The following is a 244,215-nucleotide window of genomic DNA, read 5'->3' on the forward strand; positions in this document are numbered from 1 at the left end:
ACTGGAGAAATCCTACAAGAAAATACTCAAGTTCTTAACACAACACCTTTGCCCAGAGCCCTCCGAGATTTACGAAACATACCACTTCCAGACACGAGTCCAAGGACCAAGTGAAAAAGTGTCAGACGATGTTGCCGAGCTCCAAAAAATTGCGGACAACTGCAACTTTGGTGATGTGCTCGAGCAAAACCTCCGTGATCATTTTGTCATCGGCCTATGGGACAAGACGGTTAAGAAAGTGCTCCTAGCCGAGCCAAAGACTTTGGATCTCAGCGAGGTATTGGGGATGCCAAGAGCTGCTGAAGTGGCTACAGAGAATGCCACTCAACTGCCGAACACGGTCACAGCCAATCTCCGCAGCTGGCGAATGAAGTCAGCTTAGTGCAAGCCACGGGTAGGAAAGGGCACTTTCAGAAGGGACCCCAGCAAAAACCCCAGAAGAGCTCTGCATGACCTTGCATACATTGTGGGGACAGCACAGCTAGACACACTACGCAATTGCCCTCACAAGTCGACAACATGTTTCAAGTGCAAGAAACAGGGACACCTGACAAGTGCCTGCCTGGCTCACCAACGGAAAACATGACGGCCCAAACTGTCTCACACAAACAGATTGTCAACTGGTGACAACCTTGAAGGGCCAAGCGATTCATCGCAGCATATGTACCCGGTGAACATGGCACAGTCATCTGTGCTGGCAATCATCAAGTCTCCCCAGGTGACACTAGACATGCTCTTGGACACTGGCTCGCCTATGTGCGTCATCTTGAAGGAGGCCTACAGCAAGAATGCGGCATCATGGCCTCCACTCAGTCCAATTGACATACGTTTGTTCTGCTACTTGGGGAAACTACATGTCGCAGGAGTTTTACTTTTACCAGTGAAGTATGGTGACAGACAGACAAACGGGATCCTGTAAGTAGTGGAATATCTTGGCCCACTCCTGTGTGGTCGCGACATAATCCAGAAGTTTCAGCTTCTTTCATGAGAGCATGTTTGCAGTCTCCAGACCCCGGACACAAGTGTCGAAGCAACAGTCAAGGAATTGAAGAAAGAATTCAAAGATCTGTTCGAAGAGGGAACAGGGTTGATGACGGGTTCCCCAGCACAGCTCAACTTGTAGAAGGATGTTGACCCGAAGTTCATGAAAGCACGTCCACTGCCGTACGCACTGAAGGACAAGGTGGCTGCAGAACTGGACAGATTGTGGGACAACGGAAACCTGTCACTGGTACCTCATGCCGAATGGGCCACCCCAGTAGTGCTCGTTACCGAAAAAGACGGAGGAATCTGCATCTGTGGCGACTTTAAGGCGACGGTCAACACTGCGTTTGATCTGGAACAGTACGCACTTCCTTGGATAGAGGACATGTTTGCATCATTGAAGGGCAGATACTGGTTTTCAAAATTTGAACTACAAGATGGGTCCTGCCACATTGCACTGGACGAAGAATCCAGGAAGGTGTGCGTGATCAACATGCATAAGGGGCTCTACTGCTACAATTGCCTCCCGTACGGCAATGCCTCTGCACCTGCTCTGTTCCAGCAAAAGATGGAAAGTATCCTGCGCGACGTTCCAGGAACTCGTCTTTTTGGGCGACATCCTTGTGGCAGAGGGACCCCAGAATTTCGGCAAGACTCTCCGGAAGGTGCTCATAGCATTCCGAGAAAATGGCATCCGCCTAAGGACAGACAATTGTGCATTTGGACGTGAGCATGCAAGTTGTGTACTCGCATGTGTGGACTATAAAGACAGAGATGGACTTCACCCATCTGAATAAAACTGGAAGCCATCATGACAACCCCAGCACCACGGAATTTATACGAGCTTCGCTCATTCCTGGGATTCATGAAGTTCTTGCTTCAGATGTATCAGCTACTGGCTCCACTCTACAACCTGCTCCGGCAAAATCTGAAATGAAGAGGGGAGCCTTCAGCAATTCAAAGCAAACTCTGCTGCGGTCAAGTCTCCTGGTGCACTATGACCCCACAAAGGAACTGATCCTAGAATGTGACACTTCCCCAGAGGGTGTTGGAGCAGCTTTGTCCAACAATATCAACGGAGTCAACAAGCCAATAGGATTCAGGTCAAGAACACTCACCAGTGCCGAGAAAAACTATTCTCAACTTGAGAAAGAAGCCCTGGCACTGATTTTCGGGGTCACCAAGTTGTCCGACTACCTGCTAAGTAGAACTTTCACGGTCAAAATTGACCATGAGCCCTTGGTGAGACTTTTAAGAAAAAGCCGAGCAACCCCTGCCACTGCAGCGGCCAGAATACAGCGCTGGGCCCTCACGGTTGGAGCATACAGATACAACACTCAGTACAAGCCTGGGCAAGCAAACTAGAATACAGATGCACTAAGGCGCCTACCACTACCCCACGACCAGCTCAAGACTACATAAGAAAACAATAGATCGCATGGAGTACAGGCACTGGACATAATGGACGCTGGTACAGTTTCCCAGAAGCTGCTCGAAGATCTAACCACAAAGGATCCAGTCTTGGTGTTACCTCAAGATACTATTAGGAAGGGGTGGCCTCGGAAACGAAAGGACCCAGTCCTGCAACCCTTCTGACAACAGAGGGACGTCTTCACCTTGGATGGCTTTCTCATTCGTTAGGGGGGGGGGGGAGAGTGATAATTCCCGGGAAAGCACGAGACGCCTTCCTCCAAGAACTTCATGACATGCACAAGGATATCACTGAACGAAGGCATTAGCTCGGTCAATACTCTGGTGGCCAGGGATTGGTAAGGCAATTCAAGACACCTTACGAGCTCGGCCAGCAACCACGCTGAATGGCAACCTCAGTGGGACACCACTAACCTCTGTGCAAGAAATACCTCCTACAAGGATAACCAGCATCAGCACTATGACAAGCACCACAGTATGCGCAATCTCAACACACTTCCGCCAGGCACGGCGGTCAGAAGTCTGGCTGCTGTTCCTGGCGGAAGCAGCCTCTCATGGCCACATCATAGAGCCAGCTCATCAACCTCGCCACTGTTACTGAGCAATGGTTGGTGCTCGTTTTCCGAAACGGCTAACCCTGGCTGCAACCAGGTCTTCCTTTGCTGGCCTGACGAAGCCATGGCTCATGCAGGGTTGTCGTGGTGTGGCCGCATCGAGCTGGAAAGCTTCTCTCAGGGGCGGCGCCGTCTCGCAGAGTGTCACAGACTTGACCAGAAGTTTTGTGACATACTCTGCAAAAGTAATTTTAACATTTAAGCATTCTGCCAACAGGAGGGAAACGTTCACATCACAGTAAATATGTGATTACATCTGAATGAGGTAAAGATATGAAGGAGAGGACTGTGCTGTTCTCCACAAAAAGCAAAGATTGGGGATTTACTTTGAGTAGCAACTAACACTACAAACAATGCCCCAAGGAGACCACTCAGGGTTTGGACTTTTGTTTCTTGTGCTTTAGAGGTAGAAACAGAATCTTGACACCACTAATGCGGTCCAGTTCTTCATACGTAGCTGTAACAACCAGTGGTTGGTGGAACTTTTTCTGAAACAAGTTTCGGGGCCGAAAAGCTTGCTTCAGAAAATTTAGACTGTGTGGCCGAACCTGAAGGTTTCAGATAGTGTTGGAGCGTTGCCAGGCCATGTATGTGGGCACTTCAACCTTTAGTAATAGGAAATATTTTGAATCATTACACTGTAGGTGGATAACTCTTCTTTTCTAGTCCCAAAATCGTCTCAGGCTAATGCTTCGACAGCGGTCTCGAGCATTAGCCTTGTTAGATTTCCCTACGTCCCAGCCTGTAAGAAGAGAAGCAGCACGTGGACATAGATCTCACTTTCAAAACACCAGATGCTTCACCTTGAAAGCTGTCTCGATTTATTGTGTTGGTGGCAAACTCTCATATCTAGTAGAAAGTTTCACACTTGGTGCCTGTACGACAAATCTGAACATTGTTCGCAACTGGCTGCCTTGAAATTCAATGCATGTTTCTTTGCAAGTGCAACAATTGATATGAATGACTTCGAACTGCCAGTAAATGTAATATTTCAACCCCAATCTTAGACTCCATAGCAGCTGAAGCAAGGCGCAGATAGGTAGTAGTTGCGTTATGACGAAACCTCCCGAGATGCCGAAACAACCAAAATTTTACAGTGAAATGTTAGGAAATTTTTAAAAAAGTAGAAAACCTTGAGTGCTTCGACTAGAGCCACTAAATAAGCTGCGCCTCAGAGTAACGACACTTCAACCACCTTGGTGCTTAAAGTCGCGGTTGCCAGTTTCCGTATTTACTCGCACGATGAACACCCTTTTTTCCCCAAAAAAATTGACACATATCTGGGAGGTGCAACATTCATTACGCGCGGTAAAATTTTTACATTTACACACATCATGTAAATGTCGTATTAGGTGCCAATATGACACGACAAGGTACTGTGGCACGTCTCCAGTGATGTGAGGCGCACCCATGACTGGTTGGAGGCGCGCCACAGTAATTATGCTTTATAAATTGCTAACTTTTTCAGGGCGCTTTCAGCATGCCTTTTGCCAAATGAAAATCACCCTACAAAGCTTGCTCAGCACGGACAGCAAAGCGACCGTTCTTAGGCCTAACCACTTTCACAATTTCACTGTTCGAACGCGGACCGCAGACGATGGCGTGATTGTTGACATCAATGCATCTGACAGGCGAAGAATGTTCCAAGCTTCGTCAAGTGTGCATGCTGCTCGGTTTGATGACTGATCACTTCCGCAACTACGCACTTGCAGCAATTATGAAAGCGGCTTTGCTTGACTTAGCCTGGCCGCTTAGCGGCAAAAGAAAATTGGCTTGGTGGGCTTGGTGGCTAGCCAAGTTGGACGCAATTCGAGACTCGCGGAGCCGCAAATTGGAAGTGTATTCATTACGCAAAAAAAAAATCCAAGTATTGATACTTGTTGTGGGGTACCATTATTCGAGTGTGTTCATTATGCGAGTAAATATGGTATCTAAAGCTGTAGCTGTAATCGAAGGAAACGTTTTCTTATCTTTCAGAAATGTTACAACAGTCCATGACAGAGCAAAACAATATCACATGAGCTTCCTAATACTGTATCTAAAGTGAAGGAAGTTACATTTGTGAATTGTGATGATCAATAGCTGCGTCTGCTCTGCAATAAGCGGCAAGAGGGCGACACCCACTAGCAGATCGCGGAACGGAGTGCCGATACTCAAAGCGTAGCTCATTTAGTGGTTCTAGCTTCTACCCCTCACTAATAATAACACTGGAATACATTATGGAGCACCATGGGGTAGAATTCTTCTTAGATTACCATATGTGGTTGGTGTCAGCCTGGGATTGACGTCATGGTGCCCTTTCCTGGCCTTGGGAGACCTGAATTTCCACTGCAAGTCCCCTGCTTGGGTTGTGGCCTGCTCCCTGTCACTGTTCTCATTAAAGTGCAGGGCTGCCAGACGTGTCCTACACAAAAAGGGAATGTGGCAAAGCAATGTGTATCTTGTGCTTCTAGCTGCCTAAGGAAGTCTACTATCATTACATTCTCAGGTGTTCCCTGGCCTCAAGGTTCACCAGCTTCATAATGTGAATCTATGTATTGGCAACTGTATGTGGAGTCACATATATGGCAAATCTATCCCTCCTGCTGCAATACAGTCGCTGCTGCAGTTGTCATTAGGATGTCAAAATGAAAAGATGAAGTCACCAGAACACAGCATCATGATGACACTGTCATAAAACACACAAATCAGAAAACATACAAAAAAATACTAGAGGGAGGCTAATATTTTATCCTCAAATGGTAGGCAACTGAAGGGTTTCTTTCTTGATCTTTTCAATAGCTACATACCTGGCAAGCATGCCTCCTGTACTGAAGGCGAACGCCTTGGCTGCAAAGCCGTTCAACACGCTATGAAATGATTCCAGCGCATATGTCTGCGTGTCTGGGGAGAGCTGCCGCAGGTCGTTCAGCAGCTGCTTCCTCGTCGTAACATCCTGGAACCTTGCATGAGCAGGTGTGCCTAAAACAACGAAAAACAGGATCAGAATTCGCATCAGAAAACAGTAAAGACTAAGATTTGGTAAGTTAACATTCAAAGGTTGGTAAACTGTATGTTATTTATTGAAGCTAATTTTCTTTTGCAATTTCAAATGGGGTTGTGTGTGTGTGCATTACAGTCAAACCCATTTAAATCGAGTTAACAAAACACCATCTACCAATTTGATATACCGGGTATTTTGATATAAAAGTTCTAATGAATTTGACAACAAACAAGAATGCCACATTTAGAAAAGTTGTGTACTCTCAAAGGCACGTCTGTACGTCATGAGGGATGCGCCAAGCGGCTATTCAGTGGCTGCTTCTTTGTTTTTCAAGGCTTTACTGGTTCACCCTCGCCCTCCACAGAAGAGAATTTTTTTTCTTTTTGTTTTCGGGCAGTTGATGCAGCCGCTCAAAAGAAAAAAAGCCAGCTTGCTCTGCAAGCTGGCTTTTCCCCAAAGCGCCCGCCTGCGGTGAGTGAAAGCCAGCTTGCAAAGCAAAACAACGCTCTCAGCAGGTCAATCTATCGGAAGACGCTGCAATTTTCATTCAATGTAACCGCATTTTTCGCTGTGCATTTTCATTGCAGCTACTAGTCTGTGCAGAAATATTTTGATACAAAGTATAGTTTCAACTAACCAGGTTCGATATAATCGGGTTCGGGTTGAAATAACCAGGTTCGATATAAGCGGGTTTGGGTACCAGAGGTGGCCAAGCTGCGGCTTGCAAGCCGCATGCGACTCTTTGCGTGTTGAAGTGCGGCTCGCGGATCCCTCCCTTCCTTCCTTCCTTCCTTCCTTCCTTCCTTCCTTCTCCTCCACCCCCCATCCCTCCCTCCTACCCCGCCTCCCTCCAGGTCACACGAGCACTTCCCCAAAAAGAGAATTGAAATGCGTTTTAAATCCAAAGACAGGTTGCAGTTTGGTAGTTTTGTGCTACTGCTACCTTACGTACAGTTGGACTGTTTTTGACCGGCCCTACCCCATCCGCGGCTCCCTGAAGTTCGTAGTTTTGTTTGCAGCTCTTAGGCCGGGTCAGCCTGGCCACCCCTGGTATCTACCGATAAACCTCCAAAAGTAACCTCTGAGGCGGTGTTCTTGAAATTTGGTAAAATCGAAAGACCCCTAACCCTAATCTTATCCTTGCATGGAATACAGTCTGCAATGAACTGTCTCCATAAGGCCGCTTCTTTCTTCGGGAACAATATCCCCTTGTCCCGTTTCCTTCTCTTACCCATGTTGGAATGACCTCTTTTAGGTCTTGAGATATACTTATATTCGTCGTTAGGTCAAGGTAAAAGGTTGTTTTGCACATAACTTTTGCACTGCCCAAAGTAGTTTGGACAAGAATGGGTTGTAGCAGCAGACCACGATGCGTTTCACATTTGAGACACGCACAATTTGAAGAAATAACAACTGATCTTAAATCTAGGTACAAGTATCTTAATCTATCACATAAAGGGGGAAGTTAGTAACCCTCTGCAAGGAGCCAAACTTTTTTTACTGCTGTTCTTGAAGTGCCAAGGAGTATTGTATAACGCTTTATTGCGATAAGATATATATGATGCTTATCAAGTATGTTGTTGTTTCCGACACAGGAAGTGCACCAGAAAACACCAACTACAAAACACCACTGCAGAAAATAAAGAAATAAGCCTGGAAACACGGAATTCTACTAATAATTTACAAGACCTTTAAAAATATGTGAAATGCCTACTCACCTGGCTCCAGCCATTCGCGTTCCTCAAGGGGATCATGGAAGCACCTTGTGTATAATCCCGGGTGGCCTTCATGAATGTCGGCCGCATGCCTTGTGATGCTTGTCCATGCGTCCACGAGAAGGTCGCCGTTGCCCTGGCTAGCAGCCGCAACCCAATACATGTGGTTCACAGCTGGCTGCGACCACAGAGCGAGCACACCGCAGTCTTTCCCTTTGCTCGCAGCAGTCAAGCTCTTCTTGACGCCTGCGATTTGACAAGCAAGCAAAATTGCACCCTTTATTTACCGTTTACTAGCTCCTGGTCTGCACGAAAACATCCTACAAAGCACCTGACCCTCAAAAAACAATAATGCGCCATGTCACTCATACTTCTCATGTTGCAGAATGTTTTTTTGCGCAGGAAACAAGCAATGTTAGTGCAAAATGCACCACTGTGATCATTAGTCTGAAAAAGGCAGAGTTTCAACTCTATTTTGGAAACATTTTAGTTCACAATTTGCGAAGGTAAAAATAAACTATAAAGAAGATCACATATGTGACGAAAAAAAAAAATAAAGTGCTTTCAACCGAAGTTTATGCCTACAATGGAAGCTTACATAGGGACGTTGTGCCACTAACAAACGTTCAACTAACCCAGCTCATAGACGTGCCAGATACATATTGTTAGCTGCTGCTCTTGTGACAGAACATTAGCTACTGGCAACAAAAATACACACTGCAACATGGTTAGCATGAAGAAGCAAAAGCCACTTTTTCAAGATGTTCTCTTATAATGCACAGTGTCATCAAACCTTCTGGTGCAGCCAGCTAGTGCTCACCCAGCTAAGAATTTCCATTAGATCCAATTAGAAGTCCAAATTGTTTTAATTGGAACCAATTGGTTTTTGTGGGTTCCAACTTGAAGCACACTGGCCAACGGGTCTCAACAATTGGAATTATTTTACCAGTTGGAAGCTGAATGGGTTCCAAATGGTTCTTGTTGGTTCCCATTGATAGTGAGCAATTGGTTTTCCCAAAACCCAACTGGTACCAATGGGGAAATTCTTATTGAAACTTAATGGGGATTTTTAACCGTGTCGGGACCCTAACATAAACAATAAAATTTGAAGCACGTCAAGGCAATGTAAGAGCAAAATAAAAAAAATGCTGATGTCGTGTTTGTGCTAAATTTGTAATAATGTGCACCTGCTCTCCTCTACGTACCTATTACAACCAAAGATTGCCTCGGTCAGCAATACTTTTCTTTCGTGTGTTGGCAAACAGTATGTTTCGTTTGTTTGTTCGTTTGCACACAGTGGCATTGAGTCCCTCAATATGATACTTACTTTTCGAGACATGCCAGATATCGAAGTAGTGCAGAATGGCTGCTTCCTGCTCTCGCATGTGCTTGGCGATGGAACGGTGCCGGTCTGTCGTCAGGGACCGCACCGTGAGGTCCTTCCCCTTGACAAAGTCCAGGGACCTAATCAGGCCCTCCTTCTCCATCTGCCCACTGTTGCGGACCGCCTCGCACTGCGTATTCAGCGTAAAACAGAACAAGTTATTTCCTGTATCAGTATCTGCAATGATTATCACAGTTAGTTACACCTAGTATTGTGCAGCTTATTAGTTTCTCCACATTAAAGAAAAAAAATTGTTTCACTACTTGGCATTTATTTAAGATTATTGCTTTGGCAAAAATATTTTTCTTCAACCACGGTGTTATGATCTACATGACAGTAGTCCCTTGACATTCCCTAGTGATACATTCTAGGAAAACAGTCTAACACTAATGAAAAGGACACGAAATCTGTGCTGCCATATCTGCAATAACCCTAATACTAAACATAAAATTTAGATTTTCCCAGATAAATCCAAATTAGAGAAATAACTGCAAATCTGTTTTTTTCTTTTTTTTTTCTGGTTAGACCAAAAATGTGACACCCTGCAAAGTGCCAGAGGAGCACGGATTGAACTTTCCTGGTCATATGTCATAGGTGTCAAAACTAGAGTGTATATCACAGTGCACTAGTATTGTTTTACAATATTACCAGTTTAAAATGGGCTTCTACAATGAGGTGGTTTTGTCGCTTCCTCACCTCTCCAACCTGTATCTGCTCGAAGTGCAGGATCTTGTTTGCCTGGGCCGCGTACAGGGAGTACGTCAAGTACTTCGCGCTGAAGCCAGGGGAGTCACATCTCCCATCACCAGCGAGGTCCAGGGGCTGGTCACGGAGCTTGTCCATTAGGTGCCCCTGCTCATCTGCCCACACCTGTGGCAAGAAATATTGGAATGCTTGACACTGCCATAAACAATGCAAAGGAACGCTGCACAAAAAAAAAAAAAAATGCCAGGAAAAAATTAAGAGTAACGTGATTATCACCTGTGCAACTGCTTGGAGCAAGACCGTTCGCTGATAATTGTAGAAGGTCTTCTCGGAGAAGACCTCCACGTTCATCAGGTCAAGCACCCGCAGTGTCTTGGCTGGTGATGCCCCCGTGAACAGGATGGCTGCTGACAGGAGCAGGGCGCCAGCAGCTCTGCCGTTGATGCACGGCATGCTGTCCCACACATGGACATGCTCATCAGGGCAATGGGTGCGCACCGTGAGGCGTGTGGCATTCACCACTGTAGAAACCTTGCAGGGGGCATAGCAGGTCTTGCACGTTGTGAACAGCTCCCTCAAGGAGCTTTCGAACACGAGGAACTTTCGCTCCTCGTGTAGAGGCACGTCGTTGGTAACGATGTGATCCCTGGAAAATGTATTAATAATTAGTATTCAAAATTTACTAGTGACCTAGCTAACATGCAATTGCTTCTCTGCAAAAATAACTGCCCACACTACGAGGGAACGATTAGGATCGGGCAAGGTGTCTGCCGAGTGTTTAAAAAGGCATTGCAATTATTCTAGCTGTTCAAGGGGTGGCACAGACAGCTTACACAAAATCCAATGTCGACAGAGACGGGTCTAAGACTAGCGAACATCCACCCAAACAGCTGCTGTGTGAAGAACGTGAGGCAGAGAAATCTGTTTAAAGACGCCATTGGCAAACACGAACGACTGACGGTGTCATCTATTGCAGCAAGCTACGCATCAAAATGTGTTCGGTCTAAACATGCCAACTATGTCTATTTGAACTGTAAAAAAATAAAAGTTTGAATTGGCCTGAGCTGATTTTCCTCTAAGGCTTTTCAGTTTCTCAATAGCTTTTCTTCCCCTAAATTACCGTTAGGGTCACCTGTGGCAGGAAAATTTACTGGGACAAGCCCTGCATAAAATTTAATTAATTTTTGTGTTTACACTTGTGAATTGATGAAGTAGGTCTATGCAGGTGGGATGCACTGTAGTTACCAGGGCTTTCCTGATACTGATTCAAGTTGTGCATCACACATCCTATTTTCTTAGTCACTATCTAGCCCAGGGGTGGCCAAACTGTGGCTCCCAAGCCGCATGCAACTCTTCGCGTGTCCCTCCAGCTCTCTCCCCTCCCCTTCCCTTCCCTTCCCTTCCCTTTCCCCCCCCCCCCCCCCGTCTCCCTCCCAGTCACACAAGCACTTCCCTAAAAAGAGAAATGGAACATGTTTTAAATCGAAAGAGAGGCTGCGGTTTGGTAGTCTTGTGCTACTGCTACCTTACACACAGTTGGACTGCTTTTGACTCGGATACATTGAAGGTAGTTTGAATTTCGTCTATTGCTCTGGACAAAAGTTCCCCCCCCCCCCTTTTCTTTTCTGCCTTTCCTCTTCGATGCGGCTCTTGGAACTTCCGTGGTTTTGCTTGCGGCTCTTAGGCCGGGTTGGCCTGGCCACCCCTGATCTAGCCTGTTCTACCCAGGTAGGAAAGCATAATTCTCACTCGACAAAGCTCCACTCGTTGGATGGCACGTAGGGAGGATCGCTGCTGTCCTCGAGATCAGTTGATTCTGGGCTGTCGGCCGCCTCCAAGGATATAGGAGTGGCAGGTGCCGGGACAGGTTCCTCTGGTGCCACTGAAGAGGTGCTGGCGCTGCTGGCAGTGCTGGCGGTGCTGGCAGCGCTGCTGGTGCTTGCAGCACTGGTGGTGCTTGCAGCACTGGTGGCACTGGTGCTGCTGGTGGCACTTGTGGTGTTGTCAGCGTTGCTACTACTGCCAAGTAGCTCTTCAGTCTGCACCCCATGACTCGTGATCCCTCGTGCATAAGAATCTCCTTGCGTGCCTAAAAGGGAAAAACACTTAGATATCAGATTCCTCATTGTAATAATACTAATAACAATTTTTTATTTGCACCGAGACTGACTCAGGAGTTAGGACAAGCTTCAAGAAAACTGGGCTCTGCAGAAACTACATTTCTCAGCAGGACTTTTCGTTCAATAGAGTATGCAAGGCTTTGCATACACAACTTGTCTTTGTTCTAGAATGTAAATTATAAGTAACTGCTTTAGATATCTAGCTTGTTTGTAGTACCAATGATAAATCATAAAAGAGGCTCAGTATGGCTCCAATCTTCATGGCGATCGAGGCCAACACAAATTGTATAGAATTTAGGACGGGAATATTTTGAAAGCAGCCCTATTCCTATGCTTACCGACAGACTTCTTTCCCAGCCGAGGATCCGTTCCCACAGCCTTGTCCTCCCTGGCAGGGAGCATGGGGGCCACTTGCACTTGATCCAGGTCGGCCTGAACAGCTGCGTCACGAGAGGCCGGTCGGGGACCGCAAGAGCACCAGTGCTCACGGGGCGCATTGCCCTCGGAGCAGCCGACGTCCTCAGTCGGCTCGTCGCCCTGGAAAACGGAATATTTTCGTCAAACGTCGACTCAAAAAAGTTCATGAAAGTCGATCTCTCACTGAAACAAGAGCGCCACTTACCAGGATTCTTGGGCGTTTGGACGCAGGCTCCTTCGCTGGGGTGGTCATCGCGAATGGGGGCAGTCGGAGCGAAGGCACCTCACCGGGCTTCAGGCGAACGTGCCTCATCGTTTGTCCAGCATCGCGCAGGACACTCGATATCCGAAGGTAGTCCTGATTGCCGTCGAAATGCTCCGAGCAAAAGCGCAGGTCTGCCATTTCACAGTTCTCCTTTCCGATGCTCCGGCACCACGCACTTCGGAGGGGTTCCTCGCGCGGTCGGCAGTGAAACTGGAGGTTCTTACGTCGAACCACAGCACTTTTGAAGTTCCGGTTGGGACACAGAGGAACACCGCAGCCAGCCGGCATCGCTGATGTTCGCGGTGGCCAGTGGCCAGGCAAGCAGGCGAGCGAGAAAATTCAAGCGTAGGCAAAACCGCAAGAAACGTGCTCGATGCTCGCACCTGCTCGTCACGCTCGGGATCGCCAGTCGGTAGCGGGTGCAAAGGCAGGTGTGCAGCACCTTGCATAGATGGCGCCACTAAAACTTTGTGTTATAAAATATAATAATATGAGGCTTTTGAAGCATTTATTCACGTTCGAATGACAAAATTTCTAAAAATTAGCCTCAAATTGAGCATATACTTGCTCAACTTGCGAACTAAATTCACAGATCCAAACTGACGTCACGTTTAGTTCCCACCGTCCCCCCGGCCGCCCCAGAGCGCTGCCACAGATCGGCGAAAAGATCGGCAAATAGTCCGTTCTTTTTATTGCGATTACGCAGCGCACTCACGACATTTCAATCGATCAGGGCGTGTTCTCGGTTACTTTGGCCAAGGTAAACTAAATCAAACTGACAAGCTCCGGATTCCTTTAACTATAAAATTGTTTCATGGGCCCTTTAATGGTCACACTGATTTCGTTTAAACTTCTTCACGCACGAACACGTCGACCGGAAGCATGCGGTAATAGCAGCACCAGGGCACCAAGGCGTCCCTGCCACCGTCTCCGAGCCACCGCCGCCGCTGCCGTCTTCGCTACTCTGGTTCTCCGTTTGTCCGCGAGAGGGCGAGCGGCGGGCTGAACTTGCGAAGAGCTCGCACCCTTTTATAGGCGTTGTTGCAGCATTACACCCTTTTTTCAATCAGCTTTAAAGTTTCCGCATTTGCTTTAGGTTTTTTTTTAAATTTCTCTACTTCTTTATAAAGGGTGTAACCCAAGGGTCACGCCTAATGAAGCAATGCTGTCTCGTTACTTTGCAAAGCCATAGCTTTCTTTGTTGTATTAACTTTATAGAAAGCAAATACATACAGCCTTTGAGAGCACTTTAGCTATATATGACACTTCAAATGTTGTTCATTGGTGGAGAGTGCTGTAACAACAGAAGTAACATTCAAAGGGTCACGTGCAGCTAAACTGCTCTGCAACGCTGTTTGTGTTTACTTTCTGAAGGAAGTTGATACAACAAAAAAATATAAAGTCAGATAAAGAAAGTAACACATTCAAAGCGTCATGCATATACTTTCAGTTTTCCTTGAAAAAAAAAAAAAAAGTGTGGAAGTGCAAGTTTGTCAGTCATAGGCGCCCATATCTTCTGGCAAATACAAGGTTATTGGATCCAGTCAATTTTTCACAATACATGTGTTGCACTGCACAAAACATGTGTGCGAAAAGAGTGACTCTTGTTCAAGAAACTCACGGTAATATTTTATACACAAACATTACAGCCAAGCTTTGGTTTTCCAATGAAAATAAATGTTTATGATCAGTTTTACAAACTCAACAGTACAAAAACCGCTAAATTGAGAAGAGAAACAATGACAGTGCAATGCAATGGATGGGTTTTATTAGTTCATAAACACTCCATATCAGCGGTGTCAAACACGAGGCCCGCAAGCCGCATGCGGCCCGCGACGCTTTTCAACGCCCAAGTTACCAGCGGCGTACTAAGGGACACTGACAGGGTATTTATGCTCGCCGAGGTTTTTAGTTGTATATGAGAGCCCAACTACCCAGAACAGAATTTGCGGCTCGAAACTCGGTTTCTTTCCGCCCGAAAACCGCCGATCGCGAACTGGCCGGTTTGAGTCGCGCTCACTCTCTGCTCACGGGCCGTTTTCCAAGGTTTAGACGCGACCACCAAATTTAATCAAATTCGTGAGCCATTGAAGGCCCACACTCGATATTGGAAATATAAAAAAAAAAATATTGAGCCCAATTTTTGTGGCTTCCAAAAAGCTGCAAATATGTTGATTGAAAAAAAAGGTGGCACAGACAACCGGAAGCATACTGCGCGTTCACTGCATAATTCTCAACATGGCGTCATTTCGCATTTCGCGGGACTCGCGCAGACTCACGGGTGGCAGCAGACGACGAGCGTGGGACGTCTACTTTAGAACTGTTGTTCACGGTACCGGCGAAAGATAAATGTTGGACCGATCAAAAGAATTGATATTCATCCCGTGCGACACGCCCGACCAGCGAGCCGATTGCACGAAGACGTCGCCGAGCCGTCGTCCCATCTCGTGGCTGAAGACATCGCTCGCTCAAACGTCAAGCACAAAGTGCGTACATCGAGTTGAATACGCACGAGTACGGTTCCTTTACTTGGTGCGAATGGTGGCATATGCGTGGTGCTGCCCGACTTCAAGCTTGGAGTGCATGTACTGGAGGGAAATCGGCAGCAAACTTTCCGACAGACAGTCGACCGGATGCCTTACTACGAACGAAACAGTTCCTTCAGTGGCTCAGTGGAAGGACGTCCGCTCCGCAGGCAGCGGGCACGGGCACGCAGCTAGCACGGGTGGCGCGTGGGCGTTCCATTTTTTTTTTTTTCTTCAAACATTTTACTTTTTTTTTTTTTACAATTATCACTAAAAAAAACAATTGTTGTGGACTAAATGGTATGGAATCCCATTTTGACACCTCTCCCGCACAATGCCACTTTCAGATGTGAGGCCCGCTGCTTCATCACTATTTGGAGAGAGCAGTACACATCCGAGTGATATGTTACTGCTGGTTCTAGGTGTGCTGCCATACCATGCCCACGTTTTTTGCATGTTTTGAACAGAGTTCTGTTCTCCAGTAGCGGTATCTGGGTCGCCTTACAGCACTTGTAACTTCCATTAATCTTGTCTCCAAATATCAACTCCTCTGACCACATAGAAAAAAAAAAGTGCGATAGAACCCAGAACTTTGAGACTTGGTTACTAAAAGTCACATGCACCATCATACGACGCAGTTGGCGCTATTTCAAAATAGAACTTTCTGCAGAACATGTGGATTACTTTGGCGCATATGGAAACATCCCTGCAATAAGAAGAAACAGAGGGCACTATTATTAATTGTTTACGAGGAATTAAAGATGACTACCTTAGTGTTCTACATTCAACAGAAATTACGTTTATTCACGATGACGAAATAAAATGTGTAAAACAATATACCGGGTGAAACAAGGAGACGGTAGGCTCTTTAAATCGACCGGAAAATTCGGTTTCTTAACCTATCGCGCTACGACTTTGTGCAGCGTTGCCCACAGATGGTGCATTTTTTGTGTAAAATTTGCAAAGAGCGAAGTTACCTGAGGAAAAAGTAACGAAAGAAAAAGGCTTAGCTCCTATGGAAACGCAGCGACGCCTCCGGTCTGCAAACAAAACGGCGCCGCTTCGCACGGGAGACAAGAGATGGCGCAAGCGGTCGCGACGCCAACTGCCGCCAACGAACGAGCAGACGACGCCGAGAGTCGGCCCTTTAGCAGACAAGGAACTGCAGTTCCTTGCTGTTACCGCGCCTGTCTTTTTTGTTTCTGCGACTGTCGCCGCCTACGGAACGCGCTCCGCTTTTGAGTCGAAAAGATCGTCTGCTAAAAGGACTGCTCTCGGCGCCGTATGCTCGTTCGTTGCGGCGTTCGTTGCGCCATCTCTTGTGTCCAGTGTGAAACGGCACCGTGTTGTTTGAAGACCGGTGGCGTCGCTGCGTTTCCATAGGAGCTAAGCCTTTTTCTTTCTTTACTTTTTCCTCGGGTAAGTTCGCTCTTTGCAAATTTTACAAAAAAAAATGCACCATCTCTGGGCAACGCTGCACAAAGTCGTAGCGCGATAGGTTAAGAAACCGAATTTTCCGGTCGATTTAAAGTGCCTACCGTCTCCTTGTTTCACCCGGTAGACTACACGAAATAAGCCAAACGATTAGAAGAATCCCCAAAAAGCCGCAGCCTGCAAGAAAAAAATATTAGCTACCAGACAACTCTTAACGCAGCTAAGTTGAAACACCACAAAACTTATGATACACAGTCATTGTACTTTTATTTATTTACAGAAAAAACTCGCTGCTCAGAAGCTCCGATATTATAGCAGGTACAACCTAGATAAGTTAAAAAGGGGCATTTGAATGTGCAGCAAGGTTTACAGAAAAAACTCGCTGCTCAGAAGCTCCGGTGTTATAGCAGGTACAACCTAGATAAGTTAAAAAGGGGCATTTGAATATGCAGCAAGAATTACTCTCTCTCTCTCTCTCTCTCTCCCTGCCTCCCTCCCTCCCTCCCTCCCTCCCTCTCCCTCTCCCCCCCCCCCCCCCCCCCCCCCCCCCGCCCTTCCCTTCCCCGCAACCTTCGCATGCCCGAGGCGACGCCTTTTAGACCATCCCGGCCACTGGTTTCGGCGGACTCAATTTCTGACTCTTAAAGCACCAAGATTACTTAGCTGTATGTTTTGTCTTATAGTTCAAGTCAGTAAATAAAGGGGTCATGAAACGATATCGGGTTGGAATGTTGACGACTTTGAAGAGGCGCACTGTTCCCACTCTGGCCCAAGTATACTCGCACAGACCGCCACGGAATCAGAAGCTTCTTTGTTGCGGTGAAATTGCGAGGTTAAAAGAAGACTATTTCTTTCAGCCTTGCCTTCGCAAAGCTTGATGACGTAATTGTGGCATCGAAACCACACGCCTGACGACAGTCGAGCGCGGCTCATGGATTGTACACGAGAACTGCGTGAGCGCTCGATTTTAGCTCGTAACAATTAATGCCTCGGCGGACAGTCAGGTAGTGGCTCGTGTCCAACCCCTGCGGTGATGGGAATTGCCGAGCTCTGACAATGCCTGGTGCTCGGCAAACGTTTTCTAGTCTTCCAACCTCAGCGCATAGGATAGGCATCAGGCTTTTGGTGGCGTAGGATAGGAATCAGGTCACGTGGCCACTTGTTCTGGCTCCGAGTTGAGGGGCTGAACGATGCTCATATTTCTCGAATTATTTTTGCGACTGCCATCGCTAGGAAGAAAAACTAAGGCAAGTTCATTCAGTTATTAACTTTAGGGAGTTATTCGAGGGTGGAAACATGCAGTTCAGCGATCGGAGGGCACCCAGGGAAAACCAGACGAAAGAGAAAACCGCCGCGGAGAGCACAATGGCGTAAATGGCGGGAGGTCTACCTCGAAAATGTTCGACTGTTGTGACACAAGCAGTTGGAAATGTTAGATTCCAAGGTGGGAGCGCTACCGCATCATATCAGGACTTCACCTGCGCAGTTTCCCAGGCAAGAAATTTCAACTGGGACCCTGGTCCCAGTTCCAACTGGTTTATGGAACAATTCCCAGTTCCAACTGCCCTAGTAGCACACTTCGTCCTGTGAACGTCTTTAGGATGTCCTAATGTCCCAGGGATGTCCTGCGGACGTTCACAGGATATTTGTGCTGCTTGGGTGGTCCCTGTTAGAGTTGGTCCCAGCTGGAATCGGTCCCAGTTACAACTGGTCCCAGTTGGAGTTGGTCTTAGTTACCACTGGTGCGAACTCCAGCAACAATGAAACATGGCACGAAATGGAAGGTTCACAAGTTTTTATTGTCAAAACTTGGAGAATAAAACTAAATAATAGGTTTGGTGACGTACAGGTTTCCAGGTTTAGCCACTTGCTTGCGACGACTGAATCGCTTTATCAGAGGTGGTATTCGTGAGATGAAGGAAGACTGGCCGCTGGCGTCTGTTAGCGACGTCCTCAGCTTCTCTCCCCATCGCGCGAAGAAAGGTGCTCATCAGTGTTCCCGCGTATTTAGCAAAAGTAGAAAAAATCGCTTCATGGCTCCTTTGATTAAAAAAAAAAGAAGCTACTTAGACGAGTTCCAATCAGTCGTAGCAATTACTAGAATAAAGACGCAATATTCTTGGGACTGTTTCTGAGCTGCGACTGCAAACTTTTTTGGGCGGCGAATTTTTTTTTTTTTTTCATTCTTCTAATGGGAAATTTGCTAGCATCCTTTGGGTTACTGTCTATTGCTATTGTGCCCAAGTAATCATGCCACCTGACATCAAGGGGGTCATCTCTTGCCCTCTCTCAAACTGAACATCATGATGAATTTATGCAAGCCAGCAAAGACACGTACTGTATGAATAAAGTTGTAGACCGGGTCAACAAGGTCATAGGAACGCGGAGTCATCCTTTTAAACCTTTCAACTGAAGTTTACGAGGCCCTATGGAGATGCTCTATGCGTGCGACACTTTTTTACATTTTCTCCAATTGCTTCGCGTTTTGTTCCAAAACAGCCCCTAATCCAGAATCGCATCTGCTTCATTTTCAGCCAGTGGAACCTGAATTTCCTAATTACTGAATCTACCTATACAGAAACGTCCCAAGGTGTATAATAAAACGATCGTGTGTATTTCGTAAAATGGTGAAATATACACATTGCCGTCATGGCTGTTGCCACCACCACTATCGTTATGATAGTCAGTATTATCATCAGCATTAGGGGCCTCATGAAGAACGCCTTAGCCCAGGGCCCCAAAATTCTTTAATCCGGCCCTGGGCGGCTGTTTCAGGGGGGGCGGGGGGAGGGCAAACCACATGCCTTGCCCCCCCCCCCCCCCCCCCCAACCCCACGGAAATCGAGGGACCACTTTTTTGGACGCGCTAAACTCACCATTTGGAGTCGCGTTCCATGCACGATAGTGGGACGCAACGACTTGTTTTTGCAGTGCGTGGTGAACTTCGAGGCGTCCTGCCTGCTGCTGGGTGGAGCCGGGGGAGAGCGGCTGCCACTGCTCACCGCAAGGGAGGCCTCTGCCTTCACGAGACGCGCGCTGAGGACCAGCGCCGGACACACCGTCCAGTTCGACCTGTACGGATGAACCTTTCACTAGGTTCGAGTTGTTAGACCTCTGAATGTTCGCCAGAAGTACCACTCAAGTTAAACTATGACTATGCGCAGAAAATAAAAATGAGCTGACAACCTGGTGGAGGCTCCGGCCCCAAATCTCCGCCTTGGCTTGCAGTGGGGCCAGTGCTGGGGTCGCCGACTAGGTTTCACCAGAGGAAGATTGGCGACCCCTTTACCTGGGGGAAGACGCGGAAGGGGGGGGGGGGGTTGAAGTTTTGAGATTTTTTTGCCCGATTTCTCGAAGGTCGACTATCCCGGTGATATCCCACTCCGCAGAAAAAAGAAGTCATACTTTCAGTTTTTAATCTTTATGCTAGGTGGCGCAAGCTACCACCCAAAAAAAAAAGGGTGCAGGCGTTAGCATTTATCCATCTATGTTTTGAAAAGTGGCGAAATTTTAACTTTCCTGAATCCGAATATTTGGCGCTGAATTTTCGATTCGGCAAAATTTGGGCCCATCACCTACCCACGGACATTTCCCATAGAGCCAATTGACTCCGTAAGTGTGACGTCATGGGTCCAAACAAACCGTTGCTAGGGTCGTTGTTATGGACAAATACATGTGGCTAAGATTCACTACGAAAACACGACCGTTCAAAAATCAGGAGTAGGATTTAAACTTCTAAAAATCGCAGATATAGAAAGCTTGAATGTCATATATGTTTCGACAGAAGTGTGCCGGTAACCGCTTGTTTCTGAAATATTTACGACTGCAACTTCCGGTCCTCAAGATGCCTGCGCAGCAGACGACGAATGCAAGAAGAATGCCGTCTGCCACAGGCCGCCGGCGCCGGCGTCTGAATCGGGTGGATAAAGACGAGATTCTGATATGGCATTTGTTCCAAATATAATGAGTTGAAGGTAAACATTTTCGGCAGATATCTGCCTGGTTGGGTGAATTTAAATGTAAAGAATAAAGAAATACGCCAACCAAAAAGTCGAAAAATTGTCCCAACGTTTCGAAACAGTTCGTTTCTTCCTCAGGGGCGACTAAACGGGATAATAGCTTCTTTGTCTTTCTTTGAACTGGCTATCTCTTCTTCTTCATTGTCGATTGCTGGTTGTCTTCGTTTCGCCTGCGCCGTCTTGATTGTATCTCGTAACCCATGAACATATAAACTGGGTAAGGTGCCTAGAGACCTATTGATGTTATTTGCGGTGTTTTGAATATGCCAGGATTCTATCATCTGTCTTCTGCGTAGGGTCGTCTCAGTGCCCAGAATGCTTGCATCTTCAAATCCGATACGGTGGTCATTAACCTCACAGTGCTCCGCCAGAGCACTGCGTTCGCGGTCGAAGTTGCGTACGTCATTTTTGTGTTGCCGTTCTTGGAAGTTTTTAGTTTCTCCAATGTAGGAGGCGGGGCACTGGATGCAGGATATTTGGTAAATTACACCCTGGGCCCTTTCCTTGGGTGGACGACTTTTTGGCCGAGGTAGAAAACGCCCGAGTGTGGTCACAGGTTTATGGGCCACGGTGACGTGTTCTTTTGCAAAAATCCTGGATAGTGTTTCACTTATCCCTTTTGTGTAGGGTATGCTGATGCGTGCAATCGGTTTAGGACGTGCAGTCCCAGTAGGTTGCCCGTCTCGGCGACTGCGGTTTAGACGGTGAGTGATCTGGCGAATGAAGTTACCTGTGTATCCATTATTTTTTAGATCACGGGTGATCGCTTGCTCCTCTTTCCTTTTGTCTGTTGCAGATGAACATATATTCTTTGCCCTCATCAGAAGTGTCGAAACTACTGACGCTTTGTGACTTAGCGGGTGGTTTGAATCAAATTGGAGGTATCGTCCCGTGTGCGTAGGCTTCCTATACACTGTAAAATTCAGTGCCTCACCCTGTCTTTTGATTAGCACGTCAAGGAAAGGTAAACAGCCGTGCATTTCGTGCTCCACCGTGAATTGGATGGCTGGTTCAATGGAGTTCAAGTGAGCCAGGAAGTTGTCCACTTCTGACGCTAGTATGATACAGAAGCAGTCGTCGACGTACCGCAGGAATATTTGGGGCTTGGGGTTGAATGATTGTAGCGCCTTGTGCTCAATCGCTTCCATTGCCAGGTTGGCCATTGTGACTGAGATGGAAGCGCCCATTGCCGTTCCGCTGGTCTGTTGGTAGAACTCCCCCTTGAAGGTGAAGTAGGTGTTCGAGAGACAAAACTCAAGTAGGCGACATAGCTCATCCCTGCTGAGGCATGTCCGGGTGTCCAGGTCCTCGTCTTTCTCGAGAGCTTCCCTGGTTGCAGCGATGGCCAACCAGGGAAGCTCTCGAGAAAGACGAGGACCTGGACACCCGGACATGCCTCAGCAGGGATGAGCTATGTCGCTGTTATGTACATTTAATTACACTGAAGCTATGTACATATATACAGGTCAGGTTCGGGACAGTACATGATGGACTGGCGGTTCGATCAGCGGTCCGAACTGCACGAGCACGAGCACTCACAAACCTTGTCACTCGTCGTCTTCTTCCATTGACGCGAAGGTACGCTCGCATTCGCGCCTAGCAGGCGCATATCTTACACTCCTCCCTACTAGACTAAGGCACATAGTCGTTAAGATAAGTAGGGCGGCGTGTTGCTCTTTGAGGTCTCGAAGAGTTGCTAGGGGAAACTGTTGTAGAACCAGCTGGTTGGACTGCTGGTGTGGCATCGGACCTAACGTCCGCTTCTTCGGAGACCGCTTCAGGTAGAGCAGTTAAACTCAAGTCAACTGAAGAGTTATCTTCCGAGTTTCCTGCAGAAGTTGTCGCTGGCTTCCTGCGCAACTGGTCAACATGGCGACGCCAAGATCGTCCATCTTCGGTTTCAATCCTATAGGATAGTGGACCGGTCACGGCTGTGACTACTCCAGGGGTCCACTTGGCACCGGACAAGTAATTTCTTGCATAAACGTTTTCACCTACTGTAAATAGTCGTGCCTTCTTCCCTTCCTGGAGAAACTTGTCCTCTTGTTTCCATGATGAATGGAACTGAGAATCTGGATGCAGGCGATCTAATGCTGTTTTCAGGCGTCGGTTCATCAATAGTTCCGCAGGACTCCTGCCCGTTAAGGAATGTGGCAGTGTATGTTGACGGAACAAAAATCGCGCCAAATCGACGTTTACGTCGCCTGAATTTATGTGAGTGAGTGCCTCCTTGGTTTCTCTCACCATTCGTTCGGCCTGGCCATTCGATGAAGGGTGGTAAGGTGCCACTGCCACGTGTCGAATCTGGTTGCGGCTTGTAAATTCCTTGAATTCGGCCGAAACGAAGGCTGTGCCATTATCACTGACAATGACGTCTGGCACTCCGTGTACGGCAAACAGCATCCTCAGTTTCTGTACGACGGCTGAGGAAGACATAGAATTCATAATACATACATCGAGCCATTTCGAGAATGAATCGACCACGATCAGAAAGATCTTTCCCTTGAAAGGTCCTGCAAAGTCAACGTGTAGACGTGACCAGGGATGTTGCGTCGTCTCCCAGGGATGCACTGGTGCCCGTGGCATTGATGGTCTGTGTTCTTGGCATGTGGAGCAATTTGCAGCCTTTTCTTCAATGTCATGGTCGATGCCAGGCCACCAGACTGTACTCCTCGCTAGTGCCTTCATCCTTACAATGCCTGGATGGGCTGTGTGTAAGATGTCGAGTACAGTGGATTGTGCCACTTTGGGAATAACAAGCCGGCTTCCCCAAATGATGCATCCCTTATAAGTTGATAGTTCATCTTTCCTAGTGGTATAGGGTTTGAACTGTTCGTGTTGCTTGTCATCTGGCCACCCATGCATGATCCAGCGCTGGACTCGCGCAAGCACGGAATCTTTTCTCGTGGATGCTGCAATTTTTTCGGAGTTCCAAGGCTGTTCTGGAGCGGTCTCTAGCATCCATACGTCTGCGACTGGAATGTCGTCCAGCTCTGTTGCAGGTATAGGCAGTCGACTGAGTGCATCAGCGTTTCCTATCTTGCTTCCCGGACGGTACTGCAGATCGTAGTGGTATGCGGCTAGCATTAGACTCCACCTGAGAACTCTTGGTGACACCATAGCTGGAATTTCCTTGTGCGGACTCAGCAATCCTAGCAGAGGCTTATGATCGGTGATTATGGTCACCGGGCGGCCATAGATGTACTGGTGAAACTTTTTGACACCATATATGATCGCCAGGGCCTCACGATCAGTTTGCGAGTAATTTCGCTCAGCTTTGCTTAGGGTTCTGGACCCGTAAGCTATTGGTGACTCTTGCCCAGAGTCGGCCACGTGACTCAAGACAGCTCCAAGACCGTAAGGCGAAGCATCGCAGGTCAATAATAAAGGCTTGCTGGTATCGTAGTGAGCCAGAACTGCCGTTGATTTGAGCAGTTCTTTCGCCTTGCGATAAGCCTCAGCTTCGAGAACGGTCCATGTCCAGCTCGCCCCCTTATCCAGCAGTCTGTACAACGGCTCCAAGGTGTGAGCAGCTCCCTTGAGGAAACGATGGTAGAAGTTAAGCAAGCCCAGGAATGACTGTAGTTCCTGTTTGTTCTTGGGCTCTGGAGCTTCATGAATGGCCTTGACCTTGTCTTCAGTTGGTCGCACCCCGTCCTTGTCAATCCTGAATCCCAAAAACACGACTTGCATGGTGTTGAACGTACATTTTGCCTTGTTAAGGCGTAAACCGTCTTCCTTGAATCGCTGCAGCACAGCTCGCAGGCGTCTATCGTGCTGTTCTTTGGATTCTCCGCCGATAAGTATGTCATCTAAAAAAATTAGTACTCCTTCAATTCCGGCAAGTAACTCCTCCATATAACGCTGGAAGATCGCTACGGCGACGGATACTCCAAATGGAAGACGGTTAACCTTGAAAAGTCCCTTGTGCGTCGTGATGGTGAAAAGCTTTGCCGACTCATCATCGACGGTCAACTGCTGGTAGGCCTGTGCAAGGTCAAGCTGTGTAAAGCGACGGCAACCCGCTAAGTTGCTCAGGAGTTGCTCTGGCGTGGGCAATGGGTAACATTCCCACTTCACTGCCTTGTTTACGGTACTTTTATAGTCACCGCAAATCCGCAATTCACCACTCTTTTTCAGGATTGGAACTATCGGTGTAGCCCAATTTGAGTGTTTTACAGGTTCAAGGATTCCCTGCTGGACCAACTTTTCTAGTTCTTGCTCCACTTTCGGACGCATCGCATAGGGAACTTGCCTTGACTTGCAGAACTTAGGTGCAGCAGATCTGTCGACCTCCACACGGATGGGTGGTCCCCGACTCTTTCCCAGGCCAGCGTCGAAGATTTCCTTGAACTCCTCCAGGAATCCGCTACCCTCCTGGGTGTTCCTGAGTTGATGGACACCTGTGAGGCCGATTCCTAGATGCTTGAACCAGTTTCGTCCAAGAAGGCTTGCGTACTCTCCCTTGACCACCAGAAGTGGCAGAGTTGCCGACCTTTCTTTGTGTTTAACCTCCACGAGTACTCTTCCTAGGACGATAACAGGCTCCTTCGTATATGTGCGTAGCGCAACCGTAGATGGTTTCAGCCTCTGATTTGGAATATGAAGTCGTGCCATTGTTCTCCTGCTTATGACAGAGAACATGCATCCTGAGTCAACCTCCATCGCTGTTGGCTGTCCGTCGATGTCGACGTCTACGAGGATAGCAGGTTCGTTGGACGAGAGGTTGTACAGCTCGTACATCTTGCTGGTATCGCCGTCTAAAAGATCAGCTTGCGCCGTCCCCCGTCTTGCTCTTGGAGGACTTTTCTTAGCCTTCTTTTGAAGACAGGCTTTGACAATATGTCCTTTGCGGCCACAGAACAGGCATGTGGCGTTCTTGAAGTGGCAATCCTGAGGAGAGTGTGCCCCGTTGCATCGATAGCACACGGAAGTCGCTTGCTTGGTTTCAGGCTTCGCATGATGTTGTGCAGGCGGTGACGGTCCAGGTCCATCTTTAGCCACGCTGTGGATTTGGCTGACGTCCTTAGGCGTAGTCCTAATCTCCATGGCATTGTTCTTCGCACATTCCGCTGCTATTGCCAACTTCTCCGCTTGAGCCAACGTAAGCTCGGCTTCGCTCAGCAGACGTCGTTGCAAGGCCTCATCTTTAACTCCACAGACAATCTGGTCGCGCAAACTGCTGTCGAGGGCGTCTCCGAAGTTGCAGGTAACTGCAATACGGCGTAAGTCCGCGATGAACGCAGCCATGGGTTCGTCGCTGTGCTGTGCCCGCTTATGAAACTTAAAGCGTTCCACGATCTCCGAGGGCTTTGGTGCAAAGTGATTTCCCAACTTCTTAATGATGTCAGCGTAGTCCGTCTCTGAAGGTGTCGTTGGCGCGCAGAGGGAATGCAGTATTGCATAGGTCTCGGCTCCGCAAACGCTGCAGAACACGGCTCGCTTCATCTTGGGTGTAGCGATCCCATGGGCTTCAAAGTGGAATTCCAGCCGTTGAAGGTATAATGGCCATGTCTCCGGCTTACCTGCCTGGAAAGCTTCAAATGTCAGCGATGTCCTTTCAACCATGATGAGTTGCCGGAGTCTCGCCCGCTTTTTTCGATTTCCTCGTCGCCAAATTTGTTATGTACATTTAATTACACTGAAGCTATGTACATATATACAGGTCAGGTTCGGGACAGTACATGATGGACTGGCGGTTCGATCAGCGGTCCGAACTGCACGAGCACGAGCACTCACAAACCTTGTCACTCGTCGTCTTCTTCCATTGACGCGAAGGTACGCTCGCATTCGCGCCTAGCAGGCGCATATCTTACAGTCGCCTACTTGAGTTTTGTCTCTCGAACACCTACTTCACCTTCAAGGGGGAGTTCTACCAACAGACCAGCGGAACGGCAATGGGCGCTTCCATCTCAGTCACAATGGCCAACCTGGCAATGGAAGCGATTGAGCACAAGGCGCAACAATCATTCAACCCCAAGCCCCAAATATTCCTGCGGTACGTCGACGACTGCTTCTGTATCATGCAAGCGTCAGAAGTGGACAACTTCCTGGCTCACTTGAACTCCATTGAACCAGCCATCCAATTCACGGTGGAGCACGAAATGCACGGCTGTTTACCTTTCCTTGACGTGCTAATCAAAAGACAGGGTGAGGCACTGAATTTTACAGTGTATAGGAAGCCTACGCACACGGGACGATACCTCCAATTTGATTCAAACCACCCGCTAAGTCACAAAGCGTCAGTAGTTTCGACACTTCTGATGAGGGCAAAGAATATATGTTCATCTGCAACAGACAAAAGGAAAGAGGAGCAAGCGATCACCCGTGATCTAAAAAATAATGGATACACAGGTAACTTCATTCGCCAGATCACTCACCGTCTAAACCGCAGTCGCCGAGACGGGCAACCTACTGGGACTGCACGTCCTAAACCGATTGCACGCATCAGCATACCCTACACAAAAGGGATAAGTGAAACACTATCCAGGATTTTTGCAAAAGAACACGTCACCGTGGCCCATAAGCCTGTGACCACACTCGGGCGTTTTCTACCTCGGCCAAAAAGTCGTCCACCCAAGGAAAGGGCCCAGGGTGTAATTTACCAAATATCCTGCATCCAGTGCCCCGCCTCCTACATTGGAGAAACTAAAAACTTCCAAGAACGGCTCCGTCAACACAAAAATGACGTACGCAACTTCGACCGCGAACGCAGTGCTCTGGCGGAGCACTGTGAGGTTAATGACCACCGTATCGGATTTGAAGATGCAAGCATTCTGGGTACTGAGACGACCCTACGCAGAAGACAGCTGATAGAATCCTGGCATATTCAAAACACCGCAAATAACATCAATAGGTCTCTAGGCACCTTACCCAGTTTATGTGTTCATGGGTTACGAGATACAATCAAGACGGCGCAGGCGAAACGAAGACAACCAGCAATCGACAATGAAGAAGAAGAGATAGCCAGTTCAAAGAAAGACAAAGAAGCTATTATCCCGTTTAGTCGCCCCTGAGGAAGAAACGAACTGTTTCGAAACGTTGGGACAATTTTTCGACTTTTTGGTTGGCGTATTTCTTTATTCTTTACAATATAATGAGTTTATGGTTAAATTATATGAAAAAATGGTTTATCGAAAGTCCGGGCGTCGATCGAGATGATCGTCTGCTAAAAGATCGCAATGCACCCGTGAGAAAAGCACTTAGGCGACCGGTGGAGATCCCAAATTTTGTTTGCGGACTCGCGATATGGGAGGGTGCTTTGTACCTGGTTGTAACCATCGCGTGGAGAAAGGTTTTTGCAGTTTCTTCAGATTTCCGCCAAACCCCAAAACGCGAAAGAACTGGATAAAAAACATAAGGTGGGTTTATTACAGATTGTACTCTCATCGCTGGTTCGATGGAAATCTTCACCGAAAGAGCACATCCACTAAATTTAATGTATAAAACAAATTGTGAAATTTCGGTAGACATGCAATATTTTAATAACCTGAACCTCAATAATAATAATAACAAACGACTTACCTCGACGGCGTACGATTTGTTTCTCATGCTGGCCTGCACTACGCCGGTAATGCATTTCAGGTCGTCGTCGTAACTGATCTGCATGACGTGGTTTGATTTTACGGAATTTTCGCCCCTGTGAACTAAGCTGGATTCTTCACAGAAAAAAAAAAGAACACATTGCGGAGGCCTCTGCGGCTATGGCGATGCACTTGCTTGTGTTGCTCGTTTACCAACGCAATTCAATGAAGACGCCCGCTGCAACAGAGGCCAGCAAATCTATCGTGTCGTCTGCTACCAAAGCAAAGCGGAGTGGAATACTTCAGAAATGGCTTTCATCGTTGCAATACGACGCTGAGATGACAAGAACATCTCCATAATTAGATATCAAGAAGTTAGGTTGCTTACAAAAAAATGATTTACTTGCTTATAAGCGAAAATCTAGCCTCGTGTGGAGTCTCCATGCATTAATCCATAGCAACGTCCCTAGCAACGGTTTGTTTGGACCCAGATGCCATGTTGTGACGTCATCATTTTTTTTAATTTTATAATTAAAATTATAATTATAATTATAATTTTATAATTTTATATTTTTTAGATTATAAAATCATAACAACTAATCATGCTATTAATAAAATACCTGGCAGGCATTTCAAAACGGCTTTCTATAGCACGTTTGAGCGTAGTAGTCTACTTAGAAGCCGTTTCCATGCCAAGCCATAAATAATCCAAAGTGGCGCCCTTCTATTTTTGTAAAGTGGTTCTCGTGCGATCGCTTCGGATGCTTCGGAGTCGTGCTGGAGCGAGGCTTCTGAGCCAGAGCCGTATATGTAGAGAGTTTGGCCATTCGCTGGGAAGCATAGGAGACAAATGCGGAGGCGCCATTGGCTGAAAGCGGGCTGGGCGTGTTCCAGGGCGTCTTCAGAAATTCGAATGTCACCAACCAGAAGCCGGAAATAATACCCTGGCGGTGGTCGCGAGAAACAAACCTGACAACTGCGTTGAAGTAACTCTCGATGGCTGAAAATATGGTACACGTGATGTTTTAATCACGCTCATCCAAAATGATGGTGGAAGAGTGCGACTAGCGAAACGATCGACATAATCCGTACGCCAAGCGCCGAGGGCCGGGAATCTGCCGCCCGAGCGGTCACGCTCTGTCCGCGCAAAACAGAGTTGAGCGGCGCATTCGTTTCTTACATCTTTCTGCATGATCATGATGAAAACAACACGTGCACCCTATATTCAACCACGAAGAGTTACTACACTTCACTCTTACGCGCTTATTAAAACCATATACGAACAGAAACCTTTGATCAGAACTGTTTCTCGCTACCACCGCTAGGGGATTCTTTTCGGCTTCTGGTTGGTCAAGAGAGCATGCCAAGCCCTCTTTCCGAGTCAAACGCACGCCCTGGCTCTGCCCGCGCCTCCCACTGACCAAACTCTCCACATATACGGCTCTGTCCTGAGCTGCACGCCCGGTCCTGGTAGTGTAACAATGGCGACTATTAGCAAACCGTTACCGCGTTCCGCGTACCGCACTATCGGAGCCTTTGAAGTGTGCTTTTAAGCGCGCGCCCCGCGGTTACGGTATCACACCGGGACCGTTTAAAAGGCATGATTCAATGCTTCGATAGTGCGGCACGCGGACCTCGGTAACGGGTTGTTAAAAGTCCCTAATGTAGCATATGCCTACGATGTGCGATTTCGCTTTCAGCTGTACAAGGTGCGTAGTCGTGTGTGTTCGTTGTTGTTTTGTTTTTAGACGGTCAGCCGTCCAGTAAGGAATCGAGAGCTGCGACCGAACTACAGGGTGAAACAAGGAGACGCTAGAGCACTATACAGCTCTTACGGAGCAGAGTAGCGCAATTCTTTGAACCCCGTGTTTTGCCCACAACATGGCCGACAGAGCGGCTCGGCGCGAGTCACGTGGTACTCAGGGTTCCAGGAGGCGGCCCGCCCTATGGGAGAATACATGGAGATCGACACAACACGGTTGATTAAAAAATGAATGGCGAGTTCACACTTTTTAAAATTAGTCTCGTGAAGTTAGTAAAGCACCTAACACTTTATCAAAGTTTTAATAATATCGGATGCGTGTGTAAATTTTGAGAAGGCAATTTCCTAGGCAAGGGCGTTTGAAGCAGACGATTTTTGCTCGCAGCGGAGATGGGTTTTTCGGGTTGGCCGGAGCGGGTCACGCGAATGGTGTGCCGTCTTCGTGTAGTGGGGGGGGGGGGTCAAGTGACCTGGGGGGGTCACGTGACGACGCCGATGATGCCATTAGTGACGTCACTGATGACGTCATCAGTGACGATGACGATGCCGATTCCGACGACGTCATCAGTGACGTCACTGATGACGTCATGAGCGATAATGATGATGCGGATGCCAGTGACGTCATCAGTTACGTCCCCGATGACGTCCTCCAGGATGATGATGTCGATGCGGATGCCGGTGACGTCATCAGTGATGTCACTGATGACGTCATCATTGATGATGGCGATGACGATGCGGATGCCGGGGACGTCTACAGTGACATCACTGATGACGTCATCAGTGATGATGACGATGCGGATGCTGGTGACGTCATCAGTGACGACACTGGTGACGTCATCAGTGATGATGATGATGACAATGCGGATGCCGGTGACGTCATCAGTGACGATGACGTCATCGGGGAGGTCACGTGACCTCGGCGGGGGGGTCACGTGACCCTGGGGTATCACGTGACCTCCCCCGAAGTCACGTGATACCCCCGAGGTCACGTGACCTCGAAGGAGGGGGGTCACGTGACCTCGGGGGCGGGGTGACCTTGGGATGACCTTGGGGGTCACGTGACCTTGGGGTGACCTTGGTTACGCCGACGCCGACGCCGCTCAAGCCGGGAACGCGCCCCTAAGAGGTGCGCTCTAAAAGAAAAAGGCTTCTTCTATGGAAACGCGACGCCACCGGTCTGCAAACAACACGGCGCCGCTTCGCACGGGAGACAAGAGATGGCGCAAGCAGTCGCGACGCCAACTGCTGCCAGCGAACGAGCAGACGACGCCGAGAGCCGCCCGGGCGCTGGCGAGTCAAGCGAGTTGACTGCTCGTGCAACCTCCGCCCAGTCGGTTTATGGCTTTGGTTTCAGACCGAAGGAAAAACAAATAGAAGTGAATATACACAATAAATTACATTTTATTTTCATGACGCGGTGAAGACGTTTTGTTGAAATTATTGTTATTCAACAAAGTTCTATATTTGTATTTTTGTATTAAGGTGCAACCCCACCGTGCATGACGTTTTGGTGCTTTTCCGACGGCTTATAACTTTTGTTCTATGTACCTTACAATTATAAAGTTAGTGTCAAATTAAAGAGAAGTTTTTCAACAATGTTTTAATGTCTTGATATCTCGATTATTTTTAGTTGTTGGTTCATTATTTGGCTTTTAATAGACCACAGTCTCTAATATTGAAAAAAAAATATTGCTCGAGTTATAACGTCCCGTCGTCCACGATAGTTTACGTGAGCGTTCGGTTAGATGTAATAAAATAAAAAAGTAAGCAACGAACTGTACAGGTAATGTATATTTTAAAATAAAAAATAAAGTTTAAAATTGTAATATTTTATGGCGCTATAAAAACGGAATCACGTCAACTAATCAAAAGAACGAGACATTAAATTTTGAAGCATCCTTCGATATTACATTTTCCAGAACTTCCATATCGATGTAGTACACGTTAAGAATGTTATAAGACCTCAAACTTTTCCCATTCAGTTACGGTGAATTGTAGTTTCTTAATATAAAGTACAGATGGCGACACGTGTTCAAGAACAGCTTGATGTGCATTTTCCGTCGTGTGCCGCTTGGAACGCCACGTGAAAGACAGAAAAAGCGCCAGATGTCAGGGTATCAGATGCATGGATGCCCGCTGTGAGCGAGCCAGAGATGTGAGAACAACAAGCGCGAGGCTGCGGGTGCACCACAGCTACTTTTGCGCGCGTTCTACTGTGCGTCGGTACACATGCCCGACGCAATCCAAATGAAATGTGCGCCATGAAATGCCTTCTGCCATTTCAGATTCCGCCACGTATGCGAAAACATTTTAATGTTTTTATCACTTGCATAAATCATTTACGATGTCAAACTATGCTTGTCGGAATGGTTCGAAAACACCTCGGTGGCTTTTAAGTGGCAATGACATTAAAACGTCTCAGTTCTCATCTCAGCCAACGCGCTGGCCCATGAATCTATATTTGTCGGGTTTAAATATTGGCCGAGGTGCCCGCAATCTGACGGAGGCCAATCTGAGATTTCGGTTGCACGTCAAAAGATCTACGGTTTGTCAAAATAAACCCACAATATTTTTTTTTATTTGGGCGTGTTAAGTGCTTTTTGTTGGTTTGGCTTGTGAAACCCTGAGATCTGAATATTTGCTTTGCTTTACCTTAGTTCGGAGCGCAACCAACGCTACGGGCTGATGAAGCCACTGAAGCAGCGCCAAGAGCGCGAAGTTAATTAAGCTGTTCGTTCTCTTTCTGTGCCTATGCGGTCGGGCTAAACCAGACCCACTAAATAAGCTACGCTTCATACAGATATGGATGCTTAAAATGATGGTTGTCAGTTATCTGAAGCCTTATCTGAAATCACAGGAAACACTTTTCCGTACTCCACAAATGTTTAAACAGTTGGCGACAAAGCAAAGCAATATTACGTGAGCTTCCTGACACCGAAACTATTGCTAAGGAAGTCGCACTTTTGAATCATGACGACCGGCAGTTGCATTTGATTTGTTACTAACCACCAACATGGCGGCGCCCAAAACAATATCGGGGGAAAAATTGCCGATACTCTAAGTGTAGCTTATTTGGTCTAGCTCACAGGATAAATCAAGTGCGGTGGGGGATCGTTGGCCGAGTGTGTTGTGGCACCGCAGATCAGACAGAGCACGTGGAGAAATGCTCGAGTGCGAGCTCCGTTCAAAGCACGGAGATCGCACTCATATTTAGTCCCTACACGCTGCAGAGCGTGTAGGGACTAAATCCCCTCGATGTATTTGCGTTGGTCCTTCAAATAACCTTAAAGGTGCCAGTGCACGAGGCCCGTGTCTCGACCGGCCCTTGGACACAAATGGCGACGCAGCACTAATACATTCCAGTTGCCCGTGTAACACACGTGCCACACGGGCAACTCGATCGTCATTTACAACGAATGGCATTCATGTCACGGCCACTCGACTAGGACTCCCCTTGGGAGCGGCCTGCCGTATGCCTCACTCCGCCGGTGAGAGCGATAGTTCTACTTTACCCCGCAGCGCCAGCCGTGGCGCTCGTTATCGGTGAGAGATAGAGTTCCTTTCGGGGGAGCCATATCGAGGAACTCTATACTTCGATTCACGTTAGTATGTACTTGTTAGCCGCGCGTGCTAAAAGCGTGAGATAGTTGCTTCGAAGGAAGCCTCGGCGGCTGCATGAGCGCTCGTGCAGCGAGTGCTCCTGTCAAGGCAGTAAAGGCTAACCGCTCGCGCAAGCACAGCGTTCGCGGTTAGTCCATGGTAAGGTAAGACAAAATATAGTGAGAGAGGAGCAGTACGCCCGGCCCGGCCCGGTGTGGCTATTTCAATTTTTTTTTTTTTTTCGTGAAGCCGCAAGTTTTAGTTGAAACGAGTGCCAGATTGCATGAATGATGTGACAAATCTGTGTAGAATAAAAGCACATGATTCTTTCTGCGAAAAGCTGACTCTGCTGCAGGCTGCGCACTAAAGCTGCATTCTGCTGGCAGTATGAGCGAATTGTCGTTTTCTGGATCCCGTAACTGTTGCCCCGTTTCTATTACCACTGTAACATAGGAGTTATAGTTGGATATAGCTAGGCCGTATGATTTCCGGTTTTAACCGACGCTCGAGCACGCGCGATCTATGCCATTTATTCATCTGTGAAGGACAATATAAAATCAGATTCCGCGTGCATAACTTCAGCAATATAAACTTCATTGTTCACAAGAAACAGACCAAGGGAGTCATATAGTTCACAAGCGGAGTACCTTTCGGGAAAGAGGCATCCGCGAAAGCCTCAATATATTCTCTGGTGGGCTGCTTAGGTCACCAGCCCAGTTTGCCAAAAAAAGGTCTGAGGAGTTTTCTGAGAAAGAGCTCTTCGCTGTGGTAGGGGTCTCGGCAGTTAACACACCACATCAGCGGGCAGTCCATAAGGTGTGGAAGCACAGTGCTCGAGAGGACCTTGCAAATCCTTCCACAACCACGAATCTCTGCCGACTGTAGAGCCCTCTCGACATAGGTGCAGACGAGCTTGCACAGCCAGACAGCTTCAGGTCGTGAATAGCTGAGTCCTCTTTGGTCAAGGCTAAACATGGACTGATACGCTCCGTCATGTGATGCATTTCCCTTAAGTTGCGCTTGCATTCAGGACACGTCACCTGCAAAGTTTAGCGGGTTCTACACATTAGCCGTCCTTGCTTTCACTGAGAAATTCTTATTGCTTTACTAGGTTGAATGTTTCAGCTAATTACTTTGAAATTACGACAATTTCTGCAAATAAAAATGGTCACCTTTTGTTCGCAAACGAAGGCCAAGTAGCCAGCCATGTAAGTCAGCGGTGCGAACTCAAGTTCGGAAGAGACTTCATTGTACTTCATCAACTGCAGGATTTTCTGTTTCACAAGTGGAGTTGGCACATTTCATCGCCGTCTGGTACTCAAAACTAGAACGCGCATTTACTTTTCCGGCAGCTTCCAAAATGCCAACACAAACCACACACGCGAGCGCAGAGCGAGCGCAGAGCAAAACTCGCAAAGCGAGTTTTGCTGCCTTCTGCAACCGCGGCAGCGCCTCGGTATCGGCGAAGCCAATGACAGGCAGATATTTTATCTGGGTAGCGGAGCAAGAGCGCGTTGGGCGCCTTCTCTATACTCCGTTTCACCTTATGTTGTACCGCAGCGAAGGCTAGAAGCGCGAGCTCATAGCGTTGACAGCTGTCCTTACTGCACGAAAGCTTGTGCCGCCGAGATCTGCCCCAGAGCAAGGAACTCGCGCTTACAGCCTTTCCTGCGGTACAACATACGGTGAAAGTATAGCTTTCATATCACAAGACCGCTCACCGATGTGCAGCGCCCCCACGGAAAATGGGAGAAGTTCTCCTCTCACGCGCGCTCTTTTGTTTTCGGAAAAACATCGGCAGGCCGCACCAACAAGGGGGATCGAGTGGCCGTGTACATGTGATCAACGAATCGGCTCGCGATCGGTCGCGCGTGGAACGCCCCACGCTCGGAGTGCCGCGCGCTGATTGTCCGATCCTTCAAATGTAATTCGTTGTAAATGGAATTCGAGTTGCCCGTGTGGCACGGGTATATAATGACTGGCTTTTGAAAGCGAATGGCGGCGGAGCGCCCGCTCGTGGCACGTGTCTTGCGCGTTTTCACAATAATGGGTGGCGGTACTTGTAAAAAAATGCCTTTATCAAGGGGCTTTAGAAGGGACCCTGGGTTCAGTCGCCCATCTGCATCCTACCGTCGTGCGATCGTGTATCACATATACTCCGTAATGCACGTTAAAGACCCCGAGCTAACAGTTGCACCGCACTTTTTATAACCTTCATCGGGTAACAATGTCGTCCTACAAAATTGCTGCTGTCTAAAAAACTAACGACTAATTTTGAGTGCGCCGTTAAAAAAAATTGGGTTGTGTGTGTGTTTATACAGCCTAGAACTTGGTCTGCCTCACAGGGGCGACGAGTCTCCCAGCTGTAGATGAGAAATTTAGCCAGTGCGGTACAACCGCTAGCCTGGGGTCTTTAACGTGCATCACGCAGTAGTGATACACGACCGCACGCCGGTACGATGCTCATCCAGATCGAAACGGGCAGGGGTGGGGCTCGAACCCAGGATCCCTGGGTTCTGCAGCGCGAGCTTTCGCTCCACGTGCTCCGAGCTGGTGTGCGCTGCGCCGTTACATCGCATTTTTAGTGTGTGTTCGCGTTCTTTTTTTTTTTTTTTTTTGTCTGCATCTTTGATTATGTGGCTCTTACTTATAATGAAACAGACAATAGTTGTCATACTTCTGGAAAAATATTATATAACTAAGAAAATGGCACGTAAACGTAAAAGTAAAAAAAAGAAAAAGAAAAACGCATAGGCGCACTTTATAAAAATGATTGAAATAATAGAATTGATTACAATTCTGTTTTCAAAGGTTTGAGCGCCCCAAACGCTATAAAAGCGAGCTCGGTGCTTTGGATGGTGCGCTTGTTCACAGGAAGTGTAGTTCACGACAGTATGCTCGCACTTGTATGTTCCGCTTCGCTCGCAGGGTAAAACCAAATACTTTATTGGTAATGTATTTAGTGAAACAAAGCTTACCTTCTGTATATGTGCAATGCCCTCAGTTTTCGCGTGATTACACGCTTGTTTATCATTACTGTTTTCGTTTCCAACAGCGATCCAGTTCGTGCTCTTTTGTGTGCTACATGAATTATTAGAGACCAAGGTAACCGAAAAGCATTATTTTTCGCGGACTTATAAAAAAAAAAAAAAAACCTATGCAGTTTGCCACGTGTGCCACAACCAATAGAAAATATTCTAAGCTTCACATATGACCGCTTGCCTGACTAAACATTGTTGTTTGTCAAGAACAATTGCAATCGTATGAAATCACGTGGGAAAAACTCGTTCTAAGCACGCGACCGTTGGCATGCAGTGAATACTCATAATCGGCGCCGAGATGATTGGTGGCCGTCAGCCAGCTGGAGTTTTTCTACCAACCCAGAGTTAGAATGTTTCCTACTTTCTGTTGTAAGCAATCAGGAGACAACTTACACCAAATCTGAGGGTAATAAATTACTATGAGCATTCAAACACAATGACCTGAGCAGTATATGTGTACAAGCTTTAGCTTTTGATGCACCCTTAACTCTCGACAAGCTAAACGCCAGTGTAAAACGTAGGGCTGTTTTATTCTTAATCAGCGTACCATGTGCGTGCTTACACTATATTTTATACAACGTCAAAACCTACCCGTTTGCATCATTTTCATTATTGCACACCACTACTTGCGCGCATGAATCACCAAATTAAGACTGGCACAGGATGTGACAAAAACAATTCACAGGGCTGTTTTTTTTACCGCAAAAATAGACTACGCATTGCCTAACGCTCATTCTCCGCCCAAAGGTAGCGCTAGGTCACAACCAGATGCCAAGTTTCATCCCGAACGGACACCTTATTCAAAAGTTATAAGCGATTTTCTGAAAATTCCAATGGAAAAAATGGAGCAAATTTTTGCCTGTTTTTCGTTTCTGGTGCCATAGAGCCCCATGTATTCAAAAACTCCGTCGGCCGCTATTTTCCCATTCAGAAAATCACTTATAATTTTTGAAGAAGGTTTCGTATTGGGCTGAAACTTTGACATCTGGTTGTACCTCTAGCGCTACCTATGAGCGGAGAATGAGCGTCCGGCGATGCCTAGTTTAATCTTGCGGTAAAAAGAAACCCTGTATTTTTTTCTTTTGTGACACACTGCAAGTTGCTTAAACTATGTGCAAAAGCTATCAGCACACCCAGTCAGTCATTGCATTTATCACCGAATTAGTATTAAAATTAATAATTATTCTTTATTGCTGTGAGTTTATTTTTAACCTCGGCATTTTTTATTATGACCCCCGCACCAGTCCTACTTTGGGTTTACCAAACTCAACATCTAAACCTGAGTGTCATTTTTTGTGTTTTCCAGTCTCGTGGTTTGGGTCAAAATAAACACCCAGCTACCTAAATAAGACACCTGACTGCCCAAAAAATAGTCTTTTCTTTTGGGTAGTTAATTCCTCAAGCTAGAATTTTGGAAACCAGACTATGACGTCATCACGTTTTTCAGGAAATGAACAAAGATCCAAACACATGCACGATAAAAGGGCCGGCCCGTCATATTGCCGCCCGCAGAGCCGAGAAAGCAACGCTCGGTCACGGACTTCTGGAAGATTCGTGTTCATTCTTGCACCAGACAGAACTTTCGCCCTGTTTTCTTGTCCTCGAAAGTGCCAGTTCATCCTCGCCCCGAACGCGCGACGCTCGAACCTTCTTTGCCGAACTTTCGAGATGGTGACGTGACGCACTCTGATAAAGGGGTATTCACATGAGGGAGAAATCCCGGGGATTTGTCCCCGGCACGCGCGCATCACGAGATGAAAACGCGAGGCTTTTGCACATCGCAAAGCCTGTCGTTTTCTTCGTGGGATGCGCGTGCCGGGGAGAAATCCCCGGGATTTCTCCCTCGTGTGAATACCCCTTAAGCAGCTGCCAGCGACCTTGTCGAGTCAGTCTCGCTCTCGCTCTTTGTTACGCTGCCGAATCGCCGCCTGCTTTTCTGCTGCCTCGACGCTCTTTGTTTACTTTTTTTTTTTTTTTTTGGAACAAGTTCGCCGATTAAACCTTTATTTTTCAGCTCACTGTTCGTCCTCTCGTCATCTTCATTCGTGACAATATAAATCTGATCACATTGATATATGTGTCATTGGCCTCTGAAATCTCCGATAACGGCGCACAGGCAATTTTATATTTTTCAACGCTTCGTTGGTTTTATTGTGCCTGTGTCTCGCCATTTGGCTCAGGACGATTTTCGCGTTTTGTTCCGCCCACATTTGCTGGAGACGTGAGCTCGGATCGTGGTAACTGGCCCCCTTGCACGAGAACTGGCGCAGCCGTGCGCGTTCCAAAGAAAGCTCGTGCAGAGAAAACCAAGCAAGGGACCAGGGATGTCAAATTATGGATATAGAGGAATATCCAAGTGTATCGAAGCGCCACCACACACGATTTCTCGCATTGATGTACAGGCCTGGAAGGCGATCCCACCGCCATCTTTTGGTTCAGAATCACACTAACCAGGGGTGGGGTTGCACCTTAAAGGAGCTGTGCAACGATATTCAATTGGAATGTTTTTCTCTCTACACGAGCTTAATGGCACACCTGGGACTCAAGGATAGTCACACGCAACGCCATTGGCCAAGAAACTCCTTTGTTGCGGTGTAATTTCAAGGACAAAAGCGATCATTTTCATACAATCTCTCCTTTGCAAAATTTGATGACGTAACTCGGGGATCGCAGTACACCCAAGTGACGATATTTGAATGCGGTTCATAGATTGGACCCGAGCATTGCGTGGGCACTCGACTTGGGCTCGTGACAATTGCTAGCTCGAGGAGCATTCGGGTTTTGAGCCGTGTCCAATCGCTGCAACGATGACAACAGCCGAGCCATAACAACGTCTGGAACTCAGCGCGTGTCCTGCGCTTTGCCAACCCCAGCGCGTGGCTATGATCAACACTGGCGGCATATAATCGGCTCCAGATCACGTGGCCGCTTGTTCTGGGTGCGAGTTGAGGGGGTGAACGCTGCTCGTTTTTCTTTAATTTTTTTCTGGGACTTCTATTGCGTGGGGTGAAAAACGAACGCCTGTTTCATAGGTCATTAACGTTAGGGATCCGTTTTAAGCGGTATTTGCGCAAAGTACAAAAATTGTTGCATCGCTCCTTTAATGAGAGCCCCCCCCCCCCCCCACCGGAGCACTGCTGCCGGTGGCGACGCTATTAAAGGGATACTTCAACGAAATTTGAAATATTCCCGTCGTGTTCAAAAATAGGTTGAATATGATCCACAATATCCGTAAATTACAATCGCGCGTTTGTTTTTTGAGCCTGGTGGCTGTATTTTTCGTTATAAACGGCCCACTCTGGCAAGCGCTCGGAGAAGGCCCAGCGGAGACCACGTGACATCCAACGCAATCGTGACGTAGGTCGTCTCAAGACGAGCAAAGCTACGGCGAGGCTGACGTCGAGAGGATGGCCTAGTCGTTCCAGCCACCGAAGCGGCTGCTTTTGTACGAATTTTGAGTGACGGGTTAATCTTCTGTAATCTTGTAGGGGGACAATAGCGACTTCTGCGACACACAAAAGCATTCTCGGGAAGAGGGGAGTTCCTCCTGCCCCTCTTCTCTCGTCGTGGCCGGAGACGAGACAACCTCCGTCACTAGCTGTCAGGGTTCCTAGACGGGCATTACAAGCGAGGCGTTAGCGACATCCACCAGGTGCTCTTTGCTAATCGTTTAATTCATTTTAAAATTCCTCTTCGCGACTTTTTTAACAAGACATTGGTATGTTCGATGTGATGCTGCTTTTTTGAACACAGACAGACCAAAAAATGAGCCCCGAAATTTCGTTGTAGTATCCCTTTAAAGGGATACTTCAACGAAATTTGAAATATTCCCGCCGTGTTCAAAAATAGGTTCAATATGATCCACAATATCCGTAAATGGCAATCGTAGGTTTGTATTTTGAGCCTGGTGGCTGTATTTTTCGTTATAAACGGCCCACTCTGGCAAGCGCTCGGAGAAGGCCCAGCGGAGACCACGTGACATCCAACGCAATCGTGACGTAGGTCGTCTCAAGACGAGCAAAGCTACGGCGAGGCTGACGTCGAGAGGATGGCCTAGTCGTTCCAGCCACCGAAGCGGCTGCTTTTGTACGAATTTTGAGTAACGGGTTAATCTTCTATAATCTTGTAGGGGGACAATAGCGACTTCTGCGACACACAAAAGGCATTCTCGGGAAGAGGGGAGTTCCTCCTTCCCCCCTTCTCTCGTCGTGGCCGGAGACGAGACAACCTCCGTCACTAGCTGTCAAGGTTCCTAGACGGGCATTACAAGCGAGGCGTTAGCGACATCCACCAGGTGCTCTTTGCTAATCGTTTAATTCGTTTTACCTCAACTAACTATATTTTCTGACTCCCCGGCCTTTAGCCTTTCCGGTATGCTATTTAGCATCGCGAAATTCATAATAGGTATTGTGAAATCGGCAAATGAAAATGGTGCAAAAACCAATATTCAAATACTCGCGCACTTTTCAGTGCCGTGACGTCAGTGGCAGGCAGGCTTGCCAGTCGAGCAAGTCGTCTAAAAATTGAATATGCCAATCATTTGTTCCGTGCTGGAGCGCGGATACGGGAGCAAGCTTCCAAAGCACTCATTTGACACCATGAAACTGCTTCAAATCCGTTGGGAACAACTTCTGTAGTCCAAAAAGTTAACCCCTGCCTTCCACTGACGTCACTTTTTCATTGTTGCCAGTAGAGACTTTCAGTTTGAAAAACATGGTGAAGACCAAAACTGTAAATTCAATAACTGCGCGAAAAAACAATATTTTGACCTAATATTTGGGATACTATTTTAGCAATGTTTGTTGGACGTCGGCAATTTCCAGCATGGGGGATATGCATGCCAAACGAACAAACATCTGGAAAATCAAGAGCGGCGGCAAGAACTACGCAGCAATACCGGATCAGTAACTCGCAGTGCATGTACGATCAAAATAAATTGAAGGCCACGTAATCTATTCCGATTTTAAATAAGTGAGTACCGCTTTATTCTTTCTGTCCTGAGCGAAGCTGCGTGTTCTACGTTCAAAATATCACCCGCGCGCTAGACATCTTTGAGAACAAGTGCGCGATAAAAGCTGCCCGGCAGAGAAAACAATACGAGGAGACACCTTTCATATCCCACGGACTTTATTCTCTACGTTGAAGGTTTTTATCCGCTCATGCATGAAGGGGTTATTTTCATATAGTGACAGGACTGGCATATTATCAATATGTAAGCGTCACCGGAATGCTGGCGAGCCTTGAACACACTCTATATTCCTTTCGACTGTAATTTTGCTTGAAATCGTCGCTTGTTTTTACATACCTGCTGCGGAACACACCCTTGGGACTGAAATGTAGCGAAGTTAAACATTGTTCACTGATGAATAAAAATGCGCTAACTAATTAGCGAGTTCGTTTCACGGCACTCGTGCCCACGCGTGCCCACTCGCAGCGTGGAACGGGTTCGTTTCGGCCGGCGCTCCACGAGTGGTTGCAATCTCCGAGTTCGTTTCAGCGCTGACACCCCACGCGTGCATGCACTCGCTGCACCGAGAAAATCGGGAGTGCGCCAAAATGCAATCCCGTCATGCCTCGCTCCGGCGGGGCCGGCGAGGAGAGGGAGCAGACGACGAGGGTTCGTCTGCTACGATGTGTCGCGGAACCGAACGGAAAAAAAAGTAGATTTTCTGATAGAAATCGCGTCCCGCGGGAAACGAAATCAAACGCGAGCTTGAATTGTGAGCGCCTGCTATTTCACGGAGGAAGCAATTGACAACCCGTGATTTATTTGCAGGTTTTAAATCGCTCTGTTGCCGTACAAACGCTGTAATATACCAGTGTGTAAGGAAATGCTCAGAACAAACGCAACAGCGGCCCCCGAGATGTCGATCACCATCCGTGTGCGGGTGAAAAATTTAACATTTGTCGACAAAACTCCCCCAGCAGAAACCTCTGACTGCCCAATAAGCATCAGAGAAAACTAAAGATGGTGACTTTACCCGAGGATTGGGCAACATCATCATGTTTAACATTTATCTACGCAGCATAACTTGCCCCGTCGTATTTTGTTCGAGAAAGCTCTCGCTCTCGACGCCCTCACCAAGGCTAATATCTAATCCACCTATAATGACGATCCAAATCGAAAGTCCCAGTTTTGCTGGATATTCCAACAGGCTAGTTTTAAGCCGTACCCTTTCAGTGGTTCACGCATAATACCATGCTCAAACGGATCAAGCTTCTGCTCGGACAGCATCATCAGTTTTCTTCAGTGTAAACGGTTATAAGGATTGAAAGATCGCAACCAGCTGCTTTGTAGACAGCTGGTTGCGGAAATTTACGCCGTCTGTAACTATCCCTACGGCAGCCGAGCTGCTTGAAGACATCGCAACTATGAACTACAGGTTGCAGTTGCCAACGTTTGTAGATAAACGTTGGTAGCGACTGCATTCTCGCATTCCCACGCATCACTTGGAACAGAAAGGCACTAGTTTCGGTTTGAAGTCGGTACCTTTTCTACAACATAGATGGCGACAGCATTAGTCTTCTGCACCATAGAGATCATATACTAACTCTAGAGGAAAAGGTCCGCCATTTTCCCATACATTCTGGCTGCCGCAAGCGGCGGATCATGCAGGCAGACCCTCGGGGTCCCAAACACGGTTACATCATCAGAGCAGTTTCGTGAACTTCAACAATCCACGAACTTACCGGTGGAAAGATATTCGCGTTCCTTTCGAAGCTTTCATTTTGCATAGCGCGCAGATGTACGGCCTCGCGTTAACGCTAAACTAGACCATATACCCGGTGTAGGACGCGGATCTCACTACCCCTCCGCTTTGACTACGGTAGTGGTTATGGCGTACGCCAAAATCAATACCGTAGTCATTTCGGCGTACGCCATAGTCAATACCGTAGTCTTTTTCGCATACCCCAAACACACTACCCTTACGCCAAATTCAATACCTTGAATAACGTCGGTTCAGCAGGGGTTGAGCCAATCCGTATTTCGCTAAAACTGGCGGAAGTAACTTTCTGCAGCAAAATACCCTGATTGTTTGTTGTTGTTTGTATGAGCAGCGGAACGCGCGCGGCAGGCGTTGTTAATTTTGATTACCGTTGATACGGCTGACGGCGCACAGAGCTGAAGGGCACAAGCAAGGAAGCTTGGAGTGATTCTGTGTCGATGTGATTTGACGTCGCTTCTTTCTGTTTCTTCAATCATGGTGCAAATGCAGGTGCCCGACTCCCGAACGATTCGAAGGCAAGAGTGGTAGCCCGCCTGTCCGCTGGTCTTTCAATCGCATGCCCTGTCGTCATTTTGGGCACAGCGGAAGAAGATAGGACGCTCACTATTTTAAATAGCGTGCGATCGCCCTGTCTAGGTTCTGGCGACACCGTTTCAGGCTGTAGATGAGAAAATTTAGCCACTACAGTACGACTGCTAGCCTGGGGTCTGTGCCTCACAACAGATCGAATCGGGTGGGGGTGGGGATCCCTGGCAGTGGGACCTTTCGCCGTACGAGTTGCGGTGCGCTAACACGCTCGACTTCCGATACCCCCTTGGGTCGCAGCGCTTGCTGAAAGAAGTTTTGGATCGTTTTACGCAGATTTTGCAGTGCGTACGAGACGCACAACAGCTACGTACTACGTCCTAGATGCCCAAACTGAGGATCGCTACTTGTGCGCGGCTCTCGTGATCTGGGGAACAGTCATGAAAATGTTGCATTGAGAAGTACGAAAAAGTAATATTATAAAAATAGAGTGTTTAAAACTGGCTTGCATTGTCACTGAACATATGAAAATAAAACTGATTAGGAATGCCGATCAGATCGAGTGGAAATGTGATATATTGTGCTCAAGTTATGTGTGAAGTTGCGTCGGCACAGGAATTCAAACTTGTTGGCCCCACCCCCGCTCCTAAACTCTTCCAATGTTGCTGGCAGTTTTTTTTTTTTTTTAATTATTATTACTATTATTATTATTATTGTAACTTCAAAGGTCCCAACTGGGGCATTACATAAGAAGGGGGGGGGGGGGGGAAGTACATGAAAAATACAAAACATCAACATAAATACAGACAGGTGGCTTACACCGACAGGCCTGGTGAGTAATATAAACAGTGAGAACAAGTGTGTGTGAAATAAAACTGGTACATAAATACACTAGCTAAAAGAGTAATCGAAGCATTGCGGAACAAGACAGGGTCGCCTATTGCCGGGCAGAACCAGGGTAATCACCGACTCGCACCAAGCATTCCGGAGCTTCCAGTCGGGGGCTCGGTGTCCTGAAAAGCGCTTCAGGTGCTCAAAAACAATAGACCCCCAAAGGAGCCCATAGAATTTGAATGAGTACCTGCCCACTCCGTGGTAGAGGGCAACAAACTTGCTCACCAGCAGGCCTGCACGCTGACTTACCGGGCCACAGCCATGGAAGAGGTGCAGGACCAACCCATGGTGACCTAAAAGGAAATAGTAGTTGCACTCTACTGCAAGGAAAGGCGAAGACTGCCAGCCCCGCATCTTAAGTTAACGCTGGAGGAACAGGTAGCGTATAGGCAAAGTCAGTCAAGGTCCTTCCCCCACCCCCTTTTACTCAGTTGCATATGTTCCCCACTCAATACAGTGGGAACTGCCCAGTGTGCCAAGAGATAGGAACCCTCCGTCACAAAATAGGCGAGTGTAGATTCAATCAAGACCACCCACTACCCTCACCCTTCCCCCTGTAGAGTGATGAACTTGCTGTCCAGCCCTGCCCTGGAGAATCAGCTTCAATTGGTCAACAGGGGCCAGGCAGACAAGGCAGCATATAGGATCTCGTGAAGGGGGAAGCCCTTCCATCCGGCACAGACCACCGTGTTGAAATGCTCAGAATAAAAGTTTATTCCCTCTCCCTCTCTGATTGGTTGAAGTAGTTTGTGATCCGAGATACATGTGATACGGGGGGTGTGGTTTAGTCGTGACGATGCTCTTCTAGGAGGAAGTAGGAGTGAGTTATGAAGCATTGGATTATAATAGAAAATTTTATGAAATGGGGGTTAAGCATGATATCTTATGGCGCGACTTATACAGCTGGAATTTCAGTGCAGAGACATTAGTTCTTCGGTAATGATCATTAAGAATCAACCTGGCTGTGCGATTTTGAACTGACTCAAGATGGTTAATGGGATAAATTTGATGAGCATTCCGAATTGCTGCTGCATACTGTAACTTTGGTCCAACGTAAGTCTCATATGCCATTTTCTGGAGATGAGATGGTGGCACCTTCAGATTTTTTTTGATGTACCCGAGAGTGTGTGAAGCCTCTGCTGAGTCTGTTTCAATGTGTCGCACCAAGATATTTATAGATGTAGGCAGGCAGAGATGATTAGTCTAGAGCCAATGGAATACGAAAAATATGGTGTTACATGTTTCCAAGTAAAGCGAAGTACTTTACATTTTGGCATGTTTAATGACATAAGTCATTTGAAATACCAGGCATGAATCAGGTCAAGGTCACTCGGAAGATTCAAATGATCATCAGACAAAGTAATTTTGCGATATAGGACACAATCGTAAGCAAAGAGACAAAGCCTACAATTGATAAGTCTTTAATAAAAATAAGAAACAGTAGTGAACCTAGTAATGCCCCCTGTGGAACCCCACATATAACGTTAGTAAAATCTGACATGTGGTTGTTAGCCAGAGTGCGAGAAAAGAGAAAGTCATGAATCCAAGAAAGGACCAAAGGGTCGATACCCAGGATAGAAAGTTTTGAAATTAGATGACGATGGGGAACTCTTTCGAATGCCTTCGAGAAGTCGAGGAATACAGCATCGGTTTGGCCCTGCGAGTCAAGGTTAGTGACTAACTTGTGTTTGAGTTCAAACAGTTGCGTCTCGCATGAAAAACCCCTACGAAATTCATGTTGATTGCATGATTGTAAAAAAATATGATTGGCTTCTAAATATGATATGGAATGATAGTTTGAGGCCAGCACACGATCACCGCTTTTAAAGACCGGAATGACCTTCCCCAGCTTCCAGTCCAATGGTATACGCCGTTCCACCTTCAGTCCGAGCACACTGGATGTCACGAGCTATCCCAGCCGATCCAGCGTCCGGAGAAAGTCGTGTGACCTTTCAGTTGGCCAGAGCGACGCAGGGAGCTCAAGGTCACGTACATGACACTCTCTCAACGCTGGATTGGCTGGGATAGCTCCTAGCGTCCGCTGCGCTCGGACTGGAGGTGAAACGGAGTATAGGCAATACTGCTGTAATGACTAAGAAAATATGAATGTGAGGAATTCACTAGATATTACTTTGGTGTTGCTAAGAATTTTGGGGCTAATATTGTCTGGACCACAAGATGATGAGAGTTTTAAACCTATAGGTCAAAGTATTCTGGAAGCAGAAATGTTAGTGTCAATGGGGGCCATGGGCTCAAAACCAGAGCAAGGCAAACTATATAGGTATATGATCAACGCTTTCGTTTGATAGTATGAAAGAGAAATATTTGTTTAAAGCTGTAGCGCAATGTGGCTCAGACACGGCATCTACATTTTCATTCTTTAGTCGGATAGAGTCAGTATTATCTCTGGGTGAAAATACCTTCCAGAACTTCTGGGGGTTACTTCGCAGAATTCTTGGCAGGCCCAAAGAAAATAACTTTTTTTTCGTCAACCTTACGCTCTGTACAAGATTTGAGACATGAAAATTATTTGTCATGGACTTTGTTATTATTTGCTTTTTTAGCTCTTCCATACATGCGCTTCTTTTTGTTATTTATAATGATTGCAAAGTTTTATATTGTACCAGGGGTTGCCCGTCGCTGTGTACAATAACATTCGGAACAAATTGTTCAGTTAAAATATTAAGTTTGTTTTTAAAGTGACCAGTTTTCTTCCACCGATATTGAACGAAGGTTTTCGACATTGGACTGATAGAACGATGACACGTTCCGATTTATGGTGACGTAGTAATCACCTTTGTTATGGCTCACGAATTGTTTGAACAGTTGGGCTCAGCGTCGGCACAGGGATAGATAACTCGATGATCAAGATGCCGTGGTCACTTAAGCCAGCAACACAGTTGACAGTTTTTATTATTTCTGGTGTGCTTGTAGGGGTACGGTCAAGAATATTGTCGCCACGGGTGGGTTGTTCAACAACTGGGGTGAGGTTAAAATTCAAACAGTTATTGAAAAACTCTCGTGCAGCATTTGAGTTGCTCGTGGTAAGATGAACCAAGTCAATGTTTGGAAAATTTAAGTCGTCAAAGATAGCAAAGTCTCCTTTTGGGTAAAGACTCTAAATGTCGAGCAGTATGGTGCGCAAAGTGTCGCAGTGCTCAGAACCATTGTTCGGTGCCCGATAATACGATGGGCAGGAGATCAAACTATAAGGGGTACTTTATTTGAACTTGTCCCCATAGCCCGGTGTTTACTACCACAGCATAACAAAGAAATTGAACCTAGTCATCAGTCGTGGGCACGTTAACAGCAAAAAGTAACAGTGTTACAGTTACAGTATACCTAGGGGGGAAAAGTAACACTCTTACAGTGACAGTCACCGGCTTCAAAAACTAAAATGTTACAGTTACTGCAAAAAGAGTAACGCCGTTACTTTCTCGTCACAGTACAAAAATTGAACTTAAGAAATCACAAACCAAAACAATATTATTTATTTGTTACACTGTACAGTAAGAAGAAAGGTAAACTGAGAAATTAGAAAAATTTAAACCCAAAGGGTGTTTCTTTTTTTTGCGTGATTCGCCATTTCAGCATTTTGATGTGCACAATTTATTTGCAATGATTGATAAGCCAATGCTTTTGATGAGCGACATCGAAGATGACGCTTCAAAGGCCGCTTTTTATACGACTAAAGCGCTGGTAAGAGCGAAGCACTCGTATCCAGACCGTGCATGACAAGCAGTCTTGGGCAGTAACTAGTTACTAGTAATGCGTTACTGGTAACTAGAGTTACTTTTTGGTAACGAGTTACTCTTTACTGCTGGTAACTTGTAACTGTAAGACTGTTTCTTTTGTATTGGGTAGCTGTAACTGTAACTCCACGCATTAAACAAACAAAAAATTGTCTGGTTTAGCACACGACTGAGAATCGAGTCAGCACGAAACCGGGAGATAAAGGAAGCAGCATCCGCGGTGGTAGGGGCGGCAAACAATGTCCGTTTCACCGACTTTGTCTCACTCTTCTCATGTGGGGACCATCTGCGGGTGTCGGTGCTCGTGCAATATGTCTCCGGAGTGTTCCGTCTGGGCTGTACCTGCACCCCCCTCTCCCTTCGCCTTTGTAGGATAAGTCTGTGCTGTCATTTTTACACCCAGCGGGTCACCGTCTCCTCTTTCCTATTAGTTTTCAAGGAAGCCGTCCCCTCAGTGTGCAGAAAGTCGGCGCTTGTTTCACTTATTTGTTCTCTTCAGAGCCGCTCGAGTAAACACGAAGGCAGGTTCAAATGAAATATCCTTTTTCGTTGATAGCCTCAAGCAACACCCCAATCGTTGGACAGTTTGTTGTGGAACCACAGATGGCTTTTTCGACAGAGACGCCGCAGTGGTCGTCGTACATTCTCGTTGAGCACCAGAAGGCCTCACTTTGTCTCCTTTCCTGTATATTCTTTTGAAACTGTTTGACCCGCTACGTTCAGGCCTGCTTCCGAGTATATCCCGTGAGGTAATTATGCGATCATCCGTGTCCTCAGTCGTTTCAAGGTCAAAAATAAACAAAAACATTAACTGATGTAGGCCGATGACAATTTTGAAAAACAGTTGATTCTAAGTTATAGTCATATGCAAAAGTGGATTTTGAGTTTGAAGCGAAAAGTTTTCGCCAAATACTTTCAATTTGAATATTGAAAAGTTTTCCTACACCTTTCACTGCATTATATGCTTAGACGAAAACCCTGCTAAAATTGTGAAGGTTGTTCTACTTGTTCATTTATATTAAGGTATGTTTAACTATAAAATATTTATGAACTGTGACCTCAGAAGGTCTGATGTCATGGGATGGCAAGTAAACGACGGATCTGATATAAAATGAATCCCATAGAGACAGCCAATCATACCTAATTGAGTGAATTTATAAATCTTGCCATATAAAATATTCTTTCTTTAATCTCGAGTTAAAAAATGAAAGCCGTGTAACGCCGAATTAGAGCGCAGCTTTTGAGGAGGAGGAGGGAAGTAGTGAGCGGAAGCTATACCCCTCCTCCCTCCTTATCCTCCTCCTCCCCTCATTCTTGAATCTCCTCCAGGGGAGGGTTACGTGACCTTGGGTTGGGGGGGTCATGTGACCTCAAGGGGGGGTCTCGGGGGGGGGGGGGTCATGTGACCTCAAGGAGGGGTCTCGGGGGGGGGGGGGGTCACGTGACCTCGGGGAGGTGGGGGGGGGGGTCACATGCAGCCCTTATAGGGCAACTCCGCTCAATTCCGGAGATTTCGGGATGATGATTGATTTCGAATTAAAAAGCCCTAGTAAAACACACTACGTCGTTTGCTTCGTGAAAAATGGGATATATATTTTTAAATCTGATTTTAAACACGAGCGGAAATCGAAACCGAAACTTCGGCTCCGCCCGGCAACATTGGCCTCGGGTCGCCAAGTACATGGCCATCACGTGGTACGAGATGTCACGTGATCCTCGGCCCAACGACGGGCGGGATTGGGGCGGGCGTGTGGCAGGCGCGGGTGTCGTCTGCACCACACTCTTCGCCACGTTTTGGTGTCTACGGCATTCAACGACGTCTGCACAACTGCGGCATAAGCGTGCGAGCACGTGGTGTCCGTAGTGTGGACGAAACTCCGAGAGACAATAATCACAATCGGTGAGACGACGACGGCGGTTGTGACGCGGAAGACAGCAGTAACAGCGGGCGGCCGGACGGCTCCCAAGAAACGCGCTGCGCAGGCGCGTTACGCCAATCACGTGGACACTGCTGGGCGCTGAGAGGCAACGTTGCTGACGTCATGCGCTACGCTCGCCCGGAGAAGTGAAAACAAGCAAAAGGGGGCCATGTACCGTATTTACTCGCAGAATGAACGCACTTTTTTTCCAGAAAAATCGATGCAAAGTTAGGGGGAGCGTTCATTACGCGAAGTAAAATTTTTGCCTCCGTATTTACTGGCATAATAAACAGACCTTTTATCCTGAAAAATCGCAGTAACTTCTTATCTCTTTGCGCGCGGCGCCCGACCCCGTAACCAAACTAAGCTGTGCAAAAAAAAACTCCTTTGTTTTCTTTTTCTCTTCGTTCCTTGGTTTTTTTGTTTTTTTTTTGCGTCTTTCGCAAGCTGTTTTGTTTGCTTAGGCGTTGCTTAGACGAGGGCTCTCCGCTTATCTTTCTTATCTCCTTGCGCGCGGCGCGCGACGCACGACCCTCCGTAACCTAACCGACCAAACAAACTGTGAAAAAAAAAAAAAGAAAAAAAAAGCTTCTCTTTTTTTTTTTTTTTGTTGCCTTTCGCAAGCTGTTTTGTTTGCTTAGAGAGCTTCTCCGCTCCTCTTTCTTACCTCCTTGCGGGCGGCGCGCGACGCCCCGTAACCAAACTGCGCTGAGCAAAAAAAAAAGTTCCATTGTTTTTCTTTTTTTTAGTTCCGTGGGTCTTTTTTTTTCTTTTTGTCGCCTTTCGCAAGTTGTTTCGTTCGCTTAGAGCGCTTCTCTTTCTTACCTCCTTGCGCGTGGCGGCGCGCGAACCATAAAATCCAGACTGCGCTATGCAAAAAAAAAAAAGAAAGCTCCTTTTTATGTTTTTTTTTTCTTGCTTCCGTTGGATCTTTGCAAATTTTTTGACGCCTTTTGCAAGGCGTTTTGTTCGCCCACGCTGCCCATGCATTCGCGACCTCGCTGCACCAGGATAAAAAAAAGTGCGTTCATTTCGCGCGCGTGGGGGGAGGGGGTCAAAATCTTGGACGTCTGAGTTGGGGGTGCGTTTATTACGCGAGTGAAAAAAAAAGTCAGAATTTTGAGAGCAGACTTGGGGGGTGCGTTCATTACGCGAGTGCGTTCATTGTGCGAGTAAATACGGTAGATGGCGTTTAGCTCAATGTTGGCTCCGCCCATGCCGTAGCCTTGACTGCGCTGTTGGTTGCACCTGAATTCGCCCGCTCAAGTCAGCCGATTTCGGCAACTTGGCGAGTTGCAAAGTTTGCCGGACCGTTTAAGAAACATTTAGACAGAACTGCGTCGTAAGATTTCACGTGTGGTCTTCCTAGGCGATACTGAAGAGGACTGGATTGTTTTTTCAAAACCAAAAATGAAGCGGAGTTGCCCTTTATGGTTAGTCCAGGTGTGAGGAAATCTAACATGCTGGAGCCTGTATCCATTTAGCCGAAAAACCAATTACTTTTATCTAATTGGAGACGTTTGGCTAACAGCTAGGAGGGAGAGGGAGACAAATTTTATTTACAATGATGCTTCGTCCGCATTATCTGCATCTCGATCATTAGCGGTCAAAAAGATGCTGGTAGTGAGGGCGGCAGCATGGTCCCTGCGACGTTGAGAATGTGTGACACTAATTGGGGCCATGTCAGTTGTGCTTCCCGGGGTGGGGCGGTCCAGCTCGTCCAGCTCTTCCAACTGACAGATGTGGAAGGCATGAGGAGGAAGGGGGTGAGGTATTATGGAGATTATTGTGCGTGGGTACAGATCGGTTAGGGTAGGCATGTTATTAGGCACATATTCCAAAAGCGCCGCAAAGCAATATTTAGCCGACATTTAAGTCATTGCACGGTGCAGGCACATAGCCAGGATTTTGTTTCGGGGGCGCCCGCCCATGACTAAATTCTGTATAAGGGGGAGGGGGGAGAGGAGGTCCCAGCAAAATGGAAGATTTCGGGGGGAGCCCGGGCACCATGGGCCTCTCTCCTGGATACGTGCCACGGTGTATACATGAGTAAATTGTAGTGTTGCAGGGGGGAGGGGTGGGGGAGGGGGAATTATTGTGTTCGAGACTTGAAAAGTTTGAAATTCGGTAACAAATCACTCCTTTTTATTATTCCGTATACACTGTGAAAACATTTCCTTGCCATTTGCATACTGTTTGGTATACACATCTAATACATTTGGTTAGAATATTTCTTAGTATAGTAGATCCCCAGCTAAAATTTCCATTAGATCCAATTGGAATTTTAACTGGTTTTAACCGGAATCGATTGGTTTTAGTGGGTTCCAATCAGCACATTGGCCAACGGGTCTCACCAATTGGAATTTAATAATTCAGAGGCATCCGGTTTAGAGAAGCTCGTTTTAGCGAACGCCGTTTTACCGACACCGGTTTATCGACCAGTTTAGAGAAGATGGCGATGAGCTTCCCTTTAGCGAATTCGGCTGCCATTTGGCAGGGATAAATTGATTGTCTGAAAACCCAACTGGTACCAATTTTAAATTCCAATTGGAATCTAATGGGAATCCTCAACTGGCCCGGGATGTCATATGCAAATTAACACAGCACCAGCGTCTTCTTTGCCAAGCATATTTTGTCCCTTCATCAGGGAAAGCAACCTCTCACTGGTGCGATAGTTTCGTTTAACTGTACATTTCATCTATTCTGGGTTCGGGGCAGCCGAAGCGAAAACAACTGCATCGGTGAATGATGTTGATTGGGGCGAAGCTCTGGTGGTGCTTGTCTGCGTAGACGCTGAGCCCCAGCATGCCGAGCCTTTCGTTCGTTTTAATTCATCCATGTCGCGCTGCGGTCAAATGCTCAAATGCTTATATAACCACGTTCCATATACCACACATTCTCTTTCTGACATGGATGAAAACGAACGAAAGGCTCGGCATGTTGCGGCTCAGCGTCTACGCAGACAAGCTGCACCAGAGCTTCGCCCCATCAACATCATTCACCACGGGGAGATACGGTTGTTTTTTGCCCTACACGAGCACGGGAGCATGTGCTCACGTGCTCGTGAGCACGAGCACCCGACGCCAGACATCGGATGGACATACGGACATGGCTAGCCCCTAAAGGGGTATTCACACGAGGGAGAAATCCCGGGGATTTCTCCCCGGCACGCGCATTCCATGACAAAAACGTCAGGCTTTGCGACGTGCAAAAGCCTCGCGTTTTTATCTCGTGATGCGCGCGTGCCGGGGAGAAATCCCCGGGATTTCTCCCTCGTGTGAATACCCCTTAAGGAGCTTCGCCCCTAAAAAAAAAAAAGAAAGAAAACGCGCTGTCCCACAAGCGCGCTGGCGGGACAGCGGCCTTGGCCGGAAAAGCGTTATCCGTCGATCCCCGCCTAAATGGAGACATCTGGTCATTTTATTGAAGGCTAAACATAAAACAGCGCAAAACAACGAGGACTAGCTCCACAGGACTAGTGCAGCACTCGTCCTGTGGTGTTTGTTCCTTTCCTTAGTCCTCTTCGTTTTGCGCTGTTGTACCTACATGACGTTTAACCAATCATAAACCTGACATTTCTTTATCTACTGTAGTTGCCCTTGCAATTGCTTGAGCTCCTGTACCATCTGCTCATGCAGCCTGTGAGTTGCCGGTGATGAGGTGCGCTGGTGGCTCAGATGATATTCATGCAATAAATCATGGCAACTTAAAGCAGCTCCGTTGCCCGAACAAACCTTTATTAACACTCCAATTGTGTCTAATAAAGACCATAAATCCTTGATTACTACGCTCGACGACATGCTGCTATCCACTCACACCTCCAGCCATTTGGTGTATAACAACCTGAAATGCTTTTCATCACTGAACCAGCAAAGCCTATGTGAATTTCATTCCAAGATGTTGGCCATTCTCACTGTCAGTGCTTTTAGCTTGGCTTTCTGGTTGTTTGGTATTGAGTATATGGGATCCATACATAATGGTCTTGGACATTATGATCCCAGACAATATGGTCCCGGACAATATGGTCCTGGACAAAATGGTTCCGAGTGCCAGCTAGCCGGACAAAATGGTCCCATGTTGTTTCGCTGCATTTTTCTTTTTTTTCTTGCTTTTCACAGGTTTGTAGATTGCATGTATTTATTTTTGGTAAACATTTGTGACATGAGCCATTGATTATTTTAAAGTTACTTTTTAATTGCTTGGTCTTCACAGGTCTATGTTATTAAATGTGATTCGCAAAATACTTATATTGCGAGCCGTTCGTCAATCTAGAGTTTATATTTTTCACGCATAATTTTCGCCATTTGTTCTACTTTTCGTGTTCAACTTGAGTTTCAACCAGTCTACCGAGAAATGCAACAGCAACTTCAAACAATCTGCACACAGTACAAACAATTGAGCCGTATCGATGATCGACCCTCTGAAAGGCGTGGGCCAAGTGCCATTTCAAGATCGTGGCGCAAGGGCTGCTGAGGCCAAACAGCATCAAAGAAGGGTAGACCTTTTGTGGGAACATAATAAAACATGTCATGTGTTCAAAATCATGTTTATTATTTTCCATTTTTATTTTCTAACATTGCACCAAAACATGCGGTATCTGCACGGTAGATTGCCTTTATTCCCCCTATGACAAATCGACATGTGACGAATAGACCGTTAAAAGTAATCGCTGCAGATATCAGTGACGTTTTAGACAGTGCGTCAAATGTGTCGGAAATTTTACTTGGGACCATTTTGTCCAGGTTTGCGCTTGGGACCATATTGTTCGGGATCATATTGTCCGGGATGATAACTTTCAGGGCGCCGAAAATACACAAGGACAAGATACAAGAAAGGAGACGTGAACAAGGCGCACTCGCAACTAGCGTTTATGAAATAACCACTCTCTTATATACTCATGGAAAACAACACAGTCATACTACACAGTCATACTACACAGTCATACTACGTCCGGTGTAGCCCCCTTCGTAGAAAAGTGAGCTCTTTTGCCGATAGTGACACAGACGTGTCACTAATGCAGTCTGTGTCACTATCGGCAAAAGAGCTCACTTTTCTACGAAGGGGGCTACACCGGATGTAGTATGACTGTGTAGTATGACTGTGTAGTATGACTGTGTTGTTTTCCATGAGTATATAAGAGAGTGGTTTTTTCATAAACGCTAGTTGCGAGTGCGCCTTGTTCACGTCTCCTTTCTTGTATCTTGTCCTTGTGTATTTTCGGCGCCCTGAAAGTTATCATGAACCAACTAGCCCAGATTGCCATTCTAATGTCCGGGATGATATTGTCTGGGACCATTTTGCCCGGGACCATTTTGTCTGGGACCATATTGTCTGGAACCATTTTGCCCAGGACGATTTTGTCTGGGACCATATTGTCCGGGACCATATTGTCCTACACCCATATATGCTATTTTCCCCAATTCCTGGCCATCGGACATATAGCTTCTGGCACAGGCTTCCATGGCGATGATTCTGCGGTATACGGAGTGCACCAGAGTCAGCGACCCAAACCGTGGATTCATTGGTATCACAACACATGATCCCTGCATTAAACAACATCATGTCACCAACACACTGATCTCACCAGCTATTGTGCACATGCTTGGTGATGCCATAACTGCTCACAGGGGACAGACGGCCGTGCACAAGACAGGTGGTGTCGTTTCGTGTACTGCACGCACAGGCCCACAGCGGGGTTACCACGCGTGCAGGGGCTGCAGTTCTCAGAATGAATAGTGGCAGCAGCAGTGTAACAAAACTCTTGAATAGGTCAAAAATATCCTCTCTGGGGCCTCCGACATTTCTACCCTGAACTGCTTCGGACATGTGCGAAAGGGTAAAATTCTATGTGGTCTTTTCTGCCAGCTTCTGGAACATAATTAGAGTCTCCTGCAGGTCAACAATAGCAGGAGAAGTCTCTGTCCCTCTCTCTCGACATTGGCGGAGCGAACACTGGAGAGAAGCAAACCACCTATCATGACAAGTAGAGGTGGTTTCCTCTTCTCCACTCTCATGCTATTCTTGACCTGCAACAGACTATAGCGCCCTTGTCAACGCTTGCAACATGAGCAGAACTGTGGAAGGGTTGGGCTCATCCTTGCCCGCAGGAAAGGCAGTCTGCTCAAAATGTCTGCGTTCAGATTCTTCAACGCACAGCTAAAGGCAACACTGAATTTGCCTGCTGGCACCTGTCAGCATCATGGATCGTCTTGATCAGCTCGAGGCAAGGATGCCGAAAACCTCGTCCTCGGAGTTTTCGTGCAGCGTGGACTCTGACGTACACTGCTCCAAGAGTCCGCAAAGAAAAAAAGGTCCAAGGCACCTAGGAAGAGGGTTCCTGCTCAAGCTGAGTCAGCCGCAGACACTGCAGTCGCTGACCAACGTGACTGTCAGCTCGGTTTCTCAACTGCGCACGGACATCACCGCCTGGTTTCACCAGATAGATTTTAGGTTCCAGACGTTTAAAGTTGCACCAGGTGAGGCCATCCCATTGATTGTATCCAAGCCACCATCTAAGGACTCCAAGTGGATTACGTACCACCTCAAGACAGCCAAGCTAACAATGTAGGAGCAAATGAAGAAAGCTTTTCGTCGTCGTTACAACCTGGACAACGAAGCTGAGGCGAAACAAAAGATGTTCAGCACAAGTCAGCACTCGGGAGAGTCCTGCACCAACTCCGCCTTCCGTTTACTGGAGCTCATCCACGAGTGCAGCTACCCAGAGAAGAAGGCGGGGAAATGCAAGGTTATCCTGGCCACACTCTTCTACAAAGCACGAAAGCATGCTTCGACAGGCGCTTCGCTTCGTTGAATGAGTTGCTGGACTCTTTCCTTTGCTTTGACCAGGTTGTCTTCAGCCAATCAAAGACACCGGTTTTGGCTCTCGCTGCAGAGCGAGTGCAAGCTGCGCAGGGACAAAGAAAGCGCGCTCTTCCTGCTCTCGAAGCAGTGCCGGCCACCGCCTCATCGGAACGCTGATGACAGCAATCGTCACCAGCACCCTTCTGCAACAGAGAAGTAAAAGAAGCAGCATGCGTCGCTTCAGCATGTGTCAAAAACTTCGCGGGACTTTCAATGTTCTTCGTCCCAACTACCCTGAAGTTCGTCCGCTACGTCTCATTTGTAAGAGAAGCGGCCACTTTGTCACGTGATGCCGGCAAGAGCTGACCCAAGAATTTCTGGAATGGCAACAGCACTTGGAGTCTGTTGCATTGTTGACGGAGAAAAGTGAAAACCCGATGCCCCTATTGCCTGGAAGGTGTCATCAGTAGTTTGTTACATCACCTCTGGTGCTGCAGTGGGCATCAAGACAATTAAGCTCAGCAATGCGGACACTGACCCCATTTTCCATTGATCAATCCTTTTTATGCCAGGGGACTTCTGTCTCAGAACATTGGAAAGTTGTCAACCCTCAGCACCAACGTTGGTGTCACATTTGACAGCGGTACGCAGCTCGGAAGTTGACCTCCAGACAAATCAAGCATGCTCAAGAAAAGCAAGAAAGCGACTTTGACAGTGGCACATGTATGTTCTTTTTGAGGACTAGCTCGTGTTGTAGGAGAGCCCACTCATCAGAGTCAAGGCAACACTATGATTTACTGGCCCTCGCCAAATTGTGAGCCGGCTCTCTCCCGTGAACTACGAGCTTGAACTCGTGGACGGTACTGGCCGCGATGTAGTGCATGTGGAGAAACTGAAGCCGGTTGTCAAATTTGTGCAGCCTGTACCTGGGGACTGAACTTTGTAAACTTTATGTTTTTTTCTCATTTATCACGTCGTATGTATATATCATTATTTAATCATGTGCATATTGCTCGACGCAGTATTTGTTTAATGTTTGTTTAGCGTTTGTTGCGTGGCAGCGTGATATCAGGTCGACACTTAAAAACCTTGGCACGTGACGAGCTGCAAAAGAGACATCGCTCTGAAGCGGCTCGTGCGAGCGCTCATGATCGAAATAAAAGAAGTAGTTTTGGCATGGTAGCTGATGACGTTGACATGTCTTTCCTGAGCACGGTGCCCATTTATCTTGATGACCGATCCAGATCGTCACAACATTACCCAGGTAAAATTTCATGATAAGTTTTCCCGCTAGGACTGTCTCCTTGCAGAGCTGGAAAATTGCCGCGGCAGCCGAAATTTTCAAGAGCATCCTTTTCACTCTGTTTCGTCCTTTGATGGTGTTCATGGTGAGCATATCTGCTGTCTCCACTGTCACACACAGCTAGTGGAATGCCTTGTGGCTGGGGCCTCTGCCGTGGTCTGCGTGGCGGTGGGTTGGGGCACAGCGAGTTTTCTTATCTTCCCCTCTGGGTTATGATTATTCATTGTTTCCATACGTGTATATGTGTTATCTTGTACTTACGACTACAGTTTGTTTATGTTTACACCTACTCAGCGGCGGGCTAGCAGGCGCACATGCGTAAGGGTACTAACCTTTCTGTCTAGCCTCGCACGCCGCTGAGTCGGCAAACTTTTTCGTGCAAATAAAAATTATTATTATTATTATTATTATTATTAGTGAGGTCCAGTGTTGAAAAAGTGGTGCCTCCAAACACGCTCACCGCAAAATCTGTTACAGCCTGCATCAGATTTACCGCCAGTTTTTCAACCGCGTTCAGTGTTGTGTTGGCTCGATTATGCCTTAGCTTTGGAGCATCCGGAGTTCTGCCTCCACTGCGGTACACATTGCAAAAGGAACAGGGCTGGCCTTCAAAAAGCGCAGTGCTTCATCTTTTTTCAGATCCAGGTTCACCGAGGGTTCTTTGTGCCTGCTCATCCCTGGGTCAAGAACTTCCTCATGTGTCAGCAACGCGTCATCTATAGGGTCTTGCCCTGGTCAAGGTGGTAAGCTACTGTGTCTACCTCAAACTTCATTGGTCTCCCTTCGACTTTGGGTAAGACCAGATAATTCTTGACCAGTACATTATTCAGTGAAGAAAGGGAGAAAACACAGGCGAGCTGGTGAATGACAAACATAGTAAACCCGAGACTTAGGAAAATAAAAATAAAAATGAAATGAACATTGAAGTCTCGGACACAGGTTTAAGTTTTTTCAACAAACACCGCCTTATATACACGTCCAAACCTCCTTCACAATCCACCCTTTGGCGAATACGTGCTGCCACCTAGACACGCGACTGGGATAGAGAATAAATGGCTAGAAAACAATGCGCGCACCAGGCCTCTCTAACCTGTTCCACACGCAAAACGTGAGCCACATCCTGTTTGCCCATTGAGCCGCTGTGACCTAGATACGGTTTCCCCAAACTTGCCTTTGTCCCCATCGTGGGTTATCTTCTGTCCCGAAGTCGGCACGAGGAAACCATTTTCCCTCTCTGCTCGGCCAGCAGGAAAAGAAAGAAGGTACTAGAACCATTTACTCTCAAACCAATGTTTCTACAAAAGGTTCATTGCTTGGCCAGAAGGAAAAGAAAGAAGGTACTAGAACCATTTACTCTCAAACCGATATGTTTTTACAAAAGATCCTACTACTAGGCGTAACATAACTTCCAACCATATCCAGCACACGAAACAACAAACAAAAAGAACATGAAGCCCAGACACAAAAGAACAGGCCAAAACAAAGGACCTCAAACCGCAAAGGCTGCGCAAGCACAAGATGGTATGGCCTCGACTGCCTTCACAGCGCTTGCAGTGAATGAGCACTCGTGCAACCGCCATGGTGTGATCCAAAGCAATTAGCTCACACTTGTAGAATCTGGCTAACAGTCCATGCTAAGGGGAGATGAAGTATAGAAAACTGCAGCTCTAAACACACACACACACACAAAAAAAAAAGACCTGCCACATTGGAAGAATATAGGAACAGGGATGGGGGGCAACGAGTTTGAATTATGTGGGGGATGGAGAATATAGCAACCCTGCCCACCTGTTCCGACGCAACTTCGCACATAATCCGATACCATCCGAGCCTATTTAAAGATCTATATCACATTCCCACCCGATCTGATCGGCATTCCTAATCAGTTTTATTTTCATATGTTCAGTGACAATGCAAGCCAGTTTTAAACACTCTATTTTTATAATATTACTTTTTCGTACTTCTCAATGCAACATTTTCATGGCTGTTCCCCAGATCACGAGAGCCGCGCACAAGTAGCGATCCTCAGTTTGGGCATCTAGGACGTAGTACGTAGCTGTTGTGCGTCTCGTACGCACTGCAAAATCTGCGTAAAACGATCCAAAACTTCTTTCAGCAAGCGCTGCGACCCAAGGGGGTATCGGAAGTCGAGCGTGTTAGCGCACCGCAACTCGTACGGCGAAAGGTCCCACTGCCAGGGATCCCCACCCCCACCCGATTCGATCTGTTGTGAGGCACAGACCCCAGGCTAGCAGTCGTACTGTAGTGGCTAAATTTTCTCATCTACAGCCTGAAACGGTGTCGCCAGAACCTAGACAGGGCGATCGCACGCTATTTAAAATAGTGAGCGTCCTATTTTCTTCCGCTGTGCCCAAAATGACGACAGGGCATGCGATTGAAAGACCAGCGGACAGGCGGGCTACCACTCTTGCCTTCGAATCGTTCGGGAGTCGGGCACCTGCATTTGCACCATGATTGAAGAAACAGAAAGAAGCGACGTCAAATCACATTGACACAGAATCACTCCAAGCTTCCTTGCTTGTGCCCTTCAGCTCTGTGCGCCGTCAGCCGTATCAACGGTAATCAAAATTAACAACGCCTGCCGCGCGCGTTCCGCTGCTCATACAAACAACAACAAACAATCAGGGTATTTTGCTGCAGAAAGTTACTTCCGCCAGTTTTAGCGAAATACGGATTGGCTCAACCCCTGCTGAACCGACGTTATTCAAGGTATTGAATTCGGCGTAAGGGTAGTGCGTTTGGGGTATGCGAAAAAGACTACGGTATTGACTATGGCGTACGCCGAAATGACTACGGTATTGATTTTGGCGTACGCCATAACCACTACCGTAGTCGAAGCGGAGGGGTAGTGAGATCGGCGTCCTACACCGGCTTCGCCGGTGGGGCGCGGGTGGGCCAACGAGCTTGAGTAAACTTAGAGCGGTAAACCAGCGGTCAAAAATGGCACCCCCCCGGTTGCCGCCATCTTGCCTGTTTGCCACATTAGTGATCAAGTGACGTTAAGATGGCTGCGCCCAAAGGTAGGGCAGATCAGATTGGCCAGATCGCGGTCAACAGATGGGCACTCCGGGGCTGCGTTCGAATCTTACACGAATGGCGCCGAGTTATTCCGGCGGATCAAGTCACGTGACGAGACAGATGCAGCAACGCTGGACGCGGGTAGGTTTTCGAACGCAACGGGTACAAGAACTTCATCTAATAGTAGATAAAAGCTGCGTTCGATTTACTTGCACCTCCTGCGCCGGTGCAGAAAATTGTAGGGCAGTCTACTTCCGGTATATGCATTGAGATACGACAGGAAGTACACCGCCCCACACTTTTCTGCACCGGTGCAGGAGCTGCAAGTAAATCGAACGCAGCTTCTATCTCACTCCTGGGTGAAGTTCTCGCACCCGTTGCGTTCGAAAACCTACCCGCGTCCAGCGTTGCTGCACCTGTCTTGTCACGTGACTTGATCCGCCGGAATAACTCGGCGTCATTCGAATAATCGAACGCAGTTTCAGAGTGTCTGCTGACCGCGATCTGGCCAATCTGATCTGCCCCACCGTTGGGCGCAGCCATCTTAACGTCACGTGATCACTAATGTGGCAAACAGGCAAGATGGCGGCAACCGGGGGGGTGCCATTTCCGCTGCAGGCAGTGGATTCCGGTCACTGATCTCAATGACAATTGCTGGATCGCGCTTGCCGCTCCCGCAAGTGAAGCCACCGGGCGTCACTCGCTTGGGATACGATTTGCCGTTTTTGCTAGCCTTTGCTGCGGTTTTCCAGCGTGCTGACGACACGTTTTCTACTCGTTCGTCGTCATTCGCCGAAGAAGTTTTTTGAAGACTCTGTGTATTGTTGAGACTTTCCGTTGTGAACACGTGGAAAATTTTACGAAAGTGCAGTGTCGCAGGAAAAAGGCACAACGCGTCGAAAGGAAGGGCTGGCGGCGTGTTCAAAGCATCCTTGGCACGCCGAAGTGCCGTGTCTCTGTGCCTTCGCGCGCTTGGATACCGACCAAGAACCGACGCCGTGTGAATGTGTTTAGCGAGTGCAATGTGCGTGAAGCCGTATCAAAAGGTACAACTCGTCGAAAACGTGTCGCCGGTGTCGCGGCGTGATCAAAGCTTCCTTGGCACGCCGAGTGATGCATCTTTGTGCCTTCGCATGCTTGGATACCGGTCAAGAATTGACGCCGCGCCAAAGTTCTGAAAGTGTGTCGCGCGTAGATGCCTTTAGATCATTTATATATATCGGCCACGGAGTAGATCTGGATCGTCCAGCTGTTCCGGTGAGTTGCTATCAATAAAAGGGGGAGATCTGTACGTATTCTTATGTACTATATTAACCATGGCTATGTCCCAAATCTACTCTAATAGATTCCGTGGGAGCACGAATAGGGCAACGTTGTACGTGGAGCCAGGGGGGTTTTCGAAAGCAAAAGTACAAGACGGCGAGAATGAAAATCTTTGAAGCGCGGCCGATATGGTCGTGTGCAATCTGTTGACCAATTACAATTAGGCGAGTCGCGTAGGTTGATAATAAGCCAGCACTGATCAGTGATGAGGAGCTGTTGTGCACGGTATTGTGTAAATCGTCTAAGGACGAAAAAAAGACGTACCTTCTCCCCATCTTCCGTCGCTAGTGGACGCTGGATTAAGCTCGTTCCTAAACCGCGAGGGGAAAAGACGCTGATCCAGAGGCACGAACAGCTTCACGCACATTGCACTCGCTGAACACATACACACGGCGTCGGTTCTTGGTCGGTATCCAAGCGTGCGAAGGCACAGAGACGCGGCACTTCGGCGTGCCAAGGATGCTTTGAACACGCCGCCAGCCCTTCCTTTCGACGCGTTGTGCCTTTTTCCTGCGACACTGCACTTTCGTAAAATTTTCCACGTGTTCACAACGGAAAGTCTCAACAATAAACAGAGTCTTCAAAAAACTTCTTCGGCGAATGACGACGAACGAGTAGAAAACGTGTCGTCAGCACGCTGGAAACCCGCAGCAAAGGCTAGCAAAAACGGCAAATCGTATCCCAAGCGAGTGAAGCCCGGTGGCTTCACTCGCGCTGCAGCGAACAAGCGGGGAAGCGCGATCCAGCAATTGTCATAGAGATCAGTGATTCCGATTTACCGCTCTAAGGTAAAACTCAAGCTCGTTGGGGTGGGCGCGGTTAAGGAATACGAAACTGCGCAACCACCAGATTTCCGAGATTTCGACAGAAGGGACGTTAATGCAGCGTAATGACTTTATTGCTTTTTATTAGCGTTAGAATCGTTAGAATAGCCAGGAGGTGTTGGAATAGCTCAGAATTTAGTTTACAATGTTAAATTATTACTGTCTATATTGATGAGAGTTTACACTCTAAGCGTTTACCGCGTTTACCATGGCAACGTTGCTTTCTTTCTCTCGTGTTCTGTCGCTCTCTTTTGCGATCGTTCACTCGGGACCCCGGGTGTCGGCGCACGGGATTTGCCACTCCTCCTCACCCACCTTTACCACCCTGTTCTGCACTCGGTGCATTTGGCGAGTTCGTTTGAGTCCAGTTTTCCGTGCAACACTCAGTGAGTGCGATGCATTCTGGGAGAGAACTAGACCGGTGCCAGTGCGTGTGAAACGAACTCGCGATAACTCTACCGAACTCTACCTAAAGATGGCCGCCAGTGACCGCATTCGCAGAGCGGGCAAACGCGATCCAGCAATTGTCATTGAGATCAGTGGTCGGCGCGGTCACGCTACTAAAGTTTCGGTTTTGAGGCGTAAGCCTGCGTGCGTGTGTACATTGTTAAAACGAAGGCCATAACGCTGCGTTCTTGCTTTTTTAGGGAGTCACCTTTTTGTGCGCGAAAACGAATGCAACGGTTGCTGAGCCTTTTCGATTTGATTCAGTTGACTTCAGGTTTGCATGGAATTGTGCGTCTCATATTTGCAACGTCTCGTTTTTAACTTTTAATGTGCCAGTTTCTAGTGTTAGGATCACACACGAACGTGCAGGAAGATAGGGAGAGTTTTAGTTTAGTTTTATGCAGATACAGGAAAATCGCGAAATAACGTTAATTGAAAAAGCAATATGATTTTGTTTTGGCACACACTACTTCTGAGCCGAAAACAGAATTGTTATACAAGATTGCTTTAAAGTAATTGTCGGCCAATGTTTCAATTACCTCAATACATCACTGGAAATGTCAAATGAAAATCACGTTATCCAGAATGTACCACATCATTTGTCCCTTGCACAGTGGGCTGCGCAGATTACTGGTCGGTCTTCTATTCTTGAGGCAGAAAATATTGAAGAGAACCACACTCACTCACAAGCGCACAGTTACCGTCTCCACACCTCGCCGTAACCGCTGCTTGTACTACACTGCACGATGGTAACCGCACGACTGCACGGCGTCTATTTGCAACAGGGAGGAAAGGTGGGTGAGGAGGAGTGGCAAATCCCGTGCGCCGACACCCGGGGTCCCGAGTGAAAGATCGCAAAAGAGAGCGACAGAACACGAGAGAAAGAAAGCAACGTTGCCAGCTGAAGGACGGCAGTCGCAATGGTAAACGCGAAGAGTGAAAACTCTCAGCAATATAAACAGTGATAATTTAACGTTGTAAACTAAATTCTGAGCTATTCTAATGCTTATAAAAAGCAATAAAGTCATTACGCTGCATTAACTTCCCTTCTGTCGAAATCTCGGAAACCTGGTGGTTGCGCAGTTTCGTATTCTTCAACCACGCCCACCCGCGCCCCACCGGCGAAGCCGGGTATATGGTTTAGTTTAGCGTTAACGCGAGGCCGTACATCTGCGCGCTATGCAAAAAGAAAGCTTCGAAAGGAACGCGAATATCTTTCCACCGGTAAGTTTGTGGATTGTTGAAGTTCACGAAACTGCTCTGATGATGTACCGTGTTTGGGACCCCGAGGGTCTGCCTGCATGCTCCGCCGCTTGCAGCAGCCAGAATGTATGGGAAAATGGCGGACCTTCTCCTCTAGAGTTAGTATGTATGATCTCTATGATTTGCAATCCACGGCCCCGTCCAGGGTTGCCAAGTGTTTGTACTCTGACCCGCCAAATTTCTACGAGATATAGCCCAAAAATAGCCAAATGTCGATCCAGAAAAGTAGCCCAAAAATGCCCAAAAGAAAAACTGACCATTCGGTACGTTTATTTCAAGAACAAGAAACATGTATTGCATTTTTATACATCAAATAGAAAAATTCACACCACTAGCTCGCAGAACCAACGGCAGACTACGGGTACATCACTGCGGTATTAAAAAAAGTGAAAGCCGTTTACAACTCCCTGTAACACCGAATTAGAGCACAGTTCTTGAGGAGGAGGAGGGAAGGGTACTGGGGGGGGGGGGGTGAAGTGACCTGGGGGGGGTCACGTGACGATGCCGATGATGTCATCAGTTACGTCACTGATGACGTCATCAGTGACGATGCCGATGCAGACTCCGATGACGTCATCAGCGATGATGACGATGACGATGCGGATGTCGGTGACGTCACTGATGACGTCATCCGTGATGATGACGATGCGGATGCCGGTGAGGTCATCATGCAGTGACGTCACTGATGACGTCATCAGTGATGATGATGATGCGGATGCCGGTGAGGTCATCAGTGATGTCATCGTCATCAGTGATGATGACGATGACGATGCGGATGCCGGGGACGTCATCAGTGACGATGACGCCATCGGGAAGGTCACATGACCTCGGCGGGGGGGGTCACGTGACCCTGGGGGTGGTCACATGACCTCGGGGGGGGGGGGGGGGGGGTCACGTGACCTCGAGGGGGTCACATGACCTCTGGGGTCACGTGACCTCGGGGGGGGGGGTCACGTGACTTTGGAATGACCTTGGTTACGCCGACCCCAACGGCGATGCCGACGCCGCTCAAGCCGGGAACGGGCCCCTAAGAGCTGCATTCTAATATCTGAAGGAACATAGTCTTTACAGCTGTCTTTGCCCCGCAGTCCGAATTTAACAGACAAAATGTTCTCCAGTGTTTTCATCGACATCCTGTTTCGCAAGTCCGTCTCTGTGAGGGTGACCTGGCTGAACACGCGTTCTACTGCAGCGTTGGAAAATGTACCTTCCAATGTACTAATGGGATGATTAGTATCGGGGCATGGTGACCAGAACGATGTTATGGGAAAACTATACTGATTTAAACACAATGTATATGTGCACGCCAATCAACAGACAACCTAAAGAATGTGCAGAACAGGTGGTACTGTTGGGGCCGCAAAGAATGGCGCGTCCCTGGTTGAGATGGAGGAATAACAGCATGCACTTGCATTTGGACAAGATTTGGGGGTAAAGAATGGTGAACAAAGAGCAGACAAATTTGCTTGCTGTCGCATACTTTCGGAGTTAAGAGACTGAAGGTTCCAAATGTTTATGTAACTTACTATAAAAATACCATATCCGAACCTATAAAGTCAAGTGCCTTGAGGCATTCTGGTCTGCCCAGCACGGGTCAGAAATAGCCCAATACTAGCCCTATAGCCAACTACCACTTTTTCCCATCAACTGCAAAGAAAACTAGCCCAATTTGGCTATTTATAGCCCAGCCTGGCAACCCTGGCCCCGTCGCGTTATCGCGTGTGCGCAGACATTTGCCGAATTTTTGCCGAATCTTTGCCGAACTTTCCTTCAAAAGTTCGGTATCCGAAGTTCAGCAGATTCGGTCCATCACAGTTCAGAGAAAGAACCACTGAACCCGTGATGTCATGTCGTCTGCTAGCAAGGCAAAACCAGTCGTGAAACTTTATTACGGGCTTTTGTCATCGCTTGATGGTACCGAGACGGTAGAAAAAGACTTTATGGTTAGATATTGAGAAGTCACGATGCTCACAAAATATTATTTACTTTTTATTAGACAATTTTTAACTCACGTTGAGTGTGTCCTTAACAACGGCCCTATAGCAACGGTTTGTTTGGAGTGGAGCGCCATGTTGTGACGTCATCACTTACAGGGTCAATTGTGGTTGCCCCTCAACGGCCATCGCAGTATTCAAGCCTGGAGAAGAGGACGAGTAGGCTGTAAACAGTCTGTCCTTCACAAGGGTTTGGTTAAAGATGTCCCCCTTTTTAATAAAAAAAAATACTGCCGCACTCGTCGCCGAGCGAGTGCGTGCCTGGCCGAGTGGTTACCCCGCCTGGCTGTCGCGCGGAAGGTCTAGGTTCGATTGCAGTCAGCGGAATGTCCTTTTATTCTTTGAACTTGGCGTCCTCGTAAGTTCGAGAACATTCTCGTCTGATTGAGTTTCGAATGTTCTACGCGCCGAAAGTTCTACACCGAATGTTTCAGATACCCACGAGTGTACATAAGGGACTCCGCATGGCGAGCGGAGTCGGTCTCACTTTAGCGTTCGATCCTGCTCTTGCGCCGACTTCGACGCTTGGTTGTTATCCTGCTTCTCTTTTGGTTTTGGGCACAAGTTTGCCCCACTACACGTTTAGTGTCCTCAGTTATTCTTTGTTTCGTCACCTCATCATTCCTGAATATATCTAGCAAATTAAAAATGTTGACCAGCCACCCTTTGTTTGACCTCACTCGCTTTCAATGAAGGGTGTGCCTCATGAAACAACGCCTTGAAAGTAGTATTCATCTGTTGAAGGTGGTGGCTTTGCCAAGTCACGTCGGTGCCCACAGCAAGACAGGGAATGCCTCGTCCTACCAGCACCACACGAAGACGTCATGGGACAAACTCGCCCTCGATGACAGCATGGAGACCAGTGGCATTGCTACCCTAGTAGTACGCTTAGTTCTGTGATGTCCTTAGGAGATCCTCACGTTTTGGGGATGTCCTGTGGACATTCATAGGACATCCTAGAACGTTAGGAAGTTCTAAGGATATTCCCAGAACTAAGTGTGCTACCAGGGTAGTAAAGTAATCAGTTGGGCAAGTTGGTACTGATAAAACATGGTTAAAGATGTGCACAAATAACTAGGTCAGAGAAGAGAAACATGTAAACAACAGACGAGCACCACACAACTCTTTCTCTCAAGTACGAGTTGTGTGTGTGTGCATTTATCTGTTATCTACATGCTTCTCTGTCCTTGTCTTTTTGTGCACATCTTTCACCATGTTAACTAAAGTAGCGCCAGTGGCAAACCCTCTCCCCCACTCGTTGCCTGCTGCTGACCCGCCGCGACCCGCCCCCCTTTTTCACCACCCAGCCGGACCCCTCCCTAGTGTCGCCACTGATGGAGACGCTATACTGGCTCTTCACATCGTGCATAGAGCAGTTAGTCAGAACCGGGCTCTTCTTTAATGCTATTTGCTGCCAGCACTAACTTATACTTTTATAAAACACGTTGCCTGGCCAATGCCAAGTTTATGTATGAGAACAGTTAAAATGGAATCAAGTTGCAGGTCTCACTGAATGGCACCACCCTGTTTTTTGCTACAATACTCTTTTATTAACATCCATATATATTTTGGCGCTCTACAATGCACACACGGATTGCGCCATACATAACATTAGCGTATTAGATAGTCTCAGCGCCTTCTAGACAATGGGGCAAATTATCACAGTGCCCTCACACTTCCTTGACAAGCTTCAGTATATGCCTACATAGTGCATATTTCAAAAATACACAGACATTATAATCGTACACACATTACCAAGAATATTAAGCTCCTATAAATATGGATTGGGGGCAAAACAAAAGGCAGGATTTAGTAACACTGCTACAAGAATGAAACAAGGCATTTCCGATAAACCATAGAATGTAAACATTGTGACATCTGACCAATCATATCGTAAAAGACAGACACGTGCTTCAACATACATGCAGTTTAAAGTTCAAGAGCCAAGCCACACTGCAGACGGGGTACACATATTAGCGTATGGCAAAATTAAGCAACCTAAGCAACATTACATATGCACACAATGTTCTGTGAATCTCATTTGATCTGCCCATTCCTGAACATGCAACAAGACCTAGTAAGCTTACAACATGCAACAGCTTACATATGCGAGTGGCCCAATACACTTTTGCTTGTGACTTTAGCCAAACAAAACACTAAATGCACACTCAAACGCTGTGCCCAGATTTCGATTAGCACGTATAAAACTACACATCGTGTGCTTTGCTCACGCGTGACTACACACCATGCATAAGCCAATCTCTAAGAACCAAACTAGTCATGCATTCGCAAAATGCAACAAACTCAGTTCAGTAGGGAATCTGGTTCTGGTAGTACTGTATCATGTCATAGGTGCGCGTCCTGAAGTTGAGGAAGGAATCGCGGATGATCTTCTGCATGTAGGCGGCAGCCTCCTTCTCGGCGGCCAGGGGCGCAAAGCGTGCACGCAGCAGCTTGATAGTCTGGCCCCGGAAGCAGGGCAGGCCCGTGTCCAGCATTAGAGACACCAGGGTGACAATGTCCTCCCGGTGGGGGCGCACGGCAAGGTAGCCCTGCACGCAGAGTTCCATAAACCAGCGGAAAGGGGCGGCTTCCATCTTGCCGCCCATGATCATGACCATCTCGTCGGTGAGCTTGATGTCCGGTTCGAATCCCAGGTTCCCACCGGGCGAGCTCTCGAACATGAACCCGAAGTCGATGTGGATAATGTGCCCGTCAGTGTCCAGCATGATGTTGCCGTTGTGGCGGTCTTTGATCTGAAGCAGGAAGCCGACGACACTGTACGCTGCCATGCTCTTGATGAAATTACGGCGCGCTTCCCTGAACGCCTGGGTTTGTTCGTCGCCATACTTTTTTATGAAGTACTCGTACATGCCGATGTCGGTCTGTCGACCAAGCTGGTCCCTCGACTTGGCGTTGGGCACACACTCGATGACGCCACAACCGGGTCCTGTGGCCACAACGCGGTACGGGAACAAATACAGGTCAAGACCGACATGGTTGAAGATGTTCTTGAAAAGCGCAATCACTTGCAAGGCCAGCATGTCCTGTCGGACGTCGTCACCGACTTTGAATATCGCCGCTTGCCAATATTCGTGGGCGGCATTCATCTGAGGCATGCTTGTCTGCGAGATACTTAATGCCTTGGACTCGAGCTCTTTGATTCCACAACGTGAGACCTTAAAACGGGCTAGAAAAGGAGCCTTCGCAGCACTCTGCATTGGCGTGCCCGACTTGTAGTCAATATCCACGACCACTGCCTCCGGATTCGAGGGCAGGTAGCAACCAGGCTGAACGGCAATTTTGGCAAGTTCGGTGAGGCACGCTTTTTTTCGTTCTGCTCCCTTGGGGTAGACCCTTATTTCTCCCGAGATCGAAGTGATCTTCTGAAAGAAGTCAAACTCGCGTTCATAGAACTGTTTGGCAGGACCCGAGAGGGGGCCGGTGATGTGCCGCATGATGTTGTCGAAGTGTTCAAAGAGGTCAGGATCTTGCTGGTGACCCTCTTCGTCCAAGTACATGTTGGTCTTCATGTTCCAGATCATCTGATGCGCAAGCAGTTGTGATTTGCTGGCGGCAGTCTTGATGAACTCTGTCACGTAGCCCATGGAGTCGTAGCGAACTGCCTGCATGAGCTGCGGAATGTAGAACAGCACCGTGTCGGGTGGGAAGGATCCGAGCACGCGAACTGCGTACTGAGCGGTGATTGGGTGTGGTGAGAACTGCCTCGAAAAGTAGGCGAGCGCTTTGATGGGGGACACACGAGCCCAAGTGAGCATGTGGTTGAGTTCCATCTGGTCGCTGAGCACACTCTCTGGAGTTGTAAGATACTGGAGAGCCTCTGGCAGATGGCACACCACTGTAGGATTCTGCTGGACCAGCCGTGACACCTCGGCAACAATGGTGTCAGACGTCTTGAAGCGACACGGGATGTAGATGGCGAGGGTCGGAGACGTTTCCCAGGAGAGCCTAGCCACTTCCCTCATGGTTCGGTCGGTGACTGGCTGGCTTCTCCAGGTGGCGATAACATCTTCACCGGTGATGGTACGCTCCCAGGTAGACAAGGGGTTGTACCAGGTGATGAGGAACTCGATCTCAACGGCTAGGAGTCCGAGGATCAAATTGCGCTTCTTCAGGTAGTCCTTGATGAAGACTTCTGTAGACGGGTCCTTTGCTGCGGACCCCCTTCCAGCTGACGACCGCCTCGAGATTGTTGACATGTTGCTGCTCAATGGAACGGTGTTGATCCAGCCTGTTGGAGTGGACCGTGACTGCAGTACTTCTGTGCTGCCACGCAAGTCTTGGTTCATGATTACCGACAAGTTGCTTTGGGTACTGGTCTCCCAGATATCAGAGATAGTGGTGGCTTTGAGGTACTTTTTGTCCGCATGAACGGCTGACCAGAATTTGACGAGAACGTTTATGTCATCGCGAAGATCGGCCCCTTGCTGAGTAGGGCACATTTGAGGTCCACAGAAGTAATCAAGAGCTGCCGAATAGATGCGTTCCCGGAGCACGCTTTTCCCGATTCCTTGTGGGAGGACATCTCCCTGGAGCAACGAAAGGCCAGCTGTCAGCAAACGGAACTGTGTGCCTACGGCTGCAACGTGGCGGCAGCAGTGGTTGTTCCGCTGCCCGATACTGACCGAGAAAGATCGGTGAAGGATGTGGGCAAAGATCTCAACCTGATCAAGGCTGCTGTATTTGGCGGTCTCAATGCGTTCTGCAAGAAACCGCACCCAGATGGTATGTGGGGCTACAAAGGGTGGGTTTGGCTCCAGGGCTTGTCCTTCGTGACTTGCAGAAGGATCCAAATATGGTGGATCTTCGGAAAAAAGGCCAAGCTTCAAGTCCACAGTCATGTGCCATGCTGCAGACATTTCTTGCAGAAACTGGAGTTCCAGGTCAGGCCTGGCAGCGAGAAGCCATTGCCAGCAAGACACCGTGCTTCTCACCACTTCATCTGTGAAGAGCTCAACTGGAGACCAGCACAGAGCATGCAGTAGTGCTCTGTCAGTTCCAGATTTATGGATTAGCAGTGCACAGACCCTAAAGATACACTCTTTGTGGATGTGCTCATCCTTTTTCTCCCAGCTGGACTTTAGTTGATTAAGAAGACGAGATGAGAGTTCTTTGTGCATGGCATCAATGTCTTCAGCACCCATTAACAAGCCTGTTATCTCTCCCGCAAAACGGCACCGAAGACCCATCGAGCAAACAAATTCTGAGCAGTTGTTCTTGACACAAGTGGGCCACTTGTCCAGCGTGGACAGTGGCAATGGTGCTGAATAAGTGTTGAGTCCTGCAAATTGGAGTACACTCTCTATTGCTAAAGCGACCCCACTGTGCTGAATGAGACCATCTGCAGTGTAGGAGTAGCAGGCTAGGTACTCTTCAAGATGGGAGCGTGTGATTATGGGTGCCCACTTGACCGCCTCTTGTACGATACCCTGACACCGTGCTGCAAAGTCCTGGACAATGCTCTCCCTTGCCTCGAGCGTGTCTGTAAGGGTTAGGACATATGGCGTCCCCGGAACCGGAAGATCTGAGATGAGCTCATTAGGATCTAGCTCGAGAGACTTGGCAAGAACGTGGAGGATGTTCAACATTGTCCACAGTACCTTTCCACTCCAGAGGAGATGTGGAAATGTGTCCACGAGGGCAGAAAGGTACTTGTCTGCAACACGCCGAATCTGCTTCTGAGGGTGGTTGAACTTAAGGAGGAGGAATGTAGCATGCTTCTCCAACTCTTCATCCCTTTCTTTCTTCTTGGGCTTGTTGGACATGACATCCAGGAGGGCCATGAAGACCTTGTCTGCAACAGCCATGATACACTGCCACATGCCTGCCTTGTCTTTCTGGATTGTTGAGAACTCCATGTACTTCATCATGTTCTGAAAGTTGTTTTCCCCATGTAGGTTCTGCACCCTTAAAGTTTCCAGCCTAAGGACTGAGAGAAGGTAGGTACACTGAGAAAAGTTGAGCTTGTTAACCACAGCGCTGACATCCTGTGAGTGTTCAGACTTGAGCTGCTTCAAGATCTGGTTCTTGAGCTCTTGGAGCTCCCCCAAAGAGACTGTGTCATTGCGGATAGCCGAGTTGTACTGCAGCACCGAACGTAAGTGCTCCTTGGAGACCAGCAAAGGAGACTTGGCAGCAATCTCTCGCACACCGTCATACCACTCCCGGGGCCACAACCCTGACTCCGAGGTGAACCCCATGACCACAGAGTAGAGCCAAAAATCCCAGAACAGCTTGTGCAGCCTGGGCTTAGGGTCCATGACTGGGGGGAGGCGTCGGATGAGCACGGCAATCACTGGGATGAGGACCCCTAGGTTTCCAGCACTGCTGGAAGCCTTGAGGGCAGTCTGTTTTTCGCTGGCCCTCCGGCCCTCCAGCCCCAACTGGACAAATAGTTCCAGCAGAGTCCCTAGGAGCTCTAGCTGGTCTTCCTCTCCTTGTAAGCTGGCTGCAACATTTGCCAGTGCATTGATGACAGCCAGGGAGACATGGCGGTAGCCCTGCTTCCTGTCCTCAACGCTTCCCACGTTATACGCAGAGCTGGACTCCACAGTGATCATGGCAAACATTTTCATCACCTCCTCGTACACAGTATGGTCCACTTTTGCTATCACCATGCAGCCCAGCTGATCGATGATGAGTGAGTCGAGGGGGGATGCAGGCTGGCAGAACTTCTGTTGGAAAAACTGCAAGATGGACTTAGTGGTCTTGGGGGTGTCTTTTAGCGCCACAGCGACATGACCCAAGGCGAGGATTGTATTGGTGGCCACCAGTCCTGGCTCGGGGTCCTTGGTCTCTGCTTGGTAGAGTCGGTTAGAGACTGACGCAAGAAAGGCTTGTACGCACTCGGGGTCCAGCTGCAGTCCAACCTTCAGGGCTCGACATAAGTTCTCAATGGCCGTGTCGCGAAGCTTCTCATAGGCCACTGCAGAAGAAGACAGGGTGGCAGTCTTGTTGTTCACCTGTGAGGACTCTGCAACACTGATGCCTGTGGCTCCTGCTCCTCCAGACCTGGATGCCAGATTGCTGTTCTGGAAATGGAGCTTTGTCAGGATGGGAGAAGAGTTGACCAAGAAGTCTCGAAGAGCAGAGATGCTGGTCTGCGCAATGTTGGGGAACTTCTCGGCTAGCTTGCCAAATCCCTCGAGACAAACGAGCAACAGTGGCATATGTCCCAAGGCTAGCTTGAGGTTGCAAGGAGTGTGGATTTTTTCGTACAAGTATGTGCACAAGGTCTCCGCCCCATTCTCATCAATCGTGGCCCAGACGAGCAAGTCGACGCAAGCGGCATTGGCTTGGACATTCAGCTTGAAGCGGTTGGCAGTGGTATAGTTGGACTCCCTGTCTTCCCGCTCGCTTGCATCATGGTTCTTGCTCTGCAGTTCCGTCTGCCCGTTCAGAAACAGCACTTTCACAAACTCCTGGACGTCTTTCGTGAAAGGGGCCGGGTGCCCTGTCTGATGGCACAGCAACTCTTGCAGCAGCACAAGCATCACCAGGTTGAGAACTTCGCTGAACGACTTGTAGGGGAAGACCTTCAACTGCCCCGAGCTGTACACTTCCGCAGCTTGAGTGTCCAAGAAATGCAAGAGATCCTTGACGAGAAGCTTCTTGGTGACACCAAGGATGGCCTGCAGCTTGCTGATGGAGAGCATCAGCGGGTTCTGGATCTTGGGTGTGCCTTGCATCTGCGAGTAGCTGGAGCCGTACTTGCTGAAGAAGTGGGTGGTGGCGTCGTAGCTGACGGAAGACTGGCTCTGCACCGACGACCTCCTGGACACCTCGTCATCGTCCTCGTAAGACTTGTCTCGGCCGTGCGCCAGCTGGCTCAGCTCCGACAGAGAGCACGGGATGATGGGCCGGAAGTTGTTGAAGGTCCGGCGCTTGGGCAGCGTGTTGCCCGAACTGCTGCTGCTCCGCTGTCTAGGGGCGTCCTCGGTGGAAAGCACAACCTTCTCCGGCGGGGGGAAGATCTGGCAGAAGAGCGGCGGCGCCGACGCTTTGGCGCGTCCCACGGCCCGAGCCGTGCCGATCAGTAGGGGCACGATGGACCGGCACAGCGTCACCTTGCCCGTGCTGCCCCGGGGAGTCTGCGCGTCGGCGAAGCTCTTGCAGATGTTGACGAGCACCGCGAGGAAGTCGATCTGGGCGCTGATGATCTCCTCGCGGAGTTCCTCGCACAGGTAGGCGATGTCGCTCAGAAGGGTCGCCAGGCAGAAGGCGAACCGCTCGCACACGGGGATGCGCTCCTGGTCGCTGTGGCGCACTTCGTCGAGCCACACCGCCTTGCCGAGGCCGCGGAGCAGTCGGAGCAGGTATGGCACGATCTTGTCCTTGGCCTGGAAGCCCGACTCGAGGAAGTAGATGCCCGTCGCGATGACGGCGTCCTGCCCGCGCTGATCGATCCGGAAGTTGCCCTGCGGCAGTTCCTGCGGGCACAGACGCAGCAGGCTGTCCAGCTTCGAAGGGGGCGTCGGCTGCATGCAGGCCAGAGACCGCGCCAGGTGCTGCACGGCCTGGCAGAAGAACTTGCGGTCGCTGCACGCGATCGCCATGGTCACGGACGGCCTACTGTCGTTCGGCGGGGGGTTCCGTCGGCGCGATCACTCGCGGCTCGGGCCGATCGGGCGTCGTTTCGAGGAAGCTCGTTCTTGACGTTGGCGGGCCGTGTAGATCCGTGAGCGAATCCCGGCCTAGCCGAGGTTTGCTCACCATACTCGAGTTCAGCGGCGATTAATCTACACGGAAGTGGACAAAACAAACACTGTCAAGCGCACTGCACCACAGCAAGCTGCATAAACACACGACTACGCGGAAAATGGGGGACAATTCATGCTTGTTTCATTGGTTTCATTTTCATTTCGCGTTGTTGCTGGTAAGTTCTGCCAGGTTCCGCCACCATCGCGCTGCTGTGTTTGGGTTTCGATGATCGATATTCAATTTCGAAAAATTCTACGCTCCTTTTCTTTTTTCATTCGGATTAAAGCATTCGTACCTTTAATCCTGCGCATATTTTAACTTAAAAATCGCCATAAATCGATAAAAAACCAAAATCATAAGCGCAGTGTCTGTCTTTTAGACCAAGCTGCAAGCACCAAGGGCAAGGTTAACCTTGATTGACAGGGGGACGAGGCGGCGCCAGCGGCGCAGCGTCAACGTTGTCATCGACCATGCGGCAGTCGCGTATATCTTTTCTTTTCGCCCTTCTTCAGCGGTTCAGCCCGAATCTGGCGTTTTCGGCGCAGGGCATGTTTCCTTGAGGGAACCTTCGGATAAGGGTGAGTTGCTTCCAAGCCTCCGCGTGCAAGCTCGCCTCCTTCAGCCAAGTTCCGGATCGAAGCCAGCCTCGGCGCCTTTTCTTTCTCTAATAAGCACAAAAGCAAGTGCTTACGCCGCTCATTCGAGTTGCAAAACTTCTAGAACCGTTTCGTTTTTTGCAGCTCGGAACTACAGAGTCGCGTTTGATCGTGCTCATTCTTTTTCCTCGCGTCTACGCCGATCCTTGCGACGATCAGCTGTTCTCTGTTTTGCTGCTGTTAAACTATGCGTTTCTGTCCATTGCTCTTGCGTTTGTTGCGTAAAATTGACGGCTGTCTAACGATTAGCCAGGTGCAGATTGTAGCGGTTTGGCTGGGTCGTGCGATCGGCCAGTTACAGATGTTCACTGCCTTTCCGCTGCAGGGTGGGCCCCAGCCGTGGCAATACTCGTTCCCCCCAAGCTGTGCCTTCTTGCCTTGATGCTGCTTACGGTAATACTGTGCGACTATTTTCGCGGCTGCTCACGGTGCCCTCTACAAGAATGCCTGCCCGAGCCGGTGCCCGGCTCGTCCTCCTGCATTGTTCGCAGTTGTGACGCAAATGCATAACATTGGCTGCACGCAGTGGGGATTTCGTTGGAAGACGAACCGTAAAAATCGGCGCCTCCACATAGAAAGTTCAAACTTTCACCGAATGCGCACTGAGGAGGTCAGTTTTACCTCCCCAAATTTGTTTTTTTTGTTTCTTTAACTCGGGAGAGTTAGGTCACTGCTAGCAGGCATACCGAAAGGTTTACAGTGCCTCTTAAGCAAAGAAGAAAGAAAGCTATACAAAACAAGGGGGGACGGGAGAAGGTTCACCGGCTACATAAACGCTACATAAGTCACACACTCAATTGTTTTGCAGGTAGGTTGCAACGTTTCTGGTCAATGTTCATATGGAGGTCTGGTTATTTCGTGCTGGGTTGGTGATCGATGTGGGAGGGGACTTCCAGAGTCGTACCGCGTGGGGGCCGAAGGAGTGGCGGATGGTTAACAGGGGCCGTAGGCCGCCGAGTGCGCCGCAAAGAGGAAGCCAAGGGAAGCGTGGAGTTTGATAGCAGAGAGTAGACAGGGGGCGTGCCGTCGCTACTTGACGTCACAGTTTTGAAGCTGGTCCCTAGAGCACTGCACGGGCCAGCCTCGAGGCCTGGGCTCGGGCTTGAGCAAAATATATTTCGGGCCGGCCCAGGCTATGGCTGGGCAGTCATGTGTCGCAAATTTTAAATTGTTGATAACAAAAAGTGTGCTTATTGATCTTTTAAGTTCAATAAAAACACAACAACCTCATTCAAAAGAAAAAGAAATGACGCTTTGTGTGGATAAAAGAAAACGTATGGACTCCCCCAGCATAGTGGAAAAGTGCGGTGAAGAAAACGAGGGCACTCCAGTCGCAGGGTGACACAGGAGCATCTTTTCCCTCTGCCTTTCAAACTGGAAAGAAAAGAAAAAACGTCAGCTTGACTTTGTACTTTGTGCAGGGGCCTTACTCTTCCCCCAAAGATAAGCTAACTACCATAGATGATTTTATTCTTATACAGCCTTTTAAAGATGCACTAGCTTGATTCTGATTGTTTCTTCACAAAACCACGTAGAGAGGAAAGTTCTTTGTGAAACGAATGAACAACGAAAAGTCCAATATCTCTTCAAGAAATGCATAAATAAATTATTGCCCGCTTGTTTTTCTTCTCAAAACCACTTATGAAGTGCATATCTTGCCCATATTCTCGAAAATACATTGTCTAAGTCGGGATATTTATCGCATCAAGAAAACTTGGTCCAAGCTTAAAAATATAAATCAAATAAGCTCGCTTTATGCTTAGGCAGTTCCTAAGTTAAAGCCTGCAAACTTTTTTGGGTTTCATGCATATAATCTGTCGGGCTTGGGCCAGGCTCAAGCTTCTGTCTAAAGATTCTGCCAGGCCCAGGCCGTCATTCTACCGGGCCGGGTCGAGAAATTCCGGCCCATGCAGTACTCTACTTGTCCCAGCCGACCAGTCTGAGGACAATATTCCGCTTACAATATTGTATACAATATTTTAGGCGGAATGGTTCCTTTTCTGTAAAAAATGAGACTAACAAACTTGTCAAAGTCAACGGCGGGCTTTTTGTAGCATGACAAACTGCAATCCTGACGTGCCGACAGAAGAGTGTGCCTGCGCGCGCCTTGTAGTACAGCCCGTGGCCGCTGCGTTTCGTCACGCTATGACTTTGCGGTGCTACCCAAAAATTGGTTCGTTTCCTAGGGTGTCCGCGTATCAAACGAAGGCGTGCAAGGAGTGGTGGCACTATCTGGTCCAGACCTTCTCTCCTTGCGACTTCTTGTCAGGTTCTTCAGCCTAGTCAGTCAGTGGGTGTGTGACAGGTTCGAATCGTCACTACTGGCACCGGCTGGCAACACAGTGGCTATTTATGGATGATCCAAGAACTCGCTTATTTCGACGATGGCACGAGAGCGGTCGGGGCTAAAAACTGCCCTTGAGCTTCTGTGCCTGAGAAATGTGCCCTTTCGATCCAAGGAAACGTGAGAGCGATGTGTCCTGCTGCAGTGCTGCTATGTGCTACTGCAGCCTGCTGGCGCTACGCTACGGGTGTTCCCGAGAAATAGACGTCACCAGCAGCGTGCCGTGCGGACCCTGCGCTAGACGGGCTGCGAACCGCCTTTCGGTCGCGGGAATGTTCAAAGAAAAGCCTTTACTGAGCGTCCCAAACTGCAAAGCGAGGCACTCCATCGGCAACAGCGTCTCCCATGGGGACTATTCTGCGGATAAGTCAGGATTACAATAGATCATGGTTCGTAGTAGACCAAACTAGCGACGAATGTTACTCGTGGCGCCATCTTCCGAAATCTGCAGACAACAGAGTGCGTAGTCTACTCGCTGCGCCTGTCGGGAGGTAAGGCCATAAGTTATGCTCATCGCTAATTCGGTCATCTGGGATTGTGTCCTCTGTTCATTTTGACAAGCTTGTCGATTTCATTTTAGCAGAAAGAGGACGCCTCGAAATTTAGAGGCAAAACAGACTACCTCGGTGCACATTCAGCAAAATTGTAAGCTTTCTACGTGTAGGTCGATTTTCCCAGCTCATTTTACAGTCTAATGTTCACTGTGCACACAATGTGCGTGGCTTGCACGTGACATCAATCCGCCCCTCTTTCTGTTGGCCAGAAGCGCTTCGTTAATGCGGTGAAAGCTACTGTCTTTTCCCCATTACGTCTGACCAAGTGACGTCGGTGGAAGCTACGTATCCCTATTTCCACCAAGTCCAGACTTAGGAGCTGAGCCACTGATATAACCGTACTGTTGTCTCTGGACTGGCTTTGCTGCATTGGTGTTCAGTGCGTAGACAGGACTTGGCTTGCTCGGAGTAGAACAGAAACTGTGTTTCTCCCCACGTCTAAAATGCAGATTTCCTCTCCGGCAGCAGTGGCTGTACTCCGCTTTAAGTGCGAGTGCAACGGAACCTATAAGAGCGAGCTCCAGGCTTTTAGCGTCTCTGCCGAGCACATGCTCTCGTAGTGCAAATATCGTTCGGGGGGACGTGCTTGTGCTTGTAGCTTCAACTTTGCTCGCACATCGAGTGGAAGGAAGTACATTGTTTCGTTGAAAAGGTAACCGTTGGCAAGTCGTGTTCCATCCAGGCACAGTGCTCCCAAAGTTTCATCCGTGGTTACGGACAAAAGAACAAAAGCCTCGTTGATGTAAGGCGCCGGAAGGTCTTGCGTCTGAAATTCTGCTACAAACGGTAGTTTGGGGCCGTAGCCGCCTCAAAATAATTCGGAGCGGATTTGGGAAACAAAAAGGCTGTCAAGTTGGAGATACATTGGGCCGAAATTTGAGAAAACTGGCGAGCTTGGTGCGTTTTTTTCTATTATGACTTTGTGAGGCCCCAAGAAGCTAATTTACTCATTGTAAACCTGGAGTATTAATTTGATGCGCTTATTTTTAAATAATTATTTCGAGGGTTTATCGTTTCATTCTTTGTGTCTGGCATGGCGATGAGCGGGAACTGGGAGAGGACCTTTGGACCACAGTGCTGCCGAGCAAAGTGAAAGGCCGGTCTGGGACAGCACCTTTGGTGGTACTTTGCGGCGTGCACGGTTGCCTCGAGTCATCATGTTGCAAACTCACGCCAAGCACCGCTTTGTAGGGGGCGCCACGGCTTTACCTCGCTGGTGGTGCGGGGCGCTGAAAGCATAGTTCTCGCACGGCGTAGCTCGGTGCATAACGGGAACCCTCCGTGGAAAACGCGTTCGGTACGGTTCATAGGTTGTTCAGGGCCGTACGATCGCTGCCGGCACATCTCCCTGCGAGTGACGGGCTCCACCTCTCTGCAGGCTTGGCAGGATGCCTGGGAAAGTGCGGGTCAAGCTCCTGGCCGCCAGAAACCTGCCGGTCATGGACAGGGCGAGCGAGGCTTGCGACGCCTTTGGCGAGGTACGGGCAGAAACTGGAAGGCGGGGCTAGCGCCTCTACGCGAGCTACTCTTCGGAGTGTTGACGCTCCGTTTCTCCGACCATCTCGTGGGCGCCGCCATTTTAAACCTTGGTGCAGAGTGTGCGCAGTCGAAGAATGCCACCTTTTAAGCTACGGGGTCAAGGAGCTCAGGCGACGTCGTTTTGCTCCGTCGCGAGCTCGCATCTGGAGAATGGAAGAGCGGTTCCTGCGATTTCCGACGAAGCTTGCGATAACTGGCAGCGGCGATTCTAAGTGGGAAGACGGCCGAGGAGACATTACTTTGAAGAGTAGCTCGTTCAGTAGCTTAAAGGGGCACTGACACATCAAAATCATATTTTTTTTTATTATCCGAAACGATTGAAAACGATGCCGGGACATTACCCTCAAAATTTGAGATTTAGGAATTCAGTATTCGTGAAGTAAAAAAACAATTTCCAAATGCCGAATTCGAAGTTCCCGCGCGATCGGCGCCGGTGCCTTGACGTCAAAAATTGCGGAGACCTGAGAGTCGACTTCCTTTCACCACTCCCTGCTGTTGCCATGGCGACCCAAAGTGAGGAGGAAAGGAGCGAGCGCCCGGCGTTGCGGCGGACCGGTTTTGAGCGGTGTCGCCTGTTTTCCGTTGGAGGATACAAATCCAGGAGACGGCACCACAACGAACTCCCGATTTTTGGTATTTCAAAAAGAAGGGCCGTAGTGCGTTCGCAATTGCGTTAAAAAACATGTTTTAGGATTGCCGTAATTAAATGTTATAGAGATGTCGCCTAGAAAGCTTCTAAATTTCCTGATTTTTGACGTCACCGATCAAAAGAAGCGAGGAGGCGAGAGGCGGGAAAATCAAACGCCAAAAATAAAAAGGCGCGCGCGCGCGCGGGAAAATTTTTTTTCGCGATGCGTTTTTTTTTGCGTGTCTATGACTGCAACTTGCATCGTTTTAGACAATAAAAATAAATACGACCTTTGGGGTAACAGTGCCCCTTTAAGGGGCCGGGTTTTATCGCAACGTCGACTTCGTTTCTTGGCGGGAATCGAGCTGAGAAACTTTAGGGTCTATAGTCCGACGCTCTACCCTTGCAGTGCAGCTTGGAAAGGTGTCATTTCGGCTGCTCTTTGGGATGTTTCTCGAAATGGAAGCCAAGTCGCTCCTGCAAAATGTATGCATCCCAGAGAAAAAACATAGACGTTTTATTGATTTCTGTAGAAAATGAATAATGTTTGGTATGATTAGCTTTTTAATTACTTTTGAGTAACTAACTTTTTAGTTTGTAAATTTATATGCTTGGTTTCAATTAAAAAATTTCTAGGCATCGTCGAAAACCAGTAAATTGGTACACTTTACGGAAATATATGGCACAAGGAGCATTTTAGGGCGTTTCGAAAAAGCACTAAATTTGGATGCACTTTTAATTTCCTATCGAAAGGCATCTTCGCACCGGCGGTCCTACACTCCCACGGCCGAAGCGTGCACTAGTGTGCGCTGCCACGCATTCTTTGCATGACGGAGGTGAACCCAAGAATGAAAGCTCACACTTTTATTGTCATTTGAATGGTGCAGCCTTTTGATTTTGCCGGCTCATGTCGCTCTTTCTCCTCCTACAAGGGAGGCGAGTCAGTAGCGTGCTTTGGCCACGGGTAGCAAAACCACCGGCGCAAAGATACGATAGAAAACTGAAACCTAGAAATGCGTCCCAATTGAGTGTTTTTTGGAAACACCACTAGACGCTGCACATGCCTTTTAATTGTTATAAAGTGCACCAATTCAGTGGTTTTCGATGATGGCAAAAATGTTTGTAATCGAAACCGGACCTTTAAATTAAGGAATTGAAATGTTAATTACTCAAAAGTAATAAAGTTAATTATACTGAATGTTAATAATTTTTAAAAATTTTCCTAAATAGGCCCTTTTGGTTGAAACTATTAGGACATGAACCTTTTCCCTGCGTGATGCATATTGTGGGAGCAGCAATTTGACCCGCATTTCTAGAAACTCCCTGTTTATGTTTTTTGTACTCGTGTGGCCGCAAAACATTTGTGGAACAAGTGTTGGGAGAGGTGACAAGATCATGCATTCACTATGTCACTCTCATCTGGGCGCTTGGGGTCCCTTGGTGTCTTTGAAGGCCTTTTTAGGGTCTGTGAAGCCCTCTATCGTCGGTAAAGGGGAACACTTTTTTCGATCGATGGTGGCTGTCCCACGTAACTAAAAAGACTAAACCGTGCATGCCAAGGAGTAGGGTCGATTATTTTGCGATTCTAAGCTTCAAAGTTAGTTTTTTTATTTTAGCCTTTTGCCATCGAAATCATCCTGTCCGCACTGTCCTTTCGTGCGTGGGGTCCCCCCGTCTCTTCCACCTATCCAGAAGGGGTCCGTGGTTGAGAACCATTGCACTTTGTGTTAATCTCGCGAGCATTCCAACTTACATGTCCACACATGGTCCCATTTCACTATTGGTTACGGGAAAATATATAAATTAGGGAAAATATTCTGTCGCGCCATACACCTTTCTGGTGCTCGATGCTTGAAATGCCGAGTCAGTGGGCTGCGGATGCACACTGAGAATCGGCAAGAGTACTGCACATGCTCGCACCTTTCACGGCCGGTGGACAGAGATGTTGATGGCAGTTTGCAGATATAGACCATCATTGCGACGGTCTATAGCAGCCCCCAGAGTATTGCCGACTTAGTATGTAGGATTCCGATGATGTTTTTTTTTTTTTTTGTCAACCTAGCGTCAGGAAATAAGCTATGCTCAAAGTATTGCCACTCCCTTCCTCGATTTCTTGTGGACGCCGCCATTTCGGTGTTTAGTGCAGACCGGGAGCAATTGGCGATCGTTACAATTAAAAAATGGCACTTCCCGATTTTTACTACTGTGTCAGAAAGCTGGGGCGACGTCAATTTGTTATGTCCCGGACTCTTTGAACCTTTTTTTTTTTTTTTTTTGAGTTGAAAAAAGCATTGCCTGCAATTTTGGATATACAACTTGGGATAATTGGCAAGGAGAATTTTGAGTGGCAGATGGCTTGAGTTGGGTTACTCTAGCGTGGCTTGCTCGGTGGCTCCGAGGCGAGAGCGCCTTCCTACGGATCCCCAGGTGGCAGGTTCGAATCCCGACCGAGGTGCCCGCAATATGACGGAGGCTTATTGCGGAGAAGGCGCCGTGTAACCGAGCTTTCGGTTGCACATCAAAAGGTCCCCAGGTGGTCGAAATTAATCCTCAGTCCTCCGCTGGGGCGTGCCAGATGCCCGTCGTAGGTTTGGCACGTAAAACCCTCAAATTTGACTTTTTGACTTTTTTTCGGTGGCTGTAGGTGAACCCGGCTACACCCCTACGAGGCTAGTGCTGTGCACCAATGATGCGTGCTGCAGCCTGCCATCTTTGTCGACTCGGCTGGAGAACGCATTCCGAGCGTGCACCATTGTCTGCGAAATTTCGGACTCCGCACGTGCCTTCACGGCCCATCTCTCGGCATAATAAAATGAGAATGGGTTAAATTTGGAAAGTACTAAAATAACTGGCTGCACGTGAGCACACGTGTCTTATTGTGTGCACCGCCGCGTCGAGTAGCAGCTTGCGCCACTACAACCAAAAAAAGCGCAAAAATTACACGAAGGACGAGCGAGAAAAATGTACATGACAAGCGCTTGCTTGTCGTGTACTTGTTGTGTACGCCACCTAGCCGGCAGTGGACGAAAAGGGCACTTGGGTCCATGTGTGTTTTTTCATCACCGTCTCTCGAAAGTTAGTAGATTCTAAATTTGTTAAAATTGAAGCAATATTTTTAGAACCAGATTGTTCAAGTTTTCGGTCTGCAAAAATACATGGAGGTATGTAGCACCTGCGGAGAGATATGAGCACCATTTGGGAAATCAATTTTAAATTCTTTATCCGATATAATTAATTTTAAAAACTTTTTATATTTCTCGGCATTGGCAATACATTCGGGTGGATCTCCAGGTTTCTGCAACACATAGTTTCTCTTAACTGCACAGAAACCACAGCTCAATTTTTTAGGCTGGCGCCCCGCATATCTGTTCGGGCCACATATTGTCACGAATGGCAATTGATGGGGCGACGAATTACTGACGGAAGCTAATTGTCTAATGGGGCAAACTTGTGCCCAAAACAAAACACCAGAAAGCTAGCATCAGAGGGGTCGATGGCACTGTAACAGCAAGATCGAGCGCTGGGGTGAGACTGGCCCCGGCTTGCCATGTGAAATTCCTTGTGTACGCGCTTGCGCTTCTGGAACAATCAAAGCTAGCTTACTTCATATTTTCACCCGGTTTGCTTTCGCATTTAGGCAGGCTAAATCTCGGGATATTATGGAACTAATGTTTCGCCGCGGTGGGCAAATTTGCGCGTGTGTGGTGCGAACAACGTGTTTGAATGTTACAGGTTAAACTGGGCAATACGTGCTTCAAGACCGAGATATGCAAGAAATCGCTGAATCCGCAGTGGAACTCGGACTGGTTCCGTTTCGAGGTGAGTTTGAGTTTCTGCAAAATTGGCGGGTCTGGTGTGCTTTGTGAGAAGGAAGCACCATCCAACGGGCTCCTCGTTGTGATGTAGGATCACTCGACCATCTCTGAGCTTTGTTGGGAGCCTGTAGCTCGAAGATCTTCGTTCATAATTCACCTTTCATTGGCTATTTGGAGCGAGTGTTTAGGCATGGCTGTACCTGAGACAGGGAAGTATAAAGGAAGACGTCTGGAAAGGACAGTTTGTGTTGTCTTCGTTTTTCTTCCCTGTCTCAGACTGTCAAGTATTCACCAACTTGCCTGTGCACTTTCTCTCCTTTTAGAGTTTCTTTTGGCACAATCTTTTCTTCGTACTGCACGTCACAGTTAAACGCTCCTAGCTTCAGAGGCTTAGTGGCAGTAACTTTTTGTGCTCGTCACTAACCTGTACGAGCCAAGTGCTTCCGAGCCTGTATCTTGGACTTGCGCCAACGTCGCGGAGACTGGATTCACGAAAATAACTTCGGAGCACTTGCCGAACATCTTTGCTCCAGCCGCATATGGAAGGTCTTCATCTCGAAAGTGCGCACTTTTGAGCTCTAAGCTTTCCATACTCAGCTTCATAAGTTCGTTGCTCTTTGTGCTGGTGCTAGATGTGGAAACTGACATTTGGGTCAGTCGCGCAAGACCGGCTTCATGACTCCCAACAGCACCCAACCATGGCTTCCTGGGTGCGAAAGCGGTCAAAGCCGAACCAAGCGTTTATGAATGGAACTTCGGGTACAAATGCTAGAATAAGACAGTTGACAAAGAAAACAGTTTCTGCATTAAATTGCAGAACCAAAGCAAAGTGGAAGGAATACCTTGCCCCGTTGCACAGTCTCTACGTGACAGTTGAGCTATTGTGGGGCTTTCGTCACCCTCAGTAAATGTTGCGACATGTCTGCAGGGACGCATGCTGTTATGTCGGGGGGAGACGTCGTACCTTACTGACTGCAGCCACGTCGTCTACGAACGAAGTTTTTCCTTTGCAACAGGTCGTGTGATCGGCCGGTCACTGTGATCTCCAGAAGGGTTCCATTGACTGCGGGCATACCTTGGCAAGCCTCACTCATGAGGGCCCTCACTTACCCTCACTCACCCCATCTTCACGGCTGAAGTGAGGGTGATTGAGTTTCTGAACCAGGAAAATTCATGAGTGTGAGGGTGAGTGAGGGTGCTGTGAGGACCGTGAGAGCTTGAGGGCCGTGAGGGCGGTGAGTGCGTGAGGGGTGTGAGGGCTGTGAGTACGTGAGGGGCGTGAGGGTGGTGAGGGATGTGAGGGCCATGAGTGCGGGAGGGGCGTGAGGGCGGTGAGTGCGTAAGTGGCATGAGGGCCGTGAGGGTGGTGAGTGCGTGAGGGCCATGAGTGCGTGAGGGGCATGAGGGCGGTGAGTGCATGAGGCACCCTTCAAACGGAGCAACTTTCTCAGCAATTTTGATGTTGCTGGCAAGTTGTTCCCTAGCTTTCCCTGGATCGACACGAGTTGCTGAGATCGGGTCCGGCTCGAAACAAGCGAGCAACCCGGAGCAATACAAACACATTTGAAGCGGCTGCATCCAATCAGGGACACGAGATTTTCACGTGATACCTCGTGCCGGTGATGATGACAACAAAAGACTTGGTTCTCGTTTGAAATTGATAGTTTTTGGAAATAAACTGGTTCAGAAAGATGCATTAGTGTCTTCAACAAGATTTAAATGCATAAACACACGTTTATAGCTTGTTATTGTGTGTCTAAATAGTCCAAGAGAAATAAAATTTTATGATGATGATGGCAATAGCAATTGGTTTCTGCGTGTGAACGCGGGCGGCCCATGTTGCTCGTGTTGCGACGTCAAGTTTCTGCGCAAAATTGCCCCATCTGGCGGGCCTGAGTGGCTTGAGGGCCGTGAGGGCAGTGAGTGCGTGAGGGCCATGAGTGAGTGAGGGGACGTAAGGGCGGTGAGTGACGTGAGGGGCGGTGAGTGGCGTGAGGGCTATGAGTGAGTGAGGGGCGTGAGAGCGGTGAGTGGCGTGAGGGCTATGAGTAAGTGAGGGGCGTGAGAGCGGTGAGTGGCGTGAGGGCCATGAGTGAGTGAGGACCATGAGGTTCACTGAGGGTGAGTGAAGGGCTGAAGGGGAGTGTGACTGTGAGGACGATGGTGAGTGAGGGGCTGAAGGTGAGTGTAGCTGTGAGGGTGAGGGGCTTAGGCAAGTGTGGCTGTGAGGGTGAGGGTGAGTGATGGCAACCTAAAATGCCGACCTCTGACTGCTGGCGATAGGGCGGCAGTAACTTGATGGGACGAGGGAGTGACTGCGCCAAGTGCTTTAGCGCTTTCTGTTGTCACTCCCTCACCATCCTCGTTAAATTATTGCCACTTTATCCTAGGCAGCTAGCTCGTTTGTCCGTTCTAAAGAAACCTAGTGAGGTGCTGTTCTCGAATTTCTCTATTGTTTCCTCAAAGCTCGAGGGCATGACGGGGCAGCGAGAAATAGCCGTAATAAATGGAGTGCACTTAGCGAACAAAGCTAGTGAGGGATGTGTCTCCGGCAACAGGTAGCGTTACGAAGCACTCACGAGCGCTGAAACACCGGGAAATGCGCGTTGCTCGCTTCTTCAGCCTTTAGTGAGAGAATGGGGCCAACTCGTGCGTGCGGGACGATGGGGGTCTGCGTGGTCTGGCTGGTCCTGTGCTCACTCGAGGCAGCATTTCCAGCTGCGCAACTTCTATAGACATTGACTGTCTTTTTTTATTCAGATCGATTGATTTAATAGATGCATTTAGAGTCCTTATTTCGATGCCGTTTTCAGGCACGCGATGCTATCTAGGAGTGGGTAAGAAGACGACGTTCATTCATTGAATTTTAGTTTCGATTATTGCAGTGAGTCGAACAGGTGGGGATTATTTGCAGGTGCCTATCGGTACATTCCGTTTTGCGCGCCGAGGGAATTTATTGCCTCCGTGAGCTTCCGCGGACATGCTGGGGGCTCGTTCCAAACACATTAGTTTTAATCCGCAGGGTGTCAACCTTGCGGATCAATCTCGGTATAGTGCTACTGAGTAGCGCAAAACGCTTCAGTCGGGGCTTCGGGGAGCAATGCAGTCGTCGCGGGGGCGAGCCTTTTTCAACGCAGAACAGGAAGTTTCGCACGGAGGTTTTTCAAACTTTCGGGATTTGTCTCTAGAAGAGTTAGATAGAAAATGTAAATTTTGAATTTTTTTCCTCCTCGCACCGCATGAAGCACGACGAATTAAAATAAAAACTTCCGCATTGGTTGGGCGAAATTGTACATTACATTTTTCTTTCTTGCGCTCTATAATAAATATCTCATTTGACATTTACATTTTTGAGAATTTTTTTAGCTACATTTTGGTATGCTTTGTTACAGCTCGTAGCGAATTTTGTGGCTAAACAATTTTTGACTAAAACCACCTCATAAGAGGCTTTTTTTTTGCTGTTAGGAAAGGAAACCTGCGCCTTCTCACTTGAGGATTCCTTTTCGACGCTGCAATATTATTGGCTGTGATGATAAAATGCTCGGGACTTGCCCCGTGTTTGTTCCCTTCTCTACTCCCTTAAAGGGATGCTATCACATTCAGAAAGAAGTAAAATGCGATCAACGCGATCTGTAAATGACAATCTCACATTTGTGTTTTGTAAGGATGACTACATTTTTTATTTTATTTTCAGTACCACGGGGAAAAGTGGCAATTTTGGGGGTATGGACAAAACATATTTTGTTTTATGAACTAGTCGACATATGCTTCATTACGATAAATCGAGATGGATCCAATGAGCTGCTCTTCGGAAGAAAAGGTTTATACTAATGTCTGAAAATAATTCGTCAAAATTAAATGCTAAACTTGAAAGTTTTGCGAAAATTAGAACAAAAATCTTAACATTTGTGGCTGTATTAAATCCCACTATGATTTCTAAAAGTCCAAAATAAGCAAACTATGCCCGTTACAGACCGTTACCACTTTTGTAAGTTAGTGATCTCTAGTTAATATTTTCTTTTATAATGCGAAAGCATTAACTGTCCAACGGAGCGAAGCCGGCGTTGTCTGTAGCAGCGAAAAATGGCACCTAAATTTCTATTGGCTGAGTGAAACGGCACCTAAATTCCTATCAGCTGAGCGAAAAGGTACCTAAATTCCCATTCATAATAAAACACAAAGATTAGCACTGCAACGTAGATGCTTCGTCGAGGAAGCCGGCGGGTGCACTCGGGGTCAAAGCGGACACGCTTCAGCGATGCAATGTTTCGTCATGGAGGCGTTTGGGAAGTTGGCGGAGTTTGCCGCGCCTGCGCAGGAGGGGAGCGTGATGTCAGCGCCATTTGGAAAAGAAAGACGTGGTGCGCTGCTTGTAGGAATGCTTTTACATTCCTACACGTAAACAGTCTTGGGTGTCTCTGCCAAATTTGTTTTGGTCTTTTGGCAAGGGTGCTTTCATGGTGTCACGCTGTTCAGACACACTTTTGCATGCGGAAGTGTGTGTCCTCGAGAACACTTTTCTTTTTCCACAAAACCTTGGTTTGTCGTAGCACTGCTCTAGCTTCTCCTCTACTGCTGCCTTCGTGACTTGCGGCACGCACAAAATGTCTACCCCGGCTCGGGACACCCTAGAAAACTAGAATGGCATCCTCCAACGAGCACCTTCTGTTGTTCTGCACCTCGGGGATAAAACGTCGGTGTAAGAACTCCCATCAAATTATCCAACATCATGCACAGTCTTCCCTGCTGCTGTCGGCCAAAGTGCAAGCAGCAAAAGCAGTTAAGCGTTTCAAGCCAAAGTGGATAAGACAATCTGGGAGTAGTTTGGACAATGGCAGTGACTCTATCTTGATAATTGTAATATCCTCACTTGTCGCCCACCCGCCTGCCACCTGAAATTCATAAGGGGAGTGGGCCGTGTCTCGGTGGGTAAGCTCGAAAAGTTTAGAAAAAGCTAAAAAACGCAAACTTTTCTATTTGTATCTAGCACGGCTGCACAAGAGATACCTTAAACTCAAAACTAGAATTAGTCGTGAAAATGCGTTTTCTATGTTATTCTAACCTAAGACCGTAGAATTAGTTTTGTTGTTTTATGCAAGAGGCACTCACGAAAGAATGTTTTACTTTTGTGAAGCTCGTTGCTTGTATACGTGTGATAAACACCGCCGATCGGCATAGAGCGCGAACGCTTGTTCTGTTAAAGCATGTTTTTAAAACTGGTATGTTCCCTTCGTCAGTATGCAAAAAAGGAAGAGTCAAGAAAATAAAATTTTAACCAGGCGCAACGAGTGAGCGGGCGAAAGAAGCGACAAAGAGCAATGCTGGGGAAGCGTTAAAGCCAGTGATTGCATTGGCAAGTCGGGCGCCTTGTGAATCGCAAGGAGCAGGCTCTTAGGCAACTTCCTTGTTTGGTGCATACATGCGTGCGTCTGTGCGCGGCGTGCTTTTGACGCTTGTTGAGGCGGCGTTGCTACAATGCCTGGACAGCACCACAAACACTTAGCTCGAAATGGGATGCTTTACAAACGTCTGTGTGCGACATTGCAGCAAATCTTTATTTACCAGTTGGCTTTTTATCAAACATTGCACGATCTTACGAACCGGGGTTGCGACATTCAAAGGGAATGATTGGCTATTCGCGGTGACCTTATTTCGGTGGAGACGGACTTTGACCTTGTACCTTTGACCTTACACTCCGCTGTTACATTCCGGGATACAGGCCGCGCGCTGAACTCGCAATCCCTGAATGGGTTACTTCTTGTGTTATCTTTTCAAATTCTTTTGTCCGAACAAACCTTTTTGTAAGCAAGACAAAGTTTTGTATTGTTATCTTCATCATTTTCCTTTCACTTGAATGTACTCCGACTTCAGGGTCGTGAAAATCGGGGAGAAAATGCGTAAACATTTCCCTCTTCGTTTTGCTTTGTCACTGACGTCCTCCAACCGTAAGGTCCGCAGTCGCGTCATTCAGGTAGGTGGAATGTTCGAGGACCGCGGAGTCTGCATTGGGGTATTTGTAGGGCTAAGTGATGACTCGGTATTTTTTTTGGAAACCCCTATTTGCTTACAAAGTGGGGTGGATGATGACTTGGGATATTACGGTATTTTTCTGTCATAAAAATATAGTGGATAAAAGTACTATTACTGTTGTTGATACCTTTTATTTAAGACATAACGGTACAGAGATGTGTCAGGGGACATGGCAAAAGGCATAAATGCCTGACGGGGCCATGCCACCCTTTTGGCAGCAACGGTAGCAAAGCAAACAAATGAGGAATGATTCAACTTCACTCCAAACTAAAAATCTTTACAAAACAAAACAAATACATCACAAAACATGACGTGAAAGGACAGGTGTCAGTTATCACCCTAAGCATTTTGCTTAAAACGCATCCGGTTTTATTCCCCTGTGAGTAAATGTTCTTTTACAATATTTTGTATATTGATAGAGTGATCGTATGCACTCCAATTAAGCTAAAATATATGGGTGTTCGTTTAAATAGTCTGGTATAAGAAGACTCAACCTCTGGTCTCTATAATTCGTTCGCAAATGCGATTTTATTAATAAATGACGCCTTAAATTATACGGGCTATCTTTTGCGTGGTACTTAGCACTGAGAAGCAATTTTACAGTGAACATTTCTCATCTCTTCAACCAATGAGGGTCGAGAAAGGGCGCTTAGTTTTACGCGTGGGGCCTAGAGTAGGGCTACCCTCACCTGAATCAGGGACGGATTTATGGGTCAGGCCTTGGGGCGGGGCGGTAGGCCTTTGGCTGGTTGAGGGGGAGAGTGCCGAGATAGGACGTTATGGTCAAAACGTTGCCCAGATCTGTTTCGTTGACCGACAAACAAAACAAAGTTGACCTTGGGGAGCTGAGGAGGGGACGGGCGGGCCCCTTCCCCCCTTCCATCCACCCCTGACCTAAATTGCATGTAACGAAAGGTATTGCTAAACATTTTTTTTCCTGGAAAAGTTAACAAAAACAGTGTTTCCCAATAAGCCCTTTAAAAATGTTTTCTTTTTTAAATTTTAGTGTCGCTAAACAATTGCCAAATGCCTCCCAAAATTTTTTTTTTGTTCACAAAATGAAGTTTTGCGGAAAAAAAACAATTGCTAAATTTTTGCATTACGAGGCTTATCTTGCGTTAGGAGTAATTCTAAAACTAGCCTTTGTTTCGGGATGTCGACCCCGACATAGAAGCATGCCTTGAAGATGATTGCACGAGTCTTGCAATGCAAATATTGCGCTAATATTTTTTTTATTTTTTTAGGGGAAATTTGTTTAGTTGTGCGTGACACTTGAAAAGAGTTTTTTTTTGGGGGGGAGTTTTATGTCCCTTTAATGTATGATTTAAATTTTGAGACACCGTGAAGGTGTTCCTCGTTTTGCCGGATAGGCATTGGGGATAAAAGGCTCGTTGCATCTCGAGTGACCGTCGGAGTTTATTTGACGCCCGTCAGCTTCTTCAAAGTGGTCTCTGTCTTTGTTGCTTTTCCAAATGAGTGGTGGTATTTTTCAGGTGGATGACGAAGAACTGCAGGATGAGCCTCTGCAAATAAGGTGGGACTCCTCAAGCCTTGTCGGGAGAAGTTTAGTGCCGCTCGTTCGCCGATGGACCGTCCTTTTTGGACCCCTCGTGCTCCGTTTTCCTGTCATTTGCGGTTGGCAAGAGGGGAAAACGAGCCTCGAGTTGTCGGTTGTTCTCCTATTGTAGATTGGGGCCCTTGCCTCTCCATTGTCCGCTGGAGAATCCTGATAAAAATAGGCGCAGATGATGGTAATGCCTGTATGGTGGAACTACCCAAATATCATGGTCATAGCTCAATTACTCTTTCATTTACAAATATGCTTTGAACCTAGTGGAGAGCCTGCAGTTTACTTGGGCAACACACCGAAATGTATGCTACACAGTGTGACATTTTGGCATTATGAATTTCTCGTATACTTTAGTTTGCATCATTCGTTGCCTCGTTTGGAGGGACGTGAATGGCACGTAGGGGAAGGACCACATTATGAATTGAAGAAGAAATAACTTTGAAAAATGTCACAAAGTCAACTGTAACTGAATTGTAGCTGAAAGACTAATGAAACAAACTGAACAAAAGTAGCCCAAATGGTTGCCGAGGTACCAGCTCTATGAGCAACACAGAATCCAAAGAATACGCTCCAAGAAACAGTCTTTAAAGTAATACTAGTTTACTCCCTGAGCTGGTGTAAGGTATTACTTACAGCACTGAAATATCGTCTGCAGCAAAAAGTATTTGTGGATCACAAAGGAAGGGACATTAGATGTAAATAATTAAACTTCTAAAAAAAGCACTTCTTTTTACATTTTCTGCACGTTGACCTGGTCTTGAGTAAATGACCGCATGCTGCAAAGCGTGCTTAAAGTAGGAAATCGGTAGTGGACCCTCTCCTGTCACCTTGATTCACTTGGAGGCTGTTTTCTTTTTGAAGTGATTAAGGCTAGATGCATGTAACGACGATTTGTTCTCGTCGACATTATGGCTCTCGTTTGGATGTTTTCCAATGGCCTTCGTAGATTCCTCAGGAACACCCAATTTTGTAGAGCACCTCGTCATGGTGCTCTTTTTGAAGGAAGATGCTAAGGGCTGTGTGATCTCGGAGGGAACTTGTCGCTTGGATCATGGGGGAAGAAAGCGAGAATTTCCATGCGGAGGACGAACCTTTTTTTCTAGGTTTTCGTTCTCATTGAGCAGTCTTGCAGGCTTCGGCATGCCCGTGCACATTTTTAAGTGTGGCCCTTGCGTCTTTAGTAAGAAAGCTGTATTGACGTGAGACCCAAAACATGAAAAACAGTCAGTTGTCACAAAGAAGCGCTGAAACTAATCAAAAAGCAACCTTTTTCTCGAACGGTGCGATCGAAGGTTGGATGACTTTTGCTATGGTTGACTGCAATTTTCATGTTCCGGTTTTACACCAAAACACGTTTCTTCAAATAGATAAGTCGATAGTCGTTGCTCCATCTCCCATCTTCTTTTCTTTCGTTTTTTTTGGTGCCATTCACTCTCCGTATCCACGTCTGGCCAACTCGGCCGGCTTTTCCCTGCGCCGTCTCCGCGTCCCCCGCGTGTTGTAGCGTGCGACCGTAGACTCCCCTCGCAGGATCATGGACTACGACACGTACAGTGCCAACGATGCCATCGGGAAGGTGTACATCGACCTGAACCCCTTGCTGGTCAAGGAGGTGGGCTCGACCCTGTCCGGCTGGCTGCCCATCTACGACACCATGCACGGCAAGTAGACGCCCACGTCGATTCCAAACGCGGCTTCTCTGATTGCAGTCAGGCCAGTGTTTTTGCCCGATGGGCAACTCCAGCTCGTGCAGCTACGCTATGTTGCCTGCAACGCATCTCCCACTAGTCTGTTTACCGCATCCAAAAACGTGTCACGCCGTCGCCGGCTGCGATCCTGGCAGTGTCACAGCAGTGGATGTGGCAAGCCCTGTTCTGGTTTGACGGTCCACAGGAGCTTCGGCAGGCTTTGCCCCTGCTTTTTGCCGCAACTTCTACGACCAAGCACTCAGCTTTTCTGACGTCATTTCTTGTCACTTTGGAACCTCTTTCCACGCATGGCCAAAATAGGACGCTAAACATGCTAGTTGGAGACGCGTCGTGGGCAGCTAAGCGATCAAAAAGCCGTTCTTGCGGAATCAAAGTTTGTTTCGATTTCGTGCCTCATTACCATAATACGTTCCATTCGAGAACATGTAGTTCTGCCCCCTCGCTACTCGTATCATCCAACAATTTCACAGCCGATGCGGCTGAATTGTGTGATTGACGACGACTTTTTTTTTGGAGGCATCGGACACATGCGTGTTGACATTCTTGACAAGTTTGGTTCTGTTTCGTGCCAGTGATTAATTGCCGATAATGCGCCACCTCACGGGAGAAAAACCTACACGCATCTCATCACAATCGCGCAAAGTGTTCTAGTGGGCCCATTTTAAATTTTAGTGGGGCTTTTAAACTATTGATTACGTGCGATTGATGGCCTAAGGGCACGTCAGGATTCTCATTCTTTCTCCTCCTCGCTTCGTCCCGTTGAGCTGGTGAACCGAAGCGAGGAGGTGAAGGGCGAGGCCGCTTCCCCTCATTCTCAAAGTTTCCAGGAGGACAATGACCTCATAGCCCTCACTTGATCACACCCTTCTATTCCAAAAGTATGGCCATCCATTTGAGATATCGATGTGTGATTGATGTTTTGGAGCTCCTAGTGTCCCGTTTCTGCATAAGGCGCTTCTGCATAAAATAAGGCACTTCTGCAGCCTTATTTTGCGAAATCCCAATTTCGGTTCTGTGTCCCTTTAAATAATACGCCAAGTGAATCTTTTTATTGCAGGGAAAGTTCATTTGCTAAAAAAAAAAAGAAAATGTTGTATGAGAATTTTGTGTTTTTTTAATGGCCCATCAGAGCCACAAAAGGTTTAATATTGTCTATTCAAATAAAATCTATGCAGAAATGCAAATGAAGGTAGAAACGGGAATACATTTTGGTCGACTCGTCAAGGTGAAATAAGCTCGGCCCAGATGAAGTAAGAGGACTGTTCCGGTCGCCTGTGGCTTAGCCAACTTTTGCTCGCACTGGTCACCATGTTTCAGGCATCCGGGGAGAGGTGAACCTCGTGGTGCGGATCGACCTCTTCAGCGACTCCAACCGTTACCGGGAATCTTCGTGCGGCGTGCGCTTCTTTTACAGTGAGTGCCTCTTCTTCGCATTTGTACTCCACGAATCGCGCGCAGCGTAAGCTGCGTTATGTCGCTGCTATTCAAAAATGGGGGACGTCGAGGAGGAAAACCGTACCTACACGAAGGAATGCGCCACAAACAAGCAAAGCGACGTGGAAGTCTCCGAGTGGAACCTGGGCAGCATTGCTTACGAGTTGAGAGCGATGGGACGTCCGCCGCCAGTCCGCCCGACCCGGCAGGCACCTCCAGTCCACCGGGCAGAGCTTAGCAAGGCGTTTAGTTTTCGCGGGCCGAGCGACTGCGGTGCACTTCCTGTTCGCCGCACAAAGGCTTCTCGCTCGACAACCCTCCCCCTTCGCCGGGTCCCCATGATCGCCGCCGTTGAACAAACGCGTTGGCGGCCGGCTTCGTTGAACCCTCCTCGCGTGCCTCGACCCCGTCTTCCTCGTCCCCAAGTCAACCACGGAGTCCCGCCTCGACTGCGCCCCACCAACTCTCCGGGCATTTCGGTTTTGCCTCACTCCGCGCTCCGGGCCATCCAAGCAAACTCCCTCCGCCCCGAGTGTACATGGGGAAGCTCGACCTCGCCGAGGAACTTTTACCGTATCGCGCTTCGTCCCCCCTCCCGCAACCCAACCGCATTCAGAGTAGGCCACCGTTACTACTGTTTCTGTCGTACGCCCTTCAGCACATGCGCCGTTTGTAAGAGCATCCTCTTCATTAGAAGTGGACGTTCTCAGGTATCTTTTCAACCATCGTAGTGAAGAGAACAAGTGCTCAGCTTCTGCCGCTGTTACGTGCACAGTCGCTAGGATCTTTATTGAGGTGATGATGGTTGTTTGGCAATAGGACCTCTGGACAGAGGGCGACCGCCTGGAGCGCAGACGTCATGGGCGTTTCACGTTTCTCTCTTTTGTATTTGGCAACCCATATGAGCAGCTGGCATGGGAGTTCAGAAACTGAAACCAGGCCAGAATAGAGCTCCAAAAACTCTTCAGCGCCAGGAGCTGCCTTGCTTTCCAAGATCCTTGCAGGCAGAAGCGACGAAAGTTATTGCAACATACTCCGGGGCTTTTTAAATCTCATCTATTTGCGTGATCAGGTAATTCATGAAAGGAAGGAACACGGAGTGCTTAAAAGCTCTTCCATGCTTCCAGCAGGAATGTTAGAGCAGTGATGTTGCCGACTTCTTAAGTGCCGTTCACACTTTTGCGACCTCTTAAACCTGGGTTTCTTGAAACTTCTTAAACCAGAGAACACACTGGCGCCATCTATTGGGAAGCAGTGCAAACTCGGCGGTCCGGTATATTTTTTTTTATTTTTCGCGCATTATCCTTTCTTGGCTCGAAAAACGTTTGTCAATGCAGGGGTGGTCCAGCTGCGCCAATTGCGCCATTTTGATAAATTCTCCTTTACCTGCGCCTTGCTGCGCCTAAAGACACAAATTGCGCCAAACTGCGCCAAACTGCGCCAAACCGCGCGCCAAACTGCGCCAAAAAGGGCTAGTCGGTCCGTGAACGAATCCTTTTTTGGAAGAATGGCGTTTTCGGCTGGCAACCCGGTGGGAGGTGGCTAGGCTAGGTGGCGCAAGCTGCCGCCCGATATAAAGGGTAGGGCCGTTACCATAGCCATCACAATCCAATTCAGGTTTCCGGCCCAGTGGCATTATTGCGCATTATTGTTTTGTTGCGACCGTTTTGATATGCGGCGTTGTGGCTGTTCATTTCTGCATCGCCACTTCTTCACCACTCTTGAAGATGAGCCAACGTGAGTACTTTTTTTTTTCTGCTTGCACGTTTTAAGTTACAGACCCCATAGTAGAAATTTGCTCGGACGCTCGGTCACCGGCAGACCAGCGGCATCAATACCGAACGTGGTACTCTTTTCGATCGCGTGGTCGTTGCTTGATTTCCTTGTTGCGAATTGTTGCGTGTTCCTTTTCATGTCAAATGCCGTAAACGATTGGTCACCCCTTGGTTGTCATACTGTCGCACTGCGTGCAAACTCAGAATAGAGCTTACAAACATGTTTAATAAATCGCTATAGTTTCGGATTCTCGGACGCCTTGAGTATATTTACCACGATCACGAAAAACAGGTCGACTTACAATTGTGTAAATACATATTCACCGCGGTAACTTTAAAGTTTGTAGATCATGGCAAAAAAGTTTTGGCGTATTTTCTTGGTTTGTTTAAAGTTGTAATTTTGTCCTTTTTTTCTAGAGCGAAGCACCAAGTTTAAAGACTCGGTACTCAGTGAGGTGGACTCAAATAATGATTTAATTAGTCTCTGGTGCAAAAAGGGGACTCACAAAACTGATGCATTTTGCGTCCTCTGCAATTTATCAATTTTCTGCGCACAACATGGAGTAGCTGCCATCAAACGTCACGCAGCATTGAAGAAACATGTTGAGGCTGCTGCAAGGCACAGAGATGAAGACGGAAACCTTCAGCCCTTCATATTGGTGCAAGCCGCATTAGATTTCTCACAAGGTGCTTCTGGCAGATCACTCCAAGACCAAGTGTGGAAAGCGGAATCAATTTTCGCTATGTCTGTTGTTTCAAAGTCTATCCCTTTCTCGTGGGGAGACAGTGCTACGGGAATGTACGAGTGTATGTTCCCGGACAGCGAGGTTGCTAAGAAGTTTAGCTGCAGCAGGTCCAAGTTATCACGCATCGTGTCCGATGGACTCGGCCCTTACTTCAAGTCCGGAGTTGTGAGTGAGCTGCGCCACCCAAATGTTTTCTTCTCCGTGATGATCGACGAAACCCCAAAGCCAGAGCAAAGAACGCAGCAACTGGATGTGCTTGTTAGGTACTTTTCTAACAGCCAGCAACAGGTTGTCGTTGAGCATGTGCAATCGTACAACCTCGGGCGTGCCACCGCGGAAGTAATTGTGGGCTGCGTAGAAGACACGCTGACTGAGCTACCGAAGAGAGGGCTTGTTTATTTTTTCAGTGACGGGCCTAACGTCATGAAAAGCGTGAGGAACAAGCTCCAAAAGGATATGCCATCAAGTTTAATTGACATCAACAACTGCAACCTTCACAAAGTCCACAATGCTTTTGCAAAAGGTCTCGATGCGTTTGGCTCGGATGTTGAGGAGGTCGTCCGAAACGTCTACTAATACTTCAAAAGCGCTGTTCGTGCTGAAGCCCTCGGAGAATGTCAGGAGGCTCTAAGGATTGCTTCTTATGTGTTTCTGCGTCATGTCTCCAATCGCTGGCTCACACTTAAAGATTCACTGTGTCGTGTCCTAGAACAATTCGAAGCGCTGAAGTAATACTTTCACAAGGCAAGCATGACAAAGCAGCGAGTGGACACTGAGAATCTTCACAGCAAGCTTGCTGCAGCATTTTCAAAGAAAGACCTTTATGCCAAGGTGTTGTTCTTGAAGAACTGTGCCGAGCTTTTTTCTCGGTTTCAGACACTGTTTAGAAGCAAGAGCCCCTGCTACACATACTCCATGCGGAGTTGCTGTCTCTAGTCCAGCGAATCCTCAGCCGTTGTTTGAGGAGTGCAGCCTATGTGGACAAGAGTGCGGAGGAACTGAAGAAACTCGATGTGCAGGACTCTACCCTGTGGAAAACCAAACCAGAAGTGAGTATGGACACTGAGCAGGCAATGCTGAAATGGGATCCAGGTGAAAAGAAGCGGTTACTTCTTGGGGCCCGTGCCTTCTACTGGGCTTGCTCGAAAGACCTCCTCCAGAAGCTGCCTCTTGACAATAAAGTCTTTCAGCACACAAGTCTCTTGGGATTGCAGCCCAGCGACGTGGAGTCAGAAGTCCGATCCTTGCGATACCTTGCTTCCCAGCTGCCTCAAGTGCTTGAGAGCGGCCACGTGTCATCACTGATCGATGAGTGGCATCTGCTGAGATGTGACTCTGCTAACAGCCTTCAGTTGATGGAAGATGGACGGACTCGTTGGGCTACAGTATTTCAACAAAAGTGTGCAGCTGGTCAGCAGAAGTACCCACTGTTGTCAAGGCTAGTAAAAGCGCTGCTCTCTCTACCTCATGGCAACGCGGACTGTGAGCGAGGCTTCAGTGAGAATAAGCATCTCCTTGAAGGCCGAGCCTCATTGTGCATTGCGAGCATCAACGGATTGCAGCAAGTGAAGACCTACCTGCAGAGGTATGATGGAGATGCCACAAAGGTGCCCCTGTCACCAGACCTTCTGCGAAGCGTCAAAAGAGCAAGAGCCCGGTATGAGGAAAGAATCGGAAGCAGAGAGGCCAACATGAAGAGAAAAAAGCCCGACAGCGCACAAGTTGATGCTGACAACTCGCATGACAAGCGCTTAAGGAAGCAGTTGGAGGAAAGGGTGATCTCGTGCCGTGCGTTGCTGAAGAGGGCGGAAGAGACCATTGGTGCAGGACTGAAGTGCCAAAGCTTGGAAAAAGTAGAAGGTGGCCAAACTATGTTAGCTGAAGCCAATGCTACTTTGTCACGCACTCTTTGCGAGCTGGACGAACTGAAAAAGAAATGCAAAAAGCATTGAGTCAATATTCTTTTTTTTTCACCTGTGATATATAGCCTACAGTCAAAAGGCAAGTATTAAGCAATGTTTTAGTTTTCATCTGTGATATTTTGTTACATAGCTAAGCTTTAGCTGCAAGAATGTTCTGTCATAAATAAAATGGTTTTCTTATGGTGAGTTCTTTTCTTTGTAAACTACTATATGAAATTCAGATGTTCGTGACACACACAGACATGTATATATATATATGGGGGGTGAGGTAAGATTGACAAGGGCAGCCGTAATATATAATAATAAAGACATGGCACAGAACTGCTCTATGTTCATGCTGCTCCAAAATGTTAGTTTTCCTGATACCAAGGTGCTCCAAAACAATCTTTTCCCTGCTCCAAAAGGGGAGTTTATGTGATACTAATTGCTCCAAAATTGGGTTTTTCTTGCTCCAAAAATTGCTCCAAAACCTAAAATGGCTGGACCACCACTGTCAATGTTATAAACGAGCCTTTCTATGGGTATAACGCACATTTGACCTCGGAAATCCCGCAAAACCTCCGCTCTTGTGAAATGCAGTTCCAGGGTCACCGCATAGATGGCGCCACAATGCCAGTTTGTTCCCTCGTTCTAAAAACATTTAAGAAGTTTTAAGAGATCTCGTCTCTCTCAGTTGTACGCGGTCGCAAGAGTGTGAACGGGCCTTTACTCGCGGCACCTGAATTTCAACTTCTGCTGTCTCGGCCATTTTAATGGCGGCTGAAATATTGCCTAGTGTTTGTGGGTGGACGATTGCTCTAATTTTTTAGTGTCGAAATTTTCTTTTTTTTTTGTGTTGCTGTTTAAAGGGGGACACTGGCTAGAGGTTGAACTTCTGAACTACTCAAGTGATAAGAATGAAATTTATAAGGGAGATTTATTGTCAGATGTAGGTGTACTGTACAAACTTTCAGTTCTCTAGGGCAGTGGTTCTCAACCATTGATGTTTCGCGGACCCCTTGTGGATCGGCCGAGATGATGGAGGTGGTGAGGGGAATGTAAAGTATAGCTTAATTATGATTGTGATTTAGTAAATGGATATAACCAAGGGCTAGTGTGAAGTAAACTTCAATTATTGACATATACACAAAAAAAAACACACCCGAAAATTGGAATGGTTCTTCTGAATCTGAGAAGAGACAACTTTTATTTCCGGGCTCGACTGATGAGGCTGGGCTTTGCGGACCCTTGAATGCCTTCGGGGACCCCAAATGGTCCGTGGACCCCCATTTGAGAACCACTGCTCTAGGGCAACTTCACATACCTGCATAGGGTAATGTGTCGCTCTTCGTTAAGAAATCTATGGTATGCAAATGAAGCTATTAAGCATCATTTTAACTGCCTGAATATAAGGTGGGGAATGTGGGACTTCGGCCTATCTAGTTTTTATAACTCAAATGTAAATATTTCAGGAAGAGTTATTACCTCAAAATATAAGATGCATATCTGTTCTATGTCAATTTTTGAAAATATGTTTTTATCTCAATGAGGACTTTTATGTAAAACAAAATAAAGTAGATAGTCCAATTCCCCAGTAAATTTCAGTTCAGAAACATCTTGATTGTAGTATCAGAATAATTTTACCTTCGAACGAAAGATTCCTTTGTATGAAATTTGCAGCAAAAAGCGAAACTGAGAAAAATGCATTCAAACATTGACCTCCTTTACTTTGGTACTGCCTCACATTGTGTAGAAAATATTATATATCAGTGTAACTATTTGGTGCATGGTTATGAAATTTAGCGTAACGGTGTATAATTAGTTTCTATAACCGAAAACCTCAAAATTGAAAAAGGAATTTTTTCAAAACATATTTGAAACTTCGGCTTACGTCCCCCCTTAATGTTTTGTGACAGTATAGCTACCCTTTTGTTTTGTCTAACCGGTACGCATTGGTGATGCAGCGCTACCTCAAAAAGCGGAGGGAGTTGTGTGCCGTGAGGAAGCTTTTAAAGTTGGTTGGCCGCAACTACGACGACAGAAGAACAGTGAGCCACCACGCCCGTATTCCTCTAAATGAGGCTTACGAGAAACTATTTTGAGTTTCGTTTCAGTTGTTTGCTTTTTTGCAATCGCATCAAGCTCGACGTCTTCGTATCGCGCTGACGCTTCTCAAAAACATTGTCTGATTCGTGATTTTGGCGCATATGCAATCTATTTTGTACGTGAGAGTAGCTGCAGTGAGTAAGAGGACGACATTCATTCATTGAATTTTAGTTTCAATTGTTGTGGTGAGTCGAACCGGCCAAGATTATTTGTGCGTGCCTGTCGGTACCTTCCGTTTTGCGCGCCGAGGGAATTTATTGCCTCCGCGAGCTTCTGCGGACATGCTGGAGGCGTGTTCCAAACACATTAGTTTTAATCCGCAGGGTGTCAACCTTATATAGACTCGATTTTATGCCTTAAACAGCAAAAGGAACGGAGTTTTCTTTGGTAAGGCGGCTTGATATCGGCACAGCGCTATGGGGCAGCGCAAAATGCTTCAGTTGGAGCTTCAGGGAGCGATGCAGTCATTGCGGGGGCTATGCAGCCTTGCAGCTTTACCCGTTTTATCTTAGCAGCGTTTCCCTATTTTTGCGTGAGCGTCCATACCACCAAGTTCACCCTGCTTTGTCATTGGGGGGTGGGCGGCAGGGGTAATAATGTCGTTGAACCCCCCCCCCCCTCGAAATAAAATCCTGGCTATACCACTGACCCTGGCCAGGCGCAAGGTTGATTGCAGCATCCGTGGCAGGAGCAACAGCGTTAAGGTTCACATTGATGAGCGCGAACGAATCAAAGTTATCCTCGGAGGCTTTGCCAACATGTTTTCACGCAGCCCTGTAGAGATTGTTGCAGCTGTGAGAATCGTGCGCCGGCTCGGCAAACGTGCTTGCGAGGGAAAATCCAATGTGCGCAAAGCAGTTGGCAATCTTTCATCATCGGGTCATGGACGCGCTTTCTGTTGCATGAGTAGCTTCTCGAACCCGTCCAATGTGCCTCGCTTGTTCCGCAAAACGGTGGACAGTGTCGAACAGCCAATGCTGGAATGTCGAATTCTCGGGCGATTTCGGACTTGGGCCGGCCACTTTCCTCAACCTCGCGTATCTAAGTGACTTACGGTAAACTCACCCAATCCCCCATACGACGCACGTGTGCGTGTAGCACGCCACAGGCGTGCTCGTTGGAGGCTTCCGAAGGGATGATCTCCGAGCTTTATCACTCCTTTGACCCGATTATGACACAGTTGGGCATCGTCGGCCGCGGGCGCAGTGAGTAGCTTCGGTATGTGGACGGTACACCCGCTGCTCCCTGCCTGCGTCCTTGCGTCGGTGCATTGGCATTGGAAGTGGCGCTCTGCGCACTCTGCCCTCTGTCGCCGGTTTACTACATTTTCTTGTTTGCCGTTTTCCCAGTTTTCCGTTTGCCTCGGTAGAGAGGGTGGAGGGAACTCAAGGTTCTCCGTGCACCCTCATGTAGGCTTCCGTGCTTTTGGCACCGTGGCCTTCGTAATAAGCGTGGTCGGCCGCCGATATACTTCAAATAATTCGGTTAAAAATGTGTGCATGTTGAACTATGATAACAGCGATAATTAGAAAAAAAACGATTTCGTTATAATGAGGGACTATACTGTACATGCATTGCAGCCCTATGCAGCCAGGAAGCTGGAGAATGATGACTACAAGTAGCATTGCAGCACCACCACTTCTGCCGCCATAGGGTGACATTGGTCTCAAAATTTATTCGTTAAATTAAAAAATATTGTAAAATCATGTTACAACTGTTTGTTGTGCGGACAACAAACGGGGAATTGAAAATACTTGGTTCTTGCAGAAATGTTGTTGAAGTGGCGTTTGCTCTACCAAGATTCGAGTGTAGTGCAATACAAATTTTTTTTGTTGCGGGAAATTTTTAATTTTTTTGTTTTGTGACGTGTGTTTTATCTAAGCATTTAAAAGAAGTTTCAACGCAGACTTTGTTTGGGATTCCTGAGGAAAGTGTGATGGAATGCTGCCAAGGAAATCATTGTGAAATGTGTACCACATCCTTCAGAGGACATTGTGTAAAGACAGCGGTAGATTGAGAAGAAATAGGGAAATTCTGAACCTGCTCCAAGGATAATCGAACCAACGACCCTGTGATCTCTACATTCAACGACTGTGTCAATTAGTGAGTACGGTAGATGCAAAGCTAGCTAGCTCCGCCAGGTGATATCTGTAACTGCTTGAATGTGAACGCCGGGCGCTGGGCACTCGAGGTCGGTGTTTGCGTTCAAACAATTTATGGAAGAGACAAGAAATCCAAGCCTTGCCCACCAACACGTATTGAAGTACAGAGTTTGGAATAAAAAAACTGTGCTATTGCAAAGAAAAGAACTGCGATGTCTATTAGAGTCCAAAAAATACCACATTCTGTATGTACTGATTGAAAACGAGCGTGTTGGTTAATGGATACGAAAATTGAAAGTATAAAACAGTGAGGACGAGGACGGGAGAAAGACTGGAAAGAAGTCCTGTTCCCGGTCCTCGTCCTCGCTGTTTTATACTTTCAAGTTTTCATATGTATGCACCGACTTAATTTGCACCAGAAAGATAAAGTGAGCATTTGTGGGGGGTGTTGAGAGTCTCGTAGCAAAGGAGCTGTCTGTTGCAGGCAGTGGTGTCCCCCTGGGCCACTATGCCCAGGCCATCCTGGGCTTTGTGGAGGAGCTGGTGGTGAACGACGACCCGGAGTACAAGTGGATCGACAAGATACGCACCCCCAGGGCCTCCAACGAGGCGCGCCAGACGCTCTTTTCCAAGCTCTCAGGTAGGCGGGTGGGGACTTGTTGGTGAACAATTCTTCATTGATGCACATTTTAAAGACGCACATATCATCAATGTGTAAAGCTTCGAGTCAAGTTCATGAAAAGAGTATCGTGAAAACTCTTCGGCAACCGTATGCTCTCGAAACATTTCATTGACTTTTTTTTGCTAAGTGGATTGGATAGGATTACTGGCTTTATTTCCCTCGCTGGAAAGGTGGCTTTAGCCACAAGTGTGCAAAGTGACTCTGACCAAGCTAAAGCAAATCTGCGAGTCCCAAAAGAGGCACATTTATTGCTACTTCCCTTCTACCTTTTTTGTCGGTGCATGGTCCTCGTTAGCGTTAAAAGGGATACTATAGAAGTTCACTGTAGACGTGTTGTCGAATACAGTACCAGTCACCAGTTTCTATGCTCGGATGCATTCTTTTTAAAATTCACACTGATTCAATCTAAGATTTATTTTTGTTACGGATAATATATGATTATCGTCAGGGGCTAAGGTAAAGCGTGCCCCACTCGTAACCAAGCGTGCTAAGCTGCTCCGTTGCGAGGATGTGGACTATTCAGCTTGTGTGCCGCATGTTTCTCGAGAAAACTGGGCACGGGGTGTTTGACAAAGAGAATGACACCCTGCATTGCCGGCATTGAAGCACATCTCCATACGAGTCAATTGCATCGCCACTTGCAACTCCTCTTCCAATTGGGCACACTGCAGAAGGCGCACAGTTTAAACCATGTCACCATGAAGCAACTCATGGGCCATCCATATTTATCTTCTGTTTACTGAAGGTCATGGTCCATAAACATTTCCTGGGGGTCACTCTGGAAGCAATTTAAACGTGGCAGGACCAACCACCTTCTTCCGAGAAACTTGTTTGGATACTTCGCATAAAGCCATCTAATGCAGAATGTGTTGTGTGTTTGCTTCCAGCTGTTTCGATTTGTTTGCGCCTCTTGTGTCTCTTTCGCCCATTTGAATTTTGGGCTAATCCTTTTGGCCGATTCACGCGGTGGACTGATCCGCGGACGAATTGATCGCGTGACGACGTGTCCAGGGTTCGTCCGTCTCCCAAGTGCATCCACAGAAGGGAGACGACAAGCAGACGGCAGCGAGGATGGACTGAACCTATTCGCCACCCTACAGTGCCGCGAAACTCCAACATTGTTCTGTGGTACCGTTGTCCAAGAGAGAAATCAAAGTTTTCTACTGTGATGTATGCCGCTGTTACGTACAGATTGAGACAAAACACCGTGATAGTCTTCGCGCGAAGCGCCACTAGCTTTACTAACCCATAGCATGACAGTGACACAGGCATGGTCCTGGTCGAGAAGGCTTCGGCATTGAAGCGATGAAGTTCTGGGCTCGCGGAGAGGCGTTTGGAAATGCCTTCACGCACTCCGCGCTTGTGAACAACACTCAAGTACACTAGAGCCATGGGAAAGGTCTTCGGTTGGGTTAAAGCATTGGATTGCCAACTCAGAGTTTGTAGGGTCTATTCCTGCCAAGAGATGAAGTGATTTTTGTGAAGAAACTTGGCCACATTATTATCTTTTTCGTTGCAACCTTTGGGGATGTTTTATGTCAGCGAACCGTAAATTGCATTCTACATTAAAAAACTGGCGATCACTCGTCTTTGGAAACATTGTCACACTCTACTTGGCACCTGCCACACCCATTGCCTAATTTGGCTTGAAGAACCACCCAAGTGGTTACTCGGGTCAGTTTAAGGGGAGACGCTGCTCTTCGAGTCAAAAAACTATACAAAGAAAAGACATTTTTGATATTGTGTTTCTTGAAGATTGGCATGCCCTTATCATCTTGCCCCGAAGGATTTTCGTTAATTAAGTTTCTCTTATCTCCAAATATTGTCTTGGAACAATGTGAAATTGGTTTGTGAATGTTTTTTGTTGTTGTTTCTGAGTGAAAGATTTACACACTTTGCTATTTTATGGAAGCCATATCTCCACTTGCACATATCCAATCTTCATAATTTTTTCTTTCTCTGATACGTTTATGTTTGTCTTAAGCAATAAGGGCTATAAATATATTAAATTTGGTATCAAACTTTTTTTTAGGTGCCTTTTAGGCATCCTGCAATAAACCATTTTGAAACTGGAAAAATTCAGAAGTGTCCTAAAAAAACTTGTAAATCATCCTAGAGCTTTCATTTACGCCTTAATGGGTTCCACTGACCTTTCAGTTTACTGATGGAACGTCGATTATGCATCCGCGGTTTATGCGACATCCGGCATTTACAGCGAATCTGCCCGGTCCAAATGAACTCCCGTAGAAATAATGTATTAAAATTTTGGTTTACACGACGCATGATTCTACGTGTCCTGCATCGTACAACGTTCCGGCAGGAAACGTGTGACAAATTATAGGGCTGCAGGAGGAGGGAAAGAAGGAGGGCGTGGCAACGTGGAACAGTTCTGCGCGCCATTTCATAGGGTCCAAAAACACGCCGTCGGCAATTCAAGACAGCCGCAGCGCCAAGAGGGAGCGGGAGACTGCACATTCCCTTCTCCCTCCCCGGGTTGCAAAATGCCTGGGCATTTCCAGATTGCATCCTTGCTCCGCTCATCCCATCGTTCTCTCGTTTCCCCTCGCTCTCCTCGGCGCACCACCTGTTCCAACTCGTTGCTTCTCCCAGGATGGAGCACGCTTCCGCTGGTTCCTGCCGTTCCCGCTTTCGGAAAGCGTGAAAAGCGACAAGGGTCCCATCGTCGTGACTTTGCACGTCGGTCGTCAAAGTATGGCAGATCATTTGCTTAGACATCATTGAAAACCTCCGCTCGTGTTTATTGCGCGAGGTCGATTATTGTATCCGTAATTATCGCTTTTTCGGATGATATGACTCGCAGATTATACAACAATTTTGCGCTGTCCCGCAAAACTCATATAATCGGGGTTCTATTGCATATGTCTATTTTCTGATTTCAGTATTTCGATTTGTCTTAGTCCTTCCCATAATCTTTGAAATGAAATTTTCAATATTAACTAAACTAATTAGGTTCCATCAGAGCCAAGTACATATTTGTAGTCGGACTGCAATGGCAGATAAGCTACGTAAATTTCATTTGAATAGAGTTGCAAGTTATATAAAAAAGCTCTAGAAGCAGCGTTGCCCCTTAAAGGGTCCCTACAACAACTTTTTGACTGGTTTTTAATTTGCACCGAACCTGAGTGCACTGAACATAGTAAGTTAATGAAACTTTCGTATTTCGAATTTTGCTTTATTTTAAAAATTGTAGGCAAATTAAAATTACAAAAACAAGCAAAAAATAACCTCCTTCATGACGTCGTTGGTCGTGAACTAGAGGAGGGGTAGTGAGCTCAGCGAGCGCTCACGGCTGCCGCACTTCGTGTCGACAACTCAAGGGTGCGCCACTAAAGCATGTGCTTGATAGGCTGTATGAAGCAGGCAGCCAGGGCAGCTTGGATTGCATTTGCTGCTCGATTAAAAACTAATTCGGCATGACACTTCGTTCGCCGCAAACGACAGCAAACATAAGGCAAAGATCAGTTAAGAGCAGGGGCCACTTCGTGCTGCCATACTGCCAAACGGCCAAACCTGCTCTCCAAGAGCCGTGGGAATGCTTGGAACCGGTTGGATCCTCGAGCCCGTATACGACCGCAGCGCCGCCGAGTACATCCGGGATCTTTCTACGCTCGCGGCTCGTCGGTGCCTCATGCCACTACACCTCTCTAGTATGCGCCGCCTTTTCCACCGCTTGGTGGCGGGTATGTCGACGGGTTATTTCTAGTTTCCGTACTTTATAAACTGCATTTCTTTCTTTTATGTAAAATACTGAACAAAAACTACTTCCATAAATAATTGAAACGGTTCGCGCCACTTATATTTTGTATTTCGACTAAAAGAAGCTTTTAGCGGCTCTGACCAGTAGTGAGCCCAGGACCAAAGACGTCGCATATCGCGTGCTTTCGACACCGCGGGTCGCCCCCATAGGTGGAGGAGGTTTCTGCGTCGCCCAAGTAAAATATGATGCTTTGATATTTAGTTACTCCCTCCATGCCCGCTGGCTTGCCTGAAGACCAAGAGACGTGGAAATCGCTAAAAGGGGTAGCTCTTTAAATATGATTGCAGGGCCCCTTTAATACTGTAAGCTACTTTATTTCCATGGGCTCAATATTTCTCGAATTTGGGAAAGTGTGAGTTTCGGGAATGTTCTGCAGGCACGAAATTTCGCGATTTTGGAATGATATGCTACGCATTCGCTATCTCTGAGTGATATACTTGGGAGACCAATTTCTCACAATGTTTGTGAAATTCGTGATAATCGAGTATTCTACAGTCTATGCTTTTTCCGGCTGAAAGTTGCTCTCGCTGACTGGTTCTTTTGTTTCTCGAATTCAGGAGAAGTCCAGAGACGTATTGGACACAAGGCCCTGGAGCTGGGAGGCAATGCCGTGGTCGGGTGAGTGCCCACCTGGAGGTCCTCGAGGTCACTGACCTCGACACAGGCAGCGCCAAGTGCTATCACCCTGCAAGCAGTCAAAGTGGACGAGAAAATGCCCCAAAAGAAATTCTTGGGAGCATAATAAGCCGGCGTCTCTTCAGCTGGCAGTGAGCGCAATCAAGGACATAACTGTGACTCTGCAGGGTCTGAGAGAGAAAACGGAGGCTGACTCTTTGGCCTGCACAAATAATATGTGCATTGCAAAAAGCTCGAACTTGTTTACATGTAGGTCGACCCATTTTTGAATTTTTGAAAATCTAAAGTGGTGGGGTCGACTTATAACTCAACAAAAGCATTTCACTGCCCACAAAAACGAAACCATCGTGATATGAAGAACACCTCGATTCGTTAGGAGTTCGGCCGCCTGTACATGTAGCATTGCACCATTCTGTGCTCTCATTTTACGAGTTTTTTTTTTTTTTTTTTTCGTTTTAATTTTTCTTATTAAGTATTATAGAGGATCACAAAGAAGGCATCTGGCCACCCCCATGTTCTTACTCGTGTGAGCAAGCACGTGCAAGTGCAGTCCTGCCAAAGCTACCGTGACGCACATGCTACTTGTGCTTTTACACATGAAGGCGATTTGGAGGGCGTCTAGCGTCAGGAACCGGGGGCTGATATTGGAAGATGGGTCCAGATGCTGGCTGCAGCTGAAGAACACTTCATGCTGCTTCAGCTTGTGGCCAATGGCGGAGAGTCAATGGGCTTGGAGGAAAAGTTGTTATAAATGCCACTGATAAAAATAAACTTTACTTCCACACACAAAAAAAACAAGAGTTACACAAAAGGAAATGATTGCACCCTTCAACTAACTGCCGGGCTTACGTGTGGTTAAGCAGTTAAAACGGACGCCTCAAGTTTCCTCCTGCACACGGTAAGGACGGGGACTACCCCGCAGAGCAGGGACTGTCGCACACGACAGAAGTAGCGTGGAAAACTGCTGGAGAGAACTACTGGGCCACTCTGGCCCGTTAAACCTCGACAATTTTTCGTCCGGTCGGGGGTTATGACAGTGCGCCAAAATCTGTCCCATCCAATCGGTGTCTAGTTAGAATCCCATTGGGTACAGGCACCGACGCACTTAGACCAATCAGTGGGACAAAACCAGCCTTGCCAGGGGGCCAGAAGGTCAGCTCGCAAGGACGGGTCCCATGGCTAGAACCCAAACATTGAAACACGAGCCCCGGTTCGTTTATGCTCGGGGAAAATAAACCGACTCCGATGATTTTGACGAGAATCGCCAGAACGTGGCTCGCAAGGAAAACTGTTCCTCTACCATGGAGTGTGAACATTAGGTACGTTAAAACCAATAGACGAACGGAAGCCACATTCAACTCACGTTCATCTCGCGAACACATGTGCGGCGAAGGAACACCCAGGATTACAAAAATGCAAAGAGCACCTCCGGGGTTCACCCGTTGTTGCGTATACGTCTGTGCGTAAACGTAGGTCGTGCTCTAAGCCCCTCCGGCTAACCTCCCACAATCGCTGGAACATGATCCGTGGTCTCCGCCGGTGTGGCTTGCACCCGGGACTCGCACCCACGGCACTCCGTCCAGTTTACGAAACGGCTTGCCCGTCCACAAGTGCACTTGAAAGCTATGCTGGCATCGTAGGTCTTTGTGTGTGGATGCAATGGCCCTATGACCCGCCATGGAAAAGACACAACCTCACCCGGGGGGGAGAAATTAAAGGTTCGGCACGTACCGGGACGTATGAGCCAATCCTTTAAATGAGATGCCATCTGTCTCGGCAGTGCACGAAAAATGCGACCACATCGACACCATGTTTGCAAGCGTCTATTGATAGCGACTCGCAAATTAGCCCAATTGTAACGCAGTGAACTGCGCACGGCGCGCTGAACTCCCGGGGGTGGCAGCACTTAAAGGGGTGCTCCGGCGATTTTTCGAGCTACCTCAACTAACTATATTTTCTGACTCCCCGGCCTTTACCCTTTCCGGTATGTTATTTAGTATCGCGAAATTCATAATAGTTATTGCGAAATCGGCAAATGATGCAAAAACCAACATTCAAATATACCCACACTTTTCAGTGCCATGACGTCAGTGGAAGGCAAGCTTGCCAGTCGAGCGTGCAGTCTAAAAAATAGAATATGCCGATCATTTGTTCCGTGCTGGAGCGCGGGTCCTGGAGCGAGCTTCCAAAGCATTAATTTGACACCATGAAACTGCTTCGAATCAGTTGGGAACAAATTCTACAGTCCAAAGAGAACCCTGGCACTTCCACTTCCACTGACGTCACTTTTTCGTTGTTGCCAGTAGAGACTATCAGTTTGAAAAACACGGCGAGGACCAAAATTGTAAATTCAATAACTTCGTGAAAAAAAATTATTTTGACCTAATATTTGGGGTACTATTTTGGCGATGTTGTTTGGCGAGTTTAGCAAAATTTCAAGCAAATCGGGGACCATGAAGAAATCGCCGGAGTACCCCTTTAATGCAAGAGCCACTCCGTAATGGCCGCTGGAACAGCCTCACTCCCCGCTGCATTTTTCGCCATTTTTTTGCGTGATTCACGGTTGCACGTTCTTTGATTGAGTATCGAGATCATGCTGGAGTGCCAACTACGTTTCTCTTCATTGACATGCGTGATCCGGTTGGTTCAGGTTTTTGGTGCTTGTTAATGGCCATTCTTCATCCATAAGCAACCCAGAACTGCGCCGCTGAACGCAAGTTTGATCTGTCGTAGCGGGTGCTGCTCCAGTGGTATCTGCAACAATGCGGGATCTTAACCCTTTGCCTACTGCAAAAATTTTGAAGAAAACAATTTGAAAGTATCGATTTTTTTTATGTGCCCTATAAATTTAACATGCAAGACAAAGGCCAAAAACAAACACCAAAAAATTTGTTATATGAACAATCTATGAACACACTACAAAAAAAAAAATAAAAAAAGGGGTACTAAAGTTTGCTTTACTCCATTATTGTAGACAGTTCACATCACCTTGCATGCAAAGTGAACGAAAAACAGGAAAGGCTGGAGTGGGATTCTTTACGTTGATTCTAGTCCAATGCCGACACGCCGACACAATGTCCTTATCAGAATCGAAGTTGTCTGAGCTAAAATCCAATAACTCATTTGCATTGCTCTCGCTGTCCGATGAAAGATTCATTTCCTCGTCTTCCAAATCTGAAGAGACGTCACCATATCTTCACTTTTGCCCCAATTTTGAGGCAAGATTGTCACTATGATTGCAGCGACTAGAAGTTGATGTTGCCATTTTTAAATCCCCTGTTGCCTCCGCTAGAACAATTTTCTGCCAAATTCAAAGATGTACAGAGCGCGACACTGTTAGCGCGAACAAGCGATCGTCGGTTTTTCCTGTCTTTCTTTTTTAAACCAAGGGATGTTATCCAAGTCAATATTGCTATGGAAAGAGCTCATTTGGTTATATTATGTAAGCGATGAAATTCCGTGGTCGCTATTTCTATTTACCAGTATTATGCGAAAATGCGCCAATGTCGTGTTCGCGCTAAGAGTGTCGCGATGTGTACCACGTTTTTACCTTCCGTGAAGCGCCATCTATGCACGGCAAAGCTAACTAGAAACACGTGGACTAGCCCAGTTTGTCCATGGTAGTGTATTGGAGCCCGAATCTACATGGAAGAGCCCAGCTTGTTTTTGGGGGAAGTGGTAGAAACAGCATGGACGAACCCAGGTCGTCCATGATAAGGAAAGGGTTAACTGTGACAGCTAAGGAAGACTCTTCAGCAGGCCAAAGTCTGGATATATCTCAATGCCTTCCGGTGTTAGAGGTCAGGCTGGCAACGTATGTCGCAGAAGAGCGGGACCAGTCCCTACCCTTGACGTGCGATGCAATCACCGAGTGAATGTGGAAGATGTGGTTGATGCTGTCATTTGCGAAGTATGAGATTTCGTTGAACAACGCCGACGACGTGCTTCGAGAACGTCGCAGCGATGACGACGGGAAGGCCAGCACCAGTGCGGACGAATCGTATTCTCTAATCGCGGACAGAGTGAGAACAACAGGGAGCAGCTTCAGTTCTCCAGCCTCCAGTGTTAGCTTCCTAGTTTCGATGATGCCTGGATGCCTCGTGTGCCTCGTGTGTGCATACGCAGCTGGCAGAAGGCATAGAGCGCAAGCTGGAGTCTGGGCTTTCAAAAGAGTTACTCTGTCGTTCTCACAAAATTGCCATAAAAAGTGCCCCCAATTTTTTTTTTTTTTTTTCTGATGTGCAATTGGAGGGGGGGGTCCACTTACAATCGTGTAAATACATACCATATTTACACAATTGTAAGTCAGCCCTCCCTACAATGCCCATCAGGAAATAAAAAAGAAAAAATTTAGATGCGCATTTTACTGCGAAGATGTGAGAACGGCGAAGCATCTGTTTCGAAAGCCCAGCCTCGCGATCAATGACTTCTGGCGTGCTTTGGCTGCACTTGCACGCGCGAGGTGCATGAGATGACCAGGCGTTATCGAAACTAGGAAGTTGACGCTGGAGGCGGGACAACAGATGCTGCTCCCTGTCATTCTCACTCCGTCCGCGACTAGACTACGACTCGTCCGCACTGGTGATGTCAGTCCTGTCGTCATCACTGCTATGTTCTCGAAGCACGTTGTCGGCGTCCTCCAACGAAATCTCGCACTTCGCAAATGACAGGATCAACCGCGCTTGCTCGGCGATCACGTTGGACGTCACGGGTAGGGACCCATTCTGCACTTTTACAGCGCACATTGTGAGCCTGACCTCCAACTCCGAAAGGCATCCCCACCTATCCAGACTTTGGCCTACGGAAGCCTCTTCAATTGCCGTCACAGTTTAAGATCCCGCGCCATTGCAGACTCCACTGGAGCATCGCCTGCTCCAACAAGTCGAACTTGTGTCCAGCAGCGCAGTTGTTGGTTGCTTCTGGGTGAAGAATGGCTATAAACGAGCATTGAAAACCTTAAACTGCCTGGATCACGCGTGTGAATAGGAATGAAGAGGATTTAGTGAATTAAGAGGAATTAACGAGAAGTAAGAGTAATCAGTGGGAATTAAGGACTATAAAGTGAATCAAGAGCAGTCAAAGGGAATTAGGAGGAATTAAAGTAAATTCAGAGGAATTAAAGCAAATTGAGTGGATGTCTAAGTGAAATAAGATGATGACTCAGCACATTGTGAAGGATGACTCAGCACATTGAGAAGGATGACTCAGCAAATTAAGAAGGATGACTCAGCTTATTAAGGGGAATGACTCAGTGAATTAAGCTGGCTAATTAAGGTGGCCAATTGGTGTGGCTAATTAGTACAGATGACAAAGCGATTTAAGAAGGTCAACCACGTGGTGTAAGGAATTGTGCCCGTGAAATCTGGAGATGACATATAAAACAATTGAAGAGAATGTGAAAAAAGAAAAGTTGAAACCAAGTAAATCATGTGTCTTTCATTAACGCATTGGGGCTTGGGCTTTCGCCTTCAAGTCGTCTTAGGGGTAATATAAGAGACCCTGTGAATTTTGCAACATGGGCTGATGCTCGGTATTTTACAGTGGGCGAAAGTTTGAGAAACGTGGATTAAAAGAAAAGAGAAGCATAAACATTTTTTGTTAGGATTCAACACTCGGCTAACTGAAGAGTTTGTCTTTTAACGCGCTTCAATTTTGACCTACAGGCGGAAGAAGCGTGCCTTCAAATGAATGGAAAGTTTTAAGGGAGGTTATAGGTGCTGCCATCTATCGTACGCAATATTGAACACATTTAATTGATTTGCATTTGCTGGGGGGTGACATAATTCTATCGTTTTTGTGGGAAATGCCTTCGTCCTCGTTGTGGGTCATGCATGCTCAGAAGTAGCACGAAGCGTTGCTCAAGGAAAGTGTCCACGAGGACTCGGGTGGTGAAACCTCATCACCAGACGACCACGGTGATGGAAGAGACCTAGACTCTGCGCCGACGGTGAACACGTCCACATTTTCTACGTCGTGGCAAGACGGCGGTACCCCGAGAGCACGTTTTCCTTTCCGAGGGAAGCTCGCTCCACACAAGAACAAGCAGTGTGTCATTCCTTTGCACGAAAGTCTTATCGGAAGCATGCGACAACACAGTCTAACTAGGAAATGCTTCCTAGCAGAAGCATTTCCCATTGAACACGGCCGGACTGGCATACTTCGTGCGTAGCTGTCGACCTTAGTTTCTGACAAATGTCAGCTTACCTGAGCACAGCACTATACGAAACGTTTGAGGCCACACTCGGTGCAAACTTTTTTACGCGAGACCCGAAAGTTGAGAACTCAGATCCTTTCCATGCGCCGTCAAAAACCGCCGCAGTCGTCTCAATTCCAGGACGTCTTCTCGATACGCCAGCGAGCGAAGAGCAATCTGATAATATGAGGAGCGAAAAATGCTTCTTGTAAATTTTAGAAATTATTGGAGCAGATAAATGTCCCATAGTGATTTCCAGATCGTCGAGCGTGCAGACATTCCATACAGGCTTATTCCGGCGCGGATGAATGAAAAACGCGGCATTGCATTGTCGTCGTTTCCGCTTACGACTACGGGGCATCCCGCGGGTCGAATTACGTAAAAACAAGTACAGAGGGACACTGGACGCAGCTGGGTTCCCGAATTTCAAGGGGCCAAAACTTTTCTTTAGGGGTGTGCGAATATTCGAAACTTCGAATACTTCGCGAATAATGCTTGCTATTCGATTCGATTCGCTTCGCCCTTTCGCTGTTCGAGCTATTCGAGTTCTTCGAATACTTCGAAAACTACGAATAACGCGGAACTCATTGATTAGTGTCTGTTTTGTTTTTGGACTGCGCAGTATGGTTTCAAGCTTGGCAAACCTACACAACCAACCTAAGTGTCTTTTTTTCTTTTTGTAGGAAGGATTGGAAAGTTATTTGCACGGCGGTAGCGCGATCTGTCCTTTGCTTGCCGTGATGTCCGGATTGCAGAGTTGGCTAAGTGGTCGTGGCGCAAACGCTGCGATAGATAGGATGAAGGACTACGATTTGCAACGGCACATGCATCGTCGCGACGGACCGCACGACGTTTTGGGCGTCCGCCCGAGACGTGTTGTATACGTTCCTGTCCACATTTATTTTTTATGTAGCACAACCATATATTCGTGATTTCGTACCTACAGTGACTACAGTAGCCAAGGTGCTATGAATTCGGATATGAATTTATGGCTCACCTCGGCTATCGGTGATATCTGGCTTGTGTTATTTTCCGCTTGATTTTCCGGTTCATCAGTTTGCCAGTATTCCTTTTGTTATTTATTTCTACCCGTTTTCACTGGTAAAAGTGAGACTTCCGCCCCCCCCCCCCCGCCCCCCGCTTGGCAAAAAAAAAACATATTCTTAATTTATTGCATCTTTGTGGCGCCCTCTATGGACAGAACTATTGCACACGGAAAGAGATGGTGCATAGTCAGTGCGGTTGCGCAACGCGATCGTGCAATCTGAAACCCTGCTGCGGCCTGTCGACCCGCCTCCGCTTGTGTACTTCCGTTTACGTTCACGTGGTTGCGTTCACGAGCATAAAAAGAGATCGCACAAAGTAGAGACGCAATCATCGACTTTGTATTGTGGCTTGCGGACCCGCCACCGCTTGTGTACTTGCGTTTGCGCTCAAGCGCCTCCTTTCGTCCGCGATGCGATCTCCGACTGCGTTGTGGCTTGCCGAACCGTCTTCACTTTTGCACTTTCATTTACGTTCTCTAACCTCTGTCAAGGAATGGTGTTTTAAAGACTGATATTTTTTTCATCTGTTTTTTTTTTTAACAGTCACATGTGTGACATTTTTCTTATTACAATAAAAGTAACCTTTTCATAAACGTTTGTTGAAACAAAAATCCAGTTGTGTTTTTTATTAAGCATTCTTGTTTAATTCACATAAATAGAAAATATTTGTTTTCAAATATCTTCTTATTTGAAACTACTATTTGTATTCGAAAATATTCGATTCGATTCGATTCGTAGCTTTTATTATTCGATTCGATTCACTTCGAAAGATATTGATATTCGCACACCTCTACTTTTCTTTGGAGCGAGATCGAGAAGCATGGCCGCGGGAAGGCGCAGATACAGCTGAGACGCTGTGGGAGCGTTGGAGGAGGTTCGAACAGGTGGCGCTTCAGTGTGCGACACAGCACGGACACTATTGCCGGTGGTGCCGCCAGCCAGCTTCCAAGGCAGAACGGTTTGCTCACTTTGGGTGTTGCACGCTCCGTAAACAACAAATGCCAAGTTTTGGTGCGGACACATTTTTTCTTTTTTTTCATCTTTTTGTATGAAAATATTTTTAATGGTATGGTTGCGCAACCCCAGCAAGGCAGCCCACTTGAGAGGTTAAGCCTTATGTTTATATGATGAAGACACAATACTGTGAGCCGCTGTGGGGTTTATTTCGGTGAAAAAGACACTTGCCAGCCAGAAAGACTAACTTTTTTTCTTAGATCTTATATAGATCACACATAGGCCCACAATGTCACATCTTCATTGGGCATGTAGCGGCCTAACTGGATGCTGGCTCGTAGAAAAATTCTAAATTTCCCCCTCCTAATCCAGGCATGTTCAGATTCTGAGACTTTTGCCCATTGTACCCGCTGCTAGTGTTATATTCTGGCATTTGGCTTTCTACAGTGGACACTTCATTTGTGCGGGCTGAAAAACGGTTTCATTTCCTGTCTCGGACCGTGTAGCATTGTACTTGACTCACGAGTGTACGCATCTAAAAATTGACCCGAAACCTTGGTACCATAATGATACTTTCGCGAATAAGAAAATGAGTTTTAAGACTCCTACAGATACGCCAAACTCTCCCAAACATTTTTTTAAGCACCGTGATAAAACGCGTGTGCAAAATAAACCTCCTCCGAAAGAGAGAAAATAAAAAAGATTTAGTGCAGTATTTTTGTTTCGAGAAGCATTTGGAGTTGAGAGTGGTTGCACGAGGGGCTCCTATTTGAAGACATCGATCCCGAAGTGAAAGCGCTTGATCGCTTGGAATGGGTCTTGCAACATTAATATTGCACTAGACAGGTGTTCTCAAACTTCTTAATCTTGACCAACGCTTATCTCTGGAAGGGCAGTGGAGGAGCTCCTCCTGGGCCAGCTTGCTAGAAACAGCATCTTAACTGAGACTGGGTGAAGGAAAGCATTCCAAGGCTGGGGTACGCGAGCGCTTGAGACTCAACTCGAGAGTCGAGACGCCACTCCACTAGTGCGCTAGCTGAGGCTGTCTTCCACCCTGTCTTAGCCGAGACGCCACTTTTAAAAAGCCGGACCTCACATCGCCATTGATGCGGCAAAACGTCGTAGAAGCCTGCAGACAATGTAAAGGATCTGTGCTGCATAATTTTATGCATCGGTGGATGGCTCAGGTCTCCCGAAATAGTGTGGGTGCAGCCAGAGAGAAGGAAACTCTCCCTCATTCCTTGTTTCCATTCGAGAAAGAGGGAAGCCCTCGTTCTTTCTGCAAAGACAGAGACCTGCTCCCGTGGGGAGGCTGGAAACCGGTTCTCTTCCCGGCAGAAGGCGATCCTGTGGGTCGCCCCTCGGACCAGGAGAGCAGTTGGCGACAGTGAGAGATATTTGGGAGGGTGCCCGATTTGAGTACCCTTGCGCCGCATCTTTTTCTAGGGGGGAAGTCTGTTTTGCGACGTACGTACACTTGCCGGAAGTTTTGTTGGAAGTCTCTCGCTTTGGATCCCTCCCTGCAGGTACCAGCAGTGCTTCGACCTGGAGGGAGAGTCCGGGGTGGTGGTGCGAGGCATTGGCACGGCGGTGACCCTGGTGCCGACGGGACGCCCTCCCAGCCTGTCCCCCCTCAGGGAGGCCCTCCGAGAGTGAGTGGCTTCCCCCTACCCTCGCCGGGCGCCTCGGTTACGCCGCCTGAAACCCGTCTCCGACCGGCACGTTTGGCATCCCACGGGACCTCAAACGTCCTGCGAGGTAGACACTCCCGCCCCCTTCCTCTCTTAGACCGAGCGGTGAGCTGAGCATATGTTCTAACCTCAGGACTCGGAACAAAGAAGCTACCTCCTTGATTTAAACTACGGCTCGCATTTGCAGCTGCAGAATGCTGCTTCATCTCTCGAATGCAGACGTAAAGGCTTGGCCGAATCTTCCCTGTTCGATGCCCTCTAACTATAACATCCTCAATTGAAACCTCCCGTACAGTGTAGACCGCATATAGCGTATGTCTCGGGAGTCGCGAAAATCCGCACTATAAGCGGTACCGCACTATAACCAAAACATTAATTTTTCAGGCCAAAATACATGCCATGAGACAACTTACCTTTGTAAAAGAATTTATTTTATGTTAGATGAAAAATAAAGCTTAGTTTGAGGAAAGTCTTTATTTCACCAGACTAGTACAGTTCTGTCTCAAGTGTGTCACACATTTTGAAAGAAATGAGCGGCTTTTGCCTGGCGCAGCCTTTTAACGGCGTTGCGGGTTGTGGACGGACGTTGTGAGCGTTCAGGATTGCTAACCCTAATCACTTTTCTCCGGAGATGAAAACGCGTGAAAATTCGCATCCTTCATACGGTATGCGCCAGTAATACCTTGAACTTGAGCACACGTATGAAATGCGCCAAATAAGAAATCCGGGCGATGTTTGAGGACACAAATGCTTAGAAATCACCACTGTAGTCGAAGTAAACAAACGCGACGACACGGGCGTTTCTGCCGTCTTGAGAGCGCCGCCACGACATTGCCGCACGAGTAGGTGGATCTTCCCTTCTAGTACGTGCTGGGTTATCATAGCGACACACAACGAAAATTCACAGTCGAGGATAGCGCTTTTACGCAGAACGATGAGATGCACGCCGTCTACGACGACGATCACAACCGATGCAACGCGCGCGAACACTTCTCCTCGACCTGCGATTGGTCTGTCGTTGCGGTTGTTTGTTTCTTTGTTTCCAATGCAGCGGAGGGACGCACGCACGTGAACGACTCGTGCGTGCGTCCCTCCGTCGCTATGGCAACTGAAGCCTCTCTCTCCGCTTCTCCCCGCGTTTTCGAGCAACCTCCTTGCCCCGCGAGTGCAGCTTGTGGCTCGCACCGTCAGCGCCGTTATCTAGTGTCGCACAGGGAAGCGAGCTCGCTGCTCTGGTCGTCGGCGCGGTCGGCGGGCTGTGCCACAAACCGCACTATAACCGGTACTTCCCTTCGCGCGCCTGCATTTTAAGCGGTATGTAATTACATGGAGTTCTATGGGAGGTGAACCGGTGGTTTAAAAAAACCGCGTTATACCCGGTCCTGCACTATAAACGATTACGTTTTAAGTGGTGTATACTGTAGTTGAAATATGTCTATTTTCTATTTGGGTCCGGGTGTCTTCAAATATAGGGTGTCTGAAATACCGTAACTGGATCTAAAATGAGCCACAGAGAAGCGTTTTCAGTGTTACCTTGTTTGCGATCAAGATCATCAATTTTTTTTTACTGTATGTAGACAATGTCCCCGATCGCTTTCTCCTCATGCAACTTGTGAGCGTCTGTGAGTGCCAGTTGCTGGTAGCAATAAATAGTATGAGTAAGTAGGCCGATGAAAAGGGTTTCCAGTTTGCACCAGAAAAAATGGTGTGCGTGCCTTTTTCACTATGTCGGGGCTGTCACTACATCACAGCTTGAAGATGAATAACGCTGGCATAACCATTAGGCTAGAACACAAGTTCTTGGGACTTACTTTTCAGACCCATCTGAGGGAACTGAAGTGAAAGTGTCTTAAATCTGCTAATATTCTCAAAGTACTCGCACACGTGTCCTGGGAGGTGCCTTTTGTGACTCTACAACTCGCTGGTTCGTTTCCGTCTCGACTACGGTGCGGTAGTATATGGCTCGGCACAACTGTGACCTTCAAAAATGCTAGATCCTGTCCATCAGCTTGGGCTTGGACTTGCCTCTTCTAAACGTCGCCTGTCCTGAGTCCGTATGCAGAGTCGTACCAAATGCCACTTGAACAACAAAGACAGCACCTCAGCCTATGCTATAGACTTCTCCTTTGTTACATTTTTTTGGGAACAAGCCAAGTATAGTATGACGAGATCTCAAAGCATTGCTCCTTGGAAGGTATTGCACTATACCGGGACTGGTCGCTGACCAAATACAATAAGCGATCTGTTGTGCCACTAGTTCTTCAGCGAGCGTTTATGACCTTGCTAGCTAAGTATAAGGACCATGTACAGTTCTTCTCTGATGGTGCAAACACTCTACACTTTGTCGGTTCGGCTGCATATTGTGAGCACTTTGGGAAAGCTAGACGACTTGGCTCTGTTGCCAGCATTTTTACTGCGGGGCTTTATGGTGTGCTCGTGGCTATGGAATATGTATTAGGCAACAATATCAGGAAAGCTATTTTGTTTGCGGAATCCTAGAGTGCTATCCTCTCTCTGTTCCCTCAATGATGCTAAGAATTAACTTGTGCAACCAGTATATGTGTAGAGTTAAACCTGACTTTCCAATATCAAGCTGTGCTGGGTACCGAGCCATGTGGAAATTTGGGGTAATGAAAAGGTGGATAGGCTAGCGGCCTCTGTTAAAGGGTAACTGCAAAGAAAAAAAAGTTTTTTTTTAAACAGCCTAATTGGGACAAGCATGTCACAAAACAAATGTTCCGCAAAAAAATTATTTTTTTTATCAATATTTACGCCACAGGACGTAATTTAGGAGAGTCAGAACCTCTCCACATTTGAAACTCCCGCTCTTTCGACCCCCGCGGAAGAGGAGTACGCCCCGCCCCTCACTCTCCTTGCGTTGAACGACGCAGCGTCTCGACTTCCGGCAAGATCTGGCAACTACGCCAGGCCGCGGTTTGATTTGGTTTGACGCGGTTTGCGAGCACATGTAGCGAAGACGTGACCGGAGAAGAGCCCCTGTGATGTTCCCGGAAGACGGAAAGTATCGTTCATAATCGTCGTGCGCGCTTTGAAAGCGAAGGGAGTCACAGAATCCACGTGTGCGCAACCACAAGCCAAGGTTCACGACAGCGCTGCGTTGGTTTCGGCGATCTCGTTGTGTTTGGTGCAACACGGCGATGCGACAGAGCTGAAACGTTCGTGGTGTGTGTAATGCGGTGCTAACACGGAGCGCCAATTGGTTGTTGTGGTGTTGATGTTCAACCAGTTAAGGGGGGACATGGCCTCGGAATTCAAAATTTTCAGAAAAAAATGTTTTTTTCAAAAATGATATGTTTATGCTTATTAACTTCCAAAGAATGGTTTCAGAAACCTTCATTTATAAACATGCAGGATTTATCTCAGAATAAATTATTTTCGACATGCCGGCAGCCCTCCAAGTCAGCAGGAAGCAAGTTTTTTGTGTTTTTTATTTAGCACTGCTTCATACTCGTTTAACCTAGCCAGAACATCTCACCCTCATTGGAAGTGCCATTTACTCTAGATTTAGCCCGTAGAAGCTTTCGAAGTTTACAAGTATCAATGGCCAGGAGGACCCAATACATCCAAAAAGAAAAAATTAAGAAAATTTGGTATGAGCAATTTTATTGGTTGACACCTGAAACAGGGTTTACGGTTGGTCCCTCCCGGTGACGTGATATTTTGTCGTCTTCATTAACGCCCCTTTACAGTATCTTCCACTTCAGATCCTATTCCTGCTTTGCTGCTCTTTCTCAGTGTGATTTGCCTCTTAGTTCCTGCCAGCTTATCTGTCAGGGAATGCCTGCTACAAAAGTTAGCATGCTTACAAACAACACAAACTGGTAGCTATTGCCAGGGGAACAACAGATGCTCAAAGACGAAGGTGCTAACAATGCTCCAGGTGAATTTTGCTTACCTCGGACTCATAAAAAATAAGGAAACCTAAAGTTGAAACTTCAAATGCATTTTTCTCAGTTTCACTTTTTGGCAGGAAATGTGGTATGAGGAAATGTATCATTGGACATTTTGAAAGTGTAAAGATTTCATTCAGTGTTGTCCTTGACTCAAATTTCCTGAGGAACAAGTTAAGGTACTCATAATCTGAAAATGCTAAATTCTCCATGACAAAAACTGAATATTTTAAAACTCACAAATTTGTTAAAATCGTTCGCTCTTTTTGGGTGTTATTGTTTTTCTCTAGAATCACATTTTCTACAGTTAATTTTTACCTTAACTTGCGCTATGGGTATTCTACTTCACATTAAACTAAACATTTTGTAGATTTCAATTATTATTTTTCTTAAATACATTTCCTAATAAAGTAACTTTTTTCTGGAGCTTGCTAAGCATAGTATGTGGTATAATTGGCCTATAAGGCTGAAACTTTAGATGTCATCAATCCTAATGGGGTTCAATTCACCCTGAAAGTTTTAATCACTTTGAGACAATGGTTCAAAAGTTGACCCTCCCAGGCCATGTCCCCCCTTAAGTCCCGTCGTCGTCAGCTGATCCAGTCAAACTGGTCCGGGAGGACGCTGGGAGCGTTTTTAAAAGTAAATCTGCCTCGTTCTGTTTCAAAATGTGGAAGTTTCCCGACGCATACCGTGAGTAAAAAGCTGCGGGCGTTTTCAACAAAATTGCGTCGTTTTAATTGAACAATGGACTCCGAATTGTCCTAAATCTGCCGTTTTTATGCTTCGTGTTGGACTGCGTTTGTACAGCGACGTGTTGCATCGTGCGGTGTGAATAAATTTGGGCACGATTTCGTACCTGCCTACAGATGCATGAACTGAGACCATTTTTACGTAGTGGACATAGTGCTTTTTTATTTTCTGTCTAGTCGCAGACGTTAGGTGCACATGGGGCGAATCTCGACGGCCTCCAGAGCGATATGACGAGAACGTAACTAGACACGTTGGTCGCTACGCGAACGCCCGATTGCCTCCAGCCAAATAGCATTCCTTTCGGGGCGACATGGCTGCTGGAAGGCTCACTGTCGGGATCACACATCTGACATCTCCGAAAAGTCAGCATTTGCACGCGCAAACAAGCAAAAAAAAAAAAAAAAAAAAGAAAAGAACACGCTAAACAAGCAAAGAGGAAAACGAAAGAACCGCGCTATGAAAGCCAAAACCCCGCGTCGCTTCCTATCACTAACACCTGTGACAGCTGCTAAACACACACTACTTCACTTCAAGAAGTCTCACTCAAGCACCTGGGTCAGCACGAAACGACGAAACACTGATCACTTCGGTGAAACGATTAGTCGAGGTAGGCGAGGCAGGCGGGAGCAGGGACTTCGGCGGCCATGAAAGAACGGCGAAGCTTTTGTTTGTATGAATCCAAACGGAAGTGCCCGTCTTGTAAACCTTTTGTAAAGAATAATAACTCTCATGACATGGGTTATTCTTTAAACGTAAAAATATGCAGCTCAAAAGGAAATTGCAACATATAACAAAGGTTTAACAACCAAGATCTAAGCTGTCAATCAAACTCTTAGCCAATGAGAACCTTTTGGGATTGACGTCACATAATCACAACTTCGTGGCGCGCGATTTAAAACGGACGAAATAGCCGCAAACTAAAATGAGTCTCACGCAATAAATATTGCTGTAAAAAATGTTTTTGCTCGCGGAAAAATTGTTTTTTGACATGCTTGTCCCAATCAGGCTATTTAAAAAAAAACTTTTTTTTCTTTGCAGTTACCCTTTAAAGGGGCGTTGCAACAATTTTTGTACTTTGCGCAAATATCGCTTAGAACGGATCCCTGGCATTAATGACCTATGAAACACGCGTTCGTTTTTCACCCCACGCAATAGAAGTCCAAGAAAAAAATTGAAGAAAAACGAGCCGCGATCACCCCCTCAACTCGTAGCCAGAACAAGCGGCCACGTGATCTGGAGCCGATTATACGCCGCCACTGTTGATCATAGCCACGCGCTGGGGTTGGCAGAGCACAGGGCACGCGCTGAGTTTCAGATATTGTTATGGCTCGGCTATTGTCGTCGTTGCAGCGATTGGACACGGGCCACTACCCGAACGCTTCTCGAGCTAGTAACTATCACGAGCCCAAATCGAGTGCCCACGCAATGCTCGGGTCCAATCTATGAACAGCATTCAAATATCGTCATATGGGTGTACTGGGATCCCCAGGTTACGTCATGAAATTTTGCAAAGGAGAGATTGAATGAAAATGATTGCTTTTGTCCTTGAAATTACACCGCAACAAAGGAGTTTCTTGGCCAGCGGAGTTGCGTGCGAGTGTCCTTGACTCCCACTAGTGCCAGTAAGCTCGTGTATAGTGAAAAACATTCCAACTGAATATCGTTGCACAGCTCCTTTAAGGATGCTCTGGAAACACCCTCTGGGCTGCCTCAAGAAGATTTTAAACCAGTTCCCAAAAGAGCAATTTATAGCACCTGGCAGCTAGAACGGGACAAAGAGATAGATAATAAGCTACATGTCATCAAACCACGTTTGGACGTATGGGAGAGTTTGCACCATAGAATAGAAACTGTCGCCACGAAGTTTTAATGTGTCGTTTGAGAATTGGGTATTCACGTGTGACCCTTTAACATCTTTGTGGTGAGGACACTCCAGTCTGCCAGCGTTGCCGTGAATTGTTAACTGTATTGCACATCCTATGGTACTGCAAATTCTTTGATCAAGAACGTCGAACAAGTTTCCCTTGTCTTTTCGGGTATCTTCCATTTCATCCTGCCTTTCTGCTGGGAGATGAACCTTTAGTTCCTTTTGGTCGCATTTTAGATTTTGTAGCGTGAGCTACACCGGCCGAGGTTGAGCAGTTTCGCGTGGCTCCCAAAGAGCCGTGCTGTGCATGCGCGAGGAGCAGTGACGTCACACGGCGCACAGCTGGTGCGCTGGAGCCGCCGCTGCCTGGCATGCCTCGCCGGTCTGCGCATTCCAGAGGAGTGCTATCATAGCCGCGGCAGACGCACTGGCACCGCCGCGTGCCCAGCTGTGCGCCTCCGTTGCGCAGTAGCCAAGTCTGACGCTGCACCGGAGCCGCTTGATAGCGCCTCTCATTTTGTGCGCATAAGCTCACGCTACGTATATTCTGGCATAGCCGAGCTAAGCCACTGCAATATTTTTTTTAAACAAACTGGCTACCTACACCAGTTATAGGTCTCTGAAAAGTAATTCCTTTCTTTTACTATAGACTCTCTTAATTATTAGGGGCGAAGCTCCTTAGGGTCTAGCCTTGTTCATCCATCCATCTGTCCGGCGTCCGTGCTCACATCGATTGCCCTGCCTCCGGGATCGGCCCACTTTAAAACGAAAAACAAAACGTATGCTCTCATGGGGTTAACTCAGGACCGCTTGCTTACGAGGCAGACGTCTTAACCACTACACTACACTCCAACGTTGCATGTAGTCGCTCAACGTCTATACAGGAGAGAGTGCTGCAGTCAAATGCGTATATAATCGCGTTAAACTTTGCGTGCATTGGCTCAACGTTTATAAACGAGAGGGCGCTGCGGTCTAATGCTCAACTGCGTATATAACCACGATCCATACCACTCATTCTCTTTCTGACATGAATCGTTGACTCAAGCAGTGGAGATGCGTTCCCACGGCTTCTAGCGGATCCAAGCTGATCCGCTAGAATAACCTTTGGCTCTGCATTTCACCGACCATAAAGCAGTAATAATGAAGTTGAAACGCAACCCGGAACTCAGCACTACCTAGGAACAATAAAAAAAATCAGCACCATCGGCACTACCTATGAACAATAAAATCTGCAGGGATGGGCAAAATACATGCAAATATGTATTGAAATACAAATACAAAATACTTCGTCAAAAATGTATTTAATCTCAAATCTAATTACATTTTCAAAAAAGCATTTAAGTACGAGATACAAATACAACCAAATGTATTTGGTCTCCTCCAAATACTTTTCCAAATACATTCCTCAAAATTTGCATCAGCGACTTCAGGGCACCTGCAACGGGTTTCTGTGTATCTCATTTTAATTTTGCATCGCACACTCGGGAGTTAGTGTGTGAGGCTCTAGTAACGTAATAGAAATATAATCACAAAAAAGTCTAACCAGCTTGGACATAATAGGTGAAAAAAGTACAGAGCTTCAAGCAGCTTTTTTTGTCGATTACATTTTGGTATAGACCAACAAAGAACCGAGACGACCAAGATGCGCAGCACTAGCTAGAGAATTTTTTATTGTTGCAACCCGCACCAGTTACGAAAATCTGAACGACCCATTCATTTAGAATGTTCCAGGCAAAAATATGGATGGAAATCAGGCTGGAAAGCATCACAAGTTGTCACAGGCACTTATTTAGCCAGTCTGCCTGTGAACGTCGATTTCGTCACTATTCTTGCCCTGGACTAGCACCGTAATCACAAAGTCACTAAACGCTTCTGCTTGACTGAGAGACACTGCATTCGGTGCAGAACGCAGTTTTCTTACTGCTCTGGACAGTGACAATAAATTTGAGGAATGTATTTTCGCCCACAAAATTGTATTTAATTACAATTGTACTTGAAATACCCACGTTTTAGTATTTAAATACTCACGTCAAATACTTTACCCACTTTGTAATGAAATACTAATGCAAAATCTACAAAGTATTCAAAATACATATTTCAAATACTTGTATTTGAAATACTGCCCATCCCTGAAAATCAGTATCATCAGCACCACCAGAGCTTCGCCCCAATCAACATCATTTACCACGTGGAGATGCGGCCACTCTTTTTCTTTGCCACAGCATGGCCCATGTTGCTTTTTGCACCATCAAACACTTAATCATCATCATCGACTCGGTCGTCTGCGTCGCCGTCAGCCGTTGACCCTGACAAGTTTATTGGCCCTATTTTTTACAGAAAGGGAGCTAAGCTTCGTAATTTTACGAGGTAAAACCCACCGGTGAATTACTGTCAAGACTGGTTATGACGAAATAGCAGCTACAGCAAAGCGACCACAATTTCCCATTCTCTTTTGCACTCCATTAACCGAGGTCGGTTGTAACGAAATGGCGGACATAGCGAAGGGATTTCCAATTCTTGTTTACTTCGTTATAGCCGGTCTCGACAGCACACCTTCGATGAAAAGTTTGGATTGCTGCAGGCAGGCTGATTTTTACGGCCCATTTGTGATCTAGCCTCGGTATTTCAGGCACCCTGTAGAAGTCATCAGCTCAGGAAGCGCGGAACGACGAGGAATCTTGGTTTGTCCCTTGGCAAACCGACCTTTGCATTGATTGCCTCGGTATCGCTCACATCATATTTCTGTGCCGCGACTGAATCGTACTACGGCAGAACCGCATTGATGTGTTTCTCACAAACTTGCAATACAAAAACTCCTGATCTGGAAAAACGTAGCAACCTATGCTTTCGGGTTGTGCGGAAGTTTATTTCAAACGAATGGGGAGTGACGATAGTTATTGAAATATGAGTCAACTGTATTTTTGGAATTGGTCTTTAAAAGTAAGGGTAGCCATATAATCGCGACCGAAGAATGTCGGCCCGGAAAGCGAGCAAAATATCCGAGCCCACCAACCTCTTCCGGTCGCCGCTCCTAGCGTACTGCTGAAAACGGCAAAGCCCGACGCACGTCTCGGGACCAGAATGATGCAGCTGCCAATGTTAAACATAGAGTAGAGGGGGTTCTTGCTTGGCATTGGAAGCAGATTTGTGTGCCATATCTGGATCCACACGCAGTTCAGGCGGGACTAATCGGAGCAACATTTATGTGACCCGTCATGCGGTACAGGGTTAGCTTGGGCATCCCCCAAGAGCCGCTGTGGTGCGGGAGTATTAGGTGAGGCAGCCAGTGCATTCAACGACAGACCCAAAGCAAAACATACGGCGCCACGATGGTGGGTGATTTCGGGAACCCTCGGTACAGATCCTGTGCCTTCTCGTTGCGCCTCCGCGACTGCGTGTGTGTCGCGGAAGCTACAGCCAGCAGCTGTTGCAGCCGTCTGCCGGAACGTCATACACCGTTGGCGGCATACTGTATCTGTGGCAGCGTAAGCGCATCGCGACAGGTGGAGCCGTTCACTTATTTGAATACGTTATTCATTGTAACTTACCTTCCCGTCTTGCAGTGTCACCAAATCCAGTTATTTTGCGCCGCAACCGCGGCAGGGTTTGACTAGGTTCGACAGACCGTCAGTGTAGCAGGCGACAGAGCTGGTACAATAGAGAGGGATAGCCAACGCGATGCCCTCTCCCCCATTTCTGCATGCTCTTCGATCGTCCGACTCGGCTGCTCGATGGTTGTTGCCTCGGTAACCTGCGGCCACTCGCGTATGTCACGTGGTAGCGGAAGGAAAGGTGGCGGGAGGCACGTCCAAGGTCTGCCTTTATTCGTCGGGCGGCGCGTGGACATTTGGGGTTTTTGTGAAGGGTCTACGACAACATAAAAGGTTGGAATACACGAGGTGTCGAAAACGAAGCCGACAACATTTGTTTGCTGCATCGATGTCCAGTGGCTGGTCAGCACAGTTGCTAGAGCACTTTACCGCTATTGAAGAGCTGTTCTGATTGATGCACCATTTTTCTACCACTACATTGCGCTCCAAAGTGAAAAAGCACGAGGAAGCATTAACAATAACCCAGATTGCCAGGTCTGTTCGACCGGGGCCTTCCAACGAGTAGTTTTTATTGATACACGACGCAAACCTCCTGCTTGCTGCTGTACGGCACGTCGAGTGCTCGAGTCGGAATCACTGGTCAAGTTATCCCTCGCAGCAGATACGCGAGTCAGCGCATTTGTATCGATAAGTTGTTTGTGTGGTGGAAGTTGTTGCTGCTTGCGTGCCCCCGAGAGTGTGTGCCGCCTTCCCTCCCTCTTCCCCTTCCCACGGAGAATAACCCTTTCCAGAATTTCATGTAACACAGTTTGGGTGTTGGTGTGGAGCATGGGTGGTGTGTGTGTGTTGTGAGCATTGCCGTGTTCAGTTTGAGCCCTGCCCGACGTAACTGTTGGGCCATGTTTACACGGATCAAAGGCAAGGATTTAAGTGCTACGGCTGTCCGACTCGAAAGGAAACTCTTCAAGGGGAAGTTGAAGTACTTTCCACGAAATCGAGTTAGGAGCGGAGTTCTATAGCTTTTGTCCTGTGACTTGGGTTCTTTCGCTTATCTTGGGCACAAGGAAACGTAAACTGCATTTGCTTTGGAAAAATATGCGCAGCAATTGCCGCCGGGCGTGTGGTGATCCTCTCTGCCGCCCGTTATCTGTCCAGAGCGTTGTGACGTCGTTGTCGGTGTCCCTGGGTCAGCTGAGGGGCGAGGAAGGGTCATATGACGTCTGCTAGTTTTTCTCTCCACTCTCGCCTTTTCCTGCTCTCAGCGCACTGCAGCAAGTGGGCCTACGTCGAAATTTTAATTGGCTTTTATGACGCTGCTACTTAGAAGATTAAAATAAAACCTAATTTTTAAGCTGTCTACATTACAACTTTTACTGTTTGTTTGAATTCATGGACCTCTTCAGCTTCTCTTTAAGGAGAATTGTCTCGAGTGATTCACATTATACCCGTACTATGGGCCAACTTTTGTACAGATATTGCAATGGCATAGTTTCTGCGATATTTCGTGACTTTGTCCGCATTATTGCGTGGTCCAAGTGAACTGCTCATGCTTATATAGTTCTCAACGATTGTTTATAATCTTACTAGAATCGAAAGTTGGGCGAGTTGGTATGAATCCTTTTTCATACTTCAAAATTTCAAAATGGGTTGTTTATAATGTTGACTCAAATGCACAATGTATTTAAGTCCAGGATCAAGTGCTTAGTTTTTTTAGCCTATTACGAGGAAGTTGAGAAATATGTGCTTACTACTAGCGCAAAGTATTGATTGGTTGTTCCTCCCTAACAGAAGCTGCTTCTTGCCATAAGGTTGCGCTTCATGTAGTCATGTTTTAAGTCGGATTCCGGGTTTTTGGTATAGTACACCTATAAACCATGAACCCCCGAGCTGGTTTGATCGAAATTGGGGAAAACTAAAACACCTCGAATTAGAGCCATCCTTGAATAAGAAATCTATGTGATCTTGCGTGACATTGTTGTTAATAAGGAAGCTTGGGTGAGTTAGTGATTCATGTCGGTGGTAAGAGTGCAAAAAGATGAGTCGAAAAAAATGGAGGAGACACGCAGAAGGACAAGCATACGCGCTGACTTACAACTCCGGCATTTCTTCTTCTACGTCTTTGAGAAAAGCAATACCTTGATTCAAAGAAAACATAAAGAACGCCATTGAAACCTTTGCGCTTCAGATCGAGGTGGGTGGATACGGAACAGTATGAACAAAACTGCCTCTGGCCATCTAGGCATTCACAGCCGAGACTGTGGTTGCGAGCCCTATTTCATAAAATGCACCGTATTGGTGCGGAATGGCGACCTGCTTTGCGAGAGATCATTGAGGCTGAAAAGGTTGTGCAGCTCGACGATATGTGTATCATTGCCCCATCCTTGCCTCTACCTGGAAAGAAATTGGACTACTCGGTGAAAGGGTCGACGTGAAGTGTGTTTCACGGGTGTTTTTTGATCTTTCTTTGCATCTTGGCGTTGCTTCTTACAAAGATGTAGAAGAAATGTGCGAGTTGTAAGTCCCGTGTTTGTCCTTCTGCATGTCTTCTCTTTTTTACGGCGATAGCTGTTAGGTGCTCTTCCCACCACTGGAGATGACGTCCTCTGGAGTTGTCGACACTGTACTCATCGCAGTATGCCTTAGGGCATCCGGCGTCGACGTTGCCGAATCCTCAAAAAAGATTTTCCACAGCCCGTGGGATTTAATCCTGGGTCCACCGCATGTGAAACGTTGCCCCTGAGCCATGTTTCGGCTTTGACGACCCATTTAATGTACAATATTTGCAAAACAAAGGTCCTCGTACGTGTCTCACGTAGTGCCTGCTAGATGACCGCAGCTGCTGCGACGTCGCGATTGAAAATTCTTACACCGGTTGGAGCTGAGCTAGTTGGTTCATATCTCTGTGTAATACCAGTCGAACACGTATAAACGCGCAAACAGACGACCAGTGGTAGTCTATTTGTACGTTTATACGTGTTCGGCTGGCACCACCGAAAGAAAACTCTTCGTCATTCTTAATTAATTTTAAATTTAATCATAGTTAATTACTGGTTGAAATTAAAAACTTCAGCAAGCTGCCGCCCGGTTAAAGGTCTTCGGCCGTATCCATCCCTGGAATACGACCTCGAAGATGGGCTCGCGCATGACGTCATCGTCGGTGCACCCTGAGTTGCCCCGAGCGGCAAACGCATCCAAGTTTGACGAGAGTACGGCGCAAAATGGCAGACGCGTGCACCTAGGCATCGGCGTGTGCTTGCATCGCGCTTCTTGTCAGACGCTGAAACACGCGCTGGCGATGACGCGTCTGGCCGTTCGCCGCAAGTAGAACAGTGAGGTGCATGCTGGTGAGAACAAAGCCAAAAGACTTCGCTCCCCACGGTGCGTAAATGCGACGCCAATGTCCAAGGATTTTTCCGTGACGCATCGCAGCTGTGGCTCTGACTGTTGTTTGGATTAAAACCGAACGGCTCATTTTTAACAATGTGCCAATAGTGATTTTTTCTCTTCCCCTTTTTATAAATAATTTCAAATTGAAAAATTTCGAGGTGAATAGTTTGTGGCCGTCAATACAGTCATGGTAAAGAACGCTTGAGACTAGGGATATTAAAAAAAGGAACCGCGACAAGGTCGGAAGGATAGTTCTCCAGCTCGCATGCACAATTGCTCTTATTTCAGTGCAATTACATCTTGTTAATAGGGATGCCGCGAATCACCCTAGGTTCGAATTTGAAAGGTTTCGATATTTTCGATCATATAGAGGTTTGAATTCGAAAAATTCGCAACTTTCCAAAATTGTGGGGTTTCGAATTTGAAAAGTTCGAAGCTTTCACGGTTTCTAAATGTTCGGGTACGATTATTTCGAATATTTTTTTTACTGGAGGTTCGATAAATTCGAACATTTCGAACTTGCCTAATTTGAAATTTGAGAGATCTGAAATTCGAGAGATTCGAATGTTTAGAATTCCTTTGCATAAAAAATTCGAACGTTTCGAATTATTAAAGACATAAGGTTCAATAAATTTGAAGATTTTGAATTTCTTTCTACATAAAGTTAGAAAAGTTCGAAGGTTTCGATTCTCTTTTAGGGCTAAATTAAAAAAAAACAAAAAAACTGAAGGTTTTAAATTTTTTTGAAGTCCAAGTGCGCAAAGTTCGAAGTCCAGTTTTCATGTTCTGCCACCAGTTTCAGTTTTGAATAACGTTTTCACGCCTCACTGGTTTTTACGAAATCAGGTTTAAAAAAGTTTGGGCGTGATATTCAGACTGAGCGAAGTTGGTCAGGCAATTAATTGAGACGACGAGTGTCCCGGATGTGCTGGAATATTTGCCAGTGCAGAGTGACGTGTGACAATAGATCAGTAATTGTGACCGCCAGCCCGGGGTGGTCATTAACGTGCATTACGAAGTAGTGATCCTACGAACGCACTGTTTAACGATACTTATCCAGTTCGAAACGGCCAGGGGCAGACAGGTGGTTGAGGCTCAGAAAAACCTTGAAGCGATCTGGCAAACTGCCTCCCTACCCCCTTGCACGCTGGTAGTAATCCCATCGAACGCCGCCCGAGTGACGCTGGCATATAGTAAGTTTAGTTTGTACATGATGCAAAATCCTGAGACTGGGAATGAGATTTAGAAGAAAAAGTATAAGAAGACAGCAGGACAACGCGTCAAACTCAGCTCTGGGAATGAAATTTGAAAGAAAAAGTGTAAGAAGACAGAAAGAAGGTGACAGTACAACGTCTCAAACTCGGCTCAGGACAACGCCTCAAACTCAACTCAGCTGAAAACTCGGCTTAGGACAACGTCTCAAACTCAACTCAGCTGAGTTTGAGACGTTGTCCTGACCCCTTTCTTCTTTCTTCTTACACTATTTCTTTCGAATTTCATTCCCAGTCTCGGTATTTTGCATCATGGTCAACATACACCAGCTCGTCTGCACCTTGACAATTTTTTTGTTTGTAATTGCTTCGGAGGTTTATTTTCTGGTGCGGAAAAAATGCAGAGCAAAAAGCACCGAAGCTGACGCAACTTGAGGTCGAGGAGCGTTCTACCATACCAGTGGCGTCTGAAGAGGAAAAACGGGGGAGGGGGGCTCCAGCCTCTCCATCCCTCTCCCAGATATTTAGGAGTGTTAAAGAAAACAATACGGGGAAAGAGGGCATGGTCGAGCTTATTTCAATCTGAAATTATTTATGCATAGGTATAGCTACTGTCGCTCTTCACTGCATAAAAGATCGCGTAGATGGTCGTTGTTAGAAACACGTTGTCAGAAGGCTCTACTCGTCACATGCTCGGTGGCTCGGAAGTTCAAAGCTATGTCTTTTCGACTTAAATAACTGTGCCATTGGTAAAAAATAATCAATAGATAAACGTAACAATAAATGCAAAAATAAAAAGCTGGAGAGAAAGAAAAAACTATCAACAACCTGCCGGAAGTGTTGTATTCTTGCATATTCAGAGGCCCAGAACTATGAAACAAGTTTCTCCCACCAAAATGTGTACAGGCCAAAAGAAACACGTCCCAAAAACGTAAATTGAGAGAAAAAAAAATTTATGACGTGCTGTACTTGAACAATTTTAGAAACCTTCCCCCATGAGTTAATTTATTCCTCAACGTGAAAAAAACAATAAATACATTATTTTGTATTCTGCAAACGGTAATGGTATGTACTGTCTCTGGTGTTAATTTAAATGCGATACCTCAAACAATGTAGGTGAAAAAAATTACCAAGTTTAGGGCATAATTGCCCGTAGATACATGTTTGGATATTTCTTCGAAACTCGTCTTGAAGAACAATATTCATATCTTAACACGACACTTACCTAGGCTATACATAGATCATTCTTTAAAAAGTTTAACATCTCTACCATAAATAGCTTCGGCTATAGCGTGCTTCAAATATGGCACAAACGACAATTGTCCAAAACCCGTCGTCCTTTCTTGCTCCTTCGGGAATCTATTCCTTTAAAACCAAGCATGCCAAATGTTTGAAATAAACGGCATTGTCTTTCGCATGGAATGCAACACCCCATGTAAAATTGCAAAAAAAAAAAAATTACGAATACACCTCACTGCTTGAATCCAAATGAAACCACCCGCCGGTCTTTCGAAGTTCGACGACCTTCGAACTTTTACCCTAAAAGTTCGAAGTTCGTCGAACTTATGACTTTCCAGGAATCGAAAGTTTGACAATTTTCGAATTCTTTAAATTAATGAGTTCAAAAGTTTGAAAAATTTTTTAATTTCTTAGCGTATGAAGTTTGAAAAGCTTCAAACTTCTTAGTGCAAGAAGTTTGAAAGCTCGAAGATCATTAAATTTTTCAGGCTATCAAGTTCGACAAGCATAGAATTTTGCAGCGTAATAAGTTCGAAATTTGGAAAAGCGCTGAACTTCTTAGTTTAATAATTAGAAAATTCGACTTCCATCGAATTTCTCGATAGGGAAAGTTCAAAAATTCGAAATCTTTCGAACCGCTTGATTTGATCATCGAAACTTCGGTTTGAAAAATGTTTGTGGCATCCCTACTCATTAATATGGAGCTTCCGTTGCCCAGAAAAATCGTCTGTAATGTGAAACATCCATAATAGTGAATCGTGGTCAAGAACATGCACGAGATGCGCAGTGTGTTTTTTCGAGCTAAAGATATGGGCTCGTATCGTTGGCAGATATTTTGGCTCGAGGTTGCCGGACACGGCCGTACCCAGGAAAAAATTTCGGGGGGTGTTTTCGGGGACAACGGCGGCCATTTTGAAAGTGTCTATTGTCTTATTTTCGCCTATGAATCATGTGCATCGGTGGCATATAATGGAGAGTTACAGCAAACCGGAGAACCGGTCCCCGTGTGGTACCCGGTAGCCGACCGGCGCCACTGCGCGTGCGCAGAGGAGGAGATTAAAATCGGCTGGCTGCAAGTGCACCGACCAGGGCCGTACCCAGAAAAAAATTTCGGGGGGGGTCAGAACCCCCTAACCCCCCCCCTGGTTACGGCCCTGTTGCCGGACAAATGAAGATGGGATATTAAATATCTTTCTTGGCCATTTCTGCGCTCTCGCGGCACACCCCGTGTGGCGCTCATTTGTTCTTTGCCCGGATATTCATTACATCATCCAATATTTGTACAATTCACGAGCTGCCAAACAGCAAATTCTTAAATCAAACTTGAATTGAAATTTGATATTAAATCTTGCAAATATTTATTGCATTCTATGAATATATTAACAAATTTAAACAATCATACCTTAACCACTGCATTTCATCCATTATAGGAATATAGGAAAGGCTACTGGCAATTTTTTCTACAGCTTCATTTGGTGTTCATTAAAAAAACGGCCCCCTCTGAACAGTTTGCGTCACTTTAAGCTTGGGACATTTTTTAGAGCGCAGCTCTTAAGGGCCCGTTTCCAGCCTGAGCGGCGTCGGCGTAACCGGTGGGGGGGGGGGGGTCACGTGACCCCCGAGGTCACGTGACCCCCCCCCCCCCCCCGAGGTCACGTGACCCCCCCCGGGGTCACGTGACTACCCGCAGGTGACGTGACCCCCCTCAGTGCCCTTCCCTACTCCTCCTCAAGAGCTGCGCTCCAATTCGGCGCTACAGGGATTTGTAAACGGCTTTCATTTTTTTTAGAGCGCAGCTCTTAGGGGCCCGTTCCCGGCTTGAGCGGCGTCGCCGTCGGCGTAACCAAGGTCACCTCAAGGTCACATGACCCCCAAGGTCACGCGACCCCCAAGGGCATCTCAAGGTCACCCCAAGGTCACGTGACCCCTGCCCAGAGGTCGCGTGACCCCTCCCCAGGGTCACGTGACCCCAGAGGTCACGTGACCCCCCTGAGGTCACGTGACCCTCCCAAGTCACGTGACCCTCCCAAGTCACGTGACACCCCCGAGGTCACGTGACCCCCCCGAAGTCACGTGACCCCCCTGAGGTCACGTGACCCCCCGAGGTCACGTGACCCACCCTGAGGTCACGTGACACCCCCGAGGTCACGTGACCCCCCCCCAGGATCACGTGACCCCCCGCCGAGGTCACCTGACCTCCCAGATGACGTCACCGGCATCCGCATCGTCATCGTCATCATCACTGATGACGTCATCAGTGACGTCACTGATGACCTCACCGGCATCCGCATCGTCATCGTCATTGTAGAGGGCGCAACCCTCGCGTACGTGATTGCCGCAGGCAACCCTGTGCCACCGCGGGGGCGGCTTCGTGTGTTATTTTCGACGGAATAAAAGTCACTTGTTGTTCTGGCACGAGAGAGTTCGCACGAACCTTCTTCTGGCCCGGCATGGCCTCCACATGGTGTCAGAAGTGGCGTAGTCCTGCTCGCTGCCATGCCTGACGACGAAGGAAACGGCGCCAAGCCTTCATGGCAAGGTCTTTCACTGCATCAGCCCGACCGCTTCGACTTCGAGAACGCCAGTTCCTGGCCGACGTGGCTAAGCCTTTTCGAGGACTACGCCTTCGCTTCCAGTCTTCGACAGGCGTCGGGAGAAGTTCAGGTCCGCACACTTCTTTATTGCATGGGGCCGGAAGCTCGTCCTCTTCTTGCGACGTTCGGCCTCGGCGACGCTCCTACGGACTACAACGTGGTCGTAGAGAAGTTTACGGCCCATTTCGTTCACCCCCTCAACGAGGTGTACGAGTCGGCGCAGTTTCACCGGCGAGTCCAGCAGCCGGGGGAAACGGTGGACAGCTACTATGCGGGACTCTGCAAGCTCTGCAAGAGATGCAACTACCCGTCACCCGAGGTCGTGGAATGCCTTGTCCGCGACCGCTTCATCGTAGGCTTACGCGACGCTCGCCTCGCCGACCAGCTCTGCCGCAACCCCAAGTTAACCCTCGAAGAAGCATGGGTGCAGGCGAGACAAGCAGAAGACGCCCAAAAGCAGAGAGACCAGCTCGCAGGCCACGACACGCAGTCTCGACCGGTGAGCCTCGACGCTGCCAAGTCTCGGCAGCCACAAGCGGGACGCGTCAAGTACAGCTCAGCACGCGACAAGCGCACCTCAAGCTCTAGCTCGTGCGGCTACTGCGGCCGCGCTTCACACGCTCGCTCGGAATGTCCCGCCCGCAACTCGTTGTGCAACCACTGCAAGAAAAAAGGCCATTTCGCGGACGTCTGCCGTTCCCGGAAGAAACGGTCGACCCAGGTGGCAGAGCTGGGTTTGTACGCCGTACGCAACTCCGACCAAGGCAAGTTCGTGGAAGTAACTGTCAACGACTACACGGAAGTGTTCAAGGTTGACTCGGGAGCCGAAGTTTCAGCCGTCTCGAACACTTTCCCCAACCTGCCGCCGTCCCTCGACAAGGTGGACGACACTCTCTTCGGGCCAGGGCAGCAGCCACTCAACGTTCTTGGGTCCTTCATGGCCACTTTGCTGTGGAGAGGCAAGTCAACCCAGCAAAGACTATATGTGGTAAAATCCCTCTCCGTGCCTCTTTTGGGCTTTCCAGCCATTCAGGCACTTCAAGTCGTCAAATTCGTCGACGGCGTCTCATCGAAAGAAAAGGACCCTCCTACCGTCAAAGTCTCTTCTCAGACTTGTGACAAGCTGTTTAATGGCCTCGGATCTCTCTCTGAAGAATACAAGATCCGCCTCCAGCCAGACGCTGTTCCATTTTCTCTTAGTGTGGCAAGGCGCATCCCCATTCCGTTGCGGGAAGTCGTCCGCAAGGAACTGCAGAAGATGGAACAAGAAGGCGTCATTCGCAGAGTTGACACGCCAACACCATGGTGCGCCGGACTGGTGGTCGTCCCCAAAGCCACCGGGGGCCACAGGCTGTGCGTGGACCTTACGAAGTTAAACCGGGTGGTCCTGCGAGAACGCCACATCCTTCCCACGGTCGACCAGGTCCTGGGCCTGCTGGGAGACGCAACGGTGTTCTCCAAGTTGGACGCTAAATCAGGCTTCTACCAGGTGAAGTTGGCAAAAGAATCTCAAGAACTCACCACATTTATCACACCTTTCGGACGCTACTGCTTCCGTCGGATGCCCTTCGGCATCACCTCTGCGCCCGAATTTTTCCAGAAGCAGATGTCCAGGATTTTGGAAGGCCTGGAGGGCACTGTGTGCATGATAGACGACATACTCGTCTTCGGACGCACTCTCGAAGAACACGACTCCCGCCTGCAGCAAGTCCTGATGCGACTATCCCGCGCAGGCATCACTTTGAACGAGAAGAAGTGCTGCTTCCGCCAGAGCGAGGTTTCCTTCCTGGGGGTGATGGTATCTGCAAGGGGCATCCGTCCTGACCCAAGCAAGCTCCAAGCGATCAAGGAGATGAGTGCGCCAACTGACATTGCAGGTGCAAGACGCCTCCTTGGCATGGTGAACCACCTCGGACGTTTCCTTCCGCACGTTTCGGACGTTGCAGCTCCTATCCGAGCGCTCCTCAGCAAGAATGCTGCGTGGAACTGGTCCCACGAACAAGAAACAGCATTCACCAAGCTCAAGCTGATGCTCGTCTCGGACCGCTGTATGGCGAAGTATCATCCGGCGTACCCAACAGTCGTCTCAGCGGATGCCAGTTCATTTGGCTTGGGGGCAGTCCTTCTACAAACTCAGCCTTCCGGCGAAAGAAGACCGGTTGCTTTTGCGTCGAGGTCCCTTACAGCGACTGAATTACGTTATAGCCAAACGGAGAAGGAAGCCCTGGCAGCTGTATGGGCTATTCAACGGTTCGACGAGTTCCTCTGTGGGTTGGTCTTCGACGTAGAGACAGATCACCTGCCTCTGGTCTCACTGTTTGGCAAGATGGACCTGGACGTGGTACCTCCACGTATCCAGCGCCTTCGACTGAAGGTGATGCGGTACCAGTTCACAATGTCATATGTCCCTGGGAAGCTTCTCGCAACAGCGGATACCCTGTCTCGTATGCCAACGGAACCTGCCGATTCGTCTCATCCTGTAGACACAATCGAAGTGTTTGCTGCGGAAGTCCTTCAGACCTCATCAGAAGCAGCATCTCTACAGCTGGAGGACCTTCGAACTGCTCAAGCAAGCGACGGGGAGTGTCGCGCACTCACGTCGATGTGCCACAACGGGTTCCCTCCGAAGTCAAAGTTACCGCTTCACCTGACGAAGTATGCAAGCGTGTTGGACGAACTTTCGGTTTGTGATGGTTTACTCCTGAAAGGCACTCGCATTGTGGTACCAGCAGTGCAACGTGCGACAGCGCTGACTTTGATTCACGAAGGTCACCAAGGTATTAACAGATGCAAGGCTCGGGCCCGGGAATCAGTATGGTGGCCAAGTATCAACGCTGACATAGCAGCACTCGTGGCACAATGTGAACAGTGCACGTCGTACCGAGACAATCCAGCAGAGCCACTTCGGAGCACGCAGCTTCCAAGTCTACCTTGGGACTTTCTGGGCGCTGACTTGTTTCACCTGAACCGACAGTCTTACCTCCTCGTGGTCGACTACTATTCCAGTTATCCGGAAGTGGTCTCGCTCAACTCTGCAACAGCTGGGCATGTCATCCAAGCGCTCAAGAGCATTTTCGCTCGTCACGGCATCCCCTCCACTCTGCGTTCAGACAACGGACCACCCTTCCAGTCCCACGAGTTCGCTCGGTTCATGGCATCGTACGGAATCGTACACCAGACAAGCAGCCCCAACTTCCCACAGTCCAATGGGGAGGCAGAGCGCATGGTGCGCACGGTGAAGAACCTGCTACGCAAGGCGCACGATCCGTGCCTGGCTTTGCTCAACTACCGAGATACCCCCGGACCCTCAGGTTTCAGTCCGGCACAATTGTTGATGGGGCGCCGACTCCGCACCAGACTTCCCAAGGCGGGGAGACTGTTGGTACCAAGTAGCAAGCCACAGGAGGAGGTGGCCACCAAGGCCGCGAAGCTCAAACGTCGGCAAGTCACCGACTTTGATCGCCGCCATCGGGCTAGAAGCCTCTCGCCGCTGGAAGACGGTACCCGCGTCTGGGTTCGTCCGGAACGGGTAAAGGCTACTGTCCTCAGTCCAGCGCAACGTCCCAGGTCGTACGTGGTGGAAACAGATGAGGGAGCAATCTGGCAGCGCAATCGGAGAAACTTGGTGCCTTTCAGGACAGGCAGTGAAGACCCAACTGCGAGAGAAGAGGCTCAAGGTCTGGCTCCTTCTCAAGAACCGGCGGCACCTGCAGCGCAGGCACGGGCTTCCCCTCGGCAACCACCTGCACCTGCATCTCAAGGACCGGCTCTTCCTCAAGGACCGGTTCCTCTTCAAGAGTTGGTGGCACCTGCAGCTCAAGGATCGGCTCAACCTCAGCAGCCACCTTCGCCTACGAGCCACAACCTCCGGCGCAACGAACCTGGCTTGGATACCTCACCTGTACAAAGAACCAGGTGTGGCCGACGGGTGGTGCGTCCCAGGAAGTTGGACCTTTAGTGTGATTCTGAGGGGGGAGATGTAGAGGGCGCAACCCTCGCGTACGTGATTGCCGCAGGCAACCCTGTGCCACCGCGGGGGCGGCTTCGTGTGTTATTTTCGACGGAATAAAAGTCACTTGTTGTTCTGGCACGAGAGAGTTCGCACGAACCTTCTTCTGGCCCGGCATGGCCTCCACAGTCATCATCAGTGATGACGACACCAGTGACGTCACTGATGACGCCAACGACATCCGCATCGTCATTGTCATCATCACGGATGACGTCATCAGTGACGTCACTGATGACGTCACCGACATCCGCATCGTCATCGTCATCATCGCTGATGACGTCATCGGAGTCCGCATCGTCAACGTCACTGATGACGTCATCAGTGACGTCACTAATGACATCATCGGCATCGTCACGTGACCCCTCAAGGTCACGTGACCCCCCCAGTACCCTTCCCTCCTCCTCCTCAAGAGCTGCGCTCTAATTCGGCGTTACAGGGAGTTGTAAACGGCTTTCACTTTTTTTTTTTATTCTACTAATTTACCGCCCCCTCTTCCCCTGCACAAGGTGTCTGTTTCCCCACTAAATTTAGCGGGGAAGTTGATTTCACAGTGTCAAGTGACAGCCTCGTGCGATCTCAGGTCACGTTACACCACGTAACGTGGCCTGAGGTCACATCAGGTGGTCGCGTTGCATCAACTTCTCCGCTGAGGTCACATGGACGGATGGACGGACCAATGTTTGGAATTAAGGTCTTCCGTTAGAAAGCATGCTTCGAAGCGCCGAACCTGCGGTGAAAAATATAACCCCGAAACAACACCCCTAGATTTTTATAAAAATAAGCCCCAAACACACGAAGCCATTTTTTTTTAGTTTCCCTTCCTGATCTGCAAATTGATTGATTGGTACTGCGAATGTAGGGTCAGTCATCCCACATTCTTGTCATTCCACTGCCTTCTTTATAAAAATAAGTTGCCTTTGGTTCGTGGGAACATGCAGAGTAGCTCTGGAGGGTTCAGGTTGGTGGCAGTTTGTACCGCAGTTCTCCGACAGACTGATGTGTAGCCCTTCTGTGTTGGGTGCGAGCAGTGTCTGCCTCCCCTCACTCAGTACAACGGGGGAAGGCGAAGGACACTGCTGCGACTGTTTCTCAGCCTTTTGGGTCAAACATCAGCTCGGGAAAGAAGCCACAAAGTCCTGTGGCCACTGTCTCTTCACCCTTTGTTCCCTCACATTTTGTGCACGCTCTCGTAGGGCGAGGTTACCGCCATACCTGTGACTCGAGCATGTTTGTCGTATCGGAACTGAGAGGACTTTATTGCATTTGCATTTGAGTGGCGTGTCTGAGAAATCTCGGGTTTGTCACCCGTGGCTGCATCGCGATATTGCGACCGAGCACGCCTCTTGGTCGTTGGGTAAACTGAATCTTTTATCTTTTTGAAGCCAGTCATGCTGAGCAGCAATCTCTAGGGTACATTTCTGTCTTCTTTTCTAAACTCGCTTAGAGGCATTTTTTTGCATCTGTGTGTGTTTGAGAAGAAATCACGTTATTTGCCGATTCTCTTTTAATGCAGAAATTTTGGCACGGGATCATTATCTCGTGCCTACAGATTTCCCAACGATTGATAAAATACCCGTAAAAGCGGTTCTCTTTAATCTATGGTCCCTGTAACTTGTCTCTGATGGGTGCATTTACCGCGTCCTTGTTCTCGGACCCTCGATTTCTGTCCGACGTCATCGCGTATAAGTCGTGCCATTGCCCGCTCCGACCCTGGCAGTAACGGCGTAGGAGGCATTGGACGGACATTCCGCCGCGGCTCCTTCTGCAGCCATACAATCGACTTGAACTGAAGCAGACGCGAGACGGGATGCCGTGTCGACGGCAACTCTTGCGTCTGCTCGCCTTTTCTGCCAGCACGCCTACGACCAGTGGCGTAACTAGGGGGGGGGCAGGGGGGTACAAGTGCCCCGGGCGCCACTTGGGAAGGGGGCGCCGAGCCGAGTCCACCCATAATAATAATAATATGATGATGATGATGTCATTATCACTATCATCATGAGGGGCGCGAAATTTCATTTGCCATGGGCGCCGTCATATCTACCGGGTGATTCAAGGAGACGGCAGGCTCTTTAAATCGACCGGGAAATTCGGTTTCCTAACCTATCGCGCTACGACTTTGTGCAGCGTTGCCCACAGGTGGTGCATTTTTTTGTAAAATTTGCAAACAGCGAACTTACCTGAGAAAAAGTAAAGAAAGAAAAAGGCTTAGCTCCTATGGAAACGCAGCGACGCCACTGGTCTACAAACAACGCGGCGTCGTTTAGCACGGGAGGCAAGAGATGGCGCAACAAACGCCGCCACTGAACAAGCGTACGGCGCCGAGAGCAGGCCTTTTTAGCAGACAATCTTTTAGACTCAAAAGCGGCGCGCGTTCAGCAGACGGCGACAGTCGCAGAAACAAAAACTGGCGCGGTAACAAGGAACTGCAGTTCTTTGTCTGCTAAATACGCCGGCTCTCGGCATCATCTGCTCGTTCGTTGGCGGCAGTTGGCGTCGCAACCGCTTGTGCCATCTCTTGTCTCCCGTGCGAAACGGCGCCGTGTTATTTGAAGACCGGTGGCATCGCTGCGTTTCCATAGGAGCTAAGCCTTTTTCTTTCTTTACGATTTCCTCAGGTAAGTTCGCTCTTTGCAAATTTTACCAAAAAAAAATGCACCATCTGTGGGCAACGCTGCACAAAGTCGTAGCGCGATGGGTAAAGAAACCGAATTTTCGAGTCGATTTAAAGAGCCTGCCGTCTCCTTGAATCACCCGGTAGTTACGCCACTGCCTGCGACTAACTCTCAATATCGTGATATCCGAGAGTGTGACGTAACGACTTCCGCGACATACTTTGTCTCCTCTTTTGGATCGCTGCCGATGCATGTGTAGCAAAGGCAGGAAACGCACCGGCCAGAGACACATTCTGGGCATCATACTTTTCATTGAGCAATTGGCTTTCGATCCACCAGAAACCAATGCGGGGCTCGAATGTGCACGCAGATTTTGGAGCAAAGTAGGCCAACCGAGCGGGACGAAACTCGCTCGCCTAACCCCCTCGGCCTCTCTTTCCGAACGTGCATCTTTGGCCGGCACCGCTTGGTGACGAGCCGCACGGTTGTGGCATGTGCCTGCCATCTCACGACTCGCGTGTCCCCCCTCTCTCTCTCTTTCTCTCTCTCCGGCCCTCCACCGGCAGACCCCCGTCGCCTCCCCTGCCCCCCCTCGCTCTGCGGAGGCCCCCCCACCACTCCCGCACGCCCTCCTCCCCCGCTTGGCTGTCGTGGTCCGCCCCCCAGCGCGCGATCCCCCGTGTCTCGGTGACCCCCGGGTCGCCTCCCCCGTCCCCCCGGCGCCCCCGCTCCTCCCCGCCGCCCCCTCGCCGGGGCGGGCTGCTGGCGTCGGTGCAGTCCCTGCTCGAGGGGCGCGGCCGGCAGGGCGCCCCTCCCCTGGGGCCACTGCGGAGGAACCGGTCGGACACGCTGTGCCCCCTTGGGCCCCCCAGGTCCCCCTCCGAGGAGTCGCCCCCCCCGCACCGCCCCGCGCAGGGGGTGGTCGCCGACCCGCCCCTCGTCCCCGGGGTCCTCCGGGCGGCGGTCCTTCCGGCGCTGCCGGGCACGATTGCGGCGGTGCCCCTCCTGCAGCGGGCCTCGGATCCGGATCTCCACGCCGGACTGGCAGCCGCCACCGGTGAGCGGACTCTCTCGGACCGTTTTCTGAGCCTCGCTTGACGACGCCAGAGTTCCTTCTGGCGCTTGGGCGGCTACGAGGCAAAGCGTTGGCCATCCCTAGCCGGCATGGGTGGATTTATGGGTGGAGCGTTCAGCCACCCCCACCCCACCACCACTCCCTAAAGGGGCACTGAAAACCCCAAGGGTCGTAATTTTTTTTTCTTGTCTAAAACAATGCAAGTTGTTGTAGTCTTAGACACACACAAAAAAAAAAACGCATTGCAAAAAAGTTTTTTGTGCACGCGTGCACCTTTTTATTTTTGGCGTTCTTCTCTCCCGTTTTTCGCCTCCTTGCTTCTTTTGATTCATGACGTCAAAAATCATAGAATTAGGCGCTTTGTATGCAACATTTCTATAACATTTAATAACGGCAATCGTAAAACATGTTTTTTAACAGAGTTGCGAACGCACTGTGCCCATCTTTTTGAAATATCAAAAATCGGAGTCCGGTGTGATGTCGCCTTCTGGAATTGTATCCTCCCTCGAAAAACATGCCGCCTGGGCAGGCGCCGGGCAGCACCGCTCGCGCGGCGCATGAAATAAAACCGGTTTTTCTCGGTCCCTAGGCATGTTCCTCCTTGCTTCGGGTCGCAATGGCAACAGCACGGAGTCATGAAAGAAAGTGGACTATTATGACTCCGCAATATTTGACGTCAACGCACTAGTGCAGATAGCGCGGGAACTTCGAATTCGGCGTTTGGAAATTGTTATTTTACTTCACAAATACTGAATTCCCAAGTTTCTAATTTTGAGGGTAATGTCCCGGCATCGTTTTCAGTCGGTTTGGATAATAAAAAAAATATGATTTTGATGTGTCAGTGCCCCTTTAAGCCCCCAAGGTCAACCTGTTGTATGAAAGAAAGGACGTACACCAGCTTTTCTTTGGAAGAAATGTTTAGTTTTTGGTAAAATGGCAAATATTAGGCCACCAATATAGATCAGGGCAACGCTTTGCCTGCGACGTCATCCCTCTGTAGATTCTCACCCCCATCCAGTCCAATGCCCACCGCTTTCCTTCTAGCATAAATTCACCCCTGCCAGCTGGTGGGTTGGAATCTTGGTCGAGGTAACTGACAGAGGTATATTGCCAAGGTTTCTGTTGCGCATAAAAAAATCCTCGGGTGGTCAGAACTAATCCGCCGTCCTTCGCAGGGGTGTGCCAGATGCCCCCCGTGGGTTTGGCACGCAAAACCCCCAGATTCGTCTCGTCTCTTGAAAGTAATCTGTGTTGGCCATGTACCCAAATTTGCTCGGTTTGCCTCTGCGGTAGGGCTTTTGTGGTTAAAGGCCTACTTTACAACACCCACACAATGTTGTTGCCAAGTGACGCACGATTCATTTCGCATTATTTTCGATTCCTAAAAGCGTCCGCCTCCAGGAATTGAACCTGGGGCCTCCGCGCGAGAGCCAAGCACAGTAACCATTTGTCCAGCACGCGCTCGCTCGGTGATGCGCGTGGCAATATAGTTAATAAAATAGTTATATAATAAAAATTCGCAAAAATACTGGAAATATTTATGTAGCGAACGTGAGGCAGAAAATATGCGTTAAAATATATGGCAGAAACACGTTGGACGTTACCTGTTCATAATCTTAGAACATTCTAGAAACTAGGACACTTGAATTAGTAGAAGTGTGCTTCAGATTGAATCAAAAAGTGAATGCTCTTCGCAAATCAACGAAGAAAAAGTGAGAGTGCGGACAAGCTGATGTAAATTGAACGTAAATATGCTTTTTTGCCTCAATCTGGGAGTTCCTCGCAAATTTTTTTAAAGTTTGCATTTTTCGCGCACTTCTAAGATTATTGCGTGTACTTCATAAATGCTTGGTAGCTTATTTTGCTTTGTGCGAGCCCCGTAACTTTTGGGGCTACACGCAAGGAGTTTCCCGTTTCTGCTGGGTCCCCAGGCACAAGCTCGGGCAGCAGCAGCGGTGGAGCTGCCCGGCAGTTCATCCTCCGGCCGGCGCTGGCCAGGGAGAGCCTCGAGATGCTGGTGAGCTGCACAGCTGCCTGGGTCACACCCTGGGAACAAATGACCTCAACTTCCCATCAACAGCCGTCAATACCTTCTGTTCGCACTGGCGTCTGGTCGGGGCACTCTTTTATACTACCATATTTGGCACGGTTCTTCTACCTTTTTGTTGATGGAGAAGTTTCATTGTGCTTCTGTACTCAACTTAACGAAGAACTTTGGAAAAGTGTGCATTTGTTGAGGGAAGGGAATAGTAGCAGAGCTTGCTTTTTTTCTCTTTCGCTTCGCTTCGTGCTCCCGCACTTCCCCCCCCCCCCCCTCACCCCTCCTACCCCCGACGTCCCGTTTTAAGCGCCATAGATTACGGCCACCCTACCCTCCAGTTGCCTGCGCCTAATGCGCGGTGTATTCTTTGGCTTTAGTCGGTAAGTTTGCCTCATTAAATTATTATTTTCAGTTTTGAATTCATCTTTTTTTTTACACCGAAGCTGTTCATGGCTAGGGTTCTGTGGATTTTTTGTGTGCATCAAGAAAAACTCGGGTCCTGAATTTGATACAAAATTGCTCCATTCTATTCAAAAGCTTATACGTCTCATCCCTTGGACATGTAGTTTTACTAGACTAGTTATCAATAGGCAGCATTTTCAAGATGAGTCGACTCTCAGGTAGATAATAAGGGTTTCTTAAAGATTTGCCGCTATGCGACCAGCGTCGGCCATGCTCTTTGTCGTTGTTCCAAGCTCTTGCATGCCTAGTTCCTTCCACTTTCCCGGGGTGGCGGTCTCGCTACACGTGTCTACTTTCCCCCGGCTCCTCAGGGCATGTCTGTGTTGTCTGCTAAACACCTTCACAGATTAGAATGGCTCATGATTTGTTTTTATTCGCGACAGTATCTATATCCCAAACTGTCAAGTAACTCTGCTCGAAGATAACTTCCTCTGGCTGTGGAGTCAAAGCTAGGAATGGGGAGTTCCTACATGTACGTCTTTCAGCTAGTAGTTCCTTACAAGTTGACTCCGGTTTTGGTTTTCTCTCCGTGTAAATGGTCTGTCTATTCTCCGGTGTTCCACACATTTAGTGAACTAGAGTTGTCACAAACAAAGTTTCCTTCTGACGAGTTTATAGCACAATTATGTTAGGATAGAAATCCAGGAGCATGTATAGCATACCATAAGAATCCAGTATGAATGCCCTCCCTCGAGAGACCGCCCCTCCCATTTTTCTGGCTAAATATCCCTAACATAAAAATTGCGAAGCATCGCCCCTTCCCTGCGACACCCGACGCAATGTCCGACGGGAATCATGTCAACCGCGCGATCTGCAGTACCTGTGACAAGCAAGTTTGCGGCGGGTTTCAGCATTTTCATCCACAATATGTGCGCAGTATCGGTTCCCGTGGCACGCAATCTGGTACAGTATAGACCACTTACAACGTAACCGCTTATAGTGCAGGACCGGTTATAACGCGGCTTTTTTAAACCACATGTTTGCCTCCCATAGAACTCCATGTAATTGCATACCGCTTAAAATGCAGGCGCGCGAAGGGAAATACCGGTTATAGTGCGGTTTTCGGAACAGCCCGGCGACCGCGCCGACTGACCGACGCAGAGAGCACGCTTCCCTGTGCGACACTAGATAACGGCGCGAGCCGCAACAACACGCGGCACTCGCGGGGCAAGGAGGGTGCTCGAAGAAGCGGTGAAAAACAAAGAGAGAGGCTTCAGTTGCCATAGCGACGGAGGGACGCACGCATGTGTCGTTCACGTGCGTGCGTCCCTCCGCAACCGCAACGACAGGCCAATCGCAGGTCGAGGAGAAGTGTTCGCGCGTTGCATGCCGGTCGCGGCCCGGCTACTTCTATCCGCAAACATGGCGTCGGTTGGGATCGTCGACGTCATGGTCGACGTAGACGGCGTGGTTCGTTCCGCGTAAATCGTTCCGCGTAAAAGCGCTATCCTTGACTGAATTTTCGCTGTGTGTCGCTATGATAACCCAGCACGTACTAGAAGGGAAGATCCACCTACTCGTGCGGCGATCTCGTGACGGCAGAAACGCTCGTGTCGTCGTGTTCGTCTACTTCGACTACAGTGGTGACTTTTGCATTTGTGTTTTCGAACATCGCCCGGATTTCTTATTTGGAGCATTTCATGCCTGTGCTAAATTTGAAGGTATTACTGGCGCGTACCATATAAAGGATGTGAATTTTCACGCGTTTTCATCGCCGGAGAAAATTGATTAGGGTTAGCAATCCTGAACGCTAGCAACGTCCGTCCGCAACCCGCGACGCCGTTAAAGGCTGCGCCAGGCAAAAGTCGCTCATATTTTTCAAAATGTGTGATACACTTGAGAGAGAAGTGTACTAGTCTGGTGAAATAAAGACTTTCCTAAAACTAAGCTTTCTTTTTCACCTAACATAAAATAAATTCTTTTACAAAGGAAAGTTGTCTGATGGCATGTATTTTGGCCTGAAAAATTGATGTTTTGGTTATAACGCGGTACCGCTTATAGTGCGGATTTTCGCGACTCCCGCAACATACGTTATATGCGGTCTACACTGTACAGTGTAAACCGCATATAACGTATGTCGCGGGAGTTGCGAAAATCCGCACTATAAGCGGTACCGCACTATAACCAAAACATCAATTTTTCAGGCCAAAATACATGCCATGAGACAACTTACACTTGTGAAAAGAATTTATTTTATGTTAGATGAAAAATAAAGCTTAGTTTGAGGTAAGTCTTTATTTCACCTGACTAGTACAGTTCTGTCTCAAGTGTGTTACACATTTTGAAAGAAATGAGCAGCTTTTGCCTGGCGCAGCCTTTTAACGGCGTCGCGGGTTGCGGACGGACGTTGAGAGCGTTCAGGATTGCTAACCCTAATCACTTTTCTCCGGAGGTGAAAACGCGTGAAAATTCGCATCCTTCACACGGTACGCGCCAGTAATACCTTGAACTTGAGCGCACGCATGAAATGCGCCAAATAAGAAATCCGGGCGATGTTCGAGGACACAAATGCTTAGAAATCACCACTGTAGTCGAAGTAAACAAACACGACGACACAGGCGTTTCTGCCGTCTTGAGAGCGCCGCCACGACATCGCCGCACGAGTAGGTGGATCTTCCTTTCTAGTATGTGCTGGGTTATCATAGCGACACACAACGAAAATTCACAGTCAAGGATAGCGCTTTTACGCGGAACGATGAGATGAACGCCGTCTACGACGACGATCACAACCGACGCCGTGCTTGCGGATAGAAGCAGCCAGCCCGCGACCGGCATGTAACGCGCGCAACACTTCTCCTCGACCTGCGATTGGTCTGTCGCTGCGGTTGTTTGTTTCCAATGCAGCGGAGGGACGCACGCACGTGAACGACACGTGCGTGCGTCCCTCCGTCGCTATGGCAACTGAAGCCTTTCGCTTCTTCGAGCAACTCGGCTGTGGAGCAACTGCCACGCGAGTGTCGCTTGCTGCTCGCGCCGTCAGCGCCGTTATCTAGTGTCGCACAGGGAAGCGCGCTCGCTGCTCTGGTCGTCGGCGCGGCCGGCGGGCTGTGCCAGAAACCGCACTATAACCGGTATTTCCCTTCGCGCGCCTGCATTTTAAGCGGTATGTAATTACATAGAGTTCTATGGGAGACGAACCGGTGGTTTAAAAAAACCGCGCTATACCCGGTCCTGCACTATAAGCGGTTACGTTGTAAGTGGTCTATACTGTACCAAGTTTCCTCGTGTTTCTTGCTCAGTGAAATGCAAATCTACTACATCTGCAATCTGCGGCGTTTCTTCCCGTGACATGGGAGTTTGTAACAAATTTCCACTTGTTTATTGCGTCTTGATGCGCAAATTTGTCGCGTCCACAATCTGCTGTATCAGTGCCCACGTCTTGTGGTTTGTAGCGGGTGCAACCGTATATATATTTTTTTATAAAGTTTGCCGTCTCATCCCTAAAGATGGCCCAGCTCATGTTTTTTATCATTTATCTCTTCATTTTGGGTGGGTGCTCTCAAAGGGGTTTGGAAACGAAAATTAAACGGGTAAATTATATACACCGAGTTTGGCAATTTCTAAAGCTTTAGTAATTGCAATAATCGAGTTAGGAAGTTTGACCATTTTCATCTCACGACCAGGCAACACCGCCCAAGTTAGTCGCACCATAGTGCCCATAAACCACGCTATCGGGAACGCTTTCTTATTCTAAGCACCTCCACGATTGCCCAAGTTTGCTTCGGCGAATCAAAACCGCTCGCAAAACTTGGCAATCCCAACGGTATTCTCGCCCTCGCCCCTGGTCTTTTGACCTTCCACCCTCTGCATGCATGCACCTGTGAGACTGTCACGGACAACGGCGGCCACGGCGAGTTTGTCCGTGAGTGGTCGCTGGAGCTGGTTGCCGGCGGGTCTTTGTAAAAATGACCGGCTTCCAACGTCTTTCGATAACAATCACTCTCATCGCCACTGCAGTCAGTGTCGAAGACTTGGACGAAGTAAGCGATGCAGTAGATGTAATTGTCATGGACTGCATGCTCGAAACGAGGAAGCTCAAACGAAAAGAGCCGAAAGAGCCAATTCCGCGAGTGCGTACAAAGGGGACGCCGCCTGGTAGGCAGACGACGTCACCGACCCGCCAACCTGGCGCCCTTTACGAATGGGCGGATCTGAGGGTCCCGCATTTAAATCGATGTATACCCAAAACTATCGCTTTATTTTCGAAAGAAATTTAGCAGGATTATAGGAACATACAATGTTCCTATAATCCTGCTAGTTACCTCATATATTATTTTTGGCATGTCCTGACCTCTTTAATTCCTCGCATACCCATTTTTTACTTCGAGAAACACACAGCAAAATTTTATTTTAAAAGGGGAGTTTGCATTAAAATAAGACGAAAACATTGTTTCGACATCCGGGGGTCATATCTTGCTGTAGATCACGACTTTTGGTCAGAGTTCCGCTAACGTGCAAACGCCGAAGTCCCGTGGTTCTAATGTGAACACTTGCGAGCGACCACTTTTTTTCCGGTTAAATGGAGCGTTCTGTCTCTGTAAAACAGCAAAACAAACGAAGCAATGCCAAAGTTAAATGAAGCAAAGAGGCTAATTTTGCCATCTGCCAGAAAGTGCGCTAAACAAGCGCCGAAACGGAAATGTGAGTCACACTCATGGTCGGCCTTTGTGGTCCGTAATGGGTGGCTCGGGTGACGCTTGCTCTTAGCAGCCAAGAGGTTAAGAGATTTTACGGTAGTCTGTGACAGGCTGGAAAAGATGGTTCACCTCAAGCGGGGGCATTCTGCCTTTGGCAACAGCTGGTTGCAAGTACAGCCAGAGCCAGGCGGAAAGCAACAATCCTGGGAGCATGTAGGAGTCGTCGAGCGAGTGCGCTTGTGCGTACGGCGCGAGAGTGTGCGGGGGGAAGAGAACACTCGTGTGCTTGGGACGGTATAGCGGAGTCCAAGCTGGGGTGCGTGACCGTGGGAGAGACTGACGTCGCATTCCCTTTCTCCACTAGCTTTGGGAGGGCCTCGAAAATGCCACGCACTGCGATGCTGTCGAGGCACAACCGTCCGATGTCACCAGACAGCAACGCACAGACAACTTTCAAGAATTGGAAGCTCACGGGGGCAGTGAAAGACTTCCAACTAAGCCAACTGCAAATTAAAAAAAAAAGAATGCGCTCAAACCGCAAAGGTCTTTTTTTCATTTCATTCATTTTTCCCGGGAGAAGTCGTTGACTTTTGCTTGCCTTCATTAATGGAGATGCACGGTATTAACCGTGTTCTGCAATTTACGAAGCTTTCTCAGGGTACCTTCGGCAGTTTCTTTGGCAAAGAAAATTTAAAAAAGTGCTATGCGGTTTCTGCAAGCAGCACTCGGTAACTCGGCACTTGATTGCTCCTAGGCCTAACTGCCTGCGCAACCTCACCGTTTATATTTGATAAATAAATATATTTGGTAGCCAAAACATAGTGCAGTGCTGGCTGGCCAATGCCTCGAACCGAGCTTTGTCGGCCGTACGTGGCGCACGGCTGTGCTGGCTTTTGTAATTTTTGGGAGGACGACTTCGTGATGCGTGTGCCGGCGGCCATGCTGGCTTGGCTTGGCTCAGTTTGACTGCAGAACTGGCTTGGCCGCTTAACCAACTTGGCTGCCTGGCGGCTTAGTTGCGCGGTACGCTCGTTCCCTTTTTTTCTCAACCGCAGCCACGGTAGATAAAAACAATAAAGTGTGCGCGCGTGCGATGTAAGCTTGGTCGGCAGAATAGCGAGGCTTTTTCGGACTTCCGTGAAGTTACCAGATTTCTCCAATGCGCAAAAAGTTGTTCAAATTAAGAAATCCCAAAGGTTATAAACTTCGAATTACCACACATTTTTTCCCATAGACTCGTACATACGATGGCCGGGACCACACCCCCCTTTAAACTAACCGAAAATTTGAATAAAGGGACTTGCCTTTGCCACGACAGTGTGGGAAGGGGGCGAATTTTTTACAGCTAAGCTGTTAAGGGCTAGTTTCCCCAGTATCGTGTCCGCCAGCAAACAAATGTCACAAAACTCTGGACAGCTATCGCCATCTATGAGTGACAACGGCAACCGGATAACCAGCTTGCCGGTTGTCTGTTTTGCGCCGTCTTTCATAGATGGTGCCAACCAGGCAACTGGCAAGCCGGTTCCCTGAGGAAGTACAGCTTCGCTGGTCTTCCTTCTCCGCCAGAGTGGAAAGTTTTTAGAGTAACTTCGGTAGCTCTGCCTGTAGTGTGGGGCGTCCGCGCGAGCCAAGGAGTGAAAGCGTCTTGCTTTCTCTTTGACTGCCGACGCAGGAGTACCCCTTCATCACCATGAAGCAGTTCCCGCACGGATTTATACGGAGCATTGGTGGCGTCGTTTCTGCAAGGTCTGTCAAGTTGCTCGACCAGATCAACAACCCAGGTGAAGAGCTGATTAGGCCCGCACAATTTTGGCCTCAATCTTTTTTTCTTTAATAGTTTAGGACAATTTTTAGCAGTAATGTTTCGGCTCTTGCTATGCCTCATCGTAAGTGAAGCCTCCGATGAGGCATAAGTCCGCTTAGTTTTGGTTTGAAACCGTGTACAAGGGTGAAAGACTGATCACCTTACGTAGGAGTAAGGTGATCAGTCTTTCTGATGTTTAGTGTCATTGGCCTGGGTAGAGAACAGCAGTCAGCATAAATGTGGGAACGGCATTTTTGTAGACAGCACGAGAGGAGTTTAACGAGGCTCGTGCGGCCAGTTGGCGCACAATGCTGAAGACGCTTGTATGCGCAGATTGAGAGGAACACAAAGAAACACTCGTTCCCTTCTTCCTGATGGTTTCAGTTTGTGCATGCAAGTTTCTTCGGCGGCGCAATCAAAGCTGAGCCTTCCGCAACATTAATGAATTTGTCGCCTTTCTCGAGATGAGTGCTTTCAGCTTGGTGTGCCGATTAGGATTCTGGTACTCAGCAATGCAGAGATCTCCCTTCCTATTAGATCTGCCAACTTGCGTGTGGCAAAATTTGCGAACAGTAAAGGCTGCGACGACCATAGAAAGAGATATGTGCGAGGCGCTGGAGTGAAACATATTTCTCGACTTAATCGGCAGCGACCTTTCGCTTCCTGCCCATTGCGCGCACGTAACGAGAAAGTATGACTGGAATCTCCAATTGCCAACACAAGAGTGGGGTCATTTTAGAGGGCGTCGTGGCTTGCAGATGAACCGGAAACGAGGGATGCCTGGTGGACGGAACTGAGGAAGGAGATCCGTTCCCACACCCGTTCCCTCAGCTGCAACGTGGTGCTGGGATACATTGAAACAACCAACATCTGGTACGTTGGCCGCTCTTATACAACTCTGCTCCGTCACGGTGCGGTGGTGGCTCGCCGAGTGCACTTCCAGTCTGGGGCTGTGGCCAGAAGTCGCAATGCAGGACATGCATCCCTGGGTCGTTTTGAAAGAAACTGAAACGACTGTGCACAGGGTATTTTGAGCCAGTGGACGATGCCGTTGCAGTATGACTTCGTCACAGCAACAAGCTGTGCCCGAAAGTGCAAGAAAACATAGACTCTGGTCAGCTCTGTTACTTCAAGCACTTTTAAAGCGCAGGTGCAAATGAAAATTAGATTTTGTTTTCAAAATGAGAAAGGCAGCAACATAACTGTTATGCACATTGTCTATATCGATGTACATGGCTCCATAAATTGCATTTCACATTTTTGACTCAATGTATGTGAACTATTTCCTCGGATTCCTTGAAGTTTGCTCAAGTGAGAGTTTACTATATAAGCGTTCTTTTGGTAAGAAGCGCACGTGTTAAGGAGGCGAACTCTCTGGCAAACCAAAAGTAGACAATGTTAGTTAGAAAACACTAACTTTGAGAAGTAATAGCCATGGGTGTGGGGCACATTTTGTATATTCCTAATTTTTCTTTTATTTGTCGTTAAATTTGAATAGCTGTAAAAGTGTCGGCGTTTATACGCCTTTCTCATGTACATTGTATTTTCAAGAAATCAAATTTTAAAATCTTTTTCTAACATTATACCAACCTCAGTTTGTTTTGAAAGAACAACTGATTGGCCACATTTTGATGTGTCATATTGCCCCATACGCAAATCAGTTAGGAAAATAAAAACAGTTGCACAAATCCTTGGAAAAAGGCTACTTTTCCCGTGGTCAGGAAAGAGTTAAGACACATTAAAATGTAGCCAGTAAGCTGCTTTTTAGAAGAAGAAATGGTTTATACGAATGTTTGAAAGAAATTTGCGCCATGAGACCAATGAAGCCAATCGAAAACGTGCTTCTATTTCTGGGTCGACGTTTTTAAATAGAAGCACGTCTCGAAATCACTGTGCTCTCAAAACGACTCTCTCGACATAGGTATTGCGCTAGGAATTTTATTTAGTGGGGAAAGCTTATTTTGCGACTTGCACGTCCTATCTGGGCACTTAAAGAAATGTTGTTAGGGGTAGGGTGTCCCTTTAATTTTGAGGGTCACGAGGACCCAGGGCAGTTTTTCGGTCCCTCGCTCCTTATTTGGACGGAAAAGCGCTTGGTATGGTTGCGTTTCGTCGATAGGGAGACCCGCTTTATACGGCGAGGGGGCGCTCCAAAATGCGTCTGGGGCACATCGGAATGCGAGGAAGGGTGCACCAGTCAAAGTGTGGCCTCGAGAATGTGCGGGGAGTGCGCGACGACTCGACAGCAGAGTCATTGGTTGAGGTCGGGGGTAAATGAAAGCGCAAGGTGTGCAAGATGCAGACAAACTTGCACTCGTATAGAGAAAATGTTTGGTTGTCTGGTTATTGCGGGGAATAGAGGTGCCCGTGCCAACAGGTGTGAGCAGAGGGAACGGAGGTTACTACGGGGAAAGGCAGAGAGCAGAGTATGGATGAGGAGACGGGAGTTGGAACGGGCCAAGCGAGAGAGACCCCCGTGCGCAGCGACGAGGTGGCGATCCTGTCTGCGAGCGGCACGGCGGTGCTCCTGAACCCTGTGGCAGACCGGGAGCTGTCGTCCGGGGCGAGGCACGCGGACAAGAGGGCCCCCGACCCGGGCTCCGGCAAGGTGTCCGCAGACAGGTAAAGACGGGAGCAGAACGCGGCGGGACGTCGGCGGTCCCCAGAGAAAGAAAGAGAAATAGAATGATGAAAGGGCGGAAAAGGAAAGCAGACGAAAGGTTTGGCGTGTCCGTTTCGTCGAATTGGAATGCAATGCGCGATGCCGGTGTTTTCTCGCAAAGTAAGCTAGAAACGAACTAGGCACAGACCTTACAGGTGATGTTTTTCCACTTCTTTGCATATATTAAGATGTCGCCGATGATTTAGGCCCGTCAAGACCACCCACTTTGATTCTGGAGGGTACGTGGGACTTTTTCCTCTAGGTTATTATGGTAAAAATGGTGGAAGGGAAAGGAACTGCCACTCATTCCTTTCCGTTTGTTTGTTGTTGCATCCTTCTGTGGAGAAGGATGCAACAAACTTGCCCCTCTCATTCACTTTCGTGGCAAAGGTAATGCAGCATGCGTTGTGTGCTGCTTTTCAGTGATGCTATGCGGAGGAACTCGGCATGCATTTTATCGTTTTATGCCTCGACGCAAACAGTTCCGAAAAGAAGCCCCGCCAAAGCCAGGGGGAAACGAATGGCAGGTTTGTGTCTCTCGCTGTTGCACTCCCAGCTTCGATGCCACAGCTCAGAGTCACGCAGCCTCTGGGGCACAGCCATGAAAGCAGCACCAAACTCACTATTCTTTACTCAAAGATTACTCCTCAGTGCTCGAGGGTGTTATATAACCCTTAAAAAGCTGGTGGTGGTCTAAAATGCGCCGCTCTGTCAGACTCGATATACGGTGCTCGTAGTTTTTTCTTCATTACACCGGTTCTTTTGTTGGAGCAATCCTTAGGTGAGTATGGTTAGGAAAAGTGTCCCTTTCCTTTGCAGTGTGGATGAGCCTTTGAGCAAGCAAGACTGCAAGCTGTGTCACATCCCCTACAGCGAAGTGAGCGTTCCGTTCCAGGCTCAGCTCATCAAGTGTGCGATGTGCAGGTGAGTGCATGGAGGCCTTTCGGCTCGCGCCTTTTTGCCTTCCAAGTACCATCTCATTCGTCTGGTCTTAGTCACTACAGTCAAACCCGTTTATAACAAACAGCAGGAAACTCTACGATCAGTTCGATATAGGAAGTAGTTCGATATAGCAAAGAAGCATTTGCAACGAACTTCCTCAATGAGTTCGTTGTAAGGCGAGAGCTTTTCTTTCTTTTTCATCTCTTAACTTTCGCCTTGTAACAGCGTGCTAAAATGTTTTTTTTTTTTGCGTGCCTGCGCAGTTTTTTCTTATTTTTTAGCTTATCTCCTTTTCTGAATTGTTTCTCTTCGTGGGCAACCGCTTGGGATGATGTTTTTTTCTATACGTGCGTGCTGAGTGCATTTTTTTTAGCTTTCTCCCCTTCTGACTCACTTCTCTTCGCTCAATTTTGTTTGCCACACAGAGCTTTTGGTATTTTCTTTCTTTCCTACTTTATTTTTGGGAACGGGAGAGGGCTAGAAGACAATTTTTTTCGCGTTTTTGGAAGCCTTCCCGGGGAGAAAAAGTTCGATATAGACAATGTGTTGTTCGTTATAAAACATACTTTTTACATGCATTTTTATTTAAATTTTCCGTGAGTTTGATATCCAATAATTCGCTGTACGTGGGTTCATTCTAAACGGGTTTCACTGTACACCGTTCGTGTAACTTGCATTACATGAGGGAACGCCGTAAAATGTTCAGAAAATGACGGAATTACTGGCCATGAAGCTATACGATATAATTGATATTTGCAGTCGCTTTGTTAAAACCTTTTGTAGTTTGCGGCTATAGCGATGGACTTTTTCCACTTAAAATGCCACCGGGTGAGGGATGCCTGAAGTGCATTCGGTAGGGTCGAATGAGTGGATGGATGCATGGATGCGAACGGCGGAGCTCTTTTGATGGGGCGGCGGCTTGCGCTACTGACTAGCTCGGCCGAACGACGTCTTGACGGTTTATTGTTGCTTATTTCGCTTGGATCACAAAATTGCCACACTGTCCGAAAGCGTGAAGGGGTTGGAAATGAAGGTAAAATGATTTGCGTCTGCATCTTCAGGAGTGACGTGCAGTGTTAGTGCTGGGGAGCATCCTATTAAAGAAATATTGACTACACTAAAGAAAAACTCCGTTTAAGGCTATCTGTTCTAAGAGACGCGAATTGTGGTCCTCCCGAATCTCATTTCATGGTCGATTGGCCCTTGTATTTTTGTTTCGGCGTAAGGTGTTTTGAGTTCCATTTTTGAGTTTTTCCTTATTGTATGACTTTAAATTTTGATGACATATTTTGAGTAAAATGGTTAAACTTCTAAGCAGAATGGGAAGACACATGTTGCAGAAGAGACGGCCCATGAGCTCCCGCCACTTCCAGTCACTGATTGTATTTCGTGCTCGAGCCACTGGGTGGGCAGAGCATGCACAGAACATAGTGTTGTAGTACCACAGTGAACCTGAACGTTTTTGTGCATGTTTCATTAGAATAATGAGGCCAAAAGTAATGTCATGCATCAGAAGCAACAAACGATAAATTTTCTTTTCAGGCGAGTAGCCTAATTCAAAGAAAAAATGTATTTTTCAGTTCAAACTATTTTGTAGTCATAATGAGGTTCAAATTATTGAGAACTGACTATATGTCTTTGTTACTTTAGTCGGTGTTTTCGAGTGACGACATAGGGTCACTCATTGAAACTACAAAAGTGTGCATTTGCACTACAGCTTGTGTGTACCGTTCCAGACTTGGCATTCACATTGTGGCACCATAATTACAATCTCGCTCATTAACCAAAATTATGAGTTGGGTCACTCCTAGTGCAGACTAAAGGCATAGTGTGAGGAAAGAAAGATTTGCTAACAAATTGTATATTTACAATAATTACGGAAGAGCCAAAATCTCAAGGTCGTGGAATGTGGACTGCATAGCCCTTTGCCTTGTCATCTCGAGCCCCCGCGTGCGAGTGATGGTGTTTTCTCGTGCTGGTGGTCTTCATCTCCTTTACTCCCTGTAGCGTGCCACTACAAAAGTATCGAGGCAGCCGAGTTTTTTTCAACATAGCATAAGCACTCTGGGGACAAATAAAGCAAAGTCCTATGAACTGACGTTGCAATGCACCTTTTACGGCATTTCGATGCGCACACGTGGTTGGTATGCTAACCGAACGTATAACAACTGTTGCAGACGTTCCAAAGTTCCAGACATACTCTTCATGACGATAGAGCCACCCCCTGGGATGCCGGTGACGGGAAAGAGCTGTCTGATCCAGGCACGGTTAGTTTCTACCCCCTCGAGATGGAATGCAGCATGGCTGAATGGCCGAATGTGTGCTGCTGAACCCTTTTCATCACTACCCAGGCAGTGTCTTTAACTGTCGTCTAAACACGCGTCCATCTAGTGGCCGCTGGGACAGGTTCTAGTTGCAGTAGGACATCGGTTCTGAAGCAGCAGATCTCTAAGCACCGTAGATGAATTTTAAACATTTGCCAAATTGTACACTTTTTTACTTTGCTTTGTGGATGAAATTTTTCCGATGAAGGGTAAACTCTTTCTCACCTTTTAAAATGTTGGAACCCCATGCTGAGTTATTTTACCCAATATATTTGCTCGATTTATTTTTTTAATTACCTCGAGTCACAATTTACAAAAATTCAAATTACTGTAAATTGTAAGTAGCATAAAATCTCCAATGAATGCCCACCCAATCAAACTCAAGTGAGGTTCCGTGGAATGGACCCTATCAGAAATTCAGTGCCATCTAGTGTCTCAAATATCGGTCTTAATCTTTCTGTGCTAATGGCGGTTAAAATCTAGTATCTATTCATCAGTGGCAGACGTATGAAAGTTGCAGTGTTCTTCTCTGTAGCATTATTTCTTTATTCATTACAGTTTTAATGGTGTCAAGAAACTATCACTCTGTACGATGCACTTACTTGAGTAAACCTCTTATTAGTATTCGCCACATTTTATTGTCATGAGCTATTTGTAGTGTTCCAAAGCTGAACATTTCAAGGATTTCCTTGACACCCTCAAATGCGTAGTGCACGGAAGTTTATAAGTCTCGACACGCTGACATCAAACACTGCAGCGGATGAACGTCTGGAATATTCAGGCTTTGCATTGGTGCCTGTCTTCAAATTCTTCCTTCATCAGCTGTCAGAAGGCAGCCATTATCATGTACAAATAATATATGCTTAGGCTATGATAGTTAAAGAAGTAACCAGACTGAACTTTGGAAAGGGTCTATTCCCTCCAACAGTTTCTTTGTTTATGATTATGTTTCTTTTTTAATACACCAGGTTTGCACATGCACCACCCCACTTTAATAGTTTGGTTTTCTCCTAAGCACGCGTTTGCGATGGTAGTACCTTTCGAAGTGTTGATTGCGGCAGGATAGCTCCGTTGAGCATGCCTCTTACCGAACACCGGCGCACTGTGGAGAAGCAGCACCCATGGAACTTGCATCAGCGGCTGTTGCTTCTCTGCAGTGCACTGGTGTTTGGTAAAAAGTACGCTCCACACGGCTAACCCGCTGCAATGAACACTTCGTAAAGAACAAATATTCCAGTGGTCTTTTTAGGAGAAAAACACATTCAAAGCTGGATGGTGCACAAGTGCACCTGGTGTATTCTAAACACGGTGCAGTGGTGAAGGGCTTAGAGAAATTATTAGATTAGAAAATATTTTAACCAAAACGCTGTTCGCTTTGAACTCACTTTGAACTCATGATTCACTATTTGCACATGCCTACAAAATGTGTTTAAGTTGGGTAGCTGAAAAAAAAAAAAAAAAACGCCGGAGCTCCCCTTTATTTTTTGCTCCGATTGAGGTCGAATAGCTGAAAAAAAAAAAAAAAAAAAAAACGCCGGAGCTTTCCTTTACCTTTAGCTCCAATTGAAATCTACATGCGTGCAGTATAAGCTCGTTACAACAGACATTTGGATATTACATACCGTAAGTTTCCGAGAGAAGGCCCGCCCCCGAGAGATCGCCCATCCCATTTTTCATAAAAACACAGAAAATTCGAAACATTGCCTCGATTCTGGTCGGACGTTACGCGATGCGAGATTAGGCGTGACGTCACGCGACAAAAACTTGAGTTGTCAAAAGTGATTGTGCTATCGACCCTCGCACTGACTTAGTGTCATCTACATTAAGAATGTGCATTAGTGCTAACGCTGATTCTTGTGACCCCTCCCTGCTCACACGTATCTAGTATGCCGACTGTGAAAGTAATCGAGACACGTTGCAAAATTAGCTGGGAAAGTTGGCAACACGATGATGGCACGCAATGGCATGGAAGGACACTTTACAAAGTGAGAAAGAAATGCGGTGAAACGCAGCGAAAACCATGAACACAACACCCTCTTCAAGGTGCGGAAGAGAGAGCAGAGAAACGAGTTGAAGCCACCTAATGGGCTGTGCTCCAAATCTTGCCCATATGGATCCAAGTTACTCTGGCAGGTCTTGTCGCGTGACAAAACAGATTGAAGAGCGCTGGATGCGGGTAGGTTTTAGAACGCCAAGGTACAAAACCCTTACCCTGGAGTAAGATTCAGTAAGAACATGGCCATGGTGGCCGTGTCACATGACTTCAAGGTGGAGGGTGGAGTGGTCTTTGCTTCTGTGCAGCAGGGGCCGTGCGTGTCTCCCGGTTGGCTCGGGCAGTAATTGGGCGTTATTCCCCGCTGCCTCCTTTTGCCTGGAATATTCTCGGCCAAGACGCGAGCATGTTCTCTGCGGTCGGCTGTGTGGCATTGCAGCCCCATGGTAAAAGTTGGCGAAACTGGCGGCACACTGTTCCCTGGGACAGCCTTCGTGCAGGCAAACCGATCGCGGGAGCAGTGACGGCAGTGTTCGGGGAAAGCCACCTTACCAGGGGCGCAACAAGCAGTTTCACGTGTCAAGACTCCGGGTACTAGGGGCTCTAAGAGACACACGAGGCTCTTATACTTCTAACAAGTTTTTCAAGGGGGATATTTTTGCTCTTCTCAATAGACATTAATTCTAAATATGCGGGTTTGACAGAATCAGGCTCGACCGCATAATGGTTTTTACTGTTTGCAGTTGCTGCCGTACACGCCACCTGTTGACGCACATAGTCCTCTCCGAGTCGTCTAGTTGCAACTCTGAGAGGTTGCGATTACGCGTTGAGAGTTATTTTCTGCGTTCAATGAAAAAATCACTCACGATGACGTTCATGAAGTTCAGAAAGAGCGCCGTGTAATGTGAGCTTGCATGTCCGCAGTGTTGGTTTCCAGATTGTGCGAGTTTATAGTGGGGTCTTGTGAGTTTCGTTTTTGTGTAACCTCGTAGTTGTCACTATTTAATGCTCCATCTTTATGTGGGATTTTGTGGTAGGTGTGTCTGTATCTGTGTTATCCCATTTTTTTCTTCTTTTGTTGTCCTAAGTCTCGGGTTTTACAATGTTGAAAGTTCCTCACTTGCATCTTTTCTGTAATGTCTATCCTTTTTTATTTGCCTGATTTAGTGTTTTGAGAAAAATTCTGGTGCAACTGCTACCAGTTGCAGGACTGAAGGGGCTTCATCACTCGCATTTGTCCTGCATCGCTCGCTCGTGTCACCTGCTCTGAGTAATGAATTGATCCATTTCTCTTTTCCTCAGTGTGTGTAGAAACAAGAAGGACCTCAAGGGTGAACAAAATGCCAGGGAAATTAGCGATGTGAGTAGACCTGCAACAAGTTTAATCTGCTAGCCTTCACTGTTTCTTAAAGAAACACTGAAATTTAAGAAAAAAAGATTTCTTTTTTTCTTAAATTTCAGTGTTTATTCTCTTAAATTTCTTTTCTTAACACATTTCTAAAATAATTTTTCAACGAAAAAAAAAAAAAATTGCACAATATTTATTTTGTTAGAGGCAATTTAGATGGAGATCACGGCACGCTCTAAGCCCTGCCCACAGATCAGTGGCCCCGCCTATGGCTACTGGATTGCCTTGGCTGCTAGCCGAAACATGCTAACGAGCCTAGTGTCTCCCTGTTGCGACATCCGGTGCGTATAGTCTGGCGCCTGACACTGCCCAATAGTCGTGCGAGCAGACACGCGGCAGCCTCCGGCATCATCTGCTACTTCACTGCTGTCTATCGTCGTCTGCAATGCCGTGAGGCACGGACACGAAAGGTGCATGTCGGCATCCGTTTTCGCCCTCGTCCGCCTGCTATTCCACCCCCGTCTGAAAACAATGCTCGGAAGACTCGACCATGAAAGCGGCGTTCTAGCGTTTCATCACGTGCGAGTCACGGCTCAATAGAATATTCTGTCAGTGTCCATCAGTGTATGGTGTTAAGCGACTGAAAGGACTAAACCAATTGACAAAATAAATATGCAGTTTACGATAAGGAAAGAGGGGGATTGAAGACAAGCAGACAACACAGGCTTTTGACTTTCAACAGAACGTTTTGTTGAAGGTCGAAAGCCTGTGTTGTCTGTTTGTCTTCAGTGTCCCCCTTTTCTTATCGTAAATTAGAAACCAAGACGCTCAGCCATCTACACAAATATGCAGTCATTCGAGCTCTACTGTTCTTGTTATTTTTTTCACATGGCATTCGCGAGCGAGGTGGGTGAATGTTATGAAGCACAATTACAACGCGCCGTAAAAATGTTCGCTTTGGGAGGCCAGGTGCACTGCAGAACTGCAGAGCCTTTCGAAGCGAAATGACGGGAACATAGACAAACTCAATGCGAGCCAAACGCCCCATTGCAGGGATGGAACTGTTGCGCCACTGTGCACCTAATGCCTTTCCATGCGCCGCGCTGATACAAAGATATAAATAAGAACCTAATTTCGCCAAGGTGCGCCCAAGCTGAAATTACAAACGAGCCTCATGGAAATTAGCCTCTCGCAATTTCTGTCGGCAACGTGGACACCGGAAATTTCGGCCCAAATTTCGGCCCAAATGGGACGCCGGTGGACCCGAATCCGAAAATCTGTACCTGAGGGTTGCTGCCGCCAACGTTAGCTGCCGTTGCTGCATGCTTACCGTGCTTTTCTGAAGTCCTGGAGTCACTTCATCCAAAGATCTGAAAAGTGGAGCAAACGTGTGTCGCAGCCCTGCACACGAAACTTGGGAACAAAGGTGCGCGAGCGGCGAGGCGTGTGACGGAGCAAGATACGAGATGCCAGATTGTAATTGTGATTTGGCAGTGATGCCAGAAAGTGAAACGGGAAAGTTTCGCTTACTGTTTGTGATAATCTTTAAAGTGACGATCGTGCAAAAAAATATCAAACTTTTTGGAAAACATGTTTTTTTAGAGCCATTTATTGCTATACTTGGCTACACGTAATCAACCAGTATCTTGAAATGAGATGGAGGCTCGGTGATTTATTTTAGTACTCAAGAGCACAAAACAACCGGGACAACAGAGGAGAAAAACTAAGGCACTGAAGGCCTCGTTTTTCTTTCTTTGTGTCTCTAGCTCTCGTCATTTTTGCGCTGTCACTGCCTTTAATGTGAAGCTTGGGGGTAAACCTGCAGTAATGCAAGTTTACTCCTGGGAAAGGGAGGTTTATTACAGAAGGGGTTACTCCTGGGATTGTGGAGTAGACTGAGACGTGGTGGCAACATCTGCTTTTCTTAAGCCCACCAGCAGCATCGCAGTGAGGCCACCACTCCTGAGGCGAAGAGGCTTATTTTACTGATTGTTCCGAGAATAGAAACAATAAAGGTCAACATACATTTGTGTCCCGCAATCGTCATTCTTATAAGCAAGCAATACAAAAAAAAAACTTTTTAAAAACATTTACATGAAAAATTTTGAAGTTCTTGTTCTTTTGCAAAGTCTGGGAATACCCTAATATCTTAAGAGATGCCACAGCCCCGATAGGCCACCCCCTGGTTTTGGCATGATTTGCTACTTCTGAAACACCGAAAGATAGCCCACTTCTACCAATAGCAGGACCCTGGCCAACGGTCACCTTGGCGAAAACAGTGTTACTTAACCATAGCGGGAGATAAGTGAATATTGGTGACTGGGAAGGACAGTCGAGGATTATGAAATCTAAAACAAGCATTTTTTCAACTTTTTTTTTATGGCACATGGAAAGTTAGCTTTCCCCTTATTTTCATCTTATTTGCTATCAATTTTAGGTGGGCTATTTCTCGGGATATATATGTATATTTAGATATTTTTGTTTTTTAAGTACTAGGGATACAAAGTCAAATTTGGGGGTTCTACATGCCCAACCAACGACGGGCATCTGGCACGCCCCAGCGGAGGACTGAGAATTAATTTCGACCACCTGGGGATCTTTTGACGTGCAACCGAAAGTTCGGTTACCACGGTGCCTTCTCTGCAATAAACCTCCGTCAGATTGCGGGCACCTCGGCTGGGATTCAAACCCGCCACATGGGGATCCGTAGGCCGATGCTCTCGCCTCGGAGCCACCGAGGCGGCTTATTAGGGATACAAACAATATACCATCAGATAGCTTGTATTTGTGGTTATGCAGTAATAATTGTTTCATATTATAGATAGGGTTCGGAGTTTTCAATCTACACCGATAAAAGTGTGCCAAATTTGTTTTCGGAAATTCGGTTTTTGTCGAAAAAGATCAGTTTTTAGGTTCAGCATTTTCGACTTAAACCCATTTAGACCGATAAAAGTATGTCGAATTCATTTTCTAAAATTCAGTTTTAACTGGAAAAGAAAACTTTGACCTTCCAGTCGTACCGCAGAGCCGTGGCGAAAAAGTGGAACAACAGTGGCGACCGAAACGTGTCCGAACGTATGGGATACTTGGGTGCCATCACGGCGTTTTTGGTTTAATGTGCGCATCATCGATCGGAACTTGAGGTCCAAATCGCCCCATGACTTCGCCATGTACGAGTGTGTTTTCAATCTCGTAAGGAAGACTGACTTGATGCAAGCTCTGCATGTTATGTTGTGCTTCAAAACGTCGTACCGTGTCTCTTTTGGCGGTTACAATCGGTTGACTGGCCGATTTTGGCTCGGGCAGCGCTCCATCTCCTCAGCCCGCCAGTGTCCAGTGTTAGCTTGGAGAGGGCATTCTCGAAGCTCAGGGTCATATTAACAGGAAAGAAGGAGTGCAGATCAACGAGGAGAACCTGGGAAAGTACATGTGTGTGTACTATAATAAGATCACATAAAACCGATGTACAGAAGGTGAAGTTTCATGCTTTTTGGGCATAGGCTTCATATCTTGCTTGTTCGTACTTCCGTCTTTTTCTCTTGTTTCTTTTACAGTTGCACAGATTTGCCAAATAAAGTGTCCATTTCTTTTTCAATGCATCTGTGCTGTTATTCTTTGAGTGATCACAAATATCAGAGCTACAAGAATCGTCTGATCCGGTGTCCGTTAGTGTTGATTTTAATTCACCGAAAAAAAGCTGATAAACTTTTGTGGGCATAAATATGCGCCGAAAAAAAGAAACGAAAATTGAATTTTAAATTGGACACTGAAAAAAGTATGCCGAATTTTGGAAAAATAGAAACCAAAAATGACGGAACCCTAATTATAGACTGGTTCTTAACGTTTAATTTCCTACAACGGTCAGAGTGTGAGGCGAAATTGCTCGGACTAGCAAGTTTGGGATTTCATGAACAGTTGCAATAAAAGCTAAATCCAAGTTGTTCTTTCTAGAAATGACCCATATTTGCCCTTGCTAAGTAAGAAATTATTAGCCGTTTGATTCAAATCAACATTTTGTAAACAATGACCGTTGTGAAAAAGTCAAAATGAGTGTTTGGCATACTCTGCGTGGCACTTGAGACTTGATTTCGATAAAACTGTTAGGTTCCAATCAAGTTGCGTCAAATTAAAATGGAACCACCCTTTTTCTAAATATTTTGTTTTTCAGCACTGTAATCTCTACTTTTAAATGTTGGTCCCATTTTTCTTGCAGAGTCTTCCATTTCTGGAGTTTGAACTTCACCGGCAGATTCTTAGCAAACTCAAGGTTGGTCGCTTTTTTTCTCAAACGGCCGAGCCGAACCGAATGGATTATCCGTCGCAAAGAGATAACCTTGCACTTGTCGGTTTTGGAAGGATGCTCTTGCTATGGCGTTGGACACTTCACTTGACCATCCACTTGTGGGGTCATGTGGAGGTTGGAAACCAGGAGCAATTTGGCTCGTTCCTTTTTGTGAAAGTTGGGGTATCAAAACGAAAATTGGGTTTTATTATAGAAGTTTTTCTCCCTTTAAAATAGAGAAAACATGATTGCGCTTTAAGACAGGGACAAGGAAGAACAGACGCCACAGAGCGAGACAGAGACAAGGAAAAACGGACACCACACAGTACAATATCAACTCGCCCAACAATCGGCACTTGTTAAAATAGAGTATGGCCGATGAAACTTCGTATTGACTCCTCTGTAATTTAATTTATTTCTGTGGGCCTTAGAGGTGTTTGACTGTATTGTTTTGTTTCCGAGGACACAAGTAGCTGATTTGAACTCTTTCGTATAAACAAAATATTGTCGCCATAGCAGAATACACATTGTTTTCATAGAGCTCTTGAGACATTTTTTTATAATTTGTACATCTTTAGATTTAGCTCTAGAAGGCCCATATATTTGGCTGTGGTAGTGTGGTCTAATAAGTGTTGTCTCAAGATGTATAATGACCTGTAGCTGTCGAGTTTTCTTCTTGCTGAATGTTTTCCTTGACCCATCACAATGTTAAAAGAGGGATGTAGCATTAATTGATTGATGAATAATTAACTGGCAAGTTACAACTTTTATTGTTACACTCAAGAGTAGGGCCCGACAAATGTTTCTTGTTTACATGCAATAGATTGTGAGCAAGTGAAGCTTAGAGGAGACCTTGGTCTTGAAGGTTTTCTTGTCATTTTTCATCCAGATTGTATTAATTTCTCACATCTACTATAATTTTTGGGCTAAGTACTAACATAAACTCATTGTTTTTCTATTATATTTAAAAAAAAATATTAACAATGTCCAGGATCAACCTGCCCATTTTTTGTTTACATATACCCATCGAAAACTATGGCACAAGGTGTGTCTTCATGTTCTGCGTATATAGTAGAGAGAGCAGTGAAACCATTCTTATAATTTTTGCATTATTCTTGAAAAGGTTACCGCAATTTAAATAAATATTTTGCCAATAATTTGAAAAGAGTCCATAAAGTCTTTGCCTTTTATAAAAATCTGAAGGTAACATTTTCCACAGAGATTAGTCTCATTGCACACTCTGATTTAAGAGATATTATTCCTTTAGAAAAGTAATCCAATCTAGATTTTAGGTGGAAAAGTACTACGGGTAAAAGTTTGTGTTGCGACAAAAAAATTAATTTGGAGAAAATGGATCAAGCTTTTGAAAACATGCTTGCAAACAGCCTAGATATGAAAGTTTGAATCGACGAATGTGCACTTCCAAGTGAAGGACTTAAAAAATATGCTCTTTGTAACTTCTAGATTAATAAAATGTTTTTTGTTAATAATGTTCTTGTTCTTTATTTTGCTGATAAAGATCAGGGTGCAAGTATAGTCTCTGACCAAGTGAGAATGGCAGAATGCATCTTTGGAACGCCTCCAGCAGGTGCTCCGTGCCTTCCCATGGTAATTAAGCTAGCAATGCTGGAAAGTGGGTTCCTGACTTCATAAATTAAAAACGGCGCACAAAAAAATACTGGGTCAAAAAGAGAAGCACACAGGACGAGCGCACAACTATCAGCGGAATATTTATTGAAAAAGAATTATAGATTCCTTCCACTTCACGTGAAAATGGAAGACCGTTACCTTCACGACTTCTAGGACGATGCCTAGTGGACAACGTCTGGCACGACCTCAAGGACGACTTCTAGGACGATCTAGGGGATGACGTCTAGGACGACCTCAAGGACGGCTTCTAGGACGAGCTCAAGGACGACAACTTCTAGGATGACCTCAAGGACGACTTCTAGGACAACATCACGGACAACTTCTTGGACGACGTCTAGGATGACCTCTCGGACAACCTCAAGTACGACTTCTAGGACAACCTCAAGGACGATACCTAGAGGATGACCTCAAGGATGACTTCTAGGACAACTTTGAGGACGACCTCAAGGACGACTTCTTGGACAACTTTGAGGACGACACCTAGAGGATGATGTCTAGGACGACATTGAGGACGACTTCTAGGACGAGCTCGAGGATGACTCCTAGGACGACCTTGACGACGACGTCTGGGGCGACCCCAAGGACGACTTCTAGGACGCCGCCTAAAGGATGACCTCTCGGACGACTTCAAAGAGGACCTCGAGGACGATGCTTAGAGATGATAACAAGGGATCAGGACTCACTATCTAATAATGCCAAGGAAGACTGACTCACGCTGGTTGCCCTCTCTTTATGTTTTTATTTATTCATAGTTGACCCCTATTTTTGTTTTTATTTATTCATACTTGCCACAACCAATCGGGAGTTTTCTGTCGAGATGTGAGGACACATTTTTCCCCAGACCCTAGCACATAACAGCTTCGCTGTGAAAAAAAGCTCGAGCAAGAAATCACTCTAAAATCAAACATCACCGTACAACGATTACATGTCACTCAGCAGGCATCGATAAAATCTCTTTTTACTGCAAAGCTGTTAAGGGCTAGTTTCCCCAGTATCGTGTCCGCAGGCAAACAAATGTCGACACAAAACTCTGGACTGTTACTGCCATCTATGAGCGACGACGGCAACCAGACGACCGGCTTGCCGGTTTTCTGGTTGCCGTTGTCGCTTATAGATGGCGGCAACCTTTCCACTCTGGTTTCCACCAGAGCGGAAAGGCAGAATTTCTCTAGGCGTCGTCCTAAAAGTCGTCCTCGAGGTCATCCCAGAAGTTGTCCTTGAAGTTGGCCTAGACGTCGTCCTTGAGGTCGTCCTAACGTCGTCCGAGAGGTTGTTTTCGAGGTCGTCCTAGAAGTCATCCTTGAAGTCGTCGTAGATGTCCTCGAAGTCGTCCTAGAAGTGGTCCTTGGGGTCATCCTAGACTTTGTCCTCGAGGTCGTCTTAGACGTCTTCCTTGAGGTTGTCTTGGACGTCGTTCCTGATGACGTCCTAGGCGTCGTCCTCGAGGCCATCCTGGAAGTCGTTCCTCGGGTTGTCCTCGAGGTCATCCTTGAGGTCGTCCTAGATGTCGTCCTCTAGGCGTCTTTCTTGAGGTCGTCCAAGAGGTCGTCCTAGATGTCGTCGTCTGCTAGGCATCGTCCGAGACGTCGTAAAGATAACAGCTTTGCTGGTCCTCCATCTTCGCGTGAGGTGGAAGGGCTCAACATTTTTTTTTTATGTAGGCAAATTGACGGCTGGCTTACGCAGTGCCTCGTGCTTGCGTTTTGTATTGCATGTGCCTCCAGCACCTCTCTTTCCACTTTTGTACGTCCCCTGCCAATGAAAAGGTACAGTAATCCCTCGTTATAACCAAGTAAACGGGATGGCAAAAATATTCTATATAAGCGGTAATTCAATAAAAGTGATACAGTGAAATCTCGGTATAACGAACTTCAGGGGGCTGCGGAAAATTGTTCGTTATTCCGAAAGGTCGTTATAGTGAAAACCACGAAATTAACCATAATTACTTATTTTCCAATTATTAAAAAGTCCTACCTTTAGAATGGTGGGTCCTTGAACTCATTTTTCACAAAGATGCACAAGTAAACATCAGACAAAGCACATTTATTTAAAATAAGCAATCAATTTTTTTTTTTTGATGCATGCACACAAACTGCAGAACAAAAGACCTTTTTTTCTTTTTCTGATGTGGCAGCATTGCAGCACGACCAGCTTGCTTAGTGGACGCAATAAACCGAAAAAAGGCCGCGTTTGAAAAGGCTGAGAGCACACAAAAATGAGAAACAAAGATGACAAAGATAAACCCGATGCGTCGCTGGGGACGCAGCCAGTGCGGTGCCATATTAGACTGGCGTGCTTCGTAAAATAGCCGTCAACGAAAAAAGAAAAAGAAAATCGTTAGCGCAAAAAGAGTTATGTTCTCGCCACGCTTCCTCCACAAAAAACAAAAAAAAAGTTTACTTCAGCGTTTTTTTTTTTTTTCTCTTTCTCAGATTTTTTGCGCACGTGCTCCCTGCCTCGCTCTCGCCCTTGCCGAACCCTCGCCTCTGCGCTATGCGCCATCTGCGCTAATAAAACCCATCGTCGTTTCAAAAAAAGAAAAAAGTGTCTTTTGTTACTTTTTGCGCCGTCTCGGAGCAAGTTGCAACTTGCAAGGCGTCCGCTCGCCGTGTCGTCTGCTAGCCTGCCGCTCCGGCTGCCGTGTCAGAATCACTGAAACCTTAGAATTACCGCACTTCAGAATACGAGTTTGTAGTACTGAGGTGTTAACATGATGCGGAGCTAAATATTGCTCGTTATTCTGAAATGTTTGTTATTCTGAAGTATGTTGTGGTGAAATAATTTTGCATTACAACCATAGGCAGTCAGCATGGGATTTTTCAGAAGTTTTTTTCATTTGAAAAGTTTGTTAAAGTGGTGCTCGCTCTACCGAGATTGGACTGTAGAGCCAAACAAAACAGTGCCAGCAGTTTCGAAGGTGGATGGGAACACTGCGGTAAAAAGTAAAAAAATAATTAAGTGGAGCTTGCCTATAATTTCATCCTGACATTGAATCTCCCTGAATTTCCCTAGGCATAGCACAAGAACACTGTCACTGCCGCTGCATTCCACTTTGTTTCGAGACAGCCGTAAGATTTTTTGCATCTCCGCAGCTTTAGCCATTTGTCGAGGTGCCCCTTTGACGTCGCTCGGTGTTTACCCTGGCCGTACGCGAGGTCTACGATCGCAGCATCCGTGACCAGAGCAACAACGGGAACGTCCGCATCGACAAGCGCGAACTAATCAAAGTTATCCTCGGTGGCTTTGCCGACATGTTTTCAGATACTCTTGTAGAGATTGTTGCAGCTATGGAAATCGTGCGCCGGCTCGGCAAGCATGCTCGGGAGAGAAATTCCGACGGGCACAAAGCAGTTAGCAATCTTTCATCTTAGGGTCGCTGGCACGCTTTCTCCTGCATCAGAAACTTCTCGAACCTGTCCAATATGCCTCGCTTGTTCCGCAAAATGGTGGACAGTGTCGAACAGCCGATGCCAAAATGTCGAATTCCTTGGCGATTTCGAGCTTAAGCCGGCCAGTTTTGTCAACCTTGCAGATCTAAGGGACTTTTGGTAAACACTCCCAATCTCCCGTACGATGCACGTCTGCATAAAGTACTCCGCAGGTGCGCCCGCACAGGCGCGCGCGTCTGAGGCTTCCGAAGGGCTAATCTCCTCCGGGCTCCGTCGCTCCCTCGACTTGATTCTGACAGGAGTCGGGCAGTGTCGGCCACGGGCACTGTGAGTACTGTTAAATCTTGTAAGGACGCCTTCCCCCGAGAGATCACCCATCCCGTTTTTCTGGCTAAATATCTCTAACATAAAAATCTGAAACATTGCCCCGATTCCCGTCGGACGTGAAGCTATGTCTGGCGGGAATTGCGCATCAACGGCGTGATCTGCGGCACCAGTACGCGTGATATCAGCTCCTGTAACACGTGAGTTGTTCCTGCGTGTATATTGCATCGTGAAATCTGAATCTGCTGCGTTCGCAATCTGTGGTGTTCGTTCCCGAGTTTGTAGCAGATTCCCGTGTTTTTGTCCACGATCTGTGCGCGCGTTAGTGATTTCTAGCTGTAACTCGCGCGAGTTGTTCCCACGTGTATATTGCATCGTGAAATGCGATTCTGCTGCATTCGTGATCTGCGGTATTTGTTCCCATGACTTGCGAGTTTGTATCAGAATCCTGTGTTTTTGTCCACAATTTGCGTGTGCGATATCAGTTTCCGTGACAGGCAAGTTTGTAGCGGGTCCCCGCGTGTTTTTTTCACCATAAAACCTGAATCTGCTGCATCCGCGATGTGCTGTATCCAAACAATGTGAGTTCTCAGCGAGTTTGTGCGGGTTCTTCGCAAGGTGAGTTGCGAATCTGCCGCGTCTGCAACCTGCGGTATCCTTTCTTGTGACACAGGAGTTTGTAGCAAATTCCCACGTGTTTATCACATCGTGAAACGCGAATTTTCCCTGTCCTCAATCTGCGGTATCAGTTCCCGCGTCACGCGGTTTATAGCGTGTGCACCGACGCTTATCTTTAAATTTCGTTATAAAGTTTTGTTGTGGCATCTCCAAAGATAGCCCACCCCATGTTTTTCACCATTTATCTCTTCATTCTGGGTGGGCGTTCTCGCGGGATTTTACAGTAGCGTGGGAACGTTGCCGCTGGTTCCTGACCATCTTCCTTCGTCGGCACATAGGCATCGGAAGCAGCGCTCTGCCCTCTGTCACTCGTTTACTCCGTTTCCCCAGTTTGCCATTTGCCTCGGTGGAGAGGCTCTTCACGCGCCTCTGTGTAGGCTGCTCTCGGCACCTTGGCCTTCGTAATAAGCGGGGTCAGCCGCCACTACATTTCAAATTATACAGTTAAAGATGCGTGCATTTCGGTCGGGACCACGTTGACTTTCGATACAAGCGATACTTTGAAAAAAGGGATTTCGTTAGGAGTGCATCTTGGAAGATGGGTTGACACAGGCAGTCTCTACGGTGCACGTACAAGTGGCCTCCGGTCATTGACCCAATTGCCGTATGTGAACGAAGCTGCATGACAATAGGGTTTTGTACACGAAATCCACTGTGCAGTCCACAAACTTGATTGTGCGTTTGACAGCGCATGAAAGCCTGTTGTTTTCCTGATTTGCCCGATTTACGCGCGGGCATAATTTCGCTAACTTGCATGGCGTTGAGAACAACGGCGGCACATCAGAACTGTTTGCCACTTTTTTAGATTGTGCGACATCCTACGTAAGTGCGGAATCCTCCGAGGTTTTTGTTTAAGCTTTTCTTTAGGATCCTGACATCCACTCTTGACATTTTTTAGGAGAGTTTGAGATATACCGAGCAAAACTGACATTGGACATGGAGCTCTTAAAAGTCTCTTGGCCTGCATTTGAAAGCTCTCAAGCGTGACGTAATGGCAAGACCTGTGCAGTGCGGTATTCTTTGATTTTAAGGAGGTTTGTCCTTGGAGCCGTTTTTTTCAATTAATGTTGAGTTTATAGTTCAGCACTCGTCCTGTGTGCTTCTCTTTTTTTCCCTGCCTGTAGCTCTTAATATGTTACTTCCGACGTGCTTTGGCTACGCGCTGGAGGCACGCGAGAAGCATTGTGGAAGGTAGGACGCTCGTGCTGGAGGCTCTGAAGCTGCTCCCAGCCGTCCTCACCTTGTAAACGACTGGATTATGTCTGCGCGTGGAGCTTCCGTGCGGCCCTTCCAACTGCAGGGCATAATCCCGATTTTCTTTTACAGCTGAAAAACATGAACGTCATTTTTGGCCTCAAGGTGCAAGTGTCTGTCGGAGAGCGAGTCATTGCCGGAATTGCCGTAAGTCGAGGAACCCAAATGCGAGCTTGCTTTGCCTTTGGAGGGTGGTTAATATTTTATTTAAGCTGGCTCGCAAAGTGGCCCTTTTTTTTCTTTCAGTGGCGCGCAAATTATTACTGATGGCTGTTACTCCGCACTGCTCGTGTCAAGTTTTTCTGTGGCAAGGTTTGAGGCAACACACCTCTTTTCAGTTTTAATGTCAGAAAGCACGTACGACGCACGACACAGATTGGTACACACGCGTGCATACTCATAATGCTACGCTTCTAATTACGATGTTCTGATACTCTGTATTGTATTTACTCGCATAATGAACGCACCCTTTACTACGGTCATCAATATTTCGATTTTTTTCCCCCGCTCGTAATGAATGACACCACGAGTTTTGAACTGTGTCCGAGAACCCGATCAACCACCGAGTCAAGTAAGCCACCAAATGCCCAGGTCAAGCCAAGCCAAGCCAAGCATGGCGGCGCATGAGCATGTTATGAATGCAAGGGGGAAATTCTGGAAGTGGTCGGCAGTGTAATTGAACTGCGCACACAGCCAACGAAGCTGGGGTTAAAGAATTTCTTGGAGGCATTGCGTGCCTTCGATGCATCGATGTCAACAAACACTCCGTCATCCGTGGTCCACCTTTGGAAAGTGAAATCGTGGAAGTGGTTAGGCCTAGTAACGCTCTCGTCACACTCCGTATCAAGTGACCTTCGTACAGGGCGTTTTCTTTGGCAGAAAGAATGACGAAGGTGCCCCAAAAAAGGCTCGCAATTTGTGGTTGCTGTGGTGCACCCAAGACCAGCTGTGGGTGCCCGTCCATCAGCGGAGACGTCCCAGAGTACTGTGTCCTGTCAGATGGGCACCAAAAATGACATTTACGCAAAATATGGAAACGCACAAAATTTTACCCCGCATAATAAACTGGGGCGTCTAGCGACCGGGAAAACCGGGAATTGTCAGGGAAATTTTATTTACCGGTAAATATCAGGGAATTGTCAGGGATATTGTCAAAAAGCAATCCCAGTCAGGGAGATCAGCCGGAAACGCCATCGAGTGTCCTGCAGCAAGGACTTGAGGACTTGGGGGCAGAAAAATAGGCAATCAATTCTGCTTAGAGCGAAGCGCACGTTCTGCTTACCCGATATAGAGTGTGCTACCCGATGCCACCCGATGCAGAAAGACCAACCGATAAATCCAGTCCAAGCCTTGGATTGGATTGAAGGCACGACAGTAGGCTAGATCCAGTTAGAGCTGCTAGGTTTAGTAACGAATAGAAAAGCCGCAGACCCCAATTCAATCCAAGCCTTAAGCCGAAAGTATTCGAAAGTGCATCTGGCGGCCATGTTGCCAGTTGGTTATTGACGCGTGTGGTGGGGGTTGAGCGTCGTGTTTTCATCGTGTTTCGGGAAGTGGCCTCCTCGCCGACGATGTCGGCGGCAAGAAAGTGCTCATTTAATCCGGACCAGACAAACCTGAATATTTTGGAATATGCAAGTTGGATGAAGCCCGTAGGGGGATCGATGGCCGAGTGGTCTAGCGCACACCAGCTCGGAGCACGTGGAGCGAAAGCTCGCGCTGCAGAACCCAGGGATCCTGGGTTCGAGCCCCACCCCTGCCCGTTTCGATCTGGATGAGCATCGTACCGGCGTGCGGTCGTGTATCACTACTGCGTGGTGCACGTTAAAGACCCCAGGCTAGCGGTTGTACTGCACTGGCTAAATTGCTCATCTACAGCTGGGAGACTCGTCGCCCCTGTGAGGCAGACCAAGTTCTAGGCTGTATAAACATACACACAACCCCCCCCCCCCCCCCCCCCCCCCCCAATTGAAGCCCGTGCAAAATGATCCTCAGAGTGCTCAATGCCTTGTGTTGTAATGGTCTTGTATATTTAACCGCCTCTACTACAGTGGTCAGGCAATTTCACCTGAAATTGTCAGGGAAAACCTGAAAAAATCGGGAAATTTGAGAAGAATAATTTGCTAGACACCCTGATAAACGCACTCCCCATTAATGCATCAATTTATTGAGAAAAAAAAGTGTGTTCATTGCGCGAGTAAATGGGTCATTTTCCCGAAAAGGGTGTCACTCATCTGTGGCTTTAATAATTGTTAGCTGCAATGATTTTTTATTTATTGTTGGGAGAACACGATGCTGTTGGTTCATGAAAAGAAATATTTTTGATTATTTTTAGTCGGCTTATGTTTGAAGCGCATTGATTTTAGAATGCCTCCTACGGGTAATTATGGCAAGTAGGCTGTATCTTTTAACTATCATGCATTTCAAAGCCTCTCAATTTAGTTCTAGCAAAATAACTTAAGACATATTTTTAAAAAAAAGTAGAAATATGTCGGTCAATGTTTATAAAATGACCACAGTGTTTAATGTTGCCAAAATATTTATATTATTATAATTTGTATAACAAAACGGCTGTAGCTGACTGAAATGTCAGTGGTGTAACCAAGAAGATACAAATTAATATAAACACCTCTGTCCACGGTATTCAGTATGTAACCATATTGAAGCCCCTTTCATGACGGCCTTATCAAATCTGATATTTACTTCGTGCAAAAAGTTTAGTTCTCACAAGCCAAAGACTAAGTAGAAACGATTGAACTACCTTTTTAGCTTGTCGGGTGGTGTCACGCATAATTTATATCCTACTTTCTTTAATTCATTGGTGAGACACAAGAAGCATTGACAAAACCAATATACTTTCCTGCTCTATTAAAACTATTCAATTTGAGCAAGGAGTTTTGTTGAAAATTTTTTAGTTGCTCGAAATGTCAGTTGTGTCACGCTTCAGTTGTGTCACGCGTCACGGATTTTTCTATCGTGAGTTTGTGACGTAAGCTTCTTTTGCAAACTCCTAAATTTTTGCTTCTGTAACTGCAAAAAATATATGGTAAAAGTTTGAGTATTGGTCATCATAAACGTGAATAAAATGGCATGACGTGCACAGAGACGTTCTTTGTTTCTTATTTCTCAACTCCTATATTTTTTTTTAATGTTTTCAGCACTTTACTTTCATATTGAGCTTTCAGCTTGTCACTTTAGAGACAGTAATTTATTTTTTAATAGGAACCACCGAGTGCAATAATTAACATTCTCCCTGCCTCCCCATCCACAAAAAAGAAAAGATACAAAGAACCCTGAAGGGCTTTGTAGAGAGGTGGAAAAATATAGCGATTGGATATCTGTTTCTGCACTATAATATATTTTATTTTCTGTAACGATACAGAATTATTGAACAAAACGTGCATGTTTTGATAAAAGAAATCTCATTGTTCTTTCAAATTAATTTTCTAGGCTTTCAGACACAATAGTTGGTGGTTTTTTTAATATATATTTTGCAGAATAGGAGCCCTTACCAAAATACTTGTTTGCCTGGAAACCAAAACAGACTGTATCAATTGGGAGCATTGTAGTATTGCAGAAGTAAATTGCTTCATAATTATTGTCACGAATGACGGGGTGAGGTCACAAAGAATAATCAGGGAAACTAAAACGTTTAATGTGGCAAACTTGGGCCAAACTAAATGGAAACAAAAGATAACAAGAAATCATTGCGGTGTAAAAGTGTAAGAGCGAGACTGACTGCATGCAGCATGGCGGGGTCTCTTTTCTAGCCTTATGGGAGACTAGAACAATTTGTCTAGAGCATGAGGGCATCGAAGACCCTGTACCCGAGTAACCGACAAGATTCTCAACTCTTCTCTAGGATGCAATGCAAATAAAGGTAAAAACAAAGAGCAGCGCCAGGCACTGAACCCTGGTTACCTGCCTTGGAGACAAGCGTGCAGGCGACTTGGCTAACTATGCACGCAACATTATCAATATATATGTAGCTATAAGCATGAGAAAAAAAATGAATGTATAATATAGCCATTATTAAATTTAGTGGGGTACATTCTATGATACAGTCAGACCAACTTATAACGAATCCGGGTGTAGCGAAATATCGGTTATAACTAGCAAATGTTCGTTGCACGCTCCTGCTGCTCTACTTTTAATGTAACTTTATCCAGTTTTTAACGAAGAAAGCGGAGACAGCACTGCGGATATAACAAAGAAAACCTCTAAGCGCCAAAATTATTTTTTGCGAAAATTGTTATAAAACAGTGTTCCAGATCCCAGGAGTAAATAAAACATGTTTGCCGACTTCTCTCGCAACACGCTCCGGCACCGAGCGACTCTCTCCGGGAAAAAGTTACGCAACTCCGCGCTTAAAGAGCTTGGCTGCTCCGCATCGCACGCCACGCGATATATCCATCTTGTGCACCGGGTGTTGGTTGCAAGATCACTCGCTCGCAGAGCCTGCGAACGAGAGCGACGACGATAACGAACCTGCTACAAGGTCGGTTTCAGCCTGAGCGGCTGTGGCGGCAGTTGATGCATTCCGAGCTTACTTGGTTGGCACCTCCGTTGGACGAAGCCCAAGTTGTAAAGACGGCTTTGACACGCCGTTTGCAGTCGAGCATTAAAAGCTGCTTTCGTCCGCAGTAAGGACTACCTCTAAAGACTTGTGTTAGTTTTTGCCTCATTGATCAAGTCCCACCTGATGGGGCTGGGTAAGACGCCAGGCACGAGAAGACGGCGCGGGGCGGAGGCAGAGTTGGGGCGGAGGACGCCTGGAAGCTGTTGTTTAGCTTTATTGTTGAAGGAAGACGCTCGGCGAGACACCTTGCGCTTCTATATTGTGCTTGCAGAGTCAGCGAGAGGGACTCTCGCTGCACCCCTTGCAACTGTGTTCTAGATTTCTACATTCTGCGTGCTTTTGGATCACGTGCGTTGCAGAGCTAGCGAGAGTCACTTGAGCGTGTCTTGGTTATGGAGATTCTACACGCTTTTCAGTTGCGTTACAGCACCATCCGAAAGAGGGAAAGAAAACAATTTTTCAAACGCGCCTGAGAATGAGAGAAGCACGTCTCTGTCTTTCTAAAGAATTAAGGTACATAAAAAAGCACTAGCAGTGATCGGCCCCGTGTCTAACACTTGCCTAGACTGCCAGACATGCTTACAGCCGCCGGCAGACATACACGGACAAAGAACTTGTGCCAAGTACAAGTTCTCTACACAGATGCGAGAAATATGAGACGAATATTTTTAATAGGTGATTTGTATACACCAACTCACGTTTACAAACAAACCGGACCCCCCCCTAGCGGATGCCACCGGCGCTTTGCATGCGCAATGGGGGTGTGGGCAAGAAGCTCGCCGTCGCCCATAAACAAACCATTGGAATGGGATGTTGTCGGCGTCGGTGGGAGTCCCCGTGCTCTTTTTTTGCGTTGTAATTGTTGATTCTATGTCTTCCTGGCAATGCCTCTCTACTTGAGCGGCCTCAGTGAAATTAACGAGGCTCGTTACACCGCAAAACTTAGCGCGAATAATGTAACATACGGCGATTCATCCCGCGTGGACGCCGCAGAATGGATGCTAAAGCCTGACTCACATGGTAAGGTTCTGCTCGCTATTTTCAGTCATGCTGTCGCTCGGGCTCAAAAGCTTGAACCTTAGCTGAGATGTCGACGTCGATACTGAAAACCGCAAGCAGAATCGAACTGAGTGAATGAGGCATAACAAGTTGGTGATGGCCACTGGTAACAATTATCAACATTTCCTTATATCTACTGTTTACAGCGAGCCTGCTTACCCGAAGCAACCTTCAAACTTAAACGTCTCTTGAGTTCTGCACTTCTTATTGCAATTACCGGGTCAATGTTTGGTCTACGGGCCGCTGTCGTTTGGACGAGCAGACGACAAGCAGAAACGTTTGAGAGAGCAGACGACAGCTCGAGCGATGAGGCGGCCGTTTGAATGTGGTGACGCACTGAACGTAGTCTGTTGATGGTTCGTGCCATTTGACGGTTTTCCCGCGTTCATGTTGGAACAAAACAAATCAATCTGACAATCACAAGTATCCGTGAATTCAATCCATAGTGCTTCCCTCCCAAGCGATCGTGGTCCGACGGCGTCTGTTCTTCCTTTTTCAAGGCCACTATTCACATTCTCGGACAAACCGAGCAGGCAGAAAAAGCTTTTGGTACAGCCCCAGTCGTGGCGTTTTGACGAGAAGGCAGGTGTTTGTCCGGCTTCTTCCAAAGTAACACAGGAATGCACGTCCCGCATGGTGACTTCCGCCCACCGCCCCAGATTGGAAGTGCGCCCGATGCGCCACCACCGTGCCATGACGTAACAGAGATGAGTTTGTGTATTCAATTGTTAATAGTATTTCCAAATGAATGACACTTACAAGAATGGACAGTGTGGCTAGTTGGTAAGCGTTCATGGTGAAAAACAGTGCAAAACACAAGGACACAGAGGAGAGAAATACGTACAGGACAAGGCACTGATTATGAACTTTCTTATTTTGAAAACGCGGGTATGGGGTCTTCTTTTTCTTTCATTGCATTTCTTTCATTTCTCAGCGGGAAGCAGTCTCCCTATGTCCTGTTCACCGTCGACCGTGGCGTGAATTGGTCTCGCTTAATAAATGGACTCGGCGTATTTTTGGGTGTATAAGTCACAATTTTTTCCCCAAATTTCTGTCGGTGCATTCCATACAATGACGTAATTTAACGTAATCTTCCGAACGATAGCCCACTTAAAATTGCGAGCAACGTGAGCGGAAATAAGGGGGTGGTAAAAAAAGTAAAAATATATCGTAGCCATCCCGGAGTTGCAAAGTCTTCTAAGAAATGGGAAAGTGGGTTTCTTAGCAGTCTATTCTCGCAGCTTGTCACAGACACATTACCGGAATGGGAAAGTTGGTCTACGGACGTCGGCCGAAATTTAGGTTGTGCTCTTTTATTTGAACTTCTACGCGGGACCGTCACTCGTGCCATAAAGTTAATGTATAGCGGCAACTTAAATTTCCTATGCTTTTTGACTGGTTTTCTAATTTTTCAACCTTTGTCGGCACCGTTCACCCGCAGACTTTGAATTGAAGTTTTTAGGAAAAATAAAATAAAATAGAGTTACCCCATCTGCTCTTATGTTAGGCCACCGCCGTGAATCGAGTTTTGCCTTTGTCCTGCCATAGGAACCGTTTGTCCTTACGACGACTGTGGCACGGTTTTTATCCTCTTTGGAGGGGAGTACTTTTCGACGACAGTCCCGGAATCAAGGCGATTTTGATCGGACAAGCATTGTTTTGGGGCAGCAAATGTCACGAATGAACGAAAAATGAAGTCCGAATCTTGGGTGGGTCACCTTTTGGGGGTGAGCCATCTCTTTAGATCTAATCCTTGAAATAATAAAAAAAAAAAAAAAAAAAAACGAAAATTTTTTTTTTTTTTAGCGCGAGAAACGTACACGTAAAAACAGTCCAATCCAACGTGCAAACCGTCGGAACGACCGGTTTGGTCGCGCCGAAGTGTCAGACGGAGCTCTGTCCGGCTCGGGCGGACGACCAACTTGCCAGACATTCGCCGCACCGCTGTTCCGGCCGTCGGAGGGCCGCAGCCAATGGCAGCACGGACGGCGCAAACGTCGCGTGACCATATGCCCGATCAGGAGAGGAGAACCCGGGGGATGTAAGCGGTGCGTTACCCCACGAGTCGTCGTCGTCGTGAAGGCAATGGACGTCATGGAGTCTTTCTGCGCACAAAAGCGAGCTGCCAATTTTGAGACCGTCGAGACCCGAATACACTCTGTTTCCAATGGACGGCGGTGGACGCTGCGAGTCGTTCGAAGCCGTGCGAGTGTTACGTGACCTTGGGGAGGGACGCAGCAATGTGCGGGTTTCTAATCACGGGATTATACGTGGTGCTCACTTCGCTGGGACCTCGGACATCCAGATTTTAGTGGACTATAATAAAAATATTTTGTTTTGTTTTAAAGTCGAAAAAACCACGAAGGGCCAGGGAAGGAGCAATACTTTTTGGTTTTTAGGCTAGGTGGTGCGAGAGGTACCGTCCGTTATAAATACGGCCATAACCGTCCCTCCATCCATTCGGTAGAGCAGTGGTTGTCAAGTGGGCCCCGCGGACCCTTCGGGGTCTCCGAAGACGTTCGAGGGGTCTGCGAAGCCCTGCCTCATCAGTGAGGCCCAGCAAGAAAAGTTGTCTTTTTTTAGATTGAGAAGAAACGTTCCAATTTTCGGGTGAATTTTCTTGTGTGTATGTCAGTGAGAGAACTCTACTCCAAATCAGCCCTTACTTATATCCATTCATTTAAAAATTATCATAATTAACCCGAACGTTTCCCTTCCCCTCACCACGGACAGGGTACTCCATCATCTTCCCTGATCCACAAGGGGTTTGTGAAACATCGGTGGTTGAGAACCGTTGCTGTAGAGGAATACCCGGAACTGGGCGGAGCCAAACGGAACGGGACGACTCGTTAAAAGAATGTGTCCCGAACTGTCGTGTGCGGCGAGTCGGAGCGGCCGTTTCTCCGATGGTTGGCACGTCGGATCGGATAGCTTTTTTGCGTGTGTTGCCCACTTTAAACATTCCTGCGATGCCTGAATTGATAAAACAGCCCGCTTTTTTGTACTCTCCCATACCTCTTCTCATTGCGGGAACTCCAAAAAGGTTGACATATGTCATAGTACAGACTGTTCCGCAAATTCGTTATTTGTTAGGACGTCCACTGAGTGGAACAACCTTCCGGAACAGGTCGTGCGCATTGATGAGCGTGACATTTTCTTTTCGCGCCTGTCCGAATACATGGTACGATCATCCCCTATAATAACGCCTTCGAGGCAGTGTAAATACAATAAAAATAAAACTTTTTCTTTTTTAAAGTTTGGTTTTTAACTGTGAGCAAGTAGGCTGCATTCACATTTATAACACAGGAGGAAGGGCAGAGCCAATGGCTTCCTCTTCCAGCGGTCCCAATACAGTCCAAACTGTGGCAGGATCGGTTCGCGGGCTCGGCGCCACGCTGGCGCCACATACGAGTCTGACTTGCACGAGAGTGTTCGTGAAGGGGGCTGTTGTGTGGGCTGAAAGATGTGGTACTCTTTCAGACCGGTACTGGTGCCTGCCTCACAGCCCTACCACTGCCTTCCTCCCCGCTGCCAAAGCTGATCTCGGGCCGCAAGGTAGGTGGGACTCTCGATGCAGGGTTTTGCTCATGCAGGGGCTAGAAAGATTGTTATGGAACACCCCAGATGCGCTTTGATTCTTGAAGTGGAACCTTTAATATATCCAGACGGATGTAGTGATCCCAATGATGTCTTCTGACGAGACGGCTGGGGGGATACTTAGAATGCTCAAGGTGCAGGGGGCAAGGACAGTCGTTTGTCTGGCCTACTTCCTCATCTTCTGTTTTGCGCCATTCCCCTTTTAATTGTGGCTGTAAAGTCATCGTTAATGAAAAATAACGGGTAGTTTAAAGTGTATACTGAATCGACTGCTTTGAGATAGTACCGCATTTCTCTGCCATCTAGAAATACCTTTTCTGGGTATGTGGGCCGCACGCCGCCTCCACTGCCATCCAGTAAACTTCGAAAATCGTGCCGACGACAAATTTAAAGTTAGTTTGACGAGGGCGGTCGGTGCGTTTGTGCATACTTTTGATGGCTCGGATTTGAATGGATGGGCTCGTGTTGGCTCGAGCGCAGGACCAGTTTGTTTCGGAGCACAACGGGAAGGACTCTGACACCAGCGAGGACGAACGGGACGGCGGGGACGGGGGCCTTCCTGCCAAGCGGGGCGCCTGCATTGTCCAGGTGCCAGCGTTGCCAGCCGAGTCTCTCTGCTGTTTGCTTTGCGCTCGGGCCGAGAGCCCCGCTTTGCTCCATAACGGGCCGTCGTTTTCTGTGCGGCTTCAGGTGGCAGACAGGGTTAACCCGACAGTGTCTTGGCCCTCTCAAGGGAACCCAGGAATTGGTTTCTCGAAAATTTTCCACATAATTTTGCACAGAGATGCATTTGGATTGGGAATATTTTTGTGAAAACATGGAAGGAACAGCTCACCCAAGCAAAATAATTTGCAGGGAACCATTGGGTAATGCAGTGGTCCAATGTAGCATTTATTATGGCAAAATAAAGGAAATAGGATGGAAGCCAATGGTTATTTCCTCTACCTTCCATCTGTTGTCTTTTAGGAAGAAATGCCACAATGTCATTTCTCGTTACTGCAAAAACAACATGAGTAAGCATTTTTCTGTTAGCAAAAAATTTGATCTGGGTGTTTTGGATAATGCTGATTGATTCAGAATGTGTCGTGTGTCTGCGTCAATTTGTTTGAATCCGTGTATGTACGGTGGGACGGACGCATCTTCCGCCGTAAAACGAGCCGAAAAAATCTGCGTTTTCACATAGAAAGCTCAAACATTAATCGAATGTGAACTGAGTGGATCAGTTTTACCGTGCACAATTTCGAGGCATGTTTATCGTCCTTTAAGAAGTAAGAACAACAAATTTGTGGAAGTTAGTGTCTGGTGCAATTGCAAAAGACCGAGGTAGCGACGCCATTAACTTGTGGCACCATCTCTTAATAGGCGCAGTGAGCAGAGTGCAGCGCGGGTCGTCTGCTTGCTCTGCCTATCAGGAGATGGCGCCACAAGTCGATAATGTCAATAACTCGGTCGTTTGCGAATGCGCCCTACACCGACTTTGGCAACTTTGTTGCTCTAATTTCTTACAGGAAGAGAATTATGCCTCGAAATTTCGTGCTGAAACTGATCTGCTCAGTGCACATTCAGTCAATGCTTCAACTTTCTTTGTGCAGGGGGTAACTTTTCCAGCCCGTTTTACGGCGTCAGATCCTCTCGTGCCATCCCGCATGTGGTCTGGCCCGTTTGGCTTTTGGGGTGCTGGAAACGTCGACACAAACACCAGACGCATTTTGCGTCGATCGGCTTTGTGCGAAGTGTCGAGTCGAGTTGGAATGTTTGCGACCGACCTACAACGAGCCATTGTAGCCGCTCTTAAAGGGGCGCCGCATACCCAAAAAAAATTTTTCGGTCACCGGATGGGACGTGCACAGACTCAACCCTAAGATATCGCGCCACTTCAGCGGCGGTGCCATTGGCACTGCGCGTTCTCAGACTCTTTTCGCACGAGTCCGGTTTGTGCAGACACGCAGCGCCCACACCCTTCACTTTCTAATCTTGTCGGTGAATATGGCGTCGTCCTTTCGTCACCCAACTGGCGGCGAAGGCCCGGCGGGAAAGCCGCGGTGTTTCTTTTCGTGAAATTTGTGAAATGCTTAGGAAGTGTACCGAGATATTGAGCTGGGCGACACATTATGAACGTTAAATGGCGTGAAAGACAGACAAGGACGCAGGTCTAGCGCTAACTCCTGACTGGCAATTGAATACACTTACGCGAGAAAAAAGGGGCGAAATAACCTGTGACGGCTTGAAGCTGAGCTAGTTGGTTCATGCTTGTTAGCACAATATGTTTAGCGCAATAAGTTTAGCGCAATGTATAGACTAAAGAGAAAGAAGATTTCATTAAAATAGTTGCTAGTCCAGCAGTGTGTCTGCTTTTTTTGTTTGTCTCTGTGTGTGTGTCTTTAAACGTTCAGCTGGCACTTTAACAAGGGGAAATAACCGAAAGATTCAATTTCACTTCCTACTCCACTTTTATTTATGGTCTTTTTGTACCGCATTTGCTTTGATGTTTCTTTTTTTCTTTCTGTTTTGTCCGTCCCTCGATTATTTTTTCCGCTTCCTTTTCTTGAGTAAGTGCATTAAACCGCCGGTTGTGAGTCAACGCTAGTTCCGCCTCTGTGTTCTCGTCCTCGTCTGTCCTCGGTGCTATTTCCTAACGCTTAGGAAGATGGCTTAGGCACCGTTTGGTTACTCTCGACGTGACGGGTGCAGCTGGACGACGCGGAGGATGCCGTGAGCCTTCTGCGGGAGCCTCACATGCCGGAGGGCTTTGCCATGTGCAACACGGAGCTCATGCCGGGCCTCGACGGCTTCTCCTGCAACCTGCAGGTGAGCGGGGGTCGGCGGGGTCCGTCCGGGACACGCGACGCCCAAACGGGGCCGAGGTCCAGCTTCGTTTTGTCACAGAAATGTGCGGCGCAACTGTCCCACACCACACTCACCCAAACAAACGATTCACGGAGTATGCTGTGAAATACCGCTCTAACAAACTCCGGTCGAACGGACTATTTGGACTTTCGAAGATTGGAGGTGGCATTTCATCGTATATACCTCAAGTGCTCATACGAAAGGTTTGCCGCACACGTCATTATGATTTCCTAAAAAAAAAAAGCGGAGAAATGGGCCTTTCCCACCAATGCTCGTACTACAAACCTCGTGCTTGGCAGACACCCGTTTTTCCTCTGTTTCGAGAGCTTAAGGCTGGAGGACGCTCGTAGAGATGAAAGGGAGAACCTTCCTTTCGTTCACAAACGAGCCCGTACCGAAAAAGAAACGAAGATGCTAAAACAGGCTGTGGTCAACAAACGCCACACTTTGTAAGTTAGGAGGACTTTTGTGACAAAGAAAAAAGATGGAGGTGGCAGAACGAAGCATGGGGAAGGAGTTTTCATTTGGCACCCTGTGCCAAATGAAAGTGGCCTGTGGGCACATGAGAGCTATTCCTTTTTATATTGCTTCTCAATGGGCACAGTCGAGAGAAGCAAGACCCTTTCTGGAACATGGGTGCAAGGCAAGCAAAAAGGTAGTCTCTGTCTGTGTTGTTTTTTTCGTTGTTTTTCGTTTGTCGTTTTTCATTTTTTTTAGTACCTTTCAAATGGAGAGCACTGCAGCAATCTCCCAGTCAACCTTAGCGCGAGAAAAGCAATCTGATTTTTAGAACAACCATGTTTTTGACGACTGTACACTCGCCGGCAATATGAAGGTGAACACCTTACCTAATTTCTTGCCTTGTTTATGGCTTCCTAAAGCTATATTAAAGGGGCCCTCCGGAGCTTTCTGAGATCGTCTGTTTATGTTGTTATATTGCGTAGTAGGTGCAAGTTAATATGTATACAAAGTTTTAGATTACAAAACCATTTATTAAGCAGATGGCAGTAGAAATATATCGGGACTATTTTCTCTTGGAAGACAATCCCCCATTCCCTGCCCATCGCTAAAAGTTGACCAATGGAAATGCTGCATCTCGTGGTGAAAGCGAACGTTATTATCGCAACACTTTTTAAGCTTGTTGTAAATTAGAGTTTGAGAAAAACATAAACTGATTGTGGTGCGAGAAACATAGTTCACAATTATCGTTCCAAAACCAGCGAACTATGTTTTGTCCCCGCAAGCTTGTTGCTAGGGTGTGATGCGTCGGCGCGTCGGGTCGTCTGCTTCCCGGGGCGTGTGCAGGCGTGCGTTGGCGGGACACGTGTTCCTTCTTCCCGTGGATCCCGACTCCGAAGCCAGCTTGGCGATCTTTGTACGTCAACGAGTCAAACTTTTCCTTGTCATCTGTGGAATGCGACTGCGTATTGCAGTAGCAGCGCGACGGTGCGGTGCCACGAACGACGACTGCCGAGCACGAAGTCCGGGCTTCTTGACAACGGTCTGCGCTTGTTCGAGAGATTCCTCCGCGCGTCGGCGGTCGGCCGCGTTGGTGACGCGCAGTGAAGCCGGAATCGTTCGCTTGCTATTGGATGACGCGTAAAGAGATGCCCCTCCCATTTTCCGGGGTCATCTCAGAAAGGGGGGCGTGCCTGGAACTTTGATAGCAATTTTAATAGGGAAATCGGCCGCGCATGACCGTAATTTTATCATTTTTAGGATCCTTAGGGACCGTAGATTGAGTTACCGCCATAAATAGACCATCGCAGAACACTCCGGAGGGCCCCTTTAACTCTCAACGTCTCAAATGGTACCTGGCTTGGGGGCTTAACTTTGCGTTCTAGCCCTCTTCTGGAACATAGCTTGTTCGAAAACTTGCAGGAGCGTCAAAAACAAGAAGAGGGCTGTTCACCTTCATATCGCTCGCGGGTGTACCCAATTTTTTTGTCTTTACGACTGTAATTTCTTTGAGGGTAGGTTCCACTTTAGTTGGTGGTCTTTCTCAAGACCGGCTCGAGACCTCCTACAAGTGTAGAGTCAACCCTGAACACCGACTAAGACTGCATCGACACACGAGGTACGACGTGAAAAGCTAGCAGTTTATCTTTTTCACGGTTGACGCCGTACACGTACGGCGGCTTTTACACATTTGGAAGTTCTCGCCTAAATGCGAAAGTGCGCATCCCACGAGATGCTGCTATCTGTTACGTCTTCGGGGAACAAGGATTGTTTCATTGGCACCGTGTTTCGCTTTGCCGAGCAATTGACAGCTCTGAAAGAAGACGCTCCGTGGAAGTGATACGCTCGAAATGGCCGCTGGTCTGTTGGCTACTCTGGCGCTGGAGGTAATTGGAACACCAGCTTTTCCGATTCAGACTTCCAATGCCTTTTGAAATTTATTTTGGATAATGGGAGCTCGTCGTCCGACGGAGTAGAAGTACCTCCAGTTCGGAGTCAGAGATCGCTGGAATGTTATGGAAGCAGACGGGAAGCGAACGCACCAAAATAAAACCGAATGGAAGAAAGGCAACAACTTTTCACTTTCAATATTTTCATTCAATGCTTTTCAATCTGGACAGCTTGCAACTGCCGGACATGCTCCCGATAGATTACTAAAAAGGGTGCGAATCTGAATGAAAAAAATGCCACATTTACAGTCGAACCCAGATATATTGAATTGGAAGGGGATCGTAAAATATAGTTCAATATATTGATAATTTGATATACAAAAATGTGTCAACTTAAGCTCCAGTTGAGATTTCCATGCGTCTCTGCTAATACCGAAGGCCGCGACAAACGGGACCTTACCAAATAGAGTCTCTAAGAGCCGCTAAGTACTGTAGAGCTTAGTTGGTGAAGATCACAAACACCGCCGCGTTTACGCAACAGTGTTTGCGATCGTTTGCACCTGGCCACGACCTCCACGCAGTGCCAACAACAAAACACGAAAATAATTTTAAAAAATTCAAGAAAATCGAAAAAGTGAGCCGCACAAACCGAAACTTGATGTATAGAATAAAGTTAAAGGAGCTGTGCAACAATTTTTGTACTGTGCACAAATACCGCTTAAAACGGATCCCTAACGTTAATGACCTATGAAACACGCGTTCGTTTTTCACTCCACGCAATAGAAGTCCCAGAAAAAAATTTAAGAAAAACGAGCAGCGTTCACTCCCTCAACTCGCAGCCAGAACAAGCGGCCACGTGATCTGGAGCCGATTATATGCCGCCAGTGTTGATCATAGCCACGCGCTGGGCTTGGCAAAGCGCAGGACACGCGCTGAGTTCCAGACATTGTTATGGCTCGGCTGTTGCCGTCGTTGCAGCGATTGGACACGGGTCACAACCCGAATGCTTCTCCAGCTAGTAATTCTCACGAGCCCAAATCGAGTGTCCACGCAATGCTCGGGTCCAATCTATGAACCGCATTCAAATATCGTCACTTGGGTGTACTGCGATCCCCGAGTTACGTCATGAAATTTTGCAAAGGAGAGATTGAATGAAAATGATCGCTTTTGTCCTTGAAATTACACCGCAACAAAGGAGTTTCTTGGCCAGTGGCGTTGCGTGTGAGTATCCTTGAGTCCCAGGTGTGCCAGTAAGCTCGTGTAGAGAGAAAAACATTCCAATTGAATATCGTTGCAGAGCTCCTTTAAGCAAGCAGAAAAAAGAAACCTCACTAAATTCAGACAGCAAAAAAAAAAAAAGAAAGGCAAAAAAAGAGCAACGCACAAAGCAAAAACGGCAAAAGAAAAAGGTTGTTGAAGATAAAGTGTTCAAAGTGTGATTGCTCAACCATTGTTGTCAACACACTGACATGACAATTTTTTATATTTTTTTTTACCTTTTTTATTCTGAGGATAAGGAGTCGCGCAGCAACAGCGGTGTTCGGGGAAAGAGCACACGGTACCGTTCCTACAGCGAGCACCTCCCTTAATTCTGCCTTCCTCCACCTTTTTTTTTTTTTGTAACAACTGCTTTTTTGTTGCGCATCCCTGTTACCCCGTGCGCGTATGCTGGTTTGGCAGTCTGCCAGCCCCCCAATGGGAGCTATGTGCGCGCCGCCGGCGCAAGGCACAATCTGATCGGGGAGAAGCGAGGAGCGGCCGTTTTAGGTGGCTATATGGAGTGTCCCGGCCATGGGAGTTCGATACAGAAAAACAATGCTCCTATACTATTCCATGCGATTTTCATGGGGTTGTTTGGACTGTTCAATATAAACAATAGTTCGAAATGCCCGGGTGTGATATCACCAGGCTCGATTGTATTACCTTCCTACAGATGTAGTCGGTATAGAGGGAATGTGTTTCGGCGGAATTCTTTGAAGCTTGCAGTGGACATTGTGGGAGTTTTTTTTTTTTCTTTGGTTATGACAGGTCACTTTATCTTAAACTCTGTCCTTTTTTCTATGTTCTGGACTTCTTGTTCTATAAACTGTCCGAACTCAAGCAGTTAGTAAAGTTCGGCAGGGTAGAGACAGGTGGGCTGGCCTCGCGTCTACCCCTTCATTAGTGCAGTGGTAGAACGTCGAGCTAAGAGTCGTGGGGTCGTCGATTCAATTCCCATTGCGGCGAGTTTCAAATTTTTTTCTTCTCAATTTACCACTGTTTTGTACAGATTAACCAGCGAAATAGGTGTTGCCGATTTCGTAACGGCTTCCGTGGCGTTTCGTCATACTTTCCTCGGAGATTCCAGTCCACATTCTGCGTTAAAAATACTGTGCACTGTCTTATTATTTGTGACATCTCTTTGTAAAAAAAAAAAATAAAAAATAAAAAGAAAGAAAAACTATTTGGTTGCTTATTGTTTGACAAGTGTCGCAGAATATAAGACCTGGAATTAGCAAGGTACAGCATCAGTGCCGTTGCTTTCTGTGTCAATAGGTGGTGAACCTGTTTCACATTTTTAAAATTTTTCATAGCCCCAAGTTCATGGGACAAAAATGACTTGCACAACTTAATTTTTTGTCAGTTTTATGAAACTCATTTATAGTAAGGGCTTTTGACTGTATGACTTGTGCAAATATGTGACTAATGTATACCGCCATATGCTACTGATGTTGCTACGTCTTTTAGGGCCTACAAGCTCGAGTGCGTCTGATTGTGTCGTCATCCTTCTTGGCTCGTTTCCAGTTGTTTATGCAAACTTACCGGGCCAAGCTCTTCCCTGGCATACATCCTAGTCGGATTCTTTCCCAGCACTTCGACCACATCATTCAAGTAAGGAGTCTCCTAGCATCAACATTCCGAGCTGCTTTTTATTTTTTGACTTCTCGTAGATTGATGCATTTTAATGCTCGAACATTGTGTTTTTAAACATTAGAATTATCTTTGAGAATACTCCTAAAATCTTTAATTGAAAGCAAAACCTCGCTTTTGGGAAATGACTATACCCAATCAAGGTGGCTAGACTAGCTCCTGTGGATTGAAGCTGAAGTTAATTGATGTTTGAATCCAGTCTGGCGTGTGTTTGCAGAGTTTGTTTGTCAAGCTCCGCAAGCTTGTCCCCTGCTGCCTGGCAAGCCTGAGCTTCCACATTGAACTGCCGGACCAGGACGAGCTCCAGGTGAGCACTTGAGCAGCCCCACGGCATCCTTTTAGCGCAGTAAGTGTCGTAGGGCTAAGTTGCGTGAGAAAAGCGACAGGTTACGCTTGACTGGCATGCTACAGGTCGTGCGACATGGTGATGTCGTGCAATGAGGTCACACGTTTCTTAAAATTAAACCCTCTAGCATTTAGAGTAGCAAAGCGTAAACCCTTCACTACTTTGTTAAGTTGGAGGATGCTTGGGAGCCCTTCTTGACATTGGTGACTTTGGAGTAGTCAGGGGCTTAGTGGCACTAGGGACGGGAAGTGCGTCCTGTTTTCCCCCACCGTCGTTGACTTTCGTCGCTAGACTGGTGTCCATGTCGCCCGCTTCACGTTGGCCCGACCCACTGGGGTTGACCCACGAGGTTATGCCTTCTGCAGTCGTTGGCTCCGGTTCACTGGCTGATAGTGTCTCGCTGCTGGTTCCCCGTGGGGCGATTCCCGCCTTTGTGGCAGATGCGCTGTCGCCAGCTGGTTCTTTTGGCTGCTTAGCACCGGCCCTATCTAAGCCCGCTGGACTCAAAGAAGTGTTGTCGGGTGCCCCATTGCCGGGAGATCGCCAGTCGTGTCCACGACCTCCGAGACGTCCGTCAGCGGGTTGCAGTTGGCTCCGCTTCGTCGCCGGTGTCTCTTAAGGCTGCGGTCCCACGGCGGCCATGACATATGACGCTTTTTCCGCGTTTTCGAAATGCAATTGTAGCGTGTTGAAGCTTGCTAAAATTGTGCGTTATATATCGTCTTGTAGTGTACAACATTATCTTTCCTCTGATGTAGAATTTGTTTTCCTAATGCAAAAAGCTAACTCAGTGGGCACCCGCAAATATTTGCCTTTTTGGCAAAACATGGTTTCGTAATACAGTGGTGCAGGGTGCTTTATTGGTTCAATTTTTTTCAAATTTTAGAATGTTATAGAAGAGTGGCGTTCATTTTCAATGGAGGCCCTTTTTTCGTTTTTTATCTTATTTTGACAGATATTGATTTTAGAAAAACTGACTTTGTGGAAGCACATTCAGTCGCAAATTTTTTGGCGCCTACTCGATCATTTCATCTGGAACTTTTTACAGGTGTTGGCAATTACAGGGCTACACAAAATTTCATTGTAATATGACCTAAACTTTTTTCGGAATGCTCACGTGAAAATTGGCAAAAACAGTTAATTTTGGCAAACTTCACTTGGTAGTACAGCGCTTAGGGATTGGCGCAGTTAAATAAAATTCTAGGCTCGTAAAGAAAAACATAATCTGCTTTGTCAACCGAGGCCCTTTTTCTAAATTTCACCTTTGATTTTTCATAACAAAAAGCTTGAATATAGGCGAAATCACGAATTCGTTGATAGTCAAGTCAAAAACAAGTATTCTGGCCCCTTTTGGCAGACATTTAGGCCAATATATTTAGTATGAAATAGAGTTTACTGTCCCAGGTCCTGATTGTTAGCCCACATTTTTGCTAATCGTGCCTAATTTTTAAAGAAATCATAAAAAATACAGAAAATATAAATTGGATCTCTGGTTGCGCCCTCTATGTGGTGGCGGCTGAAATGTGACTACGCGAGGTTCAGGAAACTGCCGAGGATGGCGCTGATTCCAACTGTGGTTGCCAGCTTCGGAAACTGGTTGTACACTTGGTTTCTTGCGTTTCTTGCAAAATAACATTGCTAGAAAACGTGGTCGAAACTCATGTGGTCCTTTATAACACGGTGCTTTCTGCTAATATAGCTTTTAGGAAGATTTTCAATTGTTTTTCATATTGTCAAAAGATTTTTTTTATGCCAGGCTCCACCGGTTCACGGTCTGCTGAATATAATCCACTGATATATAATCATTCACGCAATCGACATCGAAGTAACAAATCACCAAAATGCCAAAATCGTCAGTTCCACGTCGATATGCAGCGTGACGCACGTGCTTCTGGTGCGTGTGCACGTACGTGTTTGCTGCGTGGTTCTTCCGTTGCTGCGAGTTTTCGCGTATTTATTGTGCACTGCTTACCTTCGTCTGCGCATGCCTCTCATCCTTGTAACTATCCCTGCTCCGTGTGCCTAGCGTGAAGTTTCTGTCTGTCTTTTCGTTCGCTGACTAAGCTCGTGTCAGGTGTCCTTCCTACTGGCTGCTGTTCGTGTTTGCGACGCATATTGTGTGTGTCGCTGTGATTACTCTTTAGGTCGCCTGTTTATGGGGCGGAGCAAGCAGTGGGCGTCGCGCCAGGGGTGGGTCGTGATTGGGGAAACAGCGTAGCAGCCGACACCGAGTTTGACGCGTTTTTTAATTCTGCACACGCGCGTACTGTCGTTGATATCGCTACTTCAGGCCGTGATGATGCGCTGATCTACAGGCCGGTCGGCGCTCGCGTGATATTGTTGAAAATCCTCGAGCGTGTACTTACGTGTCGAAAGCCATATTAGATTCAAAGTGGATATTTGGCCGGCAGCCAGCATACCGTGGCTCTGAAAACAAATTGCTAGGAGTGTCCTCTCATTCGCTGGTTCCACACCGGGTGCGCACAGTTCGTGCTTCTGGCCGCCCAAATGCGTTTTTGTGATGCTTGTTTTGTTTTGAATAAACAATAGAGTCCTGCTGATATTCTCCTTTGTAATCTTCACTCTTCAAAACTCTTTAGTGTTTGCAGGAACTCCCTCATAATTGCAAGAATACTTTTCCTGGATTGTGTGCATCTTTCTGATAAGATGATTAGTCTCTATAAATTGCACTTCCCCGCTTCGTGAGCACGGGCAGCGGAGGTTCTCTGTCGGTCATCGAACCTCACACATGTGAAGCGTTGTCAAAGCTGGGCGTTTTATTATTATTATAATTATTACTATTTTCTGAAAGAAATGATTCCTACGGGATAACATTATCGGCTGTGGCGGACGTAAGGGAACGGGCTTAAATTGACAATTAGTAGCCTAATAAACTAAAATTTGCCATTTAACTTTTTAATTAGAGGTTCTATGCTGCATGTTGCAGTTGCGATTTTCAAGACCATTCGTAAAACGTTTCTGACAATGATGCCCCTGTGTATTTTCGCTCGTGCCCTTACGTCCACTGCAACTGATGTTATCCCGTAGAAAGCATATTTTTATCGCCAGTGTCTTTTTCTCTTTTTTTTTTAAATTGATTTTCACTCTAGGAATAATTAATTTGGGTGGCTAAAAAAAATTTGCAGATACACTTAAGGGGGCCCAGCAAGGACTTTATTTACTGGTTTTTAATTTGCACCAAACTTGAGCGCACTGAACGTTGTAACTTAATGAAACTTTTCTCGAATTTTGCTTTATTTTAAAAGTTATAGGCAAATTAAAATTTAAAAAAAACTAACAAAAAATAACCTTTATGACGTCCTTGGTCGCTTGAGTGGCCGTGAACTAGAGGAGGGGTAGTGAGCTCAGCGAGTGCTCACGGCTGCCGCACTCCGTGTCGACGGCGCGAGAGGGCGCCACTAGAGCATGTTCTGGATATGCTGTATGAAGCGGGCAGCCAGAGCGGCTTGCATTGCATTTGCTGCGCGATTAATCACTAATTCGGCATAACACTTCACTGACCACAAACAACAGCAAACACGGGGTAAAGATCAGTTCAGAATGGGAGCCACATCGCACTGCCAAACCGCGAAACGGCCAAACCGCAAGCCAAGCCTGCTCGCCAACGGCCTTCGGAACGCTCGGAACTGGTCGGGTCCTCGGGTCCATAAACGACCGCAGCACCACCGCAAACATCCAGGACCTTTCCTAGTCTGCGCCTGGTCCCACTACTCCTTTCTAGTATGCACCGCCTTTTCGACTGCTTGGTGGCGGGTATGTCGACGGGTCATTTCTTGTTTATGTACTTTCTAAACTGCATTTTTTTTTTCATCTAAAATAGTGAACAGAAATTACTCTTATGAATGATTGAAACGGTTTGCGCCACTTATATTTTGTATTTCAACTAAAAGGGAGCTTTTAGCGGCTTTGACCAGTAGTATGCCCAGGACCAAAGACGTCACATCGCGTGCTTTTCGCACCGCGGGTCACCCCCGTAGGTGGAAGACGTTTCCGCGTCGTCCGGTTCAAATAGGATGCACTGATGTTTAGTTACTCTCTCTGTGCCCGCTGGCTTGCCCGAACCCCAAAAGACGTGGAAACCGCAAAAAAGGTAGACGCTTAAATATGATTGCAGGGCCTTTTTAAAGGGGCGGTGCAATGATTTTAACAGTGAACGAATGTGCAGCTTGTATTTTTTATATTGTTTACTTCGGTATAAGTAAGAGAAAAAGTGCCGCCATACCCCAAAATACCTCTATTTCGCTGCGTAATCGTAAAATAAAACACACTTTTTTTCCCAACCTGCGGCCACATGGTGGCCGCAAATGGAGCCTGTGGTCTGACGTCATTCGGAGTGGTTTTTGTAAGTGACAGAGTTAGGCAATGGTAAGCTTGATTTAAGGTTAAGTTTAAAAAATCTTGTTGTTTAGGCATGCAGAAACGCTTCAAAAGCCTAATATTGCCGCTAAAAGATTTGTGGCGCCATCTACGCAAGTCAACCAAACCTGCCGTCGCCGTCATCGCCCGAGGCGCCTACGGCGGCTACACGAGCAACCCGGACGTTTTGTCTTTCCCTCGCTCGACGGAGTGCGTTGGTCGTGGTCCGTAGTATCCTGGTATCGTTATTGTTCCTGGTGTCTCGACCTCGACTTCGACTGCCCGCCGCGTCGCAAGCATCTTGCGCTCGACGTCGCTCAGGCCGTCCGCCCATGCCGCCATGTTGGTCGGGAATCGGCGGGAGAGCGGCGAGCCTGGCAAGCCGGCGATCGCTGGGGAAACGGGACCCAGAAGCACCCAACCGGAAACCAACGCCACTCCGAATGACGTCACAGGCGAAGCTGGTGCCGCTTCAATGTTGAGTTGAGGGGTGCCAGAGATACCAATTTCTTTTTTTTTTTTAATGAAAACTAGGGCAAGCAGGAAAGAATAGTTTCCGGTCCTTCGTTTTATATGTGGCCGGGATCAATTCCCGCAATTTATTAGGCAAAGTCCGCAAATTGTTGCACCGCCCCTTTAAGAGATACATCTGCATACTGTATCTAAATGAGCTACATTAATAAATGAAAAGAAATATTTAGGCACCCTCGTTTAAGGAAAAAAAAACATTTTTTTTAAACAGTAGATGGAAAAAGAATGTTATAAAACGAATTTACAACGAAGAAAAAAAAATTTAGAGCTATATTTACGACGCAGAACGAATTTGTAGTTGGCACCCACGGGAGCCGATGCGGGTCACGTGGTAGACCTGTGCGCCACTGTCGTCTCAAAGTCACACCGCCGTCGCATGCTGAGCGTGGTGCGCCGCCGGTTCAACACGTTTCTCCACGCCGCTGCACAAGTTTGTTTGCTCCAGGCCACTACCGCCGTCATCCAACTGGCGCACCGGTCTATCAGGTCTGCTTGCGCTTTTTCAGGAGCTTCCTTTGGGTTCTAAAAGTTATTTAAAATCTTCATTTTTTTTGTTGCACTTCAAACAAAGATGAATGAGCAATTTTTAGAGACCATAGGTTGCTTCTGAAAGAGCGCAACCACCACGTGACAAATAGCAGCCAGTCACGGAATAAATAGCAGCCACTTTTCTGCGGCGCCCGAGGGTGCCAACTACAAATTCGTGTAGCGCTGTAAATATAGCTCTAAAAATTTCTCTTTCATCATAAATTCGTTTCATTTCTTCCTTTTCTCAACCAGGCTCCTTAAAAAAATGTTTTTTTTTAGGGGTGTGCGAATACTCGAATATACGAATTCGAATCGAATAGAAAGTTCCCGAATAATTCGATTCGCGAATCGAATTCCTAGTATTCGGTTACTCGAATATTCGATATATTCAGCCAAAGACGCGCGGTGGGCGCGGAGCAAACAAAAAAGCAGTTTTTTCTCCCGATGTAAGCGCCGTGATGTTAGACAGACCATGCGAGAAACAGCTCTTGGTCCTACCATTCCACAAAAATCTAACGCACAGGTTAGAAAACAAAAAAGTAACGAACGCCACAAACTTTATAGCACGAAGATTTACTCACGATAATGACACAATCTACCCTTGAATCACAACTGAAACATCCCGCTTGCACCGTTTCCAGAGAGGAATTGTTGGGAAGCCGGAATTCCGCGCCAAGCCTAATTCTTTGCACGAGTAAAACTCCTCGTTTCAAATTGAAGCGCCGATGTAAAACACACTTGTCGCACTAGCAGAAATCGGCTACTGCACGATCACAGAAAGAAAACCAACGTTACCACGCCGGCGAAACCAACCGAGTTATCGTCGTCGTTCTTTTCGAACCGCAAATTCTGATTCGGATTCCGAATCGGAACGACAACTCGGTTGGTTTCGCCGACGTGGTAACGTTGGTTTTCTTTCTGTGCTCGTGCAGTGGTGCAGTAGCCGATTTCTGCGAGTGTGGCAAGTGTGTTTTACATCGGCGCTTCAATTTGAAACGAGGGGCTTTACTCGTGAAAAGAACGCGGAAGAAACGGAACGGAAAAATAGTGTGCCTAGATTTGGGAGGGTTTCCAACAGCTCGATAGCCGTGTTTGAATTACGAACTGCGAGAAGGCGCCGAAAAGACGAAAGCGTCGGTCGAGCTCGGGCAGGCAGGGCAGGCGTCGTAGCTCTTCTGTTTGTTCGCCATACTTGGGTAGTAATTCACTTACAGTAATTGAATTACTGTAATTTAATTACCTTTCTTTGTAATTTGTCATTGTAATAATTACTTCTGGCTAAAAGAAATTGTATTTGTAATTTAGTTACTTTCTAGCGTTAGTAATTGTAAAACTTCAGGCACAATTACAATTACTTTTGCAAAACTTTGCAGCGCCAACGGAACCTCTCTGAAAGCCTCAGCGCTCGTACAAGCGGCCCAGCTCCCAGTGAAACAGTCGCACACAGACACGCACTCACACACGTGCACGCAGAACATAAATAGCGTCGCACTGTTTGTCGTTTTGTTGCTTACACCGGGATCTCAGAGAGAATCCTCTTTGGACCCTACCTCAACGGCGGCATGCAGCGCTGTCTGTGCTGCGAGGAGAAAACAATAGCGTAAACATGTCAAAATATTGAAAGAAAAAAAAAATTGAGCTTCAGCTTTCAGCAAAGGTTGGGAATTTTAATTGTCTCTGAAGTTATTTTTCTTTCTTTTTTGACACTTTTTTACTTCCCTTTTCCAGTACTGTCACATATTTGTATCTTTGTGTTATTTTCAAGTTTATTTCCCGTTGGTTTTATTTTGAATATTAGTTGCGTAAGCATTTTAAAGACTGACCTCGCACCTGTGAATATTGTCACAAATGATTCGGGAACCCCGATTCGGTCCTTGTATATTTCTGAGCCATTATAATTTCAACTCAGTGTAAATAATGTACAATATTATGATGTTTGCATGTTAATGTGGTCGTATTAGCGCGCGTGGAGTTTAGTTTTATTTTAACACTTCTAAAATAGTCATATACGACTAATTGTCACATTTTATTTGCCTGGCTAACAAAGGGCTGTCTACCCAATTTTTTCTTTAGTGATCTGGCGTCTTCCAGCATATGAACTAATTTACTATTATATACTGTAAACGTCTAAAGTTTTGCGAGGATCTAATTTTCGCGAATCGCCTACAATTCGCAAAAACTTTGTCCCGCGAACTATTCCGGTAAAATGAAAACACATTGAAATCTATATTGAGATCCCACCACGGTCGCGGAAATTAGAACCCGCGAATTATTCCAAAAATTCAGCTTTGACCTAAATCGCAAAATATAGAGCCCGCAAAAAAAAAAAAAAATCGTTTAGATTTGAAATATAAGAATGTAGTACTTCATTGCACCGAAACTGTCAAGTTCTATAATAAATTTAACAAAATTCATAAAAGCAAAGTACAATACGTGACATTTATGCAGCCATGCTTAAGCCTCCTCAAAGATTGGGGCAAGGAATGAACAAATACATTACATTCTATACAACTCGTTTAAAGTTATATGGCCCAAGTCGGGTCGCTCTCAGAAATAAGTAATAGTAAAGTGATTGCATTACTTTTTAAAAGTAATTTGTAATTGTAATTACTTTTCACATAGTAGTAATTGTAATTAAACTACTTTTGAAGCAGAGTAATTGTAATTGTAATTAAATTATGTTTTGGAAGTAATTTACCCATGTATGTTGTTCGCCTTCTTTCCACCCGACAACACAACACATGAGCATTCACGATCAATCTGCGATGGAGCCGTCTCTGTGGTTTTAGTTTCGGTTGCTCCCTCTTTTAAATCAAGGCTCTCTAAAACAGGATAGATAAACGGAAAAATGGATGCGTAGCGGCAGTTGGACGGTGACTTGCGCCACCTAACCACATTCTTTTTTTCTTGCTTTAGATTATATTGTTTAAGCCAGTTTACCTCGTTGCTGTTTACTCAGATTTAACACCTGTCTATTTATTTATGTGAAATCAAATCCCAGGTGCCACTTTTTCCCCTTAAAATGGAGACGAATTATCGCAAAATGTCCCTTTTCTGAGATATACAAATATTAAAAAAAAAAAAAGTTGCGGTGTTAGGTTGTGTTTTTAAAGAAAAAAAAAGGCACGCGTGGCTGTAACTTTTTTTTGTGTGACTTTTAGGGTAGATAGATTATGTTTGCACCATAAAATTGGATATTTAGTGCCCAACAGCAACTGGCTTTTTTTTTTTTTTTCACCGGAACTTTTTTACATTTTGGCTTTTTTTTTGTACAAGACGTATATTCTGCACCAGGCGCATACTCTGCACATATAATAATCGCATTCGCAGCACACTTTGAAAAATTCCTACGAATAAAATCACTATTCGATATTCGATTCGATATTCGGGTTTTTTTTCTTGATTCGATTTGGTATTCGATTCGAAAGCTACTAGTCGGTATTCGCACACCCCTAGTTTTTTTCCTTCACAAGTGTCCTTTAAGCGAGCATTTCTATGACCAAGTGCCGAAATTGCCACATCCGGAAACACGACAGATAGACTTTTGGGACGCAATTCATCGCCACTTTGGAACCACTTTGGACACCTGGTCGGGATGGGAGAAGCCAGTCGAGGGCACATTCCACACACCGTAGTTTGAAGCGTGGCTGCGATCTTGGCAATTGTGCGTACAAGTATGGTGCCTGGAGCACATCTTGGACTGGTGCGTTTGGCGTGCTATTTCACCCATGCGTCAAAAGTCGCAACGAATCACCGAAGCCGGACTCTCGTTGGATGTCGCCATCCTGGCAGTCAGTGGTAGAAGTCCCAGTGAAAAGTAAGAGCAAATGCGGGTGTTGCGGCCACCTCCGTCGCCGCAACGCCGGCGCTTTCGCGACGTCCTCGGCCGGAAATGGAAGTTTCTAGGACGCGTTAGACACGCCGGTCGGAGAAGCGTTGCAGGCACCGTAGTACGGCAAAAAAATATGCGTCAAATAAAAGCCTTTTCTTCGGAAACTGTTAAGGATTGTTTTGCGCAATCCACGAGACTCGTAATTCGGGGAGTAGGAAAAAGACTCGCAATTATGCTGACCAAGCTTAAATTGCAACCACGCGCCCTTCTTTATTGTTTGCACGGTCGGGGAAAGAGCGAACAAGCGTGACGTGCTGGGTGCGCGGCTAAGCCAGCCGAGCAGTGAGGCAGGCCAATCCGAGCGGCGAAGCGTGGTAGCTGGCGCGCCCGTTATGGTGCCGTCCCTACGGACGTTGCGGAAGCAATCGACGTCATGGCCGTGCAACACTCTCGTCTAACGAAGCTGGGCTCGAGCTCGGCCCTCGGAGGTATTTCGTTCGTAGAATATATTGATGTCAATGAATGTGCCATGGTCTGCGATCGGCTTCAAGATATTGAAATTGTACGAGCGATTAGGGCTGGGAACAGTCACGTCGGTTTCCGTGTTGCCGAAGCGAAGCTGTGTGTGGTTTTTGTTGGGCAAAGAAACTCTTTAGTGACGTGGGTGTTTTACCTTTAAAAAAAAGATTTTACGTGTCGGGCGTCTCTTTAAGAGTCGCTCGGAGAATGTTGGCCCGGCACCGGAGAATCCTCCGACAGACGAACGGTGGATGGGTGCACGGAGATTGGCGTCTGAGAAGCGGTGGGCGGTCCTCCCCGCAGGTGGCGGTGCTGGGCACGGCCGTGGGCCTGGAGGACGGCGTCGTGGACGTGCGGGCAGCCACTAGGACGGCCTCTGGTAAGTGCCCCCGCTCGCAAGCTGCTCAGGTTTGCAAGCACCGAGGGGAGAGACTGAAGGCAACAAGTTGTCCCCTTCCTCCCATTCGGTTTGGTTTTGACCCATCCGCTTCGCGACATTCTGGCGGTTTAAGATTTCGAACCGGAGGTACTTCGTAGAGCCTCTCTTTCGAATGGTAAGCGCTCATCCTCTGAATTCAATTCTGAGAAACATTATGGGGAAACACTGTTCTTGGAGCTTTTTCCTGCTTGTTTGACCACACCCAAGAAATGTGCGCGAGCTTTTCAGTTTTTCTTCCTCATCGCAAATATCTAGTCACATTTTCAATGGGTAGATCTGTCTAGAGTCACTGAATGCTCCCAGAGTACCGAAACTCTCAAGCATTGTTTCAGAACCGAGTCGCGGTGCAGCAGGCGTGGTTCAACCGATCCCCAAGGTGGCTCTGCCCTGTGTGATCAAAGCGAAGTGGGAACAGTTGCTGCATTCCATTTACATGCGCCTTCTGCACCGGTGCAGAAAAGTGTAGGGAGGTGTACTTCCGGTATGCGTATTCAGACACGACCGGAAGTACACCGCCCTACACTTCTCTGCGCCGGTGCAAGAGTTGCGGGTAAATTGAACGCAATCTAGTATTTTCATCATTCTTGTCCAGCTCGCTTGCACCTTTGCATTTAATTGCATTATAATAGTATAGCAATTGTTTTCGTGCGACCTCTTCAATTCACTTTCCTGGTTTGTGGTGACGCTGGTTTGTTTTTATTAAAGTTCTTTCCTTCTTTGTGAGCGGTGCATGACTCGCTCCTCGCTGTCTGTACCTCTCTCTCTCTCTCTTTCTCGCGCCTCGAAACACGTCCAAGTTGAATCTTACGCTTAGCGTCCGAGGCGTAGAGTTTGAAACGCAGCACCAGCGCAACCGGAGCGAGCAAACAAGCCGGCAGTTTTTTATGAGGAACTTGATATTAAAAAAATGAGACATTTACAATTCACTGTAATGCCGAATTAGAGTGCTGCCCTTGAGGAGGACGAGGGGAGGGTACAGATAGAAGGATATGCCCCCCCTCCTTTTCCGTACCCTTCCTTCCCTCGTGAAGATCGTGACCTTCGTCGTGACCTTCTCGAGTGACCTTCGTCACGTCACTCGTGACCCTAGTGACTCTCGTAACGTCATGTGCATTATGGGAAACGTCCCATAATGGAACGCGCGGTTACGCCGACTGCGACGGCGACGCCGCTCGAGCCGGAAACAGGCGCTTAAGAGCTGCACTCAAGAAATATAGTAGGACCTCATTGGTACATTTTTCAGGGGACCGGGGAAAAAACTGTATCATCCGGGAAGACGTAACAACCGATAACCAGGGTGTCTACCGGCCGGAAAAACCGGGAATTTTCAGGGAATTTTAAGACACCTGGAAAAGTCAGGGAATTGTCAGGGAAATTTCCAAAAAGATTGCCGAGTCAGGGAATTTATCCCATGCTCGCCCGCTTACGCTAGAAGCGGCAGGCACGGGCAGGCATAGCCACGAGCACAGTCAAGTGCGACGTCGCAACCCCCTCCACGCGCTATGCTTCACACAAGAGCATGTGCGAAACTGGCGACTCGTCGTTGTTTTAGTACACTCGCACTAAATTAGCTACACTTTAGGGTAGCAACGCTAAAGTATGGCGGCTAAAGAGTTACTCACTGTTACTAGTAAAGCAGAGTAGCAGCGGCAATTTTGTTTAGTTCGTGACTCTAGTCAGGTGGTGTTGCTCTAGTACGATGAGAGACAGTTGCTCTAGCCGATACTAAGTAGCACAAGTCACCACTCACTCGAAAAAGAACAACCGTCGTTCATTCATCTACCCTCTGAGAGGCGCGCGCCTAGTGATCCATTCGTTTGTCAGATATGGTGCTTTCGCACCTCCCCGTAAACGCAACCTGGACGCCTGTACTCTACGAGCTCTGCCACGTGCGTTTGTGGCTATGGGTTGCGCTTTCTATCTTGTTATTTTCCTAAAGTGGAGGTATGTGAAAGTGACTATGTCGCTGTCGAGAAAGTGCTCCTTTAATCTCAACTGGACAAACCCGGACATATGCACGAATGCGAGTTGGATTCAGCCCATTCCAAATGATCCAAATAGTGCTCACTGCGCAATGTGCTGCAAGAAGTTCTCCCTGAGCAACATGGGGAATAGGGCAATTGCTACTCATCTTGAGGGTAAGAAACATTACACTGCTATGAAATATCTGCAAAGCGTTTCTCAGAGCACAGTCGTATTTTTCAAAACTGCGACAAATGCGGACTTGCCTTCCGCGACAGCAACGGGTGTTTTTTGTCCGGTGGTAACAATAGTGCTTGTAGGGCTCCGGCAATGCGTCTAACGACCGCCACGGAAGCTCTTAGCCTCTCCGTGAAGACGTGGGTCGTGGCTTTTTATTGAAGAAGGAAGTTACTAAGGCCGGGGATCATGTGGTGCTTGAACACTATAACAACTCATGGGTCTTTCCGTTCAGCGGCAGCGTCTGCTTTGCTGTTTCCGTTTGCCTTGCTGTTTCCAGAAAAATTCAGCTTGGAAAAGACAAAGTGGGATATACAATATGTCGTGGTATCGCCCCCTACTTTCCAAGACAAGTTACTAGCAAGCCTCTCTAACGTACCATATCTGGTGGTTCCTTTTGATGAGTCACTGAACAAAGTAACTCGGAGAACGAATTGATGTACTGATCAGGTGCTGGGACCAAACTCCCTGAAACAGTAAACCCGGGTCAATGCTGTATTCTAAACATCTTCTAAAGTTTGGTTTATCTAACTTAAAGAAAATATTTTACGTTGTGAATAGTATCAATCTATCATATATTGTTTTGGTGTCGGTAGTTGTGGGTCAGGGAATTCAATTAAAATAGTCAGGGAAAACCTGGAAAAGTCAGGGAATTTGAAAAAAACTATTTGGTAGACACCCTGATAACGCACTTAGGGGGGCTCTACATGAGATAGAAAGCAGCTCTTACGCAATGGTTTATTGTATGTGTACTTACAGAACTGTTGACGACTCTGACATGTTCCCAAAAGCGCGTAATATCCGCCTGCCGCTTCAATCTCCTTTCATTTGGCGACGTTGCTGTTCAAAGTTATCGTCGCGGGTTCGAAGTCCCTTGCGATGTCAGATCTCTTCCGGCTGGGATTGCGATTCTTCTCTTTAGAAGAGAGTGCCTTCCTTTTTCACGATGCCACGACCGTCGTCAACGGGTGCAAAGTGCACATACTCCGAAACAGCACGGTTCACGCAATGGAGCGGAACAGAAACTAGAAGCGTGCATGCAGGTGCACCTCGTTCTAGAGAAAGACAGATGAAAGAGCCTCGCTGCCCGTCCGAGCAGTGCTCCAAGGTCACACCCGGGCAAGATGGAAAGCAGAGCTCAGCAAAGCCCAGCGAGGAGAGGCGGAAAAGGAGGGAGGACGGGCGTCTCCCACATTGCATGGTTCGGCTTTGCTCCGCTAGCTTCGCTTCCAAGCCAGCATGGCAGCTTGGCGCGCCGACACTTTCAGACGTAACAACCGAGAAAGAAAACGTAACAGGCAGGAAACTAATAGTACATATATCTCTATGGAAGTAAAACGGGACCGGTGTTTTTGAACATAACAGCCGGGAAAACGTATCAACCGAGAACGTATCAGCAAGGTTCTACAGTACAAGAGAAAATCGGGGCACCTTCTGTTCGGTCATAACTCATCCATGTCCCGAGCTCCCACCCGTGCTTACCTGACGTAGCCATGGTAACGCGGAAACGTTTTAGATACGTTTTTTGTTGTTTTGGGCTCATCCCTAAAATGGCCAACTGATAACTTCCGCCACGGGCTAAACCAGCCAATCAGAACTGGATTCTGCGGGATTGACTTCCGGTTTGCAGTAACGTCCGGAGTACCTCAGGGACCTGTGCTTGGCCCTCTGCTTTTTCTCATTTACATTAATGATTTACCATTGAATGTCAACTCTTCTAGTTGTTTATTTGCAGATGATTGTGTTGTATACCACGAAATTGTTAACAGTTCTGACATCTTACTTCTTAAAAATAATCTCGATTTCATGTCAAGTTGGTGTAACACTTGGCTGCCATTAAATGTTGAGAAATGTAAGCACATAATAATTTCATATTCTAAATAAAATGACATTATAGCAGGTTGACACTTACAAATATCTTGGTCTTCACATCACATCTAACCTCACGTGGGAATCGCATGTTCACCGTGTCATTTCCAATGCCAACCGCATGCTTGGCTATCTAAAACATAATTTTTTCCAGAGTCCCTTGACTTTGAAACTGTTTTTCTATGTCTTGCCAAAACTTGAGTATGCTTCTGTTGTTTGGGATCCTAACACTGAGAGTCTTGCCGGCTCCTTGAAGGATGTCCAGGATGGATCTGTGCGTTTCATTTTTTCTCATTACCATCGTAACCTGTATGAAAAAATGCCTATCTTTGTCTACTCTTTCTTTACGTCAAAAGTTTTCTCATTTGTTTATTTTAGGAAATATTTTTTCACAGCCCAATCTTCCTACATATCATCGCACAATGACCACATACATAAAGTTGAAATTCCAGAGGGCCACACTAATACCTACTACAGATCATTCATACCTCGTACGTCTGCTGACTGGCCTTTCCACATCCATTGCCACAATTGTTAATCCTGTTGACTTTAAAAATGCTGTATCCGTGCTACTAGAACTTGATTCATGATTTGAGTGTTCTGTGAACTTGTACCTTATAATCCCACCCCCTCTGGAATGTCTTTCGGCCCTGAGGCTACCAATGAGTGGAAATGATATGGAATTCGCTACTCTGGGGACTTCCAGTGACTCTAGATTCGTCCCTCTGGTAATTAAAACTCACCTGCTGTTTTCAGGAACAATAGGGAAACATAATGTCTACCTTACAAAAAATTATGTTTATTACGTGGCTAGATACCAAAAAGTATAGAGTACAATATTGGAAGTACTTTTGAGTGAACCGTTATTAGTGATCTTACAGCACATTGGAGGTCAGTGCTCAATCCGTGGTGACCAAGTAACAATGTATATTGTGAAAAAGTTCCAAGATTTATATTGAAGAATCTGCTCTCAACATTCTATGCTTTGCATATTTACCTACATACTATTTCGAAAAAATTTATATTTCTATTTTCCCTAGATGCTGAGATATCTCTCCTGCAAATCTATGAGGAACCTGAAATAGGCCCAGCAGAGTGAAACATTGTGCCACTATACGTTTGTGGTCTGCCAAATATATAACCAATAGCAACAGCTCCCACGAAGCACAGGGTTTCGCATTTAGGCAGGCACTTTAATATATGTGATACCGCCGTTATACATATACGACGTCGATCCTCAAAGGGTTAAAGGGGCAGTGCAACAATTTTCGTACTTGTCCTATTAATTGCGGGAATTGTTTTGCATCGCCTGTAGCTGGGGTCTCAAACACGTCGTCCGCAGGCAAGCAGCTATGAGTCCCGGTTCTCATGTCTCGAGCTCTAGAAATGGCATACACCATAGGGGTCTCACCTCGTCGATTACTTTTTGCTCGAAAAGTTGCTCTGCTTTATTAATGTATTCACATAGTTTATACTTATCTGTGTGCATTTGCCCTTTGTTTTCATTTATATTTTGCTTCCCAGCTTTCTATAATGTAAAACAATTCTGCTACTAGGCTGCAAGTGCAAGCTATCATCTCGGCTGCGCGAAATCTCAATCAGCAGGAGCGACTGTCAAAGATATTGCTGCGAGTTCGGGATTCTGGCCTTGAAAAAGATATCACCATTAAAATACTAGTATTTATTTGTTTGTATGTTGTAGTAAAAATCGTCAGGAGAGTGGCAAGTGTCATATTATTTGAGATAATATAGTAAGGGTGCAGGCAAGCTGGTGAATGTTACCCATTTTGAATAGCCCGAGACTGGGGCTGAAGTGAACAAATAACTCGAGGGACTTATTTTTCTTGTCCTTTTCTGTTCCTTTGACTTGTTTGTTCACTTCCGCCCCAGTTTCAGGTTATTCAACATGGTCATATTACCTGATTGTTTTTCTAGATACATATTGAGCTCGATTAATTCCTGCGTGAATTGAGCAATGGGAGCGACAGTGTACTTGTTCTATTAAAATACTGTACTTGTTCTATTAAAAATGTTGTAATTCTATTAAGCATTCCAGCACGTTGGTGGGGCGGTGTCATTTTAACTCTTATCACATCAGGTCAAGGTCTAAAGTAGTTTTATAAACAAATCAAATTTAAAGATGTCACTGGCAAGTCTGTGAGTTCACAAAAAGCATAAAGCACAAAACCTCATCCTCGACCTTTGCGATGTGGGATATCTGGCCCCCACACTCAAATGATTTTGAGACCGCGGACCTATAGAAAGATGAAACAGGGAACCATTTTTTGTTACATGCGTAAGGTTCCTTCAAAAAAAGGAAACAAGTAGAAGTCGGTGTACTCCTCAACTTGCCCCCTTCTTCCGAGTGAGGTGCGCAGTGACGTCCTTCGAAGTACCAGATTCAGTTTTGTCATGGGGGCCCTCCTTCCTGTAATTGGCAACGTTTCAAGGTCCTTCAGACAAAAGGTGGTTCACAAAGGGAAAGACGGGGAGGAAACGGCTTTGTTGACTTACGATAGATGGATCCACGAAAGCTTGCCTACTCTGAAGGACTAGTTCTGATGACCACGTGCGGCTGCAGATGTGTAAAAAATGAAGATGTGTAACGTAAGATAAAGGTTATCGCGCTTTGGTTTAGCTTTGATTCTGCGCACGTTGCAATTAGTATGTACTAAAGTACAAATTTTATAACAATTAGTATGGTTTGTGCACTTTACTAAACCTCAATAGGACACTTTTTAAACATTAAGAATACACCTTTACTTGGATACATTCGTTCGAGTAATAACTATGATCAGGTTAAAGCTTATATATATTGGCGACAAGATGTTTTGGTAACACCACCTCACGGGCGCCCTCCTGTAACGCAGCTGGTAGGATGCGAGCAGACGACGCGCTATGTCAAAGCACAGAGTGGCTACGTTCGCATCTATGCCAATGAAAAAAGAACAGTTTATTTAATAAAGAAACCTGTATGATGTTTTTGCAAGGTAATGAGTAACAGTGCCTCGAAGTTGCTTTTTATATTAGAAGCTTTAAAATGTTCAAAAGCGAGCCTGGAGCTTCACATGTCAGCTTGCACGGCGTGCATCAGGGCTATTCACAGCCTTTTTGATTCTTGTTTTTCGTATCTGTGGAGTCTCTCGTAGAAAAAGGATTTGCATTCACCAGAGTAAAGGACATGCTGCCATCTTAGCTGTGCACACGTGCACAGTTTTCATTGCAAAGCACCGCACATTTGTTTCAGCATTGAGCTCGCCGATACCGACGCTTCCAAGTGTGACTCGACAGTTGCTGTTGAGCAAATGCTCATCAGCAATGCTTACGATGCACGCTGATGATGCAATGCTTTGCCACATATTCTATGTGGAAGGAGCAACGCTCCCGCTTAGCTCCTTCCACATTGAACATGTGGCAAATAAGTTGGTCACATCACGAGTTCTGCTCGAAATAAAAGCAGAACTTTTCATGAATTTTTATATTGTCGGACATGGCCGAGCAAATTTAGCCGATTGATTAATTTGTTGTATCCAATTTTTACTAAGAAGTGTTTACAAATTTCAAATCGCTCGCTGAGAAACGCATCACGCATTATGCATATATTTGGGTCCACATAATTAAACGTACGCACGGTAGTAATTTATAGCAGGTGTACACCTCATTTTATGGGATGCTGAAGTGTCGCCAACTTATTGGATTTAGGACTTCTTTCGCACGTTTCGCATCGACCGGGTGAATAAGCAGGGACTTAGTTTAAAGGACACCGGAAGCTAGCCACCGCTTCTTCCTGCCAGTTATTTTGAGATAATGTTTGTTTACTGGTTTACGAAGTTCAGAAAGGAATCAACCTGGAACTAACAAGAGACCAGCACTCACAGAACACACTGGAACCAACAGGATACACGGAGTCGCTTTCACTGAAGTGTTCACTACACATGCGAGAGGTTCTCGAATTTCGCTTTCCTTTTTTCAATTCGATCAGACATTCTTCCTCAGCCTTGTCCGAATCATAATAAAAAAGACACCCTATTCGCCCTGATACATGTTGTAGCGGGGTAAAGCGTTGGATTTTCTTTTTTCATTGTCCAGCTTTTTGTACTGGGGTAGACAAGAGCAGACCACCCTTTGAGCGCTTTGACACCTCAGTGCCAAAAGTGTTTGTTGGCACGATTACATCGGTTTCAAGCTGTGGTAGTATATCTTTCTCATTTTGGTTGTGTTGGCCACAATAACTCTGGTTTTCAGAAATTAAAGCTTGCATATTTTACTGGACTCCTATTTCATAATTTTATCATTGAAAAGAGTGTTTATTTGCCTACATATTGATATAGTGCAACAAACTTCGGAAGCATGTTATTCGGAAGAAAAAAAGAAAATACTGGGACCCTCCAAAAATGGGCAGTTTTCCCGTGGTAGGAAGAAATGAAAGTGCTGTTTTTTTTGTTTTTTTTTTAAAAATTAGTTAGGGAGTTAGGTTCTTAGCCTGCCGGTGTCTTTGGATTGCATGAATTTGGCCTTCTTTAAAGGAAAATTTCCCATTTGTATGTTTAAGTGCCGAAGACCGGCCCATTTTGTCCAGAACTTGCTGCTTATGTGGCATTTGTAAGAAAGCGTACAATGTTGCTGCACTCTGTGCAGGACGCCTGTCGGGAGAATTCAGTGATTCTGAAAAAATTTGGGGTTTGTTCTGCTGTTCTGTCAATAACAGGTCACTTTACAATTCATGACCTGAGTTTCCACAGAATAATTTTTTGTTGTTCATTCTGTCCTTACAAGAGATAGCAGTCGACACATTACTAGTCGGGGAAGTTTGGTGAGGTGGCCGGACAATCCTGCGAGTTATATTAGTGAACACCCTGCTCGCTTCATTCCACCCTACAGCCGTGCTGGGGCAAAAGCTGCAATGTGAGGCTCATATCTAGTTTGTTTGGAGCGTGGAGCTTTCAGCACACTGAAATTCATTTTGTTTTGACTTTCTCATCAAGAGTCACAAAAGCTTTTTTGTAGTCTTTACAAGTAAGAATGGTTGGTACGGAAGATCTGAAGAATTTGGGAAGCACGGTAGAGAGAGTTCTGTTTAGACTTTTCAGCAATGTGAAATGTTCTTTTAAAATGAATCACGTTTCTTGTTTTTCGGGTGAATGGCAGATATTATGCTTGCTGAGTTACAATTCTGTTGTCTGCTTTTTGTGAGCAAAGTGACTGTTTGGGAGCAAACCTGTAAACCAAAAGTTGAGTGGTTGTGCAATTGGTAGGGTTCCAGGTGACCCTTTTCTTAAAGTAATGTGGCGCGCATTTATTTTTACGTTTCCCCCGCTTCATTGGACGAAGCTGCGGACGCAGATGCAGAGCTGATCTTCCCGATGGACGAGGAGAAGGTTGCGGACCACGCCAACGCCCAGAGTAAGGCCGCGTTGCTCCGCAGATATAGTTAATTTAATACTCTAGAGGAGTGGTTCTCAACCACAGATGTTTTGGGTTCTGGATCGGTGGAAGTGATGGTGGATCTGGCAGGGGTCAGGGGGCAGCATTGGAACAGTTGCAATGAAAAAAACTGTAAATGAAGAAACCTAAGTGTGTGGAAGCTAACTTTGCAGCCCCAAGAATAATGGAGCTTACTCACTCTGTGCGAATAATTTCCTCTATTAAAGGGGCACTGACACATCAAAATCATATTTTATTTTATTATCCGAAACGATTGAAAATGATACCGGGACATTACCCTCAAAATTCGAAACTTGGGAATTCAGTATTTCTGAATTAAAAAACAATTTCCAAATGCCAAATTTGAAGTTCCCGCACGATCCGCAGCATTCCAGTGAGTCAGATTTTGCAGTCTCCTGCAACTCGACTTTCTTTCGGACCTCCGCTCCACGCTGTGAAGCAAAGCGCCGTTGCCACCACGATCCGAAGCGAGGAGAAGGTGACGAGGCGGGATAGAAGGGCGCCGGCACGGGAAAAATCCGGTTTCTTCCCAGACTCGCCGATAATCCTCTGCTCGAGCGCCGCCAAGTTTTCCGAGGGGGATACAAATCCAGGAAGCGACATCACACCAAAATCTGATTTTTGGTATTTAAAAAAGAAAGGCCGTAGTGCATTCGCAATTGCGTTAAAAAACATATTTTTTGATTGCTGTTATTAAATGTTAAAGAAATGTCGCCTACAACACTTTTAAATTTCCTGATTTTGACGTCACCGATCAAAAGAAGCAAGGAGGTGAACGCGGGAGATATAAACAACAAGAAGAAAACGGCGCGTCCGCAAAAAAATTTCTTTTTGCGATGCGATTTTTTTTGCGTGTCTATGACTACAACTTGCATTGTTTTAGACAATAAAAAAAGAATACAACCTTTGGGGTGTCTGTGCCCCTTTAAGCTTTGTGGGGCAGCCAGCATGGATAAAAAATATGTTAGTGCTTGGCACGACTGACGGTCTAAAGCCTCAGGGACCCCAAGAAGGCCTTCAGGAACCCCATTTCAGAAGCACTCATTTGAGGTCCAATGCATTCTGGCCCCTTGGGAACCACAGAGGATAGGTGTGGTCCCAATGAGTGGTCCGATAAGCCCATACCACTAGCGATGCCTTAATAAGACACCACCTTTAAAGTGCGTGCCTAGCTCTTTTATAGCTTACTGCGTAAGAGAGCATCGCGTATTATTTATTTTATTTATTTTGGAGATACTTTTGAAGGCCAAGGCATGGTGCAGATGGAACAATAAAGAAGATCAGCGTAGAAAATAAGTACATGTAAACATCCCGTAAAATGAGTATAAGCAGATTAGTCCTTGGAGTCCATTCTAACAAAGAAAAGCTGATCAATTGTGCTAGAAAGTGTATCAAAAGAGACAATTCCAGTCATGTTGCGGGGCAACTCGTTTCAATCGCAACTGGTACGTGGAAAAAAGGAATATTTTAAAACGTCTTTCCGGCAACAAAACTCACGAATCAGATTCTCATATTTTTGTCTTGTCTCACGGCTCACATTATACTGAAGATAGACATCAAACTTTGAACAAGTTTTGTTGCGTATTATGCTAACAGGGAAGAACCACTTGACAACTGAGGCAGTTCAGATGAAGCATACAACGGAGAAACATGTGATTCTTTACCGTACAAATTATCGATGAACCTAAGAAATTTATTTTTCTTACCCCCTCTATATACAGTTGTTAATGAGGGTCCCATGGGATGTCGGTATATCCTAGTAAAGGACGGATTAGAGATTTCTACGCCGTTAGCTCCATTTCAGGGGTGCAGCGTATCCTAGTCCTTTGTAGAGACACAAGTTTTCTAGATGCTTTGGCAATAACGTGCCCAATATGTGACGAGTCCAGCTTAAGGTAGAGCTAATTTTAACACCTAGATACTTGTATTCACCGACTAGTGCTAAAGCATTGGAGTTTATTTATCTTGCCCTCAGGGCCGAAGCATTATAAAGGGGAGGGGGCCTTGCAAAAACAGTATGGAAGAATAAAGACGAGCACACTATAATCAGCATAAAGTAATACATATGAAAGGAACGCTTGATTTTGATATGACAGTTATTATACAACATTACTAATAACTTTGTGAAAACGATCACCGCCTGTGATGCTCACTCATTTTCCCAAACTTTTTGCAGTTTACTGCACTTGTACCATTTCTACACTGTTTCCACACAACCGAATCCTGCATGGCCTAAAGCCTAATTTCGCGAGTCTTATTGTTCCTACAGTGTTGAAATACGCCGGAGAGTCTAAAAATTAGTATTTAATTTCTGACCTGGTCTTTTTTTTTCGTTTTCATTTTAAAGCTACAGGTATTTGCTCCGCACTTTTCGGCGTTACAGCCTTTTGTTACTTGCTGCTTTTGGTGACCAACGTGTGACGCTCGCACCTCTTACGTTTTTTTCCCAGCTCAGAAACGGCACCGGATGCACAGGCTGTCGAATCTCAGGTATCAGGTAAGTTAAAAAGGAAAAAGCTATGGAGTAGTACAGCTCTGCAGCTTGACAAACATTAAATTGACAGTTTGTTAAACTGATCCTTTTCATTGTCGCTCGTGCGCTGCTTTCACGGTGCACAACACCCACAGGCAGGAGCCTTCGTAGAATGTCTATTTTGCTGCTGCCTAGTGCAAGCTGAGGAAAGCCCCTGCTCAGAGAGTGCCATATTTACACAATCGTAGCACAGTGCAATTTTAAATTTTTGGATATCTGAACTGGGGTTGCCTGTTGTCGGTTAAATCCAATAAAATCTGAAAACCACTCGCTGGTAGTTTACTTCAATTCGGGTTTATCCAAAAAACCCTGGATTGGGAGGTTACAGTGACCAAAACGAAACAAAAAAGACAGTTTTCTACAAATAAGTTTGATCAGAGCACAGGTTCAGCGATCATCCGAGACGCCTCCCCAGATTCTTTCAAAATCTCGTCCTATTAACCAAAGGAGGTTTACCGTTTACCCCGTCGGGGTTCCTCCAGGACGGCGGGGCAGTGGAATTCTGGGTCACGACACGAACCACTGTTTTGGTTTTCAGATTGAACTTCTTACACAAAGGTAGGGCTGTGATTTGATAACCGTGAAAGCTATGAATTGTTAGATTTCATAGGATGGAGTCACTACTTCACCCCACACAGCCTCAGGGAGAAGACGTAAAGTAGGGTGAAAAGAGAACAAGGTTTTCAACAATTACCTTGAAAAGTTCAGTGGTTTTAATGTGGCTTTTTCAAGTTTTGTCGTGGGACAGTTAGGTAGTATTACAAATGGCAGGGGCACCAAAGTCATAGGAGTCGCCGTCTGATTTTGAGACTTTGCAAGGACCTAAAAAACATCTAAATAATAGAGCAGTGTGAAAAATAAGCAGATTAAAAAACTTGCCTTTATTACGTCGAAGCACATTTAAAAAAGTTGTTAATAGTGCACTGGTTCAGGTTAAGCCTCTGCTTGCGTTTGGCCACTTTCTATTAGATTGAGAATCACTGCTTTTTTTTCTAGTGTTGTGGTCAGCACCTACTTTATGCCCTTCTTGGTGACACTTCGCAGCGGCAAAAGACTAGATAGCGTCATGACATCCGAGCCAGCATAGTCCAAAAACACGATTCACCGAGACAAGATGAGAGGCGCAAGTCCACGAACAAAGCAAAATGGTAACAATGATGATGATAATGACGCTCAGCTAGAGAAATAAAAAAAAGCTGCACAGCGTCACCTAGCAGTAGGAATTAGCAATATTTAAGTAGCGCTGCCAAACCAAGCCAATCCATGTGCAGCCAACATAGAATCCAAAATAGCCGCCTCTGGGTGGTGCTTCCCGCTGATCGCTCATGACGATTTTGGCCTAAAAACTGAACTTTCGGACTTCGAGCTGTCCAAAACATTGGTCGTGAATTTGCACTATTTCTATGGGGTAGGTCACGGTTCCTCCTTTAGGTCCGAAATATTGAGCAAGTCCGAAATGTCGGCATCCGAAAAATTGTTCGGTGACTGAGGTATACGTGCATTCTTATAAATCTAGGGTAGGGTTATAGCCGCAGGTTAATATATACATTCATTTTCAATCTTGAAATTTTGGAAACGTAGCAAAAATAAACTTTCTATTTCGGAGAATCGGAACTCTAACAAAAATAAACTCAAATAAACACCCTCCGAATTTTGCGAGAAATGAACTCCGAAAGCACGGAATCCTAACTATAACTTATACAGTTAACACTAAGTCAAACGATTCTGAGAGGAACGGCGAATTACTTCGTTAAATCCAAAACTTCGCTAGATTGAAAATTGCATTTTTTGGGGATTACATTTGGTTAACCTAGTTTTAATGTAATGGCAGTCAGAGAGCTACCGTGATACCGTATTCCCGCAGTGCTCAGGCGCACAAAATGCTATTTACGCGCATATGAATTTAGTCCGTGAAGACGACCCACACCACTAGTGGGTGAAGGGAACCTCGGAACCATCGAGGAAACAAAGGGAGGCTATTTTTCCGACACCAGAATTTGTGTCTTTGCGAGAACCAGCCGGGGCTTGCGTCGTAGTCCACATACCCCACAAGGGATGCGAAAAGAGGGGTATTTTTCAATCCAAGCACGAATGACTCGCGTGTTTCTTTCGAGGTTGAACATTTTATTTTTTTTTGGGGGGGGTTTCATTTTATGGCGTTCCAGAAGTCGCCGATAGGTCTCGTCTCTTTTTGATACCTCGTGTCCAGCGTGCGTATTTGGTCGTGCATTGGCTGTGCACACACGCTGCAAGGTCACGAGGTGTGGTCACGTTGAAAGCTGCTGCTGGAGGCCGGAAACCTCCCTGCCGTTCTTGTCTTGGCGATGCAGACTCTGGCGATGTCCCGCCGTTCATATCCGTTCGTTGCTAGGCCTAACGGGAAGGCGGATCGCAACGACCGCTATTGAATGCGACCGGACGCAACCGAACCGAATGACTGGTGAACTCATGAAGCAACTAGCTCCATCTGGTATAACTGACTAAAAGTCCCGAGTGCCGAGTTTGTTTTTCTGAAAAACAATACTAGGGTCGCGCTCTATATTTATCCTGGTACCACCAGCGACAAACTTTGAGGAATTCTAAACAAAATACACCCAAAATTACATTCAAATTACAACTACAACAGCGTTACCTTGTCGTGTCTGTTCTTCTTCAAAGTCCGTGTTTTCTGAGCTGTCTTCCCCATCGTGTATTATCCCTTTTTTGCTTAAATCTTTTTGGCAAGAGTGCTTCCTTAGGTCGGGTGGAGGGTCGAATTTATTTGGTTCGGTCTAGGGATGCCGCGAACTTTTTTCGAATTGAAGTTTCGATGCTCGAATCAAGCGGTTCGAAAGATTTCGATTTTTCGAATTTTCTATATCGTAAAATTCGACGGAGGTCGAATTTTCGAACTTGTTAAGCTAAGAAGTTCGACGCTTTTCGAACCGTCGAACTTATTACGCTAAAAAATTCGATCTTTTTCGAACTTTCGAACTTATTGCGCTGCAAGGTTCGATGCTTGTCGAACTTTCGAACTTGACTGACCAAAAAATTCGATGAATTTCGAACTTTCGAACTTATTTATCGAGAGAATTCGAAAAGTTTCGAACTTTCGAATTCTGAAAAGTCAGAAGTTCGATGAACTTCGAACTTTTAGGGTAAAAGTTCGACGTTCGTCGAACTTCGAAAGACCGGCGGACGGTTTCAGTAGTGGTGTACATTCGTAATTTTTTTTTCTCGAACTTTTACACGCGGTGCTGCGTTCCTTACGAAAGACAATGTCGTTTATTTCAGTGTTCTGGCATGCTTAGGTTTAAAGAAATAAATCCCCGAAGGGGAGAGGAAGGACGACGGGTTTTTGACGATTATCGTTTGTGCCAGATTTGAAGCACGCTGCAGCCGGAGCTATTTATGGTAGATATGTTATACTTTTTTAAGAATGATCTATGTATAGCCTAGGTAAGTGCCGTCTTAAGATGGATTATTGTTATTCAACGTGAGTTTCGAAGAAATGTCGAAACATGTATCTGCATGCAATTATGACCTAAACTTGAGATTTATTTTCGTCTAAGTTGTTTGAGGTACCGCATTTAAATTAACACCACAGACAGTACATATCATTGCCATCTGCAGAATACAAAATAATATATTCATTGTTTTTTTCACGTTAAGGAATAAATTAACTCATGGGAGAAGATTTCTAATAGTGTTCAAGTTCAGCACGTCATTAAAAGAAAACATTTTTTTTTTCGCTTCACGTTCCTGGGTCGTGTTTCTTTTAGCCTGTACACATTTTGGTAAAAGAAACTTGTTTCGAAGTTCTGAACCTCTGAATATGCAAGAATAGAACACTTCCGACGAATTCTTGATAGTTTCTTTTTTTTTTTCCGCTTTTTATTTCCGCATTTATTTTTATTTATTTATTTATTTTTTTTTTTTGTAACTATCGGCACAGGTGTTTAGGTCGAAAAGACAGCTTTGAACTTCCGAACCACTAAGCATGTGACGAGCAGTGCCTTCTGACAACGAGTTTCTAACAATGACCATCTACGGAACCTTTTATGCAGTGAAGAGCGACAGTAGCTATACATATGCATAAATAATTTCAGATTAAAATAAGCTCGACCACGCCCTCTTTCCCCGTATTGTTTTCTTTAACAGTCCGAAATACCTGCAAGGGGGAGAAGGATGCTGAAGCCCCCCCCCCCCCCCCCCTTCGCTACCCTCTTTCCCCCCGTTTTTCCTCTTCCGACGCCACTTGTATGGTAGAACGCTCCTCGACTTCGAGTTGTGTCGGCTTTTGTGCTTTTTGCAAGGCGATTCCTCCGTCCCAGAAAATAAACCTCCAGGACAATTATAAACTTCACCGGATCGGATTACTACCAGCGTGCAAGGGGTGGCGAGCTAGTTTGCCAGGTCGCATCAAAGTTTTTCTGAGACTCAACCTCCTGCTTGCCCCTGGCCGTTTCGAACTGGATGAGTCTCACAAAAGCAGTGTGTTCGTGCAATCACTACTGTCACTACTGCGTGATGCAGGTTGAAGACCCCCCGACCCCCCCCCCCCCCAGGGCTGGCGGTCACAATTCTGCACTGGCAAATATTCTAGCACGTCCGGGACACTCGTCGCCTCATTTAATTGCCTGACCAACTTCGCAGAATCTAGATATCACACCCTAACTTTTCTAAACTTGATTTTGTGAAAACCAGTGAGTCGTGAAAACGTTATTTGTAACTGAAACTGTGGAAAAACTTGGATTAAAAAAAAAATTCAAAATCTTCGAAGTTTTTTGTTTTTTTTTAACGTTAAAAGAGAATCGAAACCTTCGAACTTTTCGAACTTCATACAAAAAGAAATTCGAAATCTTCGAATTGTTCGAAATTCATGTCTATAAAAATTCGAAGCGTTCGAAGTTTTTGAATTTTTTTTACAAAGAATTTCGAAATCTTCGAATGTATCGAACCTGAAGTAAAAAAATATTCGAAATAATCGAATTCGAAATTTTAGAAACCGTGAAAGCTTCGAAATTTTCGAATTCGAAACACTGCTGTGGTCAAAAGTTGCGAATTTTTCTAAATCGAACCTCGGTCGGTACGAAAATATCGAAATTTTTCGAAATCGAACCTCAGTTCGCTTCGCAAATATCGAAACCTTTCGAAATCGAACCTAGGGTGGTTCGCGACATCCCTAGTTATGTCAAGTTCTTAAGGGGGGACATGGGGCCTGGGAAGGTCAACTTTTGATCCATTGTCCCAAATTCATTCAAACTTTAAGGGTGAATTAAAGTCCATTAGGATTGATGACACCAAAAGTTTCAGTCTTGTTGGCCAATTCTACAACATGCTATGCTTAACAAACTCCAGAAAAAAGTGACTTTATTAGGAAATGTTTTTAAGAAAAATAATAATTGCAATCCACAAAATGTTTGGTTTAATGTGCAGTAGAATACCCATAGTGCAAGTTAAGGTACAAATTAATTGTAGAAAGTGCAATTCTAGAGAAAGGCAATAACACCGAAAAAGAGCAAAAGATTTGAGCGAATTTCTGTGTTTTAAAATATTCAGTTTTTGTCATGAAGAATTGAGCTTTTTCAGATTATGAGTACCTTAACTTGTTCCTCAGGAAATTTCGGTCCAGGACACCACTGAATGAAATATTTACGCTTTCAAAATGTCAAATGATACATTTCCTCATACCACATTTCCTGCCAAAAAGTGAAACTGAGAAAAAGGCATTTGAAGTTTCAACTTTAGGTGTCTTTCTTTTCTGTGAGTCTGAGGTAGGCAAAACTCACGTGGAGCATTGTTAGCTCCTTCCTCTTTAAAACTTGGTTGTTTCCCCGGCAATAGCTACCAGTTTGTGTTGTTTGCAGGCAAGCTAACATTTGTAGCAGGCATTCCTCGACAGATAAAATGGCAAGAACTAAGAGGCAAATCATACTAAGTAAGAGCAACAAAGCAGAAATAAGATCTGAAGTGGAAGATAATGTGAAAGGGTGTTACTGAAGATGGCACAATATCACGTCCCTGGGCAGGGCCAATCGTAAACCTGTTTCGGGTCTCAACCAGTAAGATTGCTCATACCAAATTGTTTGGATTTTTTCTGTTTGGATGTGTAGGGTTTTCCTAGCCATTGATATTTTTAAACTTGGAAAGCTTCTACAGGCTTAATCTAGAGTAAATGATGCTTCCAATGAGGGAGAGATCTTCTGGCTATGTTAAACGAGTATGAAGCAGTGCCAAATAAAAAATGCAAAATACTTGTTCCCTGCTGGCTCGGAGGGCTGCCGACATGACGAAAATAATTTATTGCGAGATAAACCTTGGATTTTTATAAATGAAAGTTTCTTAAACCATTCTTTGGTAGTTAATAAACATAAACATACCATTCTTGAAAAAAAAATCTTTTTTCTGAAAAATTTGAATTCTGAGGCCATGTCCCCCCTTAAATACGTCTTATGGGAATCTGTGGAGAAATCACAATTTGTTCGTTAAATCATGAATTTTGTAAAATCGTGTTTTATAAAATTGAGTTTCAAGTGTAACCCGGATCGAAGCACCCCCCCCTTCCCCCCTCGCTGCCAACCACAAAACTGCCACGATATCGGGAGTATGTCGGTTTGGGCTCAGATGGCCATACCTGGAACATTGCACCGCGCCATGTTTTAGATAACCGACGCCAGATTGGGGCAACCAATCGATATTGGATCTTGCTCGCACGGTCTGCAACGCGGGGCATGTTGTGTGGGGGAGCAGGACATAAACAACACAAAAAATTGGGGGGGGGGGCGGTGGCGGGGTGACGCTTCAATATTGCTCACGCGTACTAAAAGAAGACAAAAACGCACACTTGACATCCGTCGGCACGAGAGACTTGCACAAACACTGCCTAAAGATCTGATACGAAACGCCTCAAAAACCTCCCGTGGCCTTGCTCGGTCATTCTCTCCAAAATCTCGGTGCTTTTCAACGCGGGAGAGTGTCTACATCGTTCACAAATTAATGTACTGCGAAATGCCACGACAGAGGCACGTATGCAGGCTGCAAGCTCTACCCAAATGAGCTTCTGCTACTTTAGGGCCGATGTCTTGATACGGAAGCATGTTTCAGAATCGCTTTGTAGTCAAAACGATCCCTGCAATTAAATTATTTTGCAATATTTGGAAAAAAAATTTTTTTTTTTTTTCCAATTGGTGTTATTATTGCGCCAAAAAAAAGATTGGGGCTAGTTGATATTTGGATTTCAAGGGAATGGTAGCGCTTTTAGACGAGTACGAAGAGAGAGAAGACACAGCACTCGTATGTGTCTTGTCTCTTCTTTGTCCTCGTGTAAAAGCGCTACCATGTTGCGCCAAAACTAACCGAAAAAGTTTTTTTGTTTAAGCTATATCTTTCTTTTGTTGACCAGAGTGGTTTACCGTTTTGTGTTCGTCTAGGTAATTCTGAACCAATAGGGACTTTTAGCAAATCGCTACCGTGTTCCGCGTGACCGCGGGGCACATGCAAAGGCTCCGGTAGTGCAGAACGCGGAACACTAACGATTTGCTAAAAGTCCCTGTTGTTATAAAACCACCAGATCGATGTATCTGATCTCCGAAAATGGGACATACATGTGTCCCATTGTTGGAGTACTCATCAGTATTTCGACAAACAATGAAACGATGCCTCGAGGCATCGTTTCGTCGTTCACCGACTTACTTTTTCTTTTTTTGCACAGTGGCACTGAGCATGGCCGCATGTACTCAAAATACCACAAACACGCATTAAATCACATTTCCCGTAAAGCCTCGTGTAAACACCCGCCCCCAAAAAATCACCCATCCCGTTTTGTTTTTTTTAAATCACATTTACCGCGTGATCTGCGGCATTGGTACGGGACAAGCGTGTTTGCTGCAGGCTTCGTCGTGCTCATTGCACTGTGACACGCAAATCTGCACCATCTGCAACATCCATTCTTTAGGAAATCGCATACCGCCGCCGATTCGCCATTTCCCACGTGGTCCGTCAACAAACTGAGTCCAGCCTGGTTCTTTCACGGGAGCGGGATTCCGCTCTCCGTTTATTGGTGCAATAAAAAACAACGCTACAAAACACTCTATCTAAACTAAAAATGCACGCAACAATGCACAAATATTTACATACGCACGTTAAGCCCAAAGCTAAACACAAAGAGGGTCGCCAGGCCTCGTGTCCCGCGATATCCTGGATCCGGTCGCCGCCCACCTGCCTGCGTCTCGGTCTCGTCCGAAGTTCTAAGAGGCCGTTCGCCCCGGCCCACCGAGTATATATCTATCGAAGGGTGAGGAGGTTTCTCCTCGCCCACCACGGGGCGCCTGCAGCGCCATCCAGTGGCTAGGAGAAAAAGCGGCACGTCGGGAGCCGAATTTGAGATCCCGATTGACCCCGCGGCAACATGACCATCTGATCGTCTCTGAGGCGAGGTAGCTACATAGCTGCCTTGCGGCCAAGATTGGCAAAAGGATTTAATGGGCGCCCTCATGAATGCACGGTGCGCCATAGTTTCTATGACATGCAAATTCCTAACTCATTCCCACATTTTTTTTTCTTGTCCGCGTTTTTTGCGCGCAATATCAATTCCCGTGGCATCCGAGTTTGTAGCGGCCGCGGTTCTTGCTTGTATATCGCCCTGTAAAGCACGAATGCGCTGCGTCCTCGTTCTGCTGCCGTACCCCCTTGACAGGGGAGTTAATAGCGAATTCCCACATACTTACCGCACGCGCGAGTTCGCCATGTCTGCGACATGTATCATTAATGAAAATACAGTGATGGTTACTCATGATGTTTAAAACCTGAAACTGTATTGAGTGAAAAAATTAGGAAACTGAAGTCGAAGAGTTCCCGTTTCATGTAGCTTGTAGTGCCCTGTGCCCCCCCCCCCCCCAACACACAGGCACACACACATATACTATTTTTCTTTTCATTTTGGGTGGGCGTTCTTTCAGGACCTTACAGTATAATATAAATGTACCTGAGAACCTGCTGGCGCGTGTTCACCTTATCATCTAATCTCTGGCGAAAGCAATAACTACTCTACAAAATTAAACAAACAGTTCACATAATATTTTACTTTTTGGATGTTTGGGGCGTGTGCTTTTGCTGAGACCGCTTCCGCGCTCGTCACTCGTGTCGTAAATGTAACGTATAAGAGCGATAATTGGTTACCTCAATCATCTGTAGACTTTCTTGTAAATGACGTACGTGCCGAATACACCCACTGGCACACAAACAGTAAGTCGGCAGGAGGACGAGAACAGTGGGACTGTCCTGCTGGGCGAAGCAAATTCTGAACCGTTCTGCTAGAACGCATTCAAGCAATTGACTTGTGAGGAAAATCTTGCGTTTATGGTCCTACTTGCTAGTTTTGCCAGTCACATTTCTTTTTATTGAACTCCTAGACAAGACTTTTTTCAGTTGGTTACGCCTGTTCTAGTAAGGGTTAATTAAGTGTGTATCTATGAGCAGGGATAGTATCGTGAAGTTTTCAATATTTTGCATTTCCGTTTTTATCAGATAGGGTAGATTTGTAATCTTTTGAGTATTGGAATACTTTCGTTTGCAAAACAGGGACTTGGAACATCTGTATTTCCTAATAATAGAAACTGTAGTCAGTATTGGACTTTATTTCATACCATACTGTTTCATTTTGAAATGGTTTAGTTTTCAACTTATGGAACATGTGATTTAGGTTGTTAAATAGGCACAATGTTTTATTTGCATGAGGCTTAAGCTGTGCTTTTTTTGTTGACTATGCCTTCTATTGTAAATCCATGAGAAGAACCAACCCACTACCTGGACAGTTCTCAGTAGCTGCCATTCAAATATTTTTTGTGCTACCGGCTCGAATATTTAAGGAAAGGGTGCGTTTGTAAATGGTTCTGGAACGTCGCATGGAAATGCTTTTTCGTCAATATTTCTTGTATATAGAAAAACACATCTGCCCTTAGAGCCCCGAGTTTGACCTGGGTGACCAGCTCCAAGTTGTTTTTATACAGCTACAAACTCGGCCTTTGTTGCTCCTGAGCTGTTTCACAGCAGAACTTTTACTGCTTCAAAGCTGCTCCAAAGGGGCATGTTTCTGCTCCCAGACCTGCTCCAAAAGGCTGAAGCTTGCTTCCACCCCTGAGTTATGCATCAATGAGTGACTCCACTAAAAGAGCGCTTAAACTGAAAAGAATTCAGTGTGGGAAATTTGGGACCCCGGGGAACTCTGGGGAAGGAAACCCAGATCGAGAACTTGCGAGCCCTAGGCAGGGCATTGTAGAGAGTCTCATGGGATGAACGACCGGTGCAGGAACTGTGTCGGGAGAGGCACGGGGTGGACCTGACGTCCCTGGACCACGTGCCGGGGGGCAAGACAGAGAAGTACCTGGGCAACCTCGACTTCTTCTTCATCCGGGAGAGCACCGGCATACGGGAGGTGGGTGGGGAGCCCGGGAAACCCTCTAAACTGTTTCGTACCAAGGCCCGTCTGCATAATGCGCGTCGTGCGAGCGAGACATCTTTGGTACGGGACATGGTGACGCATAGCTATGTGACGGTGCCTGCGTCTCCGACCAACGGGTTTACCACCTCCTAAAACGTGGTCCCCCGACTTCCACCTGACGATGCAGTGGCTCAACGGTCCACCAGAGCTTCGGCAGCCGGGAGTCGGGATGCGCGACAACAGCTGCACTCGCAATCCCTCATGCTTTTTAAAGTGTGAAATGCTTTCTAACGGAGCCTCCCAATCTCAAAAGTTTGTTGGTCCGTCCGTTCATCTGCGCATTTCCTGCTTAATTTTGTAAAGAACCGAATTGGTGTTTAGGTCCCGCGGTGTCAATTGATGTCACGTGACCTGACATTGCGTGATCTATACGCCAATTAGGTCGCCCCGCCAAATTTCGCGGGAAAATTGATGTCATGTGACTTACAGGCGCCGGGCGGGGTTCCAGAGCGTGCCAGTGCCACTCGATCGCCGGCAGCACCGTGGCCAAATGAGACAACGCCGGAAAGGCTGAAATCGGCAGCGACGCTGGCGACGCAATGTTTTTATTACCAATGCCACGCATTCTGTCGTCGCGCTATAGTAATGGTTGTTTTCAAAATGTTTCAAAAGCTAAATATATTAATATGTATGCACGTATAATTGTGATTCTAACGGATGCTTTCCTCAATAGGGTGAGACAATCCAAAACAGAAACTGGCGAAACAAAATTGAATGTATCAATATTATTGCCCAATTTCAGTGGAAGCAGGTAGACCAGGGCAGTTTTCTTCTTTTTTTTTTTGTTTGCACGTGTCTCAAAAGCATAAAAGCAAATACTTTGTCGCGCTTGCCTGCTCTACAAAAGCGGAGCTCCTCACCCTCAACGGTCCTACTACTTTTAGGGGCGAAGCTCCTTAGGGTCTAGCCTTGTCCGTCCGGCGTCCGTGCTCACATCGATCTTGCTGGTGCTCATGAGCTCACGTGCTCGTGTAGGGCAAAAAATAAAATAAAAAAGATAAAAAAAAATGTTTGCACAGTCAACAGCATTCGAACCTGTGCGGGGAGACCCCAATGAATTTCTAGTCCATCGCCTTAAACACTCGGCCTCGACTGCGGGACAAGTAGGGGGCTCTAAGATGTGGTAGTAACTCAAGAACTGGGATTTCTGTCATGGATGAAACGTTGCATGTAGCCGCTCAACGTCTATACAGGAGAGGGCGCTGCGGTCAAATGCGTATATAATCGCATTAAACTTTGCATGCATTGGCTCAACGTTTATAGACGAGAGGGCGCTGCAGTCAAATGCTCAAAAAATCAGTATCATCAGCTCCCACCAGAGCTTCGCCCCAATCAACATCATTCACCACGTGGAGATGCCGTCATTTTTTGAATAGCTGGAAGCTAAATCTGCCTGCGCAATAAAATCGTGCAAACACGGTAATATCAACTTGTGATAGCTTTTTCTAGAATATACTAAAATTATAAGAATGGTTTTGTTGCACACTCTACTGTTTGCACAACTATGCCGACACAGTACGCTGTGCCATACTTTTTGATGGTAGATGGAGTTGTAAAAAAGTTGACTGGAAACATTTGCGATGAAGTTAAGATTTTCTTAAAAACTATAATATACAGGAAAGCAACGAGCTTATGTTCGTGCTTAGCTCAGAAAATTAAAGGAGATGTCAAAATTTATTATAAATTAGATAAAACATTAAAAAAAATTGAAGGACTTCTTTTTTAATGCAGAATATGTTATTTGATTGGTTCCTTCTGGTGATGCACTTGTGCGACAGAAGAGCCTCGCACGATAGCTGCGTGTCCCATCTGGGTCCCTCTCCTGCAGGTAATGTAGAAAGTCCAGTGCATCGTTAAGGGGCCCACACAGTCATTTTTCTGCTGTCAATAGATATCGCTTACGATTATTTCTGTACATTTGTAAGCTATGAAACACACATCTTTTCCCCACGCAAAGGTGGTTTCAGAAACAATTTGAAAAAAAACTAGCACTTCAACTTGCCAAGAAACTGCGTGATCTGGAGCCGATTATGTGCTGCCAATGTTTGTCGTAGCCGCACGCTGGGGTTGGCAAAATGCGCGGCACGCGCCGAGTCCGGCATGTCGCAGCGATTGGGCACGAGGTGCTACCCGAAGGCTTGTCGAGGCATTGATTGTCGCGAGCCCACATCAACTGTCCACGCGGTGCTCACGTTCACTGTACGAGTCGCCCATTTAAATACCCTCACTATGGGAATGGAAGCTCGATGACGAGATTCTGGGGACTGCATTGTTCACAAACCTAACATTGCGATTCCTACAGCTTTGTCATCAAGTTTTGCGAAGGAAAGACTGAAAGAAAATGATCCCGCCTTTATCCTTGAAACACGCTGTAAGAAAGCCTTGGTCAGTGGTGTTGTGTGCAAGTACCGTATTTACTCGCACAATGAACGCACTCGCGTAATGAACGCACCACCCAAGTCGGCTCTCAAAATTTCGGCTTTTTTTTCACTCGCGTAATAAACGCACCCCCAACGGACGTCAAAATTTTGACCCCCTCCCCCCACGCGCGCGAAATGAACGCACTTTTCTATCCTGGTGCAGCGAGGTCGCGAATGCATGGGCAGCGTGGGCGAACAAAACGCCTTGAGGCGTTAAAAAAAATTCGCAAAGATCCAACGGAAGCAAGAAAAAAAAACATGGAGGAGCTTTTTTTCTTTTGCGCAGCGCGCAGTCTGGACTTTGGATTCGCGCGCCGCCGCGCGCAAGGAGGTAAGAAGGAGAAGCGCTCTAAGCGAACGAAACAACTTGCGAAAGGCCGCAAAAAGAAAAAAAAAAAGCACCACTAAGAGAAAAGAAAAACAAAGGAGCTTTTTTTTTCTGCTTTTTTTTTTCCACAGCGCAGTTTGGTTACGGGGGTCGCGCGCCGCGCGCAAGGAGGTATGAAAAAGGAGCGGAGAAGCCCTCAAAACAAACGAAACAGCTTGCGAAAAGCTGCAAAAAGTAAAAAAAAAAAGAAACACGGAACTGAAAACAAAAAAAAAAAGAGGAGCTTTTTTCTTTTTTTTTTTTTTTTTGCACAGCGCAGTTCGGTTATGAGTGTCGCGCGCCGCGCGCAAGGAGATAAGCAACGCCTAAGCAAACAAAACAACTTGCAAAAAGGGGCAAAAAGAAAAAAAAAAGAAACAAGGAACCAAAAAAAAAGTTTCTTTTTTTTTTTTTGCACAGCTTAGTTTGGTTACGGGGTCGGGCGCCGCTCGCAAAGAGATAAGAAGTTACTTCGATCTTTCAGGATCTTTCAGGATAAATGATCGTTCATTATGCGAGTAAATACGGATGCAAAAATTTTACTTCGCCTAATGAACGCCCCCCTAACTTTGCATCGATTTTTCGGAAAAAAAAGTGCGTTCATTCTGCAAGTAAATAGGGTATACTTGGGTCCCACAAGTGCTGCCGTATTTTCTGGTGTGTAAGACACACTTTTTTTCCGAACTTTTCGGTGGTGCGTCTTATATACCAATTTTTACTTAGAAACTTGCGAAAAGTGGGGGTGCATCTTATACACAGGTGCGTCTTATACAGCGGAAAATACGGTAGTTAGCTGTTGTAAAATGAGAATCATTCCCACCGAATATCGTCGCACAACCCCTTTAGGGCCCATTCATGGCCCTAAAGGGCCGCGAATGGGCCTTTTAGGGGACTTTGTTACGTTCTGACACGATTTTGAGTCCCCAACATACTCCTGGCAAGTCGTTTCTCGCCAACAGTGCTGGCAGTCTAAGTGCCTTTGGGTCTAAATTGCCAAGCAAGTGCCAGATTTATGTTTTGCCGTTTCTAGCAAGCCAGAGTAAGGCCATAGAAGTTCCGAAGAAAGTACTAACGCCTTGGACCAAAGCCAGGCCCCAGTGAGACCCCCAGGATTGCCAAGCTCGTGCCAAGTTGGGCGTTGCTCCAACTTTCTACTCGGGCCCTTTGACGGCCTGACGTTCCCACCCCCGCAGGAGGGCGGCCTGAACGGCTTCGTCCAGGGATTCATGACGGAGATCCTGGCCATCGTGCGGGCCCACGTCTCCTCCCTGGGGGGCAATGCCGTGGTGGCCTTTCGCATGACCCAGTGCGTCCTGCTGCACAACCCACACAAGAACCAGGTGACTGCCCGCCTTGCTCCGGGGTGGCTAGCCGGGGCGTCGATGCCGATATGACTGTGCAAATATACTCCCGAGGCACACGTCGGTGTCGAAAGAAGACGCTTGCAAGTTTTGCTAGAATGTCGTCTATGTGTGTTTCTTGGGGGACTGAGTTGAGGAAAACACAGTTAGGGGAAACAGAAGGATTTACAAAGCTTTCGGTGACCCATAGATGAAAGGGGAGGCGGCTCTCGTGTAACAATTTTTTGCTCGGGCTTTCGTGGCATTGGAGAACTTCCCTGTACGACCAAAAAGTGGGTGATGTTTTTTGTTCGGAAGTGTCGTCTTAAATTGGAGGTCTTTTTAGAGCGAAGAGTGTCGACCCCTGAGAGGGCCAGATTTCCATGCACGTCGAGCTCGGCCAAACGCTTCCCCATGTCAAACTCTGCTTCGGGTGCGCCGGGGCAAAAAGGCAAGCTCGACGTGCTTGCAAAACGCAAATATAAATTTCAAACTCTGTTTGAAACGAAACCAAAGAAGCTGAGCTTGCCAGACGTCGGAGAAAGGGGCAATGAACCGGCCTTTCACCCGATCGAAGGTCACGCCCACCCGGGCAAGAACGGTTACTGGATGCGCCATCAATTTCTCCGCGGCACGCCACACGCCAAGGTGGTCGTTGCGCCCTGGCGAACACCCAGAGTGAGTTCCTCGAGTCCCCACGACATGGACTCGAGTTGAGCTCTCAGATCGTTGCACCCTCTCCCTCCGGGGACTCTCAGGACTTCTCGGTGTCCTCAGACACTGGCGTTCTCGACCGTCGAGCCACGAGCGACCGGGCAAGGCTCGATTCCGGAAAGACAGAGAGTAGCTTCGTAGATTAACTGCGACGAAGATGGGTTGCCATCTTTACTCCAAAGATCCTTGGCCGTCCTCACTGCCTAATTTCTTTCCCAGTTTGACTGCAAGAAGGCCATAACACTGCTAATCGCCGAGAAATTGAGAACAACGGGGCACGTCTTCGCAATGCCTCCAGTACGCTCTCTATGGCTTCCGCCAAGCTTGGGCTATGCACGCACACTCGAGGTGCCCGAGACGTCGTTGAAGGTAGGAAGCTTGCGCTGCGGGGCGACCGAAGCTCCTTCCCGCTCACATTTGAGGGGAAGTGCACGCGCCAACGAGCCGGCTTCTACATGGTCTATGATTGAGCACACCAAACTGGGCCCATTTGTAGACTATGTGTTGAAACCGTAACGCATAAGCACGCGAAACCACAGGGGAGCCGAGTCGCTTTCCTGTTTGTCGAACATTCAATAAATGCCAGCTACGTCTAGCGATAATGCACGCGCTAACTTTGGAAGCGGGACGATTGTCTTGCGTCTCAGGACCAGACCCGTCAGCCATCGACACGCCACTTTTGCGCAACCTCACACTTTCCCGAGTCCCGCGCCAACATCCCTGGGAGAAAATACCGCACCCCTGGTGCATCATCGGTCGATCGGCGAGGTTTCTTCTGCCAGAGGGCACCGAAGTGTCTTCATCGGAAGTGCAAACGGAATGGCCGGGCATGTTAACTTTTGAACCGCTCACTCAATCGGGGTGATATCTGCAGATGGTTTTTGTAACCATATACTAGAAGGAGTGCATGCAAAGTTTTAGCCATGTGAACCAGTTTTATGAGGTACCATACCCCCAGAACGAAGTAAAGCGTAGCTTTGCATGGAATCTGCCCAATAAATCTATCGTTGAGAAATGGTGTTGAACACCACATATTTTTCTGGTGGAATACATACTGGAATACCTGTTGCCGGTTGCTTAAAAAAAGTTATGAAAAAAAATGTTTTTTTATGTTTATTAAGTTTTGCAAAAGGCAATTTTTCATGATAAAGGAACATGAAAATGCAAAAATATAAGTTCATAGTAACCGGCTCCATAAGATTTTGGTATATTAGCCGCAAAAATTAAGTCTCGATTGTTTCATGCTGCAGCGATAGATTCATTGAAGGACACACGCAAAGGAAAAAAAAATTTTTTTTAAACATCTTATTTGGAAAAAGGATATAAAACGATTTTACAACGAAGAAGAAAAACTTTATAGCTATATTTACGGCCCCATACGAATTTGTAGTTGGCGCCCGCGGGCGCCGCGGATATGTGGCCCTTATTTATCACGTGATGGGCCCTTATTTATCACGTGGTACTTGCGCTCTTTCGGAAGCTTCCTATGGCCTCTAAAAGTAACTTATTTATCTTTGTTTGAAGTGTAACAAAAAATCTAAGATTAATAAGTAACTTTTAGAGCCCAGAGGAAACTCCTAAAAAAGTGCAAGCAGACATGATAGACCTGTGCGCCGGTCGGTGACGCCCCGAAGCAGACGAACTTGTGCGGCGGCAGCGACGGCGGTGTTGAGAAACGCGTTGAAGCTGCGTCGCACAACGCTCAGCGTGCGGCGGCGGCGTGACTGTGCGGCGGCAACGACGCAGCGCGGCGGCGCGCGGGCCTACCACGTGACCAGCGGCGGCTCCCGCGGGCGCCAACTACAAATTTGTTTTGCGCCGTACATATAGCTCTAATTTTTTTTTCTTCGTTGTAAATTCATTTTATAATCTTTTTCCATCTAGCCTGTTTAAAAAAAAAAGTTTCTTTTCCTTTGCATGTGTCCTTTTAGTGAAATTTATACTAAAAAGTGGAACCGAGAAAAACGTGTTTAAAGTGCTTGAACCTCTACTTTTTCTTTAGCGTCGGCGGACTGAAAATAATTTATGCAAAAATAACTATGATGTGTAAATAAATGAAACTTTCGGGGAATGCCCTCTAGAAATTTACAAATGTAAATATTAGGGGTGTGTGAATGCTCTAATATACAAATTCGAATTGAATAGAAAGTTACCGAATAATTCGATTCACGAATCAAATTCGTAGTATTCGGTCACTCGAATATTCGACAAATTCGGCCAAAGACGCGCGGGGGCGCGTTTTCTTTTTCTCCCGATGTAAGCGCCATGATGTTAGACAGACCATGCGAAAAACAGCTCTTGGTCCTACCATTCCACAAAAATATAACGCACAGGTTAGAAAAAAAGAAAAGTAACGAACGCCACAAACTTTATAGCACGCAGATTTACTCACGATCGTGACACAATCTCACTCTTCATTGTGGCTGACCCATAGATCTCTATCTGATGTCATTGAACTAGGTGCAACCCTCTGAGGGGATTCCACCCCCCCCCCCCCCCCCCCCCCCCCCCCCCCCCCCACTTTCTGCCTCCATTCATTCTTGCCGGGCTGCGGCTCAGATGGGTTTAGCTTTGTTGCTGGATCCTTCATGGCCGTTCCTAAGTCCCCCAATTTTTTTTATCGGTTCTGCGTTAATAACTCTGCTGCTTTTGGTGTTTTTTGTTCTCCTTCAGGGCCAGTGTCTCATCAATGTAGCTGGGGATGCTGTTCTGATCCACTACCAGTCGCAGCCACCAGACTCTGAACAACTGGAGACTTCATCATCATCATGTTAAATAAACCACTTAAATTCTGTTTGTTTCATTTTTTAAACAGTTGGAGCACTGCAGTGTTCCAGTGCTTTGCTTCCTTCTTAAAACATAACTAAGCATTTTGTCTGTTCTTCCGTGTGTCTTCTGCTAAATGTGGCACATGAGGAAATTATTCTCACGTGGAGAAATCAATGTCCTGAGACCTGTACATCAGATAATTTTCTTTGCTAAGTTTAGCAAGAAAATTCACGTTTCGTGGCCTAAGCACCGCTAACTTTAGCAGGGGGAAACCAATGTAACGTGGTCTATAGAATTTACAGTCCGTCATAGGTTAAGGGTTAAAGGGGTACTCCACCGATTTTTTTAGCTACCTCAACTAACTATATTTTCTGACTCCCCGGCCTTTAGCCTTTCCGGTATGCTATTTAGCATCGCGAAATTCATAACAGGTATTGTGAAATCGACACATGAAATTGGTGCAAAAACCGATATTCAAATATTCGCGCACTTTTCAGTGCCGTGACGTCAGTGGCAGGCAGGCTTGCCAGTCGAGCAAGTAGTCTAAAGAATAGAATATGCCAATCATTTTTTCCGTGCTGGAGCGCGGATACGGGAGCGAGCTTCCAAAGCACTCATTTGACACCAAGAAACTGCTTCAAATCCGTTGGGAACAACTTCTGTAGTCCAAAAAGTTGCGTCTTTTGGCTTTATTAAAAAAATACGCTACTCTGTGGCAAAATATTAATTGGCTAGTCCCCCGACACCATAATAAAGCGCCTGGCAAAAAATGAAAAAAAAATTTTGGGGGGTGTCAGTGTCCCTTTAAAGGGACACTGACAGGGTATTTATGCTCGCCGAGGTTGTTAGTTGTACGTGACATATGAGGGCTCAACTACCCAGAACAGAATTTGCGGCTCGAAATTCCGTTTCTTTCCGCCCGAAAACCGCCGATCAGGAATTGGCCGGTTCGAGTCTCGCTCACTCTCTTTTTCGCGGTCACGGGCCGTTTTCTAAGGTATCGATGCGACCACCAAATTTAATCAAAGTCGTGGGTCACTGAAGGCACATACTCAATATTAAAAATAGAAAAAAATATGAAACCCATTTTTTGTGGCTTCTAAAAAGCTGTAAATACGTTGATTGAAAAAAAAAGTTCCACAGACAACCGGAAGCATTCTGTGCGTTCGTCGTTTCGCGTATCGTGGGACTCGCGGGGACGGCGATGGCAGCGGACGACGGGCGTGGGACCTCTATTTCAGAACTGTCGTTCGCGGTACCGGCGAATTCTGTCTACCGTTAAAAGAGAAATTTGGGACTGATCAAAAGAATTGGTATTCATCCCGTACGACACGCCCGGCCACCAAGCCGATTTGCACGAAGACGTCGCCGAGTCGTCGCTCCCTTCTCGTGGCTGAAGACAACGCTCGCGCAAACGTCAAGCACGACGTGTCTACTTCGAGTTGAATATGCACGCGTACGATTTCTTTACTAGGTGCGAATGTCCCCAAAGCGTGGTGCTTCCCGGCTTCGACCCGGGAGTGCTTTTGTTATAGCGAGTTCGTTTCACTCGCACTGGCACCGTTCGAGTTCTCTCCCAGAATGCATCGCACTCACAGAGTGTTGCATGGAAAACTGGACTCAAACGAACTCGCCAAATGCACCGAGTGCAGAAGGCTGATGCTGCCGCCATCTATGTTGTAGAAAAGGTACCGATTTCAAACCGAAACTAGCGCCTTTCTGTTCGGAGTGATGCGTGGGAATGTGAGAATGTAGTCGCTACCAACGTTTATCTACAAACGTTGGTCACTGAAACCTGTAGTTTATAGTTGCGATAACTTCAAGCAGCTCGGCTGCCGTACAGATAGTTACAGACGGCGTAAATTTCCGCAACCAGCTGTCTACAAAACAGCTGGTTGCTATCTTTCAATTCTTATAACCGTTTACACTGAAGAAAACTGATGATGCTGTCCGAGCAGGAGCTTGATCCGTTTGAGCATGGTATTATGCGTGAACCACTCAAAGGGTACGGCTTAGAACTAGCCTGTTTGAATATCCAGCACTGGGACTTTCGATTTGGATTGCCATTATAGGTAAATTAGATATCAGCCTTAGTGAGGGCGTCGAGAACGAGAGCTTTCTCAAACAAAATATGACGGGGCAAGTTGGCTGACGTAGGTAAATGTTAAACATGATGATGTTTTTATTTATTTATTTATTTATTTATCAATACTGCCAGCCCTTTTAGGGCCAAAGCAGGAGTGGATGATACAGAAATATTGGCACATTTGTCTCTGATACAAATTAAAACAACAATACTTGTGTGCACACACTCTTCTTCTAGCGCACACAACCATAACAATAGCTTAACTTCTAACAAAGCAATATCACTTAATACAAAACATCATCTCCTTATACAATTCAAAAACACAGCAAGTAGAACATTTTAACACTCAAAAACCGCATCTAAGGCATTTGAAAAAATGGAAAAAGAATCAAGATTTACTATTTCACTTGGAAGTTTATTCCATAATTCAATTGTACGCACAAGAAAAGACTGAATGCATTTATTCTAGCATTAATAGGTGCTACCATCTTCGAATGGTGTAGGCGCTGAGAGTGAAATGTTCTTGGCTTTAGGTATTTTGAGCCATCTATTTTTAGGAGGTTATTATATATCTGAAAAAACAACTTCACCCGCTGACATGCCCTTCTGTTTATTAAAAGCTGTAAATTTGCTTTTGTTTTAAGTCCCGTGACCGACGTGGTCCGTCTAAAATCCGAAAAGATTACACGTGCCGCCAGTGATTGTACATCTTCGAGTTCCTTAACAAGACAGCATTGCCAAGGATCCCAGACCGCAGACGCATATTCAAGGATAGGCCTAATAATGGTTTTATATGCTGAAAGTCTAACCGAGGGAGGAGCTCCACCTAGCGTTCTTTTTAGAAACCATAGCTTGTTAGTTGCCCTTTTTCGAATGTATTCCACATGTTTGCTCCATCTTAAATCACTTGCGATAATCACTCCTAAATATTTATAACTCTCAACGTTCGTCAGCTTGAAGCCACAAACAACATAGTTGAATGTCAATACAGTTTTTTTAGTTGAAACATGCATGTACTGCGTTTTGTGAACATTAATCATCATGTTATAATCTTGGCACCACGACGCAATGCCTGATAATGTGCTGCTCAAATTTATCTGGTCTTCGACTGAATATACGGGTGTGTAAATTACGCAGTCATCTGCAAACATTCTTATTTTTATGGGGCCGCTAGTTGAAATTGAAAACAAGCTGTTAACATATATCAAAAAAAGTAAAGGGCCCAAAACCGACCCTTGGGGTACTCCAGAATGAACATCTAACAATCCCGAGAAGGCACCATTTACATCCACGAATTGCTGGCGATTTGTGAGATACGCATTTATCCAGCTGATAATATATGAGGGAACTTCAAGGTCTATTAATACTTTAACTAGTTTACGGTGAGGTACTCGGTCAAAGGCCTTTGATAAATCAATAAACACCGCATCCACCTGGGTTCTGTCATTTACATAGGTTGATAATTCGTGATAAAATTCAATTAACTGAGTCACTGTTGACAGTCCCACACGAAAACCATGTTGGCTGGGGTTAATTGTACCTTTTGATTCGAGGAAAGAAACAAGGTGTTTATTTACGATATGTTCCAACAATTTACAGGATGCACATGTCAGAGAAATGGGACGATAGTTTTCAACCGAGTCACCTTTTCCACTTTTTTTGACGGGAACAACTCTAGCTACTAGCCAGTCATCCGGTAACACCGCATCTTGGATTGATCTAGTGAATATGCATGATAGGTATTTGGCGACCCACTCAGCGTACCTTTGGAGAAATGCGTTAGGTAAAGCGTCCGGTCCGGGTGATTTTTTAGCGTCAAGTCATCGTAACAACGACAGTATACCCTGCTCACATATAAGACTGCTTACGTTATCTCTACATGGGATTGTATTGTGATTACCTGACTCTCTTGTAAACACAGATTGAAAATACCGATTAAATTCAATCGCGATTTTTGCCTTGTCGCTCACTGAGTCGCCGTTAATGCACAACTGGGTGATGCTGCTTCTCACCGGTGATAGATAACGCCAGAACTTTTCGGGGGCAGATAAAAGAAATTCAGGTAATGACTTTGTGAAGTACGTTTCTTTGGCTGACTTTATCTTCCTTTTTAGATTACCAGCCTGCTCACACACATCATGCGAATGGTGCTTGCGGAGCCTTTTCAATTTTCGTTTTGCGTGTAAAATTTCCCTCGTGATCCATGGGTTTTGGCGTTTAATCTTTTTCTGTTTTTGAGGAATAAAATTAATAATGCAATGGTTTACTGCAGATCTAAATCTTAACCACATTTCATTTACATCGGTCATCTGATCGAAGCCGTCGAAATACTGCTCGAGATGGTCAACTATCGACTCGTCATTCGCCCTTTCAAAATCGTAGTACATTTTCACTTGAGCCGGGTTAGCGTGACACACAGGCATGTTACACTTGAAAAATACCATTTTGTGATCAGATATGCCGTCATGGACTAAAACATTGCAGTCATCGAAGTCGTTGCTAACAAACAATAGATCAAGTAAAGAACATGACGTGCCAGTAACACGCGTGGGTTCTGTAACGTTTGATTTCGTTGCCCGCGGGACGCGATTTCTATCAGAAAATCTACTTTTTTCTTTTTCCGTTCGGTTCCGCGACACATCGTAGCAGACGAACCCTCGTCGTCTGCTCCCGCTCCTCGCCGGCCCCGCCGGCCCCGCCGGAGCGAGGCATGACGGGATTGCATTTTGGCGCACTCCCGATTTTCTCGGTGCAGCGAGTGCATGCACGCGTGGGGTGTCAGCGCTGAAACGAACTCGAAGAGTGCAACCACTCGTGGAGTGCCGGCCGAAACGAACCCGATCCACGCTGCGAGTGGGCACGCGTGGGCACGAGTGCCGTGAAACGAACTCGCCATTAGAGAAAAATCGACAGCAAACTTTCAAACTTACAGTTTACCGCCTGAATTATTACTAAGGAAAGAGATCCACTAAAACGAGATACCCCAGTAGCTCAGTGGGAAAGACGTCCGCTTCACACGCCGTAGGACCGGGTTCGATCCCCCGTGAATTGTTTTTTTTTTTTTTTTGCAAATAATTTTCGATGTTTACATACCTTTTCTTTTTTTTTACAATCATCACTGAAGAAACAAGCAAATGTTATGGACGATACTTCGCTGAATTAAACGGTATGGGATTTCCGTTTTGACACCTGCGAACTCAATGTAATCACTTTCCACAAAATGCAAGGAGCATATAAATCAGGTAGCGTCCGCTTTCCGAGGTGCCCGTAAATGTTCTACAGGAATTGCAGCCAGCCATTGGTCCCGATCCCGTTGATCTTTCGACACTGCCACTTTTTTTCGGATGCAGGACATGTGAGCCAGCTCTTCACGCAACATCTTGGGTTTATTCTTTTCGGAGCCGATCATGGAAATTCACCACGGGCACTCACTACTCATCTCTAACTCCTCAATGTACAAAACAACTCATCTTGGAGTACATTTCAACGAGCGGAACAAACATAACTGCAAAAGTATCGCGCGGCAAGCAGTTCCCGCACGCCGCATCGCACGCCGCATGTCGTGTCGTCTGCTACCGGAGAGGAGAAAAAAAAAAAAAAAAACGCACGGTCGGGTGTAGCCACGTGACTTCCGCCAGTCACTTTCTTCTCTCTCTCCACTTCTCCGACCTCCGTCGGGTTTCGGTTTCGGTTTCGAGCAGTTGCGTCTTTTGGCTTTATTAAAGAAATACGCTACTCTGTTGCAAAATATTAATTGGGTAGTCCTCCGACACCATAATGAAGCGCCTGGCAAAAAATTAAAACAATTTTTTGGGGGGTGTCAGTGTCCCTTAAGCACCTTTTTAAGCTGCAAGCAACTTTAATCGAACGGTGCATGATCAAAATGTCTGAGACCATCAATTTTATGAATGAACACACTTTTCGCTTTTAGAACGTTTCATCAAATGTGAACTGTTTTGTTGGTACCTAATGCATGCATAATTTCCGGGAGAAATGCCTCTTGGACAGTACGGCGCATGGAGGCGACGCCGGGAAGAGGACCTTGGATTGTCTTCCACAGATTATGAACGCTACAGCCAGCCCAACGATACACACCTTTCTCCGTTGCGTCCATGCGCCAGAATCAGCTGATTGGCCGAAGATGCACGTTGCGTGATTGTGTCAGCTTGCGGCGCAGCATCGGCGGCGCTGATAAGACCGAGCCATAGATTCGAAGCGAACTGGGCAATACCCGCCACAGTCAGCGGTGCACAAGGACAACCTTGGAGGTGCTCCTTTTCTTATGTTGTGACAATAAAATTGTTTTCGTGCCACATTGTTTGATGTTCAAAATCCACTAAGTATGTGCCACAAGTAAAAGCACCGGTGCTAACCACGAGTACATATTTTAGTGATGTTTTCTTAGCCCACAGAACCTTATGTAGTATTTAAAAATTTTCACTAGTTGTATACACAGTACCTAGATGGCGCCACTGTTCCACTATTGCGCCTGTGTTATCAGGGTTAAAGGGCAACTCCGGTCCATACTTTCGATTTTGGGATTATGACTGTTTTTAGTGCAGCCAGCGTCCCTGAATTGCAAGGTGTAATTTTTTTTCTCGTTATTGTGCGTAGTTTTAAAGATATCGACGCCTGAAAGTTTTGTTTGGGGCGCGGCCAACAAAACCGAAACTAGCCGCTCGAGGCCCCGGCAACACTGGAAATCAGCTGCTATGTGAACGTGACGTCAGGATCGTTCTCGTTCAACGAGTACGCAGGCCGAGCGCACCTACCTCTGTTGCGCTAGCCGTCTAAAAATAGAAGGTAAGCTGATTTTGTTTTAATTCTGTATACGTGGTAGTTATCCAGCATATGTAGCAGTTAGTCCGTATACCCAAAACCTAGCGACTGGAAAACCCGTGAACTCGTACATTGCCGCACTCGGCGCCACCGCCGTGCGTGCGCTATGCCGTACTCGTCGCTTGTATACCCAAAAGCTAGCGACTGGAAAACAAGTGAACTCGTTCGGTGCCGTACTCGGCGGCAGTCGCCGTGTGTGTTGTTTTCCGCACTCGTCGCTAGGCCTAAATTGTTGTCTGGGCTCCGTGGATGGAGCGGCGTTGCTTTACGCCGCGCTGCCAGTGACGTAGAGCGCTGGGGGCCCTCTCGCTTTCGCGCTGCGGGTCAGTCCCAGACACGAAGGTTTGAGGCTCTCTGGCGCTGGCCGCGGCACCCGAACACACGTGTGCTGGGCTGTACACGACCCGTTTTTTCGTTCTTTTTTCATCGGGCGCGTAAAAGCCAAAGTCCAAAGTCCACTCGTCGAACAGCGTTCACCCACACCTTCTCCAATTTCCGGTCCGTCAGACGCTTGTAAAAAAGCACCTCCGTGCTGCGCAGCGGGTTGTTTGAGCAGCCCACAGCGCTACATGTTTTACTCGGCACCTTTCGAGGAATAGCTGGGCAGTCTTGGTTGCTCGCTAGAACGAGTCTTAAAGTCCTCGCAAGCAAATAAACAAAAGGCTATACCGAAGCTACACGAGCTACAGATAAAAGCAGCGGCTAAACACGCCAATCACAAGCCGAAGTAGCGATGGTAGCGGCTCAAAGAAGCACACTCCGCGCAACGCCCGCACCAGAGGAAAAAAAGAGGACGATACAGACGTCACGGCCCAATGTTGCTTTAGCGATCGGCAACCCGCTGGCCGCCCGCTAAGGAGCAGCGGCTCGCGGCGGGTCGCATTTTTGTTATCGGCATTAGTTGAGAATGCGGCGTCCTACGGAAGTAATATTTTGGCTGGGGTCGTATTTTGTGTCACTACAGCGATACCAGTAATTTATTTCATTTTGAGTTTTGGCCGGAGTTGCCTTTTAAAGTGAACTAGAGTTCACTTTATCAGGGTGCGCCCCCTGGCGCTCAACCCCACGTTGTTGTCAGGGTTGCCAGGTTGGGCTATTAATAGCCAAATTGGGCTACTTTGTCATGCCTTTGGCGTCGAAATTTGGCGGTTGGCTATGTGGCTATTTTTGGGCTACTTCAAATCCAAACGCGGCACTTTTTATTTCTTTTTTTTTTTGCTTGGTTACAAAAGACACTTCAGCATGGACAGAAAGCGACAGTCCACCCTTTCTGGATTCCCGCTTTCAGGGATTTTCTGCGTGAAGATTTGTGGGCGGGATGCCAGAACCTGTTAACTCAAGTGAGCTACCGTGATCTAGACTCAGCTCCGACGACATCGCTTTTTTATCACTTATGCTACCAAGTACTTTCTGCTTCCTACTTGCGTCCCCTATAACGCGTGCTGTACTAGATATAACAAAGGAGGCTTTTCCTCAAAACATGGAACTTTTTTGCATCACCATTAGCCATAACAAAAGACAACCAATTTGGGACAATGAATATTCCGAACAAGGCCAAGATGTATGCGCAGGAGCAGCCCTGTTTCCGTTGCTAACCGAGCTTGCTATCGCGCTCCCGACACTGCCCCATGTCGAATGCCGCCGTGGAGAGAGTATTCCGTCAAGTGCCCCTCACAAAGTCAGGCCTAAAGAAGAACATGTCCCCTCCAACTCTCCAAAACGTCCTCTATGTAAAGTTTGCTTTCCTTGAGCAGAACGAGTGTTGTAAGGACATCAACCCTACTGAAGAAGTTTTAGAGCGCAGCTCTTAGGGGCCCGTTTCCAGCTTGAGCGGCGTCGGCGTCGGCGTAACCGGGGGGGGGTCACGTACCCCCCCCCCCGAGGTCACGTGACCCCCCCTAAGTCACGTGACCCCCGAGGTCACGTGACCCCCCTCCCCCGAGATCACGTGCCCCCGGGGTCACGTGACTACCCGCAGGTCACGTGACCCCCTGAAGTCACGTGAGCCCCTGAAGTCACGTGACCCCCCTGAGGTCATGTGACCCCTTCAGGTCACGTGACCGCCAAAGGTCACGTGAGCCCCTGAGGTCACGTGACCCCCAGAGGTCACGTGACCTCCTTGAGGTCACGTGACCTCAAGGAGTCACCTATCCCTCAGTACGCTTCCATCCTTCTCCTCAAGAGCTGCGCTCTAACCGGCGTTACAGGGAATTGTAAACGGCTTTCATTTTTTGTCCGTTTTAACACGGAAATCATGTATGAGGAAGCCGGGCACGAGCGAGTGCTTCATAACTATGTGACTGTAAAAACGCGTGTGGAAAATTTTTGTACTTTTGTTTTTGAAACAAAACGTTCAATACAATTCAAGATGTTGTAGATCTTGCAAGTTGCTCCTAAACCCTAGATATATACACGCAGTGCCTTCGAATGGAGCTCGCACATTCGAGCGCACGATTTTTTTGGGCTCTGCAGAATATGCTTTTGGGCTACATATATTTCTGCACTTGGCTAGTTTTGGGCTACATTGTCTGGCATTTGGCGGTTTGAGTTAGAAACTACCTGGCAACCCTGGTTGTTGACCGGTACATACGCACATTCGCGTTTGAACGCGTTTGAGTGCGTTGCGCAGTCCTTGCGGCCAGGCGCGGTCGCTTGCGGAGCGACGCGCGCCTTCCCGCAACGCTCGGTAGCGCGACGCAAGCGAGTAGAAACTCGCTCAACTTTTCGAAGCGTTGCCGCGTTGCGGTGCGTTCGGGTGCGTTCGACCAATCAGAAGCCGAGAGAGGAGAGGGGGTGACGTGTTCGCTCGCCTCACCCGGCCGGCTCGGCGAGACGCATCCGGTTCGCCGGTCACAATGCTTGCTTTTTCGTTTTGGGGAGCGGTGGGGACTGTATTTTCCAAGGCTGCGATGGTTCAAGCTTTACAAAACGTCGGGGAAGCCGGCGAGATTGTTCCAAGATCGAACGCTTCGACGCTGTCGCCGTGCGCCGCCATGTTGCCTTGGATTTCGCTTACTATTGGTGAGCCACTAGCGACGATAGCGCGTTCTTATTGGCTCTTGACTGCGGTTGACTGCGTGTCAACGCAACTGTGCGTACAAGTTCGGCGCAAGCGGTCTTCGCAACGCAACGCGTCCGCTTGCCGCTACGGAACGCACCGCGCTCAAACGCGAATGTGCGTATGGGCCTTTAAATAAAGAGTTGCGCTTCAACTGCTTCAACCACCGACCGCGTCGGACGTCTCTCTCTCTCCGTCCGGGGCGCCCGTGCCCGGCCCGCCGGTCACCACTTCGGCATGT

The 244,215-nt window shown here is 46.9% G+C and overlaps 3 protein-coding genes and 1 pseudogene across 5 annotated transcripts; 2 read left to right on the plus strand and 2 right to left on the minus strand.

Annotated features, from left to right (window-relative positions):
• Positions 1 to 22,022: 22,022 nt before the first annotated feature.
• On the minus strand, positions 22,023 to 26,413 carry LOC121833218 (uncharacterized protein K02A2.6-like). Its single transcript, XM_042286347.1, has one exon. The coding sequence runs from the start codon at positions 26,162 to 26,164 to the stop codon at positions 22,229 to 22,231; it is 3,936 nt and encodes a 1,311-aa protein (XP_042142281.1). The 5' UTR covers positions 26,165 to 26,413; the 3' UTR covers positions 22,023 to 22,228.
• Positions 26,414 to 68,861: 42,448 nt separating this feature from the next.
• On the minus strand, positions 68,862 to 76,463 carry LOC115323620 (phosphatidylinositol 4-kinase alpha). The gene has a single exon (XM_029984003.3). It carries the CDS (start codon positions 75,908 to 75,910, stop codon positions 69,644 to 69,646), a length of 6,267 nt encoding a protein of 2,088 aa, XP_029839863.2. The 5' UTR covers positions 75,911 to 76,463; the 3' UTR covers positions 68,862 to 69,643.
• LOC115323621 (C2 domain-containing protein 5) lies at positions 76,243 to 234,018 on the plus strand. 3 transcript variants are annotated; one of them, XM_040212497.2, is made up of 31 exons: positions 76,243 to 76,633; positions 77,037 to 77,104; positions 80,988 to 81,087; positions 85,509 to 85,595; positions 93,115 to 93,155; positions 94,722 to 94,852; positions 96,218 to 96,313; positions 105,449 to 105,604; positions 109,982 to 110,042; positions 119,780 to 119,905; positions 145,951 to 146,135; positions 148,085 to 148,170; positions 154,966 to 155,074; positions 155,856 to 155,970; positions 157,582 to 157,719; positions 158,579 to 158,683; positions 160,879 to 160,968; positions 164,321 to 164,378; positions 168,580 to 168,633; positions 176,016 to 176,090; positions 185,062 to 185,136; positions 185,659 to 185,766; positions 187,870 to 187,986; positions 193,158 to 193,244; positions 193,501 to 193,590; positions 203,720 to 203,795; positions 213,255 to 213,326; positions 215,819 to 215,865; positions 226,190 to 226,315; positions 230,362 to 230,508; positions 233,896 to 234,018. In XM_040212497.2, the coding sequence occupies exons 3-31, from the start codon at positions 80,998 to 81,000 to the stop codon at positions 233,995 to 233,997; spliced, it is 2,850 nt and encodes a 949-aa protein (XP_040068431.1). In that variant the 5' UTR covers positions 76,243 to 76,633; positions 77,037 to 77,104; positions 80,988 to 80,997; the 3' UTR covers positions 233,998 to 234,018. The 3 variants fall into 3 exon arrangements, with proteins under 3 accessions (XP_040068431.1, XP_040068433.1, XP_040068432.1); XM_040212499.1 differs by lacking the exon at positions 176,016 to 176,090 and having other exon boundaries at positions 76,466 to 76,633; XM_040212498.1 differs by lacking the exon at positions 77,037 to 77,104 and having other exon boundaries at positions 76,466 to 76,633.
• On the plus strand, positions 98,650 to 100,878 carry LOC115323623 (annotated as a pseudogene).
• Positions 234,019 to 244,215: the final 10,197 nt, after the last annotated feature.

The sequence above is a fragment of the Ixodes scapularis genome, unplaced genomic scaffold (assembly GCF_016920785.2).
Source record: "Ixodes scapularis isolate PalLabHiFi unplaced genomic scaffold, ASM1692078v2 PGA_scaffold7__128_contigs__length_106722199, whole genome shotgun sequence".
Lineage (NCBI taxonomy): Eukaryota > Metazoa > Arthropoda > Arachnida > Ixodida > Ixodidae > Ixodes > Ixodes scapularis.

What these genes read in the sequence shown, in the direction of transcription:
- LOC121833218 (XM_042286347.1), bottom strand. Translation starts at nt 26,164, where the DNA reads ATGGTTGAAAGGACATCGCTGACATTTGAAGCTTTCCAGGCAGGTAAG.
- LOC115323620 (XM_029984003.3), bottom strand. Translation starts at nt 75,910, where the DNA reads ATGGCGATCGCGTGCAGCGACCGCAAGTTCTTCTGCCAGGCCGTGCAG.
- LOC115323621 (XM_040212497.2), top strand. Translation starts at nt 80,998, where the DNA reads ATGCCTGGGAAAGTGCGGGTCAAGCTCCTGGCCGCCAGAAACCTGCCG. An exon ending in AGCTGATCTCGGGCCGCAAG is followed by an intron (nt 185,137 to 185,658) that starts GTAGGTGGGACT and finishes GCTCGAGCGCAG; the next exon opens with GACCAGTTTGTTTCGGAGCA. An exon ending in AGCCACTAGGACGGCCTCTG is followed by an intron (nt 203,796 to 213,254) that starts GTAAGTGCCCCC and finishes CATTGGACGAAG; the next exon opens with CTGCGGACGCAGATGCAGAG.